This window comes from Anabrus simplex, chromosome 1 (assembly GCF_040414725.1).
Source record: "Anabrus simplex isolate iqAnaSimp1 chromosome 1, ASM4041472v1, whole genome shotgun sequence".
Lineage (NCBI taxonomy): Eukaryota > Metazoa > Arthropoda > Insecta > Orthoptera > Tettigoniidae > Anabrus > Anabrus simplex.
The window spans coordinates 805,489,942-805,778,299 of record NC_090265.1 but is presented as its reverse complement, the minus strand read 5'-3'; positions in this window follow the sequence as shown (position 1 = coordinate 805,778,299).

Below are 288,358 nucleotides of genomic sequence, written 5' to 3'. Positions count from 1 at the left end.
ATAACAATAAAAGTAATAATAAAAAATCTGATCAAATAAATAAAAATTATATATCTCCCTCCATTTCTGAATCAATTTTAATGCAATAATCTCGTGCAGTGTTCGCCTCTCTGGTGTAGTAATTCGTGTGATTAGTTGCGAACCTCGGAGGCCCGGGTTCGATTCCCGGCTCTGCCACGAAAATTGAAAAGTGGTACGAGGGCTCCAACGGGGTCCACCCAGCCTCGGGAGGTCAACTGAGTAGAGAGGGGTTCGATTCCCTCCTCAGCCATCCTGGAAGTGGTTTTCTGTCGTTTCCCACTTCTTCTCCAGGCAAATGCCGGGATGGTACCTAAGTTAAGGCCACGGCCGATTCTTTCTCTCTTCTTTGTCTATCCCTTCCAAACTTCCCATCTCCCACAAGGCCACTGTTCAGCATAGCAGGTGAGAGCGTCTGGGTGAGGTACTGGTCATCTTTCCCAGTTGTATCCCCCGACCCAGAGTCTGAAGCTCCAGGACACTACCCTTGAGGCGGTAGAGGTGAGATCCCTCACTGAGTCCGAGGGAAAACTGACCTTGGAGGGTAAACAGATAATGAAGAAGAAGAATCTCCTGCAGTTCTTTTCTGTATCTGCATTTCAGTAAAACATAGGATAGCTGGCTGCTGTTTGAACACGTCACCACTCTGTACCTCTTTGTTTGAGTTGAATTATTTGTATTGTCCGGCTCCATGGCTAAATGGTTAGCGCGCTGACCTTTGGTTACAGGTGTCACGGGTTTCTTTCCCGGTAGGGTCGGGAGTTTTAACCATCATTGGTTAATTTTGCTGGCACGGAGGTTGGATGTATGTGACGTCTTCATCATCATTTCATTCTCATCACGGTGCGCAGGTCGCCTACGGAAGTCAAATCAAAAGATCTGCACATGGCGAGCCGAACGTATCCTCGGACACTCCTGGCACTAAAAGCCATACGCCATTTCCTTGTTTGTATTGTTTTTTTCTCTGCATCAATGAATAAGAAATGGTCAAGCTATTCGTTGAATGTGATAATTTAATTGGATGACTCACTTAAAATTCTGGAAAACTGTTTATGTGTGGCTATGCTTGAGGATGCACGGAACTCGTAATAATAATAATAATAATAATAATAATAATAATAATAATAATAATAATAATAATAATAATAATCCTAGCGTCCTCCGTAGGTGCAGCGCCCGCTCTTCGGATCATTGAATGCCACTTATTTCGATAACGTGAATCCTTAGGGTGCAGTCCAATGATTTCCAAATCCTTATTAATGATGTCCTTCCAGCTCTATTTTGGCAATCCACCTTGTCACTGGCTCTCAATTTCCAGATGGTAAGTGGTTTTGACAACTGTGGAGGGTACCGCCCTCAGGATATCTTTACCGAGCTCGATAGCTGCAGTCGCTTAAGTGCGGCCAGTATCCAGTATTTGGGAGACAGTAGGTTCGAACCCCACTGTCGGCAGCCCGGAAGATGGTTTTCCGTGGTTTCCCATTTTTCACACCAGGCAAATGCTGGGGCTGTACCTTAATTAAGGCCACGGCCGCTTCCTTTCCACTCGTAGCCCTTTCCTGTCCCATCGTCGCCGTAAGACCTGTCTGTGTCGGTGCGACGTAAAGCAAATAGCAAAAAAAAAAAAACATTAAAAATAAATAAATAAAAGAGTTAACTTCAAACTAGTAAAGCAGGCTTTTACCAAACTATTGTGCACGGTAGTTGATGAAACATTCATCAAACCTGTGAAACAGGGCTAAGTTATGATCCACTTGTCAATACAATTCATATGCAATTGTATATGTTTACTTATTTACTAGATCTTAACATCGTACATAGTTCGAAAACGGAGGTATTCTCTTCTTCAGCGACTAATGAAATTTCAAAATCCGTAAGGAGGGCACAAATCTACAACACGTATGTTCTCTTTAGGGATTTTGAGGTTTTATTAGTCGCTGAGGAGAATACATCTGTTCCCGAAACATGCACAATGTTAGGAAACATAGATACTATTGTATATTTACAGGCAGATCATATCATAGCCATGCTTCACAGGTTTGGTGAAAATGGCGAAGATTTTTTTTTTCTAGGGGCTTTACGTCGCACCGACACAGATAGGTCTTATGGCGACGATTAAATAGGGAAGGCCTAGGAGTTGGAAGGAAGCAGCCGAGGCCTTAATTAAGGTACAGCCCCAGCATTTGCCTGGTGTGAAAATGGGAAACCACGGTAAACCATCTTCATGGCTGCCGATAGTGGGATTCGAACCTACTATCTCCCGGATGCATATGGCGAAGTAACTTAGTATTCAGGACACATTCAATTACTTCAGGTTGGCGTAATTGGTAACATGGCAATGAAAATAATACCCAGTATCAATCGGATCATTCACATCTTTACGACTTGTAGGCGGCTCTCGGTGTTTTTCATAGCTTCTCAATTCTCGCTTCCATACCGTGCAACAGGCCGGATGACCATTCTGTAGATCATTGATTTGAGCCGGACCGACATTCGTTGTGAATTCGCTGATCCAGGATTACTTCACGTATGTTCATGGTATGAGTCAGAAGGCGTACTAGTGGATGGTTGGTACAGTCATCTGGATCGCCCTTGTCCTTTCTTGAAGATGGGAATTTATTGTGAAGCTCATTAAACAATGATTGGGTATACAATCGCTATCCATGATGGCACTGAAGGACTCCGTCTGTGGTACTGTGACCGTGAGGCCACAGCTGAATAGACAGGTGTTGGTATGGCTTGTGTTCGCTTGTCGGCGAGATGGGGTGTGCGCGACCTTGGGCGAGAACAAGAACGAGTTTTTTTTACGTGAAGAGGGCGGCCGACTGGCTAACAGGATAAAAATAAAAAAATGAAGGTTGGCGAGAGAAAGAAAGATACGAGCGCGTGTCACCTGTAACTGCGAGGAACGATATGAATGAAATATTTATAATATCTTTGGTGGCGACGTGCATAATTACGGAAGGCTCAAGGATTAAATTAAAATAAACTGGATAAAAATAGCACATTTAGAGGATATAAATTAAAAACTGAAATTTTGAAATAATTTACACGACCTTGTGGCTAAAATGGTAATGAAGTTGTAGATTCGTACAGTAGAAGAATTTAGTACCTAAATTGACTTTACTTCCGTGCATGTGCACCAGACATGATATTTAAGTCATGTGATACAAGTACTCACTCTCACACTCACTGGCGTGTTCCTGGACTATCATCTGCAGTCGCCCAGCGTGGAACGTCGTGAATACTGTCGTCAAGAACAGTGGCTTCACTCCTGTGCTCTACACCTCTGATAATTGTATTCAACTTAGAACAGTGCTGTGATCAGACGTCGAATGTGCAGATATTAATCCCTTAAGTACGTGTCATTTCCAAAATACAGTTACGTGTGTGTTTGGAGTTTATGCTAAAGCACTTTGTGTAAGTTTCAGCTTTCTCACGAGTAGACGCGGAAGACGTGGACGTGATCATTTCCAGAAGAGGACGGAACTTCGCATTATGGATTACCAGTGCTTCACCATGAAGTTTTAAACTATCGACCACCGTTGGCGGCGTCGGGATGCAGATTCTTTCATCCTAGCATGGCTGATTGAGAACCCAGACTTCCAGACGTGAAGATTTCTCCTTAAGTTAAGTCGATTACGTCTCATTTATATCTGTTCTATGTAGTTTTGTTCTATTCTTTCTTTCTTTCTTCTCAGCAAGCTATTTTGACACATTTTATGGTTGTATATTTGCTCGGATATGTCGTAAAACTGACATATGCGATTGCTTAATGACCATGTGGCCATGAATTTGACAGTGAGGGTTCCGATAGAGTTATCCATGTGTTATCAACACCATCTTTGCTTATTGAGTGAATTTCGTCACGAATATAAATTAATTTATGTCCGATGGATTAAATGGTAGGATATTTCGTCCATATTTTCAATATTTTTCTTGTAATGGAACTTCTACTTGTACCTCGTGTTTGAGATAACGTGTCATCGGGATATTGAGTCTGAATTCTATATACGAATTTAATGTGAATATGTGCATTGGGGGCATGTGATAATTAGTTAGAGTAATTAATCATCGAGACACATTTAAGTGGATATTAGGTATTTGTAGGACGATGGTAGGTCCTGATATTTCGTGGTTACACATATTTGAGATTAGGATGCGACAAATTAGAGTCGTCATGGTAGTACACTGTACGTGTAGAGTATATGGAATAATTGTGCATGACATGAATCTTCGTGAAACTGAGCTTTTCACATGTTAATGGATTATTCGCGATGAATGCAGTGTAGTCTAATATTAGTGTCTTCAGATGAAGAAAATGAAAGTCCATGTTAATCGATGTAATTCTTAATTCGTGGGAATATCCCAACTTTTCTCAAGTAATTCAATAATTTCAAGTTGAAGGTACAGGTGAACGTTCGAGAAGGCCTTAGGTCTGAAGAACAGGTCTTCGACGAAATATCTAAATCATATTTGATTCGTGACTATGCAAGCTCATTCGTGATGCAATTTTTCGCTCTCATGAGGTAACTCAATCTTGCTGTAACTCAATAAATCTGTTAACAGGAGAGTAATACGGTTGATCGACACTCGTCGACATGTACATAGTGTAGATATTTTCTTCTTGGTAATCACAGTCTTCTTGACAATTTCCGTAGTTAGCTGTAGAAGTAGTAATTTGTTAGTAGTTAGAAAATTATTTTCTATGTGTTCTGTTCTGAAAATATGTGACACTTTGACATTATCGATTGATAGTGGACGGGATTTCCACATGGATGATATTCTCCCCATTTACTTACGTTTGCAAGCCCAGAAGGCGTTTTATTTTGTTTAATTATTGATTAGATGCTTAAAGTTCAGTATAAATTCTCACGAAAAGAGATGTGAGATGACGTGAACAGGTATATCCGACGTCTCGGATTAACTTAGAGAAAACCAAAGCAAATTCAACTTTTCATTTTATAATTACAAAATTGTCAAGATAACGACTGTAAATTTTATTTTTGCTATAATTGTTAATTATTGAATCTTGGATATTTCTTTATTATACTTGTTCTTACAATTACTGCATTTTTTCCAGATTGTCGATGAAGGCTTGGCCCAGACCTCATTTTTCTGAACGACAATTTTTAGTTCAACTTTAAATATATTATTTAATAACTTTAAAGACGATAAAAAAATTTTAACTATGTAACACTCTGTTAGAATGTTAGGGAAACAACTGCCGTGTACCATCCCATTTGTTTGCACCTAGGTTTGTTACATCAAGAGCCATATTAAATTCCATAACGTAGCGATCATAATCATAATCACAGATTTCAGGATGGCCAATATTGCATTTAATTAAATAAAAGTGTCATATTTGTTTTATACCTGGAACGTGCTTATTCGATGAACCCTATGATAATCCTGCCACATTCATTTATTTTATAAGCCTACAGCCACCGAACTGAGCACCCCTGGGGTGTCTCGTGTTCGCAGACTGACTATGTCGGGTACATCTTAAGTGGCTAGTCCCTTCCGTGGGGCTCGATTTGTGGCTTAAAAAGTGGCTAAATCCATCGTGGAACTTGATTAATTGCTTCTCCACGTGGTTTAAATTGACTTGATTAAATTATTAATTATTCACGGTTCGGCAGGTTCATTTCAGATTTAATGCCATCCCAGTTAGGCAGAATTCTAACAGAGTACGCGGAATTTTCAGAATATTTTACTTATGATGATGTGTTTCACATGGAAAAATGAGGGTTAGGAATTTTCTTCATGAAACTTGAATTTGCCTTATCACAATCAACATGTCTGGGGGGGAAAGTCTCTGCATTTCGGCGTTTGCTGACACAGGTCACTTTATGAATAATAGAATGGATCTCGAGGAGATTAGGAAGTTATTAGAAACTATGACGGAAGAGAACAGGAGAGCACAGGAAGAGAGTAGGAGAGCACAGGAAGAGTGTAGGAGAGCACAGGACGAGAATAAAGAGGAACTCAGAAAAATACAGGAAATACAGGAAGATAGTAATGAGCGAATAAGTCAAAAAATGAACATTATGGGTGCCGCGATACAGGAAGAGGCGAAAAAGGGTCGTGACGAACTATATGCAAAACTGGAGGAAACTAGTTGTCGGATTGACAATATCGTGTTAGAGTGCAGGGAAAATCAGAAAAAAACCCTGGAACAAGTTGTTACTTTGACGAGCCAGATTAAAGAGGATAATAAGGTTATCACCGGGAAGGTCACCGCTCTTCAGAGTGACGTAGTCCTAGTAAGAAATAACATTGAATCCGTGAGGAAGGAGATAGATGTTATAAAAGTAGAGATTTCTACGGCACAAGAAGAGATGTCAGAACAAGTGAAAAATCTTAGAGGAGAGGTCACAGAAGACTTAAAGAAAATAAAAGAGAAGGTCGACGATGATCTCCGATCCGTAGAGGACAGTATCTCAGTCAACCAAATGGAGATACAAGATATTTCACTTCAGTTCGATGATATCAAGAGCATGATTGACAAGGACAAGTCGGAAATACTTGAACAAATTTTTAATCTTGCCGGAGATGTCAAGTCCGAGAAACAGAAGATGGAGGAAAATATGGACGCCCTTCAAAAATTAGAAAAAGAAGTAGGATTCTTGAAGTTGCAGGATAGGAGCACTAGGGTCTTAGTGACATCATTAATGGACCGACAGAGTAATGTCGAAGAGGTCGTACAGGCTAAATCTACTGTAACAGAAGGAATATCGCCAGTAGCTGAATCGTCTCAGAATATTACCCCTATTGAACAACCCACAGTAAACCTAAATACTACACCGGCACAAAGTGTACCTCAAATCATTAATTTTATCCGAATGAGCGAGGACAGGCCTAGAAAATTCAACAACTTAAATGGGGTCACACCTAAAAATTTCATTAGGGACCTTGATGAATATATCCGCGAACAGAAGATCCCTACCGAAAAACATCTTCGAACAGCGGAGAAATTTTTAGAGGGAGACGTGCTCAACTGGTACCACGCTTTCCGTTATACGTTTGAAGACTATGAAGGTTTCAAGCGCTTGTTCCTACAGAGATACTGGGGAGCGGATTTGCAACAAGCACTACGGTTGGATTTGTATTCACGAAAATATTCCATAGACGGGCAGACGCAGTATGCTAATTACTTCTGTAATCAAGTACGACGAATGAAAGACCTCGACACTCCACCATCTGAAAATGAGTTGGTCCAAGCGATAACAAACCAGTTTCCTGTGGAAGTACAGCGTTTACTCATTGCTGCCAATGTTCAGACCGCAGTGCAGGCTGAGGCTATCCTCAGACAACTCGACCATACCATGAATGTCTCAACAGTACCGAAAACTCAAAGGAGCAATACTTACCAGGTTAACGTAATAGACACTCCGAAAAACCGGAATTCGCCTCCAATGCCTGAAAACGGAAGTCAAAGCGGACCTAAAGAGTACAAAAACTATCCCAGAGCGTACGATCGTCGATGGGAAGAGAGAAGAACGAGACCCAGAGAGGACAGGATGGAAGATCCGAAGAACGTCCGAAGAAGGGGAAATTACAGGACACGGGATCGACCACAGGACTACAGGCGAAATAGGCCCTATGATAGACCTAGATATTATTCAGATCGTAACTACCAGAATTTCAGAGATGACATGGAGAACCGTCATCGAGAAAGCATGCAGTACATTGAAGAATTAAGGAAGGAAACTGAAAAATGCTCAAAATGGAAGGACGCCATTCATAATCAAGACACCGATCCAGATGTGATGGGAGCCGAGAGCCTACAGTTCCAGCGACACCGGAATTCACCTCATGACGATAGATTAAATCCTTCGGCACCACAATATCAACCTGAAAATCAGGGTGCCAGAAGAAAGACTCCAATGTGAAGATATCAAACTATTACTCTCCTATGAACAGTTATATTCAATGCCTCGAACCTAAGACTCTGCCGTAAAGCAGAAGAGTGAAAAAAGAAAAAAGAAGAGACCCAGGTCGGCCGTCAATGAAATACCAGTTTGTGTCGTGCAGAATGATTACCGTTCAGACAACTGACAGATGCTTGGAAATTATTAACACCGTGGAAAATTAAACAGTGAGGTAGACAACATACGGACCACATTTTAAGGAATGAACACGATTAAAAAATTTTTAACCTTGTTTAAAAATTTTTGTCCCAGTAAGAGGTGGATGTGACCGTGAGGCCACAGCTGAATAGACAGGTGTTGGTATGGCTTGTGTTCGCTTGTCGGCGAGATGGGGTGTGCGCGACCTTGGGCGAGAACAAGAACGAGTTTTTTTACGTGAAGAGGGCGGCCGACTGGCTAACAGGATAAAAATAAAAAAATGAAGGTTGGCGAGAGAAAGAAAGATACGAGCGCGTGTCACCTGTAACTGCGAGGAACGATATGAATGAAATATTTATAATATCTTTGGTGGCGACGTGCATAATTACGGAAGGCTCAAGGATTAAATTAAAATAAACTGGATAAAAATAGCACATTTAGAGGATATAAATTAAAAACTGAAATTTTGAAATAATTTACACGACCTTGTGGCTAAAATGGTAATGAAGTTGTAGATTCGTACAGTAGAAGAATTTAGTACCTAAATTGACTTTACTTCCGTGCATGTGCACCAGACACGATATTTAAGTCATGTGATACAAGTACTCACTCTCACACTCACTGGCGTGTTCCTGGACTATCATCTGCAGTCGCTCAGCGTGGAACGTCGTGAATACTGTCGTCAAGAACAGTGGCTTCACTCCTGTGCTCTACACCTCTGATAATTGTATTCAACTTAGAACAGTGCTGTGATCAGACGTCGAATGTGCAGATATTAATCCCTTAAGTACGTGTCATTTCCAAAATACAGTTACGTGTGTGTTTGGAGTTTATGCTAAAGCACTTTGTGTAAGTTTCAGCTTTCTCACGAGTGGACGCGGAAGACGTGGACGTGATCATTTCCAGAAGAGGACGGAACTTCGCATTATGGATTACCAGTGCTTCACCATGAAGTTTTAAACTATCGACCACCGTTGGCGGCGTCGGGATGCAGATTCTTTCATCCTAGCATGGCTGATTGAGAACCCAGACTTCCAGACGTGAAGATTTCTCCTTAAGTTAAGTCGATTACGTCTCATTTATATCTGTTCTATGTAGTTTTGTTCTATTCTTTCTTTCTTTCTTCTCAGCAAGCTATTTTGACACATTTTATGGTTGTATATTTGCTCGGATATGTCGTAAAACTGACATATGCGATTGCTTAATGACCATGTGGCCATGAATTTGACAGTGAGGGTTCCGATAGAGTTATCCATGTGTTATCAACACCATCTTTGCTTATTGAGTGAATTTCGTCACGAATATAAATTAATTTATGTCCGATGGATTAAATGGTAGGATATTTCGTCCATATTTTCAATATTTTTCTTGTAATGGAACTTCTACTTGTACCTCGTGTTTGAGATAACGTGTCATCGGGATATTGAGTCTGAATTCTATATACGAATTTAATGTGAATATGTGCATTGGGGGCATGTGATAATTAGTTAGAGTAATTAATCATCGAGACACATTTAAGTGGATATTAGGTATTTGTAGGACGATGGTAGGTCCTGATATTTCGTGGTTACACATATTTGAGATTAGGATGCGACAAATTAGAGTCGTCATGGTAGTACACTGTACGTGTAGAGTATATGGAATAATTGTGCATGACATGAATCTTCGTGAAACTGAGCTTTTCACATGTTAATGGATTATTCGCGATGAATGCAGTGTAGTCTAATATTAGTGTCTTCAGATGAAGAAAATGAAAGTCCATGTTAATCGATGTAATTCTTAATTCGTGGGAATATCCCAACTTTTCTCAAGTAATTCAATAATTTCAAGTTGAAGGTACAGGTGAACGTTCGAGAAGGCCTTAGGTCTGAAGAACAGGTCTTCGACGAAATATCTAAATCATATTTGATTCGTGACTATGCAAGCTCATTCGTGATGCAATTTTTCGCTCTCATGAGGTAACTCAATCTTGCTGTAACTCAATAAATCTGTTAACAGGAGAGTAATACGGTTGATCGACACTCGTCGACATGTACATAGTGTAGATATTTTCTTCTTGGTAATCACAGTCTTCTTGACAATTTCCGTAGTTAGCTGTAGAAGTAGTAATTTGTTAGTAGTTAGAAAATTATTTTCTATGTGTTCTGTTCTGAAAATATGTGACACTTTGACATTATCGATTGATAGTGGACGGGATTTCCACATGGATGATATTCTCCCCATTTACTTACGTTTGCAAGCCCAGAAGGCGTTTTATTTTGTTTAATTATTGATTAGATGCTTAAAGTTCAGTATAAATTCTCACGAAAAGAGATGTGAGATGACGTGAACAGGTATATCCGACGTCTCGGATTAACTTAGAGAAAACCAAAGCAAATTCAACTTTTCATTTTATAATTACAAAATTGTCAAGATAACGACTGTAAATTTTATTTTTGCTATAATTGTTAATTATTGAATCTTGGATATTTCTTTATTATACTTGTTCTTACAATTACTGCATTTTTTCCAGATTGTCGATGAAGGCTTGGCCCAGACCTCATTTTTCTGAACGACAATTTTTAGTTCAACTTTAAATATATTATTTAATAACTTTAAAGACGATAAAAAAATTTTAACTATGTAACACTCTGTTAGAATGTTAGGGAAACAACTGCCGTGTACCATCCCATTTGTTTGCACCTAGGTTTGTTACATCAAGAGCCATATTAAATTCCATAACGTAGCGATCATAATCATAATCACAGATTTCAGGATGGCCAATATTGCATTTAATTAAATAAAAGTGTCATATTTGTTTTATACCTGGAACGTGCTTATTCGATGAACCCTATGATAATCCTGCCACATTCATTTATTTTATAAGCCTACAGCCACCGAACTGAGCACCCCTGGGGTGTCTCGTGTTCGCAGACTGACTATGTCGGGTACATCTTAAGTGGCTAGTCCCTTCCGTGGGGCTCGATTTGTGGCTTAAAAAGTGGCTAAATCCATCGTGGAACTTGATTAATTGCTTCTCCACGTGGTTTAAATTGACTTGATTAAATTATTAATTATTCACGGTTCGGCAGGTTCATTTCAGATTTAATGCCATCCCAGTTAGGCAGAATTCTAACAGAGTACGCGGAATTTTCAGAATATTTTACTTATGATGATGTGTTTCACATGGAAAAATGAGGGTTAGGAATTTTCTTCATGAAACTTGAATTTGCCTTATCACAATCAACATGTCTGGGGGGGAAAGTCTCTGCATTTCGGCGTTTGCTGACACAGGTCACTTTATGAATAATAGAATGGATCTCGAGGAGATTAGGAAGTTATTAGAAACTATGACGGAAGAGAACAGGAGAGCACAGGAAGAGAGTAGGAGAGCACAGGAAGAGTGTAGGAGAGCACAGGACGAGAATAAAGAGGAACTCAGAAAAATACAGGAAATACAGGAAGATAGTAATGAGCGAATAAGTCAAAAAATGAACATTATGGGTGCCGCGATACAGGAAGAGGCGAAAAAGGGTCGTGACGAACTATATGCAAAACTGGAGGAAACTAGTTGTCGGATTGACAATATCGTGTTAGAGTGCAGGGAAAATCAGAAAAAAACCCTGGAACAAGTTGTTACTTTGACGAGCCAGATTAAAGAGGATAATAAGGTTATCACCGGGAAGGTCACCGCTCTTCAGAGTGACGTAGTCCTAGTAAGAAATAACATTGAATCCGTGAGGAAGGAGATAGATGTTATAAAAGTAGAGATTTCTACGGCACAAGAAGAGATGTCAGAACAAGTGAAAAATCTTAGAGGAGAGGTCACAGAAGACTTAAAGAAAATAAAAGAGAAGGTCGACGATGATCTCCGATCCGTAGAGGACAGTATCTCAGTCAACCAAATGGAGATACAAGATATTTCACTTCAGTTCGATGATATCAAGAGCATGATTGACAAGGACAAGTCGGAAATACTTGAACAAATTTTTAATCTTGCCGGAGATGTCAAGTCCGAGAAACAGAAGATGGAGGAAAATATGGACGCCCTTCAAAAATTAGAAAAAGAAGTAGGATTCTTGAAGTTGCAGGATAGGAGCACTAGGGTCTTAGTGACATCATTAATGGACCGACAGAGTAATGTCGAAGAGGTCGTACAGGCTAAATCTACTGTAACAGAAGGAATATCGCCAGTAGCTGAATCGTCTCAGAATATTACCCCTATTGAACAACCCACAGTAAACCTAAATACTACACCGGCACAAAGTGTACCTCAAATCATTAATTTTATCCGAATGAGCGAGGACAGGCCTAGAAAATTCAACAACTTAAATGGGGTCACACCTAAAAATTTCATTAGGGACCTTGATGAATATATCCGCGAACAGAAGATCCCTACCGAAAAACATCTTCGAACAGCGGAGAAATTTTTAGAGGGAGACGTGCTCAACTGGTACCACGCTTTCCGTTATACGTTTGAAGACTATGAAGGTTTCAAGCGCTTGTTCCTACAGAGATACTGGGGAGCGGATTTGCAACAAGCACTACGGTTGGATTTGTATTCACGAAAATATTCCATAGACGGGCAGACGCAGTATGCTAATTACTTCTGTAATCAAGTACGACGAATGAAAGACCTCGACACTCCACCATCTGAAAATGAGTTGGTCCAAGCGATAACAAACCAGTTTCCTGTGGAAGTACAGCGTTTACTCATTGCTGCCAATGTTCAGACCGCAGTGCAGGCTGAGGCTATCCTCAGACAACTCGACCATACCATGAATGTCTCAACAGTACCGAAAACTCAAAGGAGCAATACTTACCAGGTTAACGTAATAGACACTCCGAAAAACCGGAATTCGCCTCCAATGCCTGAAAACGGAAGTCAAAGCGGACCTAAAGAGTACAAAAACTATCCCAGAGCGTACGATCGTCGATGGGAAGAGAGAAGAACGAGACCCAGAGAGGACAGGATGGAAGATCCGAAGAACGTCCGAAGAAGGGGAAATTACAGGACACGGGATCGACCACAGGACTACAGGCGAAATAGGCCCTATGATAGACCTAGATATTATTCAGATCGTAACTACCAGAATTTCAGAGATGACATGGAGAACCGTCATCGAGAAAGCATGCAGTACATTGAAGAATTAAGGAAGGAAACTGAAAAATGCTCAAAATGGAAGGACGCCATTCATAATCAAGACACCGATCCAGATGTGATGGGAGCCGAGAGCCTACAGTTCCAGCGACACCGGAATTCACCTCATGACGATAGATTAAATCCTTCGGCACCACAATATCAACCTGAAAATCAGGGTGCCAGAAGAAAGACTCCAATGTGAAGATATCAAACTATTACTCTCCTATGAACAGTTATATTCAATGCCTCGAACCTAAGACTCTGCCGTAAAGCAGAAGAGTGAAAAAAGAAAAAAGAAGAGACCCAGGTCGGCCGTCAATGAAATACCAGTTTGTGTCGTGCAGAATGATTACCGTTCAGACAACTGACAGATGCTTGGAAATTATTAACACCGTGGAAAATTAAACAGTGAGGTAGACAACATACGGACCACATTTTAAGGAATGAACACGATTAAAAAATTTTTAACCTTGTTTAAAAATTTTTGTCCCAGTAAGAGGTGGATGTGACCGTGAGGCCACAGCTGAATAGACAGGTGTTGGTATGGCTTGTGTTCGCTTGTCGGCGAGATGGGGTGTGCGCGACCTTGGGCGAGAACAAGAACGAGTTTTTTTACGTGAAGAGGGCGGCCGACTGGCTAACAGGATAAAAATAAAAAAATGAAGGTTGGCGAGAGAAAGAAAGATACGAGCGCGTGTCACCTGTAACTGCGAGGAACGATATGAATGAAATATTTATAATATCTTTGGTGGCGACGTGCATAATTACGGAAGGCTCAAGGATTAAATTAAAATAAACTGGATAAAAATAGCACATTTAGAGGATATAAATTAAAAACTGAAATTTTGAAATAATTTACACGACCTTGTGGCTAAAATGGTAATGAAGTTGTAGATTCGTACAGTAGAAGAATTTAGTACCTAAATTGACTTTACTTCCGTGCATGTGCACCAGACACGATATTTAAGTCATGTGATACAAGTACTCACTCTCACACTCACTGGCGTGTTCCTGGACTATCATCTGCAGTCGCTCAGCGTGGAACGTCGTGAATACTGTCGTCAAGAACAGTGGCTTCACTCCTGTGCTCTACACCTCTGATAATTGTATTCAACTTAGAACAGTGCTGTGATCAGACGTCGAATGTGCAGATATTAATCCCTTAAGTACGTGTCATTTCCAAAATACAGTTACGTGTGTGTTTGGAGTTTATGCTAAAGCACTTTGTGTAAGTTTCAGCTTTCTCACGAGTGGACGCGGAAGACGTGGACGTGATCATTTCCAGAAGAGGACGGAACTTCGCATTATGGATTACCAGTGCTTCACCATGAAGTTTTAAACTATCGACCACCGTTGGCGGCGTCGGGATGCAGATTCTTTCATCCTAGCATGGCTGATTGAGAACCCAGACTTCCAGACGTGAAGATTTCTCCTTAAGTTAAGTCGATTACGTCTCATTTATATCTGTTCTATGTAGTTTTGTTCTATTCTTTCTTTCTTTCTTCTCAGCAAGCTATTTTGACACATTTTATGGTTGTATATTTGCTCGGATATGTCGTAAAACTGACATATGCGATTGCTTAATGACCATGTGGCCATGAATTTGACAGTGAGGGTTCCGATAGAGTTATCCATGTGTTATCAACACCATCTTTGCTTATTGAGTGAATTTCGTCACGAATATAAATTAATTTATGTCCGATGGATTAAATGGTAGGATATTTCGTCCATATTTTCAATATTTTTCTTGTAATGGAACTTCTACTTGTACCTCGTGTTTGAGATAACGTGTCATCGGGATATTGAGTCTGAATTCTATATACGAATTTAATGTGAATATGTGCATTGGGGGCATGTGATAATTAGTTAGAGTAATTAATCATCGAGACACATTTAAGTGGATATTAGGTATTTGTAGGACGATGGTAGGTCCTGATATTTCGTGGTTACACATATTTGAGATTAGGATGCGACAAATTAGAGTCGTCATGGTAGTACACTGTACGTGTAGAGTATATGGAATAATTGTGCATGACATGAATCTTCGTGAAACTGAGCTTTTCACATGTTAATGGATTATTCGCGATGAATGCAGTGTAGTCTAATATTAGTGTCTTCAGATGAAGAAAATGAAAGTCCATGTTAATCGATGTACTTCTTAATTCGTGGGAATATCCCAACTTTTCTCAAGTAATTCAATAATTTCAAGTTGAAGGTACAGGTGAACGTTCGAGAAGGCCTTAGGTCTGAAGAACAGGTCTTCGACGAAATATCTAAATCATATTTGATTCGTGACTATGCAAGCTCATTCGTGATGCAATTTTTCGCTCTCATGAGGTAACTCAATCTTGCTGTAACTCAATAAATCTGTTAACAGGAGAGTAATACGGTTGATCGACACTCGTCGACATGTACATAGTGTAGATATTTTCTTCTTGGTAATCACAGTCTTCTTGACAATTTCCGTAGTTAGCTGTAGAAGTAGTAATTTGTTAGTAGTTAGAAAATTATTTTCTATGTGTTCTGTTCTGAAAATATGTGACACTTTGACATTATCGATTGATAGTGGACGGGATTTCCACATGGATGATATTCTCCCCATTTACTTACGTTTGCAAGCCCAGAAGGCGTTTTATTTTGTTTAATTATTGATTAGATGCTTAAAGTTCAGTATAAATTCTCACGAAAAGAGATGTGAGATGACGTGAACAGGTATATCCGACGTCTCGGATTAACTTAGAGAAAACCAAAGCAAATTCAACTTTTCATTTTATAATTACAAAATTGTCAAGATAACGACTGTAAATTTTATTTTTGCTATAATTGTTAATTATTGAATCTTGGATATTTCTTTATTATACTTGTTCTTACAGTTACTGCATTTTTTCCAGATTGTCGATGAAGGCTTGGCCCAGACCTCATTTTTCTGAACGACAATTTTTAGTTCAACTTTAAATATATTATTTAATAACTTTAAAGACGATAAAAAAATTTTAACTATGTAACACTCTGTTAGAATGTTAGGGAAACAACTGCCGTGTACCATCCCATTTGTTTGCACCTAGGTTTGTTACATCAAGAGCCATATTAAATTCCATAACGTAGCGATCATAATCATAATCACAGATTTCAGGATGGCCAATATTGCATTTAATTAAATAAAAGTGTCATATTTGTTTTATACCTGGAACGTGCTTATTCGATGAACCCTATGATAATCCTGCCACATTCATTTATTTTATAAGCCTACAGCCACCGAACTGAGCACCCCTGGGGTGTCTCGTGTTCGCAGACTGACTATGTCGGGTACATCTTAAGTGGCTAGTCCCTTCCGTGGGGCTCGATTTGTGGCTTAAAAAGTGGCTAAATCCATCGTGGAACTTGATTAATTGCTTCTCCACGTGGTTTAAATTGACTTGATTAAATTATTAATTATTCACGGTTCGGCAGGTTCATTTCAGATTTAATGCCATCCCAGTTAGGCAGAATTCTAACAGAGTACGCGGAATTTTCAGAATATTTTACTTATGATGATGTGTTTCACATGGAAAAATGAGGGTTAGGAATTTTCTTCATGAAACTTGAATTTGCCTTATCACAATCAACATGTCTGGGGGGGAAAGTCTCTGCATTTCGGCGTTTGCTGACACAGGTCACTTTATGAATAATAGAATGGATCTCGAGGAGATTAGGAAGTTATTAGAAACTATGACGGAAGAGAACAGGAGAGCACAGGAAGAGAGTAGGAGAGCACAGGAAGAGTGTAGGAGAGCACAGGACGAGAATAAAGAGGAACTCAGAAAAATACAGGAAATACAGGAAGATAGTAATGAGCGAATAAGTCAAAAAATGAACATTATGGGTGCCGCGATACAGGAAGAGGCGAAAAAGGGTCGTGACGAACTATATGCAAAACTGGAGGAAACTAGTTGTCGGATTGACAATATCGTGTTAGAGTGCAGGGAAAATCAGAAAAAAACCCTGGAACAAGTTGTTACTTTGACGAGCCAGATTAAAGAGGATAATAAGGTTATCACCGGGAAGGTCACCGCTCTTCAGAGTGACGTAGTCCTAGTAAGAAATAACATTGAATCCGTGAGGAAGGAGATAGATGTTATAAAAGTAGAGATTTCTACGGCACAAGAAGAGATGTCAGAACAAGTGAAAAATCTTAGAGGAGAGGTCACAGAAGACTTAAAGAAAATAAAAGAGAAGGTCGACGATGATCTCCGATCCGTAGAGGACAGTATCTCAGTCAACCAAATGGAGATACAAGATATTTCACTTCAGTTCGATGATATCAAGAGCATGATTGACAAGGACAAGTCGGAAATACTTGAACAAATTTTTAATCTTGCCGGAGATGTCAAGTCCGAGAAACAGAAGATGGAGGAAAATATGGACGCCCTTCAAAAATTAGAAAAAGAAGTAGGATTCTTGAAGTTGCAGGATAGGAGCACTAGGGTCTTAGTGACATCATTAATGGACCGACAGAGTAATGTCGAAGAGGTCGTACAGGCTAAATCTACTGTAACAGAAGGAATATCGCCAGTAGCTGAATCGTCTCAGAATATTACCCCTATTGAACAACCCACAGTAAACCTAAATACTACACCGGCACAAAGTGTACCTCAAATCATTAATTTTATCCGAATGAGCGAGGACAGGCCTAGAAAATTCAACAACTTAAATGGGGTCACACCTAAAAATTTCATTAGGGACCTTGATGAATATATCCGCGAACAGAAGATCCCTACCGAAAAACATCTTCGAACAGCGGAGAAATTTTTAGAGGGAGACGTGCTCAACTGGTACCACGCTTTCCGTTATACGTTTGAAGACTATGAAGGTTTCAAGCGCTTGTTCCTACAGAGATACTGGGGAGCGGATTTGCAACAAGCACTACGGTTGGATTTGTATTCACGAAAATATTCCATAGACGGGCAGACGCAGTATGCTAATTACTTCTGTAATCAAGTACGACGAATGAAAGACCTCGACACTCCACCATCTGAAAATGAGTTGGTCCAAGCGATAACAAACCAGTTTCCTGTGGAAGTACAGCGTTTACTCATTGCTGCCAATGTTCAGACCGCAGTGCAGGCTGAGGCTATCCTCAGACAACTCGACCATACCATGAATGTCTCAACAGTACCGAAAACTCAAAGGAGCAATACTTACCAGGTTAACGTAATAGACACTCCGAAAAACCGGAATTCGCCTCCAATGCCTGAAAACGGAAGTCAAAGCGGACCTAAAGAGTACAAAAACTATCCCAGAGCGTACGATCGTCGATGGGAAGAGAGAAGAACGAGACCCAGAGAGGACAGGATGGAAGATCCGAAGAACGTCCGAAGAAGGGGAAATTACAGGACACGGGATCGACCACAGGACTACAGGCGAAATAGGCCCTATGATAGACCTAGATATTATTCAGATCGTAACTACCAGAATTTCAGAGATGACATGGAGAACCGTCATCGAGAAAGCATGCAGTACATTGAAGAATTAAGGAAGGAAACTGAAAAAGGCTCAAAATGGAAGGACGCCATTCATAATCAAGACACCGATCCAGATGTGATGGGAGCCGAGAGCCTACAGTTCCAGCGACACCGGAATTCACCTCATGACGATAGATTAAATCCTTCGGCACCACAATATCAACCTGAAAATCAGGGTGCCAGAAGAAAGACTCCAATGTGAAGATATCAAACTATTACTCTCCTATGAACAGTTATATTCAATGCCTCGAACCTAAGACTCTGCCGTAAAGCAGAAGAGTGAAAAAAGAAAAAAGAAGAGACCCAGGTCGGCCGTCAATGAAATACCAGTTTGTGTCGTGCAGAATGATTACCGTTCAGACAACTGACAGATGCTTGGAAATTATTAACACCGTGGAAAATTAAACAGTGAGGTAGACAACATACGGACCACATTTTAAGGAATGAACACGATTAAAAAATTTTTAACCTTGTTTAAAAATTTTTGTCCCAGTAAGAGGTGGATGTGACCGTGAGGCCACAGCTGAATAGACAGGTGTTGGTATGGCTTAGGAATGAACACGATTAAAAAATTTTTAACCTTGTTTAAAAATTTTTGTCCCAGTAAGAGGTGGATGTGACCGTGAGGCCACAGCTGAATAGACAGGTGTTGGTATGGCTTGTGTTCGCTTGTCGGCGAGATGGGGTGTGCGCGACCTTGGGCGAGAACAAGAACGAGTTTTTTTTACGTGAAGAGGGCGGCCGACTGGCTAACAGGATAAAAATAAAAAAATGAAGGTTGGCGAGAGAAAGAAAGATACGAGCGCGTGTCACCTGTAACTGCGAGGAACGATATGAATGAAATATTTATAATATCTTTGGTGGCGACGTGCATAATTACGGAAGGCTCAAGGATTAAATTAAAATAAACTGGATAAAAAATAGCACATTTAGAGGATATAAATTAAAAACTGAAATTTTGAAATAATTTACACGACCTTGTGGCTAAAATGGTAATGAAGTTGTAGATTCGTACAGTAGAAGAATTTAGTACCTAAATTGACTTTACTTCCGTGCATGTGCACCAGACACGATATTTAAGTCATGTGATACAAGTACTCACTCTCACACTCACTGGCGTGTTCCTGGACTATCATCTGCAGTCGCTCAGCGTGGAACGTCGTGAATACTGTCGTCAAGAACAGTGGCTTCACTCCTGTGCTCTACACCTCTGATAATTGTATTCAACTTAGAACAGTGCTGTGATCAGACGTCGAATGTGCAGATATTAATCCCTTAAGTACGTGTCATTTCCAAAATACAGTTACGTGTGTGTTTGGAGTTTATGCTAAAGCACTTTGTGTAAGTTTCAGCTTTCTCACGAGTGGACGCGGAAGACGTGGACGTGATCATTTCCAGAAGAGGACGGAACTTCGCATTATGGATTACCAGTGCTTCACCATGAAGTTTTAAACTATCGACCACCGTTGGCGGCGTCGGGATGCAGATTCTTTCATCCTAGCATGGCTGATTGAGAACCCAGACTTCCAGACGTGAAGATTTCTCCTTAAGTTAAGTCGATTACGTCTCATTTATATCTGTTCTATGTAGTTTTGTTCTATTCTTTCTTTCTTTCTTCTCAGCAAGCTATTTTGACACATTTTATGGTTGTATATTTGCTCGGATATGTCGTAAAACTGACACATGCGATTGCTTAATGACCATGTGGCCATGAATTTGACAGTGAGGGTTCCGATAGAGTTATCCATGTGTTATCAACACCATCGTTGCTTATTGAGTGAATTTCGTCACGAATATAAATTAATTTATGTCCGATGGATTAAATGGTAGGATATTTCGTCCATATTTTCAATATTTTTCTTGTAATGGAACTTCTACTTGTACCTCGTGTTTGAGATAACGTGTCATCGGGATATTGAGTCTGAATTCTATATACGAATTTAATGTGAATATGTGCATTGGGGGCATGTGATAATTAGTTAGAGTAATTAATCATCGAGACACATTTAAGTGGATATTAGGTATTTGTAGGACGATGGTAGGTCCTGATATTTCGTGGTTACACATATTTGAGATTAGGATGCGACAAATTAGAGTCGTCATGGTAGTACACTGTACGTGTAGAGTATATGGAATAATTGTGCATGACATGAATCTTCGTGAAACTGAGCTTTTCACATGTTAATGGATTATTCGCGATGAATGCAGTGTAGTCTAATATTAGTGTCTTCAGATGAAGAAAATGAAAGTCCATGTTAATCGATGTACTTCTTAATTCGTGGGAATATCCCAACTTTTCTCAAGTAATTCAATAATTTCAAGTTGAAGGTACAGGTGAACGTTCGAGAAGGCCTTAGGTCTGAAGAACAGGTCTTCGACGAAATATCTAAATCATATTTGATTCGTGACTATGCAAGCTCATTCGTGATGCAATTTTTCGCTCTCATGAGGTAACTCAATCTTGCTGTAACTCAATAAATCTGTTAACAGGAGAGTAATACGGTTGATCGACACTCGTCGACATGTACATAGTGTAGATATTTTCTTCTTGGTAATCACAGTCTTCTTGACAATTTCCGTAGTTAGCTGTAGAAGTAGTAATTTGTTAGTAGTTAGAAAATTATTTTCTATGTGTTCTGTTCTGAAAATATGTGACACTTTGACATTATCGATTGATAGTGGACGGGATTTCCACATGGATGATATTCTCCCCATTTACTTACGTTTGCAAGCCCAGAAGGCGTTTTATTTTGTTTAATTATTGATTAGATGCTTAAAGTTCAGTATAAATTCTCACGAAAAGAGATGTGAGATGACGTGAACAGGTATATCCGACGTCTCGGATTAACTTAGAGAAAACCAAAGCAAATTCAACTTTTCATTTTATAATTACAAAATTGTCAAGATAACGACTGTAAATTTTATTTTTGCTATAATTGTTAATTATTGAATCTTGGATATTTCTTTATTATACTTGTTCTTACAATTACTGCATTTTTTCCAGATTGTCGATGAAGGCTTGGCCCAGACCTCATTTTTCTGAACGACAATTTTTAGTTCAACTTTAAATATATTATTTAATAACTTTAAAGACGATAAAAAAAAAATTAACTATGTAACACTCTGTTAGAATTTTAGGGAAACAACTGCCGTGTACCATCCCATTTGTTTGCACCTAGGTTTGTTACATCAAGAGCCATATTAAATTCCATAACGTAGCGATCATAATCATAATCACAGATTTCAGGATGGCCAATATTGCATTTAATTAAATAAAAGTGTCATATTTGTTTTATACCTGGAACGTGCTTATTCGATGAACCCTATGATAATCCTGCCACATTCATTTATTTTATAAGCCTACAGCCACCGAACTGAGCACCCCTGGGGTGTCTCGTGTTCGCAGACTGACTATGTCGGGTACAGTACAGTTCAGTCAGTTTCCAAAAATCGGTGGAAAAAATTAATTTATTTTAATGTAATTTAATTTATTTATTACTGTAGGATTTTCATCCCAATTACAGTAGCACTTCTTGTGATATAAATGAAATTGTAAATAATTATTACTCAATATTACCTAGCCTAACTTTTTTTTGCTAGTTGCTTTACGTCGCATCGACACAGACAGGTCTTATAGCGATGATAGGACAGGGAAGGCCTAGGAATGGTAAGGAAGCGGCCGTGGCCTTAATTAAGGTACAGCCCCAGCATTTGCCTGGTTTGAAAGTGGAAAATCACGGAAAACCATCTTCAGGGCTGCCGACAGTGGGGTTCGAACCCACTATCTCCCGGATGCGAGCTCACAGCTGCGCCCTCCTAACCGCACGGCCAACTCGTCCGGTAGCCTTAATTAATTCTGAAATAACATAATCATATGTCTCCTGTTATTGAGGGCTTGGACTTATAAATTATTGTTCCAATATAGTTTAATACATTGAGTATATAGTATTTTATCGTAACTGCTATCTTTTAATGCTAGCCGTGAATTCCCGTGAATTCCTTTAAAAATATAATCATATTTGTTCTGAATTCGAGAGCATTATTTTTCCGAGATGAACTGTTATTGGAACTGCATAGTCTGCGAAGTGCTGAATTTTGATGGGCAGATTTTCTAGCTTTTTTATTTGGGCGCGGCACATGGAAATTCAAAATTCAAAATTATCGAATCCAGGGGCTTTCATGTTCTTCATGCCGTCCACTGAACTGGTAACTTCCAGGATAGTTATACACGGGATCGATTCGAGTGTTGTTGTGCCTTCCAGGATTGGTACATACCGGAATTCAATGCTGGAGATCTCGTTGAAATAAGAATCGCTTTAGGATTTCTTGCTTGTCTTGGAATCTCTTGCCTTTCTTCTCCTTGATATACTTGCTACGCTTCGCTATTGGTAGTATTCATGCGTGAGTCGGCTAATCGACAGATGTTCTTTTCCCCTTCATTCGTTTCCAGGTGCATATGTCTATAGGTCTTAATAGTCTTCTCCCCTGGTCTCAGTTATGATTCTCATGGCTTCTCTTTTGGTGGCTGCGTCGATCTCATCTTCCTGCCATTTCATAAAGAGCTTCTTTCCTCTTGCACTTTCCCTTGCACATGTTCGGCCCAAGACCATACCTGCTTGTTGGTATACCGGCAGCCCGGATTCTTGATGCCAAGGATATCTCTGACGGTGGCGGTGGCAGAGTCGCAGTGTTGACTATATTATATTCCATGTTAAGGGAACAGTATTTCTCCTATGACAACAGGGCTGCCATATCGCACGGCTTTGTGGTGGCACATAAATTGGTGAAACTCAAATTTTAATTCCAGGAAAAAGGAGGAAGAAAATAACCTGAGAATCATGTTATTTTCTTTACGTCCTGCTAAATACTTTTACGGTTTCCTGGGACGCCGAGGTGCCGGAATTTCTTTTACCAGCCCGTAATTCTACCAACACGAGGCTGAGGTATTTGAGCACCTTCATATACCACCGGACTGAGCCAAGATCGAACGTGCCAAGTTGGAGTCAGAAACTCCAAATGAGGCAGAATTTACTTTTGTTTCTTCCTGAGCCTCATCCATAAAATAAATAAATCACTGTATTAATGTTAACTAAATAAATCGCATACGTAAGCTGATTAATCACATTACACTCACTCAGCACAAGTTCTCACTAATATAAAGACTAAAATACATACGCAACACAAAAATAGACGACTTCTCTATAACTGTGATAAGCTGTCATTATTCACAGAGTAACGGATTACGCGTTACATGTACCAGAGCAACTAGGAAGGAAAATGAAGGAAGGCAACAAAGCGATGGCTGTTCCCGACATTCTGCTTCCTCCCTGTGAATGTATTTATGAAACAGAAAAGCTGCAGTAGTTATTTTAATAACGCACGTGCGAAAAATGCGTTATACTTTTTTCTTTCACAATACAATATAAAGTACAATACAATACTCCTTAATCACGAGAACTTATGGGTATCTAAGCGGGGGTGTGTTCGCTCCTTCTAGGTCCATAAGAGCAATACCGTCTTCTTAACGTGGAATGATCTATAGGCGTTGTCGCTGGAGGATAGATTGATGTGTGACTGCTGATCTAGATTATGAGGTGGCTCACATGTTTCTTGAAGAAAGTGTGGTGGCTCACATGTTTCTTGAAAAAAAAAGTGTTGCGAGAGATTAATGAGTGACTGCTGTACCCACTGCTGATCTAGATTATGAGGTGGCTCACATGTTTCCTGAAAAACGTGTGGTGGCTCACATGCTTCTTGAAAAAAGTGTTGCGAGAGATTAATGAGTGACTGCTGTACCCACTGTTGATCTAGATTATGAGGTGGATCACATGTTCCTTGAAGAAAGTGTACCGAGCTCGATAGCTGCAGACGCTTAAGTGCGGCCAGTATCCAGTAATCGGGAGATAGTGGGTTCGAGCCCCACTGTCGGCTGTCCTCAAGATGGTTTTCCGTGGTTTCTCATTTTCACACCAGGCAAATGCCGGGGCTGTACCTTAATTAAGGCCACGGCCGCTTCCTTCCAATTCCTATGCCTTTCCTATCCCATCGTCGCCGTAAGACATATCTGTGTCGGTGCGACGTAAAGCAAAATAGCAAAAGAAGAAAGTGTGGTGGCTCACATGTTTCTTGAAAAAAGTGTTGCGAGAGATTAATGAGTGACTGCTGTACCCACTGTTGATCTAGATTATGAGGTGGCTCACATGTTTCTTGAAGAAAGTGTTGCAGATTAACAGACTATTTGCTTCTGCGAAGTGTGGAATTCCAAATCCGCCATCGTTGCAGTTTCCATAACCGTGGTTCCCATGGCACTGGTATCCATTCCGACTGCTACCCATATGACCATTCAAATCTGCAGGGTAGGTAAAGATTTTAGTAAGCCATTAATTACAAGAGTCGGCCCCACGGCGTAGGGGTAGCGTGCCTGCCTCTTACCCGGAGGCTCCGGGTTCGATTCCCGGCCAGGTCAGGGATTTTTACCTGCACCTGAGGGCTGGTTAGAGGTCCACTCAGCCTACGTGATTAGAATTGAGGAGCTATCTGACGGTGAGATAGCGACCCTGGTCTAGAAAGCCAAGAATAACGGCCGAGAGGATTCGTCGTGCTGACCACACGACACCTCATAGTCTGCAGGCCTTCAGGATGAGCAGCGGTCGCTTGGTAGGCAAGGGCCCTTCAAGGGCTGTAGTGTCGCGGGGTTTGGTTTGGTTTTTCATTAATTACAAGACTGGTCCTTTATTTCTCCAAGTAGTCATGTTTCAATAGTGTAAGAAGAGAACGGTGGAAAGGGGCATCGACGGTGACAGACATCTGATAACGTCTGGACCTCAGACACACGCGTTTGTAGATCCTTGTTCACTACAACAGCTACATCATTGTTGTTGTTGTTTTGTTGGAATGTAGCCTGGTAGATCAACTTGTAACCTTCTCCGATGTTCTTGTAATTTTGGCCCTTCTACCTGTACTCCTGAATACATGCAATATTCATATGTTGGCGTTTCAGAATTTTGGCCAACTCATCTTTGCATCAAGTCAAGATTCGAATGTTGAGCGTGGTTATTCATTAATGTTAAAACTTCCTTTGAGATAGCTTCTTTAACTGGTTCTGTAACTTGAACCGGTAGCCCTGGCCTATTTCTTGCGTCAGTCGGGCGGAACTATCGAGTGTCACTTATGGAGAACGCCCTAGCTTTCAACCCTCTTTGTGAACACATCAGCCTGATCCATAAATTGAGATGAGAATATCGCCGGGCCTTCACGACAGCCTTACGTCGGCCATTTTATGCGTACTGCTAGCTGGTAAAGGAAGGCCGGTCCTCTCGAGTTCAGACGCCTCTTGCAGACGCTGCTGCGTAAAGACAATTATGCCGCGTTATGTGCCATTGCGACAGAAGTTCCTCTATCGTTTTCAAAACCATACATCATATCCTTCACCTAGAACGTACTAACAGCCGGCCCAGCTTGGTCAAAGTTATTTTAAACAGGTGTTTCTCCTATGTCACACCCTTTGTCCTGGGTTATGAGAGGCAGAACCTGGCTTGCCAATACACTGGGATCAGAATGAACCAATTTAAAAAAAAATCAAAAGTAAGTACTGGTGATAAACAACTAAAGAATTATAAATTTTAAAAATGCATAATGTTGAAGCTTCATAAATCTATATAAATATATCTGTTAATTACTATTATTTTATTTTTACAATTTGCATTTACGTCGCACTGATGCAAATAGGATAGGGCTAAGATTGGGAAGAAGGCGGCCTTGGCAATCAATGAGCATTAAACACAAATGGGATATATATCGCTGTGCAGCAACCATCGTTGAACTCGGTTGTTCTTTCATGGTGCGAATGTACATACATTTTTAATGACAACCTCTCCGGGACCCACTAATGTACTTTTAAAATCGAAGTATCTATATGCATTAACGAGATTACGTTCCGTGGAAAGATTTATGTTGTGTGCCACGAGAATAAAAGAACCACGTCTTTCCGTTTGTTCACAAGTGTTGTGGTGCGCAGCTAAAAGAGTAGAAATCTCTTGTGACTCACAAAACTAAAAGTATAAAGAGTTCTCCGGAGAATCCTCTAGCAGAAAGCAATCAACTTTAAAATATTAAGGGGAGTCGTAATGCTTAATCTCGTCAATGCTTAAATAGCTGAATAAATGAACCTTTTTCTCAATAGCCATTGAATGTAGAAAGACGATTCTTTAATATGATGTTCACGCATTTATTTTGCATGCATTGATCTAGAATAACTTTAAAACATGTGCACGAAAAAAATAATATTTTTTTTAAATATTCCCCAATTTTAATATTTTCTATTTATTGAATTCCTGCATTAATATCTTTATTATGGTAAATTAAGGAGTCATGAAGGAGATGATCTCTGTAAAAAATAATTTTATGAACTATTCAGCATTATAGAATTTTTAGGTTAAGGATTTCAAAGAATTAGAACAGACTTAAATCTACGTTAATACAGCTTACAGTAATCGTAATAAAAGTGTTTCTGTATGTAATGTACACGCTATCTATTAAGTCATAATATATTGAATTTTGTAGGTTATATTTTTATGTTTTTAATGTCATTAGTGCATACATTTTTAGATCATGGAAGTCCACCCCCTACTAATAACATTGTTCATTAGACGTCCGATTAATCGATTAATACACTTATCAAATACTCAGACCGATTTGTGCTGGACGTACTCTTCCTTAATTCAGCAACTTCAATGCCAAAACCGGTTATTCTTCCCCTTTCTGTTGTCTGGAGAATGGATTCAATTCCAGCTCAGATCACAAGCATTTAAGGGTGTTTAAATGGGACAACTCCCTGCGGCTCACTTTTCGTACATAACAGAAGAAACTCCTGCGAGACGAAATTCCAATACCTCGGTGTCTTTTGGCTTCTATAGTGATGGAAGAGAGATGAAATATAACACATTATTATTAACAATAATTATTATATACTTCCACCCCTCTTTCAAATAAGATGAGAACAATCAAAGGAACTAAGAATCTATGGTATTACGTTGTTTACAGATCGGCCACAGCATAGAAACACACTCCTACTTACCGAAGTATCCCCCCCACCACCACCACCTTTTCCGGTGTGTACTTGCGGTGGTCATCTTACTATGGTACACATCCTTATGGAGCGCATATACCTGGCCGATCTGCGCCGTAGTATAAAATTTCCGAATACCATCTCCCTCATCCTAAGAGGTGACGAGTAGTCAGCAGACCTCGTCGTTCGTTTCGCGAGGGATAGTGGCCTGTTTAATCGTGTATAAAATTGTATTTTCTGTTTGTTTTCATTTTACTGTTAACTAAGTATTCTATTGACTATGTTTTAGTTAGTCTGTGTATTTTAATGTTTTAATTTGAATGAATTATATTATTTCACTTCCAGGCGATGCCTTATTCCATTTTAATAAATTTCTATATAATTTTATGAGAAAATAAGGCATTGCGAAAGAGATCCACTGATTTAATAAAATATAATAACTGTCTCATCATAATTTGTTTTAAATTCTATTTAGTAGATTTATAAAACACTTTAATTATTACTACATTTGGTGTCATCTCGTACGATTATGGGACGATGACCTAGGTGTTAGACCCTTTAATCAACAAGCATCATCATCGTCATTATTATAATTAATAACGATTATACGGTGAGTTGCTGGTCTTAGAGCTTGACAATTGCTTTGTATGTAACGAAGATTCCTTGGTCAATTTTTAAAGTATAACTGGAAGATTCTCTTCTCTTTTAAGCATTATAATGCCGAAGAACTAGTCTGCCAAGCTGAGTGGCTCAGACGATTGAGGTGCCGGCCTTCTGGCCCTAGCTTGGGGGCTCGTGTCGGTAGATGTACTGGCACGTAAACGAACTCCCGTAGGACAGAACTCCGGCAATTCGGCTTCTCCGAATGCCGTAAAAAAACGTTATTATTTGGACTACTCTGAACTTAATGATGTAACAGTTCAAGTAGATTTAGGTAAGAACTCCTTGTTAAGAAGGGGCATGAATATAGGTACGTTATTAAGAAGAGGAGGCAAAGGAGGCGTTGTGTGTATGATGAGTACCATCGCGGAATTCTTCCGTTATTGGTATGGAGAAATTCACAAGAATTTCTGCAGTGGGATGACTGAAAACCGTGTTCTCTCCTCATTTCAAATGGCAATGATTTATAAGTGATATTTACAGCCGTAAGCTGCAGTCAGCAGTCTTGGGGACGTATTTAAATGATGTCCGAAGAGCTCCATTTTAATTATTTGATTCTTAGCAAGTAACACCATCGGAAAATTAAAAGGTAATCGAAGTTACACCCATTGGAGGATATCGATCATCATCAAACTTCACCCGCTCGTGCAGACGGCAAATGGGTCGCATTTTTGTACCCTATCGCACATTTCTTGTCGGGGAGTTGAGAAACGCCAGGGAGAGGCAGGTATTCCTTAGTTAGTCATCTCGTCGATACCCGGAGTTCGATTTCAGCCCGTCCACCTCTCCCTTCCATATCGGTACAGTCTGAAAGCTGATGGTGACGGCAAAGCTGCCGTCTTGCAAGCGGAAGCCACAATTACTTTCCCATCCCTGAACATAAGATATAAGTAGCCTATACTTATTTGCTATTATTTCGGAATTATATTACTTTTTCGGTAAATTAATGTGGCATAACAATTTTCCATGTTATTTTTCTGTTTAAATACAGATTATTATTATTATTATTATTATTATTATTATTATTATTATTATTATTATGCCTTTGCTGGCAGGACCTAGTGTTTATAGTGCACTATGTCTTCTGGTATAGGCCAGAGCCATTTTGTTACTTTCATTGACCTGTCTCAGTCTTATCCTTGGCCTTGACAATATGAAAGTGACTGAGGTATGAGTGATGCTAGTAAGGCCATTCCTTATGCAGCCAGTTCCTGCTATGAATGGTGTGAAAATGTTGCTCATAGGGTCGGTTGATGCATGCATTTCAGTGGGCTTGGCAGACTGATATGTAATAGCAACTTCTGGCTCGGTGAGGAAAGCAACGGGAAACTACCTCACTCCTCATTTCCCTAGTACGCCTCTTCAGTGATGCCTAGGCAATCTATGAGAGCTGATGGCGGAGCTGTTGAGGATGCGACCAGCCTTAGAGCTGACGACTGAACATACATATATTATTATTATTATTATTATTATTATTATTATTATTATTATTATTATTATTATTATTATTTTGTCAGAAAATACTAGCGATGGGTTTACCGAACAAGTTATCTACTATTTTGCTTAGGGCTCAACTATACAGCATTTCTGAAGATATTATTCGAATGCTGGAGGAATTGGGAAAAGAAATGAAAGTAACAGTTCTAGATTTGTATAATTGTTTTAAGGGAAACAATGGAAAAATGTAAATACATAGACTTAAAAATGTTTTTTTTTTAATTTTATGCATTTTGTTCTATAAAAACCTGTTTTTGGGTTAAATAGTAAATAAAAATAAACTTTGAGGACCGAAAATGTGTCTTCATTTATTTATCAAGAGAGAAAAAGGAATAAATTCATTTTGAAGATTACTACAGTGTACGCAATAAATATTCCTGTAAATTATTTAATAAATATCTTTGGTCAGAACTGTGCTTGTGAAGTTTTGTCAGAACTGCAGCCCTGATTATTTTGAAGCGGCGCGGATGAAGTGGAGAAAATTTAATGAAAATTATCAAACATGGCGGGTGACCAAGTTGCCGCCCGCGCGAGCGCGAACGTGCGAACGTGACGCCAGACCGCGCGAGCGGATGATTATTAATTATTAAGTACAGTACATACGCCGTATTTCAAATTCATAACTTCGATCATATAGCCACAACTTGGAGCAGAGTGTGGAAAATGTATTAACACGTAGTTTAATTCTCAACAAGCAAATACCCACAAGCGTGGATATTAATGTCTTTATCCATAACGAGTCATACGAGCACACGGCAAGAGTCACGTGTGCTTGTCTAGGACCTGCCATTACCGCGCCTGATTACCGCGATTACATCCGACTGTTGCCGGATACCACTGATGCCAACATGTTGATGTGGATTACGAAGCTAATTATATTCACTGTATGCCAAGAAAACAGAACAAGCGAACGACATATCACACCTGGATTTTTAACATTTCAGAAAAGAAATAAATTACGGAAGGTTGATGGGTTTGTGGTTAGGCCTATGCCGAAAACGTAAATACGTAATAACTCATTCACAGCAGCACATATAAGAAAAAGTTAACATTTAACACTTCAAGAAAATGAAATTCAAGGAGGGAAATATAGTTCTTAAAACGCAATTTTGAAGAAAATTGAAATTTTTTACGTAATTAGAATCTGATAAAGGATGAACACCTTCCAAGTAGGATTCATATCTCTCATCATTCTCACTACTGCTCGTATTATTCGGATTAATGACAAGACGGTCGACAGTTATATCGCACAGACAGTCCGATTCCCAGAATCTTCTGAGTTCTACGAGTTTTACTATTACGTGCAACATATCCGTTTACCACACTCCACATCAACTTCATGGAGGTGAATGGAGGCAAAGTTTCCAACGAGCCTTAGCGAAAACACGATATCATTGTTGTTAAAGATCCAATACGGCGCGAACGAACGATGTCATTGAGGCTGGACATTCAAAATGGCGGGTTAAACGTGAGGACATGGGTATCCGCCAGTGACGCCGATTTGGGCGGAGGGAAGGCGTTTTCTGCCCCCCAGGGGGCAGTGTGCCATTTTACCCTCCCCCCAAATTATTCTCTTAGATGTTAAGCCCCTTATAACGTGGAGTTTGGTAGTCTTTGGAGGGCCAGTATACAGTATTCGGGAGATAGTAGGTTCGAACCCCACTGTCGGCAGCCCTGAAGATGGTTTTCCGTGGTTTCCCATTTTCATACCAGGCAAATGCTGAGGCTGTACCTTAATTAAGGCCACGGCCGCTTCCTTTCACTTCCTAGCCCTTCCCTGTCCCATCGTCGCCATAAGACCTATCTGAGTCGGTGCGACGTAAAGCAACTAGCAAAAAAAAGTCTTTGGAGGCTGCTAAGACATTAAATCTGGAGAAGTTGGTGGATGGTTTTATATCAAGAAATAAGATTAGAAAACCGGCGTTCCTTCATTTCCCAACGGAGACTGTTCAGGCGCTACATCAGGTGGTAAAGATTTTCACATTTCTTATCATGAAATGCATAATAACCCTCCCCCCCATATGGCGTTACAGCCCCGAAGGGCCTTTGTCTACCAAGCGACCGCTGCTCAGCCCAAAGGCCTGCAGATTATGAGATGGTGTGTGGTCAGCACGACGAATCAACTCGGCCGTTATTCTTGGCTTTCTTGACCGGGGCTGTTATCTTACCGTCAGATAGCTCCTCAATTGTAATCACGTAGGCTGAGCAGACCTCAAACCAGCCCTCAGATCCAGGTAAAAATCCTTGAACTAGCACGCTACCCCTACACCGCGGGGCCGCCGAAATGCATAATATACAGTAATTTATTAAGAAAATGTATTTATGAAGCAAGTTCTAATTTTTTTACTTGTGATTATTTTTGATAGCATCGTACATAAAATATTCCTTTGAAATGATTTATTTATTAAAAGTTACATTTTTATGTTTAGTTGTGAATATTATTGTAAACTCCGTACGTAAGACTCGTTCAAAAATGTATTTGAGAGACAAGCTCTATTATTGTTCTGTTTGTTTGTTATTATATAGGAGAGTTTGCATAAATAGTTGTTCCTCATTTCCCATGCCTATGTTCGTGTTAACCATGCCCACCACACCCCTTCCCGTTCATAGTAACCTGAAGTCGGGGTGCGTGGCTCCCCGACAATCCTCAGATTTAATTGCTTCCTTATACCAATGACAATGAACCGCTTCTAACATATTATTCTGACTGAAATTATTTGAAAAATTATAGCTTGGACATTGTGCATACAGGATTGCATTATGCTATGATCTGGTAATAACTTCGTGTGGCTATTTCTAGCCGAGTGCAGCCCTTGTAAGGCAGACCCTCCGATGAGGGTGGGCGGCATCTGCCATGTGTAGATAACTGCGTGTTATTGTGGTGGAGTATAGTGTTATGTGTGGCGTGTGAGATGCCGGGATGTCAGGAACAGCACAAACACCCAGCCCCTGGGCCATTGGAATTAACCAATGAAGGTTAAAATCCCCGACCCGGCCGGGAATCGAAGCCGGGACCCTCTAAACCGAAGGCCAGTACGCTGACCATTCAGACAACGAGTCGGACTATGACCTGGTTAACTAAATATTGTAATGTTTCCACGCAGGCGGTGTGCGGTAGCATCAACCGGAAACGCCAAGGTACCAGAATTTTCTCCAACAGGAGTTAATCCACGTAACGGTACATCTATCGATAGGAGGATAGAGCATTTGAGCACTTTCAAATAACACAGGACTCAGCAGATATTGGGTCCATCTTAGCGGATAAATCCTTTGGTTTGTTGTTGATGATGATGTTTGTTGTTTAAAGGGGCCTAACAGCTAAGTTATTGACCCCTAATGATACGAGGTGAACGATATGAAAGTTTAAACTTCAAAATATATCCACTGACTAGTGCAGGGCCTCTCAAACGCCCAAAATCTCACGTGTGCAGATCGAGGCGCAAGAGCTCCGTGCACTGTGCATCGGTGCCGCTCGGCATGGCTCGGATCAACGCTTCGTCTCGGGGCTACTCGGCTAAGCCCGGCTCTACTCGGCTGTACTCGGCTCAACTTAGCCCGGATTTGTAGCGCTACGGCGCAAGTGGGGCAGAGGGAGACAGGCGGAGCGAGCGAGACGGGCGTGAGGAAAGAGAAAGTAAGCGCTATTGCTCCAAATCGAGGAGTGGGGGGTCTGCACTCTGGTCAACCAAGCCAAGTCGTCTTTTGCACCGCGCACAGTGCATGCACCACGCGCATGCACCCTGGACTGGAGTCTAAAATGAATGACGATGGAAAACTGATCGTGAAACAAAAACAATCAGACGATCCTATTCACAATGCCTTACGTACTGGGATGATACTTATCTAAAGGGGACCAAAATCCAGATCACCGGCCCCTCATAATGGTACTAATCACTGGTGAAGCAGAACCATGGTGTTCTCCTATAGTGGTACTAATCACAGGTAACGTAGATCCATGGTGCTCCTCACATAGTGGGACTAATCACGGGGGCAGGTATCCCCGTGTAGTTCCTCACTTAGTGTCCGGCTCCATGGCTAAATGGTTAGTGTGCTGACCTTTGGTCACAAGGGTCCCGGGTTCGATTTCCTGCAGTGTCGGGAATTTTAACCATCATTGGTTACTTTCGCTGGCACGGGGACTGGGTATATGTGTCGTCTTCATCGTCATTTCATCCTCATCACGACGCGCAAGTCGCATACGGGTGTCAAATCAAAAGACCTGCACCTGGTGAGCCGAACTTGTCCTCGGACACTCCTGGCACTAAAAGCCATACGCCATTTCATTTCATTTTCCTCACTTAGTGCTATAATCATAGACAATGTAGATCCACGGTGTATCACACATTACTATGGTAACACCCACAGACAACACAAACCCATGGTGTTCCTCACATAATGGTATTACTCTCAGGCAACGCAGACACATGGTTTTTCATCTCAGTGGTACTTATCACGGGAGCCAGTCAAACCGTAGTTTTTCTCACAAAGTGATGCCAACCACAGGCAACATAAACCCATGGTGTTCCTTATGAAGTGGTACTACTCAGCGGTAAATAATAATAATAATAATAATAATAATAATAATGTTATTGGCTTTATGTCTCACTACTTTACGGTTTTCCGAGACGTCTAGATGCCGGAATTTAGTCCCGCGGGAATTCTTTTATGTGCCTGTAAATCTACCGACGTGAGGCTGACGTATTTGAGCCCCCCGCCCCCAAATATCACCGGACTGAGCCAGGATCGAACCTACCAAGTTGGGGTCAGAAAGCCAGCGCCTCAACCGTCTGAGCCACTCAGCCCGGCCACTCAGAAGTAAACACAGTGGAACCAACCGGCGGAATGCACACGATGACACTTTTCACAAGCAACGCCCAGACCCGTAGTGTTTCTCGCATAATGGTACTGCTCCTATGTAACGTCGAGCCATGGTTTTATTCGCAAGGTGGTACTTAGTCGCAAGTGACGTCGACCCATGGTGTTCCGCGCGTAATGGTACTAATCACAAGTAATGACATGGTTCTATTATTACCATCCCTTGGTCGCCCCTTTTAGTCGCATCTTACGACAGGCAGGGGATACCGTGGGTGTATTCTTTGTTTGCGTCCCCCACCCACAGGGGGTCCTTTAATTTGTTTTACGTCACACGAACATAGGCAGGTCTTATGGCGACAAAAATGAAATGGAAATGGCATATGGCTTTTAGTGCCGGGAGTGTACGAGGACATGTTTGGCTCGCCAGGTGCAGGTCTTTGAATTTGACTTCCGTAGGCGACCTGCGCGCCGTGATGAGGATAAAATGATGATAAACACGACACATACACCTAGCCTTCCAGCCAGCGAAATGAACCAATGATGGTTAAAATTCCCGACCCTGCCGGGAATCGAACCCGGGACCCCTGTGAACGACGGCAAGCAGGTCACCTTATGGCCACGAATGGATAGGACGGAGAGAAGACTGAGAAGGAACTGACCGTGGTATTATTTAACGTAGAGTCTCATCATTTGCCTGGTATGGGAAGGATAACCGTCGAAAACAATTTTCGGCGCTGCCAGCAGTGTGATTCAAAATCAGCAATTTTCGAATAGAAGCTCACAACCGCGCGACTCAAACCGCGAAACCAACTGGCTTAGCAAATGTGTACTTCAAGAGGAAGAACGTACAATTTGGATTGCATTTTTCTTCGTATGTTTGCTATGAATCAGGGATAACTAAAAACACTATTTTTCTCTCCCAGTAATACTAATACAACATAATGATATTTCTGGAATTAAACCTGGTATCCTGAGAGACATAGAGCCTCCGTGGCTCACGCGGCAGTGCGCCGACCTCTCACAGCTGGGTCCTGTGGTTCAAATCCCGGTCGCTCTATGTGAGATTTGTGCTGGAAAAAGCGGAGACGGGACAGGTTTTCCTCCGGTTTTCCCTCCCACATTGCATTCCTGCAACACTCTCTAGTATTATTTCATTGAATCTGTCAGTCGTTAATCATTTCCCCAGAGGAATGTGACAGGCTTCGGTAGCCGGCACATTTCCTATCCTCGCCGCTAGATGGGGTTTCATTCATCCTTTCCTGACCCGATCGAATAACTGGAAACAGCTGTGGATTATTTTTCCTGACAGAGATGAAATGCGCGGTAATTTGCCACTATGACTGCTCAAACATGACATAAAAAGCTTTAAGATTTGAAGAAATAATGTAGGCTTAGATAACCCTGGGGAACACAAGAAGATACAAAAGGGCAACGTCTCACAGAACTCAGACAAGCCTCGCTTAGCCAGCACACAGAACGTCACTTTTAATTTCGGTGATGTCAAGAAGAAACGAGATTTGTGCAGCTCAAGGCAAAGAGAAGAATGAGAAGAGACAGCCACTGAGAATAGAACAGTCTCGCAAAACGCAGAAGGGAGCACGCTCAGAAGGGTACAATAAATAGTCGATAAAATAATGTACATTAAATTAAAGCCCGTAAATGACGGTTTTTAAATTAACGTATTTCGAGAGCTCTATCTATGAATTAGTCGTAAAGTGACCGCCTCCGAATTCCAAGATAATTGGTAGATAATGGAAGGTTTAGGCGGATTTTTGAAGGGTGTGAAAGAAGTCCGTTTGTTACTGTATGCCGTATGAAAATGGCGTATATCCAGTGATACATTTGGTGTTTATCCTACAACATTACTTAAAACACTGCCATAGGTCGCTCAACAGATTTCTGGTTTCTTTACTACGGTAGAGTAAAACCTGACATGCAGGCAAGCGAAATGGGTTAAAAACAGAAAGATTTCAGCACCGTAGCTGATGGCAAATGATTATTCTTTGTGGGTCTATAAAGCCCATACTTATGAAATAGGTTCAATACAATTTAAAACTATATTATATTTGGTGTTATCATTTTGTTTGCGGGGTTTAATATATAAATTCTTGTAGTTACACCTAAACTGCTAAATTTAATTTCATTGGTCAACAATTATATGTGAAATTAGAATTGTGACATATCAACTAATCACGAAAATGGTGTAGAAAATAATTACTGCCAGAAGATGTATTTGAAATACAATATTCTCGAAAATATAAAAAATATATAAAGTATAAAAATATAAACTGCTAATGATCTCTATAAACGTCTGCATGTTATGGATCCTTTTATTTTTACGATTATTCCTGAAACAGTACGTGTGTGTGTGTAGGATACAGATTATTTCTTCTTCTCCTTGTCACTTTCACCCACTTTGGGGTACGATAACTCAATCATTGGGTTCGTGAGTCGTGTATTCCTGTCCTCCCCGTACTTTTCATCCTTTCAGAGCATGTCTTCCTCTCTTCTTCACAAATTCTGTATAGTCGTTTGGGCTTCACCCTGTCCTGACAACTCTTTAAAACACTGCCATAGGTCGTTCACCAGATTGAGATTTATTTATTTATTTATTTATTTATTTATTTATTTATTTATTTATTTATTTATTTATTTATTTATTTATTTATTTATTTATTTATTTATTTATTTATTTATTTATTTATTTATTTATTTATTTATTATAAAGGTTAGGAAAGATCTGCAAAAAGTGAACATCATAGATCAAGATATGCACAACAGAACCACTTGCAGGTATAAGATACATATTTGAGGGGTTTCCTAGACCCAGATACAGCGACCAAGGAGGAACAACATTGGACGGATGAAAAGAAAGAAGCTGTAAGCAAGAGAATGAAGGAATACTGGCGCAAAAGAAAACTGAAATTATGAAAGAGTTATTTACATGGCCCATGGTTGGACGAAACTTAAAATGAAAAATGAAATGTTATGAAGTTAGGGCCCTTTGATTTCTCTTACAATTTATCACGTCCATTTTTAAGATAGGCACTCTATTCATTTGTATTAATACTACTTGATCAGTCACAATTTAATGAAATACTGCCTAAGTTTAATTAAGTCCGCCTCTGTGGTGTAAATTGTATTGTTATTAGCTGCCATCCCCGTAGGTGCGGGTTCAATTCCCGGCTCTGCCATGAAATTTGGAAAGTGGTAGGAGGACTGAAACTGGATCCACTCAGCCTCGGGAGGTCAACTGAGTAGAGAGGGGGGTTCTATTCCCACCTCAGCCATACTCGACGTGGTTTACCGTGGTTTCCCACTTATCCTCAAGTAAAATGCTGGGATGGTACCTAACTTAAGGTCAGGCTGCTTCCTTCCTCTTCCTTGTCTATCTCTTCCGATCTTTCCATCCTCCCACAAGACCCTTGTTCAGCATAGAAGGTGAGGCCACCTGGGCGAGGTACTGCTGCTTCTCCCCAGTTTAATCCCCGACCCAAAGTCTCACGCTCCTGCGCACAACCATTGAGGCGGTAGAGGTGGTATTCCTTGTTGAGTTCGAGGTAAAAACCAACCCTGGATGGTAAACGGATTAAGAAAGAAAGAAAAAGAATGAAAAGTTAAATAATGATTACACGATAATATGATATAATGAAAACGATTATTTACGATTAAAATTAATGAAGGGGAACCTATAAGATAATAAGGAATCAACTGTAATAGAAACATAGTAACAATCGTAACTGAAGAATATTCCTAGCATCATATTGTAACATCAAATAACTAGCTTAAGCATGACGAATAGAATATCTACTAGCTCACTCACTGAGTTCAAGCGCGCTCCCGCAGGGCAGCGCTAGTGGAGCCTAACACAAACGCTACACGGTCAGCCGCTTTACACTGATACGCAAATAACGAGTTACAATACCGAACTCTTATTCATAATACTGTCAGAGAGTTGTAGAGGCTATTCTTAGTTCCCACAAAAGAGTATCTTTGGATTTTAGTAAGAGAACATACGAGATAAAATGGAACATTACTAAAAGCGAAAGCAAAACAAAGGCAAAACAGAGCACATAAAACATTAAAAATACACCAGATTTCAAATAACACTGACACTTTCATCAAATAAAGTAAAAGACTTAAATTGCCCACCAAAACTTGTTTGAGGCTACTTTTGATAGTTTACGAATAGATTTAGCAGATTGTCAAGCTGGAAGATGTCTGCGGATTTCTCTTGCTCTGAAGAAGAATGGACACTTTAAATACTGGTAGACCAGTTTAGGAATAATTTCCTAATTGTGTTCAATACAACAGCCGGCTCCTGATGCCACAGTTGAAATCGCCTCAATCGAGTCAAGAGACTCGTGAAATATATCGCCCTACATCGACCTAAACGACTTGAGATTTCCGTCTAGAAAAGAATGTTACACACACACTTACAGATAGCCGTGTTAGAAACCTCCTGCCACTGTCGGATCCGTAATCTTTAATTTCCGTAAGAACTGAAAAATGACTTTCACTTGAGTGACGGAGGGAACAGACACGGGATGTGCACTTGATACATTTTCAGGATTGCTTAACAACATACACGGCTACATGATAAATTAAACAGTTTTGTATCGAAGGATCGGGGAAGGGCCTCAACTCTGGCACAGTACTTTCTCAGTCTTCAATATATAAACAGTCTTGAATAATGAGGAAACTGAACGTTTTCACCAGTCACAACGAAACAGTCCGCCTTTATAATTAAATTTGGAATGTTACATATTCTGCTTTTAGCTGAAAATTGCTTGTGTTTCCGTAGAATAACTTTCTCCAACTTCGCAAACATTATTTTCTTTTGGCGGTGTAATAAATCGTCTATCATCGAGCTTCCTTCCATAACCCGATTTACAATCTAAACGAAACAGAACGACATTTCCTTGAAACAATAGAAAACTATTTGATTGCACCCACAAAGCACTGCACAGAAACTATTACACAGATTTTCGGAAAATATTAAAACAAGCAAATTCCCTCGATAAGCGTGAAAACAATTCCACGACTTTACATACGCACGCTATTACCTTCGTCGTCGACAATTCGACACACGTGCTGTTGCACTGGTGCGTTGCGACTGCAGCGCCACACTCCGGTGAGGCCAGCAAGGACAATGTTGAGACAGCGGAGTGATCACACTAGGTATTCTATTCGTCATGCTTAAAGTAACACTTATTCACTGTTGAATATGAGGCACGAGATCCATATTAATGTTACTATACTAGAATGTTACTATCTCTGTTCTTAGGAACAAATACTTAATCTCAAAAGAGAAGAGAAAAACGTATGTCGGATAACCTTAGATACTTACATTTAACACATAATATTTAATTTCATTCCCCCATATATTCATTGAGCTATGTACGCTGAACGCATTTAATATATAATATTTATTATAGGCCTATTATATTTAATTCTATTCACTCGTTTATTCATTGAAGCAATTACGGTTGGTTGTATTAAATGTGCTAAATAACGAAAAGTTTTTAGTATCTACCGGGATCATGTAGTATAAGAAATAAGTAACCATTTTCAGATATTTGGTGTGAACATTACCACTCAAGTTATCTGTCGAATGTGGTCAAAAATTCATAAATTGTTTCATTATAGAATCTGGTGAAATTAATAATTATCCCCACTTTTCACAAGATGTGAATGCCATTTGCAATGACGCATTCCATCGTGTGACAGTCATTTTCTGTAACATCAATTAGTTTTCATCGTAATTCAAAATCTAATGAAGATATGTGGTTGGTAATCAACTCGAAAGCTGGTTGGATCCTCCAAAGCTCCGTCATCAGCTGTCATGTATGACGTAGATGTCACTGAAGAGGCATACTAGGGAAATGTGGAGTTAGATGTAAACACCCGAAAAATTAATCCGCAGAAATTGAAAGGCAGGTTAGAAATCCAACATGGTGCAGCTCGAACGACGTCACAATACACTAAACAAAACTTTCCAACTTCGTCAAAAAATCCCTAATTCCCAAAATACTACTGAATTACCCTTTTACTCGCCACGTGGACAGTATGCGCTGCGGTTATATAAAAAGAAACTCTCGCAAGGAGTGTGGCCCGCATAGACAGAGATTAGCCTGGACACTCTTATAAAGTGCCTTGTTTTTCACTAAAAGTGGCAACCCTGGAGCAGAAATGATACGAGCTCTATCAGAGACAGTAAAAAAACTCAATGTTGAAACCATCTTAGGGATATGAGCTACGAATTTTAGGTAAATAAAATAAAACCAAGTATGAGAATTTATACTTTTTATTCCTAAAATTACAATCCTTTTCTTAATCATCGTTATCTGATAATAAAAATGAGCAGTTTGAGGATGTACCAATATGTACACTTGTGTCTGTTGACACGGCAGGATAACTTGCATTTTTCTTCTGTAACTCCCAATGATTTTACAACAGAAATCGGTGTCACCATGGTGGAGCTCATTTAGAATACTCAGCGCCTTTCTCTATCACTAAGAGTGCTAATGTGAGTCACTTAAGCACCACTACGAGCGCTAATATGAGTCAGTGCAGAGTTTCACTTAAGCCCTTATAACTAAATTCGCTGTGGACATTTTCAAAATTCAAAAGAGACCTGAAGATATTGAACAAAGGAACACATTACAGAAATATGTAAATAAGTTAATTAGACTAGGATTTGAATAAAAAGAGGGAACGCGTAAAGACAATTTTCGTAATTTGTTTATGTAGTCTGACACAGCTACCAAAGACTCAAAATTCGAAATCTCTTCGGGCCCTTTCTTTAGTCCTTCAAATTTCGGCACAATTGAGGAAATTGCTTAATTTTACGATTTTCGTAGTATGAGGATCCCTAGTTTGTCTACCAAGATATGTTTTAAACATTAAAACTTGTCGACATCGCAAATGGCCAATACCAACACAGTAAATGATCGCATTTTGCAGATTATATAATCTCGGTTTTAAAACTTCTTTAAAAGTAATACTATTTCTCGGCGTAAGTCGGTGGGCTCTGGGAAGCGTATAGGAAGAATCTCCCTTGTCTCATACTTCAATAAATATTTCGCATCATTTTTCTATGTTTATTCTCATTCGTACACATAAAAACCAAACCAAACCCCATGGCACTACAGCCCTTGAAGGGCATTGGCCTACCAAGCGATCACTAGTCAGCCAGAAAGCCTGCAGATTACGGGGTGTCGTCTGGTCAGCACGACGAATCCTCTCGGTCGTAATTCTTGGCTTTCTAGACCGGGGCCACTATATCACTGTCAGATAGCTCCTCAATTCTAATCACGTAGGCTGAGTGGACCTCGAACCAGCCCTCAGGTCTAGGTAAAAATCCCTGACCTGGCCGGGAATCGAACCCGGGGCCTCCGGGTAAGATGCAGGCACGCTATCCCTACATCACGGGGCCGGCCATTCGTACACATACCTTCCGTTTATTAAAGTGCTACCAAGTAAAGTAGCTTCCCACTCTTATCCAAGTGGCGATATCTTGATATATTTTCCAATTTTTCTTTTTTCTCATGACTCAGTAGCCACTAACGGTTATGACCTGCAAAGTAATCGTTTGTCAGCCCGACAGCCTGCACATTTCGAGGTGTCCTGTGATCAGCACAACGAATTATTCTTGGCTTTCTAGACTGGGGCCACTATCTCACCATCAGGTAGTTCCTCAATTGTATTCACGTGGGTCTATAATCAGCCTTCAAATGCAGGTAAAAATGCCTGACCTAGACGGGAATCGAACCCGTGGCCTCCAGGTACGAAGCAGGCACGCTACGCCTACACCGTGCGGTGGGCTTAGAACTGTACATTGAGAAGTATTTTATATGTATAAAATTGGATCGAGACTAATTTATCAAATTGGACCTAGATTAATTCATTTAACGCAAGAAAGTGAAATTATTTTTTAATGTTCAAAACATTTCATAACAAAAGATTATAAAAAACGTAAAATCAAGTCTTTGATTGCTATATCTAACTTTTAAAAAATATTCGAATCCCACTTCCAGCCTGAATCATTTCCGGAAAAACAGCCCAAAATCACTTGTTTCTTTAATGTGTTCCTTCGTTCAATACCCTCGTATATTTTTTTATTTTTAGGGAAATGGCTACACCGAATGTAGTTACAAGGGCTTAAGTGAAACTCTGCATTGACTCACATTGGCTGTCGTAGTGGTGCTTAGGTGAAACAATCCACTGAATCCCATTAGCACTCGTAGTGGTAGGAAAAGGCTGCTAATCTAATCGACAGGATAACGGGGATTAAGACGAGGATGGTGAATTCCAGGGATACATAAGGGATATATTCTCGTATTTTAATATATTTTATTTACCTAAAATATTATCACCATTGAGTTGCTTGTCTGAAGGACTGGAACTTTGGTTTATTTTAAATAATTAGCAGGAATATAAACGACAGGTATGAAAAGTAACGATTAAGATCTTTGAGAAGAACATTCAGAGATTGTTGTTGATTAAGGCATTAAGTCATTTTGGGAAAAGAATATTATAAACGTCAATTTGTAGTGCAAATGGCATTTAGGTACAATCAGTACATAACTTTGATACATACCGTAAATTAAAAGTAATTATTACGATTTTCAAAATCCTAACACCGGGCAAATTGGCCGCGCGTTTAGGGGCACGCATGCTATGAGCTTGCATCATGTAGATATGCAGCCCTGAAGATGGTTTTTCGTGATTTCCAATTTTCACACCAGGCAAATGCTGGGGCTGTACCTTAATTAAGATCACGGCCAATTCCTCCCCTCTCTTCGGCTTTTCCTCCCCCTTGGCGCCATAAGAACTATCTGTGTCGGTGCGACGTAAAGCAAGTTGTAAAAAATCTTCCTAACATTTTCTAATAAACAGTACTGAGTGTATGCTAAATATGCACAACTAGGTTTAAGTAGCATTAGTATTTGATGAACTAAACGAAAAGGAAAATTGACTAAACCTAAGCTATTGAAGAGTGTCCTCCCCATTAAGTTGAGGACGATATAATCCAAACTTAACTCTCGTTGTAGGCTACTAAAATGGTCCTACTTAAGTAGGTGATTCTTAACATTCTGCACAGGAGCTATGACTTGACAGCGATATTCTCGGTATATTTGTAGGAGCTACATCAAGGGAAGCTGCAGTGATCATCAATTCTCCTCACGTCTGGCTTTGAATGTCCCAACATTAGAGACGCAGACAGATGGTCATAACGCTACAGTTCATCTATTCCTTTATCTTCATGAATGTCCATCCTAATGAAGTGTCTCAGTTTGTCTCTCATCATATCAATTTTATCTTATACGTGCGCTGAAATTGTCACCAGACTCGTTGATTTGAAATGGCCTACGAAATGTGTGCGTGACCTAAAACACTTGAAATGACAATTTTATGCTAGAGCCATTTCATTTTCGCATTATTCCAGCCACTTTCTCCCTTATCAAACACTAGCTGTAGAACCTGTCGTTGACGGAAAAATCACATACATGTGCACGATTATATTTTTGTCCACCAGTCGTATTGTTCGCCAGATTCTAAGGCACATAAGTGGGCATACCTCTCTCGTCAGTGGTGGTGGTGGTGATTATTGATTAAAGAGGAAGTTCAACTGGACACCATCCTCCCTTAATACTAATCAGATGGTGGTGGTGAGGTGGTGACCATTTTTTTTTGAGAGGAAGTACAATTGGACAACAGTCCTCTATATACACTAATCAGATGGTGGTGGTGAGGTGGTGACTATTGTTTTAAGAGGAAGTACAATTGGACAACAGTCCTCTATATGCACTAATCAGATGGTGGTGGTGAGGTGGTGACTATTGTTTTAAGAGGAAGAACAATTGGACAACAGTCCTCTATATACACTAATCAGATGGTGGTGGTGAGGTGGTGACTATTGTTTTAAGAGGAAGTACAATTGGACAACAGTCCTCTATATACACTAATCAGATGGTGGTGGTGAGGTGGTGACTATTGTTTTAAGAGGAAGTACAATTGGACAACAGTCCTCTATATACACTAATCAGATGGTGGTGGTGAGGTGGTGACTATTGTTTTAAGAGGAAGTACAATTGGACAACAGTCCTCTATATACACTAATCCGATGGTGGTGGTGAGGTGGTGACTATTGTTTTAAGAGGAAGTACAATTGGACAACAGTCCTCTATATACACTAATCAGATGGTGGTGGTGAGGTGGTGACTATTGTTTTAAGAGGAAGTACAATTAGACAACAGTCCTCTATATACACTAATCAGATGGTGGTGGTGAGGTGGTGACTATTGTTTTAAGAGGAAGTACAATTGGACAACAGTCCTCTATATACACTAATCAGATGGTGGTGGTGAGGTGGTGACTATTGTTTTAAGAGGAAGTACAACTGGACAACAGTCCTCTATATACACTAATCAGATGGTGGTGGTGAGGTGGTGACTATTGTTTTAAGAGGAAGTTCAATTGGACAACTTTCTATATACACTAATCAGATGGTGGTGGTGAGGTGATGACTATTGTTTTAAGAGGAAGTACAATTGGACAACAGTCCTCTATATACACTAACCAGATGGTGGTGGTGAGGTGGTGACTATTGTTTTAAGAGGAAGTACAATTGGACAACAGTCCTCTATATACACTAATCAGATGGTGGTGGTGAGGTGGTGACTATTGTTTTAAGAGGAAGTGCAATTGGACAACAGTCCTCTATATACACTAATCAGATGGTGGTGGTGAGGTGGTGACTATTGTTTTAAGAGGAAGTACAATTGGACAACAGTCCTCTATATACACTAATTAGATGGTGGTGGTGAGGTGGTGACTATTGTTTTAAGAGGAAGTACAATTGGACAACAGTCCTCTATATACACTAATCAGATGGTGGTGGTGAGGTGATGACTATTGTTTTAAGAGGAAGTACAATTGGACAACAGTCCTCTATATACACTAATCAGATGGTGGTGGTGAGGTGGTGACTATTGTTTTAAGAGGAAGTACAATTGGACAACAGTCCTCTATATACACTAATCAGATGGTGGTGGTGAGGTGGTGACTATTGTTTTAAGAGGAAGTACAATTGGACAACAGTCCTCTATATACACTAATCAGATGGTGGTGGTGAGGTGATGACTATTGTTTTAAGAGGAAGTTCAATTGGACAACAGTCCTCTATATACACTAATCAGATGGTGGTGGTGAGGTGGTGACTATTGTTTTAAGAGGAAGTACAATTGGACAACAGTCCTCTATATACACTAATCAGATGGTGGTGGTGAGGTGGTGACTATTGTTTTAAGAGGAAGTACAATTGGACAACAGTCCTCTATATACGCTAATCAGATGGTGGTGGTGAGGTGGTGACTATTGTTTTAAGAGGAAGTACAATTGGACAACAGTCCTCTATATACACTAATCAGATGGTGGTGGTGAGGTGGTGACTATTGTTTTAAGAGGAAGTACAATTGGACAACAGTCCTCTATATACACTAATCAGATGGTGGTGGTGAGGTGGTGACTATTGTTTTAAGAGGAAGTACAATTGGACAACAGTCCTCTATATACACTAATCAGATGGTGGTGGTGAGGTGGTGACTATTGTTTTAAGAGGAAGTACAATTGGACAACAGTCCTCTATATACACTAATTAGATGGTGGTGGTGAGGTGGTGACTATTGTTTTAAGAGGAAGTACAATTGGACAACAGTCCTCTATATACACTAATTATATGGTGGTGGTGAGGTGGTGACTATTGTTTTAAGAGGAAGTACAATTGGACAACAGTCCTCTATATACACTAATTAGATGGTGGTGGTGAGGTGGTGACTATTGTTTTAAGAGGAAGTACAATTGGACAACAGTCCTCTATATACACTAATTAGATGGTGGTGGTGAGGTGGTGACTATTGTTTTAAGAGGAAGTACAATTGGACAACAGTCCTCTATATACACTAATCAGATGGTGGTGTGAGGTGGTGACTATTGTTTTAAGAGGAAGTACAATTGGACAACAGTCCTCTATATACACTAATCAGATGGTGGTGGTGAGGTGGTGACTATTGTTTTAAGAGGAAGTACAATTGGACAACAGTCCTCTATATACACTAATCAGATGGTGGTGGTGAGGTGGTGACTATTGTTTTAAGAGGAAGTACAATTGGACAACAGTCCTCTATATACACTAATCAGATGGTGGTGTGAGGTGGTGACTATTGTTTTAAGAGGAAGTACAATTGGACAACAGTCCTCTATATACACTAATCAGATGGTGGTGGTGAGTTGGTGACTATTGTTTTAAGAGGAAGTACAATTGGACAACAGTCCTCTATATACACTAATCAGATGGTGGTGGTGAGGTGGTGACTATTGTTTTAAGAGGAAGTACAATTGGACAACAGTCCTCTATATACACTAATCAGATGGTGGTGGTGAGGTGGTGACTATTGTTTTAAGAGGAAGTACAATTGGACAACAGTCCTCTATATACACTAATCAGATGGTGGTGGTGAGGTGGTGACTATTGTTTTAAGAGGAAGTACAATTGGACAACAGTCCTCTATATACACTAATCAGATGGTGGTGGTGAGGTGGTGACTATTGTTTTAAGAGGAAGTACAATTGGACAACAGTCCTCTATATACACTAATCCGATGGTGGTGGTGAGGTGGTGACTATTGTTTTAAGAGGAAGTACAATTGGACAACAGTCCTCTATATACACTAATCAGATGGTGGTGGTGAGGTGGTGACTATTGTTTTAAGAGGAAGTACAATTGGACAACAGTCCTCTATATACACTAATCAGATGGTGGTGGTGAGGTGGTGACTATTGTTTTAAGAGGAAGTACAATTGGACAACAGTCCTCTATATACACTAATCAGATGGTGGTGGTGAGGTGGTGACTATTGTTTTAAGAGGAAGTACAATTGGACAACAGTCCTCTATATACACTAATTAGATGGTGGTGGTGAGGTGGTGACTATTGTTTTAAGAGGAAGTACAATTGGACAACAGTCCTCTATATACACTAATCAGATGGTGGTGGTGAGGTGGTGACTATTGTTTTAAGAGGAAGTACAATTGGACAACAGTCCTCTATATACACTAATCAGATGGTGGTGGTGAGGTGGTGACTATTGTTTTAAGAGGAAGTACAATTGGACAACAGTCCTCTATATACACTAATCAGATGGTGGTGGTGAGGTGGTGACTATTGTTTTAAGAGGAAGTACAATTGGACAACAGTCCTCTATATACACTAATCAGATGGTGGTGGTGAGGTGGTGACTATTGTTTTAAGAGGAAGTACAATTGGACAACAGTCCTCTATATTCACTAATCAGATGGTGGTGGTGAGGTGGTGACTATTGTTTTAAGAGGAAGTACAATTGGACAACAGTCCTCTATATACACTAATCAGATGGTGGTGGTGAGGTGGTGACTATTGTTTTAAGAGGAAGTACAATTGGACAACAGTCCTCTATATACACTAATCAGATGGAGGTGGTGAGGTGGTGACTATTGTTTTAAGAGGAAGTACAATTGGACAACAGTCCTCTATATACACTAATCAGATGGTGGTGGTGAGGTGGTGACTATTGTTTTAAGAGGAAGTACAATTGGACAACAGTCCTCTATATACACTAATCAGATGGTGGTGGTGAGGTGGTGACTATTGTTTTAAGAGGAAGTACAATTGGACAACAGTCCTCTATATACACTAATCAGATGGTGGTGGTGGGGTGGTGACTATTGTTTTAAGAGGAAGTACAATTGGACAACAGTCCTCTATATACACTAATCAGATGGTGGTGGTGAGGTGGTGACTATTGTTTTAAGAGGAAGTACAATTGGACAACAGTCCTCTATATACACTAATCAGATGGTGGTGGTGAGGTGGTGACTATTGTTTTAAGAGGAAGTACAATTGGACAACAGTCCTTTATATACACTAATCAGATGGTGGTGGTGAGGTGGTGACTATTGTTTTAAGAGGAAGTACAATTGGGCAACAGTCCTCTATATACACTAATCAGATGGTGGTGGTGAGGTGGTGACTATTGTTTTAAGAGGAAGTACAATTGGGCAACAGTCCTCTATATACACTAATCAGATGGTGGTGGTGAGGTGGTGACTATTGTTTTAAGAGGAAGTACAATTGGACAACAGTCCTCTATATACACTAATCAGATGGTGGTGGTGAGGTGGTGACTATTGTTTTAAGAGGAACTTCAACTGGACAACAGTCTCATATACACACTAATCAGATGGTGGTGGCGAGGTGGTGACTATTGTTTTGAGAGGAAGTACAATTGGACAACAGTCCTCTATATACACTAATCAGATGGTGGTGGTGAGGTGGTGACTATTGTTTTAAGAGGAAGTACAATTGGACAACAGTCCTCTATATACACTAATCAGATGGTGGTGGTGAGGTGGTGACTATTGTTTTAAGAGGAAGTACAATTGGACAACAGTCCTCTATATACACTAATCAGATGGTGGTGGTGAGGTGGTGACTATTGTTTTAAGAGGAAGTACAATTGGACAACAGTCCTTTATATACACTAATCAGATGGTGGTGGTGAGGTGGTGACTATTGTTTTAAGAGGAAGTACAATTGGGCAACAGTCCTCTATATACACTAATCAGATGGTGGTGGTGAGGTGGTGACTATTGTTTTAAGAGGAAGTACAATTGGGCAACAGTCCTCTATATACACTAATCAGATGGTGGTGGTGAGGTGGTGACTATTGTTTTAAGAGGAAGTACAATTGGACAACAGTCCTCTATATACACTAATCAGATGGTGGTGGTGAGGTGGTGACTATTGTTTTAAGAGGAACTTCAACTGGACAACAGTCTCATATATACACTAATCAGATGGTGGTGGCGAGGTGGTGACTATTGTTTTGAGAGGAAGTACAATTGGACAACAGTCCTCTATATACACTAATCAGATGGTGGTGGTGAGGTGGTGACTATTGTTTTAAGAGGAAGTACAATTGGACAACAGTCCTCTATATACACTAATCAGATGGTGGTGGTGAGGTGGTGACTATTGTTTTAAGAGGAAGTACAATTGGACAACAGTCCTCTATATACACTAATCAGATGGTGGTGGTGAGGTGGTGACTATTGTTTTAAGAGAAAGTACAATTGGACAACAGTCCTCTATATACACTAATTATATGGTGGTGGTGAGGTGGTGACTATTGTTTTAAGAGGAAGTACAATTGGGCAACAGTCCTCTATATACACTAATTAGATGGTGGTGGTGAGGTGGTGACTATTGTTTTAAGAGGAAGTACAATTGGACAACAGTCCTCTATATACACTAATCAGATGGTGGTGATGAGGTGGTGACTATTGTTTTAAGAGGAAGTACAATTGGACAACAGTCCTCTATATACACTAATCAGATGGTGGTGGTGAGGTGGTGACTATTGTTTTAAGAGGAAGTACAATTGGACAACAGTCCTCTATATACACTAATCAGATGGTGGTGGTGAGGTGGTGACTATTGTTTTAAGAGGAAGTACAATTGGACAACAGTCCTCTATATACACTAATCAGATGGTGGTGGTGAGGTGGTGACTATTGTTTTAAGAGGAAGTACAATTGGACAACAGTCCTCTATATACACTAATCAGATGGTGGTGGTGAGTTGGTGACTATTGTTTTAAGAGGAAGTACAATTGGACAACAGTCCTCTATATACACTAATCAGATGGTGGTGGTGAGGTGGTGACTATTGTTTTAAGAGGAAGTACAATTGGACAACAGTCCTCTATATACACTAATTATATGGTGGTGGTGAGGTGGTGACTATTGTTTTAAGAGGAAGTACAATTGGGCAACAGTCCTCTATATACACTAATTAGATGGTGGTGGTGAGGTGGTGACTATTGTTTTAAGAGGAAGTACAATTGGACAACAGTCCTCTATATACACTAATCAGATGGTGGTGGTGAGGTGGTGACTATTGTTTTAAGAGGAAGTACAATTGGACAACAGTCCTCTATATACACTAATCAGATGGTGGTGGTGAGGTGGTGACTATTGTTTTAAGAGGAAGTACAATTGGACAACAGTCCTCTATATACACTAATCAGATGGTGGTGGTGAGGTGGTGACTATTGTTTTAAGAGGAAGTACAATTGGGCAACAGTCCTCTATATACACTAATCAGATGGTGGTGGTGAGGTGGTGACTATTGTTTTAAGAGGAAGTACAATTGGGCAACAGTCCTCTATATACACTAATCAGATGGTGGTGGTGAGGTGGTGACTATTGTTTTAAGAGGAAGTACAATTGGGCAACACTAATCAAATGCTATTGGTGAGGAAAAATGAAGATATCGGACAAAGAAGGACATGGTCCACAAAGGGCGTGAAAATAAAAGACTTCCTAGACATCGAAAACCTAATACCGTCGGGGTCAGCAAAGAACAAGAGCTGACCAAGGGACGTCAGAGGCGATAGATGAAAGTGAGGAGCCTGGTACAAGTATGTGGAAACAACGATGCGCATACATACATGTAGAGAGACAGACAGACGGAAATGACGGAGAATGAAAACACGCATTTCCTCCTTACTGTGAACATTTTCATTCTGAGCAATTATAATCATATATATTATATATATTATATATGTACGATCGAATTGATTTTTAAGAAAAACCCATGTTCTATCCAGGCAGAGGAAAGTAATCGGTAGTTAGCCATATCGTTCGAATATCAATATACATCGGAATTCTGGTGCACCACTAGGAGCACTAATGTGAGTTCAATGTATTGTTTCACTTAAATACCGCCACGAGTGCTAATGTGAGTCAATGCAGAGTTTCACTCAAGCCCTTTTTAACTACATTTGGTGTGGACATTTTTTAAAACAAGAAAACCTGAAAGTTTTCAAAGAATAAACGCATTAAAGAAATAATTACGTAAGTTTATTTGGCTAAGATTTGAAGCACAGAGAAAACAAGTAAAGAAATAAGAGATTTCAGGCAGGTTTACCAAAACTGCATTTAGGCCAGGAGTGATTATAGAATATTTTTTAAGTTTGAGAGAGCTATCCATGACTCACAATTTGAAACCTTTACGGGATCTTTAGCCCTTCAACTTTCGGCACAATTGAGAAAATAGCTTAATTGTACTTCTTTCGTCACGATATAGGACTCAGCAACGGGCATCAGGAGAAAATGGCTGAAGATAATTTAATGAAAATCTGTATGTAAAGTCAGTGATTAAGGCTATGCATAATTTTATTCAGATTGAATTAAATTATAATGTAGGGGAAGGCCTAAGTTCAAATTTCAAAAATTTATATTAGTGGCGGCATCGATAAATACTACAAAATATAAGTTAAGCCTATATAGAATTAAATTTCCGATAATCTACGTCATATACATTTTTACCGTACCGGCTACGATAACGGACATATTTATGAATTTCGATTGTTGTTGCTAGTTCATATTAATGCTGAGCCACGAGAAAATGGGTGAACAGGACTGAGTTAAAATCGGTAGGTAAAGTAATACAGTATGGAATATAAATAACTTTATTTATTTAAATAGTAGTTGAGGGGAAGGTGGCTAAACTTTAATTTTAATTACCTATGCTATTATGCAATTTAATAAAATCTTATTCACACCGTGTACACGACTTCAGCTAGAAATCTGTATATAACCTAGAATTCCGTAGCGAAGCACAGGTACAGCAGATAGTTTTTCATACCGTATGAGAATAGAAATATGTCAGCTCCACTCACGCCCTAGAAAAATGTCGAAGAATTTAAGAAATAAAGTTTTTGAAAAGTCCTTTTGAAACTGTCTGAAAAATCATTGTCGTTAGTCGTGCAACGTTTCAAGAGAGAAATATACTTTGCATTGCTATGACTGGTAGACTATTTCTGACTGTCATATGCAGAGACTGCTTGAGGTGACGCTTAGGATGGCATTGTGAATGAGCGTCCCCACAGTGTGTAAATAAAGAACGAGAGAAGCAATAAGGCCACAGTATATCTCTTGAAGATCCTCTGTGACGGAACATTGGCCGTGCTCCTGCATAATGAACACGAGATGGGATTACTATGGGAAAATAGGCACGTTCCTCAACTGATCCAAACATTTTGCTCGTTATGTCAAAAAATGAAAGTTCGAATAGCACATTACATGAATTTTTCTTTAATTATGAGCCCAGCATCATGTCGTGCATGGTTGTTCACTAGCGAAGTACATCAACAGTAATGATTTTCATTCGTGTTGATAATACACTAAAAAATATTAAGGAAGTACTTTGCAATATCGATCGCAGAGAATTATATGATTCAGCGAAAAGCCTATAAGGCAACCACATGGTGATAACTAACAACACCAACAGTTCTAGCCCTTTAGTCAAGCAACTCAATGTTGAAAACATCCTAGGGATATGAACTACGAATTTTAGATAAATGAAATGTAATGAAATATAAGCATGTATTCTTTATGTATTCCTAAAAATTACAATCCATATCTTAATCATCGTTATTCAGTCGGTTAGATTAGCACTTTGCCTTTTTCTAACGCCACGCGTGATAATGTGAGGCAATGCATTGTTTCACTTAAGCACCACTACGCGCACTATTGTGAGTCAATGCATTGTTTCACTTAAGCACCACTACGAGTGCTAATGTGAGTCAATGCATTGTTTCACTTAAGCGGCACTACGAGTGCTAATGTGAGTCAATGCATTGCTTCACTTAAGCACCACTACGAGTGCTAATGTGAGTCAATGCATTGTTTCACTTAAGCACCACTACGAGTGTTAATGTGAGTCAATTCATTGTTTCACGTAAGCACAACTACGAACGCTAATGTGAGTCAATGCATTGTTTCACTTAAGCACCACTGCGCACGCTATTGTGAGTCAATGCATTGTTTCACTTAAGCACCACTACGCGAGCTATTGTGAGTCAATACATTGCTTCACTTAAGCACCACTACGAGTGCTAATGTGAGTTAATGCATTGTTTCAATTAAGCACCACTACGAGTGCTAATGTGAGTCAATGCATTTTTTCACTTAAGCACCACTACGAGTGCTAATGTAAGTCAATGAATTGTTTCACTTAAGTACCACTACGAGTGCTAATGTGAGTCACTGCATTGCTTCACTTATGCACCACTACGCGCACTATTGTGAGTCAATGCATTGTTTCACTTAAGCACCACTACGAGTGCTAATGTGAGTCAATGCACTGTTTCACTTAAGCACCACTACGCGCGCTATTGTGAGTCAATGCACTGTTTCACTTAAGCACCACTATGAGTGCTAATGTGAGTCAATGCATTGTTTCACTTAAGCACCACTACGAGTGCTAATGTGAGTCAATGCATTGCTTCACTTAAGCACCACTACGAGTGCTAATGTGAGTCAATGCACTGTTTCACTTAAGCACCACTACGAGTGCTAATGTGAGTCAATACATTGTTTCACTTAAGCACCACTACGAGTGCTACTATGAGTCAATGCATTGTTTCACTTAAGCACCACTACGAGTGCTAATATGAGTCAATGTATTGTTTCACTTAAGCACCACTACGAGTGCTAACGTGAGTCAATGCATTGTTTCACTTAAGCACCACTACGAGTGCTAATGTGAGTCAATGTATTGCTTCACTTAAGCACCACTACGAGTGCTAATGTGAGTCAATGGATTGTTTCACTTAAGCACCACTACGAGTGCTAATGTGAGTCAATGCATTGTTACACTTAAGCACCACTACGAGTGCTAATGTAGGCCAATGCATTGTTTCACTTAAGTACCACTACGAACGCTAATGTGAATTAGTACAGAGTTTCACTTAAGCCATTGTAACTACAATCGGCGTGGACATTTTGCAAAAAATAAAAAAAATGCCTGAGAGTATTCAAAGAAGAAGCACATTACAGAAATAGTTATGTAAGTGAATAAACATGAAAACGATTAAAGAAAAAAGCAATTTTAGGCCGTTTATCTGAAACTGCATTTAGGCCGGAAGTGAGTTTTGAAATTAGTTTTGTCAGTATGATGGAGCTACCCAAGAGTCATAATTTGGAACCTTTCTTGGCCCTTTAGCCCTACAACGTTTGGCACAATTGAGGAAATTACTTAATTGTACGTTTTTCGTAGTGTGGGGACCGCTATTTTGAATGCTACGAAATGTTTCCAACATTAAAAACTGATTTCAATTGGTGGTCTTTCTCAAGGGAATAGAAATTCTGAGAGCTTTTCCTTGCAACGTTGGGGATATCTTACCACGGAATTGGCTGTATCACTTTACAACCGCATTTTTTACTTCTTCACATAGCTCTCACCTTCTTCTATTAATGTCATTATTAGCAGTCTTTTGCAGTTCTATTCATTAATGGTCACGATTTGCAATGTAGATGTGGATTTGCCTTTTTTATCGTTTGTTAATTCACAGTTCTTCCCTTATTACAGAAATTCGTTCTTTCAGTGAAATAGCATTAATTTTTACCTTGCGCAGCCTTACCCACTCACTGCATTCTAGTAACAATGGGAAACAGATATTTCAGAAATAGTGCATTAAGGGTGTACCACAAAAATAATATCTTCACTGTTTGAGAGTGTTCTAGTCGTATGAAAGGGGATATTTGAAGAGGGAGAGCGAGTGGGATGGTTCTCCGTCTTTAAGTTTTGTCGGAAGAAACAGGTTAGGAGGTTGCCTAATTCCTCCGAAAGGCTCCCTTCGTATTGCACTAAATCACGTTAGCCCGCCTGGCGGTCATAATCGTTAAGGCAACAAGTTTATACGGTCTGGCATCATGGCTAGCAAGATGGAGTCCCGTTGATCGAAAAATTGTTACCGTCACAATGCTGACCGGCAGGGTAGTATAGGTGCTGGTATACAATTTCTAATCGTTTGATTGCGAGCCGAAAGCCTGGATTCAATTCCGAACCTCTTCGCAGTGTTTTTATGGAGTGAGAGCATGTAATGCTGCTGATGGCGAAACGTCCGTCGGGTGAGAATGTTAAGCTTTTAACATCCCCCATGTGTTATTCGACAGGAATATGTGCCGATACCGGGTTTCACCCTCTTCCTTTCTCTTTCCTACTACCACACATCACATATTTTTAGCACGTCTGATGATGTTGACGTCAGTAAGTGATCTGGTCGTAAAAACTCTCTAAGAGCATTCATCTCAGTTCATGCTTGACCCCATAGAGAAACGGGACAAGAGTTGGACACGCACACACACACCTACGAGCATTAAGATCAGCTTAGCATGTTTCGGCCCGTACTAACGTATGGTGTACCTGCTGGCCGAGAACTTGAGCAGGCTGCAGACAACACAACGCCACGCCGAAGGGCTAATTAGCCGTCATTCCCCCTCCCATCCAATAAGGTTATCTACCGTTGAGACAATAGCCAAACAAACTGAACTTATCCAGAAATCCCTCTCTGCCTCAATAGAAATTGATCCATTCCAACATATATCGCTCAGCTCAGAGAGGCGATGGAGTTACCCTTTGTCCGCCTTTCGCCCGTACCTCTGCCTTTCAGAAGGGTTTCTATTGGTGTTCCGCAAATCTATGGAACTCGCTGTCAGCGGATGTCAGGAACTTGCCTCTTACAACATTTCATGTGTTTAAAGAAAAATGTAATTTGATGAAACTGCTTCATGTGTTTGTGCGAGTGTGGGTGAATGAATGAGTGAATGATTGGTTAGAGTGAAAGGAGGTTTGCGAGCACTTCTACAATTATTATTGAAATAATTTACTGCAGAAGTCTTTCTCGTTAACAGTCGAGGTTTTTTCTCAAGACGCGAAGAAAAATTTCTCTACGAGTTTCACCTTGATTTCCTGCCGCGGCATAAGCCCAAAAGCTTATATCATGTCTACAAGTACCACCCGTGAAACCATCAATGTTAAAATCCATACTTATTGAAGATTAGCCATTTAAATTTTTATTAAAATGACTGGGTGATGGTTTGGTGTGCAGTACAGTTTTCCCTTCCCCCGCATCCCCTCCCCTCCTTTTGATGAACTAAATTATTCTCTAACCATATTTTCAACGATGTGTACACAATGAACTCATATATATTCAACACGATTAGATCTACATTTTAAATACTAATAAAGCGAGTGTTACATTTATAAAACAATTTCCTACAGTAATTTTTCCGTCCATTAACTTGACGAGAAATATATCATTAAAATTGTGTAATAATTACATTACAATAAAATTGATGTAATCACTGTGAATGAAATATTAATTGACTATTTGGAAAAACTAACTGCAGAAACCATGTTACATCAGCAAGTAAATTAGAAACTGCAGTGTTGTGGATAAATCATCCATTTATGATAAAAAGTCAGTGACATGTCTGAGCACTGCGGGTCGTGTACTTTAAGCTTGCATTCGGGAGATAGTCGGTTCGGTCCACAACATCGGCAGTCCATGGTTTCCCATTTTCACACCATGAAAATATTGAACCTGAATTAAGACTTCCTTCCTAGCCTTCAACCGTTCCTTTCCCACCGTCAACGAAAACGTTTTTTGTCTTGCTGCATGGTTAAATGTTTAGCGTGCTGGCCTTTCGCCCAAGGTGTCCCGGGTTCGATCCACAGTAGAGTCAGATATTTTAACCATAATTGGTTAATTCCGATGGCTCTGGGGCTAGGTGTGTGTGACGTCTTCATCATTAGAATCACCAGGTCGTCTATACGTAAACTCGAAAGACCTGCAACAAACCTCTTCGGAGGCCACACACCTTTAATTAATTAATTAATCACGAAAACGTTTCAGTTAGTGCGAATATAAATAAAATATTGGATTTCATAATGCTATTGCCTTGAATGTTATTCATTACAGTTTATGTTATTGGCTTAGGTTTGTATGCTTGATAGCTTACACCTTATATTGAGTTTGTTAAGTTTTGGATCATCAGATTTAAAAGTACACGTGAACATATTTGTTTACATGGTAGCTATGATATTGGCAACTAATATAATAGGCCTAATGTTATTTGCTTTACGTCCCACTAACTACTTTTTTACAGTTTTCGGAGACGCCGAGGTGCCGGAATTTAGTCCCGCAGGAATTCTTGTACGTGCCAGTAAATCTACCGACACGAGGCTGACGTATTTGAGCACCTTCAAATATCACCGGACTGAGCCAGGATCGAACCTGCCAAGTTGGGGTCAGAAGGTCAGCGCCTCAACCGTCTGAGCCACTCAGCCCGGCAACTAATACATTATATCGAAATTTCTATTATCATTCGAGTTATGGCCCTATATGCGACTTGCACCACTGTGAGGATGAGGCTCTGCCTAACATGAATTCTAAAGCTGAAGGTATCGTCGCCATAAGACCTATCTGTGTCGGTGCGACGTAAAGCCCATAGCAAAAAAAAAAAAGAAAAAAAAAAAGCTGAAGGTGGCACAAGCACCCAGCCCCCGAATAACCAATTATGTTCATAATTCCCGACCCGGCCAAAATCGAACCCGGGGTTATTTGGACCGACGCCCAGTATGGTTATTTGTTTGGGGTACCATGTTATGCGGTAGGGGCTGCCTGGCCGAGGCGGTAAAGGCGTGCTCGGTTCGCCCGGAAGAATGTGGGTTCGAATCCCCGTCAGGAAGTCGTAAAATTTAAGAAACGAGATTTTCACTTCCTGAGGTTCACTCAGCCTACACCAAAAATGAGTACCAGGTTAATTCCTGGGAGCAAAGGCGGCCGGGCGTAGAGCTAACCACTCTACCCCATCAAGTGCCGAGGTTACGGATAGTGGAAGCCTTTACCTTCCACGCCTTCAAGGGCCTTCATGGTCTGTACGAAGATGACTTTGCTTTTACTTTTTACCCTGTTATGCGGAAGTGAAAATTGGAAACTTAGAAAACAGGAAAAGGCTCGACTTGAATCAACTGAGATGTGGATGTATAAACAAGCTTAACACAAACAAACAAACAAACAAACCAACCAACAAACAAACAAACAAACAAACAACAAACTCCTCAAAGACGCAAGTATGCGCTTTTCATTTGAGAAACAGGAAAGCCAGTCTCAAGTGGAAGATAGTATGGTCAGGGGTCGAACTAGAATACTGCGACACTCGAAAATATCTTGGAGTGTGGCTCGACAGATCTCTTACATTTTAGGAAGCACTGCATGAACTGAAAGTCAAATGTGTCCACTAGGAACAATCTCCTCAAGAAATTGGTCGGATCACAGTGAAGAAGTCATCTTGATTCCATCCGAACTTGTGCAATGGCACTATGTTAATCCGCAGCAGAGTATGCCTGTCCTGTTTGGTATAGCTCCACGCATGCCGAGCAGGTAGATATAGCTGTAGAATCCTGTAAAATTATAACAGGCTGCTTGAAATCCACTCGTGTTGAAGGGCTTTACCACCTTGCAGGAGTAGCACCACCTCTTATTCGAAGATATATAGCTGCTAATAAGGAAATAAATCAAGTGGAGCAGGAAATAATTCGTCTTTTGCACGATTACAAACCACATACGCAACGACTGAAATCAAGGAAGAGCTTTTTAGTACAACACTGCCGGTAAAGCTAGACTACAACTATAAAAGACTATGTACTACCTTCCAACTGGCCGGAAAAGAATTTCGGAAACTTTGACTCCTGGCCATGGCGAGGAATGGCTGACTTCGAGGTCCCTAAATAGATTGAGATCTGGAGTTGGCAGATCAAAGGTTAATTTAGCCAGATGTGGATACTCTGATAAGAATGATATTCGGTGTGAATATAGAGAAGTCCAGACTGTACAACATCTGCTGCAATGCCAACTGTGTCCCACCTCCTGTACTCAAGAATATCTTCATTACTCCACAATAAAAGCACTGGAAGTAGCCAAGTTGTGGTCACAATTAACATAATATTTTAAATGTGGCTTATATGTTTCTGACACAAGAATAATAACTCTAATGTGGGTATGGAGGAAAATGACAAGAACGAGCTAGACTGAAAGAAAAATCAAATTTGGAAGTACTAAGAAGAGGCAAAGAGGAATGGAAGCTGCTAAATGAAGTGGGAAGGAGGAAAATAAAATTTAGACGACATACCATTAGACACACCCCCTTCAACAACAATATATTTGAAGGCAAAGTACTAGGGGTGTAAATAAGAGGCCGGCCTAGGAAAAATACTTGGAAAAATCAAGGAAAAATTGGGGTTCAAAACTTATGTGACGATGAAAAAACCAGCGCAAGATAGAGATAAATGATTGTATCAACATGGCATTGCCTTTAAGAAATGATTGAATGAATGAATGAATGAAAGTAGCTATCCATCAAGAGATGCAAATTTTAATATTGAATATGTTAACCATCCGGTTAGGGATGCGCAGCGGTGAACGTGCATTCGAAAAATAGTGAGTTCGAATCCTACAATCGGCGGCCTCCATGCTTTCCGTGGTTTCCCATTTTTACGCCAGTTAAATGTAATTAAGTTCATCGCCACTTCCTTCCCTGTCCTATAAAACATCGAAGTATTTCAAGATAAACACAGTATTATTCTTAAACCCTTAATATTTTTCAATTTATTTTCTTGAGTAAAAGCTGTACACGTAGTCTTTATTACAGTCAGTGATGGCCCTGCAGCGCGTATAAAGAAAATAAAGATTTTATTGTCAGTGTAGCCACTAGTGCACCATCTTTATCCTTCACCATCAACATCCCAACGGAAAGTTTTCCTCTAAGTGTCTCATTTAGTGGTTCAAACATATCGTTATCACTAGAGGCATGGTCAGGTGAATACGGCGGATATGGAAGGCACTCAAAATGCAGATATCGGATGGTCCCATCTGTTGCATAAGTAGTACGGGATTTGGGGGAAGGAGTACGAAATGAAAATAAGTAAGTCCTAATTAAAAGTTGTGGAGCGCAATCGAACGAAGTCAGGTGATACAGGAATTGTCTTATATTTTATTTTATTTTCAAAATCTTCCTCCACTCGAAGGCTGCCAAAGACGAAGAATACACATACAATTTCATTACAAAAATAAAAAATAAGTAAATTATATCTCAGTCCGGCGAATATAAGTGGTGCCCGAGTACGAAAGAGAACCCCTGAGCGCTTTCAACCCCCAGTCGATGAACTCCTTGGTACTGATGTAAAGGTCGTCGTCAGTTCCATCGTCGATGAATACTGTTACTCGCGTAATGAAATAACTAACGATTGTAGAAGTAAGGAAGTAGGAAGTAATTGCAGACTAGAACAAGCAAGGAAGGCCTTTCTTATGGAAAGAAATTTTCTCACTTCGAACATTGATAAAGGAATTAGAAGGATGTTTTTGAAGACTTACGAGCATGGAGCGTGGCATTGTATGGAAGTGAAATATGGACGATAATTAGTCCAGAAACAAATAGAATGGATGCTTTTAAAGTGTGGTGTTACAGAAGGATGCTGAAGGTGAGATGGATTGATCAAATCACGAATGAAGGGAATCGAATTGGAGAGGGAAGGTCGATTTGGCTAAATTTGACGAGAAGAAGGGATAAAATGATGGACACATCTTAAGACACCCAAGACTTGTTCAGTTGGTTTTTGAGGAAAGTGTAGGTGGTAAGAACGGAAGGGGTACGGTGGCGTGGAGAGCCGGAGTGTTGACTCAAACAAAACTAAGTCGTCATTCCTCGACTATCTCCAGTAGGTTTCACACTTTCACTACAAAAACCGAATAACAGACTATTCTTTCTCTTTCGTGTATGAAGTGGGACAACCATTGTTACACTCGTACTTTAGTACTGAACCCTTGACTTAAAATATGGGTTCAGTACTATCAATTTTATTCACCGTACGTCGCACCGATACAGATAGGTCACTTGCGTCGATGGGATAGGAAAGGGCTAGGAGCGGTAAAGAAGCGACCATGGCCTTAATTAAAGTACAGTGCCGACATTTGCCTGGTGTGAAAATGAGAAACCACGGAAAACAATATTAAGGGCTGCTGACAGTGGGGTTCGAACCCACCCTCTCTCGAATTCAAGCTGACAGCTATGTGACCCAAATCGCGCATCCACTCGCTCGGAGCTGTGTGTTTGTTTCGAGAGCGCTGCCGCGAATAGGTTATTCCTTAAAGCCTTAGTAACAGTACTGCAAACGGACGGAATTGTAGCACGACAATTCGAATTTGCATTACACTTGTAATGTTTTCATTTCATTCGCCTTCATAGTAGGCAATTGTGAGTTCATGGACATCGCACTTTTCTTTATGAACATCTGATGGTTGTGTTTCAAAAGCCTTAGTTTAGACAAAAGGTTCAATGCTGAACACACGAGTTGAGCAAGTTGAATGACTACCATATCACTCCGCATAGAGGATCCATTGAAACTTCTGACTGAATATTAACGGCTCTTTTCCATAATTCTCTATCCAGGGAGAGATTGTTGGTAGTAACGAATGGTCATCCGTTCCTTGGTAATCTTACAGTAGAATATGCTCTCCCAGTGGAAAAATCGGGAGTGGAATGCCGCTGAGGAAGTAGCAATTCCCCAGGTTTGATATACATATAACTGCAGCCAATAACAAATCATATCTGATGAGTGATGACCATAGCTATTAGATTATTGGATATGTGGTTTTATCATCGAACAGTGCTTCTCTTCTCAACGGACTCTGTGTTTTAATGGAATCTGCAAACGATCCATATACATTGTTTTAAAAGTAGGAAAGATCTTAATATGAAGATAAAGTTGTAATTCAAGAATACAAATTGAGGCAAATGATCGTTTATAGGAGGAGGAGTTTACCACGAGAGATGTTCAGTAAATATCCAAATTATTTTCACATACTTTAGAAAAGACTAGGTAAACAGCAGATAGGGAATCTGCCACCTGGGTGACTGCCCTAAATACAGATCAGTGGTGATTGATTGATTGATTGATTGATTGATTGATTGATTGATTGATTGATTGATTGATTGATTGATTGATTGATTGATTGATTGATTGATTGATTGATTGATTGATTGATTGATTGATTGATTGATTGATTGATTGATTGATTGATTGATTGATTGATTGATTGATTGATTGAATCTTTGGAACGATAAATGATTATCGTTCGCCTTCGGCTTCTCGTTGCAGGGAGTTTGATCTAACGCCACTTAGGCTCTGTATGTGTCAATTTAGGAGTAGGATTTTACCGCACTAGGTGGCAGCAAATCTGGAACTCTCTTGGGTGACGAATCGCTGAGTTTTAATTAATTGTATAGGGTCACCGGATTTCTTTTGTATTTCGACATTGTATGATATTGAGTGTCGAATGCATTATCTCCGTCCTTCAAAAGTTCGTCAAATTCCATCCGATTTGAACTAGCTATCTCAGAATCCATTGAAGTGAAATGGCGTGTAGCTTTTAGTTCCGAGTGTCCAAGGACATGTTCGGCTTACCAGGCGAAGGTCTTTTGATTTGAAAAGAAATACAGAAAACTTCGTTAATATGCTTTTCCAGAGACTGTGCAAAAATACCCTTTAAATGGGATAATCGTTCAAGGTGCTAATCACCCCGTGGATTTGTGATCGTGCTATAACGAAATGATCCATATACTGTCCCCTTCAAATTTGGCCTACAATAAGTATTTATTGTGTCTGCATGTTCAAGGCTATTATTTCATTAACACGGGCGATATTTTTCCAATCATGTGTTGTAGAGACGTTCTCATTTGTACAGAACCGGTCCTACCAGCGAGGGAGCAGAGTATTGAATTTTTTATCGAGCTGTCAGCTGTCCCACGTGACCCAATGAGAGTAGTCAAGGTCGCCCCGATCTGAATTACGCATGTAATGAAAGGTACTTTCGAGAATTGTAATGGCCTATCAGGTGCAAGACGACGGCCAATTACGAACCACTGTGGTGACACGGTCTCGTTGTGAAGCACTTAAATACCCCAGTTTTCAGAAGAAACACTCTCTTATTCTCGTACTCTTACGGATTTTTCACACGCTCTTACTTACGAACTTCACTTGTTGCTGCTTTCGCCGAGCTCTGACTTACGACGCAAATACTCCGTCATTGGACTTAAAATATTTCTACTCGGCAGTGCAAATCAACTACCTTCATTAACACCTTAGTCAACGAGTCTGGCAGATTTTCACAGGCAAAGTTACGTGTCATTCATCTTTAAACCTCATCGCGTGTGTGTGCAGAATATCTTCTAAAATTGCTTCTTAGTTTCAGTTTCTACTGTGTTAGAAGAAAGAAAATCGCCACTTGTTTGTTCGAGTGCGTCAAGATGTTTCTACACTTTGAAGAGAAGATCTACCACAACTATGCATTGAACATCACGGCTACAATGGTGTATTAAAATGTAGGCGACTTCTCACACGGGAGATAGCGACGGGAGCAGATAATCCACTACATGTAATCCGGAGATTCCAGATCACCGGCAGAGATCCACTTTCCTCATTCACTAAAGTACCATTTTTCTAATGTTTATCTGTTCATCTTTGTAGAAATAATGCTTGCTTATTCATTAGTGGTAATATTTATTCTAGTCTTGCAGTAGTCTTGAATATTTTCATCCTTCTTTCACATGGGATATGGTAGTATTGTCATGTTTGTGTGAGTGATTATTGGTCTCTATTAGAATAGCTAGAACGTGCGTGTGTCTTCTACGATTATTCTAACTGTCACATTTAATAGACTACTGTGATTTAAAAATCATTGTCCTCATCGATAATTAATAATTTAATTTGCATTTTTTCGGAAATCGTGTGGGACAGATTTAATTAATAATGCTATTTGTTTTACGTCCCACTAACTACTTTTTAAGGTCTTCGGAGACGCCGAGGTGCCGGAATTTAGTCCCGCAGGAGTTCTTTTACGTGCCAGTAAATCTACCGACACGGGGCTGTCGTATTTGAGCACCTTCAAATACCACCGGACTGAGCCAGGATCGAACCTGCCAAGTTGGGGTTAGAAGGCCAGCGCCTTAACCGTCTGAGCCACTCAGCCCGGCTGTGGGACAGATTTACGGCATGTTTTGTTACGCCGGATTTCTATATAAAAATTTCTTCTTGTATGATTTAAGACGTGTTAGTGTCATTTGGCATATTGTCGAACCCTAGTTTAAGCGAATTTGAGATCTAGCACAGCAAATAATAATAATAATAATAATAATAATAATAATAATAATAATAATAATAATAATAATAATAATAAAAAATTTCACCTCGGGTTAAATGAATGGATAAGGGTCATGAGATTAAATATTGCTTGAGCTTGTGTGTAAGATGTTAATGTGTGCTCAATTAGGATGAATATGGGCCTGGAATATGGCAGAATCTTGACGGATCATTTACTGTATTTTACTAACTTGTGAATGGATCATTTACTGTATTTTTATTGACTTGTGGATTCACTTATTGAATTTATTTGTAGGATGCGTGTGGGATGAGACGTAATTTCTTCAAGTGTGAGCACGTGTTAATTGATGGACGTGGAGTTGAGTAATAATAATTATTATGAATATTTATTATGAATTATTTTCAACTTGTAAATATTAACGACATTGTGAGAGGAGATCCTCCCATAGAACGTTTACTTTTTTTCTTGTGTTTCGTCAGAAGTAGGCTAATATCCATCTGTATATTTGCAGAATTATTGACGTCAAAGCTATTTGGAGGAATTAAATCCTGTATTCGAATAAACCGTTAGAGAAGAACCAAAAATTTGACTCATGAACCATGAAAGCGAATGCTAATATTTGACCTGTACCATGTGCGTTTCTGTAGACGACAAATTTTTCAGATATCAACCGCCGATATTATCGTGACCAACGTTGTAAAATTTTATCATCTTTGACCAAGTGATCATCCAGACTTCATCACAATTCTGAGAGACGTGAATGGATTTTTCTTTATCTGATACTGTCATCGAGAGAATTCAGATGCCTAGGATAAAAGTAAAAATTTAATATTCAAAGTCTAGAATTCGTTGTAAATAATGTAAATAATTCTCGTGTGCCTTAGTGTGAATGCTGTGTGTGTGGTAGTAATTTAAGTGAATTGTGATATTTTTTATTGTGGTTTTGACCCGGCCACGTGTTCGTTACGTTGGGTCCTGATTATCAGCATCGTTGTTTGAGTTGATTTAAGTTTTTGAGAGTTGAACCTTTAGTAAATTTTGTTTTGAAATTTTGAGAAAAGTTCGGAATATCATACAGTAATGAATAAGAAAGAATTATTTCAGTAGACGAGATTCACTCATATTATAAAGCTTACAATGATAAAAATCCTCAAGACGTCAGATGTTAAAGATTGACATCATGTTTTGTTCAATCGAATATTAAAGACAGTTTCATAGTAATAATTATTATTCAAGCACGATTTGGTGAAATTCAGATAGAGACTTCTTTGAGTAATGTTTCCAATAAAAATGTTGTTTATTTTTCCAGTTTAATGGATATCACGTTTAATTCAGTTCTCTAAAGGTGTAAAGTTTTCGTTTGAGGAAATTAATGTTAACACAAGTGGATCTGATATTTTAGATGCTTAAAACTAGCATGAGATAGACAGCTTTTTGAGACTGAATTATTTTCAACTTGTAAATGTTAACGACATTGTGAGAGGAGATCCTCCCATAGAAAGTTTACTTTTTTCTTGTGTTTCATTAGAAGTAGGCTAATATCCATCTGTATATTTGCAGAATTATTGACGTCGAAGCTATTTGGAGGAATTAAATCCTGTATTCGAATAAACCGTTAGAGAAGAACCACAAATTTGATTTTCCGTCAAGATTTGTTAAAATTTTATTTGTTATTGTTTAAGTGCTAGTTGATAATAAATGTCAGAAACCTGTTGTTTGATATTTTCGTATTATTGTCCCTAGTCCTTGTCTCTTTCTCTGCCCTCAAAATAAGCAAAGCCAGACAACGAAAGGTCCACCCGTGAGACTCTCGTTCTCCGGCTGAGCATGCCCGGTAAAAAGGGGACAATACATAATGCTGTATCTTTATTACTTAACAAAAAAGTGATTAGGCCTACAGTGATTATAGGAAAAGAACGGAAAAACATCAACAATTTCAAGAATAAGCATCTTTGCTGGTTGTTCTGTAACGTCTCACTTCGAGCTCGATAGCTCCAGTCACTTAAGTGTGGCCAGTATCCAGTATTCGGGAGAGAGTGTGTTCGAACCCAATTGTCCGCAGCTCTGAAGATGGTTTTCCATGGATTCCCATTTTCACACCAGGAAAATGCTAGGGATGTACCTTAATTAAGACCAAGGCCGCTTCCTTCCCACTCCTAGCCTTTTCCTATACCACCGTCGCCATAAGACATGTGTGTCAGTAAAGCAACATCTTAAAAAAACGTAACGTCTCACTCATACAGACAGATTGCCCGTGACTCTGGCGGACAAAAGAGTTGTAAATATAGGAGCCGTGGTTAAGGAACATGACTGCCGAGGGTCGGATTCGAAGCCATCGTCTCTTGACCGCAAATTAGAGCTCCAGGACCCGTGGTTCGTACCCGACTCACCCAATATCGGAAATATGAAGGAAAAGGCCATGAAAGGTCTGGAAACAAAAGACACACCTGATTCAAGGGGATACAATGAAAAGTTACCGCCCTATAAAGGGGACGTCAGGGGAACATATTGCCCACAGTGCATTGCTAGTCCTCTTAAAATTGTCACAACCCACACAACGGGAATCACTTTCGACAAAAAATAAAAAAAGGTCATTATTACTGTATAAATCATCTGAAAGTTCAAGGATATCGGAATCATTCTGCCTTGAACATGGCCCAGACATTACGAGAAAAAGATGACGCAAGCACGATGGAGTGTACAATTATACTACAGGAAGTACAGCGAACACACCATATGCCAAAGAAACGAAATAAACTAAACATAGCAAGATCAAATCGTTGTATTCATAACCCAATCAAAAGCAGATGCACGCAGTAACAACTTCGAACAACCACAACATAAACAATCACGGTCATCAGATTTAATTTGTCGAAAATAATATTTCGTAGGGCTGGTGGATCTATCTGTTGAGTAAGTTGCAAATTCAACGCTTCAAGTTACGGTCACGATCACCTGTTACCATTTAACAGCCACACAAATGACCAAAATACCTAAATAGGATAGAGCCGATGTATCGGCGCCGTGAGCGTTCTCGCCATAACCTCTCGCGCCGATAGATCGGCACGCAGAGTGCAAGAGGGATAGACTCACCGGTAAACTGCAGCAGCGCCGCCGGGCATTCAGTTTCACTGCGGGAGGGTTAAATTCTTAGTTGGGTGTGAATAGAGAATGAAGTGGAAAACTAATATAGATCCTACATTTCATCGAAACAGCTGTTAAAACGTAACACTTCTTGTACCTCCGTATGAATTCCGTGTGCAAATCAAGAAAATTTAATGACACGACCGTCCAACATACTAAAACTCCACTAGGAATACAAGAAAAGTAAATAAGGGCAAAAGTGGCAATTATAAAATGTGCAGTTACAGAGAAAATCAACAGAAGCGAAAACCATACGTTTGGAGAAAGATGAAGACTGAGTAAATTTAAGTCAGAGGAATGAAAGAATATTGACACTACATTCGCAGACCTCTACAAAACATAATAATGTCTGAATATGCAAACTAAATGGGACAGGTTACGTTAACCGTATATAGGATGAGGCCACCAAGGCTAACCATTACGCTCTTTCAACAGTAGATCATCTTTTTATAATGAACAACAAATCATCTTTTGCTAGAAAACTGATCATGTTTGGTGCAGACTTCCAACAATGGCTGACAGTAGTTCCTTACTGTTGCAGTCAAGTTTTAAATAGTCTACCTAAAAGTCGGAAACGGAGCACTAGGACAAACGGCACTATCGATATTCAATAAAACCGGATTTCAAAATATATTGTACGAGAAACACTTCATTCTTCTCTTCATCCAAGTCAGAATACAATGTTTTCCAAAGTAGCATTTTCCCCCAAGAAATAAACAAGTTAACATCATCAACCAATAGGATCTGAATAGTTCGATAGCTGATAGCATAGACTCCATAGGGTTCGATGATATTAATGAAGTTAATAAAGCAGGTTTGTGCAATGGAAAGAGATTGAATCTACGGAAGCCATACCAAAATTTTGTTCATGCAGAAATTCAGACGGGCTCAGCTTCAGGAAGAAAGTGTTTTAGACCAAGAATAGATCTAGCACCTGTGAATCCGGGATTACTATTCATTTTTAAATGGAAGCCGTTTCCTCTAAACGTAGCCTTCTCTCTCACACTGAATAAGTCACCAGGACAAACATTATAGGACAAAAATTAGTGTCCAATATAGGGTAGGGGAGCATGTGTCCGGACAATTCAGATGTTTCTGGATATAGCACATAGCAATGAATATTTCTACCGCTGAAATATATACACTTTAGTATAATATGCTTTAATGGTACTAGTGGTTTAATAACATTTAGATAACATTACATACCCAAAATCAACATTTTAAAAATTAATTGAAAACGTCCGATAATAGGAACAGATGCTCTTAAATCCGGATATCACTGAAACATAGTGTGCCATTTCTCGGACATCATATTTTTGCCAGATACGACGGTTTCGTTCTTCACTATCCACCCCCTCGTTTGTACTTCTACAATTGTAGAAGGTTAACCTCGGTTACCCTCTTCAATTGAAGATCCTCCGCGTGGTGAAGGGGAATAATAGCTCCTTTCTTGCGATGCCGAATGGAGCCCTATTGGGTATACAAGGAGGAGGAAGCTAAAGCACCACCCAACCCTAAGGGGTAACACGACCCGTGCCGATGGGGTGCATGGCAATGGGAGATGTGTCTTGAACGGAGCCTTCGAGATACTTGGCGCCCTCTCGAAGTAAGTAGCCTTACTCGGGTATGCGGGGCTCTGCCTGGGCGGACATTATATTCCCCTAGCTACTCGTGGGACCTACAAGAGTACAGTAGCCAACCTAAAACCGGAGAGCTCCTCTGGGGCTTTCGAGAGAAACACCAGCTTGACAACAACTGATGGGGACTCTTCGGAGGTACCCTCGGATAGTACGACCTCGACTGTAAGATAGCTCACTCTAGAGGTGGGCAATCTGCTAGTCCAGAAAGAGAAGAAGGAACAGCGCTCTGGCGCTGAGAATAGGAGGTACAAGAAATCTTTAAAGGCCCGGGAGCAGGCCAAAGAGGGCCTAACTCCTGGAGCTGAGAGGCCTTCTACTGCCACGACAACGACAGCTGCGGGGGTATCCAATGGGCACAAGAGGCGGGACCCTAAAAAGGGCTCTGCTTCTAGGGCACGGAGGACTCCACCCACCAAGACGCCAGTGGGAAAACTACTCCTGTCGGGGGCAACCCCAGAAGAAGATCGGCAAGTCCACAAAAGACCCAAGGTGAAGTATTCCAGGATATCTAAAGCTGGGATCAGGATGGCCATAGTGGCTGTAGGATATCCTGACCAGCAGCTAAGTGAAAAACAGGTGAAGTCTGTGGAGGAGGCTATCATCAATCTGACAGATGAGCTTCCGGAGCAGGGATCCATTAAGCCTCATTTCCTTGACTGCCATCTGTCGAGAGGTTCGGCCATCATCATTGCAGAGAATGACGAGACTATAGCATGGCTTTCTAGTCTTGTTACAGACGTGCAACCGTGGGAAGGAGCCAGGCTCACAATTGTGGGCATGGATAAACTCCCCTCCTATAAGAGAGTCATGGTCTGGATACCAGGACAACCAAAGGAAAACAATGTCCTTTTGGGAAGAATGGCACGCCAGAACCGTGGCCTAAATCCCAACAGCTGGAGAATCTACGACCGCAAGGAGGAAAAGAGAGGTGTCCGCCTTGTGGTCAGCATGGACTCCAGAGATGTGGAAAAAGTGGTGGGGAAGAAGATCTTCTGCGGGTGCATGTTTCCACCTTCACCCTAATGGAGGGCAAACGCGACAAGCAGAGGACCAACCCAACCACAGACAACATTGAGACCAGTAGAGGCAATGAGCGGGAGCCGAGCCCGGCCAAGCCTCAGGATTCATCGCGGGAGACGGAGCTGCACGTTGCGGAGACCGCATAAGGTAAAGCATTGCATGAAGGTAAGGAATGATTACTTTCATACAAGCAAACATACAACATTGTATAGTGGCCTCTAGGGTACTTACAAGAAGTATCCAGAAAGGTAGGTTTTCGGTCACGCTGATACAAGAACCCTGGCTTAGACAGGGGCATAACATGGGACTAAAATGTGCAGGCTTTACTCTATTCAGTGGAGTAGCGGAGGAGAAGCCTAGAGCATGGATACTAGTTAAGGATTATAACGCTTGGGCTATACCGGGCTTCATTACTAGAGACCTTGTAGCAGTCCTAGTGAGATATGAAGAGGGCGGACAGCCAAGAGACCTGGTTGTCTGTTATGCATATTTCCCAGGAGACTCTGAATCTCCACACCCGCCGGAGGAGTTCAAGAGACTGGTGATATACTGTAGGAATCAAGGATTTAACCTTATAGTAGGATGTGATGCCAATGCTCATCACAGCATTTGGGGAAGCAAATACATAAACCGAAGGGGAGAGAATTTCATAGAATTTCTATGTACAACTGATCTTGAGATCATGAAAATAGGAGATACCCCTACCTTCATCAATAATAGGAGTGAGGGGATCATAGATCTTACACTGGGTTCCATGGAAATCATACCGGAATTTAAAGAGTGGAAAGTTTCTTTGGAGCCTTCCTTGTTAGATCACAGACATATTGTGTTTCATATAGAGGGTTCCATCGAGATTCCATCTTACAGATATCCTAGACGAACCAATTGGACGTCTTTTAGGGAGGAGGGGACTGGAAGGAGGACCCTCAAATATAATCAAGAACAAGGAGGAGCTGGAGTTCAGTGTGAACTTCCTCACACAGACACTAGTTACCTGTTATGAATTAAACTGCCCAGTTGCTAAGGCAAAAAGAGTAACAGGAAGCTTCAAGTGGAACAGTTATCTTGAACACCTAAGGAGGAACACGCGAAGGCTCTGAAATAAATACAGGTAACTTCAAGATCAAGAAAGTCTAGATTCTTACAAAGAATCACAAAGAAAGTACAAGTCAGAAGTCAACAAGGCTTCTAAGAAATCTTGAAGACAGTTTTGTGACTCCATCGAGAGTCAACATGAAGCGGCAAGACTTCATAAAATTCTAACCTTGGATGGAAGGGCAAGGCTGGGCTCATTGGAGTCACCTTCGGGTGGATATACATCCCGAGAGGGGAAGAATCTGAGCTTATTGCTTGATGCCCACTTTTCAGGTTCAGTAGACACGAATAGTGAAGTAGAATCGAGCAGATCCTTCAAACCCGATAGCAGTGGTTGGAAGGAAGCAGCAGTGATTGTTACCCCCAAGAAGGGTGAAGTGGGCATTAGAATCTTTTGCCTCTTACAAAAGCCCAGGAATGGATGGGATCTTCCAGGCGCTTCTTCAGGAAGCGGGCGCGGTCCTTATACCACACCTGGTCAGAATTCTTAAAGCCTGTCTCACTATGGGGTACGTGTACTCCTTGTGGCGTCAGGCGAAGGTAGTGTATATACCTAAACCCGGAAGGTCTTCTTATACTAGACCTAAGGATTATAGACCCATTAGTCTAACGTCTTTTCTTCTTAAGACTTTGGAAATACTGGTAGATGGACATATTAGGGAGAAAGTATTAAGAGACTGCCCCCTGCATCCACAACAACATGCATACCAACCAGGGCAGTCGGCTGAGACGGCATTACACCAGCTTGTTTCCAGGCCGGAGAGCGCCTTGGATTAGCAACAACTTGCTATGGTGGTATTCCTAGATATAGAACGGGCCTTTAACTACACATCGTTGGGCTCCATTGAACTTAGTCTAGAGAGAAGAGGATTGAGCGGGATCCACATAAAGTGGATTATGGCCTCACTGCAGGGCCGTCAAGTTCTGTTTACCCTCAACGCAGTAATGTTGAGGGCTAATATAGGCAGGGGGTGTCCACAGGGAGCAGTATTATCACCAGCATTGTGGTGTCTGGTAGTGGATGAACTACTTACCAGGTTAAATGTTGGCGGAATTTATGCCCAAGGCTATGCAGATGGCATTAGCCTGATGGCGGTGGGAAATTTCCCTAGTACGGTTTCAGAGCTCGTACAGAGCTCCCTACGCAGGGTGGAAAGATGGTGCCACGACACGGACTTATCGGTTAATCCCGACAAGACGGAGCTCATGGTATTTACCAGGAAGAGTAGGCTAGACGGACTGTCAGAGCCTTTCCTATTTGGGAAAAAATTAGTTAAGACAACCTGAGTTAACTACACACGGGTAATCCTCGATGCAAGACTGAGTTGGAAGAAACATATAGACCATAAGGTGGATAAGGCTCACAAGATTAAGTGGGCCTGTCACAGGGCCGTCAGAAAGACTTGGGGCCTAGGACCTAGGGTGGTCCAGTGGCTCTATATTTCTATTGTAGGCCCACGATCACCTTCGCATCTTTAGTCTGGTGGCCAGGTTCGGAGAGTAAAACTGTGCCCACCAAGTTAAACAGTGTCCAAAGACTTGCGTGTCCAGAAATAACAGGGGCACTGGATACTACACCATCCTATGTCTTCCCCCCCTCTCCCTACATTTATATGTTAAGGAAATAGCGGCAATGAATGCTTACCGTCTCTGGTAACTCGGAGGATCTTCCTTCAAGAATCCGAATATTGGTCATGCTTCTATTCTTACAAGGCTTCGCCAGACCTGCCCTGCGACAATGATGATCGGAGACCTGATGAAGCCTAGTTTTAATCTGAATTATAAGTTCACAGTGGTGATACCCACAAGGGAGGAGTGGTCTGCGGATGCTGGGGCCCGTCTTAGGTCAGGGGGCTGTACATGGTACACAGATGGCTCGCGGACAGAGACGGGCACAGGCGCCGGGGTCTGGAGGCCTAACACAAGGCTCTCCCTTCCCATGGTTAAATATGCTACTGTTTTCCAGGCCGAAGTATATGCAATACTGGCCTGTGCTGCATATTTATGGAACATTCATCACCATTTTCAGTGATAGCCAGGCAGCGTTAAAAGCACTATGCGCAGTTAGAATAACAAAAACGGTATGGGAATGCCAAAGGATGTTAGATCAGCTGTGCGAACTTAGCCCAATTACCCTATTAATGGTCTCTGGGCACACAGGAATCAGTGGAAAAGAAGAAGCTGACAAACTAGCGAAACAAGGCTCAAAAGGTCCTTTCATAGGACCAGAGACCTTCCTAGGAGTGTCACTCCCAAGGGTGAAACTGGTAATATCTCACTGGACAAATCGGTCTCACTTAGACATTTGGAAGAGGTTAACCATAGCAAGGCAGGCACGTGAACTTATCAAAGGGCCTAGCCAAAGTTATAAAAAGGTCCTGATAAATTTGAATAGGACCAGAATGCGAATGGTAGTTGGACTGTTGACAGGCTACAATACCTTACAGAGGCACCTACACATCATGAAAATCAGTCAGGATCCGATGTGTAGAATATGCAGTAGGGAGGAAGAGACCTCCGCGCATGTGTTGTGTCAGTGCGAGGCTTTTGCAAGCACTAGACATCGATATCTTGGCTCTCATTTTGTGAGCCTGGAAAACATCAGGAATGCCAAAATCCGGACACGGGTATCCTTTATAGGAGCACTAGGGCTGGACTAGGCAAACCCGTTTAAGGGACACAAAGGGTCTTCACAGACCTATGTGTGGAGCCCTGCGAAGGCAGGGTTCATCCATTCCTTATCTATCTATCTATCTATCCATCCCCACTATCCGAACTTAACACATGCACGGTGCATTACTACTTACATTTCATATTGTTTTACAACACATTTGCCACACACAAAATCACGCGTTCATGCTGTTCCATCACAAACTTCGAGAAACCATATCCTGTACAGGCCGCACTGAATCCATGGTTCCATTTGTGTAGAAACGTCACTGAAATAGTCAATACCACAAAAACACGAAAACAAGTACTATGGACCTTATCATTTTTTGTTTAATTTTTCATGACGGGGTTGAGGTAGAGCCCCGTTTCCCCTCTATCTTGGACTGGAAACCCCTCTATAACAGAACCTGGTCAGCCCTGATGATCATATCAAGTGTTTCCTGTTAAAAGTGCTAAATTTCCTGATAAGAGTACCTGATAAGGACTCAGTCGTCATGAATTCAATACACAATGGGCTTAGTGAAATAGCTTTTGAGGAAGTGTTTTCCCTGTAACTTTACCTGCCTTATTCCATGTGGCATTCGAATAAGGTAGGGGCGTAAGGGGTGCGAGGGGTAAGCATTGCTGCCACGCATATGTCTATCTCATGTCTCATGGCCTGACAATAAATATCTGTTCCGTCTGTGGTGACTTGCGAATTGAGGTGTTCTGAAGTTTTGAAGTGGCAGTACAATTGTGCCTTAATTATACACTGACTGACAGAGCAAATGCAACACCAAGAAGGAGTGGTCAGAACTTTATGCCAATTGCAGGGTAGACTGACGTCACTGAGGTATGCTCATGATGTGAAATGTGCCGCTGTGCTGCGCACGTAGCGAACGATAAATGGGACACGGCGTTGGCGAATGGCCCACTTCGTACCGTGATTTCTCAGCCGACAGTCATTGTAGAACGTGTTGTCGTGTGCCACAGGACACGTGTATAGTTAAGAATGCCAGGCCGCAGTCAACGGAGGCATTTCCAGCAGACAGACGACTTTACGAGGGGTATGGTGATCGGGCTGAGAAGGGCAGGTTGGTCGCTTCGTCAAATCGCAGCCGATACCCATAGGGATGTGTCCACGGTGCAGCGCCTGTGGCGAAGATGGTTGGCGCAGGGACATGTGGCACGTGCGAGGGGTCCAGGCGCAGCCCGAGTGACGTCAGCACGCGAGGATCGGCGCACCCGCCGCCAAGCGGTGGCAGCCCCGCACGCCACGTCAACCGCCATTCTTCAGCATGTGCAAGACACTCTGCCTGTTCCAATATCGACCAGAACAATTTCCCGTCGATTGGTTGAAGGAGGCCTGCACTCCCGGCGTCCGCTCAGAAGACTACCATTGACTCCACAGCATAGACGTGCACGCCTGGCATGGTGCCGGTCTAGAGCGACTTGGATGAGGGAATGGCGGAACGTCGTGTTCTCCGATGAGTCACGCTTCTGTTCTGTCAGTGATAGTCACCGCAGACGAGTGTGGCGTCGGCGTGGAGAAAGGTCAAATCGACAGTAACTGTGGAGCGCCCTACCGCTAGACAACGCGGCATCATGGTTTGGGGCGCTATTGCGTATGATTCCACGTCACCTCTAGTGCGTATTCAAGGCACGTTAAATGCCCACCGCTACGTGCAGCATGTGCTGCGGCCGGTGGTACTCCCGTACCTTCAGGGGCTGCCCAATGCTCTGTTTCAGCAGGATAATGCCCGCCCACACACTGCTCGCATCTCCCAACAGGCTCTACGAGGTGTACAGATGCTTCCGTGGCCAGCGTACTCTCCGGATCTCTCACCAATCGAACACGTGTGGGATCTCATTGGACGCCGTTTGCAAACTCTGCCCCAGCCTCGTACGGACGACCAACTGTGGCAAATGGTTGACAGAGAATGGAGAACCATCCCTCAGGACACCATCCGCACTCTTATTGACTCTGTACCTCGACGTGTTTCTGCGTGCATCGCCGCTCGCGGTGGTCCTACATCCTACTGAGTCGATGCCGTGCGCATTGTGTAACCTGCATATCGGTTTGAAATAAACATCAATTATTCTTCCGTGCCGACTCTGTTTTTTTCCCCAACTTTCATCCCTTTCGAACCACTCTTCCTTGGTGTTGCATTTGCTCTGTCAGTCAGTGTACATTTACTGTAAGTACTGCATTATGAACAGCTTAATAATGAACATGGATCTGATTTTTCTGTCAGGACTAATGTTTGTAACGAGTACAGTATCTGTTACTCCTGCCGTACTTACAAGCTGTCGCGACTTTCCGCCATACGCAGATAGTATCTTGCGTTCACTGAATAATTTATCATTTTAGAATGTACCTACAGCACTACTGTACTGATATGTGAAGAAAAATTCATACCCCTTTATCTTGGGCACCCTTCTAAGTTGAACTGATAGTTTGCAAAGCAAGCAAGCAAAGTCACCACCGTACATTCCATGAAGGCCCTTGGAGGAGTGGAAGGTAAAGGCTTCCACCATTGTTAACCTCGGCACGTGATGGGGTAAAGTGGTTAGCTCTACTCCCGGCCGCCTTTGCCCCCAGGAATTAACCTGGTACTCATTTTTGGTGCAGGCTGAGTGAACCTCAGGGCCATATGCACCTCCGGAAATGGAAATCTCGTTTCTTAAATTTTACGACTTCCTGACGGGGATACGAACTGATAGTTTGGGAACCCAAATTATCAAACGTAAAAGATAAGTAATATTTAATAATTGTCTTTATACATGTCTGTGGTCTCTTTAACCTGTACAATTAACCAGCTTTGAATATATCGTTAGCATGTATTGATGTCCGGAATTTGGAACAAACGAGCATCCGAAAATAGGAACAAGTTTGTCCATCATTCAAATTTCGCGCTATAATCACACGAGCCGTGACCTACATATTACCACCCACACATTGCCTGGTTAAAACTTAATACCAGAGATTTTCTTACTTTCAGGTTGTACGTTTTCTCAATTTAAGAGAAACGAAAAATCAGAGTAAATATACAGTGAAGGAAAAGTATAGGAGGCGCGTCTTACCGTGTTTCTTTTGATATTGTCTGGAGCAAGAACCGTGCGACTCCTGCCATTCACTCTCGTTTCACTCTACTGCAAGAGGGTGCTGTCATCTAGTTATCTGTTTCAAAAACACATTTGACGCTTATTTCAAATTTAAACGACATAGACGTTACGAGTGTCCGGAAATAGGAGCTGTGCGGATATTGGCTCCCCCTACCCTATTGGACACCAGGTCTGATAGTGTTACACTTTCCAAATTTTACACATCATTTGAATGGAATCAAAATAGGTATTGTAATATTTCCTTAAAAACCATATTGAGAACGGTTGTACCTTGATGTTGTACTTATTCATTCCGTACGCTTACTGCTAACCATGCTCGCTTCACTGCCTGACCACGCACTCTATTCCCACCACTCGGGCACAAAGCAAGTAATTCCCCAATCTACCGCGCGGCTAATGTGCCGGAAACGTGTTTCGCTGCCTTTCTCTATACTGTTGAAGTGGGAAGAGAGTAGGTGTTGACCAAGGGAGATAAAATGAGGAGTCTGGCAGAAGTGGGAGTAACACAAAGTCCAGTTCATGAGTTCAAAGCGAAAACCCTTGGTGCTACAGCCATGATGGTCCTTGGCCTACCAAGAGACTGTTGCCCGTCCTAAAGGTCTGCAGGTTATAAGGTGACGTGTGAAGTATCCATTTTACCATTATTTTTGCTTTGTATACCCGGATTACTAACTCACTGTCAGATACCTCCTCAGTTGTTATGACCTAGGCTGAGTGCACCTCAAACCAAGCCTCAGACCCACGTAAGAGTCCATGACCTGACCGGGTATGAAACCCAGGCTTGCTCTATCTAAACCAGGGATGGCAAAGCTTTTCCGGCCAGAGTAACAATTAATTTTGCCAGCCAGTATTTTTATTTACAATTATTAGTAAAATCCATCATTTCACTTCGTTTAGGTATAATATAGCATTACATATAAATCCTTTCGAGTGAATGTTCCATTACTTTATTTTGCAAACATCACTGGAAAACACATTCCAAAAACAGGTAATTTTTAGGAATAAAATACGTTTTTGCTTTAACCTAATAAAATTTGAGAAAGTGAGGTTATAGAATTAATTGTGACATATTTCTTTATTAATGTTATTAGAGCGTAATATTAAAATAATGTTGGTAGACTTTCGACCTATTTATTACATGTTAAAAACATTTAAATACGTTAGTATGTTGTATGACGCACCAGAGGAGTCGTGCTCGCCTGTCACCTAGTGGCACGCGTGTCATACGTTCGCCATTCCTGTCCTAGACCATCGTGGCCGCATGTATGGGAAGTGGTTATTAAACAATAATGAATCTATTTTCTTCTATGAATTGCTTTACGTCGCACCGACACTGTAAAGTGTTATGGCGACGGTGGAATAGGAGTGGGAAGGAAGTGGCCGTGGCCTTTAATTAAGGTACATTCCCCGGCATTTGTAAAGTACTGAAATGGGAAACCACGGAATACTATGTCCAGGGCAGCCCCGACAGTGGGGTTCGAACCCACTAACTTCCGAATGCAGGTTCACAGCTGCGCGCCCCTAACAGCACAGCCAGCTCGCTCCGCTCGGTAATAATGAATCTATTTAATATTACAGCGGTGTGCCAGACTAGTGATGGAAAAATCGAATACAAAATAATCGCTTATTCAATTATTTCATTTTATTCCCAGTTATATTTCCCATCCGATTACTCTTCGATTATTCATTCGAATGAATGAGGCAGTCGAATAGTGTTCTCGATTATTTTTCGATTATTAATTCGGAACTGCATTCGAATGAATAAGGTAATCGAATAGTGAATACATTTTCCATCCGATTATTTTTTCGATTATTTATTCGAAACTCCAATCGAATGAATAAGGTAATCGAATACCGAATGTTTTTCCATTCGATTATTTTTCAATTATTTATCGATTATCCACCCGAAACTCCATTCGAATTAATGAAGCAATCGAATAGTGAACTTTTTCGATAATTTTTTCGATTATTAATTCGGAACTCCATACGAATGAATAAGGTAGTCGAACAGCGAATATTTTCATTCGATTATTTTTCAATAATTTTTCGATTATCCATCCGAATCTCCATTCGAAATAATGAGGCAATCGAATAGTGAAGTTTTCGATTATTATTTCGATTATTAATTCAGAACTGCATTCGAATGAATGAGGCAATTGAAGGATGAATGCTATCGAATGAAAATTGATTTTATTAAGACAGTTAATTCACTTATTGTTCCTTGGCTAAATGGTTAGTGTGCTGGCCTTTGGTCATAGGGGTCCCGGGTTCGAATCACGGCAGGTTCGTTGATTTTAACCATAATTGGTTAATTCCCCTGGCACGGGGACCGGGCGAATTTGTCGTCTTCATCATCATTTAGTCCTCATCATGGCGCGCAGGTCGCCTAAGGATGTCAAATCAAAAACCTCGGACACCTCCCGGCACTTAAATCCATGCACTAATTTACATTAACATTCACTCATTTAGTTTCAACATTTTGAGATACGTTTGGAAAAATGAATATTTTTTTTTATAAGAGTTCATCTGTTCGGTTTATAGTAATGGATTTTATCCATCCGACACACTTAAATCGAAAAACTGATTCCTGACGCGTCGAATATTCTATGCGATACAACTGAGTGATATTTGAACTCATTCGATTATTTTATTCGATTGTCCCATCACTATGCCAGACCAATTAAGAATATGCATTTCTGTCTACTGAGATTGATCCAGATGAATAGTAATTCAATTCAGCAGTACCTCTCAAGAGGAATGGTTTCTATTATCCATCAATGAACGACAATAGAACTGTAGATTATAGCCCTGATTTAATTAAACAAATATTTCGGAATAGTGAAGGCGAGAGATCCTTGCCTCTCCATTAGCATCGTTCCATTCCACACGACAGCCAGGGATAATTGAGTTAAAGCAGTGCCTTAGTTAGGGTCCAGGGAGGACCAGCTTCCACCACCCAATGCTCGGTAACAATAGGCACAATTACCAAAAGCTCGGAGTTCAATCTGTCTAGGGGAGCTCCAAGTTGCATTACAGAACATTAGCCACGTAACCCAACTCCTATGTCTGATGTGAAATTAATTGGCCAACACATGCCATCTGTGGTTTCCTCGAGGTAGTACTGGCTCGACCCTTCGATGGTACTTTTAAACTGTCAACCATAATGTGTTTGAACTCCAATTATTTAGTGCATCATCACAATTGTTACAAAGGTGTATCACAACTATCAGGGGGTAAATAAAAGTCATTCTTTACAGGTTCACTGTAATAAATGATAACAACGTATTAAAATTATACTTACCGAGCTCGATAGCTGCAGTCGCTTAAGTGCGGCCAGTATCCAGTATTCGGGAGATAGTAGGTTCGAACCCCACTGTCGGCAGCCTTGAAGATGGTTTCCGTGGTTTTCCATTTTCACACCAGGCAAATGCTGGGGCTGTACCTTAATTAAGGCCACGGCCGCTTCCTTCCCACTCCTAGCCCTTCCTAGTCCCATCGTCGCCATAAGACCAATCTGTGTCGGTGCGACTTAAAGCAACTAGCAATATATATATACTTTGTATCCTATCCATTATTTGGTTCTCGTCTGCTATCACAAACATATCTCAACTAAATAGTATTTTAACTTATTCACCTTCATTTCTCCTTTTCAATTTGCTTTATGTCGCACCGACACCGATAGGATAGGAAAAGCCTATTAGTGGGTAGGAAGCGAGCGTGGCCTCAATTAATGTAGAGTCCCAGCATTTGCCTGGTGTGAAAATTGGAAACCACGGAAAATCATCTTGAGGCCTGCCGACAGTGGGATTCGAACCCACTATCTCCCGGATGCAAGCACACTGCTGCGCGGCTCTAATCGGATGGCCAACTCGCCCGGTCATCTTCATTGTTAAGACTCGCAATCCTGGTTTTGACAACTGAACTAAATCTGACATTTTGAACTACCTGGGTATACTTGACCTGAGAAGGCGTTTACGGTTTTCCGAACTATGTTACCTTCATAAAATAATTATGGCTACACGAAATATAATACTACAACATACTCCCCTATACACGTCCCCCCCCGCCCCTCCACAGGTTAACGGCACACTCATCATGTGTCTCGTCCGCGCCTAGCCTTACAACAACGCTCTATCGTCCACCGTCTCCCTACTCTTGATAACTCACATTCCTTTGAAGTTCTCTCCAAGTTCCCATTTCCTTCCGTCCTTCCTACCCACGACCTTTCATCTTCCTAACTGTGTAACCAACCCTTGCCAGTTATGGTTGTTATTGTTATTACATTGTTATTGTATTGTTATTAATTTACTGTTGATACTTAATATTGTTGTTTATACAGATTGTTATCTTTTATGCTTATTTAACCTAGTTATTATTAGTGTAAAATGGTCCTCCACACGCGGTATTATTAACAAAATAAAAAATAAATTAAAAACTGTCACGATGTACCTGGTTGGCAAAGTAAAACTCTCCCGAAAAATATTTATCAGAAGACTGACGCGGATTTGACCGTCGGTAATGAACAGGAGAACTGCACATCATAGGAAATATTGGAAGTCATGATTTCGATGCACCAATTGGTTGCTTCCACCTGTGCGTGCGTGCGCATCTCCCGCGTGCTCAACACCCGACGCATTCACTGCAGTAAATTTGTAAGGGTGCAGATCCAGGTCCTTTTATGATAATATTTCGGCAGGACGATCTCCCTTTCCTTACAGGTGCTTCACGTCGCACCGACACATATACGTCTCATGGCGACGATGGGAAAGGGAAGGGCTATCACTCGAAAGGAAGTGACCGTGACCTTAATTCAGGTACAGCCCAAATATTTGCCGGGTGTGAAAATGGGAAACCACGGAGAAACTGTCTTCAGGGCTGCCGAGAGTGGGATTCAAGCCCACTATCTCCCGAATACTGGATACTGGCTGCCCTTAAGCGACTGCAGCTATCGAGCTGGATGGGCGATCGCCTAATTCGCACTTGGAGAGATAAAATGCGTTGAGATTTCGTCGGACTTCGTTCCAGACTTTCCTTTACTCGAGTAATGTTATCTGGTGTTCGAACCCTTTTCGGATAGTTACGACTTTCAACCGCTACAAAACCCATTTCACGCCATTTTTGCACTAAGTTTTACACTGTAGACTATGCAGGAGGTTTTGCCAAAACACTTTCAGTCTTAAACTCTTGCGCAAAATGTTCCGCACAGGTTAACCATGAATCGTGCTTCGCATAACACTGGACAATGAACACGCGCTGTTTTATCGTGAGCACCATTTTGTGTTGCGTTCGACAGGTCACTAAATATGTCAGCTCCTCTCACTCACACTTAATGACACAGTGACGTACTTGGGACAGAGCATGCGGGAGATAAACATGCGCAGACATGTGACAACAACCGACTGGTGCATCAAATCACGGTTTACACAATTTCCTGGGCAGTTGCCCCGTTCACTAACGAGGGTCAACTCCACCAAACTGCAGTGATGCTGATGTCGGCATTTTATCCGCTGTTCCAACGTGTCCCTCACATTCTCAATGGGGTTCAAGTCAGGTGATTTTCTAGGCCAACCATGATGAAATATGGTGGAGGAGTGCTTCCAGCCCGAAGGAGTTGGCTGTTGTCATCTTGAAAAGTCGGGGTATCAATATAAGGCTTGATCATCCTGAATGCTTAAATAAATATACTGGTTCACGTCAGTGATCACCTCAGTGATCACCTCGGTGACCGGATCGAATCCGTAATACGGAAACCACTTCCAAGAAAATCTCAGACCCATCCCCGGCTTGAACCTGAACTTGCACACATCCAGGATGAAATGCTTCATTTGGTCCTTGGTGCACTCAACAACATTTATCATTAGAAAATAGGTAGAAAAGTGATTCGTCAGAACACATTACTTTCCTCCAGTCAGCTACTGTCCACGTTCGATGATTTCTAGCCCATCGAAGACGCGCAGCTCTATGTTCCTGTGTGACCGGGTGACCGAGTCCAAATATTCATTCCGTGCAGTTCTCGTCGCAATGTTTTCTCGCTAACAGGTTGGGATGGATCTTCATTCACTGACTGCAGTCAATTCCTGTGGAGTTTGGAAGCGATTTTGATTTACAACCGGTGAAACGCGTCTCCGGTCCCTCTCAGTCAGGATCTTTCTCCGACCAGAATTCTGACGTCGTGTTTCATTGCCACGTGTAGTACACGACTGCTTGTAGTCACGTTGAACAGTCCGCTGCGAAACAATTAAAACATCCAGCAACTTCACTCACGGCCAAACACGATTGACCCTTTTTGCCACTCTGTCACATCCTTACATCTATCCATGTCGATGTGCACTGTCCGCTTGAAACATCAATGTCTCACTGATCGCTACTGCCTTATGCTCTCGTACTGGAAGTGCACGTACAGCTGAGCACGGGACTGGTTCCTTGCTCCTTCTGTATACTGTAGGCTTAACGATCCACCTGTCCGACTCGTTGGCTGAATGGTCAGCGTACTGGCCTTCGGTTCAGAGGGTTCCGGGTTTCATTCCCGGCCGGATCGGGGATTTTAACCTTAATTGGTTAATTCTAATGGCTCGGGGGCTGGGTGTGTGTGGCGTATTGAATATTAGAAATCATCCTAGGTAGGGTCCTCATTTTCGTCTTCACAGACATGCAGGTCGCCTAATAGGCCGTCTACTAGAAAAAGACCTGCACCAGGCCTCTCCGGAGGCCATACGCCATTATAACGATCCAACTGGCGGTGTGCAGTGGGGTGACTAATTGAGTCATTGTGATACACAGTACTATATCCAGTCCAATACATATAGCGTAAATTTTTAGACAACAGTCTGTTTCTTGTTTTTTTTTATTTTTTTTTTCTTGCTAGTTACTTTACGTCGCACCGACACAGATAGGTCTTATAGCGACGATGGGATAGGAATGGCCTACGAATGGGAAGGAAGCGGGCGTGACCTTAATTAAGGTACAGGCCCAGCAGTTGTTGGAGTGAAAATGGGAAACCACGGAAAACCATCTTCAGGGCTGCAGACTGTGGGGTTCGAACCCACTATCTCCCGGTTGTGAGTTCACAGCTACACGCTCCTAACCGCATGGCCAACTCGCCTGGTCAGTCTGTCTCAGCTAAACAACTCCTAGGGATAGAACATTTTTAAATAGTCATTAACCTTTTCCATCCCATGTCCGAGTTTACTCGGATGTCAACATGTCTTCCGCTGTCCCAAACACGAGTTTACTCGGATGTCAACATGTCTTTCGCTGTCCGAAACACGAGTTAACTCGGATTTCAACCAATGCTCTCTTCCCCACTACCGAGTTCATTCTGACGCTGTAGTCTGACAGCATGGTTAGCCAGTTCACGTCCTGTTACCATCAGAATATTGGCCGGCGCAGTGGGGGAGGTGATGGTAGGCCTATACTATTTCTAATCACTAGAATGCGTGGCAAAATTCATCTTCCTCTTCTTCTTCTTCTTAATTTGTTTAACCTCCAGGGTTGGTTTTTCCCCCGGACTCAGTGAGGGATCCTACATCTACCGCCTCAAGGGAAGTGTCCTGGAGCTTCAGACTCTGGGTCGGGGGGGTACAACTGGGGAGGGTGACCAGTACATCGCCCAGGCGGCCTCATCTGCTATGCTGAAATGGGGCCTTGCGGGGGGATGGGAAGAATGGAAGGGAGAGACAAGGAAGAGGGAAGGAAGCGGCCGTGGCCTTAAGTTAGGTACCATCCCTGCATTGGCCCGGAGGAGGTCGGAAACCACGGAACTTTACTTCGAGGATGGCTAAGGAAGGAATCGAAACCCCCTCTCCTCAGATGATTTCCCGAGGCTGAGTGGACCCCGTTCCAGACCTCGTACCTCTTGAAAGTAATCAGCTTCATTTTCCGTATCAAATTCTAAACACAGAGACTTACAATAATTGAAAAGCTTCCACCTTACCACTTTCCAAATTTCGTGGCAGATCCGGGAATCGAACCCGGGCCTCCGGGGGTTTCAGCTAATCACACTAACCACTCCACTACTGAGGCGGACCGTGCCAAGGTTTCTGGATTAAATTCCAAACCTCTGCGCAATGCTGATATAGTGGGAGGGCATATTGCGCTGTTGACGGCGATTCGTTTCTCGCAGCTTTCTCAAGAGTGCGCATATCCACATACGTCAAAGTAAAACTCCGAGCTACAACTGCATTCAGAATGGTTTCTAGGTCGCAAATATTGTCTACAGGAGAGTGTTAAGTTTCACACAAATTACAATTGCGTCCCCGTCCCACCATAATTTAACCAATAATCCTTCCTCATAAATCCGTACGAAGAACGAGTTCATTAGTTCGTACTCAATATTTTGGCCTAAACTAACTCCATTTGTACACTTCCATGCTTTTAAAAGATGGTGCAGTCTGTCTGGAAAAAAGAGGGCCAAAGCCATAGCTTGATACAGATTCAAAGTGTACTGTACTGAAAGTTATATTGACTATATGGGTCTCGCATGTGAGATGATAGTTCTCTGAAATTAATTAAACATGCAGTTGTTGTTCCATACCACATTCTCGAGCCATATCGCCACAAAAGTGCAGGTGTTAATATTCATGAACTAATACATTACAATACATTCTCATATTTAACACTCACTCACTCGCATCGCGTGTTAAAGAAAATAACCGAGAATAATTATAAAAATAGAACTCAACTTACTTTTGAGATGTATTTCCTCCTTCCAGTCGATGAATTACAACTCAAGTAGTGGGGTCGGTCTGAAAGAAAAAAAAGTCGTCATTATAAAAACATATTAAGTAGAAAATTTACACCCTAGGAAACTACTTGTTTTCTAGCCTCATTCTTAATAGATTGGGGGTGACACTGCATATGGATTTTAAAGTAGTTTTACGGTATATGCCCATCCTGACCTAATCTCATGTGGAGTGATCAATTCACTGTTGAGTGGTATTTTTTTTTTTTTTTGCTAGTTGCTTTACATCGCACCGACACGGATAGGTCTTATGGCGACGATGAGATAGGAAAGGGCTAGGAGTGGGAAAGAATCGGTCGTGGCCTTAATTAAGGTGTAAAAATGGGAAACCACTTAAATCCATCTTCATAATTGCCGACAGTGGGGTTCGAACACACTATCTCCCGGATGCAAGCTCACAGCCACGCGCCCCTAACCGCATGGCCAACTCACACAGTATGAGAGTTTCTATGATGATTGTTAGATTGCAGTGTTTTTTGAAAGTGAAGAAGTATCTGTTAATACTAACAATAGTAACATTTTTTGCGTCCCACTAACTACTTTCTTGGCGGCTTTCGGAGGCGTCGAAGTAAGGAGATTTTTACTTGCCAGTAAATCTATCGACACCAGGCTGACGTATTTGAGCACCTTCAAATACCACCGGACTGAGCCAGGATCGAACCTGTCAAATTGAGGTCAGAAGGCCAGCGCCTCAACCGTCCGAGCTACCCAGCTCAGTGGGTGTGTGTTAGGATGAACACCTGGTTCCCAAGCTAAAGCAATTAGTAGAATGTAACTGAAATCCGTGGCTCGGCCGAGAGTCGTCCTCAGGACATTCTGTATGAAGGCCACTAACCTGTCCAGTCAGCCACAGCTCACAATAAATAAACAGGAACAGAGAAACGTGTGTTGTCCTGCTGGGATATCAAATAGCAACAGTCTAAAATTTCTTGGACGAGCGAACCTTACTCACAAAAGAATTGGAAGTAGGATGTGTTGGTACAACCATAAAATATAAACGGTTCGACTCCTTGGCTGAATGGTCGGCGTCGAGGCCTTCGGTTCAGAGGGTACCGGATTCGATTCCCGACCGGAACGTGAATTTTAATCGCCTCCGATTAACTAATTTGGCTCCGGGACTATGTGATTGTGCTTTCACTAACCTTATCCTCGCCATATTCAGACAACCCACCACACCACCAAAGAAACACACAATCGTTGATATATTCCTGCATAACGGGTATCCGACCGTAAAACAGGGCCAAATTCACATGTGCGACACAGTTCGCACTTTCAAACCTACAAATGAATGAAAACCGATGAAAGAAGAGGAAGAAGAGAAAATAAAATACATTTCCATCTGTTTATCTTTCTTTTTTTCTTTCTTAACCTCTTCACCCTCTAGGATTGTTTTTTTCTCTCGGACTCAGCGAGGGATCCCAACTCCACCTCTACCGCCTCAAGGGCAGTGTCCTGAAGCGTGAAACTTAGGGTCACGGGATACAGCTGTGGAGGAGGACTAGTACTTCGCCCAGGCGGCCTCACCTGCTATGCTGAACAGGGGCCTGGTGGGGGATGGAAAGATTGGAAGGGATAGACAAGGAAGAGGGAAGTAAGTGGTCGTGGCCTTTAGTTAGGTACCATCTCGACATTTGTTTGGAAGAGAAGTGGGAAACCACGGAAAACCACTTCGAGGATCGCTGAGGTGGGAATCGACCACACCTTCACTTAGTTGACCTCCCGAGGTTTAGTGGACCCCGTTTCAGCCCTCGTACCACTTTTCAAATTTCGTGGCAGAGTCGGGAATCGAACCCGTGCTCCCGGGGTGGCAGCTAACCATGCTAACCACGACACCACAGAGGCGGACTTCATCTGTTTATTACAGTTTTTTGGGGGGTTTACTGGAAATAATCCTTTTCATCTTTGGCTTTTGCCTGGAGCCCATTCCTAGCGCCACGCGATTCTAACACTAGCAGCAGCACCCCGGGATCCATAAAGATTCGGTCAGCCATAGGGGAAAACAGCAAAGAGTTAAGTATCTGTACCAAGCACGACTTCCTTTTTTGTAAGAAAAAAATACATTTACATTTTCCGGAAGCTTTATATGCAGCTGAATGTTCGAACCTGATAAAAAAACAGGATTAGTGAATATGTTGGAATTGGTGGAGAGAAAGTTTCTGAGGGAAGTACTAGGACCTCACAGAATGTAGGATGGATCATACAGAAAAAGGAAACCAACTATTTCATCTCAAGATAGAAAAGTTCTAAGACACCATCCGGAAGAGGAGAGCAATGTTCTTCGGACATATCTACAGAATGAACGCGGGAAGACTGACCATTCACATAATATTTTTATGTTCAGGAAAACTACGGTGTGCTGGTATCAGGAGGAAAAGAATGATATGGAAGAAAACAGGAATATTATGAACGGAAATCAGCAAGTCGAGGATCAAGGCCACCACGGGATTTCAAGGAAACGTTAGATCCCGTACCCAAGTGCCGCGGACAGAAGAAAGAGATTGCAGGGTGAATGGATGAAGGATTACTCGACGAGGATTAAAGCCCAGAGACAGATGAATCTGAATTCGAATTAAAGTGGTCCGTAGTCGGGCAATACGAAAGAAGAAACCACTGACATTTATGTTTCACAAGCTTTAGCCGTACGACGGCTAATTACAGATATTCCCGATTATGATGTTTTCCAAAAATACATCCAAATAACTCCGCAATCGTTTTGCCTAGAAGTTGTGCAAAATACAATTATCGTTTATAACTCGTACATTTTTAGCCTACCCGCTCTTCCATAGTGTAATGAGAGTAACATACATTCTAGGGGTTCTTATGGACCACATCCCTAAGGTCTATGAAATGTTCATAGTTTAGCCGTTGTTCTGGCTTCACTATACTTGTTACTCGCTTCAATAAGTTTGAACTATAATACAGGCTTTTCGAGGTCACGAGCTGTGTGACAGCTTTGCGTGCAAGAGTAACTGCTGTTACGAGCGCTAGCCCAGAACGTTATCAGATAACGCACGTCTGCAGGAGTGTACATTACCTGTTCATAACTATGGTACTACATTTTCTCTATTGGCTTTACGTCGCACCGACACAGATAGGTCTTTTGGCCACGATGGGAGAGGAAAGGGATAGGACTGGGAAAGAAGTAGCCGTGGCCTTAATTAAGGTACAGACCCAGCATTTTCCTGCTGTAAAACGTGAAACCCCGGAAAACTTTATTCAGGGCTGTCGATAGTGCGGTTCGAACCCACTATCTCCCGAATACTGGATACTGGCTGCACTTAAGCGACCGCAGCTGTCGAGCTCGGTAACTATGGTACTACAGCAATACATGTCCATATATTCTCTCATATAGGAACATACATAATTAAATGTGTTCAACACGGCGTATGCATAAAAGGCGCGAAACAACAAGCTTTGTAATCACCGTGTACTAGGAAAATAAATAATTACTTTAAAGGTTGGTATAAAATATGAAGTGCAAAAATAAATGTTTTTGTTTCCTTGTCGCTTACCATGCTTAACTCTTCCATGAACAATCAATTATGGAGCATAATAACGCCGCTTCTATATCACTTCTCTGGAAAAACATCATGTTTTAAAAAACAGAAGGAAATAGCTTCGATAAAGGTAGCATCTCTCCAAGAAACCGTATTGTTACAAAAGTGCACAAATACAAACACACACTAACAAATTACTGTGCCACTCTTATGACACAACCTGTGTAACTGTATGTTCAATCGTTACGTGGAAGCTCACCAAGTCGACTTAGAATTCAATTTACTAAAATTAACGTGTACTTACACTTGAAGACTAAAATAGGTAACTGAAGCCTGTCACCGTTACGCGTGCACAGCCCTGAATCAGCAACATGGGGAAATGCATGCCAACAGAGGGGAAGAGACCTGAGCCCGCTTGCACAGGTATTTCTAGCACGGGCACTGCGCTTGCTGCGGGCAAGGTCTGACACCCCTGTTCTAACCCATTACTATTTAACAATTCGTGTCCTAGTCATGGTGGTAGTTGCTGACGTGGTTGTCTTCATAAGACGCAATTTGTATGGATATCGTCCTCAATAGATTAAGAAGATTCAGAAATGAGCGAATGGCAAGGACTTTCATGTAAACAGGAGTTTTATCTAACTTAATTAATTAGCTTCTCGCGTGGTTGTAAGGTGTTTAGTAACTCGGCTGGTTGTTCTACCAGTGCACCACAAATCTGGCATACAGTTAGAAATATGCAATGTCTCTGGCATCAGAAATTAGAAGAAGACAGTGTTCTGCACTCTGTTCTCTATAATTACCTACTGACTAATGCAATCTGTCTCCGCGATATAACTCTTGAATGTCGCTAAGTGGATAGTAAATTCCCTGTCAGATGTTCTCGCAGTAATAAGAATGGAAATGAACGGCCTCAAATAATCTCTCAGCAAAGGATGTCTGCTCCTCACTGTCGTAGCCCCTTTTCATCGTAGTTTTTAAATACCTAAAGCATTAGTTTTTCCTGTGTATGGAAATAATTTGGTTGACACTCAAACTTCCTTTCGGATTTCATGTTATGTTGCTATGTCAGCAGTGCTCGGCGTTGATATGGACTAAACAACAAAAGTCTAAATTCATCTAAATTCATGAATTCCTCTTAAAACAATAGCCAGCACCATCAGCAATTTTATCAGAGTAGTACAGTGAAACTGAATAAGACACAAAACATCGGAAATTGTATTCTCTGTAACTTTTGTAATGTAGTATTTTTCTATAGAACCAATAACATAGGTAATTAAAAAATAAATTTTAGGTGCCTCCCCTAAACTACCATTTTAACCACATGATGAGGCTATGTAGTTGCGTCCTCAGGTAAGAAATCTTCACTTATTTATGTCATATTGAACCCTTTAAGGTCCAAAGGTCATGGGTCCAATATGCCCACTTCGTTGGGTGTGTAATTTGCGTTCCATGGTTCTTTAGAATTAAAGTGTGTCCAAGCAAATTAATGTATTTACTAGTATAAAAGTGTGTCTTCCTCAGTCGAAATTACTATCTATAAATTAGAAATTCTAAAAGGACTAATAATATATATCTTACAAGCTCAATGCAATGTATTTGTTGATTAATTTTATGAGATTTTTATATTGTTGGCCTCCACATTTAGTTTGCTTAGAACTCTGTGATATTAGGGCATCTAGCGTAAAGTGAGTCCTTCCTTTCGTGACTCCCTGTTGTTCTATTATTGAAGCTATCCTTTCTTTACGATTTTTCCCCTCGCAATTCTCCTTGTCGATGTTGACCGATGACCACGCGTTTTTACATCACAAGACAATCATGGCAAAAACCATCGCTAGTTAACACAATTGAACAATATTCCCATGTTAGCAATGCTCAGCGTTGATATGGACTCAGCAACAAAAGTCCAAATTCATAAATTACTCTTAAAACAATAACTACCCCCACCAGCAATCTTATCATAATCGTACAGTAAAACTAAGTCATGAATGTTCCGAAATTTCATTCCTTATAACATTTGTTATGTAGTATTCGATAGGACTAATAAGATAGGCAATTAACAATTCAATTTTAGGTACCTTTCCCTAAAAAACCATTTCAACCAGGCCATTAAAATTATATACAACTTAGACTGTAATTCCTTATTCCCCGACTTTACATACCGATTTTCATTAAATTGTGTTTAGCCATTCTCTCGTGGCCCGGCGTTGATATGCACTTGGTAACAAAATTCGAAATTCATGAATATCTCTGTTACCACAGCCTGTACGGTAAAAATGTATGACATAAATGATCGGAAATTAAATTTTATACAATAATTATGTATTACTTATCGATAGATACCTTTAATAATAAAAATATTTGACAATGAAATGTTATGCCTTCCACTGAACTACCTTTCACTCAGCGTGAATAAAATTATTTATGACCTAGAGTGTAATGCCTTATATCCCGACGTTACATACCGATTTTCAATAAATTCTCTTCAGCCGTTATTTCGTGATGCGCGTACGGACAGACAGACAGACAGACAGACAGACAGACAGACAGACAGACAGACAGACAGACAGACAGACAGACAGAAATTACGGAAAATTAAATAGTGCAGACAGAGATGCCATTCGTTTTAAATTCTGAACAACGAACAGGAAAAACTTTTATTTTATATTTTATATTTTACATATATAACGGAATAAGAGTGAGTTAGTACACTTTCCAGGTTTTATACGACTTTCGAATGGAATCAAAACAGACATTGTATTATTTCATTACAAACCATATTGAGTGCAGTTTTAGCACGGAGTTTGACGTCTATCGAGATGATGCGAGATCACCAGTAATTTGCTGTGGAGGAATATCGATTCAGTCTGTTATTATTCACCCTTCATTGCTCTTGAAAACAACACTGAACTTCGTTAATCAAGTCCCTATTTTTCTTCCGGCAAAGTTACCTCTTTATGGCTTCATGTGCACCAGCTATACTTTTATTACTAAGTTCACTTAGGAGCCTTTAATACATTCAAACCTCCAAAAGCCCTGTCTTTATATTTCCTTCCTTAACTTTAGTTAGATGATACACTTGAAGAAAAATAGAACGTAAAATTGATCACAGAGAAAATTAATTCATTATAGAAGACAGACACATAAAATAGAAATTAAAATAGATACAGGTCCACCTCTGTGGTGTAGTGATTAGTGTTATTAGCTGTCACCCTTGGAGGCCCGGGTTCAATCCCCGAATCTGCCACGAAATTTGTAAAGTACGAGCGAAAGCTGGAACGGCGTCCACTCAGCTTCGGGAGGTTAACTGATTGGATAGGGGGGTCGATTCGCAACTCAGCAATCCTCGAAGTAGTTTTCCACGATTTCCCACTTCTGCTACAGGCAAATGCCGGGATGGTACCTAACTTAAGGCCACGGTCGCTTCCTTCCTTCCTTCTTCCATGTCTATCCTTTCCGTTCTTCCCATCCCCCCACAAGGCACCCGGTCAGCATAGCAGGTGAGGCCGCCTGGGCGAGGTACTGTTTCTCCACGCCAGTTGTAGTCCCCAACCCAAAGTCTCACACTCCAGGAAACTGCCTTTGAGGCGGTGGAGGTGGGATCCCTCACTGAGTCCGAGAGAAAAACTAACCCTGGAGGGTGAACGGATTAAGAAAGAATGAATGAAAGAAAGAAAGAAAGAAGGAAAGAAAAAAGATAGGACAATATTGAACAGGTAATCCAATATTTCTATCTCCGAACATAAATCACGGATAATATAATAATAATAACAATAATAATAATTTGCTTTACGTCCCACTGACCACTTTTACGGTTTTCGGAGACACCGAGGTTTGTCCCGCATGAGTTCTTTTACGTGCCAGTAAATCACCCGACACGAGACTGATATATATATGAGCACCTTCAAATACCACCGGACTGATCGAACCTGCCAAGTTGGGGTCAGAAGGCCAGCTCCTCAACATTATGAGCCACTCAGCCCGGCTCATGAAAAGTAACAAAACTATCTACTAAGTCGGGAGGAAACGAAATCGTAATGAAATTTTAAAGCCCTTCAATACAAACTTATTTTCGCACTAGCAAATGAACCCGTGCCTCGCAACAGTATTCTACATTGTATTCGAATATAGAAGTAAATACTGTGCATGCAGTAAATAAATAAATAAAAATTGCATGTCTCTTAGCGTTATCCAAGAAACAGCTCGGGGAGGTCCATATACGCTGTTTCCAATGTAAAGTGTTTGTTACGGATTTGTGATATAACGGCAGGCTCACTTGCCTACTGCCATTCACAATCGAGTTGGGAAGTTTACATTATAATTGCAGGCCCCATTGCCTACTGCGCGGTCACAATCGATTTGGGGAGTTTTCGTTACAATGGCCGGTCCCCTTTCCTACTACCAGACAGATAACAGTTGAGGAGTTTTTATTTTAATGGCAGGCAACTACCCTACTATCAGTCTAAATTGAGTTGTGCAGTTATCATTATAATGTCATGCCCCTTTTCCTACTGCCAGCCAGCTTACTACCAGTCACACCAAGTTGGTGAGTTTCCATCAAAATAGCAGGCCACTATGCCTAATGCCAGTCACATTTTAGATGAGGACATTTCTTTATAATTGCCGGCACCCTTGCCTACTGCCAAACACAATCGGGTAAGGGGAGTTTTAAACAAAACTGCATGCTCTCTGCCTTCTGCAAGTCAAATCGAGAAGTGAACTATTCATCACAATGGTAGGCCCTCCTTACTAATGACAGTTACACAGGACTAAGAGAAAGACTCCATTCCTACTGCCAGTCAAAGTCGGTGTGGGGAGTACTGATTGCAATAGCAGACACACCCTTTCTCGATCGCTACAAATCGACATCAGTGAATATATATAGATCGACATACGAAAGTATATGCGTGTTTACAATATTGCAGACCTTCATTTACAGATTAACTGCTACTAAACGTACGTCATATCGACAAAGGATTGTACCATCAGACGCCGGATTTAGTGGCCTAAATGGCTGGTCCTATGATATCTTATCTATTCTTGGGTCAGATTTTAGAAACGTTGAACAGGAATACGTTTCTGTAAGATTATCTCACATTGCATTACTTTTCGGATAATTATATAACAGCTACATGCACAGCATTTGGCTCACACATGGCTACTGGGTGGGCCAATTTTCGTGAAGAGTTTGATTATTCTATATTTCCTATAAGTGATTGAAAGTATAAATTATGCATGTGAAAAGTCCAAATTTACTTAACATCGGTTAATAGAGAAAAATCTAAAGTAAAAATGATACAGATACGACAAAAAGTCATAAGACCAAGGTTGTAGATCATTCCAAATTGAACGGAGATTGTGCAATCCGTTATGTGATAGGACTTTCCGAAGTCTGCACCATCATTAAAATTGCCTCGAAATTTCGAAATTTTTCGGAGATAAAAAGTGAAAAATAAGATCTTGGAGGTTTTCCATCTGTTACAGGCTAAAACGTATAATTTTGTCAAATTTCCATTTTCTTTTCGTCTGGCAAATTATGCCGCAATCTAGATTTTGGGCGAGGAGGTTAAAAATTAGGACTTTCAGGAAATTAAACCAAAAATATATGCAGATGGTCATTATTACCCCTTAAACGGGTAGCTTTGCGAAAATTTCGCCAAAATAGTCAATGTAGAGGCACACGGTAGTTACGATTTTATTTATATATATGTAGATAAATAAGGAATCTGCTCCACGTACAACACCTTTTGGGCTATGTCCGCTGGACTTACTTAACCTGTAAAACTGACCATTCATGGTATCTCCCTTTTTCATCCTCCTGATGAAAACATGCACATGAAAAAAGTTTTAGAGATGGAATTCCATCACGTTTGGTCGATTTCCAGTCAGGTTGGTCTTGAACTGTATATATTGTGGAAGAGTAAAATCACCATTTCGGTTCATTACAAACCACCAGTCCATTCCGGTGACCTTTAAAACCTACCTTTAGACAGATGGTTGCTAAATATAAAGTTTGGTTCGAATATCTTCAGTAGTTTTCAAGTTGTAAGAAATACGCTTTACATGGGACTTGTACAGAAAAACGGTCCGTAATGATATCTCCCTTATTAATCCTCGTATCGAAATGACGCACATGAGAAAAAAGGTTTGGAAATTAATTTCCATTAAGGCAGGTGGATTCCCATTAAGTTTGGTTGTGTATATTTTGCAGGAGTGCAAAATCACGGTTTCGATTTCGTATAAACCCCAGTCAGTTCAGGGATTTAGAAACAATATTTGCCCTAAAACCTACCCAAGGACAGGTGCACTCTAAATATGAAGTTTAGTGGAAATATATCCAGTAGATTCTAGCACTCGCGTACATACGGAGTAATTAAGGAAGAAAATAATAGAGTTAACCCGCGAGTGGTCGCTATATGAGATTCTCTCTCACATTACTTTTTATTGTGATATGACTTCACAGTGATGAAAGAGAGGTGACTGTTCCCTCGTCTAGCTGAGTTTATAACTGTCGTGAGTAGAGCGATTCACATTTGAAGGGTAAGCACCCCCTCCCCTAGTCAAAACAAAGGTTCCTATCTGTCCGTGCGCGCTGCATGAGAGATTCTCTCATCGCGCGACCAATGACGTTGGTGTTATTTTGAAGTGGAGCGGAAAACATACTCCTGTTGTACGGGTTAGTATTTGTATTATGAGCACTTCTTGTTTTGAAAATGTTATTGTGTTCAGAAACCTTGCTTTGTACGTAAATATTACCGGATATAATGCATGTGTGTGATTTTATTTTTTACAACTCCAGGGCGGAAGTTATTTTTATGTACATTCCATATGTTATTTTAAGTAGTAATTTGTGTCTTTAATAAACAGTTAATCATGTCCGGCTCCATGGCTAAATGGTTAGCGTGCTGGCCTTTGGTCACAGAAGTCCCGGGTTCGATTCCCGGCGAGGTCGGGAATTTTAACCTTGATTGGTTAATTTCGTTGACACGAGGGCTGGGTGTATGTGTCGTCTTTATCATCATTTCATCCTCATCATGACGCGGAGGTGGCCTACGGGCGTCAAATCAAAAGACCTGCATCTGGCGTGTCGAACTTGTCCTCGGACACTCCCGGCGCTAAAAGCCATACGCCATCTCTCTCTCTCTCTCTCTCTCTCTCAGCTAATCATTTCATTTTTATCTAAAATATATAAGGTAGAACTTGCGTTTCATTTCAGTAGTAAACTGTGAATTAAGTCATATTTATTTTAATGTGAGAGAAAGTCTCACGCGCGACCACTCACGTTACATTTCGGCTAGCGACCACTCGGGGGTTAAGAAAGTTGAAATTAATAGAAAATGGATTATAACTGAGGACAGCCGGATAACGACAAATATGTAAATGCCAAATGAATGTATTGGAAAATCAAATGTCCGTCAATAAATTATGCTGGTGTGAGTTATGGATATAATAAAGCGGTAATAGAGGAGAAATTTAGGCGCAGTGATTCTTAGGTAAACAGATAAGAAGATGACTAATGGTGTTATTACTTAATCTATTCGAGGGCGGTTATAACCCCCAACGATTTTCCGCCAATATCCCGCAGATAGGCCGATTGACGCCTCTCTTGCCTTCTACCCAAAGAACCACCACGAATTTAAAAGCATGATGTGGAAATTGGCAATACGGTACTTCCCTGCTGGCAAGGAGAGACGTTGCCATGGTAACCTGTAGGTTCGTTGTCGGTCTGTCGGTCACTCAATACAGAGCATGATACCCGCAGGAAATAGTAAATTTCTCCGTCATGTGAAGAGTTAGGTAAATTATGAACATAACGAAAGTTGTTTATAATGAAGAGACATTTCAAGTGCGGTCCACGGAGTTTACAGAAAATCAATAGTATAAGAGAAAATGGAGGAAAACCGTTCTGGTTTTCCTATAAACCCCCCGTCTATTCAAAGATTTTAAAATGATATGCATATCTGAACCTTTCCCTGTGTGACTATACTCTGAATATGGAGTTTAGTTGAGATCTATCCAGCCGTTTCGACTTGATGATGGAATAGACAAACAGACACGAAAATTAAAAACCACCGATTCGGTCTTGAGTTGACCGAAAACGGATAAATATCTGAACAATTAGTAAAACAAAAGAAATTACAGACAGCGGACCCTCTACAACCTTATTTATATAGAATATATTACAGGATTTATATCTATTATTCGCATTGCCTACTACACACTGTAGTATATTAGTTACTGACCTCGGTCCACATTACCTCGGATAATCGGCGTTCTACTCTCAGGATGCCAGAGATTAACATTTTAAATAGAAATATTTTTCTTATCTGTCCTCACGAAGTTGGGTTCAGTATCAGTCTCGAGAGGAATTTAAACCTTGATGGCGCGGCTAGTGTTTTTGGTGTGGGTCTTTAAAATGTTTTCAACTTTTCAAAGATGGATACACAGTCCAACTATGAGGCATATGGCGGCCTTTCCTTCTATTTAATTTTCGTCTGTTGTCTCTGTAGATTTTCTTGAAGGTGAAACTAGACCGTTCCTATTACGGCCACATCACAAAGATTCTAGTACTTTATCAATAGGGATATAAAATCAGGATCGCCATGAACAAGAGCAATATTGCTTGTTGTTGGAGCAGTGATGGAGAGTAGTATTGATAGCAATGTTGAGCACTGTGGTTGTCGTTAAATAGTGAGTGTTGAGAATATGCTGTAGTGTTGGAGCAGTTGTTGTCGAGCTGTGTTGTGCAGTTTCTTTGGCGTGTGATATGTGTTGAGTAGTTCAGTGTGTGGAGCAGTCACGTGAGTTGAATATATAATCTAGTGGTCTTGTCTGGAGTCGAGCCAATTGTACAGTCGTCTTTGTCCGTGGTAGCCAACACACATGTATTTGAATCTGTATGCATTGTAACTGCTGTCCGTGCAAGGTGATGTGAAAGGTAAGACCTGTCAATCAAGGTTACGGAAGGGTCGTCTGTCTAGGTCACCTGTTGTGAGTTCAAGCGACTTTTGTAAATGGCCACTAATTAGAAAAGCCTTGTCATTCATTGCGAAGTACTAGTTGTGTGTGTGCGTGTGTGTGTTAATTGGCTCATCTTAGATTAAGTTATTCCAATAAAACAGAGAGTACTTTATTCGTAACAGTATCTACCTTGCGGCAATCATCCAATATTTATAATAGCCGCAGTAATTTTCTCGTAATAGCTTCCAAGTGCCTACACATGGGCTCATGAGATTTGGAGAGCGGCGACAGCAGTAACTACGAAGCGTGTTTCTTTACTGTAGTTACCTCCGCCTGCGATATGCCACCCCTTCATATAGGCTGAGTTTAATAAAACATGTAGGACTATTAGAAGTCAATAAACTTCGTCCCATTCCTGAGCTCGTGCTAATAATTTCAGCATTTCAGACCGAAAAAGTCATTGCTGATAAAGATGAGATCTCGTTATCAATAAAAAATATAATGAACTACCAATAATTACACAAACAAATGCATAACATATATAAATTTACGTCAGAGCATATCTTATATTTATTAGCTAGTCGTTAGGAAGTTATAATACAGAATAGAATATTTCACACACTGGTATTTGTATTTGCAACATTACAGCGGTTCGCGTAATACTGGGTCGATGTTCCAGTACAACCCGCTGCCGTTTTCCAGACTGCAGTACGATTGAAACTTTTGGACAGGTGCTGGGCTCATGCCCCAAAGATGCACAAGACATCGCAAAGTGAGAAGTGCTTTAGCCTCATCCTTGAGTTCGTTAGGATGGAAAACACATGAAGAAGTACACTATGATCTTTTAGACGAGCTGATATTGTCGCACTAAACCAGCGCACCGGAGAAGCTATTGTATTAAATCCAGCAATTCGCTTTGAAAGCGATCAACATTACGCATCTCAAGTCCACCGGAAGAACAGGTCAATCTACGAACCATGTCCATCTTACCTCTCTGATGGCTATCATGACCCATTGAAAAACTAGTGTGATGGGTGCTGTGCTGCTGTTGACATGGAAATATGAAAAGCCTCGGAATGTCTTTAACTTGTTTAAATGACATCGCCTTAAACATTATTGACGACGCACTTAAAATTCTCCATCACCATTTGTACATCACATGATAGGGAATCAATGCTATTACTGAACTATGCATACTGATACTCAACAATTGAAGTAATTGTATTCTTGTTTCAAGATCCCCATGGTCACTTACCATTTGTGAGCTGATATCTCTCTTCGAGAACAAAAAAAATAACGTTCACTGAAAAACGCACACTTCAAAAATAACACCAGGAAACTTGTGAAATAGCCACTGATGACATAACAAAAATAAATAACAAAAGCACGCCTGATGATCGTGATGAATTACAGACAGTTCTCAATTCGTGTAGTGACTGGTTTAACAAATGGAATCATTCTCCCAATGTTAGGAAGTGCAACACAATCTCCTTTTCATTGCTGAAGCATTGTTAAGATTCGCAATGCTGTTTTCAAGAACAAAAATATATCCGACATTTTGAACTATCTGGATATACTTGACCTGAAAAGCCGTTTACAGTTCTCCGATCTATGGAACCTTCATGAAATAATCAATGGCTACGCCAAATGTTATACACTTTTTTCAATCTTCAATCACTACTGATCTGCATTTAGAGCAGTCGCCCAGGTGGCAGATTCCCTATCTGTTGTTTTCCTAGCCTGTTCTTAAATGATCGCAAAGAAATTGGAAATTTATTGAACAATTCCATTGGTAAGTTATTCCAATCCCTAACTCCCCTTCCTATAAACGAATATTTGCCCCAATTTGTCCTCTTGAATTCCAACTTTATCTTCATATTGTGATCCTTCCTACTTTTAAAGACACCACTCAGACTTATTCGTCTACTGATGTCCTCCCACGTCATCTCTCCACTGACAGCTCGGAACATACCACTTAATCGAGCAGCTCGTCTCCTTTCTCCCAAGTCTTCCCAGTCCAAACATTGCAACATTTTTGTAATGCTACTCTTTTGTCGAAAATCACCCAGAACAAATCAAGCTGCTTTTCTTTGGATTTTTTCCGGTTCTTGAATCAAGTAATCCCGGCGAGGGTCCCATACACTGGAACCATACTCTAGTTGGGGTCTTACCAGAGACTTATATGCCCTCTCCTTTACATCCTTACTACAACCCCTACTTACCCTCATAACCATGTGCAGAGATCTGTACCCTTTATTAAAAATCATATTTATGTGATTACCCCAATGAAGGTCTTTTCTTATGATCCCCAAATGGAACTTTCACCTCATCAACACAGTAATTAGAACTGAGAGGACTTTTCCTATTTGTGAAACTCACAACCTGACTTTTAACCCCGTTTATCATCATACCATTGCCCACCGTCCATCTCACAACACTATCGAGGTCACCCTGCAGCCGCTCACAATCTTGTAACTTAATTATTACTCTGTACAGAATAACATCATCTGCAAACAGCCTTATCACTGATTCCACTTCTTTACACATATCATTGATATATATAAGAAAGCATAAAGGTCCAATAATACTGTCTTGAGGAAATCCCCTCTTAATTATTACAGGGTCAGATAAAGCTTCGCCTACTCTAATTCTCTGAGTTCTATTTTCTAGAAATATAGCCACCGATTCAGTCACTATTTCTTCTAGTCCAATAGCACTCATTTTTGGCAGTAGTCTTCCATGATCTACCCTATCAAATGCCTTAGATAGGTCAATCGCAATACAGTCCATTTGGCCTCCTGAATACAGGATATCTGCTATATCTTGCTGAAATCCTACAAGCTGAGCTTCAGTGAAATAACCTTTCCTAAACCCAAACTGCCTTTTATCAAACCAGTTGTTAATTTCGCAAACATGTCTAATATAATCAGAAAGAATGCTTTCCCAAAGCTTACATGCAATGCATGTCCAACTGACTGGCCTGTAATTTTTAGCTTTATGTCTATCACCCTTTATACACAGGGGCTACTATATCAACTCTCCATTCATTTGGTATAGCTCCTTCAACCAAACAATAATCAAATAAGTATTTCACATATGGTACTATATCCCAACCCATTGCCTTTAGTATATCCCCAGAAATCTTATCAATTCCAGCTGATTTACTAGTTTGCAAGTTTTGTATCTTACTGTAAATGTCATTGTTATCATAGGTAAATTTAATACTTCTCTAGTATTACTCACATCCCCTATCTGGACATTATCCTTGTAACCAACAATCTTTACATACTGCTGACTGAATACTTCTGCCTTTTGAAGATCCTCGCATACACACTCCCCTTGTTCATTAATGATTCCTGGAATGTCCTCCTTTGAACCTGTTTCTGCCTTTAAGTACCTATACATACCCTTCCATTTTTCACTAAAATTTGTATGACTACCAATTATGCTTGCTCTCATGTTATCCCTAGCTGACTTCTTTGCTAGATCCAATTTCCTAGTAAGTTCCTTCAATTTATTACTTCCATAACCATTTCTAACTCTATATTTTGTTCCAACCTGCACCTCCTTCTTAGTCTCTTTACTACTCTGTTATAATATAGTGGATACTTACCATTCCTTGCCACCTTTAAAGGTAAAAACCTATTTTCACATTCCTCAACAATTGCTTTAAACCTATCCCAGAGTCTGTTTACATTTTTATTTACCATTTTCCAGCGATCATATTTACTTTTTTTTAATTCCCTCATGCCTGTTTTATCAGCCAAATGGTACTGCCTAATAGTATTAATTTAAAACCTTCCTTTCTTTCACATTTATTTTTAAGTACGACAAAAACAGCTTCGTGGTCACTAATACCATCTATTACTTCCCTTTATCTATAGAGCTCATCTGGTTTTATCAGCACCACATCCAAAATATTCTTCCCTCTAGTTGGTTCCATCACTTTCTGAATCAGGTTCCCTTCCCATATTAACTTATTTGCCATTTGTTGTTCATGCATCCTGTCATTCGCATTACCTTCCCAATTGACATTTGGTAAATTGAGTTCACCCGCTACAATGACGTTCCTTTCCTTATCGTTTCCCACATAGCTGATTATCTTATCAAATAATTCTGAATCAGCGTCAGCGCTACCCTTTCACAAAGACATCAAGTTGTCTATTATCTTTAGAGATGAGCCTTACACTCAGAATTTCCTGTTTTTCATCGTTAACTTGTTCGTAGCTTACAAATTCTTCTTACACCAGAATGAATACTCCTCCTCCTACCATTCCTATCCTATCTCTACGATACACACTCCAATTCCGTGAGAATATTTCTGCATCCATTATATCATTTCTCAGCCATGATTCAACTCCTATTACAATATCTGGTAAGTATATGTCTATTAAATTCGATTCCTTTGTTACATTTGAGCACTAATATTTTTATGTCATCCCTACTTGATTTCCAGTTCCCTGTTCGCTTAACACCGCTCCCTAGGCCACCCCGTTTCCCTGAATGTACCTGCCTATAACCCTTCTAAACAAATTTCCAAACTTACATGTATCACTGCGGTTTAAGTGGAGGCCATCTGAGTGCGCAGATCCCTGTCTCTTACCCACCCATTATGATCTAGAAATCTCACTCTCAGTTTCCCACATACCCTCTCCATAGTCTCATTTAAATCCCCAATTACTTTCCAGTCAGTATCCCTCCTACACAGTATTCCACTGATAACAATATCCGCTTCCTTAAACTTCATCCGTGCTGCATTTACCAGATCCCACACATCCCCAACTACTGTATGTTGGTACTTATATCAGCTTGCCTTACCTTGTTAGTACCAACGTGAAACACTACCACCGTCTCCTTTCCCTCTTCCTTCTCTTTTACTTTCCTCAACATCTGCCTCAACCTGATTCCTGGATAACACTCTGCCCCGGTCCCCTTTCTTCCACATACTTTCCCCACATGTCTAACGATGGAATCCCCCATGACCAGAGCCTCAACTCTACTCACCTCATTTGAACCCCTCCCCTCCTGGTCAGCCCGATCTTCTCTCACTGCTGCTGAAGCTACTTCCTCCTCCCTTTTCTCCCTCCCATGACCCCGTTCCACCGGTCTTTTCCTTTACAATACACTGCATTTCCCTTTCCTACCTTTTCCCTTCCTCCTACTTCCACACATATCAGCAACAGTTCCCTGTTCCTCATCTTCCCTCGGTTGTTCTACCTGCAGTGACTCGTACCGATTTCTCACAGACACTGTCCTGAATTCTGATCCTGAACAGATCCCTTACCCTGCAATCTCCTTCACCTTAAAACATTAGACCACCTGTTTTCTACAATTCCCCCATTTTCTTCCCATCCCTCCTTTACACCTACTGTATCCTGTACATTATTTGAGGGAGGCCTACTTTCCTTCCTCTCCTCTGAAAGAATCCTAATTATCTCCTTAAAACTCTCCAACTCCTCCCTCAAACTCCTTAATGCCTGGCCACACCCACAGTTCCTACACTTGCACTGCGTAGCCATTACCTTACGGAATAATGGGAAGAAAAGGAAAAATAACTTATTCTGTGCAAATAAAAATGAAAGGAAAGACATAATGCCTATAAAAATGAAAGGAAAGAAATATTGTCTAGGATAGTTCACAAAGATCACACAACAACAAGCCATTAATATAAGCTACTACTACTCTACAATACTACTTAGTTGACAGATTTTTTCTGCAACACCCTAACAGAATGAAAATTGCTGTTAATTACTGAAAACCGAAAGTAATACACAAGAATTAGTTCTACACAATTATAAACTGCAGTTAAATCTACCCTAATTACTGCAACAGATTTCTAGTAAGAGGGTTAATACAGATACAACAGATACTATAGATACTACAAATACTATACTACACAAATATTTCACAGTTATAGAATAAACACACTAATTTATATTAATATACCTACTATAATACACTACAATGATTTTAAACTATGTTCAGACGTATCCTCATTATAATACAACCGGTTATTACTAAGCACAAACTGAAATGGAAATTACAATTAAAGTTTGAAATTCGCAAGGCTACTCAAAATAATAGAATAAGCACTCTAATTTCTAATAAATCACTAGAATACACTACAACAGTTTAAAAACTACGTTCAGACGTATCCTAATTGCAATAGGTTATTATTAAGCACAAATAGAAATGAAAATTGCAATTAGGCCTAAAGTTTGAAATTCGCAAGGACTACCGTACTCAAGAATTACCAACAAAGTTAAACGCTTAAGTATCAAAAGGATTGCCGTACACAAAGAAAAACACGAATATAACAGGCAAGATACTATCTAATATACCTTATCTTCACTACAATTCTCAACTGAAATGTGGTTATGTGATTATTACAGCTGGTGGATTACTATTATTTTCCCTACTCCACGAGACGGAGAATAAGAGTGCCCTTAATTACGCCTACTGAAAATTACGAGGTTGTATACAATAATTTCTCAAAAATATTTTTGTTAAAACTACTCCTACTACACCAGGGACTTGAATTGCAATTACAGGGACATAGGAACTTTATTGTTATTTTCTAACCGCTCATAAATACTGAAGGATCGAGGGGGCGAAGTAAAAATTACGGAAATTTTAACTACCTACTCATAACTACAAATGATTGGAATACAAGATCAGCTGATTTTTATTTGTATTTACTTGACTACACTATTTTATACACCCTTTGTTCACGACTTAGCCAACAATGCAGTATTTGAATATGAAGAGCGACAACAATCAATAACAATACAACGACTGTTAACTATTACCGTGTAGTCTATTTAACTTATTTTTAAATGGAAGTTTACAGGCGTATCGTGTTTTTTAATGTAGTAAATAATTACCCTCGCGATAGTTTGAACGGATACGAAATACCGGAAACGTTCGGCGTAAGTTCCGATACTATTCCTTATGATAATCTGCCTTTGTAAGTATTATACCAACGAAACTACAGATATTTACAAATATTTTTAAAGTTAATATTATTACCTAAAGTATTTCCTAAACCTAAATTAGAAACCTTAGCTAGCCTACTTAACCTAGAAAACGTAATTTACTGAAGACCTATTGAATTACTTATTATAAAATTTAAATAAATATCATTACTCTCAATTTCTACAAACAAGCACTAAACACCACTATATAAATATCACTAAATGAATAATCAGTACACAAAATCAAGCTATTTCAATAGGTTTTAACTACTTTATCACTACAATAATGCAAGAGCTCTCTCAACAGCCAACCGTTCTCAAGCGCATCCAACAATATTCTCTTCCGGCGTACATCCCTATACACGTTCCTGCCCGCCCAACAACACAACCGGCACACTCATCATGTGCCCTGTCCGCGCCTAACCTTACAACAACGCTCTATCTTCCACCGTCTTCCTCTCCTAGGCAACTCACTATCCGATATCGACATATTCACACCTTTCGCATCCTTCAAACAAAAAGTCAAAACATTCCTTTGAAGTCCTCTCCAGGTTTCTATTTTCTTCCGTCCATCCAACCCTCGACCTTTCTTCTTCCTTATTCTGCAACCGACATTTGCCAGTTGTCGTTGCCAGTTAACATTGTTATTGTTAGTACTTGTTAATAATACATTATTGATACTTAATACTGTTGTTTATACCGATTGCTATTTTTTATATTTGATATTGCCTTATATAGGCGGTATCTAATAAATAAATAAATAAATAAATAAATAAATAAATAAATAAATAAATAAATAAATAAATAAATAAATAAATAAATAAATAAATAAATAAATAAACAAATAAATAAATAATATTTGTAAAACAACCAAGTTAACCAATAAAAGAAAAACAGTACCTCTCCAAATGCCATCGCAAAAGCAACTAAGAGGTAGTTAAGCCACGTGGCGATAGCAACCATAAAATGCGGCATCACTGAGGTCTTTAGAATGGAAAGAGACCGGATTCAAACAGCGTTAGTTAACTTTATCTCGCTGCTGGCGCTAAACGTCAGACTCTCATTCTCGAGGGTCCTGGTAAAGTAATATTCCCTTTTGATGACCAAAAACATTTCTCGACCTTAAACCTACAGTAATATCTTTCATAAATGCGTAATTGTACGATTTCTCGGAGATTTGGCATGAAATGAACTGGGGTCGTGTTGTAAACGGGCGGATTAGCGTTTGAGGTTCTCTTTGTGTTTAGTACTTCTTCTCCTCTCTCCTACCCTTCCAAATGGATCACGTAATGCCAGTATAAGAACCCAGTGCTGGTTAATATTTATTTCTAAATACAAACAGATGTACATCCAAAGCGTTTCAAACGTGGGCAAGGTGATTCCCATAGCAACACTCCGTAGAGTTAGTTGGGACTTCAACCACCACACGACTGCCATTGATATTCCCCATTGTTTCACTGTATCGAAAAGGATATAGAACATTAATTTTTATAAATCTGTATATATAAAATAATAGTTTTGTCTGTACATTGCCCAGAATTTTTAAAAAAATATTTCTGTTCGGCTATGTCTAAAATAAGAATGAACCATTTAATTTTTAATAATGTCTATCTGTCTGTTTGTATGCGCATCATGAGACAATGGTTGAAGGTAATTTAGTGAAAATAGGTGTGCTAAGTTGGAGAACATGGCACTATAAACGCAGAGGAGTATGAAGAGAAAAGTAATAAGGAGAATGGAGAGCAAGGGTGATATGGAAAGTATGAGGGAAGTGGCATTGGTGGCAGTTCTACTAGTTATTGGGGGGCGTGGAATTGAATTCCGTTCCTAGTACAAGTGGTGCCATCGGTTGGGATGAAATTGAAGCAATTAAGGAGATTGTTAACGGGGTGGGTAAAGAGGCGTGCCAAATGGACCAAATTAGGAAATGAAAAAGGATAAATCGAAGAAGATAAATGATATCGAACCATATCGTTTCATGGTGATAGAAACAATATTTATCGTATCAGGAACACTGTACCGGGAGACGAAATTAGAAGGGCGCGAAGAGTAGTTTGGAGCGCGAAGGGGGGAAAAGCAAGCCAGAACGGGCGTGGGAAGATGAGTGAGAGAGCAAGGAAGCCCTAATGCTGTTTGGGGATTCACATATACCACCTTGATAAGAAGAAACGCGGCAGAAAGCAGGCCTGGTAAGACGGTAACTACTCCTATGGACGGAATTCGAAGAAACTAAAAGAAACGAAAATGTAATAATTTACTGAGTGCTCTGGACTGGTTTGATGTGTTAATATTCATTGCCTTTCTTTATTTGAATCAAGCGGGATGTGCGTGGAAACAAAGCTTTCATATGCACACAGAAATAGCGTTTGTATCTTGGGGTTTTCTCTTATATGGCGTCTCTGTCAGAACTGATAAAAAGGGAGCGCTGAGTCAAGATATCATTCTTTCATTCTTTCTCGTCGTGGAAGTCGGACGTAAGGGAGGCTGCGACGTGAACTTGTAGAAATCACACAAATAATCTATGTCATAATATGTAGTGTCGGTCAATCTTATTAGTTGTAGCCTAGAGAAGGAGCCAGTACACGAGTTTAGGAATTTAATAAACTTTGATCAAACAGGTTCGTGTACGGTAGCGTGCTGTAAAGTTTATCATATACTTTCTACTTGTTAGGTAGTGTCTTCAATCCTAACTCACGATACGATGAATTAGGAGTGACCGGAGCGAGCAAACAGGCATCTTAATTATGTGCATAAATTGCAGTTATTGGCGTTACGGGAGTCTATGACAAGAGCTGTTAAGTACGAGACCTTGAAGCAGACGGCATCGCGATGGACCAAACCAAGGAACTGAGGCGAGGACCAGCTACCTATAACGACGATAGCGAGATGTAGGGCTAAATCCAATATACCAGAGTCTGGCATGGAGGAGCCGTGAGGTCGCAATATGACAGATAAGTTTGAACAGATTTCTTTAGCATGAGAGAGGGACACTATAGCTTCCCATACATGTTTCTTTGTAAATAAACGTTCACTAAGCCCATATGGCGATCGTATAATTATGCTTAGGACTAATGCACGTATATCCATTTTTTAGCTTTGTGTCATTTGTTTATGATAATGAGGGTGATATGATTAATTTAGGTTGGTTCTACAGTCAAGTAGTGGAGTGTAATTCCTTGGGGAGTGATGTATAGAACTAGGATCTTTAAAATTTAAAGGAAGGATATGCCTTACAAGTGTCGAATGGGGAGACTCTGACTGGAGTGCCAGGCTACGTAAAGGATAGGGATTGCATGGTATGTAAATGAGCATGAGTTTAACAGGTATGCAGAAGAATACGAGGAGAGTGTTTCCCAACGTTGTATTAGGGAGGGTTTTCAAAATTATTCCAGCAATCTCTCATACGGCTATGCACGTGGCATGAACCGGGGTCTATTGCATGAAGAGAGGAGATGTACGAAATGTATTTCGGGTAATTTGGATGGCCTGAAACGAGGTCAATCAGGTAGGCCTGTGAATTAGGAGTCTGAAGAAAGGTGACTCAAGAACAGAGAGATATGCTCCTTATTAGGTGTTTTTGAGAGGCCATAAGCGCCCGCAGTGTGTCCCGAGTAGAAGAGATGAGAACTGTATTGGAATGTTAGTTGGGGAGAGTCCCGTTTGCCAGGTGACGAAACCCAGATGTGAGGGAGGCTTGGCCATGTAGCTATGAATATCTGCAGACGTAATGTTTTGTTTGAAACAGCAAGAGTGAGACGACCTTGCCGATCCCCCAATTGAAGGGAGGTTATTGACGTCGCCCGGTAAGACGACCCAGAGAGGTGATTACATAACCTCACCCGCAACACCAGTGTATTTCTATTTGTATGTGTTTATTTCAGATTCTGTGGTATACTTTGACTTGTTTAATAGTGTTTTATTGTATTTGTTTATTTTCGTTTGTAGTTTGATTGTATATCGTTAAAGGGGAAACACGTATGCATTCTAGGAGTTGCGAGTTCTATTCTCGTCCTTGACTATGAGCTCGGCATCATATTAAGTTCAGTGCCTTTTGGTGGTATCAGAAAGTCCTATATAAGCATTCGTGAGGTTTTTATATCCCATATTTATGGGAATAATGATAATCGTAATATCCTTTTCTATGCGAAGTGTTCAGTTGCTTATCTCGTGTACCAGGACGTTTAATTACGACGAATAGTCGAATCTGTTCAAACTTATCTAAATATACAGTGTAGTGTTTATGTAACGCCCCCAAGGGTTTCCGCTATATTTATTTGGACTTGATTGCCACTTCATGGCTACATACGATAAATATCGAAGTTTTATGTTCCTGCTCATAAAAATTTTTGGTTTACGAAAATTGTTTTTAACCTCATTCACTCACAAAAATGCAATTCCTGTCCTACTTACATCTTTAAGTTTATTTAGCGGTATTTTGGAGATCAAGATTACGAACGTTCCGCGGGATTTGCCGCTGAACTAGCCAGGTCAGAAGAGGACAGGATATATTGGTTAAATGTGCCTTCTCACGTGTTGACCCACATTTTTGTATTATTTATTTGTTACCGACCCAGTAATGTACAATATGAATAGGTGGATAAAGGAAAAAATGGTGAGACAACCTCCAAGGTGGGAAGTAATGTGGAAGGAATGGTGCTACTGAGGGAGAAGGTGAAACATTTAAAAGAGGTGATGGCTAAGATGAAGCAGTTCGTTTTCGGGAACGTACGAGGAAATTTACAGTTATCTATGGTGTTCAAGAGGGGGAGAATAAAGTGTATATAGTATGCAATGTGGTGGGGGAGATTCAAAATAAAATTAACATTAACTTCCGTAAAGTGGACCTTGACGATGTGGGAAGGGTAGAAAAGTGAGAAGTTGTAGGCCAATAATGGTCAGGTTATTATCTACCTTGATGGCCGATATTGTGGTTGGCAAATGCTGGGGCTGTACCTTAATTAAGGCCACGGCCGCTTCCTTCCAACTCATAAGCCTTTCCTATCCCATCGTGCCCATAAGACCTGTCTATGTCGGTGCGTCGTAAAAGCCCCTAGCAAAAAAAAGATATTGTGGTTAGAAACGCAGGAAACTACAAGGAGAGGAAGTGTGGGAGAAAAGGGATATGGGGAGTGAAGGAAGTACGAAATTTAGAATTTTAAGTAAGCATTTAGTGATATGAAGGAGTCAAGGACTGAGAGCATACATCAGAGGCCAACAGCTTGTTGTGGGTAATGGAAGATTGACAGGATGGGTGACGAGACAAGGTGAAAGGAAGGTCACAGAGCGAATGGATAGCCATGACGAGGCAAGAGGCCGGGGCATGGAAAAGGACAAATTCCTGGACAGCACAAGAGCAGATACGAGAGGCCAGTAGGTACTAGTGGTAGAGGAAAGTGAAGAATCAGCGAGTGTCATTGACAGAGTGCACGTGCATGGAAAAGGTGAGGGAGCACCAGAATAAATAAAAGGAAGCAAGGCCTTGAGCAGAGGAATGAGTTTGAGTTTAAGAGATATGTAGGGAAAGAAAAATAAAGGTCTGGAGGAAAAGGCGGATAAAGAGGGTCATAAAATGCCTAAAAAGGCGGAATGTAAGTCTAAAGTGAGAGAGCGATAATAACAAGAAATAAATCAAGTAATGTGGCAGCGGAGGTAAAATAAGGGAGGAAGAGGAGAAGCAGGGGAGAAAATTTTTATAACTAGATTAGAAGATAGGTTTTGTAAATATTGAAGGCTTGCTAAGTAAGATGTGGAATGAGGAAGTGATAAAATTAGTAGAAAGTTTCGATATTGTGGCGCTGTTAAAGACGTGGTTAGAAATAAGGAAAGTTTTAACGTGGAGGAGTTTGTGGTCAAGTATAAATCAACAAGAAGGAGAGTATGAAGAGCAGGACGCCTGGGGGTATAATTGTTTTAATAAAGGAAGGAACTAGTGAATTAATTGAAGGTGAAATGAGGTAGAAGATGTGGTCTGTATCAGATTTAATATGAGGAGAAAGAAAGTGAGAGAGAAGAAGGTGTGCTTGGATATCCAATACTGTCAACCTAAAGTTTCCCCAAACGCTAGAGAACAATTTTGTGAGGATCTATTATTGGAAGTGTCATCGGGGGGGGGGGGGGAATATGAGGTAGATGGGATGTTGTTATTAGGTGACTAGAATGCTAAAATAGGTGACCTATGTGTCCAACATATAGTAAAGAGGGTAGGATGATGATGAAGAGAATGCGGTATAGTGAAGATATGGGAATGAATAGAATTATCTGAGGCAGGTAACCTATATGTTATGAACGGCTGATGGGAAGGGGATAGGGAAGGTAAACTGACGTACATTACATCTCAAGATGGAAGATTTATAGAATTGATAATTAGTTCGGAGGACATGTTGGAGAAAATTCAGGATAGAATTAGGGGACTGAGCTGAATCAAATTATGCCCTGGTATATGTCAAATTGGGAAGAAGTGAGAGGGAGGAACGGGAAGGAGCGAAAAGGAGGAGTTTAGAGAAGGGTGGGAGATACATTAAATATAAGAGGTCAGAGGATGTAAAACTGGATTTAGATACCCATATAGAAAATGAATTGCAATTAATTAAGTGTGGATAGGGGTAGTTTTTAGGGAGGATAAAGTTATAGAGTGCTGGAGATAATTGAATATCCATTAAAGAAGGTAGCTGAGATAGCTAGATTTAAGAAAAGGGAGGGAGGGTAAGACGTGCGGTATAATAAAGAGTGTAAGGAAATGAGGAAATTAGTTATGAGGGCTATAAAAGAATATAGGAAGAATGGAGGGAGTGCAAAAAGAGAAGAGTGTTGTTCATTATGAAAAGAATATAAAATTGAACAGAGGAAGAAATTATGGTTGCAGGAACAAATAGAGGCGACAAATAGGGAGTGTAGAATGAAGCAACCTGAAAGGGCGTTGGACAGAGTGAATAAAATTAATGAGGGGAAGAGGTTTGACAAACCGAAAATTGACTATGATTCATGGGTGGACTACATTCGCAAATTATTAGGAGGGAAGGATAGGTGGAAAGCAACAAGAGGGCAGAATGCCATACAGAGGGGAGTAGATGTACAAATTTGAGTTAGATAAAGAGATATCAGAAGAGGAAGTAATGGTGGTGAGAGGGAAACTGTGGACTAGGATGGCTGGGGAAAGAAATGGAAGCAAATTTTGGAAAAAATAGGGAAATATAGACATATGATAGAGGGCTTATTAAAGTTGTTCAACAAGATTCTCGAGTGTGGTAGGTTCCCAAGAAAGTAGCAAATTGGGATTATATGCCAAATTTACAAAAAGTGAGAGAAGTCTCCCAAGTAATCATAGAGGAATAACTTTACTGGACTCCTTGAGTAAGATTTATAGAGGTATATTAGCGAACAGACTGAATGAGTGGGCTGAAGAGCAGACGATCATGTCAATTTTCAGGGTGGTTTTAGAAAGAGTAGAAGGACGACAGATAATATGATAGTTAAGATGATCCTGGAGAATATCTGAAGAAGGAACGAGGTAAAGTATGTTTATCTGCCATTTATTTTGAAAAAGCTTTCGACACTGAGCGCATTAGTAGCAAAATTAGGAAGGGTGGGGGTTTTAGGAAAGATGATCCGAGCGATTGAGGCCATATATGTTAAAGTCTACTGTTGTATTAAACTGGAAGAAGGTATAGTAAGCGACCTGATTGAATGTAAAATTGGCGTGAAGCAGGGCTGTTAATTATATCCAATCCTATTCTTATTATTTATAAATTATATTTTGCAAGGACACTTGGGGAAAATTGGGCATGCCCGGTTTTAGGCGATCAAGAAATCCAGTGATTGATTTATGCTGACGATGTTATATGAATGATCTTAACAGGGTGGGGTCTAAAAAGGAGTTTAAATGCGGTCTCAGAGTATGCAAGAAAGTGGTCCCTTAAAAGTAATTGCAATAAGACGAAGGTGATGGTAGGTTGAAAGAACAGAGCGAGAAAGAAAAGGAGGAAATGGGTGGTCCATGGGGAGATGATTGAAGAGGCAGAAAAGTTGGAATATCTGGGGTTCCTATAAACAAAAGAGGGGGATGGGAAGATCATATTAAGAGAGCGAAATGGAGGGGATAGCGGCTCTCTCAGTTGTCAAGATTTTGCAGATCAAATACTCGGGCATAAATTATAGTATACAAAGGACGGTGTATAAAACATTAGTGTTAAGCAGAGTACTTTATTAACCTGAATTATGGGGTCTGGAGAAAGGAAGGGATACTCTAAATCAGATTACGAGTAAATTTACTTTGATGCAATTCCCCGTGTGCACAGCGAATACGGGGGCGATATTAATTTGTGGGGAGTATATGGAAATGGAAATTGTGAAGACATTACTTAATTACTGGATGAAATTAAAGAGAGGAGAAGGGGGCATATTGCTACAAACTGGTTATCAGCACCAGATTAAAAGTACGTATGGGATGAGCTGGCAGGTGAAGATGAAATTGTATATGGACATGATGGATCTGGAATACATATCGCATGAGGATTGGGATAAAGGAGAAAGTAGGTTTTGGAGATTAATGATAAGGAAGGTAATGGATATCCAAATCGAACCTCAGATGGAGGAATGTCAGAGGAGAGCAACCCTAAATATATTTAATAGGATAAGACAAGTATCGAGGATAAATTTAGTAATGTAGATATAGCTGAGAGAAGAGGTTTAAAAGGGTGGATTTTGGGCCTATGCAAAAACAAGGGGTGGATTCGGAGAAAGGATAATACATTATGTTTGCTGTGTGGTGAAGTGAAGGAAGGCCTGCATTTGTTAGTAACACGGAAAGAAACGAAAAAGGTGAGAGGGAAAATATTGAGTTGGGGTCAGCAGGAATGATTAAAGAAGACTGGTAATGATCAGAAAATTATTGTATGGGTGGTAAAAGAATGGAATATGGTAGGTAATTTATATTAGTATTTAAGTTCAGTGATAAAATTATGCATGTAGAAAATAAAGGAAGTGGACGTGTGAGGAATGCTCAGGGGACACTTGGACATTAATTTAGGTATAATGATAGTGCACATAGGAGTTATATATGTTTTTTATTGTTAGTAACTTGTGTTTTTGCTCGATATCTTGGGTGCTAGGTAAAGAAAGTAAAAGGAAATGAGAAATATAGGAATATGAGTCTCAGCAAGTGTACGGGACGGATGGGGTTTGAATCAGTAAGGGTCTTAGATAACAATGGAGGTGTGAGCTTGGTAGTGAAGCAGGTCGGGTCCTGGAGCATGCAGCCTTGTCGAGAATCAGTGAAATATGTTCAAGGACGAGGTTATGCATTGTTCTAGGTCGTGGCTTGCGAGTGTAGAGTTTAGAGTTGGATGATAAGACTTGCTGATGCAAGCAGGGTTTGACAGGTAGGCCATTGTTCTTTTGCATTTTTGTGTTGCCGTTTCGTTTTGTTTAATAGTGTTGATTATTATTTGTACCTTTATAATGTTTTGGATTTTCCTAGTTTTGCTTTGTCCTTTTTTCCTTTTATATTTTCTCCCTAAACGTCAATAGGTTGGAAAACTGTAAAATCTGGTGAAAATAAGTCTACACACATACACACACACATATTGGTGGCAGGTAGCTGGGGATTTAGATAACTTCACACATGCTACATTATTGTCCCGACGACAGGTACTAAAGGTAGAAACATTATAAATGAACATTATGATCAATTTTCCTGCAAAATCAGCCTAACAATGGAGTGGCCACGCGGCTTCCAAGAGACACCAAACTAGTCGTAGTTTATTTCTGTCACTAGAAGTTAACTACCAAGGCCACTCACCGGAAATGCCATCTACAGTACCTTTCTAGTAATTATTAATTAATGTCGTGTGGCCTCCGAAGAGGCCTGGTGCAGATATTTCGAGTTGACGCTGTATAGGCGACCTGCGCATCTATAAGGATGGGGCCCTACCTGTGATGAATCCTAATGACGAAGATACCATACACACCCAGCCACCCAGCCACCCAGCCACCCAGCCACCCAACCACCCAGCCACCCAGCCACCCAGACACCGGAATTAACCAATGAAAGTTAAAATCCGCGACCTGACCGGAAGTCGAACCTGGGACCCACTGGACCAAAGGCCAGCACGCAAACTATTTAGCCATGGATCCGGACAGGTAACTGTTCCAAACCAACATAATTAAACAGCAGTTCGCCAGTGTTGGTCGAACTCGTGTGGTGGTGAGTCATAGTTACGCAAGTGTCAACGGCGTCTAATAGACGCCTCCCAAAATTCACTGCTACAAGGTAAGTTTCCTTTTTGAAGTATTATATTTAATATTATTGCAGTATTAAAATGTTTTCAGAATGTCTCTGATGTCATGGTTTCTTGCTAAAACGCAAATTTCTCATATTTTAAGGGCTGAAAATGAGTGCATAGGAAAGTAAATATACACTTGATTGCCTTAACGACAAAAATATATTGCAGAGATAGATTGATTGATTGATTGATTGATTGATTGATTGATTGATTGATTGATTGATTGATTGATTGATTGATTGATTGATTGATTGATTGATTGATGATGATGATGATAATGATGATGATGATGATGATGATGATGATGATGATGATGATGATGCCGAATGATATAATGATGAGGAGGGAAACGTTCTAGGAATCAAAAGCGAAGGTATAGACACAGGAAAATGAAATTGATTATTTCCTAGGGTGAAATGGAGTTTCTAAGTGGCGTAAACATAATCCTCCCGGAAATGTTCAAATCCGGCGACAAAATATCGTCGAGCACTTATCTGGTGTGAAAGGTGTTGCAAAGCTTGCTGTAAACTATTATTTTGTGATATAAAGCTATCTACTATAGTGGAGTGCACAAATGAAGTGGTTCAAACGAACTTCAGAACAGAAAGGGACAATCGATCTACTGATGTACTTGAAAAAAGGGCTCTAATTCGCACACTATATTTATGTACAATAAGGACAGATAACCACACAAATACCAAAGGTATTTGGGCTGGCGATAAGGCGGTTGTAGAACTGTGCTGTTGGTTATGTCAAAAAGACTCTATTGCTTAATTCCCATCGTTAGTTGCTTTCATATCGATAAGGTTCAGTGACCTGAAATTAATGCAAATCCTTAATAGGAACTTGGGACTGCATAATTGCTACAGAGACCGGGCGAGTTGACCGTGCGGTTAGGGGCGCGCAGCTGTGAGCCTGCATCCGGGAGATAGTGGGTTCGAATCCCACCGTCGGCAGACCTGAAGGTGGTTTTCCGTTGTTTCCCATGTTCACACCAGGCAAATGTTGGGGCTGTACTTTAATTAAGACCACGACCGCTTCCTTCTCACTCCTAGAACTTTCCTATCCCATCGTCGCCATAAGACCTTTCTGTGTCGGTGCGACCTAAAGACGCTAGAAAAGAAAAAAATGCTACAGAAACTAAATGGCACTTCTCATTCGCCACGTGACCTTCTAAGACATGGGACCACAGCAGGGTTCAGAGAGAGACATCGAATTATATGCTTCACGCTACCTCTGAAGACCCGCTCTTGGTGAATAATTTTACTCCTCTAGTTTCTTTACGTCGCACCGACACAGATAGGTCTTATGGCGACGATGGGACAGGGAAGGGCTAGGAGTGGGAAGGAAGCGGCCGTGGCCTTAATTAAGGTACAGCCCCAGCATTTGCCTGGTGTGAAAATGGGAAACCACGGAAAACCATTTTCAGGGCTGCCGACAGTGGGGTTCGAACCTACTATCTCCCGAATACTGGATACTGGCCGCACTTAAGCGACTGCAGCTATCGAATAATTTCAGCGCAACTTATAGGTAAGATCCTTGTCATATTTATCCTGAACTTAAAAACCAACTTTCTTAAAAAAATCTCAATCTCTTTCCCATTATACAAACAAACAAACAAACAAACATTAAACTGAACCCGACATAGGTCATTATTGTCCTGCACCGTCCTGACAGGTCCTGTCCTGTGTAAGAACCAAGTATCAGGTTAATGTAAAAAGTGTAGCAGAAACAAAATAATATACGAGTACATAACTGATTTCAGTGTAACAGTCCGAGCGAGTTGGCTACACGGTTAGGGTCGCATAGTTCTGAACTTGCGTTTGGGGGTTGGTAGCTTACAATCCTATCGTCGGCAGCCCTGGAGATGGTTTTCCGTGGATTCCCATTTTCACACGAGACAAATACTGAAGCTGTTTCTTAATTAGGATCACGGCCACCACCTTCCCAATCCTAGCTCTGTCCTATCCTTGCATCGTTTGAAACCGCCATAGTGTTAATGCTACGTTAAACCACTGTTTAAAACAATCAATGTAACAGCTAGTAGTTAGCCCACCTGGTGGCCATGATCATTAAAGCTTTGAAGTCTAAACGGCGTGACACAGAGGTTAGCCGGTTCGAGTCCCGTTGGTCAAAAAATGTTGCCCATTAGAATGTTGGCCGGTAGGGTGCGAGAGGTGGTGGTATACAATTTCTAATCACTGGATTACGTGGCAAAAGCCTGGATTAAATTGCAGACCTCCGTAGTGCTCATATGTAGTGAGGCATATGATACCATTGATGGTGATTCGTCCGTCGGATGGGAACCTTAAGCCTTGAGCAGAACCCTTGGTGCTATTCGACGGGAATAGGCTACGTGCCGACACCGGCTTTCACCCTCCCCTTCCTAGTATCATATATCACATCATTCATTGCATCTCTAACTCCTCTGATGAGGTTGACGTCAGGAAGGGCATCCGGTCATAAAAGCTCGTCACGACAGATTCGTCTCACCTCATAACCGACCCCGTAGAGAAACGGGACAGGGGTTGGACAAACAAACAAACAAACAAACAAACAACATCACAGCCTGTAGTTGCACTACTTTTATTTACAAGTCAGGAGGTTCCATCCTGGTTGAGGTAGATTGCTTTTAAGGATATCGTTGACTTCTCGCAAGTCAAGGAACTTCTTCACGACATATCCCGAAACCTCAGCATTTCACAAAATATACAGCAGCTAAATAGACGTTAAAGTGATAAATCGAATCGGATTCTTTCTTTCTTAATCCGTTTACCCTCCAGGGTTGGCTTTTTCCTTGGACTCAGCGAGGGATCTCACCTCTACCACCTCAAGGGCACTGTCCGACTTCGGGTCTGTGGAATACAATTGGCAAGATGGACCAGTACATTGTCCAGACGGCTTCACCTCCTATGCTGAACTGAGCCTTGTTGGGGGATGGGAAGAGCGAAAGGGATGGACAAGGAAGGGGTTAGGAAGCGGCCGTGGCCTTAAGTTCGGTACCATACCGGCATTTGCCTAGAGGAGAAGTGGGAAACCACGGAAAGCCACTTCGAGGATGGCTGAGGTGGGAATCGAATCCCCCTCTATTCAGTTGACCTCCCGAGGCTGAGGGCACCCCGTTTCAGCCCTCGTACCACTTTTCAAATTTCGTGGCAGAGCCTGGAATCGACTCCGGGTCTCTCTCTCGAGCTGCTGATCACACTAACCACTAAACCACAGAGCCGAATCAGTTTCACGAGATATAAATCTTGTTTTGTCTTCAACGACATTTACAACTTTTTTTTCTTAGGAAGCTGATCCTTTTAATCAGGCACTTTCAATTCAGGCCATTACCTTTGAGCATGGCAGAGGAAAATAAAACGTGAAGGGTGAACCACTCACCATCGAAAAACAATATCAACAATTTTTCTCCTTCCATAAGTTTTATGTACATATTTTATATCCAATCGTAAATTATAAGGAATCTTTTTTCTGTGAAGTGTTTTCCCAAGAAGTTTCGTCTCATACTGGTCACGTTTTATGAAGCTATTTGAAGTACACACTACTTCTCTGGATGATACCATTTCACCATTTCGAAGCACTTACCACGTATTGCTTTTAAGGACCGTCCAAATGTGATACGAAACTTTACAACAGCACCTTGTGTTTATTATAAGAATCAAACGTATCTCCTCTCACATTATGTGGCTCTTCACCTCGTAGTAACAGCCTGTTATATTTAACGATTAGCATAAACTTCAGTGGCCATAGTCTCAAATGCTCAAGTATAGTTAAATATAAAGTAAACCAGAGGTCCCATACTGCTCCGCAGCATTCGTTATAAAAGTCCAGTTAACTCGTCTTGTTATGTCTGTCGTAGTCAATTGTTTTGCCTGCCCTTTTCAATGGTTTTGTGAACATTTTAATAAGAAGCGCGTTAAGGTATCCCGCAGTTCGTAATCAGAATTCATCCATTCTGACGTAATCATGCCACCTGTTCGGTAAAAATCTATCCATATATTCGCTTTCTTATCCCGCAGTTCTTGATGTAAAGCTTGGTATACTGTCGTAGAAGGCAACGGTAATTTTAAACGCAGTTCTGTATAGAAGGGTGAGCTCATAGGTTAGGCCCGAAGGAGCGTTCTTGCCAGGGTCCAGCAGCCAGGCCCACCGCGCAGCACTTCAAACCCACGGGCTCCGGCAGCCCAGCCCGTGCAGTGCCGTTCTCTTCTGACGCGGCAGCGTACTGGCTCACAGCACTGGTCTCATACAGACCCCCCCCCCCCCGCAGTCTACCGCACTGGGCGGGCTCACTAGAATAACCTTGAGTACTTCTCCACAATAACATGTGCGCCGTGCACAACGAAATGTTCACGTCACACTACTATTCGGATCATTCGATCTACGAATTCCCGTTCGCTAGAAACATATTTTAAAGTAGGCTATCGCATTTTGAAATTAAACGGTAGAGATTTCTCCTGCGTAATAATAATAATAATAATAATAATAATAATAATAATAATAATAATAATAATAATAATAATAATAATAATAATAATAATTGAAAACAAACAGAAACTTTATTATAAACTAATATTAGTTTGCAATTGACATCAAGTTAACTGAAAATGAATCTAAATAACACGAAGCATATTCATAGGACTTCATTCGCGTTTACCTGAAAATAAAATACAAACAGAAATGACGTGCAATATGCCAACAACAAAAACAAACCTGAACATAGCTTTTACTTAGTGTGCGTAGTTTATTGACCATTGTTAATGTGGTGGAATGGAATTACTGTGAAGTAAAAGAAGGGCATCAGCATTGTCTGGTTGTAGAAGAGACCGTCATGCATTGAGAATGAATCCCGCTGAAATCAAATTTCTCTCTGAAGATGAACTTGATGGTTGCATACGTATTAATTTCTTAGCGATCTGCTGAAATTTTGGATTTGTTCTCCAATAGGATGCTATATCTATCTTCTTCCAATACACAATTTTGCTCTAATTATATTTCCAACTCGTCTGTTGGAATAGGAGCATCATGAAAGCCAATCCACGAAGAAAAGTTCATTACTTTGGCAGGTTGTGGCATAGTCGTGAAGTCTGATGACACGGAAACATTAGAATCCTCGTCATTCAAGCACACCTCGTGCATCGTAAGTTTTTTACCTAATCATAAAAAGACAAAATCAGTCCTACTCCTTTAAGCCATACAAATATATTAAAGAGAGAGCGTGAATTTCGTTAGTTTGTGTATATCTGGAGGGTATCTCAGAAACTACCTGACCGATTCTAAAAATCCTATTACTAATGTAAATATAAATTTTCCCTGAGGGAAATGGGCTGTATTTTATTTTCAAAACAATTCGAGGTGGGGGTGACGGGGGATATATAAAAATAATAATATGCGAAATATCGAATTTGTCGTGCAAGGACGAGATTAAGCTCATTTTAAGCCCCTTAACCCAAAGAACAAATCTCGGTAAGCCCTACGTACTCGAAAACCATGTTTTCAGGCCCTAAAATCAACCGTTATGGAAGTAGTAGCACCACACTACCCCTGCTCATAGAATCGGATAAAGAAATGAACTGCCGTAACCATGGCAACGTCAGTTCCAGGATTCTACAGCAGCGAGGTTATGCGTGTACGTTTGGGCATAGCTGCCAACCTAGATTTGTACACATAATCCCTGAGCATATCTACAATATATATATAAAACTTTACATGTTACAGACGTGAGGGTGTATTTATAATCTCTTTCAACAAATAAAGAAACATGTATTTTTTGTTTTCGGAAAAGACACTTAAAGGTTGGGTGGGGGGGGGGGGAGGTAAAAAGGACTGAAATGTGGATTGGCGTGAATTTTTAAGATGAGTATGTCTACAGTATATCACAAACACTTAACATGTTACAGATGTGAAAATTGTTATTTTTAATTTTTAAAAAATAAAACGAGGTATTATTTTGTTCTTCAAAAACCACTTAACGTGGGACTGAAAGGGACTGAAAAGGAGGCTGAATTAATTATTAGGGTACTGATTTCTCAAAAACTGAAGTTGTTACAGACGTCAAAATTGGTATATGGAGTCTCTTATAAAAAGAAAGACATACGTATTCTTTTGGTTTTGGAAAATCCACTTAAGGGGGAATGAAAGGACTGAAATATTAGTTGAATTATTTGTATGAGAACATTTATATCTAAAAAATAAAGATGTTGCAGACGTGAAAATGGGTATTTGAAATCACCTTTAAAAATAAAAAACACTCATTTTTGGGGGGAAAATTAACTTCGGAGAGGTGTTGAATTCTTTTCATGAGGGTACAAATATCTCAAGAACTGAAGATGTTACGAACGTGATAATTGGTATTTGGCAGCTTCTTTATCAATAAACACGAATTTTTTGTTTTCGAAAAACCACTTAAGGGACTGAAAGGATTGAAAAAGTAGGTGAATTCTTAAAATGAGTACCGGTATATCTACAGTGTATGTAAAAAACTTAACATGTTACGGACATGGAACTTGGTACTTGGAATGTCCTTTAAAAGTAAAGAAACATTTCTTTTTTTTTTTTTCGTAAAATCCACTTAGGCTGGAGTGGAGGAAGGGCTGATATAGGGGTTGAATTCTTCTTATGCGGATACATATATTTCAACACCTGAAGATGTTACAGATGTGGAAATTTGTATTTGGATTCTCCTTTAAAAATAAAGAAACTTTTTTAACTTGAGAGAAGGCATTTTTGTGTGTACAGTTCTATGTCGCATGGTCATCTTAGCCCCAAAAGGCAATATCACAAACTTAGTTTAAAAAGACTTTCTGGGGTAAATGGCACTCAATTTTTCAGTGAGGTTTTATACTTTGGGGATTTTCAGATAATGTCCTAGTACAGTACCGAGGAACGATTGCTTTGATTAAATTACGAAATTCACGCGAAAAGCCGCGGGTAACTGCTAGTGTGTACATAAAGTTCACCGCAGATTGTGCAGCACACAACATAACGTCTTTCCCATTACCGTCAACTGCAGGCTTGAATACCAACCAAATACAACTTTTAAGTTTAGGATCCGGTTCAGACGTCTTGTATTGTGGGGTTTTTAGTTCCTATGTTTCTTCTTTTTCTTACTTCACGTTTTTTGCCACGGTTTCTTTCCTTAAGGAACTACAGTCCACATTCGTTTCCGATAACAGGATAGACGGAGAAGTCAAACTGAAAAACACAGCAAATTTGATCAGCTCCACTCGACCGTAATGCAACGCACTCCGCTGACACGCAGTGCACTGTACACATTGAAGCAGTCTGCCCATAGAACTACCACAGCACTGCCTCTGGCTCACAGTGTACGAATGACAGAGCGCTGCCCAAACCGGCCCGTGCGATGACGTCACGGGCCTCGTACGTTCCAGTCTTTCAAAGGCCATTGCAGTCTACTGCCGAAGCAGCTCATGGGCTGGGCCTCTGTGCAGGACTCTGGTTCTTGCCACCCAGATAACTTTTTTTAAGATGCATAGCTCTCACTCTTTCTAGTGTAGTTAGGTTTTCCTCGATAGGTATTCCCAGAAAATAATATCTAAGGCATGTTTCCTGATGGGATCTGTTTGTACGTAGACTTTTTTCTGTTAGTAGCATGCAGTTTATTAGGAACGCTCTGCCATCGGTTTATTACATTTGGAAACTGGGAAAGGCTAGAGAATCAAAGAATATCTATCAGGAAATAGTATTCTTCCGTGATTAGAGAAAGTGTATACTCTCTGGCTTGACAGACAGTAATCAAACATGGCTACATGCAATGTCATTACAAAGGATCAAAATCGCATATATCAGAATATTAATAAAAGTGTTAGTCGCTTAGCAACCTGCTAAGTACAGAATGTATTGCTGGTTAGGGTAAGCCTTTCCACCTGTCCTTGGATATATTTTAGGGCCAATATTGTTTCTAAAACCCTGAACTGACTGAGGGTTTATACGATACCGAAGACGAGATTTTGCACTCCCACAAAATATACACAACCAAACTTAATGGGAATCTACCTGCCTTAATGGAAATCAAATTTTACAACTTTTTTCCTGTGCATCATTCCGATAAGAGGAATAATAAGGGAGATATAATTAACGGGCCGTATTCCACTTTAAGTTCGAGCGGACTTCTTTACCTTTTTTTTTATCGAATTGTCTATTCACCAGTTTGTTTTCTTATAACTGGGAAACTACTCTATATATTTCTACCAACCTTATATCTGTCCTTGGGTAAGTATTAGGGTCAATATTATTTCTAAATCCCGGATTTTTTTGGGGGTTATAGGAAGTCGAATCAGTGATTTTACTCCTCCACAAAACATACACTGCTAACCGTAATGGAAATGAATTTCTAAATTGTTTTCCTCATGTGTACCTTTTCGATAGGAGGATAACATGTGAGATATCATTAACTGACTGTTTTGCAGCCTGTCATGCTATTTCAAGTTGGGTTAAGTGGTTTAACTAAAGAGCCATGTTACCCTTTTCGGTAGAACAGGTAATAAGAGAGGTTATCGTCTGGTTTTAGGCACTGTGCCACTCCCGGTTTCAGATGAACAAGAATATGTAACCGAGAAGTAGGGATAATTACTCACAACTTCGGACCAGGAACTGGGTCGTTCAATAAACTCTGTGTTCTACCCCATTCTGTCTCCGCTTTGTTCAGCTTTATCGTACTTCATGTTACTACCATGTGCTTCCGTAAAAGAATATCAGTTTAACATGGCGTAATAATCGTTTGAATACTGTCATGTAAATTCGTTAAGAAATCGTGAAATCTATTAGCAATTCCCGTGTGAAGAACGGGTACATAATGCCAGTATGTTATATAAGAACGTAGAGAGAGAGAAAATCCCCTTAGAATAGCTGCCCTAATACTCTGAAATCGATAAGAGTTCAGTCTACTGATTAATCCATAAAGACTGTAAGAAAATACATCTAATTAATTTTCATTTGATTTTTTAAAAATATTGCAATATTTATTAATTTTCGGGCAGCTACACCCCGACGGATTCTATTTATTCAAATGAGGTATTCAAGTGATTTTCTACTATTTGGAGTGCATATCTCAAAATCGCAGTTGACATTTCTTGTAGAGCGTTAGCAGGGAGTCAAAACTTAATTTTTGAAAATATTCATATCGGGCAAGTTGGCCGTGCGGTTAGGAGCGCGCAGCTGTGAGGTGGTATTCGGGAGATTGTGGTTTCGAACGGCACTGTCGGCAGCCCTGAAGATGTTTCCCCGTGGTTTCCCATTTTCACACCATGCAAATGCTGGGACTGTACCTTAATTAAGGACACGGCCGCTTCCTTCCCATTCCTAGTTCTTTCGTCTCCCATCGATGCCATAAGACCTATCTGTGTCGATGCGACGTGAAAGAAATTGCAAACAAAAAAAATTACTGGAGGACCCATGCTGGTCCCGTGGGGTCAGTTATAAATACGTCAGATAACGCGTCTTGATACGAATTTCCTCCATGCTTTTCCCGGGTACTTTTATGAATGTTCAATTTTAAGATTTTTATTGCATGTTAATTATGTGTCAAATAAATTTTTGTAGATGCCTTTAGTGTGACATTGATTGATTTTTTACGAAATATTTTTGTGTGTGTTAATTTAAAGTTTCCGACTATTATGTTTCGCGTGGTATTTTGTGGTTCGTGCAGCCCATATTGTGTACGAAATATGGGTTTCACTAGCATAAGTTGCTTCGGGTTTTACAACTGTATTGTAATGTTGAAATTTAGCATTCATGGAGAGATATGTTTTTTTTATTTGACCAGGTGATTCGCTGTGCTGTTTTCAGTTTAGATGTTCTGCTATCTATCGATGTTTTCTCTTTTGTGTTCCAAGTTATAATTTCCCCAAAATATTTGAACTTATTCACAATCTTAATTTGTTTTCCATTGTCTGGTGTTTCAATTCTGAAGGTCGGCATCATTTCAGTCTTTTAAAACGAGATTTGCAGCAGTTTTCTCTAGTTCTTCAATTTGAAACTTTTCTCCTTTATTATGTGTAACCAGCTAAGTAATGGTTTAATTTTAGGATGACTCACATTTAACTGAACTTAGATAACTATAAATACCTGATAATTCACCGGAATGCAACTCCGGAGAGAATGAAAAAAAATGTCGTATGGCTTTTAGTGCCGGGATATCCCAGGACGGGTTCGGCTCGCCAGGTGCAGGCCTTTCTATTTGACACCCGTAGGTGACCTGCACGTCGTGATGAGGATGAAATGATGATGAAGACAACACATACACCCAGCCCCCGTGCCACTGGAATTAACCAATTAAGGTTAACATCCCCGACCCGGCCGGGAAACGAACCCGGGACCCTCTGAACCGAAGGCCAGTACGCTGACCGTTCAGCCAATGAGTCGGACTGCGGAGAGAATAAAAAAATGAATGAAGCAAATCAGTCCCGTAGAACTACCGGACGGAATAGAGAAAGCTGTTTTAATGAACGATTTTAATACATAGTTTCCTGGAGTTAAAGACATTTTCCATCCTTCTCTGTCATTTGCGAACTAATCTATATAAAACGCTGTTTACGAGAGTTCATATTCTGTGCTCGCTGACAAAAGCTGGCCATTGGTGAAGCCCACACAGGCATGACTAAATGTTAATTTTCCAGGACAGTGGGTAAGTCACTTTAGGGAGGCTGTGTTTCCCCACATCGGGATAAACTCAGACAATGAACTTCTCCATAGGGAGGAACAACTCCGAGTTGTTCTATGTAGTCCGACTGTCTGCAGTTTCCTCAACTTATATTTTAGTAAAGGTATAGAGAGGAGCACATTATTATAGTCTGTGTAATATTTGAATGTTTTAGGAGCTCCCTGTTAGGAAATCTAAGACCTCAACCACCACAGAGGTACAGAGGTCCACTCAGCCTACGTCAGAAATGAGTGAGACTATCAACGTTTTAATACAAATTTTAACACCTATCTTCTTCTGGTCCAGAGGTCTTTATACGAGGGTGAATCAAAAAATAAGTTACACTTCCAAGTTTTGGCCATCTATGAAACCACCTACACATAGGAATCACGGTTTTGACAACATAAAATGCAAGTTCACTTTTCCACATACAGTAGTCCCCATGAGACTCTAAACATTTCCAGGAACGGTCAACCAACTTTTCGATTCCGGATGCGTAGAAATCACCTCCAGTGCTATGTAACCCCCTGGAGACAGCTGCTTTCACTTCCTCATCGTTTCGGAATCGTGGTCCACCGAGATCATGTTTCAGCTGACGAAATACATGATAATCGCATGGTGCTAAGTCTGGACTGTATGGAGGATGATGCCATACCTCCCACTTGAGTCGCTGCAGCACTTCGGACGTTTGGCGGGCCGTGTGAGGTGTTGCGTTATCGTGCAACAAAATCATACCGGCACTCAATTTTCTCCGCCGCTTTTATTTAATCGTGTTACGCAACCGGTTCAACGTCTGACAATGCTAAGCCCAGTTGATTGTCGTGTCTTCCGATATAAATTCCATGTGCACTAAACCCTTCGAGCATAGAAATAGATTGAGAGGGCGCTACCGGCCAAGCGTGGCACCAACATCAAGCTCCGAGCGATCAGCTGATGTAGGACAAAACAAGGCGGTCTTCCATAAGAAGAGCATTGCGGAGTGTTTTTAAATCCCAATTTAATCGTGCTCCCTATGATTAATTGATTTAAACTATTGAAATGCAATCCCATAGGCATATTTCCGTTCCTTTTTGTATGAAAAATGTTAAGTATAATTTTATGTGTGTGGTATTCTGATGTGTTAATGTATCAGTTAAGCAATGCGGTGACGTCAACAGGTCTCACATGTTGTTAACCTATTTTAGATCTTCTTATTTCACAAGTTTAATTTTTCTCCGTAATATTCATCTGAAATAGTTATTTTTAAAATATTTTCACAGTGCTCCAAATAATAGAATAAACAAAACATACCAATAACCTGCATTTCTAATAATGCCGATTTTATGCTGGTTAAGCCTTATAAATCAAGAAACGTGACCGATAATAACACAGTCGTCCCCAATGCACATACAGTATAATAATTACGGTCAAAGAAAGTTTGAAATTACCAATACTTAATACAGGTGATAACCTCGAGGTTCTGTTATTATAAAACAGCTGTTACCATCATCACACTTATTCACAAACCTTCACATTTAGTTTACGGATGTACATTTAGGCATGATGATAATTATTGTTTTACAGGGCCTAATATCTAGGTTATCAGCCACTATCATGCATGAACGCACATAGAACAACCTAACATCTAAGTCATAAGCCACTATTATGCATGAACGCCCATAGAACAACCTAACATCTAGGTTATCAGCCATTATCAGATATGAATAAACGCGCTCGCACACACACACACACACACACACACACAAACACCAAAAGTTGTTGAACTGTTCTAAATACTTAGGATATATCAAGCTATAACTGAGTTAGTTAGGCCTAATGAGATGTAACATTCTCAAATCTATCCTTAAAATGTACAATATGATGGAAGACAGGAAGCCATGTAGGCTACAAGTCACCAAAACAGCTGCAGCCAGTTAAAAGCCAATTGCATGATAGAACACAGGAAACAAATATTTACATGTAAGTTATTCACCATTCTTCTCCAGGCTGAAGATCAGGAACATTTTGAAAACCAGAGAACTGCATGTCTTCACAATACTGTCCTAAATCACTGATAATTGAACAATATGTACTTGTTCAATACACTTCTTACTTTATTACTGTCTCTTTTCTCCTCTACCTTAGCACATTCATGTCGCATTATGGAATTGACATAACACTTCACAATTGACTTAACCAAGTCCGTTTCATGGCTCTGTGAAAGTTCTTGCTCAAGTAAGTGGTCCTTTATACAATAAAACAAGTTTCCATTCACTGACCTCAACAAACTTCTTTGCTCCTTAGTACATTGATATTTCTGAGTGCACTTTCAGTCAACTTACACAACACTATCACATCTTAGGAGGGCACGATTAATCTCTGACCTCCAGAATACATCTTCACCTTGATTAAAGCGTAGCAGTGTAGTTCTCTCTGGGACTCCTCAGAGCACTCGAGCATACTGCACATTTGATAAGGCATTCCACCTTCCTCAACACAAATCTAGCAATATATGTCACAATATTACTCACATATGGAGACAACTGTTCGAATATTGGATGAGTACAGCAGTCATGATAAAAATATGGAATGCGTGGGATATCTGCAACCCTATCCTTTGATACTGCGAGAATTGCATGACACTGTAAATCTGAACTGGGCTCGGAGCTAGATACACTCAATATATTACTTTGATTCAAGGTAATGCACTTACTTGAATCTGCTCCTTTTACCTCATGGTGAACCAGCATTGTATGCAGTTTTAAAATGAGCAGCAGTAGGGTTATTGTTATCACCACCTCCCCTTCTAATGGCAGAGAACAATACCTCCAAGTAGTCCTGACTGAATTTGTACAATAAGAAGTATTTCAGTTTATGCTGCTCACTGAGAACTTATAGAGGCCAAGGCAACTTCTTATGCACACCAAAAATCCAAGAAATCCAGACTTCTTTCTTGAGTGAAGAACAGAAGAGTCTAATGAACTTGATGTTAATAGCCGCATGATGCATGATTCTGTCATGTTGAGGAAATCCTTTATAAAAAACCTCTGTCTAGGGAGAGAATGCACATTTAAATCCCTTTTGTAATATACTCCTGCCCTTCAAAATGTCAAATATGGTATCAAAAATTTCTACAAATTCAGCTGTAGCTTCATAGTCTTCAAATAAATCATACCCTGAATTTTTCAAATACCGAATGCCTGAACCACATTGTTACTCAAAGTTTGGGCTGCTAATTTGACTTTACGCTTTCCGATTCCCAATTAATATGGCACTTACGAATCTTAGTAGCAAGCGTTAATCCATCTTTTAGTTGTATTTCCACTAGTTTTTCTACATATGTCCATTTTATGACATTACCTTCACTGTTATAAATTGTGCCCAAAGAAGTCAAAGAATTCCTCACCAATTTCAGCACGTGGCACACATCTAGAAAAATAACCACTAGCTAACCACTAGCTCTTTTGTCACTGGGTGCTCAAATTAGGTTTTCTCATTGTCTTGGCGAATATTCAGGCCCACAAATTTTACTATGGACAAGATGCTGGCTGTCCAGTCAAACGTTAAATTGACTACATGAATACCAGTGTCATGCAATATGGTCAGATCAATGGTTAGTAAATTTGCCTTATCTTCTCCTGACAAGCTATCGATTAAAAAATAAGGTATGGGAAACTTCCAATGGTCATTAATGACATTTGCCAGAAATGACAAGTGTCTTCTTTTCTTCTGGGAGTGAATTATCATCAACATCAGTCCCCATGTCCACATAACCTCATGTGGCCTTTCCATCACATTCTATCTTGTTCTTGATGGACATTTAATTCATGATGAGGCTACAAAGGACTGCTTTACCTATGGCATTACCTTATACACTTTAAGCTTTCGAGCTGTTAGAGCTTCTTTTGTGAAGCCAGGAGAGATATCAACATGTTGGTACCATTTCCTAAGAGTGCGTGGATAAGGCGTACACTGAGCACCTTTCTTACATAGTCGTAAATGTTTTCGGTGGATGGAGCATGCTGCTCAGTTGAATTATCATTACTATCAATTACTGGAAGTGCAAGGGTGTGTTTCGACTTTTAGGTGGATTACGATGCCTGGATTATTTGCTCAGGTGTCCTGGAAATTCAAAAACAGTCGGAACTGATCCTTTCGGAGGAAATGGACGGTCAAACTTCTCTTTGTCTAAGCAGCTAGGTTCAAAATGCTTTGAAAAAAGTTTACTAAATTTTGATGGCTGTAAACCCTCTTTCTTCATATTTATGACCCATTTCTTCAGCAATTCGAGGTCTGAAGGGAAACTGAAGTAAGTGAATAACATAATCAGTTATGCTTAGAGAGTGATATCCAGCAATGTATCCCACACATAACCCATTGTTATTCCCCCTCCTCAAACATTTTATATCTTGCATTAAACAAATGATGATGCTACTTCATTTGAGTGGCTTGGGACATATTGGCCATCATCCTCTTATGATCAGGTGTTTGTTGAATTTGTCTGATAACCTACCGTGTGTAACTAGTTTTTAAGGTCTAGGATTCAGGTATGTGGGGGAGGGGGTGCTTTAAACAAGGTATCATCCCGGCATTTTCCTGGAAGGAGTACTGGAAAACCCGGGGAAACCCACTACTCTAAGGATAGCCAGTCAGCACCGGTATTGGAACTTTCTACCTTCAAACATCCGGCTCAGCCGCGTAGTGATGGTACGTGACTTACGGATGTGGTGTAAGGTCCAGAAATAAATTCATGCTACCAGAAAAAACGAGTATGTTAAAAAAGTTTAAAGTAAGATAAGTCCACGATGTAGTTATGTCAGAACTAAACTATATGTACCAAGGCCTAATACTTCATTTGTTCCCAACGGTACAAGTAAACATGTTAATATCTATCTATGGGAGAAGAGTACAAGTCATTTTCTGACATACTCGTTTTCCTTGGCAGCCTAGATGCTGTATGAAACCAAGACAGTGTCTTTTCAGTAACAGATTTTAATCGTTACCCGTGAAAAGATATCTTACTGCCCTTTTCAAATCTCTGACTGCAATTGTAAGCAGAGCAAGATATGACCATTTTTGCTATATTCCTTCAGACTGGTGTACTTCACTTATCACTTCAACGAAAATACGTGTTTTTTATGTTTGTAACACATTAAAATTGCATAGAAAAAGCCTGGTTTGTCGACAATGAATCCTTGAAATCTCCCCGCTTACGCCGATGGCCCACGCAATATTTACGATAGGTGCCCAACAGCAGCTGATTTATATCTTGGCGCCACGTTCTGCTGGCAGCGCCCCCCTATCTATTTGTAAGCTCGAAGACTAAACCCTCCACGTCAAGGAGCACTGTTGCCATTACATTTCCTGCTGAAGGTTGTACCTTGTCCTTCTTTCGTGGTGGTGATATGGCGTGCACCCATTCCATCGATGTTTTCTTTGTTTCGGAGGTGAAGTGGTGGACCCACGTTTTATCCCCTGTGATGATTCGCCGCAGAAACTCGTTGACCTCCACATAATACCGTTGCATAAATCCCAATGACGATTGGAAACGTTGCCCCTTGTGAATATAGGTGAGCAGACGTGTGGCCCATCTTTGGCACAGTTTACGAGATCCAAGGTAACGGTGAACAATGGAGAACCGACTGCCATACGAAATGTTCAGCATGCTGGCAATTTCATGCAGTGTTTTGAGCCGATTTTGTCTAGTGATCCCATCTACACGGTCAACATTTGCAACGGTAATAAAGGTTCGTGGCCTGCCTTCGCGATATTCGTCGATGAGATCCGTGCGTCCGGCGTTAAATTGCTTACACCACTTTACAATACCTGGGCGAGAAATTGCACGCTCAGCATATACATCAGTGATTTCTCAACGAATGTCCGTGAAATTGAGCCGTTTATCCCATAGAAATCTGATCGCTGCACGCTCCTCCAGTTTGGAGTGAATATCAAGTTGACGCGCTATTGCGCCTTTGCGCCTAGCCCGCTCTGCACACACAACACGACGGGATACCACACCAACCTTACTATCAGACTTGTTAGCAGTTACTGTAGCTTGCTCCGCATTGACCACGGTCACGACACACAGTGTGCTCTCGCGGCGAGCTAGTGTAACTTACTTTTCGATTGGCCCTCGTAGCTTGGAGAGAAATGTATTTGCATTTTTTTATAATTCTTCTTCTTCTTCTTCTTCTTCTTCTTCGGTCCGGCCTTTTTTCCCAAATTACTTGGTGTCGGACCTAGATGTGGATTTGGTCCAGTTTTCCGCCGGTCGCCTTTACTGCCACCAACCCAATGAAGTTTTTTAATTTTTTGTAGAATTTGCTTTTCGTCACACCGACACAGATAGGTCTTATGGCGACGATGGGATAGGAGAGGCCGTGGCTTTAATGAAGGTACAGCCCCACAATTTGCTGGTGAGAAAATGGGAAACCACGGAACCATCTTCAGGGCTTCAGACAGTGGGGTTCTAATTCACTATCTCCCGGATGCTAGCTCACAGCTGCGCTCCCCTAACCGCACGGCCAACTCGTCCGGTCAACCCAATGTAGAACGATGTACTCATTATTGCTTGTCTCAATGGTTGTAGGTAGTGTTGTGTGGTGTGTGTGTGTATGAGGGGGGACGTGTATTAAGGTGAGCAAAAATTTCCGTAACCGAGCCACAGAAATTAACTTAAAAGTCCACAACACTGAGCTCGATAGCTGCAGTCGCTTAAGTGCGGTCAGTATCCAGTATTCGGGAGATAGTAGGTTCGAACCCCACTATCTGAAGCCCTGAAGATGGTTCCGTGGTTTCCCATTTTCACATCAGGAAAATGCTGGGGCTGTACCTTAATTAAGGCCACGGCCGCTTCCTTCCCACTCCTAGACCTTCCCTGTCCCATCGTCCCCATAAGACCTATCTGTGTCGATGCGACGTAAAGCAAGTAGCAAAAAAAAAAAGAATGTCCACAACACGACCAGGAGTCGATCCGAGAACTCTCCGAAGTAAAATCTACTGCGCTGACTATTCAGCGAACAAGCTGGACATTAATAATAATAATAATAATAATAATAATAATAATAATAATAATAATAATAATAATAATAATAATAACTATAATAATAAAAATATGTATACTGTATATAAAATAGTTTTGTTTGTACATTGCTCGGAAATTAGAAAGAATGGTACTTCTGTATCGGTCGTGTCCACAGTAACAAGGAAATGCACTTTTTCATTTTCCGTATTGTCTGTCTGTCTGTCTGTCTGTCTGTCTGTCTGTCTGTCTGCCTGTACGCGCATCACGAGAAAACGGCTGAAGAAAATGTACTGAAAATCGGTTTGTAATGTTGGGGAATAAGTCACTACAATCTAGACCATGAATTATCTTATTCACACTGAGTAAAATCGTAGTTTAGGAGAAGGCCCAAAATTCAATTCTAAATTTTTTATGTTATTAATGGTACTATCGATAAATACTACATACCTAAAGTTATTTACCAATAAATTTCCGACCATTTATGTCACATATTTTTACAGTACCGGTTATGATAAAAGAGATATTCATGAATTTCGATTATTGTTGCAAAGTCCATATCAGCGTCGAGTCGCGAAAAACTGGGTAAACAGAATTTAATGAAAATCGGTATGTAAAGTTGGAGAATAAGGAACAACAGTCTTCGCCATAAATATTTTACAGGATGCCCCAGTATCACAGAGTCGGAAGAAAACTAAATGTGAAGGCCTACAATATAGAAATCTCATAAAATTGATCAACAATAACATTACATTGGTCATTGTTTTATGTGATGTGCTTTGTGTCTTCTGCTGCCACTCACCTCCGACAGATGGGATTACTGCTTCTCACGGAGTATAGCGGCCTGCCTGAATATTGTTGGGAATTATTTAGGGAGTTAGATCTCTCTCTCCTTTAGCATGCCATTCCTCTGGTTCATGCATTTTCTGATGCTACTGGTACGTACCACTCTGGTTCATCATAACTTTGGACTGTAGGATCGGCACCGTAGTACTGTTCGTTAAAAGTGAGAAAATGTGCGCTTTTTCATTTGATTGAGTATTTCATACGATAACATTGCGTTTAATCACTACATTCCTGCTGACGAAATTGTAATGACTAGATCCCGTATTTCCATCCAAATACATGTTTTTAAATACGCTGGTTACACTTCTCAAACTTTGCAAATATTCGTTTTATGACTTAATGATTCCAAATAACCGTTGTTTTTCCGTGCATGTTTGCATGTTTTGACTGTTCCGAGGTATCTGTGGAACAGCAGAGGTGAATGAAGGTGCGGGTTGGAATGGGTCTAACTACAAGGCCAAAAGATTAACCTAAAATCTCAATAAAGGTTATATTTTCAAAAATATCAAAACTTAACAAGATTTAGAGGCAATTTAACATTTTTCACTAGGTGAAATAACAATGGAAAAATCAGGTACAAGTATAATTTTACAAATGAAAGAACAAGTTTAATATTCGTTACAAGCCCTGGGCTCCAAGCCCCACTTTATATTCCTTGAGCTACCAGCCCAACCTTGCCAAGTAAATCATCTTATTTAAGGGTAGAAAACCCCATCATACCAAGGAGCACTTGCTCCTAATTACCATGTTAAGCCTCCTACAGGCCCCCATCAAAATACGAGAAAGAACAGACTCGCTCTCGATTTTACAAGCCTATCAAAGGCCACAACAAACTTTACTTCTAACTGCCCTCAAGGCACACTTACAAAGAAACAGGGGTATCTTGTACCCAACCTACAAGGCCTTCACATGAAGAAAAACAACAGGTTAAGTTACTGGCCCAAAATACAGTGAGGACTGGAGGCGTTTACATGCACTCCTAAAGACACCTTTTAAAACCTAAGTGGCGCTAGGCCGATTACACAAGGGCTAAACCCAAGCTAGGGAGGTGACTCGTATGAGAAAACTTTTAACACATTAAGGAAGAATAGAAACGGTTATGAAAACGTAGTCACCTCAATTTCAAAATGAAGGGGAGCTCGAGAGGGTAAAGCACTCTCTATCCCCGAATTACAGTTCAAGTTATGTGAAGGTTTTACAAGGATTGAAAAGGCTTACATATTTAAAGATATAGGTTACATATTAAAGGTTTCGAACCCTCCCCGCGAGTTAAACTGCTGAGCTAGCAAGAAATAAAGATGTTAAGAGGCCATTACCTTGTTGAAGAGCTGCTGCCTGAAAAACGAGGCGCTTCCCGCCCCCTGCTACATATTCACACACTGAGCAAGATGTTATTCGAGTGGCCCGGAGACAAGAAAATCAGCAGTTTTTATACCCTCGTGGAAATTTCGAGACCTTTCATGAATAATAACAACCCGCCCTCAAACTTTTATTGGCTACAGTACACAGTTACACACAAATTTGAAGAAGAAAACCCCGATTGGCCGAAAATTAATTACATAAATTCCTGATTGGCTACATTCAAAACAGGCGGAACGAAAGGATTAATATTGCCAACCCACAAATGACAGAACAAAATTTAGTAAAGACAAAACTTATGAATACAAAATTTCTCCAAGAAGGTTCATTCCTTCACACCAGAGTGCATCATCATAGTTTTTTTTTTTTTTTGGTAGAGACATCTGTTAGAGAATGTCCACACTACTTGATCAATGAGAAACAAAAGCAAATAAAAAACACGCAGTGACACCTTCTGATAAACAGTAGAGTTAGTTCAGTTGTTAATGTTCAGGGTTTCTCCAGTAGAGAGATACTTTAAGGCGGAAAATTCAAATGTGCTGTGTAGAGGTGTACCAACCGGTACATTGACCTTTTTGGGAGAAAATGCATGCTTAATGCATATTTTGAAAATTTTGGATTTAACAGCGAATACGTGGACGTTTATATAGCATAATATGGCTTTTCTTCCGACTTCGGCGTATGTATAAAGTTAAGTTACATGATAGTGTCTTTTATTAATGTTGGTTTGCAAAATTCTGGGACAGTGTTTCCATTACATGTCTATTATTGAGATACGGAGGGAAATAGAATGTATTTATGACATCCTACCTGACAACCGAAGTTAGTACATACCGGTACCGTACAGATCCTGTAATCCAATTTACCATCGATTAACTTGATGCCACTGATTAGGCGTAATATCACTTCTTTGAATGAATTTTTTCCGGTTTTAGGTCATAGACAGTTTTCCAGTAGATGCGCAAGTGGAATTCAGCAAAAGGAATGAGCAGCAAGATTTAATGTAAATAGAATTTTGGGAAATTGCCTGCTGCGATAACAAAGTTGGAAGCTACAGGTCTACCCCTTGTGGAATATTTGGCTGTTATTGAAGACATTCAAACGTGTCTGCCATCATCGCACATAGAAGTAGCCGCGGCAGCTAGAGATAAGCTGAACAAAACGATCCGTCACATCCTGATTTCGATTTCGTCAAACTTATAAAAGCCATTTTGTGTGGTGAAAATGCAAAAGATGTAAAATTTGACCTCACATTGTCCTGTGCACCAGTTATTTCTTGCGCCGTAGAACGATATATTATTTCTGTGTTTAAGAATGCACTGACAGATAAACGGATGAGCTCAAGTCAAGACAATTTGAAAGAATTAGTTGGGCAATGTTTCAAGAAGAACTGAAAATGTAACCGTGTAGAATTGAACTTTGATAGTGCACATTTTCCAAGTTATTGTGCATGTTTTCCTATATGATAGTGCATGAATGCATGCATATTTCGAGATTTGATAGTGCATGGAAATCCGGGCTCTAGTAATGACCTATATTGAATTCAGTTGGGAAAACCACAAAGACAGTCTTTCTGAGAATTCTGTAGCGAAACGCGGGTACATCGTTAATAATAATAATAATAATAATAATAATAATAATAATAATAATAATAATAATAATAATAATATAAATTTTCTTTCCTACCACTACTGATAAGGTTTTCAGAGACTTCGGTGGGCAGAAATCTTACCCCGTATAAACTATTTTACGTGCTAAATAGACCGAGGCAAGGCGGATACGGCTTAGCACCTTCAAATACCACCGGACTGAGCCGGGATGGAACCCACCAACTTGAGCTCAAGAGGCCTGCTCTGCAGTCTGAGATACACAGCTCGGCTTATCATGATGATGATGATGATGATGATGATGATTATTATTATTATTATTATTATTATTATTATTATTATTATTATCATGAGCCACAAACACCATGAGAGTATTTATTTATTTATTTATTTATTTATTTATTTATTTATTTATTTATTTATTTATTTATTTATTTATTTATTTATTTTCTTCAATTTGGAGACTGCCCCATTGTGAAGTAAAATATTAACATATTCTACAGCTTTGTAGATCTAGGAAAGGCATTCGATAATGTTGTTTGGACCAAGCTATTTAAGATTCTGAAGGTGATTGGGATCAGCTACCGAGAACGACGAATTATCTACAATCTGTATAAAAATAAGTCTGCAGTGATAAGAATCGAGGGCTTTGAAAAAGAAGCAGCAATCCAGAAAGGAGTGAGGCAAGGCTGCAGTTTGTCCCCCCTCCTTTTCAATGTTTACATAGAACAGGCAGTAAAGGATATCAAAGAGGAATTTGGAAAAGGAATCACAATCCAAGGAGGGGAAATCAAAACCTTGAGATTTGCCGATGATATTGTTATTTTATCTGTGACTACAGAAGATCTCGAGAAGTTGCTGAATGGTATGGACGAAGTCTTGGGTAAGGAGTACAAGATGAAAATAAATAAGTCCAAAACAAAAGTAATGGAGTGCAGTCGAGCGAAGGCAGGTGATGCAGGAAATATTAAATTAGGAAATGAAGTCTTTAAGGAAATAGATGAATATTGTTACTTGGGTAGTAAAATAACTAACGATGGCAGAAGTAAGGAGGACATAACATGCAGATTAGCACAAGCAAAGAAGAGCTTTCTTAAGAAAAGAAATTTGCTCACTTCATTGATATAGGAATTAGAAAGATGTTTTTGAAGACTTTCGTGTGGAGCGTGGCATTGTATGGCAGTGAAACATGGACGATAACTAACTCATAAAGAAAGAGAATAGAAGCTTTTCAAATGTGGTGTTACAGAAGAATGCTGAAAGTGCGATGGATAGATCGAATCACGAATGCAGAGATACTGAATCGAATTGGCGAGAGGAGATCGATTTGGCTAAATTTGACAAGATGAAGAGATAGAATGATAGTACACATCTTAAGACACCCAGGACTTGTTCAGTTGGTTTTTGAAGGAAGTGTAGGTGGTAAGAACGGTAGGGGTAGACCAAGGTATGAATATGTCAAGCAGATTAGAGCAGATGTAGGATGCAATAGTTACGTAGAAATTAAAAGGTTAGCACAGGATAGGGTGGCATGGAGAGCTGCATCAAACCAGTTTATGGACTGATGTTTCAAACAACAACACAGCTTAATAAATAATGTAGCCAAACCCGTCAATCATACTAGATTCTGCCTCTCACCCGATGTCCCGGAATCAGTTGAATGCTCGTTGTAAAATTTGTGTGGAGTATAATTTTCAACCTGTCTACATGATCTATTTATGAATGACTACATTATTTCTGTGAAGTTATTTTTCATTCGTTTAAGTTACCCTTTTAATCAATATTAAATCTGCACCGTCTTACCAATTAGTTCTCTTAGAATCACAAGAACGGCAATAGAACTGCGTTCTCAAGTAACTGCGGTAATGTTCACTCCTAAATTTTCGAATAGATGGAGTAGATTGGTCAGAAACGTTGAATTTTTGACCTGAAGTTGTCACTACTCACCCGTCTGTCAGATAGGAGGTACTCTGATTATACAGTAGTAAAGAAATCCTGCCTTCTCCTGTTGCTTATCTAAATTGCTGATGTAGTTTAATTAACAAACAAATTTCAGTAAGTTATACAATTCCTCCTCTTTGGTGTAGTGGTTAGTGTAATTAGCAGCCACCTCAGGAGGCCCGGGTTCGATTCCCGGCTCTGTTACGAAATTTGAAATGTCGTACGAGGGCTGGAACGAGGTCCACTCAACCTCGGGAGGTCAACTGAGTAGAGGGGAGTTCGATTCCCACCTCATCCATGGATCATCCGTGGATTCCCGCTTCTCCTCCAGACAAATCCCGGGATGGTACCTAACATAAGGCCACGGCCGCTTCCTTGCTTATCTCTTTCATCTTCCCATCACCCCACAAGGCCCCTCTTCAGCATAGGAGATAAGACAACCTGGGAGAGGTACTGGTCCCCCTTTCCAGTTGTATCCCCGACCCAAAGTCTCAAGCTCCTGGACAATGCCCTTTAGGCCGTAGAGGTGGGATCCTTCACTGAGTTGGAGGGTAAAACCAACCCTGGAGGGTAAACGGATTAAGAAAGAAAGGAAGAAAGAAAGAAAGACAGTGGTACAATAAATGCTTCGAGCACAGACACTATAAATAACGTCTTCAGTGTTTAGACAGCTGCATTGTGTTGTCTATTTCTCAGCAGGAAGGCTGGCTGGATCCTAAGAGGTTTTACCATCACTTGTCAAATTGGTCCAGCTACAGGGCCCTACACATCTTCCAATCCAATCCGATCCGACCTTCGATTTAAGAAAGAAAGACTGCTATCCACACTGCCCGATTTCCTTTTCAGATCTCCTCACCCTATCACTACCATTAACACGTCCTTGTTAACATCTCATTAGCCGGGATACGTAGTTCAGACGGTAGAGCACTGACTTTCTAACCTCGAGTTGAGAGGTACGATTCTGGCTCAGTCCGTATGAATTTTGCTCAAATACGTCAACTTTATGTCTTTAGATTTACTGGCACGTAAAATAATTCATGGGACAGAATTCCATCACCTGGCCGTCTCCGAAAACCGTAAAGGTAGTTAACAGGGCGTAACACCAACAATATCATTGTTAACACCTCATTATTGGAGTCATTTTCCACAAAAATCATGAAAGATCGCGTTTGCTACTACAAAGTTGGTCCAAAAGACCGCCTCCACAAAATAAGTAGGCTATAAATGTGGTTAAGAGAAAATAGCTCATGCATTGTTAATGGAGAAATTACCTCGGATGATATCCGAAATATTAATCGATGATATTTTTTACAATTATTAAGCATGGTTGAGCTATTGAATCGATGATATTTTTTACAGTTATTAAACATGGTTGAGCTATTGATTGATATACACAATACTGTTCTTCGAGATTCAGTGCAGAGGGAAGACTCATTATCACACTCAGATGTTCAGCCAGTGGACGGAGGTAGAGTGGCATGGTGTACGGAGGAGCCGTATCACGCCAATTATTACCATCCATCGTGCTTGAAACCTGCGAGATTATGTAGCTCATAGGCAAGAACACTGATATTCATACATCTTCATTATAGACTGTTACGCTTTTCGACGTTCAATCTGCAAGCCACTGTGAATTTGTTAAACGCCTCCTATTGTGTTATTTTTACATTTTGAAAGATAATTTATTTCCCGTGTCATGAAATGATAAACAATCAGCAATGCATTCTTATTTTCTCCACGCTGTTTGTTACTTTTTTATACAAATGTTGGAGAAGTACAGTACCGCTGTGGGATAGAAAAAAGTACCCTCTATTCATCAGTTAAACAAATACTACCCTGTTCTGATTATTTCCCGCGTAATGTCATGTAGCTCTCTAATCCATTACCAAAGAATACGAAAATGAGAAAAGAACAACGACATGTCTTAGCTATAAAATTCCTCCTGTCTGAATTACTGCAGTTAAAGTGACAAATCTTAGCATGACTCCTTGGCTGAATGGTCAGCGTTGAGTCCTTCCGTTCAGAGGCTCGCGGTTTCGATTCCCGACCGGATCGAATCAATTATTTTGGATTGGGGAATGGGTGTTCGTGTTTGTCTCAATATTCTCACCTTCATATTCAGACCACACTACCAACCACAAAAGAAAAACACAATAGTGAATACATCCCTGCACATACTACGGTCGTCTGACGAGAAGTCACTTGTTTGCTGGCTAAGAGGTGTGATGGGTAAACATGGCTGCCGCGCATGCGCCTGTCTGAAGTCTCAAGGCCTGACAATAAACGCCATGTTCCGTCCGCGCTGCCTCTTGCGACATGGGGAACTGTCGTGAAGTTTCTAAGTGGTAGTACAATATTTTGCTTTAGTTACAGATTTACCATAATTAATAAGTTCTGAATAATGAACAGTTTAATAAGGTATATGCACTAATTCAGAGAGGTCGCACTGTCTGTAAGAACTAATGTTTGTAGCTAAGAGTGTAGTATCTGTTTCTCGTCCCGTATCTACAAGATGTCGAGGCTTTTCGTCAGACTTAGACAGTAGATTTGGCATCAGGAAGGGCATCCGACCGTAAAACAGGGTCAAATTCAAATGAGCGACAAAATTTGACCAGCGACCGCACAGGTACAGCAAAAGTATAAAAAGATGAAAAGAAGAAAGTGACCCATCTTTGTTATCTCTATCTTATTGCATTGCTCTGTCGAAATTTGGTAAGGTGTGACACATTGTTGTCAGTTTCGCGATTGAATGCTTGCGTTTGGGACATTCTTGAATCTTGTGACGTATTCATTCACTTTCGCTGCAACACTTTCTTGGGTTTATTTGTTGCACGGAGAGTTATGAGTTAAACTAGCAGAAACCTAATTGCCCTGGCGTTAAAGACATTGCGATAAAGGGAATACCACGATGAAACAAATGACACTACTGCAGAGCTAAGTGAATATTCAATCATCAGGTTTTTTAAGAAATAGTTCGAAAGTAAATCCATTCATATTTTCTCCACGACATCATACTCTAGGAGTGGGTAAATATGTCATGAAAACATCCATTCCTACAGTACGGTACAGTAAGGTTCATTTCCTCCCAGACTTAAGGGAAATAATGGATAGGAAGAGCATTGTCACACTCGTAGTTTTGGCACAGTGGCGATGATATCATTTCGTCGTTGCGCCTAGAAAAACCGTTATGTGATAATTTCAGATTTGAAATAATTATGACTGTACCACGGGTACACCTTCCTCGGATGGATAAACTGCGCGCCTTCTCTAAGGACATCTATGCCAACGGACCTAAACTAGTAAACTTCCAAAGATTTTGCTGTCTACGTTAGATGGCTAGACCATCGATTTGTAATTAATTGATAGAGTAATGTTTATTTTGAAGTTTGTTAACCTGGTTCTGAGGATTCGTTTAATGTACCGAAGTTGTCAACACTTCAGCTGGTTCCACCTCGATTGTAATCAACCTGTCAGATACTGGGAAATGTGTTCTACAGCCAATTGAAAAGGGGAGTGTGAACGGGAATCAGTAAAGAGTTCTGGAAGCTTCCCCTGAGGATACTATAAAAGCAGGGCATCTTAGGGCATTACTGTTCCAGTGATAGTGAGTGCGATGTGTCCGAAGGGAGGCAGGGGCGAGGCCTGCGTGAGGAAGATCCAGTGACACAAGGTAATGGCAGAATTTACCTAGACATGTGATTGCTCCTTCGGAGAGTTTAAGGGGAAGGTTTCAACCTCTCTTCTTTTGATATAATTTTCTAGACTGGCTGTTTTAAATGCAGACATATCGGAAATTCTGGGGACTCTGGTTCTATTTCCTACTGGGAAATATGTAATGTAAGGGAACAAGGAGTGGTAACCCTCTGCCATTTCCCATTTAACCTTGCATTGGGTGACTAAAGCTTTCAACCTCTAAAATTCTTAAATCTTGTCTGGACATTAATGTTTCTTCTTTAGTCACCTCGGTGTAGCATAGGATTACAGTAGCCTTTATATCTTCGGGCAGTACGCTCAATTAGGATTTTAATAATTTACTGAAGGAGTGCAGGTGCTTCACCTCCTTGCATTTTGTTTATGGTCTGTTATGTACAATCCTTTCTTTTTACTATTAAGGCCAGGTATTATGGGCAATTACGCATCTTGGTCTCCTGTATTATTGTGGTATCTGTTTCTTCGATTTTGATTCACTTTCTGGAACAGTGATCAATGCTAGTGTGGATAAATTGATGATTTTTAAAGTGAGGTCACCCGATGTGACCTAGTGAAATTTCAGTGTATCAAAGGAAACTGATTGCCTCCGCGAGGCTAGGGTTTCCAGAGTTCAAATTCCTGATCAGTGTATCTTCTTGGAGCAAATCCTGATCTTATTGAATATGTGTACCTGTCAAGAGCAATAATGCTATTTTCTATGTAAATTAAGCAGTTGATAATTATGTCACGTTTTGAACCTGATTTTCGGACTTCTAAGTCCATGTTATTGTCAGAGCTGACGAGCTCATTAATAATACATTTTCCAATTTTCTTGTGTTAAGTTCTGCTGTAGTTAATGCCTTGTCCAGCCATTCACTACAGGCGCTTCTTATCCCTCTGTGAACTACGGAAACACCACATTAATGACAATAAAGGTTCTGTCATCTGAGGTTCGGTATTGCATGAACTATATCAACGAATTTTCGTTAAAAGTGTAACATGTGCTGCGGGTCAGTATTTATTGTCACATAACAGTATTCCGAGGAGCAAGGACGATTACAGTTAAATTAGTAACAGTCTTGCCACTGTCCGCGATAAGAATCACCTGGTAGAAAAGTCAACTGTATATGATAATAACGCTGAATTTTTTTATGTTGACATTTGTTTCACGCAGGATCATGCTAAGGGCGAAACAAATTTCTCCATTTTACCCTCGTAGTATGCTAATTGTGTCCGCCTCTGTGGTGTAGTAGTTAGTGTGATTATCTGCCATCCCCGGAGGCCCGGGTTCGATTCCCGGCTCTGCCACGAAATTTGAAAATTGGTACGAGGGCTCGAACGGGGTCCACCCAGCCTCGGGAGGTCAACTTTGTTGAGGTGGGTTTGATTCCCACTTCAGCCATCCTGGAAGTGGTTTTCCGTGGTTTCCCACGTCTCCTCCAGGCAAATGTCGGGATGGTACCTAACTTAAGGCCACGGCCGCTTCTTTCCCTCTTCCTTCTCTATCCCTTCCAATCTTCCTATCCCCCGCAAGGCCCCTGTTGATCATAGCACGAGAGGGTACCTGGGCGAGGTTGGTCATCCTCCCCAGTTGTATCCCCGACTCAGAGTCTGAAGCTCCAGGACACTGCCCTTGAGGCGGTAGAAGTGTGATCCCTCGCTGCGCCTGAGGGAAAAACCGACCATGGAGGGTAAACAGATAAAGGAGAAGAAGTATGCTAATTATATGTGAAAGGAAACGTATGGAGATATCTGTAGACAGATGTAAAATGAAGACTGTTGCTGCTGCTATCTGAAACATGAAAAGTTTAAAGGGTTGCAGTCTGCTATTTTATGTGGATTTGACGAACACTCCCTAGAATCGATTACTCGAAGTCGATGGAGGTCGCCGGGATGACTAGCTTGGACGGTAGAATGCTGGCCTTCTGATCTCAACATGGCAGGTTCAATCCTGGCTCAGTCCGGTGGTATTTGAAGGTGCTCCAGTACGTCAGCCTCGTGTCCGTAGACACGCGGGATAAAATTCTGGCATCTGGACGAAGACGAAAAACCGTGATGTAAAACATACCATCATTACTACTATTGGCCCCGCGCTGCTCCGCAACATTCCTTATAAACAGCTCAGCTCCTCTTGATATGCCTGCCGTAGTCATATTGTTTTGCCTGCCCTTTTCAGTAAGTTTATGAACATTTAATACCGGTAATATGGTTTATAGTCCGCCGCTGTAGTATAGTGGTTAGTGTGATTAACTGCCACCCCCGGAGGTCCGGGTTCGATTCCCGGTTCTGCCACGAAATTTGAAAAGTGGTACGAGGGCTGGAACGGGGTCCACTCAAAATCGGGAGGTCAACTGAGTAGAAGTGGGTTCGATTCCCACCTCAGCCATCCTGGAAGTGGTTTTCCGTGGTTTCCCACTTCTCCTCCAGGCAAATACCGGGATGGTACCTAACGTAAGGCCACGGCCGCTTCCTTCCCTCTTCCTTGCCTGTCCCATCCGATCTTCCCATCCCTCCACAAGGCCCCTGTTCAGCATAGCAGGTGAGGCGGCCTGGGCGAGGTACTGCTCATTCTCCCCAGTTGTATCCCCCGACCCAGAGTTTGAAGCTGTAAGACACTGCCCTTGAGGCGGTAGAGGTGGGATCCCTCGCTGAGTCCGAGGGAAAAGCCAAACCTGGAGGGTAAACAGGTTAAGATGAAGAAGAAGAATATGGTTCATTACACATATATTTCATGCTATATTCTCCATGCTTCAACCATTTTCAAACGATCTTGCCCAAGACAGTGCAACATACAATTGGCCGTGGCTGAATATTGGTTCGGTTAACTAGACTACCCACTTTTTCAATAGTTTTTCCCTGCGCTTCATCAGTACTCATACAGAAGTCTAGTCGACTTGATTCCTTCCCGTCTGTACGTACGTAGACTGTTTTCTCTTCGTAGCATGTAAGTTATTAATAACGTCCTGCCATCTCTTGAGTATATTTAGAAGCTGGGGAAGATCAGAGAATCAAAGAGTATCTAGCAGAGAATTGTATTCTTCCATGATCAAAGGAAGTATGTACTCTCAATCTTGACAGGTAGTAAACAAGCATAGCTGTATGCAATGCCAATACTAAGGATGATAATCACACATATCAGAATATTAAAGAAAATATTAGTCGCTTAACATTTGCTAAGTACTGAATGTACTATGGGTTAGGGTAAGCCTTCGCCTGCAGTTATTGGGGGTGATCGTTTAATGAAATGATTTTATGATTATTGAAAGTTGGCTGAAGTTGGAGACCTATCATTGCCACACGATTCACCGGCAAGTAATTTCGGAGAGAATAAACGAACTTGAAGCAAATCCGTCCAGTAGAATGTTTTCAGTAACCTCTTTTAATATATAGATTATTATTATTATTCGATGGAGTTGAATAGGGTACCTTAACTAGCTGAACGGCGTGGCTTCTAGTACATGTAGATATTACTTAAGAGCTACGAGGCTTCTTTGTTGTTTATCCAGCCCACAAGCAGAAAAGTTCGAGGAAGTGTTGTCAATCCACTGACAGATATCTATAAAACAGCAACGAGTTGTATCTACCATCAATGAAGTGGCTATCTGGAAGAGCCTATATAATGTGGCGAGTAATTGTAAGGTGAAGGTAGTTTATCGACACATCAGTAGAAGGAGAAGTACATAAACTTTCCACTAAACACACGCAAGCTAGTATCTCTCACGGGATCTCGGTAACCTGTAGATTATTACTATACTTTTCTTATCTCATTTACTTCCTACTTTATGTTCCTGGGAACACGATATGAGGTACTTCGCTAACCCTGCGGGTAGATGATTCAATACTTGTTGGGAATTCCCTACATACCGTAAGAGGCGATTGTGAGTTTCGACTACGTTCTTATTCTCCTTCTTCATTCTCATCTGCCACTTATTTCACACCTGTGGGGTAGCGGGTGCGAACAGTGTAGCATATGTGGATTTGGCCCTGTTTCACGGATGGATACCATTCCTGACGCCACCCCTATGTGGAGGGATGTAATCACTATTGCGTGTTCCTCAGGTGGTAGGTAGTGTGCGAGGTTTTGTGAATATGAAGAAGAGAGTGTTGGGACAAACACAAACACACAGTCCTTGAGCCAGAAGAATTAATCAGATTCGGAATCGAACTCGGGACACTCTGCACACTATTACTGTAAATTTTTATCTGATTCACTTCCTACTCTATGTTCCTGCGAATACAGTATAAGGTACTTCGCTAACCCTGTGGGTGAGCTATTTAATACATGTCATCGCTCACCATTCAGCCAGGGAGGGGTTTTCATTCCTGGGGCAGTAATTTGTTAGCGTGAGTTGTGAATACGAGACCCCTAGTTGTTTAAATTTAATTCTAGTTACTTCGGCTAGGCTCCGAAATTTCATATCTACTCTCTGACCTCCCATCCTCAGTGCTAGTCTCCTGCCAACCTCGATGGCAATAGATTTACAGGTTCAAGGGAGTTTTTCATTTTTCATGCCCTTTGTGGCATATTCCTTTCATATGTCGTTACCTCCATTCTGTCCGGCTCGATGGCTAAATGGTTAGCGTGCTGGCCTTTGGCACGGGGACTGGGTGTATGCGTCGTCTTCATCATAAACTTCATTCTCATAAAGACGCGCGGGGCGGGTCGCCTACAGATGTCAAATCGAAAGACCTGCACCTGGTGAGCCAAACATGTCCTCGGACACTCTTGGCACTAAAAGCCATACGACCGGGCGAGTTGGCCGTGCGCGTAGAGGCGCGCGGCTGTGAGCTTGCATCCGGGAGATAGTAGGTTCGAATCCCACCATCGGCAGCCCTGAAAATGGTTTTCCGTGGTTTCCCATTTTCACACCAGGCAAATGCTGGGGCTGTACCTTAATTAAGGCCACGGCCGCTTCCTTCCAACTCCTAGGCCTTTCCTATCCCATCGTCGCCATAAGACCTTTCTGTGTCGGTGCGACGTAAAGCCCATAGCAAAAAAAAAAAAGAAAGCCATACGCTATTTCATTACCTCCATTCTTCGAAGGCTATATTTTCCGTTACCTTTTCTGTAGTGTAGGCCCAGGGGTAGCGAGCAAGCCTTTGACTATGTGGCCCAAGTTTGGAATGACAGTCAGACCATGAATTTACGAAGTGATGGTTGGAATAGAGTTCACGCAGCTTCGTGATGCCAGCTGAGAAGAGGAAACTGACTCGGACGTGAAAGACAAGTAATGCAGCTGATTACTTCCTCACAATGACTACGCCATACTCCAGTAGGTGGATGCTATCTGGTTGCGCAGCAGTCGACTTGGGCGGCCAAATCCTGTAACAGGTAGCTGCGTCACTTTTTCTGTATTTGAATAGACTTGAAAAGGGACGGTTCTCTTTATGTAATATCCCTTAAAACAATTGTCACCTTAGTCATCACCCAAGTAATTATCGACGTATCATAACCGACGAGTCTTTCTACATTTTGTTTGTTCAATACTCCTTTAACCTGTTCGTCTAGTGAGTACGAGGCATGCAAAGGTAAAGCATTAAAAGACGAGTAAATTGGATTATAAAACCTATCAGTAGCAAGCGATTTGGCTGTGCGGTTAGGGGCGCGCGTGAGATTGCATTCGATAGATAGTGGGTTTGAACCGCACTGTCGGCAGCCCTGAATATGGTTTCCGGTGGTTTCCCCATTTCACTCCGGGCAAATGCTGAGGTTGTACGTATGTCGAGTCATAAGTCAGGACGACTATTTTTTTCTCGCGAACAGAGGACAACACGGAAAATCTAAGATATGCATTTGGAAACGTACGGTATGTACTTGCGTATGATGTCACTAGATGGTGTATGTAAACAACAGTGAGGGTCTAAGCATGCCCTCAAGTTCAGTAGCAGTTCTCTGCGGCAGAAATGCATGCCAATGCCATGCATGCATGATCTAATCCCTAAAGTCAAGAAGCAATTACGTGAACAACGGTTTGCTAACAAAAAGCACATCGTAGCAGCATTTCAGAGAGAGGTATCACACGTTAGCGATACACATGCAGCGAATGGTATTTAGCGCCTGCCCCACCGTTGGCAACGCACAGTGGAAACCTTGGGTGATTTTTTCGAAGGTCTGTAACCAGTGGAGACCTGTCCTTTGTACGTAGTCTCGTGAATTTGCTGTCTATACCATAATAAAACAATGTTTACCAATGCCGTGTGTTCTGTCAGTTTCCTACGAGAATCTCCTGCAGTCAGAATTTGTCTTCAAGCACTATGCATAAGTACTTGTCCTATATTTCCAAATGCATATCATAGATTTTCCGTGCTGTCTCCTGTTCGCGATAAAAAAATTAGTTGCCATGACTTATGACTCGACCCTCGTACCTTAATTATCCGGCCCCACAGTGTAGAGGCCACTGGTTCGATTTCCAACCAGGTCAGGGATTTTTACCTGGATCTGATGGCTGGTTCATGGTCCACTCAGCGTACTTTTTTGCAATTGAGGAGCTATCTGACGTTTAGATGGCTTCCCCGGTATAGCAAGCCAAGAATAACGGCCAATAGGATTCGTCGTGCTGACCACATGAAACCTCGTAATCTGCAGGCCTTCGGGTTGGGCAGAGGTTGGTTGGTAGGCTCCGGCCCTTCTTCACTGTTGTGCTGTGGGGTTTGGTTTGGTTTGGTTTGGTTTGGTTTGGTTTGGTTTGGTTTGGTTTGGTTTGGTTTGGTTTGGTTTGGTTTGGTTTGGTTTGGTTTGGTTTGGTTTGTACCTTAATTTAATTCCAAGGCCGCTTCCTTCTCACCCCTAGCTTTTTTCTGTCCCATCGCCGCACATAAAATCCATCTGTGTCGGTTCGACGTAAAGTTAGTTGCTAAAGAAAAAACTCTCAGTAAACAAGAATATGGTGTTCCAGAGAGTACTCTCTCATGAAGGAATGCCTGCAAATTAGACAGATATCCTTCTGGAAAATATAGGAGCCATGCTCCATATTACACCAACACCACCAAACTTTGAGACAGCCAAGAGAATTGTGAAACTCAAAACACGATGAATGGCAAAATACAGGATATACTTGGGAAATCAACAAAAGTAAATCAAGAATCAGTGGAACATTTCCACCTTGATTGCGTTGTGGAACATCTTCACCGAATAATTTCTTTCTTAATATCCCACAGAATATGTAAATAGAGAAAGTTTTCAATGGACAAGACTCACCTCTTGATATGTTCCAAATTAGAACACATCTGTCAATAGCAGAATATCCTGTCGAGATACTCCTGATCTATTAGAAGAGCACGCTCGTTTTATTCACTTCAATCGTATATGTTAAAAAGAAACCCCATGGCAAAAGTACCCCAAAGGGCCATGGCCTACCAAGCGAGCGCTGCTCACTACGAAGGCCTGTAGATTACGAACTGTCGTGTGATCGGCACGACGAATCCTCTCGGCCCTTATTCTTGGGGCTTCTATCTGACCGTCAGGTAGCTCCTCCATCTCCTCAATTGTAATCATGTAGGCTGAGTGGACCTCGAAGAAGCCCTCAGATCAAGGTAAAAATCCCTCAGACACAGGGTGAGAAATTCCTCGGGCTACCCCTCAATTAGTGATGAAAATCTTCTACAGACAAATTATCACGTACCAAAGCTCAATCAGCGCTCTTCGATATATTAGATCATTTTTATGTCGTACAAGTTATGAAAGTTTTGTAACGTTTTATCTCTACTTAGTATAAAACAAAGTCTTCGATCCTGTCTGTCTGTCTGTCTGTCTGTCTGTCTGTCTGTCTAATCTCTAGATCCACTGGATTTATATTGATGTGGCTTTCACCATTCTGTTAAGACTTTCTCGAGGAAGGTTTATATTTACAGAAGCATTCATCTATGACCAAAGGAAGCCAAGCAGCAACGATGTCAGTAAAGCAAGTCGAAGAAAGTACCGTCGTCTGTGCGTCTTCTTTAGCGTACAGCGGCTAAACCGTTAAAGATACAATACATCTATACTATGAGAGATAAGAATAGTTCAGCATAATTAGTTCTACAAAATGGTCCTCGACAGCATATACCTATCTCTAACACATAACCCACTATAACTGTTTTTACATTACATTTTGCAGTAAGAAAAATCTTTTTTAAATCATTTCGTTAATTCTTAAGAAAATAAAATGTTTATTCCCTTCAAGTAACTAATGTAGACTAAAATGTAATATACAGAATGTTATTTTCATCTATATTTCGGAGACATAGTAGTGTTCATTTATTTCGTGCAGTCTCCATTCTGAAATATAGACATAAGGGGGAGTCAAATAGAAACCGAACACCCGCTACAACATGACCATGGAATGGTTTTATTCAAACTTGCCAAAAGCGATATTACATTTATCCCACTGGGAGACGAGACGATTAATTCTAGTTTTGTAAAAACAGGTAGGTCGCTGACGGATCCAAAACCGCACCCACTCTTGCACTTCCTTGTCCGAATGAAACCGAATGTCTTTTTAGAGGTCACAAAAAATTTGAAAATCACAAGATGGAAGATCCGGGCTGTACAGAGGATGTTGAAGTGTTTCCCAACCAAATCGCTGAAGTGTAGCCTGTAAGTATGGGGGCGAACATTATCACGCAACAGAATGACTCCGTCCGACAATATTCTAGGGACATTTTGACGTTTTGGCGCGTCGCAGTTCCTGCGAGGTTTCTTCATAGCTCTGCGCCACAAGAAAACGAATCACACTTGTAAATGACCAGCTTCAGAGCGGCTGAGAAGTTTGTGAGCCAGCGCGTGAGCTATCAACGGCTTCGACCAGCATTCGTAGAATATGATGAATATGTTACGATACAATAATAATAGTTTTCCAGTAATTTTTCGTCATCTACATAAAATCTATCCATCATGCCGAGAGAGAAAACGATTATAGGTCGTAGTAAAATACATTCGAACCAGTGCGTTTATCACGTAAGAATTAAACTGGCCAACGGAGGGTTTCTCGAATGACACAGGACAGGTAATGAATGGCTTCACAAATACAAAGGGAGTCACCATTCTCCAAATTCACTGCCCAAGTTCAACTCTACTACTATTATTATTGTTACGGAGTTTTCCGTGGTAGATAGAGGTGACAGAAGGTGCTGGGATGAAAAGGTCTCAACCTACGAAATTACAGTTAATTTAAAATTTAACATGGTTATATTTTCTTTTCAAGATCAGTAATTAACAGATATAACAGGTACATAGTAGCATAATAATAAATGAAGAATGTACAATTACCGGGGTTACAGGATTTGGGCTTCGAGACCCAGCCTTACAATCCTTGAGCAATAAGCCCAACTATACCCATATATACAATGTTCAACAAAGGGGCAGAAGACCCCAATCATGCCCAGGAGCACTTGTTCCCAATTACACAGTAAAGCCTCCTCGAGGCACACAGAAACAAATTTTTGGGAAGAGCAACCCGCTCTCAAAGTTCCAGCCTATAAAAGGCCACACCAAACTCGACCTTCAAGCTGACCTCCAAACACAAATAACACAGGGGTAAAAATACCCAACCTACTGAGGCCTATTCAGTGAAGAAACAGGACAATAACATGGCCTCCAAAATACCAACTTGAAAGGAGGCGTAACTTACACTCCTAATATACTTTACTAAATCCTACTTGGCACTAGGCCGCTAATGCAAGGGCTAATCCCATACTAAAGAGGTGACTTATATAAGAAGACAATTTACATTACATTAAGGAAGAAACGGTTGTGAAAATAAAGTCGCCTCAAAATAATAGGAGTGGGAGCTCGAGAGGGTTTAGCACTCTCTATCCCAATACAGTAGAGTCTCGTTAATCCGAACTAATTCGGACCGGAGTCTGTTCGGATTATGACATTTTCGGATTAACCGGAAAATATTTTCTAATAATAATGTTATTGTATGTACGTCTCGCTAACTACTTTTACGGTTTCCGGAGACGCCTAGGTGTCGGGATTTTCTCCCGCAGGCGTTCTTTACATGACAGTAAATCTACTTACACGAGGCTGACGTATTTGAGCACCTTCAAATACCACCGGACTGAGGCAGGTTTGAACCTGCCTAGTTGGGGTCAGAAGACCAGCGCCTCAACCGTCTGAGGAAAATAGTTTCTACCATGTAGTACAGTACATACTGTAATTTGAAATGTCCATTCTTTAGCAGTTACGTTAATAAAATACTGTATAAAATTGCAGTAGGGTAGTTAAGAACCCGTAGAGGAGAAAACGACAATGAAAATGACCTTAGCGAGTGGATAGAAGCTGACTGTTATCAATTACAAACAGACCAAGAAATTGTAGCTCTAATGGAGAAAGAATCTGGAGTTGATGAGGAACAGAGTGACGACGAAGAAGACCACAGTGAACAAATAGTGTCACATTCAGATGCTGCGGCTGCCTTAGAACTTGCCGTACGCTACGTCGAGCAACACTCCGCTGCTACCCCACTGATGTGATGTTTATGAGACGCTGGTTTAACACTGCATCTTCGAGTAGGTTACAAACACTACGACAAAATAAACTAACGGACTTTGTACAGATAAACGACCAGTGATTGATGGTTTATGACGTGTAATTATGTTTGCATTAAGTTATTCTAGTAAAATATGACTAATAAAATGCAAGTAAATCTTCATTCTATAATATGTTCTTTCATTTCAATAAGGATATTTTTAACCGGACTTTCGGATTAGCGGGGTTCGGATTAACGGGACTCTGGTGTATGTAGTTTAAAGAGATAGAATTTATACCGAGTGTCTTTTACATTTTAGGAAGGTTACGTGGTAAAGGCTTCGAACCTGTCCCGAGAGTTAAACTGCTGAGCTGGCAAGAAAGTAAGTTATAAAACGGCCATTACCTGGTGGTTGAACTGCTGCCCGAAGAAAGAGGCGCTTCCCGCCCCCCTGCTACATAATTTACACAATGATAGATGGTACTGAAGTGGCCCGGAGACCCGAAAATCAGCAGTTTATATACCCTCGTGAAAAGTTCGAGGCGTTTCGTGAATGATAACACCCGCCCACAAGCATTTTATTGGATAATGGCAAAAACTACTACACTAGACGAAGAAGAAACACCTTATTGGTGGAAAATTAATTACAGAAATTCCTTATTGGTCAAATTCAAAACTGGCGGAAAGAAAGGGTTAATATTGCCAACTTAAACAACGGCAGAAAGAAATTTAATAAAGAACAAACTTATGACTACAAAATTTCTTCAAAGAAAAGTTCCGTCACTTTGCACTAGAGTGCACAGTTGTAGTTCGTAAGTAGTGTCCTCTAGAAGAGAATGTTCACACTTCTTGCTACAGAGAAAACAACGATGAATCGAAATTGACATCGTTCAGAACGCTTCAAAATTTACAAGTAGGGACATCTTCTGAAAAGCTTCAGAATTAACATGGTAGTTAAAGTTCAGGTTTCCTCCAGTAGAGGAGTTTCAACTGGCGCAAAGTTTGAATTAGCGGAGCGGGGGTGTACCGCCCGGTACAGACCTACCCCTCCCCAAAAGTCCCTCCAAGGGGTAACACAGAAGAACATAAACTTTTGTTTTAGAATAAGGTCCAAGTTATGATGTTGATATAGAAGTTAATTGCAGAAGTATTTACAACCAAATGTTCTTAAATGATTGGATCCAGTTTCAAAATTCTTTGTAGTAACTTTGGAAGGAATGTCTTTATGCTTGTAGAAGTTGAATTCAAAGGAAAAACTTTTAATTCTTGAAAGGGAAGAAAAATTTTCTAAGTCCACCAAATATTGCAGTAAAATTCAAAAATGTAGTAATTGTTGATGTGAAATGTCCATGTAGCTGATTGAGTACATCAGTTGCCGATGACTTTGACGGCCAGACCAGCCGCCGCTGCTTCAGTCCAGAGGAGGCCGCTCGGACCCCTCAAGTACCCTGAGATACCGCTCGCCCGCACTGTGAGAGGAGTAGTGGTGTTGAAGCACGCCGCACCCGCGGCGAACGTATACAGGCCGCGGGCAAGTAGCAGGTTGTGCGCTGCACATCAGGCTTGGCCGGGAGGAGGGCTCCGGCTCGCCGTACACTGGTTGGCCACACTGGAGAGGGGCGGGACCATACCCCACCTCAGTGGCGGTACGGCGCCGCGCTGCTGCGGGGGCACTGAAACATTAAGATCTCGGCGGCAGAATTTTGTTGGACCAGATGATTTTAGGGTACAGTCTTTGTGGTGAGGTTGAGGGGCCAGCGGCGTGGAGGTTTGTTTTCTATTAGCCACGGTTTTATGTGAGCAGGAGACGGGAGCATGGTAATGGCCATGGCAAGGACAGGATGGCAGTTTAACACTTCGGGGAAGGTTTCACAATAAATACTTAAATACAAAGAACATTACTGAAAGGGCAGAGGGCCTTAAAAGTGAAGCCCCTCAAAAAAATATAACCTTCATATTTCTTTCAAGATTATACAGGGCAAGTTAGTACAGAAATTATACAGGTTTCACCTGCGACAGGTGAACCCTAAATATCCTCTCGGTGGCTGGATTGCTTAATAACAACGTGACCGGCGTAAGAAAATCGAGAATTAGGCACGGCCCATGAAATCTGGGGGCATGCTTGCCCGCGGGAACAAAATTTTTGACGATCACCTGGTCACCTACCTTCAAATGGGTGGGTCTCCGTCCACGATCATATCTTTCCCTAACCTTCTCATGAGACACCTTAAGATTGGCTTTAGCCTTCTTACAAAGATCTTTAATATTATCTGGGTCTATTGTCTCAGATAGAATATCACTCAGAGACCAGAGGTTAGAGAACGGCGAGTTGGGAACAAACTTGAACATCAACGAAGCTGGAGTGAACTTGTGTGATTCATGAACCGCCGAATTCAAAGCAAAAGCTAACCAATGCAAGGACGTGTCCCACCTAGAATGATCGTCGTGATGATAGGCAATAAGGGCCGACCTGAGATTACGATTGACTCTTTCGGCAAGAGATGGTTGGGGATAATAAGCAGAAGTAGTCACATGAGATATGGACAGATCAAAACAGAATTTACGAAATAGATTAGATGTGAAAGCCTTGGCATTGTCAGACACAATATATTGACACGGACCAAAAGAAGCAAAGATTGAATTTAAACAAGTAATGGTGGACTGAGCGGTAGCCAGCTTAGTCGGAAATAACAGGGAAAATCTTGTAAAACCATCTACACATACAAGGATGAACTTGTTGGCATTTCCCTTTGACTGGGGGAAGGGTCCTACATAATCAATATACAGGCGTTCCATTGGGCGCGACGCTTGATGAGAAGACAAAAGGCCTACCTTGGTGGACATGGTTGGTTTACTAAGCAAACAAGATTTACAAGCTTTAACTAGTTCACGGATTTCACCGTCCATGCCTTTCCAGATGAACATTTCACGAATCTTTTCACGGGTTTTAAAGATGCCTAAATGCCCCCACCCAGTGGGGTCTCATGATAGTACTTGAAGATCATAGGTACAAGAACAGCTGGAACGACAACTTTCATCATCTTATCATGCCTCGAAGGGCAACATAAAACACCATTCCTCAGTACATAAGGGACGACGTGTTCCCCAGAAGAAAGGGTTTCCAATATCGGAACCAGCGTCGGATCTTCACGTTGATATTTCTCAATATCCCTAAAGAGCATAGGAGCATCTGTTAAGATCGCATTAACCTCAGATAGTATGGACTCGGGAGGTGATGAACTATCGACCGGTTCATGGGTCTCGACGTCATTGGAAAACATACGGTTCAGTCCGTCTGCGACAACATTTTCAGTACCTCTGATATGCCTAACGTCAAATTGGAAGGCAGAAATTCGGATGGTCCACCGGGCTATACGACCAGTACGACGCGGCCTACCTAAGACCCAGCTTAAGGCTTGGTTATCAGTCTCCAAGTCGAATTTGACGTGTTCCAAATAGAGACGGAAATTTTCTAAGGCAAATAAAACTGCCAAACCTTCAAGCTCATAGATGGAATACTTGGCTTCTTGAGCCGATAGAGTCCTAGAGGCATAGGCGATGGGTCGCCTCCCTAGTTCAGTCTCTTGAAGAAGGACTGCAGCTACCGCCGACGACGACGCGTCGGTTTGGACGATGAATTTCTTTGAGAAATCAGGCATAGCAAGGACAGGGGCATTACAGAGAGCTAATTTCAGGTCTTCAAAAGCGGCTTGTTGAGAAGGCCCCAACTCGAATGTGATGCCTTTCCTACGAAGAAGGTTCAAGGGCGCCGCTCTATTAGCGAAGTTAGGAATAAACTTCCTGAAGAAATTCACCATACCAATGAACCTGGCAATACCTTTGATGTCCTTGGGAGGTTTAAAATCACGGATGGCCTGAGTTCTAGAGTGATCGACAGCAACACCATCGGGCGAGACAATATGCCCTAAGAATGACATGGAAGGCTTAGCGAAAGCTACCTTGGACAACTTCACAGTTAGCCCAACCTTACGAAGGCGATTGAGAACTTCCTTTAGATGATATAGATGTTCTTCAAAAGTCTCCGAAAAGACGACGACATCATCAAGATAGTGGTACAAGTACTCGAATTTGATGTCGGAGAAGACCCTGTCTAGTAGCCTCGTAAGCACAGCTGCACCCGTGGGGAGCCCGAAAGGCACGCGGTTGTATTCATACAAATTCCAATCCGTGGCGAACGCTGTAAGATATTTAGATTCTTCAGCCAGAGGATTTTGATTATAGGCCTGATTCAGATCCAAGATGGTGAAGAACTTAGCTTTACGAAACCATGAAAAACAAGAATGAAGGTCGGGAAGGGGCACAGATTGTAACACCACCTTCCTATTGAGAGCCCTATAATCAATGACAGGCCTGAAGCCACCTTGGGGTTTCGGGACTAGAAGAACAGGCGAAGAATACGCCGACTTAGAGGGCCGAATAATACCATCCTTTAACATTTGATCGATGATTTCTTTCAGTGCCTTCATTTTAGGTGGAGATAGCCTATAAGGTGGAAAACGGACAGGAATCGAATCCGCAACCTCAATGTTGTATTCAATAAGGTCAGTAACACCAAGAGTATCAGAGAACACCTCTGGAAACGACTGACACAACTTACGAATACTATCAGCCTGCTCCTCAGGTAGATGTCTAAGGTCTAACAACATCTCATCCCGGGTAGGCGAAATAGATGAAGATGATACAGAACTACACTTTAACAAGGGGATTTTACAATTAGAAGCAAATTTGAAAGTGCACGACCTACCCTGAAGATCGAGCACTAGACCAGTATAGGACATGAAGTCGGCTCCCAATATAATGGGGTAGGACAAGTGCTTCGCCACAAACAATTTAACTTTCCAAGTAAATTTAGAAATGCGAATTTTGACATTTAAGGAGCCTAAAATTTCTAATGGAGATGACTTAGCCGAAACATATTGAACCGAAGACGAACAATAGTTAGGAAGTTTACAAACGGATTTCAATTTCGAATACCATTCAGCCGAAATAATAGAGCACACACTGCCTGAATCTAATAGAGCTGTTATAGGCTCATTATTTAATTCAATGTTAAGAAATGGAACAGGTGCGGGGGTATGCGCCGCAATCCTAAGACATTCTTTAGGGCATTCAAAAGATAAATTTGAATACTGAGTTTTCCCTGAATTTTCGACCTGTTTACAAGGGGCTGAGCCTCGGGAAGGTGGATTAGTCGGCTCAGCCGTAGCCACTAGTCACTTTTGTTTGTTGTTGAAAGTTGCACCCGAAGTTGAGCAAGAGTGGGTGCTGTTAGTATTAGGGCAGTTCTTGGCAATATGGGAGAACGCGCCGCATTTAAAACAGCCTTGTGATGAACCTGCTCCACTATTTGTCCTACTAGATTTGATCAATGGATATTTATTGCGAAGATGGTCAGGCGACCCGCAAGCATAACGTTTACGGGGTGTGACTGGTCGGCGAGGTGGAGGCCGAGGATTACTAAAAGAAGGAGGGGGTTCTTTCGCGACACGCAAGGAATCGGCGTGTCTAACTCCTTCAGCGGAAACAGCCATAGCCTCTAACTCGGCAAAAGTTTGTGGACGCGACGCAAAACACAAGTATGATCTGTAAGAAGGAGAAATGCCTTCCACAATGGCCTGTACAATCTGATCTTCAGAGAAGTGAAGAGCAAACACCCTGGTATAAAATTTAATGTCTTGTATGAAATCAGCAAGATTTTCATCCAGTCTCTGTACTCGATAATAGTACTTCTGAATCAGAGATGACCTCGCACGAGCAGGAATGAAATTTGCAAGAAGGTTTGCATGAAAATATTCAATAGATGACTGTTCCGCTATTGCTGTAACAATTTTGTCCGAGAGAACACCAATTGCATAGGGATAAATTATCTGCAAAATTTGACACCGAGAAAGAGAAAAAACAAGAGCATGGTCCTGAAATTCAACTGAAAACCTTAATAATGAAATAACTTCACTGGTAGAGTTAACCGAAAGCTTAGAATTATCTCTGAGCAGCATGGCTAATGGGTGAGGCAAACTACTGAATCCAGGTGACATAGTAGGTAAAGGTTTAGGTGGCAAAGAAGCTAATTCAGAACGTACATTATTCAATGAGGTATGTCGTTCAGATTCATGGTCTAATGGGGCAGAGATTTGTTGAGCTCCAGCAGTTTTCCTATTGGCTTCTCCCTTAGGAGACTCTTCCTCGCTACCTACGTTCACCGTAGTGGGTTGATCAGTTTTGGGAGGAACTTCCCCAGTTAACAATTGGGTAACCTTACTGGACAATTCAGAAAGATTTTCAAGAACAACACTAGCTTCCTTCCTCTGAATGTCATTCAACTTCAGAGACAACAGATCGTTAACTCTATTAGAAAAATGAAATAACCTGGCTTGCACACGTTTAATTTGATTAGGAGAAGGGTCATTTTCTTCAAAAAAGGTAATTACAGAGGCCAGCTCAGTAGTATTGTCCGTGATCGTGGAGAGAGAGTCATCAATTTCTTTCTCTCCCAAAGTGGGGATGGAAATGGGCAAATCAAGGGACTCTCTAAGCTTATTCGTGTCTATCGCAACCGTGCCTCCATATTGCACATTTCTAATGGTTAATTCATAAATCAACTCCTCCTTGCGCAAATAGTTGAGATGGAGGACATCGCGAGGGCCGGGCATGATGACAAAATTTAACAATTTTAAAAAATGACAAAGAAAAGTCCAGCGACAGAGAAAATTGTTAGAGTTCAAGAGCAAAGCAAGGTGTAGCCGTCAAAAGGGGCTAATTTGAGACCCATTCAACCACGCTCTGCTACCACTTGTTACTGAGTTTTCCGTGGTAGTTAGAGGTGAAAGAAGGTGCTGGGATGAACAGGTCTCAACCTACGAAATTACAGTTAATTTAAAATTTAACAAGGTTATGTTTTCTTTTCAAGATCAATAATTAACAGATATAACAGGTACATAGTAGCATAATAATAAATGAAGAATGTACAATTACCGGGGTTACAGGATTTGGGCTTCGAGACCCAGCCTTACAATCCTTGAGCAATAAGCCCAACTATACCCATATATACAATGTTCAACAAAGGGGCAGAAGACCCCAATCATGCCCAGGAGCACTTGTTCCCAATTACACAGTAAAGCCTCCTCGAGGCACACAGAAACAAATTTTTGGGAAGAGCAACCCGCTCTCAAAGTTCCAGCCTATAAAAGGCCACACCAAACTCGACCTTCAAGCTGACCTCCAAACACAAATAACACAGGGGTAAAAATACCCAACCTACTGAGGCCTATTCAGTGAAGAAACAGGACAATAACATGGCCTCCAAAATACCAACTTGAAAGGAGGCGTAACTTGCACTCCTAATATACTTTACTAAAACCTACTTGGCACTAGGCCGCTAATGCAAGGGCTAATCCCATACTAAAGAGGTGACTTATATAAGAAGACAATTTACATTACATTAAGGAAGAAACGGTTGTGAAAATAAAGTCACCTCAAAATAATAGGAGTGGGAGCTCGAGAGGGTTTAGCACTCTCTATCCCAATATGTAGTTTAAAGAGATAGAATTTATACCGAGTGTCTTTTACATTTTAGGAAGGTTACGTGGTAAAGGCTTCGAACCTGCCCCGAGAGTTAAACTGCTGAGCTGGCACGAAAGTAAGTTATAAAACGGCCATTACCTGGTGGTTGAACTGCTGCCCGAAGAAAGAGGCGCTTCCCGCCCCCTGCTACATAATTTACACAATGATAGATGGTACTGAAGTGGCCCGGAGAACCGAAAATCAGCAGTTTATATACCCTCGTGGAAAGTTCGAGGCGTTTCGTGAATGATAACACCCGCCCACAAGCATTTTATTGGATAATGGCAAAAACTACTACACTAGACGAAGAAGAAACACCTTATTGGTGGAAAATTAATTACAGAAATTCCTTATTGGTCAAATTCAAAACTGGCGGAAAGAAAGGGTTAATATTGCCAACTTAAACAATGGCAGAAAGAATTTTAATAAAGAACAAACTTATGACTACAACATTTCTTCAAAGAAAAGTTCCTTCACTTTGCACTAGAGTGCACAGTTGTAGTTCGTAAGTAGTGTCCTCTAGAAGAGAATGTTCACACTTCTTGCTACAGAGAAAACAACAATGAATCGAAATTGACATCGTTCAGAACACTTCAAAATTTACAAGTGGGGACATCTTCTGAAAAGCTTCAGAATTAACATGGTAGTTAAAGTTCAAGTTTCCTCCAGTAGAGGAGTTTCAACTGGCGCAAAGTTTGAATTAGCGGAGCGGGGGTGTACCGCCCGGTACAATTATTATTATTATTATTATTATTATTATTATTATTATTATTATTATTATTATTATTATTATTATTATAAAGTTTGGTGAGTATTTGTAAATATTTTTATACAGGAAGCAACTCAGCATATGAAGAAATGGAAATCACAAGGTCTAAATGAAAGCATACAGGGAATAGCTGCTAATTGTACTCGCAATTTTATGTCACTTGTCAGACATTTTTAGCGTGTACTCCTAATTCACATAAGACTGACCAGTTTTGTAACCGCACTTTCTCAACTGTTGTGTGTGACTCATAAATTAATTTGAGTCGTAATGTTTCATTATCTTAGTCTAATTCCGCCGGGGAGTTTGTGCTGCACGTGGCAGACATAAAGATGTCCCCTGCGTGATATGGCGCTTGTATACGGGACACTGTACCGTATAGCGATCTAGATCTAATCAGCTCTGCTGGAATTATTTCAATACTCTAATGGACGATCGCTAGTAAGTGGGAAATTTTACACTTAACAAATGATTAAGAACACTTATAATAATTATTCACATTACTAGGTAAGAGAAAAAGAAACAACGAGGGTCAGTTAAAAAGGAGATTCTCCGGTTTGTTACTCAGAAACAAAATATGGGAAGTCCGTGTAATTTGGACGTGCATGTAATATGGACCGATAATACCTTTGGTATTTGCACGTTTGGTCACCGCCTGTCTGAAGCAAGGCCAGCAAGACAGCCGACAGTTGTTTTGCTAGTGGAAAGGAGAAGAGGAAAACAATCTCAGTACTATATTCCCAGGAAGCTTATACGGTGACAAGTAAGTGTACTGTGAAGAAATTATTTGAGCCAAGAGGTTTGTCATCTTTCACAAATACTAATGAAATATCTAGATGAATTTTAACATAGTTTCAATCATAAATGTTAAATACTTTGCATATTATTTAGTTTTTGATTAAATCTTTGCATGTCGTGTAATTTGGACCCTAGAAACAAGTGTAATAATTCCGTTTCTTCCTAGTGTTACTGGCGATTCTAAAGAAACTTGTTTTATAATTTGAGGCCGGCCCTGTGCTGTACGGGTGGCATATCTGCATCTTCCCGGAGGCCCCGGATTCGATTCCTGGCCAGATCACGAGCTTTTATCTGGATTTGAGGGCTGGTTTGAAGATGGCTCAGCCTACGGGACTACAGGTGAGGATCTCTCTGACGGCACTGTATGTGACAAGTATTACGATGACGATTAGATTTAGTGCAATAGTTGCAAAAAAGTGGGTTCATGAATACCGCGCCAAATTCCGGGATGAATTTCTATCGTTGTCCTACACCCCAAAAGTGACGACTACATTTCATAGTGTCGTATTTTGTTGCTTAGGATTTCATGACATAACTTATAAGTGTTTATATTCACCAGTCCAAATTGTGCGATCGCCTGGTCCAAGTTACACGCTGTTGGTCCAAATTGCACGATAACAAATATTTGAATAAATATTATTTTTAAACGAACCCTACAGATAATATTTACATTTATTTTTACCTTTTTTTTTTTGCTAGTTGTTTTACGTCGCACCGACACAGATAGGTCGTACGGCGACGATGGGACAGGAAAGGGCTAGGAGTGGGAAGGAAGCGGCCGTGGCCTTAATTAAGGTACAGCCCCAGCATTTTCCTGGTGTGAAAATGGGAAACCACGGAAAACCATTTTCAGGGCTGCCGACAGTGGGGTTCGAACCTACTATCTCCCGAATACTGGATACTGGCCGCACTTAAGCGACTGCAGCTATCGAGCTCGGTTTTATTTTTACCAAATCATTTTGTTACGTTATACTAATAACCGTGTATAAAGTTTGAGATAAAGGTAAATAGAGTTATGGACGTTTAAAGTTAAGCGGTCCTAATTACACGGACTTTCCCTATCGTACTTCTCTACAAGTTATGTATCTGACAGTTTGTAGTCACAATGTTCAATGGTGATCTGTACACAAAGCGGTAAAGGAGACGGTTAACACAGCGAAAGTTGCAAAACACGTTACTCAGCGAGTGGTAATGGGAGGAGGTCCTTACAGTGATCCATTTTCTGTTGGCAAAAGCACGGAACCCGTCAGCATTCACAGGAGGATTGTGTCTGTATACGAAGAGGAAGAGATAACTGCCCAACAAGTGCGGGAGTGCCTATCCCATCCTAAAAAAGCAAATGCGGTTGATATGACCATGATATCAAAATTCATGTAAGATTATAAGCCGGTATTTCCATTACTATTATTATTATTATTATTATTATTATTATTATTATTATTATTATGCATTTATTTACATGGCATGACTCAGGTTACAAAGCTGCTATTATGCTAAACCACGTATTACAATGTACATACAGTTTAACATATTATATTACACACACACGCACACTATAATCGTAAACAAAATTACTAATTACTAAACTTTAGACAGAGTTATAAAAACACACTAAAGGAAATGAAAAAGGAACGTTATAAAATTACCCAGAATAAAGAAAGTTGTCCTAATGCAGTCCGCCTCTCTGGTGTAGTGGTTAGTGTGATTAGCTGCCCCCCCCCCCCTCCGCACAGGAGGCCCGGGTTCGATTCGCGCCTCTGCCAGAAAATTTGAAAAGTGGTACGAGGGCTGGAATGGGGTCCACTGGGCCTCGGGAGGTCAACTGAGTAGAGATGGTTTTCAGTGATTTCCCTCTTCTCCTCCAGCCAAATGGTACCTAACTTAAGGCCACGGTCACTTCCTTCCCCCTGCCCTGTCTATCCCTTCCAATCTTTCGATCCCCCCGCAAGGCCCCAGTTCAGCATAGCAGGTGAGGCCGCCTGAGCGAGGTACTGGTCATCCTCTCCAGTTGTATCCCAACCCCGGAGGGTAAACAGATAAAGAAGAAGTCCTAATGTATCAATAAAAACTAATTCAATAAAACTTAGTGACACACGGAAGAAAATAACAAAACAGGAAAACAGAATTTATGTACCTACACTCAACTCGATCCATCCAAGTACCGCTGCCAGCATTTCTTTCTAAATACCGGTTCACATAGTGTGTCCGTTAAGCCATTGGTCAGTGAATTCCATGTTAAAATTGCAATTACAATAACATAATTATTGTAGAGGATGGATTTGTGATTTGGTATTTTGAGAGTTACGTTAGCTGCAGGTAAGGACGGGATTTTATGAATGGTTGAGAGCAACGGGAAAGAATCTGTTAGGTAAGAGGGTGTCTGCCTATATATTGTTATGGTTCAGTTTAAGTCAATTTAGCTCATGGAATGCAGAAGTTATATGATGAAATTTTAGAATATTCAGTTTAAAGCGGAAGCCTCCGTGGCTCAGGCGGCAGCATACCGGACTCTCACCGCTGGGTTCCACGGTTCAAATCCCGGTCACTCCATTTGAGATTTGTGCTGTACAAAGAGGAGGTGGGACAGGTTATCTCCGGGTACTCCGGTTTTCCCTGTCATCTTTCATCCCAGCAACACTCTCCATTAACATGTCATTTAATCTGTCATTCATTAACCATTGCCCCAGAGGAATGCGACAGGCCTTGGCAGCCGGCAAAATTCCTATCTTCGCCGCTAGTTGGGGGCTTCATTCGTTCCATTCCTGACCCGGTCGGATGACTGGAAACAGCCAGGTGATTTTCACTTTTTCAGTATAAAGCGGACGCAAGCATTCTGAGTAATCTGAGGCATTATTAGCTTTTGAACAAACAGCTTTCTGACCTGGAAAGAAAGTAAATTTTTCATTCTCATAACTGAGTGAAGGGAGAAACATATTCGTTGGCATATAGCTGTTACGTGTTTTGTCTAGTCAAGGTTTTCGTCTACTGCTAATCTTAAATATTTTACATTTTTCTTTTGATTTACCCTAAAATGTACTTTTTATGAAAGGTCATTTAAAATATTATCCGAGCTGAGTGGCTTTAATGGAAGATGTTGGCTTCTTGAGCCCAAAGTGGCTGACTTTTTCATGCCTCAGACCAGTGGTATATTCGGGTGCTCCATTATACCAGCCAAGAGTTGGTATATTTTACATATAAAAGAAATGCTGCGGGACAAAATTTCAGTACCTCGGGGTCTTAAACCCATAAAATTATTTAGTGGTACATAAAAGCAATTTTGCTATTATTATTATTTTTTACTTTGCTAGTGGCTTTACGTCGCGCCGACACAGATATGCCTCATGGCGACGATGGGATAGGAAATACCTAGGAGTGGGCAGGAAGAGGCCGTGGCCTTAATTAAGGTACAGCCCCAGCATTTGCCTGGTGTGAAAATGGGAAACCACGGAAGATCATCTTCAGGGCTACCGACAGTGGGGTTCGAACCCACTATCTCCCGAATACTGGATACTGGCCGCAGTTAAGCGACTGCAGCTATCGAGCTCGGTAATTTTGCTATTAATTTGGAACCCTTTAATTCGTCGCTGTTCCGGTAAAAGGTCATATCTCACTATGCTCTTTCTATCCATTATTTTCCCTAAGACTGGTCACGCTTCCTAGCCACATATGAATAAGCAGTCCATCAGAACAATTTGCACTGTGTTCATTTTCCTGTGCTAACGTGTAAAGGAAAATTGGTGTGAAATTCGGAAACCACTAAAAACCATTTTCAGGCCTGCCGACAACGGGAAGCGAACCGCCTACCTCCCGGATGCAAGCTCACAGCTGCGCGCCCCTAACTGCACGGCCAACTCGCCCGGTACAAATATTGTTGTGATGGACTAAATATCCGTATGTGGCCGGGATGCGTGACTAGTTTTAAGGGAAATAATTATAGATAGGAAGAGCATTAGGAAATGTGACATTTTACCCGAACAGCGGCGAATTATCCTCCGGTTGAGAAAATCACATTACTATGAAAATATTACACTGGGATATCTTTAAATAATCTTATGTAATTTTTAACAACATATTTTTCTTGACAAATGTTAGCTACCCACCTATGATTGAGAGAATTTTTACTGTAGTCAAGGGATTGTATAGACAAATGGAATATCGACACGCGGTCTCCTGTTGCTGTTGTCACAGCCGCCGCACTGGTTGCCATGGTAACATTCTGCGTTTAATACACAGCCCATTAACCATCGTCACGATATAGAGTAATGAAATAGGGTTATATATTAGTGCGAGTGCTGTTAAAGAGGGCGAATCACACACAACACAATCGATAGTATGAGCTCTCTGAAAGACAAGGCTAAGTCTGACTGACTGTAATCAACACCCACCCAAAACCAATCAACATAAAAAAATTACCTTTTGGGGATACAGTAATATTACAGTGTGGGTGCTCACTAAGGGAGGATTTTTGGATATTCCATCGCTAAGAGGTGAAAAGGGGGATGAATTGTTTAAAATAATACATCTATATCTCGAAAATTTAACAGTTTACAGACGTAAAAATTGGTATTTGGAATCGCCCTTAAAAATAAAGAAACGCGTATTTCTTTGTTTTCAGAAAATCCCCTTAAGGAGGGTGAGAAAAGGTGAAAAATTTCTTGAATACATTTCATGAGGATACTTGTATTTCAAAAACTGAAGATGTTACAGACATGAAAATTGGTCTTTGGAATCTCGTTTAAAAATAAAGAAACGCGTATTTTTTGTTTTTGGAAAATTCTCTTAATGTGGTGAACAAGAGTGAAAAAGTGGATGAATTTTTAAAATAAGTATATCAGCAGTATATCGCAGAAACGTAACGCGTTACACAAGTGAAAACTGGTATTTGGAATCTCCTGTAATAGTAAAGAAACACACATAAGTTAATTTGTTTTCGGAAAATGCACTTAAGAGGAAATTAAAAATAAGTGGATTTTTGAAATGAGCATACATACAGTATATCTTAAAAACTTAACATGTTTCAGACGTGAAAATTGTTATTATTAATATATTTTCAATATAAATAAACACGTATATTTTGTTTCCAGAATAACCACTTAGGGGAGGGAGCGTACAAACTACTGAAAAGGGGGTTGAATTCTTTTATTAGGATGCTTATATCTCAAAAACTGGCAATGTTATAGGCGTGAAAATTGCTATTTGGAAACTTCATAAAAAATGAAGAAACTGTATCTATTTCAGAAAATACATATAAGGGATGTTGTAAAAATTGCTGAAGGAAGTGCTGAATTCCTTGTTTGTTTTATCTGCTTTTTTCAGTGGTTGTATGACCATTTAATAAGAAGCGCGTTATGGTATGCCGCAGTTTGTAGTCAGAATTCATCCATTCTCTCGTAATCATGCCGTCTGTTTGCTAAAAATCTATCCATATATTCGATTTTTCATCCTGTAGTTCTTGATGTAAACATGGTATTGTGTCGTAGAAGGCAACGGCCTTTTAATCGCAGTTCTTCTATATAGAATGATTATCTCATGAGCTCATAGGTTAGTCTCGAAGGAGTGTTCCTTCCTAGGCAGAGAACTCTTTCAAGATACATGGCCTTCACTGTTTCTGGTGGAGCAAGGTTATCCTTTGATATGTATTCCCAAATAATGTCTAAGGCATATGTCATGATGAGGTCTGCTTGTATGTAGGTACACTTTTTTCACTTAGCGGTATGTAACTTATTAGGAAGTCTCTGCCTTCTGTTGAATATATTTAGAAGCTGTGAAAGATTATAAAATTAAAGAGTATCTAGCAGGGAATAGTACTCTTCTCTGATCAGAAGAGATGTATACTCTGTGGCTTCACAGGTAGTAATAAAACGTGGTTGCATGCAATTACATTACTAAGCATGGAAATCACACATATCAGAATAATATTAACGGGAAGCCTTACAGATGCAGCAATGCAAGTCAATCTCCTTGAAAATACAGCCACAATGACAGGCTTGAGAATCTCTGCCGAGAAAACAAAATTTTTGGCGAATATGAAAAGTGCCCCGAAGTTTTAAGTAACGGATATTGGTCAAATATAAAATGTAAAGAAATTCAAATATTTGGGTGAGACATTTCAAGAAAATGGTTTAGAAAAATCTGCAATAGAGGAGAGGATACAAAAGATGGAAAGATCTTACGGTATAACTAAGAATACTTACAACAAAAAGTGTTTATCAGCAAAACTTAAAATAAAGCACTACAACACAGTAGTGAAAGCAGAATGCCTGTATGCCAGCGAATGTCTAGCACTGAACTACAAGCTTGATAAATCAGAAATTTTAGAAAGAAGAATTTAAGGAAAATATAGATCCTCTAAGAATTGCAGAGTTTTGGAAATTAAAAAGTAACAATGAAATTTACCAGAACATAGAAAACATATCAGAAACAATAAATAAAAGGAGATTGCTATTTCTTGGACATTTACAGAATGGATGACAATAGACTAACTAAACGAATCTTCAAGTACCTTTGGGAAAAGAAATCAAACACCACCTGGATTCAAGAAGTCAATAAAGACCTGGAAAGGAACAACATACGGAAAGAAGAATTATTGTAAAGAAAGATTTTTAGGAAGAGAGTCTTACAAATGGAAGGATTCCAAGGGAGGAAGGAAAAGAAAACAGGTACAAAGTGGACTGAAGACAGGAAAAAGGAGCACAATGAAAGAATACTGGAAGAAAAGGAACGAACAACTAAGCAGGAAGAAATGAAATTGTAACGTGATCCTTAGAAGGCCGGAACGCAAAAATAAGAAGAAAGGAAGTGTCAGTCGCTTAACAACCTGCTAAGTACAGAATGTATTGCGGGTTAGGTTAAGCCTTCGTCTGCAGTTATTGAAGTGATCATTTAATGACTTGATTTTATAATTACTCAAAGTTGGCTGAATTTAAAGACCTTTTAATGTCGCATGATTCACCGGCAGGTAATTTCGGAGAGAATAAGACAAAAGTAAAGCAAATCGGTCCAGCGGAACGGACGGACGGCTTCGCCAAATCTCTTTCTAGTAAACTCTTTTTAATATATAGATATATTGTATTCATCCATTCACAATTGCATGTCATGTCTCCTGAAGGAAGCAACGAGTATAATTGCATTTTACACTTACTATCATTTTGTATTTGAAGTAGCCTATATGTTTCATTATAAAAGATCCTGTTTACACTGTGCAAGTTTAACCACAATAGGCGTCTTTGTAGGGTGACAGAGTATTCAGAACGAGCATTGACAATTCCATCGATTCATTCACAACAATTCATTTCTCGTTGGCTTTGATCACCAGTCCGTGATATAACAAACATCCTTGACAAAGCAGCAATTAGGTACTTCATAAAAGTAAACACGCTGACAGTCGCTGTCATTTAACACTGATTTGTGACATACAGTAGAACACATAAAGAATTACAAATTGAATCGAACACCGAATAAATCACGCGTAAATGTTAACGCTGTAGTAATAAAATATCATAGGATAGGCCTATCAGGAACATTTCTACAGCATTTTTCTGAATGTTCTTTTTTTTTCACTGTTCTGTATTTCAGATCTTCTGATTCTATAAATTACACTTCAAACTCTCAACTGATAAGAAGCAGTGGTCTTAGGATTCTCTCAACCTACAACAGAAATGAGTACCTGGTTAATACCTGGAAACACGATGGACGAGCATAGAAATCGTTATCCTCCAACTCTGTGCGCATTTTGCTACAGGAAAAAATGTTTGATTCCCGAATATCCTATTATTTTGTTACAGTGACCTCCGTTTGTGCAACATTTAGTCCCTTAAGCCAGGTATTTTGTGGTACCAACTTATTCCTGAAAGGAAAAATGATTTTTAAACTTGCTAAGTACGACAGACATATGCGCCATTCTAAAATTCAATTTGGAGTAGGATAGTCTTAGAACCATAGTGATTAAAATATTATGCAGTTTTATTTTCCACCTCATTCGCAGATAGGTCTTATGGCGACGATGGGATAGGAAAGGCCTAGGAGCGGGAAGGAAGCGACCGTGGCCATCATTAAGATACAGTACCATAATTTGCCTGGTGTGAAAATGGGAAACCACGGATAAAATGTTCAGAGCTGCCGACAGTGAGGTTCAACTATTTCGTCTGACAAATATTGTGGTAATCCAGATTTCTTCCTAAACGATTCATAGAACACACCGCGAGATCCTATTAGAAGTCCTTCTACTTCTAGATGTTTCAGATGAAATTTCCCCCCGAAATATGCAATATATCGTTAGCTCGTATATTTATTTTTTCAACATTTAATTCTTCTGGCTGAATTCATCCTATTTCGAATCTAATTGTTGGGTCTAAAATGAATCCATTTCTAGTGGCCTTTGAATATGCCAATTGTCTATTCGTCTAGTGGATCCGTTTGTTTCAACATGGGGTACTCCTCTTCAACTTCCCATGATTTGCCTTTCAATGCTGTTGCTATTCGTTTCCTTACTTGTGGATGTTGAGCGTTTCTGGGTAATAAACCAAGGTCACATTGCCCTTGAAAAGCTTTCCTTCTCCGGGCATCCATACCTGGAACCGGGAACCATGCAAGGACCGACTGCGAACTACCCTTACTGATGCAACATTGCCATCCATTCTCAGACAGGTAACACATTCAAAGGTAGACAGTCCTGACTTGTTGGCGATCAAGTTATTGGCTTCGGTGACCTCACTGTAATAATTCGATCCCGCTTTCCAAATGTCATACTCCCTCTGACGATCATTTTCCCTTAGGTTACGATACTCCGTTGGACAGGGGAGATCCAGATGATTACATGTCCCTTTAACTTCTTCTTCTAGAGGCCTTAAATTATTCATATAGGGATTTCTTTCAACATTTACTTCTTCATTTACAAGTATACAACATGCTATTAGGTATATCTGATGGTAAAATCAGCATTTTCTTGACGGAGCTACGAATTATTTCAACTATGTCTTCGAAATAGTTTTGCTGGAAGCTGGTGAATTGGTGCCTTTTGCAAAGGATACATACATTTTTGCCATATGTATAAGATATCGTTGGGAAAAATCCACAGTTGTACTTCAGGCGAGTAATTATATTTTATAAACATCCTAGAGATATAACATACGAATTTTAGTTAAATGAAATAGAATAAAATGTGAAAATATATTCTTTATTTTTTCCTGAACATTACAATCATTTTCCTAACCACCGAATGCAAAGTGTGCAATACGTGCATGCACGAACTTCACGTTCACTGGAACATCGTTCATCACTGAATCTTATTCTTGGTGCATTTGTATTCACTTTTCGTTATTTTCTCCACTTTTACAAACGTAAAAGACACACTAAACGTTTTTCATGTTGTGCTGGCATAATGCCACATCCGTTCGATTAGATTAGCAGTTTGCCTTTTCTACCAGTACGAGCGCTAATGTGGGTCAATGATAATGACACTCGGTAGACTGATGATTGGTCACTGGAAACTAAACCATATCCGGTCGATTAGATTAGCATTTTGCCTTTTTCTACCAGTATGAGCCCTAATGTGAATTCAGTGCATTGTTTCACTTAAGCACCACTACGAGCGCTAATGTGAGTCAATGAATTGTTTCACTTAAGCACCACTACGAGCGCTAATGTGAGTCAATGCAGAGTTTCACTTAAGCCCTTATAACTACATTGGGTGCGAACTTTAAAAAAAATCAAAAAAATGCCTGAGAGTATTCAACCAAAGAACACATTACGGAAAGAATTATGTAAATAAGTTAATTTGGATAGGATTTAAATAAAAAGGAATACGAGTAAAGAAACAAGCCATTTTAGGTTTCATTTCGGAACAGTATTTGGGCCGGAAAAGTGATTTTTGGAATTTGTTCTTTCTTTATTCAATAGAGCTATCCAAGACTCACAATTTGAAACCTTTCCGGCCCCTTTAGCCCTTCAACCTTCGGCGCAATTGAGGAAGTTGATTAAGTATACGTTTTTTTCATAGTTTGGGGACACATACTTTTTCTGCTACGAAATGTTTTCAATATTAAAATTATTATAAATGTCTAAAAGTTACTACGCGTAATGATTCTCTATTCGATTTTTTATTGCTCGTTCCGCCTAAATCGTGACCGGTGGAGTATGCATTTTTACCGGCTAACCGATAGGTGCACAATGTATTCCATTTCCAAAGTTTTTACTGCGTGCTAAATTCTACCTCTCTCTTTTATCAGACGTGGCCTTAAAAGCCAATGATTGTGCATTATTAATACACAGTGTCAATTAACTCTCATGGTCGATTCAATATTCGCATATCGAATTGGAAATATAATCTCTTTGTAGAACTAATTGCAGTTATCACCAACGGGTGAGGGGAAAATAGCACAGCGTGAGGATTTGCTGCTATTAAAAGTGCTTTCACGCAAGTGGAATGTAATATTGGTTTTTACTAATTTGATCAAGAGTTCAAAATGTTTGTAAATAGATTAGAATCTGCATACAGTTATGAGTTTCGAGGATTAAAATAACATTTAAAAGACAACGTAAATAATAATAATAATAATAATAATAATAATAATAATAATAATAACAATAATAATAATAATAATAATAATAATAATAATAATAAAAAATAATAACATTAATAATAATAATAATAATAATAATAATAATAATAATAATAATAATAATAAAACGGGACTTCACATCTCGTATGAGAAAACTTAATACACGGAAGGAGCTTCACGGTACTTAGATGGAAAACCTATGTTAACTAAATTCGGCAAAAACCTTCAAGTGAACCAATTCGAATATTTGAGAGAAATTATTCAGCCCTCTGGTTTAAAACGCGAAGCAAATAAAGAAAGAATTTCAAAATTACAATAAGCTCACAGGATCACTTGGAAAAGGTACAATAAAAAACATCTCGGAAATTTTTATCATTGTTGGCGGGTCTTAAACAAAAGACATAGAGAAACAGGAAAGGAAAATTTAAGAACAATTTTTGATCCATTTTGTATAGAGGGATATGGAGGAAAAATTCATCCCAGGAAATATATTGTCATTCTGGAGAAATATCTCACACTTTTCGATAAGTGCGATAAAATTTTATGGACACATTATCAGAATGAACAGTAACAGACTAACTAAAAGAATTCTTAACCTGGCCCTTTCATCTAAAACCAAGAACAGCTGGCTTTGTGAAATTGAAACTGATCTCCAGGAAGTCAACATCTCGGAAAACATTGTACAGGACAGATGTAAATTCAGAACCAAAATCCACAATCACCAGTTTGAAGACAAACCCAACACCAGAGCCACTATAACTTGGACAGAAGAACAAAGGAAAAAGCTCAGCGAGAGGATGAAGAGATTTTTGGAGAAGTAGGTAGGTTGGTTCAATTGAGCTCATAAGTAGGGCATAACGATTTTAAAAATTAATAATAAAACGAGTTTTTATACAATTTGCTTTGCCTCACACCGACACAGGTTATCATATGCCATAATTAAGGCATGGGCATTTGGATGGTGTAAAATTGGGAAACCACGGAAAACCATCTTCAGCACTGCCACCAGATGGGTTCGAACCCACCATCTGCCGAATACAAGCTGACGGCTACGTGATCAAACCGCGCAACCATTCGCTTTGTAACAACATAACGAGTGACTTGACTGCTTGGTAATGGGCCATGTATCCGTTATCTCGTATTCGAGAAGTGGTATCTTCCAACTCCACTATCGGCAGTTCAGAAGAGGACTTTCCGTGGTTTCTCATTTTTAGGAAAGCATGAAGTTCGTATCGTAATTAAGTCCATGGCCGTCTTCTCTTCAGTCCTGCCTCTCCTATTTCATCGTCGTCGAAAATCGATATATATTAGTGAGACCAATAGCAAAAATTATTATTATAATATTACAAGCTATAGTACCCTCGTTGACGGAACAATCATACAGCATGTGCAATGTTATCTAACTTCCCAGCACCCCCTGTGGGTGGGGAAGGAAGACGAAGAATTCACCCACGGTATCCCCTGCCTGTCGTAAGAGGCGACTGAAAGGGGCGACCAAGGGATGAATGAATTTGAACCATGAAACTACTCTTGATTCGTACCATCATGCGGGGAACACCATGGGTTGCATGTACTTGCGAGTAGTAACACTAACTTGGTACGAAATAGGTTTGTGATTCGTTGCAGTAAAAAGCCTGGCCGGGTGGATTCCAGTACCCGTGCGTTGTACCCATGTGGGCAGCACCGCGGGTCTGGGCGTAGCCTGTGAGTTGTACCACTATATGAGCGACACCGTGGGTCTGCGTTGCCTGTGATTAGTACTCACTATGTGAGGAACACCACGGGGTCCTTGGGACCGGCACCCGTGACTAGTACACCTAGGTGAGGAAACTCATCGGTTTGCGTTGGCTGTAAGTGGCGCCATAGTGGGCGAAACACCATAGGTCTGCGTTACCTGTACGAAGTACAATACTTGTGAGTAGTACCATCTTGTGTGGAACACCGTGAGTCTTCGCTACTGTTGATTAGTACCCCAAAATGACAAATACCATGGTTCTACTTTACTCGCGACATGTACCATTCTGTGGGGCCTAAAACGTGGATTTTGCACCCCTTTAGACACCAAGCATCATTGTGCTTTATAAGTGGTTCCTTGGTCGGTAATAATGTTATTTTCGATCACTATTGAGTCCGATCCACTGGCTTTTGTTTGTTTGTTTTGTGGTTTGTTGGGTTTCTGTCCATCCATTCATTCTTCATGACATATTTTATTTTTATTTTGGTCAGTGGATGCCTTTGAAATTTTTGTTCTTTCATTTCGTACCATTAGGGGCCGATGACCTTCGATGTTAGGCCCCTTAAAACAACAATCATCATCATCATAACTTCCCAGCTACTTCCCGCCAATATTCAGGCATGCTGTTTCACTCAGGATGGAGCAGTAATCCCATCTACCAGAGATGAGTGCCAGCAGAAGAGACAAATCACATCAAAACAATGTAATGTTATTGTTGATCAGTTTTATGAACTTTCGATATCGAAGACCTTCACATTTAGTTTTTTCCAACTCTGTAATATTTAGGAATGTAATGTAAAGGGCGTCCTATATTTCATGACTCTCGCTTGTCGTTTTCTTCAAGCGATCGACACTTTATGATTTTCCTCGTTTTTAATAATGATCTTCACAATTTTCCGTGTTGATATGGACCGATGACCACGTGGTTTTACACTTTAAGATAATCATGACAAAAACTATTGCCAGTTAATAAGATTAAAGAATATTTTCCTTGTAGCAATGTTCGGCGTTGATATGGACTAAGCAACAAAAATCGAAATTCGTGACTTTCTCTGTTATCGTAGCCCGTACGGTGAAAATGTTTAAAACATAGAAAAACCTACAACCTGTTTTCCAGTCATTGACCGGGTCAGGGATGGAATGAATGAAGCCCCCTTCTTGCGGCGGGGATAGCTATCGTGCCGGCTGCCGAGGCCTGTCGCACACCACTGGGGCAATGATTAATAACTGACAGATGAAATTATATTGGAGAGTGTTGCTGGAATGAAAGAAAACGGGGAAAACCGCAGCACCCGGAGAAAAACCTGTGCCTCCTCCGCTTTGTCCAGCACAAATCTCACATGGAGTGACCGGGATTTGAACCAGGGAACCCAGCGGTGAGGCGCCAACGTGCTGCCGCCTGAGACACGGAGGCTTCAGTATAAGACATAAATGATCGGAAATTGTATTATATACAATTTTACTTACGTAGTATTTGTCGATAGGACCACTGATAACTTAAATATTTGAGAATAAAATTGTAGGCCTTCTAGTAAGCTACCATTGCACTCAGCGTGAATAAAACTATTTGTAGCCTAGATTGAAGTGTCTCAGTTCCCGACTTTACGTACCCGATTTTCATTAAATACCCTTCAGCCATTTTCTTCTGATGCACGTACAGACAGACAGACAGACAGACAGACAGACAGACAGACAGACAGACAGACAGACAGACAGACAGACAGACAGACATGACGGAAAATTAAAAAGTGCACTTCCTTGTTACTGTGGACACGTCAGATACAGAAATACCATTCTTTTTAAATTCTTATTTATAGATCATCATCATCATCATCATCATCATCATCATCATCCCTCTTTTCAACAATAATAAATTCAAAAGGAAGACAGAACTGATACTAACGACCTAAGAGCTAAATTCACTGGTCACATCTAGCGGCATAATACCTTTCTTACCAATCTGCTGGAAGGGAAAATCACGGGGAAGAAAGGCCGAAACGACCGACGGAAAAATTTCGATCAAGACTTGGCACAGAATCTTTATCATAGTTCCTACCATGAAATGAAACCAGGAGCTGAGGACAGAGAACAATGGTTGCATAGACATTGATGATGATGTGTGTGCGTCCGGCGTCTGTCTCTTACCCGAAAGCACTGGGTTCGGTTTCCAACCAGCCCAAGTATTTCAATTTTGGACTAAGGGCTAAAACGGGGTTGAGCCATCCTTGTGAGATCAACTGAGGTGTTGGCTGATACAAGAGGCAACGGACTCGGTCAGGAAAGCCAAGCAAAACGGCCGAGGATGTCTTCATGCTGGTGGATATGGCATTCAAGTATCATCAGGCCATCTTCGGGCCAAGGTCATAATGGGTGGTTGTGCCACAATTCTTTTGTATTATTATTACTATGCTAAGATGCTAAGGTTGACAGCTGGTGTCACTAAACTGGAACGCATCTCCAATGAATCAATCAGGGTGGGATTTGGCGTTGCACCGGTTCGAGAAAATATGCGCGACAGTCGACTACGATGATTTGGACATGTATAAGGGCAGAGGCCGACACCGTCGCGAAGACGGGTTACTTGTTAGAAGTTGACGCTACGAGACCAAAAGGACGACCAAAACAGCGATGGGCCGATACCCTCCACAAGAATTTGAAGAGCGTCAATCTCTACCTTGACATAGCCCAGGACAGATCTAAATGGAGACAACAAATCCATATAATGGATTCTGCCAGCAGGAGTTGCAAACGCTGTAGAAAAAGAAGAGCTTTTTTTTGTATGTATATTGCGTTTCGCCCATTAAGGAGCACTTAGAACCATTACTTAGCACTGGCTTTCTTGTTCTTTTTATCCTTCTCACCTTCCCAAAACTTCCTCAACCTTTTAATTATTATTATTAATGTCTCTCGTACCATGTTTTATCTCGTAGGCATCCGTCGAATAATCATAAAATAGCCGACCAGTCCGATCTAGACCAGAGTTTCTAAAAAAAACCCCTAAATTATAGTATTAAAAATATTAATAAGTCGTTTTAGTCGATTAAACAATTATTTTAAATGTACATTGTACATAAGAAGGTATTGTGAAATTAAATTCATTTTTATAACACATCACAAGAAATTGAAGAGTTTGTGTCTGTATCAAGAATAACAAAATAATACAGGATAGCCTGTTTGTATGAAAGGCATATGACCCCTAGGGGTACGCTTACCACAGGATAAGAAACACTGTTCTAGGTATTGAAGACACCACAAGCAATTCTACGCTTGAAGGCTCATATAATATCTGAGATCATCATGTGATAACATTCACCGTCACGCAGTCAGACTCAAATCTATGAGATCCTTGTGTTGACTCAGTCTTCAACAGAATACTGCACTCAGAAGTCGGAAGCCGGTGCTGAGGTTACGATGCACGAACAATGGCTGCCTGTGTCTGTTTGTAAATCTTCCGGGAGGACGAAACCAATTTATATTCTCATACGGTGTTATCTTGTGCAGAATAAACGTGGCATTGCGTTAGGAAAAAATGAATTATCCTAGAAGGTTTTCAAGTTCAACGACGTGCTACAGTTCGATATCACAGGAATAATGATCCTGTATGCAGAGGATTTTAGTTACTTAATATACATAACGTGAGCTTCAGAGATCATTCATATACGAGCTAGCTTTCTACATAAAATATCTTAAATCAATACGTGAATAATATTACCTTATCCATGAACTCACAGAAAGACTCTTGTAGAATGGGATTTTAACTCTGCACATTCTTCAGAGAATTTGTTTAATTATTATCGAATGTTCAGACCTGCAAATTCAGCCTTAATAGTAATAGTAATAATTCTGAAACGGTGTCTGACTCCTTGGCTTAATGGTCAAGTTTTCAGGCATTCGCAGAGCGTCCCGGGTTCGATTCCCGGCCGGGTCGTGGATTTTTAATCTCGTCTGATTAATTCCTCTCACTCGGGGACTGGGTGTCTGTGTTTGTCCCAACATTCCCCTCTTCATATTCAGACAACACACCACAACACCAACCATCAGAGAAACATGCAATAGTGGATATATACCTGCAGATAGGGTTGCCGTCAGGGAGGGCATCCAGCCGTAAAGTTTGGCCAAATCCATATATACAACATAGTTCGCACCCGACACCCTACAGCTGTGGGAAATAACAATAGTAGTAGTAGTAGTAGTAGTAGGCCATAGTAGTAGTAATAATAGAAGAAGGAGAAGAAGAAGGAATATTATCCGTATCATGTCTAAAAATTATTTTATTAGCGGGCGAGTCGGCCGAGCGGTTAGAAGCGCGCAGCCGTGAGCTAGGATCAGGGAGATAGTGGGTTCGAACCCCACTGTTGGCAGCCCTGAAGTGGTATGCCGTGGTTTCCCATTTTCACACCAGGCAAATGCTGGGGCCGTACCATACTTAAGGCCACGGCCACCTCCTTCCCACTCCTAGGCCTTTTCTATCCCATCGTCGCTATAGACCTATCTGCGTCGGTGCGACGTGAGGCAAATTGTAAAAATAAAAATAAAATGTTTAGAGTGAAGGGAGCATGTGTAGTTATTTACGAAACATGTTGTATCTCTTCCAGAAAAGGAGATAGATAATTGAACTTCGGTAAATTCTCTGCTTCCCTGAGCACCCTCTACTCCGATCCCTTTATGATGTTAGGTTACCCTGCGTAACGTTTACAACCCTGGAAGCCCAGGCAGTTTCCTAAGACCTGGTTCCAAGCTGCTGGGAGACAATGGTGATTTACTTGGAAGTCAACCTGTCGGCAAGTGAGCTTGTCAGTCACTATCTGCCCAGCGTCGCTCACCCTCGTCAGTTGAACGCCCCCTCAAAAGCCTTATCGCCCACTACTGGCCTCCCTTTCAACATCTTCCACTTGGGCTCCTTTGCGGGGTTAACTCCATTGTCTAACGAAACTTACTTCCTCGTGACACCACGTAGTACACGACAAGAATTACTTTAACACCTTCACTCGTTTAGCCCTCGTTCAGTGTAGTGCGCTCTGATATTAATGTGTTTCTGGAGACCAGGAGCCTGTTTCACAAATGAACTTTTCAACTTTGCACTTTTCATTCAATTCTTGCAAAGTTCAAAGTCGTTCTGTTCCACCATGATTTATGTTTTACTCTTCAATTTCTTCGCAAAGTGAAAAAATGAGTGATCCGATCAAGTATATTCCATGGGAAAACTACATAATACTCCATGATTTTAATGCTTTATTATTCGCGGTGTACTTGACAATATAATTCTGGTACCGGTAGTTTGAAATTTTTGATCATGAAGTGCAATACAGTTTCCTTTTCATTGCTAAAGCAAGGAATGAACACTGCCTATACCATCCAGGGAAATACATTGCAATTGACTTCACAGGTAAGAGACGTAGTAGTTATAATAGACTGTAAACTAACCTTCTCTGCTCATATTCAGTTTATAAAATCCCGTGCTATGCGTACCCTAAGCATTCTTTACAAATTCACTGAAATTAATGATATTAACGCTTTAAAATTATACTTCGTCTCCTATGTTCTCCCCATTATCGACTTTTGTTCCCCTATTTGCCATAAACATATCTCAACTAAATGGTATTTTTAACTATTTTCACTTTCACTGTTAAAACTCGCAATCCTGCTTTTAAGAACAAAATTAAATTTGACATTTTGAACTGCTTGAGTATACTTGAACTGAGAACCCGTTTACAGTCCTCCGATCTATGTAACCTTCATAAATTGATCAATGGCTACACCAAACGTAATACTCTTCCGGCGTACTTTCCCTATACACGTCCCTCCCCGCCCAACACGCAACCGGCGCACTCATCATGCGTCCCGTCCGCGCCTAACCTTATAACAACGCTCTATCTTCCACCGTCTCCCTACTCTTGGTAACTCATTACCCGATATCGACATATCCATACCTTTTGCATCCTTCAAACAAAGAATTAAAAAATTTCTATGAAGTCCACTCCAGGTTTCCATTTTCTTCCGTCCATCCAACCCTCTACCTTTCTTCTTCCTAATTCTTTACCGACACTTACCAGTTATCGTTGCCATTGTTGTAGCAATGTTATTGTCAATAATTGTTCATTCATTGTTGATGCTTACTATTGTTGTTTATATAAACCTTTTTTTATCTCTAAAATTATTATTAGTGTAAAATCCGGGCGATTTGGCCGTGCGCTTAGAGGCGCGCGGCTGTGAGCTTGCATTCGAGAGATAGTGGGTTCGACTCCCACTGGCGGTAGGCCTGAAGATGGTTTCCCGTTCTTTCCCATTTTCATACCAAGCAAATGCTGGGGCTGTACCTTAATTAAGGCCATGGTCACTTCCTTCCCACTCCTAGCCCTTTCCTATCCCATCGTCGCCATAAGACCTGTCTGTATCGGTGCGACGTAAAGCCACTAGCAAAAAAGTGCAAAATGGTCCTCCATAGGCCGTATCTAATAATTAAATTTAAAAAAATGTTAAAAAATAATTACAACGAAAAAATTGAACTTGCTTCATAAATACATTTTTAGTACATGTCCTATTACTGTATACTATGCATTTCATGACAGGAAAGGTGAAAATTTCTACCACCAAATGTACCTCCTGAACCGTCTTCGTAAGGAAATGTAGTTCTCTGAAGAAATGCCCGATTTCTATCTCATTTCTTGATATGAAACCATCTACCATCTTCTCCAGATTTAACGTCGTAGCGTCCTCAGAAAACCATCAAAGTCCACGTTTTAGGGAGACTTAACATCTAGGAGGAGAATTTGGTGGGGGGTCAAAATGGCACTCCGCCCACTACGATCAATTTTAGGGGAGCCAGAAGAAGCCATGCCCTACCCCAAATTTGGGGCCACTGAAACAGCTACCGCTAAACTTTATATTTTTATTACCGCAAAATTGCACATGTCTTTACCACAAATATGAAGTGTACAACAGCTAATTTTTTGAAATTCGCAGCGCAGCCCCGGTGAAACATTTGTCCTAAAGTGGGATAGGCTGGAACCGATGTACAATTATTTTCACGTACAAAAGTAATAATTGTCAGCGCAAAGTACATATAAGAAATAAAAACCAAATCGTCCACATTTATCAAGTACATAAAACCACATTAAATCTCTCTTCCGGGAGGAGAGGGGGAGAACAAACAAAACATTAGCAACGATACGATGAGCATGAAGTCAAATCCTTGTATCCGCGGTTGTCAAAAAGTCTATCGCAGCATTGAGAACTGATTTGTTTTCACCTTCCAACACCAACGCAGCGCTGGTCGGAAACGGCACTTTTAGATGACATAGTTCAATTAGAAAGCAGCTTCGAGAAGTATCATAAAGGCCACACTTAAAAATAAATGTGGTTGAGATCTCCATCCTCCGCATACTGATGTCGACAGCGCGGTGAATTCCAAACTCCTGTGCGATGTAGATGTGAAGGGAATGATCCATGATTTAGCCTCATTCGGATTACTGAAACCGTTAGACCTCGTGACCAATGCAACTTATAGTGCCATGCCTTAGGAGGGATGTCGGGTTGTACGAGAGCAGAAGCTCTATCTTTAAACATTGAGATGTTTCCCATTCCGTAGACCACTTGTGACAAATTTGTTGTCGAATTGTGGGAATAAAGTCCACCCATGGGAGTTGCAGCGCTGTAAGTAGACCTACCGATGCACCACGTTTGACTAGTACGTCAGCCTTTTCATTGTCAAAAATTGCACTATGTCCTTTGACCCAAATAAATGCTACGGAGCAACCTGAAGAGTTGATGTTAAAAGAAAGCTCCGCGTTGTCATACAAGTAACCACGCGTTTGGAGATTCCACTGGAGATTTTGTAATTTCTTCATAACACTTTGGGAGTCGGTAATGATGAGAGCGAAATCGAATCGCCTGTTTCGACAAAAACGAAGTACAATACATATGGCTAAAATTTCCGCGGTATAAATAGAGGTTTCGGGCGGTAGTTTGAGGATACCACATTCTCCCATTTGTAGGCAGTAATATGCATATTCACTCCGGGTCATCGAATTTGGAACCATCCCTATTGGGCCACATGGAGCGCATCAGAGCCGGAATGTAGTTCTGTGTATGAGTTCTGTGGTGATATCTAGGTAGATAATATATAGGCAGCCCTTTTCCACGTACATTAAGCAGAAAGTTTCGTATCTATTTATTAAAATATGAAAACTGTTTAAATGTTCTAATGCCTCATTTGCAGTGCGAGGATGAGCGGGCATCAGTTTCCTCCTTTCTCTGTGCAATGATAACCGAAAATTAGTTGTCTTCCTTTCCTGTACTTCATAGCTAGATGACCAGATAATTCTGCTCGTATTATTTTACTAGGTTATTCAGTTAGTTCTTCACACGCTTTTCTTTTGCAATTATTCCGCGTAACATGTGATTCAATAACCCTAGGGCTTTTGTTTTCATGATCATGGGTGTCTCTTAAATACACTATTTCACTCATTTACGCATTAGTCTGTAAAGTTGCAACACAATTCTTCTCCGTGCACCTCCACGAAATGCCACACGTCCTCATTTTCTGTATTTAAAATTGTCCTTAATAATACAACCCACTCCACAATTTGTAATAGTTTTCATGGAGTCCATTCTTTAAACACTTGAAGTGACAATAAAAAAGATAAAAGCTCTTCGATATCACTGTCGAGACTTCGTTACTACTAACTACGTAAAGCAGTAATTTTCAACTGTGTACATGGAGATATCTAACACAACATGCAGCCTTGTGCCTTCTGTATCTATAGTAACTTTCACTTGTGGCCATAGAGTCAACAAATAATCTTCGATCTAGCCCCCTATACAAGCGGTAATAGTTATGTATGCAGGGGGGAATAGTATAAACGCAGAGTTGCAAGTCTTACGTAGTATGTATTTAGGAATTTAATTTAGCTCTATTGAAAATTTTTATTTTGCGATAATGAAAAATTATCTTTTTGCGGTAATGAAAATTAATGCTTGCAGAATTTATTTTACCGAGTTGCGCATTTGCTATCCAGCCGAAAGTTTCATTGAAACTGCAACGATAATAACTAAGTAATCTGTCTGGAATGTGAATATGAAATCTTATAATAGCGATGATTAGGAAAAATGACAAAAATCAAAATGTTCTTCATGAGTGGAAATAATACAGCACCGAGTATGGAAGAAATATAATTTATTATTCGAAACATTCTATTGCTGTTATTTTTCATTTCGAAGCACTAAAGCTGTAGTGGTAACACCGTCGTAAGGAAGGTCGTAAAACTAGTCTCCATTTATTCGAGAAAAATGGCTAAAATCACTCAACAAGAGGATGTATAAATTTCGTAATTTTGAACACACTCATAAACTTCATTGCAGGCCAGAGGTAACCAATTTTCTTTTTCAATTACTAACGCTAAAAGGTTTTTCAACTACTTCTGTTTCAGAAACTAGATCTGATTACACTGATATGCAACCATTTTTCTACAGAGAAAGTATTTATATTTTTCAGTTACAAAGCCCATGTGTAGTTTCGTTACATCACCTCCAATTTTTTTTAAATCAACGTTTTTGAAATTCATGGAATAGTCTAAATACTGAAATATACATACATATCCTTACATCAATTATACTGTTATCTTTGCATTAAATATGGTAATTTAGACATAAGGGAATCACTAAAATATTATAAAACAACTGAAATTAAAATTATAAACAAAGTATCCTATGATTTTTCTTGCTTAATATTGGAAGTACACTTGGAAAAAACTCTATTCATTTCTACATTTGTATGTATGTCATTCCTTAAAGGAAAACGGTTAAAGATTTCATCATGATGTTAAACGATGGAAATAAGATACCAGGGCAAGTGAAATGAAGCAATGTTAACGGATTATTGCTGGAGCTTAAAGAGGAGTACATCTCAATGTCACAACAGGGCATCATAACGGCGCAATATTCCGACCAACAAATTGAACATCTGAATGGCTGTACGTACCTTTCATTAATATAACTCAATACTTTATAGTTAATTTTATATACTCGAACTTTATATTGCGGTGTTAAAACCCATTTATATAAATAATGTACTAATTTTGACGTTATTACAATTCTTGTTAAAATTTTGAAGTTTTCCGTTCTACATCCCTCAATACATAAGCAGTCATTTCAGTTATACTGTCTTATTAAATTTTATATATTTTTTAAATGATGAACTTCGCAAATTTGGATGTTTCTTATTTTATTTTCAAAATTACAAAAAACCTGACGTGATACAGAAAATACGAACACAGGCATGGATTCAGGGCACTGTACTTAACAGGAATCAGTAATATTTTCCCTTGTAGCAGAAATAAAATTTTGGGATTTTTTTCAATAAAATAATTAAATCCAATTGTCTAATGACGTTGGCGTTCTAGTAACTACTGTCACCGTCTAACCCATAGGCCACTAATCAGGTAACTTTACCCAGAGTTTACTTCCAATAGGTTACCCAGTTAGAATTTGTTCCCTCTCTAGCCAATAGCACGTGGGCTATCCATCCAAGTGGTGAATACGCCAAATGTTGCTTGATTTCGGAGCCCTCACGGCATCTGATGCTTCAACATGGTTACGTCGTTGGTCTAAAATATTTAAGGCGAAAAGGAGTCACTGTGCACTGACCGCCGTAGTGAAGTTAAGGGATATACAAATTCGTGTTTTATAGGCATTTTGTGTGGAGGAGGAGTACTCCTGTAGAAACTTCCTGAACGTTCATAAATCGAAGAGAAATTATTTCAGTAGCCCTTATGCGAAGAAGAATTCAGACTAAAACATTGGTGTCAAACAGAATTACAGACTGTGTGGTGTAGTATCATGTCGTGCTACCATTAATAAACGTGGAATTGATCCGATATCAGTCTAGTAACTAAGTAATAATCGCTTTATACTCCAATAAAGTGTTGGGATCTAATTGTCCCCTGTGGTATAATTACACATTTCAGCACTTCAAGTCTTTAATCAGTATCGCAGCTAATCACCTGTACGGAACATTGAGACCTTTCCCTACTGTGATAACGAGGTTGCAGCATGTAATGTGAACAAACGATTACCACAAATGAACCCACTATTCACGTTCATCATAGATACAGTAAGTTTTATGATCTGTCCTGGCAATCCGATAGGACCAACAGAAAATATGATATTATCTTGGTGCAATGTACTTTGACGTCCAGCCGATACCTCTTATTTAAGCCAGTCGACCAGTGCTCTCTTTCACTCCTCTTTTAGAGGCTCCCTGTATCATTTGAGCTCTGCTTCCATTTCAAACCCAAGACATGTTTTGCTCATCCGTCTAAATTCAACGTTGTTATTGACCTTACTTTCTGGGGTGCCAGTCAGTTTCAGAACATTCTCATAATCATGAAGCAATCTTAATATGTCCACATGGTCAGTCGGTTATCAATCATACGGAAAAAAATGAGAAATGTTTTATGGCTTTTAGTGCCGGGATATCCCAGGACGGGTTCGGCTCGCCAGGTGCAGGTCTTTCTATTGGACTCCGTAGGCGACCTGCGCGTCGTGATGAGGATGAAATGATGATGAAGACAGCACATACACCCAGCCTCCGGGCCATTGGAATTAACCAATTAAGGTTAAAAGTCCCGACCTGCCCGGGAATTGAACCCGGGACCCTCTGAACCGAAGGCCAGTACGCTGACCGTTCAGTCAACGAGTCGGACAATCATACGGAAGATGTTCCCGTACAACAGCAATACTTTCTTTCTAACTTACGATGTTATTGATTCTCCCTTGCCGTATAATTCCGCATTAGATCAAAAGCGTAGCTACTCTTCAAACCATCCGTTGCCTAAATATTTGGTAATATCATACGTTCTATTTTTACTATCAGGTTATCTTTTCCCTGCCTGCTCATAGTCATACTCGTGCGTTATTATTTGCCATTAAGTCAGAAGGAACTACTAAATGCTGTAGTATAGCAGGTGAAAAATTGTCCTTATTTTAGATGCATTATCACTAGTGACAGTACAAGTATCGCCGAAATAAATCTAAGAGTTTCTCTGAGTGAGGAAACGTTTAAGGAGAAAATAAATATACTAGTAAACAAAAGTTTAAATCGAGATGTTATAAAACTTTCATTAAATCTTAAGTTTATGGCATAGTTTACATGACTGTAAAATATAAGCTGTTTTAAAAGAAATATGAAAAATGTATGACTTTGAAATTTGTGATCAAAACGAATAAAATTACAAGAGCAAAGTAAAGGAAGAAAGAGAAGAACACAATTGGTTAAAATCAATTGTTGTGCATCATACTTCCTGCCTACCGTAAATGAAGACAAAAATTATCGGGAAGAAATTAAAGAAAGAACAAGGGGGAAACAATCGAAGAACTCATAAACAAGGGTATAATACCCCTAACACAAATGCAGAATCCTTCCCTGAATATATCATCATGATGTCAGTGATAAGACACATCTGCTGACTTATTACTGATTGATTAATAAATAATAAATATATTAATAAAATTGTTATTAATTAATTACATTAAGAGGCACTCGAAAGAACATTATTTCACCTACACAATACATAAAATTGAGTCATACGATATAATTAGTTGTCATTAGTGATGGTTTTTGTTCTTTTCGCACAGGTTATTCAGTGATAGCGGTCACACTTCCCGTTACACAATGAATATACACAGTCTTCGTTAGGTTGATGGATCCTGCATGTTCGGCAGACCTTGTGATCAAAGTCATGTACTGCAAGTCTAGTTACAACATGTCTTTTGTCCTGCCCAGTCTCTGTCCATTGCCGATCTATCAGTGCACTTATGCCATAGAACTCGGGGTCGATGTCATTCCTCTTCCTCCGCTGTAATTCGAGGTGAGCTTGCAGGGACCGGTAGATGGTAGCATGAGTTGCAGTCTCGGGTCCTCTATGAAGAAGCTTTCCATCGCTAATTCGTGGACAATCCTTAAGGGTGTATGTATCCTAACTCTTAGGTTCACGCTTGCTAAAATAGTTATTAAGTATTCGTCACAATAAGTACTTCTGCCGTTTTCCGAGACGATGAGGTGTCAGAATACTTTCACGCAGGAGTTCTTTTACGTGTCGGTAAATCTACGGACTCGAGGCTACTATATTTGTATACCATCCAATACCATCGGTTGTGTTCCGGGATTGAAACCACTAACACTGGGTTCAAAATTCTACCACTCCACCATCTGAGACAATCACTCCAACTGAATGGTTGATCAGCGAGTTAGGCTCTTGTACGCAAGGTGGTAGGATCTAAGGTAGTAGGCATTTCGAAACGGGGAAATTCATTGTTACTGTGACATCGATAGGATGGGAAAGGCCTGAGGGTGGAAAGGAAACTGCTGTGGCCTTAATTATTTGCCTGTTGTAAAAATGGGAATCCACGCAAAACCATTTTGAGGGATGCCTGCAGTGGGGTTCTAACCCACTATCTCCTGGATGAAAGCTCTAAGCTGCTCTCCCCTAACAACACGGTCAACTCGTCCTGTACAAAGGTACATTCACCTTCAACGAGTATGATTAATCGCTTACAAATATCGTGCGATAAGTTCAGTAAATTTTTTATTGGGCTGAAGACGAAATGACTACGTAATTTTATATCTCAGCACTGTGACGAAGGTAAAATAAAATCTACACTAAGTGTCCAAAAGTCACGGGAAAAGGTGTCGCATTAGAACATGTGCCGTGTACGATCCCTGAGCGTTGCGGCTAGCTGTGGCGTAGCTGAGCAGTCTGTCACAGACACCAGTGTCTAGAAGTTGGCAACAGGTTGCGAGTCAACCGACTTCGAATGTGGAATGATCATCGGAGATTACACCCGAATTCGGGTTTCCGAGGTCAACAGTGTCGAGGGTGGACTTTCAATATTGCAGAAAGGATATTACCACCCGCGTAAACCGCCGCACGAGAAGACCATGGGTGTTTAACGAACGGCCATCCACGTTGACGGGCTACTGTGAGTCTCCTCCCAGTTGAACGTTGGGATCAGGAACCCATTTCTACCAGGACTGTATGGAGGCAACTGCGCCGCATAGGCTTTACCAGCCGATGAACAACTTGTGTTCCTTTGCTGACACCTCGACACAGAGCTCAACAACGTGCATGGGCCCGCGAAAATCGTCAAAGGACCATGGAATAGAGGCAGCGTGTGGTATGGTCCGATGAATCGCGTTCCAGTTGTATCGAGCTGATGGGTGCGTGAGAGTGCGGCGTATGCACCATGAAGCTGCGTGTCGACAAGGTTGTGTCCAGGCAGAAGGTGGCTCCGTTATGGTACGGGAGGCGATCTTAGGGTTGGAATTAAGCCCCATTGTCCGGCTGCAGGGAGCGCTGATAGGTGCACGATATGTGGACATCCCTTCAAATCATCTTCATCTGTTTCTGGACCTAGAGTACCCTGATGGAGATGCCATGTTTCAACACGACAATGCGCTATGTCACCGCTCTGCGGTGGCACGCAGGAGGTTGGAGGAGCACTCCAGTAAAGTTAAGACCATGGATTGGCCCTCCATATCCCCATAGCAGTGCAAGATGCATGGATCCAGAACCCTCCAGAACGATTCCAACACCTTGCAGAGTCGATGCCTCTCCGTATTGCTGCCGTTTTGGAGGAGAAAATCACTATTAACACCACATTCAGTGTCTTCTCACGACTTATTGCCACCCAATGTACGGTATACTGTTTACATAAAATCCCTAGTCAATCTGTAAGTCTCAGCGATTATGAAAAAACAAGACGCTTTCAACAGCTGAAATTCGCACCAGATACAGTATATGTTGTTGCCTCTCCTTTATAAGAAAAATACAATATTCTCACAACCAGGAATTTGTTACATTTTAAAGACAATTACGTGTCTGAAGCTTCGTTGTAGATGATTGCCAACGAGCACAGAATAACATTGAGATGGCGATCCATACCGCAATGCATTCGCACGCTGAGGTTAATATTTGTTCCCGTCGCCATGTTAGCAACATCGTCCCTGCCAGCCAACGAGCAAAGAATAATATACGATAGAACACCTCACCAACATGCAGCCAGAATTGAATCCAACAGACACGCGTGAGCGCCATATTGTTTGGGCTACAATATTATAGACTAGTTGCTATCTGTTATTGGTCAAGTAAATTCTTAAAGATATACAATGATTCAGTATTATTGCTTACTGTGTTTATTGAAATGTTCAAAGGAGTTGCAACAAAAGTGAAGGCATGGACTTAGGGAAAAAGTCAGAAATCTACACATAAATGGCAGCAAGAGTTTGATTGTGGTAAATCTAGACAAAAATTTGTTCGTGCAGAAATTGTGATGGGTTCAGCTTCCCGAATAACGTGTTATATGCCAAGAATAGATTTGTAAATCCTGGCATACCATTAACCGGAGGATATATCCTCTAAATTTTGTCTTCTCTGCCACAGACAACAAAACACAGGGACAAACTTTATAAAACTTTACGTACATTTGAGATGAATCTCTCCCCTCTAATGTTTATCCGTGGATAACTGTAGGCCCATGGAGTAACTAAAGCGTTCGCAGATCGATGAACGTCAAAGTACATCCCCATCTACAAAAAAACCCAATATCGTTCGTGAGTAAATTTCATAATATTAGTTACGATTCTATACAATTGACATTTACGTAGCATGAGAAGTGTAACTTTTATTCATTACAAATTTTCAGTTACATTTTACATAGTCATTTTTACTGTCCAAGACAAGCTTACATACTAGTAAGAAAATATCAATGATGTCACGTTCAGAACGTGCTTGACTTTTTAATGAACTATCTCTGCCAAAAATACATACGAGAGTCTTCTGAGCATAGTGAAATATAACTAACGTATACGACGTTGGGAGGAACAGGAAGAGACTGGACCCATATGGAATAGATTATTTGATAAAATTATCGCACAATGCAATCATATTAGACCTGATGCGATATGTGATAGTATACATAGGAGTATGATATTTTTAATGAAATTATTTTTATGAGATTATTCTCCTTATGACGACCGTATGTTACACCAGTCGGCGTTTGCTCCTATATTCAGGCTGTATCAATCCTCATGTTGACCTGTTCGATAAGTTTCGTCATCGGTTTGGATGTTTTGATTTCTTGAGGGCCTGAGGTGTGAGTCGAGGATTCCTTCAATTTGTTGAGCAGTAGTCCGTATTGTGCCAATATTCGTATCACGGACAATATTAAAATCAAGAAGCAGCTTCCTCAACGTGTCTAGCACTTTAAACAAATCATCACAAACAGCGCGCCGAGACCTACGGTGAAATAGAATACTACACCTCTCGGAGTGGATGGTACCTCACCAATTTTTACCTCCTGGATATTCGACCAGCTGGGCTACTTTGAGTGGTGGTTGTGATTATTACTTTAAGAGGAAGTACAACTGAGTCACCATCCTCTATTAACACTAATCACAGAGAAAATGGATACATGAATGTATCGGGCAAAGAAAGACAAGGGGCCGCGCAGGGCATGAAAATGACTCCCTAGGCCTCGCTACCTAATATCGTTGCGGTTGGAAAAGAATTGACAAAAAGACGCCGGATAGGATGGATAAAAGTGAGGAGCCTAGCACCAGAAAGTAGAAACAATACGAGGACTCAACTGAGAGCCCCGTGGTCGCCAAGCCACGCTCTCAAGTTAAGAGCCCCTTAGGCCCCTTTTAGTTGCCTATTACGACAAGCAGGAGATACCGGGGGTGCTATTCTTCCGCTTCCACCCAGATGGGGAGGGCAACTTGGAGGTCACTTAATCGTCTGGGGAGTAGTACTGGAAGATCTTGGGACAACCTCAAGGAGGGGGAGGCTATTTAGAAAATCAAACTTTGTGATTAGGGGGAAAATAAACTACCCCACACATGTTTTAACTGTCAACTGTACCCTGTCCAGCGTACACTTCAAGATATCGTTCAAGCGATCGAAGAAAGAATTAAATGAAATGATACTGGAGAGTGTTGCTGAAATGAAATATGACAGGGAAAAGCGCAGTACCCGGAGAAAACCCGTTCCGTGTCCGCTTTGTCCAGCACAAATCTCAAATGGAGTGACCGGGATTTGAACCACAGAACCCAGCGGTGAGAGGCTGGCGCGCTGGCGCGCTGCCGCCTGAGGCACGGAGGCTACAACGTGTGTCATGGTTTATGTACCTAGGTATATTTGTGTTGTTCATACTGCATCAGTATTGTGACACGAAATAATTATAATAACAATATGAAAAATATTTGGAATAATTACAATAATATAAGTGTGTGTTTGGGTAGTTGGAACACTGCTCAAACCACAATAGCGCATCTACAGAAAAGACGTTGACCGGCATCGGGTCTGTATCAAAAAGTATGCAGCAAAATTAAATACTGATTCTCAACGTAATTCTCATATAGGTCTATATTCCAGATTGAACCATCTCCATTCTGGGTTCGATATTAATCTGTATAAAGAAATAAGTGTGCGCTGCAGTGGTTTAGAGGACAGCTCGAAATGGAGACACAACAGAATAATACAGTATAGCGCTATCAGACCCTGAAACAAACCACACCCCATGGTGCAACAGCCCGGAAGGGCCATGGCCTACCAAGCGACCGCTGCTCAGCCCGAAGGCCTGCAGAGTATGAGGTGCCGTGTGGTCAGCACGACGAATCCTCTCGGTCGTTATTCTTGGCTTTCTGGACCGGGGCCACCAACTCAACGTAAGTTAGCTCCTCAATTATTGTAAGGAAATAGGCTGAGTTGGCATCGAATCAACCCTCAGATCCAGGTAAAATCCCTGAACTGGCCGTGAATCGAAACCGGGGCCTCCAGGTAAGAGGCAGATGCGCTACCTCTACACCGCGGGGCCGGTACCATTCAAACCCTGCTCACACATATCTGTAGGTTAGGAACAGGTTTTTTTTCTGATTCCATTGTTCACGCTAGACAGTTCAAATCTGTGCCACACATTAGTTTCGACTTTGCTCTATCTGGTACAACTACTTAATTTTACAATATTCGCCAAGGAACTGCAACATTTGGTTGTTGATGTGTATCTGTCGCTATGAAGAGATTCGAACTGTTTCAGAAATTTGCATGAAATGAAGTAGAATATATAATTTGTGCTAATTAACTGTTAATATGTGATCAATTAAAATAATTGAAACTTAATTAGAAAATCTCTTGATGTGAGTAAGCCTGTGTGTCACTCTTAAAACCGAAGTAACTGAGGGGAGGGGGGGGGGCACCACCGAGTGTTGTAAGTCTTGGAATTTTCATCCGATATTCACAATATTTAGTGAGTTCATTTATGTTTCCAAAATTAATATTATTCTAAAATGTGGAATATTTTTGCTTAGTTTCGGATTTATAACACATTTTATAAAAATGATTAGAACATTAAAAAAATCCCATGAGCACTACTTTTTGAATTTTTATCTTGAAACATTTTTGTGATAATTCTTATGGTTATGTGAACAATTTTTGGTGTTATTATTTAGAAAATGACATTACTTATGTTATTAGAATTATTTTTATCTCAATCTTTTGCATTCCTTTTAGAAAGTCCCAAATTTTCAAATATGACTCAAGCAATCTTTGTAAGATATCGTTAATTTTCAAAATGGATACCAACTTTTATGTATCTCACATGACATTATAGGACTACAAGCTTTAAAATCAATCGGGCAAAAACTGGTGTGACTGGGCGAGTTGGCCGTGTGATCTGGGGCACGCGACTGTGAGCTTGTATCCGGGAGATAATGGGTTCGAATCAAACTGTCAGCAGCCCTGAATATGGTTTTCCGTTGTTTCCCATTTTTACACCAGGCTAATGCTGTGGCTGTACCTTAATTAAGGCCACGGCTGCTTCCTTCCAACTCCTAGGCCTTTCCTATCCCATCGTCGCCATAAGACCTATCTGTGTCGGTGCGAGGTAAAGCAACTAGCAAAAAAACTGTTGAACTTGCAAAATGTTAATGCTGAAAAATAAAGTTTCGACAAAAAAGCTAATTTTGTACAAAATCACAGTATTTGCAACAGAACTTCCCACACCATATTTTTCTTTTTCCTTTGCCATTTTCTTCCTCACAGGAAAGGTTTTTAACGTTCAACTCTGTTTATAAAGCCCTCATACATAAAAATGCTTACCCATAGAATTAGCGTTCTTTGAATGTTGAAAGATTAAAATAATTTTCACTAAAAATTGTGTATGGTAAGCCACATCATGTACGAGTGTTAAGGTATTAATTCCAGTTAATAATTATTAATTACAGCAAGGTTTTCAAAACATGGACATGAATAACTATTTTTAGGTAATTTGTATGTCCTAATTACGAATATGGCCCTGGAAATTCCCTACACGTCACATTTTTATAAACTCATATTTTTTAGTAACCGAATCATATAAAAGTGTGTTAAAATATAACCACTTTTAAACAGGTTATGTTCTTTAACATAGATCTTTTACACAAATACTTTCCGTCCTTTTAAAGCACAATTTGAAACATACTTTCTCTTTTGTGGTTCGAATGAGTGTTACCCTTCGCGGTAGTTTATTACCATTATTACGCGTCTGCACGGAGACTAGACACATCCGTCTATAACTGACTAAAATGGTTGCTTGCCGTTGTATTGTGAAAATACGGCTGCATGCTGTTGTATTGTGAGACAAGAAACGTTTAGTTCTGATTGTGGAAGTGTTGTGAGCGGTGTTAGTTATTATGCAATAGTATTAAATGGACCGCAATCATCGTACATGTGAAAGTTCTCCAAATAGTTTCCGCTATGTTTTGCGGGGAATTGACTTTGAAATCACAACGTAAAAAAAAAAAAAAGCATATTACTTGTATTTTGGGTGTAAAGTAAGTGATCAAGATAAGAAATGGGCACCACACGTGTGTTGTGTAACGTGAGACGTGAAGGTAACAGAGTGGTTGCGAGGGAAAAAATAATAACAGTATGTCTTTTGCTGTTCCAATGATTTGGAGACATCTTACCATTCATCTGCAAAATTGTTACTTCCGTATTACCAAGAACCGATCGATTTTCAAGGATAATTAAAGGTAGCATTGTGTATCCTAATCTGCCATCAACCGGGCGAGTATGCAGTGCGGTTAGGGGCGCGCAGCTGTTAGCTTGCATCCGCGAGATAGTGGGTTCGAACCCCACTGTCGGCAGACCTGAAGATGGTTTTCCGTTGTTTCCCATTTTCACACCAGGCAAATGTACCTTAAGGCCACGGCCGCTTCATTCCCATTCCTAAACCCTTCCTATCCCATCGTCGCCATAAGATAAATAACAAAATAATCTGCCATCAGCCACAAGTCCCGTGCCACATTGTCCAGAGCTTCCCGTCCCTGACGATTATGTCATTCCAGAGGAACAGTCAGAATCCTCAGACTACCCTTCAACTTCCGCTGATCCTACCTACATTTTCGAACATCAAAAAACACCTCATCTGATTTGATAGGCAGAACTTAATGTTCTAGTTAGAGATTTAGGTCTTCCAAGCAACATGCTGAACTATTAGGTTCCAGATTACAAGAACGGAACTTATTAGCAAGAGATCCCAAGATTTCAGTGATCAGAAAACGAAATGATAAGCTGACTACTTATTTTGCAATGGAAAATTCTGTTTGTGCGTGCAAAAATATGATCGGGCTGATGGATGAATTATATAATGAATGCAATCCAGAAGAATGGAAATTGTTCATCGATTCATCAAAACTAACCTGAAAAGCAGTTTTATTACGCAATGGCAATATAAAACCTTCCGTTCCAGTGGGTCATTCAGTCACTATGAAAGAAACTTATGAAAACATGTCACTAATTTTGAATGCAGTAAATTATAACGAACATCGCTGGGCAATTTGTGGCATTTTGAAAGTAATAGCTTTGTTGCTTGGATTACAAGGTTAGTTTACTAATTTCTTTTTTTTTATGTATGTGGAACAGTCGAGCTACAACACAGCATTATATGGTGAAAGACTGGACCATCAGAAAGTGTTATATTTCTGATGAACATAATATTAAATATCCTCCGTCTCTGCATATAAAACTAGGGCAAATTTTTTTGTAAAAGCTCTAGATAAGAGTGGAGAAGCCTTTTAATAGTTAAAGACTCTGTTCCCTAAATTCAGTGATGCTAAATTAAAAGAAGGCATATTTGTAGGTCCACAAATTAGAAAACTTTTGCTGGGCAGTATTTTTGGGGAAAACTTAACGCTAAGGAATTACGACCATGGAAATCTTTTGCATCTGTTGTCATGGATTTTAGAGAATCACAAGAAAGAAAATTATCATCAATTAATAGAGCCGTTCCAAAGAAATTACAAAGAAATGGGCTGCCGTGTGTCACTGAAGATCCACTCCTTACATTCATATTTGTACTTCTGTCCTGAGAACTTCGGGGTTGTAAGTGATGAGCAGGGAGAGCGATTTCACCAAGACATTGCTACAATGGAGCAACGGTATCAAGAAAGATGGGATCCTCCGATGACGGGAGATTATTTCTGATTTTTACAAAGGGAATATTCCAGTTCACTTAAGAGAAAAATGTATTTTTCTTTATTTTATTTTATGAGGAGTAATTTTTATCTTAATAGCTGGTCAGTTATTAATATACCAGTTGCATAGCTGCCCTTGAAAATTATAATACAAAAATGAGAACAAAGTAATTTTTAATAGACCAAAACTCCTGATATTTTATATACAAAGTAAATCCTATAATACAAAAACGTGACAAGTTACGAACATTTCACTGTCATTTTCGTGTTCAGCGCATGCAAGTTAATTAAGACCAGCCCATCTTATTAATTTTATGGGGAGAAAAGTTCACATTTGTTGACTAGTGAATTATTGGTAAGTCTAACACACAGAACTAAAACTGAACTTTGAAGAAGGAAATTATTCCTCAGCAAACGTGAACAAGAGTGCGATGGGCATTTTCTGCTCTACATGATTTGTCGTTCATGACGAGGAACGGGTTAATTTGACTATTTCCAATATTCCTCAGTGTACATAAGTTTGTAAACTGCCCACCGATGACAACTCATACAAGTACGCCAGGAATTGCTGGAAATTCAAAAGAGGAAATATGAAATCAAAGTGAATTTTCGAAGGTATTCATCGAGAAAGTGGGCGTGAATTTTTGAAGGAATTATTAAATACATGAGCAGAACATTTTAAAATGGCCGTGCAAGAAAATAAGTTATATCACCATGTGCCCCAAAGAATGCGGTAACATTACGGCGAAAAACTTAATTTTGGTTCATGGACCATTTTCGCCAAAAATTCAGTAGCCTCCCCCCCCCCCTCTCTTAAAGTAATGTTTGTCTTTTATTTGTTAAAAGGTTGCTAAAATTAAGTCAAAATAAACCTATGAAGGAACTGACGGAAAGCAACACCTATGACAGACATCACGCGTAATTTAGCATACCAGTACTTTTCCAGAATGAAAAAAATATAGAGCTCATATTTTAAAATAACATTTGTACCCCACTGGTCTGAAATGGCTAGTATGTCAATAATAAATACGAATTACGTGTAAATACGGACACAGATGACTACGAACAATTTAATCAAGTACCTTCTTGTGAGTTCTGCGAGTGTTGCAATTTACTGATGGCAAGCGGCCTGAGCGTTATTTTTTCGGATATTCTGTAATGTTCGTGGCTCAAATTATAATCGTACACAGCACAGTAGCAACCGTTATCAGGGAGGTGTCACACATAGTAAGTATGTGATGGTTTTGGAACTTTTACAAAACATGTTGAAACTAGCTGTTACCCAAGGCTTCGCTCGCGAGGATTTCGTAATTTGATAAATATTACTTGTTCCTCCGTACTGCACTAAGACATTATCTGTAAATCCCAAAAGTATAAAAACTTACCGAAAAATTGCATTTCATTTACCCCAGAACCTCTTTGTAAACCACGTTTGTGGCATTGCCTTTTGGGGCTAAGATGACCAGGCTACTGGCGGACCTAAATCTGGAACACGGGTCATGGAACTCTATGTGTGAGAAACAGTCCCCCTTTATGTCGAAAAAAAGTTTTCATTATATCTAAAGGAGATTCCAAATACCAAATTTCACGTCTGTAACATATTATTTTTTGAGATATAAGTATCCTCATAAGCAGAATTCAACTCCTTATTCACTTATTTTCGATCTCCAGCTTAAGTTGATTTTCCGAAAACAAAAAGTACTTGGTTCTTTATTTTTAAAGGAGACTACAAATACCAATGTTCACGTCTGTAACATCTTACGTTTATGAGGTATAATGTATATATGATCATTATAAAAACCTGCCTCACCCCTTGGCTGAGTGGTCAGCGTTGAGGTCTTCAGTTCACAGGGTTCCGGCTCCGATTCCGGGCTAGGTTGGGGTCTTTTAATCGCGTGTGATTAATGTCGCAACATTCTCCTCTTCATATTCACTCAACACACCACATTACCAACCACAACAGGAACTCGCAATAGTAATTACATCCGTACACGTACGGTTGCCGTCAGGAAGGGCTTCCAGCCGAAAAACAGTGGAAAATTTACATGTGCAACACAGTTCGCACCCGCAACCATACGGATGACGATGAAGCGGTAGAAGAAGATACTGATTTAAAAAAATCACCCGCTTTTTTATTCTTTTAACCCCCTTAAGTGGATTTTCCAAAAAAATGGCGTTCGTTTTTAAAGGAGATTCTAGGTACCAATTTTAACGTCTGTAACATCTTCATTTTCTGAGATATATGTATCGTCATATAATTAATTCAATTCCTTCCTCACTTCTTTTCACCCCCCTCCCCCTTAAGTTGATTTTCTGAAAACAAACATTTGTGTTCTTTTATTTTAAAAGGGGATTCCAAATACCAATTTTCATGTCTGTAACATGTTAGGTTTTTGTGATATATTGTAGATAATTTCGCTGCTGTACAATCCTGGAGCTGACGTTGCCATGGTTACGGCAGTTCATGACTATCCGATTCCTAGAGCAGGGGTAGTGTGGTGCCAATATCTCCGTAACGGTTGGTTTTAGGCCTTAAAACATGGTTTTCGGGCCCGCAGTGCTCACCGAGTTTTGTTTGTTGCGACAAGGGGAATACATTGAGCTTTGCCTCGTCCTTGTACGATAAGTTCGATATTTTGCCTGTATTAGCCTATTATTTTTTATATCTCCCCCGTGGCCCCCATCTCGAAATGTTTTGAAAATAAAACACAGCCCATGTTACTCAATGGTAATGTAGCTTTATATAGGTGAAGTAATTTTTTAAATCGGTTCAGACCGAGCTCGATAGCTGCAGTCGCTTAAGTGCGGCCAGTATCCAGTATTCGGGAGATAGTAGGTTCGAACCCCACTGTCGGCAGCCCTGAAGATGGTTTTCCGTGGTTTCCCATTTTCACACCAGGCAAATGTTGGAGCTGTACCTTAATTAAGGCCACGGCCGCTTCCTTCCCAGTCCTAGCCCTTCCCTGTCCTGTCGTTGCCGTAAGACATATCTGTGTCGGTGCGACGTAAAGCCAATAGCAAAAAAAAAAAAATCGGTTCAGTAGTTTTGAGCCTATCCGTTGAAAACAAATATACAAATTTTTCCTCTTCATAACATTAGTATAGATAACAAATGAGAATGAACTAACAGCGAACATTGGAGTTAGTGTAAAGTTGAAAATCTGATGACATTGAAAGCGTAAAAGCAGTTTACATGAAAAAGCTATTGTGTTTGTCCAAATTCACGGCTTCAGGACTATGTTACGAGCTAACAAGAGGACTCCTCTATACAGAAGAACTTTGACACAAACTAATATTGCCATCTACAGATGCATTCAACCAGTTACAAACAGAACTGCAAACCAAGAAGGGAGATATATGGGAAACATATTACACCACAGAAGCTATGACCAGTACGGATTGGATGAAAGCAGACTATGAACTCAAGCACATTAGTGACTAGATTAGTAACGCACGGTTTTCATCACCGCGTGTGTGCTAACAATACGTTTCACACCCCGAGTAAGGAATGTATATGTGTATTTTGGGAGGAGACTTGCGACTTATATCATGTTGTGACATGTCTTAAAAGACAGACTGGACTGACCAAATTCTGCTTAATATAATTAGACATGTAAACATATTTTAATGCCTATTGGCTGCAATAAATTCTTTATTATTCGAAACCGAAACCCTGAGTTTGCACTCCCGCAAAATATGTACATCTAAAATTAATAGAAATCTACCATCCTTAATGGAAATCAATTTTTGAAACTTTTATATCATGTGCGACATTTCGATAGGAGGATTAATAAGGAGGATATCATGAACGGTCGGGTTTTCAGGCCCAAGTCCAGCGGACAAAGCCGAAAAGGTGTTGTACGTGGAGCAGATTACTTGTCTATCTATACAAATAAAATCGTAACGACCGTGTGCTTGTACATTGACTATTTTGGCGAAATTTTCGTACATTTGTCCATTTAAATGGTAATAATGACCATCTGCATATTTTTTAGCTTTGGTGTCTGTTTGTCGGTTTGTAGGTTTGCTTGTTTGTTTGTTTAACTACTTATAACTTGAAAACAACTCGATATGTTTCTACCAAACTTGATGTTTAGAATCCGTCTGTTCTTGGGTAGGTTTTAGGGTCAATATTATTTCTGAATACCTAAATTTACTGGTTGTTTATCCGAAAACGAAACAATGATTTTGCACTCCCGCAAAATATGCACATCCAAAATTAATGGACATCTAACATCCTTAATGAAAATTAATTTCTAAAACTTTTTTCTCGTGTGCATCATTTTGATAGGAGGATTAATAAGGGAGATATCAGGAACGGTCGGTTTTTCAGGCTAAGTCCAGCGGACTTATCCCAAAAATTGTTGTACGTGAAGCAGATTCCTTATCTATTATGCCTTACAGACTCAAATACAGACTCAGATACAGTCAAGCAAATGCTGAGAACGTATCAGAAGTACTGTAATATCGTAGAAATACCTACCCTTCTGCACCGGGCTGCACAGTCGGAGATATGAGTGTTAAATATCCTCGAGACTTAGAAATGAAATTAAGAGGGACAGGAGAAAATCCTAAGGCTACACTTGTGTGAGCGTAAAGAAGGATTCAAATTTAAATAACATTTTATTACAACATACGAATGGACGTGAAATCCCAGAACAAACATTAAATATTTAAGTAATTATTTACAGTACAATGCGTACAAACTCTACAGCCGTGAATTGGCAAAAATCAATCCTCGTCCGGAGTTCACCGGAGAGAATTCATTAGTGCTGGAGAGTTGACTCGGCTTGGAGAGACTTGATTTTTAATTCATTACGAGTTTACTCTCAAACAAAAATACACATGACATTAGGGAGGGAATCACTTCGCATTACTTATTCTATCAATTCCCCTGTGTCGGGAAATATTTATAATGCACTACAGGATTTTATAAAGCATCCAAAATACTTATAAACTACACACGCAGACGTTACAGTACGTACAGCTGGGATACGAATACGAGACCCCTTCTCGTAACCGTGCGATATCTATAAGCGTAACATAAACTCAGACGATGAAAAACAACACAATGACAACACACACAAGATATAAAGCAGATTCAATCAGCTGTAAGAAATGAACAATAATAAAATGTGGAGGATCTTGCAGCACACATAAATAACAGAGACCGTCTTATCTCAAGTATCCCTGCCTTGGGCTAATGACCTCCCTTCCTGTGGGATTAGAGCCTCGCAGACCCAAACAAGACGTGACGTCATCGACAGCTCCCCCATTCCACTCAAGTTCACGTCACGGCAGTGGCCATTGCTGCAGCTGTGCAGACGGCCATAAATTACAGACCTGTCAGTCTGATTGTTCTCTACTTGGCCGGTCACAAAATTATAATCACTTTCTTACATTGCGTACACGCAAACTGTGAGACTTATCTGCCTGGCAATTTCTACGTCATTACGTATCACGAATATAAATTGTCATTATCATCTCATGCGTATATATGTACACAATAAGTCTCATCTGCCGAGCCATCTACAGGCCACTCACAATATGGCACATTTCTCATTTATCTCTTTCGTATCCACGCAAACACAGGGCTAACCAGCCAAGCCATCTGCAGGCCAATCAAACATTACTATATCTGGTCTGTGTACCATCTGTCTGGACTCTGTGGTCCGCAATTCAAGCCAAGCTCATGTCTAAGAGAATACTTGGTGGAATTATTGTGATGACCCTTCTGACTACAACGTTGAAAACATACACCTGTAATTCATGAGCATACAAACTTTTAACTAAATAGCTCACTCAAACCACAAGGTCTGCCTATTGATGTTACCGGACCGTCCGGGTCTCTTTCCTTTACTGATCTTACACTGCAAGCCATATCCCCAGAAATCTATTTACAATCTAACCTACATCTCTGATCATAAAACAATCTAACAATCCCTGATATAAAGCTACATTATCTATAAATGCAAATCCAGAGTTTGAAAAATTCATCATTCTTGTCTGAAGGGCTTAAACCAATTATTTTCAAACATCTGCGAAGCTATCCTGTCCTTAAACCATGCATAAAATAGAGACTGTCCAACCTTATTTGTTACATGACCTTAGCGGTCTTCCATCTCGATCCGTAGGCTTCTAGCACTCCATGGTACTGATGTTGTCACAGGTCCACAGTCCTCGGTTCATCTCCAGCAGCTGCACCATGGTCTTGCTTCTTCTTGACTGTCTTGATCCTTGGTTGCTGGCTCCTGCTCGATCGTCTTGATCCTTGGCTGGGACTTCTGCTTGATCCTCGATCTTCTTCTTCCGGTGGCACCTGTTGTCTTCTTACTTCCTCTCGTACGACTGGGATACGCAGTAGGATATCAGGTCTTACTGATGGTTGTACATGAGCGGTCTAACATTAGCTACAAGGAGACACTGAATTCACGTTCATGTTAGTGTTTTATGCCTTTACTATAGCATAGCACCGTTACTCCTATCACTTCCTGACGGAATTACCGTGCTCAACCGCACACGCAACTTTGTCCTAGCAAACTACAAAGCAGAGTTTGATGCTAGTTCAGTCCTCCCTCTGCTTTGCTTATCAATGTTTGTACTTTTCATAATCACAGTTCTGTCTTCATCTACCTTAGCGCCCTAACTATCCGCAGATTAATTTCTGTAAACATGAAAAGCCTAATTAACGAGACTTCTAATTTATACAGTTTAGTCTGAGTTAGCACAGTTCTTTTGAGCAAGTTTACAATCTATCTGATTGCTGCTCGCTTCTACAATTCAGTCTAGAAGTAACTGACAGGTATTATAAACATGCAGACAAAGAAAAGTTCTCCAACTATTTAACACTGTTGAAATGACTATACTTTGTTACCCCAATTAAGCTTCAGCGCGACCGACACACATTACGCACTTCCAAGATCAGAGTTTAGTATAGAGAGGGGTCTCAGCTGTTACTGCTCAGTATTTATTAGCTCGACAAGCGACGCCAAGTCGTGATATTCCCTGCCTAACACACTTGATGTCCACTTGACTCCCTTGTGTAGAGTTGGCTTGGTTCTCACGGTCCTTACCGCGAACACCTACCAATTACAGGAGATGATAATTAGCATAGCCTAGCATATCATATCACTCAGAAAATTATTTCTGATTTTCCTATCATTTTATCTTCTCTAGATTCCGTCTGTGGGCGAAGATATATCTGAACATTATTTCCTCGTCAGCCCTGGATTCTCCCGCTTTTCTTGTCAGTAGATTGGCATAAGAAAATCCCCTAGCAGCAAGTGGTTGGCTTCCCTTTTCTATATCCTTGTCACACACTGAACCACGCCCGAAACTGACGCGGTGATTCTCCCAAGCGCGCTATTAATACAGTTCGCGCCGTTTCTCTGTGGTCTCATATAATTATTGTCAATGCATTAAACATTGCTACGATTGGATCATGAACAGAATGGTTCACTATCCACGCAAACAAAATCGTAACGACCGTGTATCTGTACATTGTCTGTTTTGGCGAAATGTTCGTATAGCTCTCTCTTTAAACGGTAATTTTGACCATCTTCATATTTTTTTGGCTTTAACTTCTTGAAGTCCCCATTTTTACCCCTCTCCCCCAAAAATCAAGACTGCGGCACAATCTGCCAGACGAGCTGGAAAATTGAAATTTGGCAAAATTATACGTTTTAGTCTGTAACCGACGAAAAAGTTGGAAGATCTTTAAATTTTTCACTTTTTATCCTCGAAATATAGAGAAATCGAGGCATTTTTAATGAAGGTGGAGATCTTCGTTTCGAGATACTTCGTGGCTAAACGGTAAATCTTACCACAAAACGGATGGCAGAATCTCCGTTCAAATTGGAGTTATCTACAGCTTTGGTCCTATGACTTTTTATAATAGCTCTACCCCTTATATTTGTCTCTATTTCTCAATTGCATGTAAAGTTTGCACTTTTTTGCACGCATAATCCATACTTTGAATCACTTATTCGAAAGATAGAATCAACAAATTCTACACAAACATTGGCCCACACAGTAGCCATATGTGAGCCAAATGCTATGTTTGTAGCTGTCACGTAATTATCCGCGCTCTGTGAGACGAGATTACCCAAATTTCACCCTATTTACCATTTCTAACTCAATCTGAACCATGAACAGGTGAGATACGAGAAAATGTCGTAGGACCAGCCATTTAGACCGCCAATAATAACGCGTCTTATGGTACTATCCGTTTGTCCATATGACGTACCGTTTAGTAGCAGTTAATCTGTAAATGAAGGTCTTCAATATTGTAAACACGCATATACTTTCGTATGTCGATCTATATATATTCACTGATGTCGATTTTTAGCGATCGAGAAAGGGTGGATCTGCTATTGTAATCAGTATTCCCCACACCGACTTTGACTGGCAGTAGGAAAGGGTTCCTTCTCCAACTCCTGTGTAACTGTCATTAGTAAGGAAAGCCTACAATTGTAATGAATAGTTCCCTTCTCGATTTGACTTGCAGAAGGCAAGTGAGCATGCAGTTTTGTTTAAAACTCAGCTACCCGATTGTGTTTGGCAGTAGGCAAGGGTGCCCGCCATTATAAAGAAATGTCCTCATCTAAAATGTGACTGGCATTAGACATAGTGGTCCGCTATTTTAATGGAAACTCACCAACTCGGTGTGACTGGCAGTAAGCTGCTGGAATTAGGAAAAGGGGCCTGTCATTGTAATGACAACAGCACAAGTCAATTTTGACTGACAGCAGGGAAGATGTCCGCCATTTTAATAAAAACTCCTCAACTGTTATCTGTCTGGAAGTAGGAACGGAGGCCCGCGATTGTAATGAAAACTTTCCAAATAGATTGTGACCCCGCATTAGGCAATGGGGCCTGCCATTATAATGTAAACTTCCCGACTCCATTGTTGTTGTACGGTTTTCGGAGACGCCGAGGAGCCAGAATTTAGTACCGCACGAGTTATTTTAGGTGCCAGTAAATTTACCGACACGAGGCTGACATATTTGAGCACCTACAAATGCCACAGGATGGAGCCAGTGTAGAACCTGCCAAGTTGGGCGTCAGAAGGCCAGCGTCTGAGCCACTCATCCCGGCCTTCAAAGTGTGATGTTCGTGCAGAATGATAAAAATGATGCAGTCTACTGCAGGCGGCAGAGAAGAGAAGGAAGTATACGTTTCTCCACTTAAAAAGTCACTCTGATTAGTGTATGATGCTACTTGAGGGAGCTGCAGACCGAAGGTAAGGAAATTCAGTAGAACTTTCTACCTCGATCACGTCCTCATTGATGCGACCCGTGAACAAACTATGAAACTTCAACGAGCATTGAATTCTGGTCTTCGATTTGTTTTTCACTTGAGTTACGATGCTCACATAACCCCTAGCTACACATTTCTTTCCTGGCTGAAACCCGAGAGGAGACGGAAATTCCACGTACTTACGTTGATATATCGAACTCAGAAGGAAAATCTACCCAAATCTGTTCAAAATTCCATTTATTATCATTATTCCATAATTGTAACACTGGATCTGACACTTCCCTCGCTATTCCCGTCAACCACTCTTCAATATATAACAGATCCTTCGTTGTGGCTGGGTCACGACTCTGGAATTCACTCATTCCCAGCTGCTGTCAGGAACTTAAACTCAATATCGAAATTTAAGACAGCATGTAGAGATTACCTGTTGAATACCGCTGATTGTTTCGTGTGTGTGCTGGCGTATGATAGGTTGTGTGGTTGTGGTTATTATTATTATTATTATTATTATTATTATTATTATTATTATTATAGTATAATGTTCATAATATTTAGCTTCTTACTTATGTACATAAATCACTTTTATGGCCATACTGATATTTCCATTTACTTTATTACTTATTGTGTCCCTTTATGCATTGTTTATTTTTTCAGTTTGTATCTTACTTTTTCATTATAAAATTGTATCTTTGTCATTATCTTTACGCTCCGAATTTGATTCCATTTTATTTTCTGAACTCTGCTTTCTTTTTTCATTATTTTTAGCTTATCTTTGATTTTATGATAGAATAGTATATTTCTTTTATATATGTATAATCTGTAAATTAATTCTGTGGTTAAGTATAAGAGAGGGCCACGAGCCCCAACTTCGCCACTGCTAAAGTCAATAAATAAATAAACAAATAAATAAATAAATAAAATAAATAATTAAAGAGAGGAAGACCATATCCTTTTCTTACGAGACTTGCAAGAATAAGAATAAGAAGAATTACGAGAAGGAGAAGAAAATGATAATTTTAATAACAATATGATGCTCACAAACTAACAAGTAGAGCAGGTGATTATTATTATTATTATTATTATTATTGTTGTTGTTGTTGTTGTTGTTGTTGTTGTTGTTGTTGTTGTTGTTGTTGTTGTTGTTGTTGTTGTTGTTGTTGTTGTTGTTGTTACGGGGATACCCGTGGAATGCAGAGGTTAAAGAAGGTGCTGGGGTGAATGGGTCTAACTACTTTGTCAAGAAAGAATTTAAACTGAAATGGAAGGTTATATTTTCTCTAAGCAACAAGTTAACAATTTCTCACTTAGTGAGTTGACAAGAACAATTTTAAGACAAGACTCGAATAATCCAAGATATCAAATGTTTAGCACACTTGGGCTACCAGCCCTTAGTTTTACAACCTCTGAGCTTCCAGAACAAAATTTACAGAGGAGCATACATTTACGAAGGGGGAAGAAATCCCCTAGTACCTGGAGCATCAGTTCCGTAATTAACAAATGTCAAGCCTCCTAGAGGCACATTTCCAATACATAAAAGAGCTGACCCGCTCTCAGTTTTCTAAGCCTATTAAAGGCATACCATACCCTACAATCACTTGCCAAGGCACAAATTACACCACTGAAACCGGGGTATCTTGTACCCCAATCTACTGGGCCTTAGTAGAAAAGAATAGGTTAAGTAAATGGCCCAAAATACAAAATGAATGGAGGCGTATACCTGCACTCCTGAATGAAACTTCTTAAAACCTAAGAGGCCCAAGGCCGATGGAACAGAGGCTATTCCAAAACTATGGATGTGACTCGTACACAGAATAAATTTAACACATTAAGGAAGAATAGAAAATCGGTTACGAAAACGTAGTCACCTCAAATCAAAAATGAAGGGGAGCTCGAGAGTGTAAAGCACTCTCTATCCCCGATTTACAGTTAAAGATTTATGAATTTTTACAAAAGCGACGGCAAATTACTTGGTTGAAGACAGGTTACATAGTAAAGGTTCCGGACCTTCCCCGCGGGTTAAACTGCTGGGCTAGCAAGAAATAAAGATGTTAGGCGGCCATTACCTTATTGAAAAACAGCTGCCTGGAGAAAGAGGCGCTTCCCGCCTCCTGCTGCACGTCCATACACTAAATTAAATGTTGGTGATGTGGCCGAGAGACAAGAAAATCAGCAGTTTTTATACCCTCGGGGAAGTTTCGAGACCTTTCATGAATAATTGACACACCCACAGGCGTTTATTGGCTAAAGTACAAAGTCACACACAAAATCGAAGAAGAAAGACACGATTGGTCAAAAATTAATTACATAAATAATTGATTGGCTAAAATCATAACTGGCGGAAAGAAAAGATTAATATGGCCAATCCACAAATAAATGAACGAAATTTAGTAAAGAGAAAACTAACTTATGGATCCAAAATTTCTTCAAAAAAGTTCCTTCACTTCGCACCAGGGTGCATGATCATATTTTTTTAGTAGGGACATCTATGAGACAATCTCCAGATTTCTTGATAAATAGTAAACAAAAACACGACGAAATTAACACAGTGACATCTTCAGAGCAAAAGTTTAAGTAGATCCACTTTTAAGTTCACAATTTCTCCTGTAGATGAGTACTTTAAGGCGGAAAGTTCAAATGTGCGGCGTAGAGGTGTACCAGCCGGTACAATTATTATTATTATTATCATCAGTTTCTCATCACAAACTCAAATACATTCAATCTTAGCTAATATTTGTGTTATTTGTTTACTCTGGACAAAAACAAAGCGGGCTTATATAATTGGGAAGTTAACAATGAGGAAAGTGAAAAAAGTAAGAATGTCCAAATTTATAACAAACTCCTAACAATGGAAATGAGATTTCCTGGTGCGTTGGAACAGATCTCGCCCTACGCAGGTAATACATATCTAATATTTATGAATTAGGTGATAGCGTACTGTCTCAAAGATACTTCAAATTCGATATTTTTCATACAACCCTTTGCAGTAAGAAATATAACATTTCTCATTCCATGCAACAACTGTATTTCATTAGGTTTTTGTTTCTGCGAGATCTGAAAATTTAATAACTCCATACGCCAGACGGCAATTAATTAAAAGTACGTTTCGGTGCTTCAGTGAATATCGATAAGTTATCCTCTTCAAAGGTCAATTGCTTCGCTTTTTATCGTAGTTCATTATCACCTAACAGTTACATGCAGGTACTGATATAGCACGTCACAGCTATTAATTAGGCAGCATTCATTAACTAACACAGGAGAATGGAATGCAATAAATTTTCACAAGTTGTGCCAGGGATAATTATTTTTGAAATATTCTGTAGAACTAGTGAAGCAATTTATATGGAACTAACAAATTTGCACAACATACCAGTTTGATATCGACGCTCCATCCGTGTAAGTATTCTCCGAACATCATGCAAACTTTTTATGTTGCCTTTCTTCGTGGAAATGTACTATTTTACTCGACGATATAAAGACAAGAATAGATCAAACCAGAGATGTTTTAGTTAAAATGAAAACTGTCGTCTACAGAAAGGACCCCATTGTTGATGTAAAAGTTACGAATTGAGGTGCTACATACTTTAAACAATTTTCTATATAGTGTAAAAATGGATGATAGAAAAAACGTTGTGAATAAATTGGAAGAATTTGCGCTGTGGACATATAGGAGGATTGTGTGCTTCATACGGATGGCCCTGGTCACAAATGAAAATAAATGAAATGGCGCATGGCTTTTAGTGCTGGGAGTGTCCGTGGACATGTGTGGATCGCCAGGTGCAGGTCTTCTGATCTGACACCCTTAGGCGACCTGCGCGTCGTAATAAGGATGAAATTATGATGAAGACGACACATACACCCGGCCCCCGTGCCAGCGAAATTAACCAATGATGGTTAAAATTCCCAACCCTGCCGGCAATCGAACCCGGGTCCTCTATGACCAGAGGCCAGCACGCTAACCATTTAGCCATGGAGCCGGACACAAATGAAAATATTATCAGGGGAAAGAAAGAGAAAGAGAATACTGAATGCAGTGAAGGTGAAGAATGTGCAATATTTGGATCACTTCATGCAAGGCGACAAGTGTCAGCTACAGGAGATTAAAAGCCAAGGCAGATGTCAGGTACCACGGCTGGATAACATGAACTCGCGGTCATGTTACCCCTCCAAGTGCCTTCATGGCCTGTGCACTGATGACTTTGCTTTGCTTGGCATTCAAATTAGTGGAGTGCAACAGCTTCACAACACTAACGTAGTGAGTACTCAACTTAAATGCGCTGGAATCATAGCATGCATCATCTTGGCGGAAGCCATGTAGTCACGTTCGAAAATGATAAATTTCCCTTTCTTCTAAATTTTGGGCATAAGTAAGTCGGGGCACATTTTTATTAACTGCTGTCTGGCGGGTGCAATTATTAAAATTTTCAGATCTCATAGGAACAAGAAGTTAACGAAATACAGTTGTTGCATATACTTATAAATGTTATTTGTCTTACTGCAATGGGTGGTGTGAAAAGTATTTTCGACACAATACGTTATCATCTAATTGATAAATATTTTCTTGGTATCACTTGCGCTGGGTTAGTTGTGTTCAAACGCACCAGATGATCTCATTTCCATTGTTAGGAATTTGTTAGAATGTTGATATTTTCTTTTTAGTTTCCTACTTGTCAAATTCCGAGTTTTACGAGGTAGGCGAGTTTCATCTCTTTCTTCTTGTGACATATTCTCTTAGAAGACTGATAAACATCAGATTTATCCAGACTTTGATATTGTAGCCCTGAATACATCTCTGGTCGTAGTATTATAACGTGTTTCCATGTTATCCAACCATGATATCTGCGCTCTGCCTAGTATTTTAATCTGTGGTAGCTGACACTTGTTGCCTTGCATCAGGTGATCCAGATATTGAACATTCTTGATCTTCACTGCATTCAGAATTCCCTTTCTTTCTCTTCTTCTCCTGACAATCTTTTCGGGCTACTACGAGGTGGGAGAGTGCGATGCATACCTTGGCAAGAGACACGCTATTACTAAATATTTTCATTCCACCCCTGAATGTGCTCAGATACGTCAGCATCGTCTTGGCAGATTTACAAACACCTACAAGAACTCCTGCGGGACTGAATGCCGGCAACTTAGCGTATCCGACATTAAATCAGTTTTATTAAAATTGTATTTTCATGCATATTTGAGCGATATTTAGGTCTTAAATATCCGAATAATAACAATAATAATAATCCGAGAAACTTGGCCGAGCGGTTAGGGTCGCGCTGATGTGGCGCTTTCATTCGGGAGATAGTGAGTTCGCCCCACTGTCAGCAACTGTAAGGATGGTTTTCCCTGGATTTCCATTTTCACGCCAAGCAATTGCTGGGGCCGATTACTCCCCACTCCTTGCCCTTTCCTATCCATAAAACTTATCTATGTCTAAACAAAAAAAACGGCTTTTAACGCCCTTGAAAGGGCTTTGGCCTACCCAGCGACCGCTGCTCAGCCCAAAGGCTTGCAGATTACGAGGGGCCGTGTGGTCAGCACGACACATCCTCTCGGTCGTTATTCTGGGCTTTTGAGTTCGGGGCCGCCAACTCACCGTCAGATAGCTCCTCAATTCTAATCACGTAGGCTGAATGGACCTCGAACCAGTCCTCAGGTCGAGAGAAAAATCCCTGACCTGGCCAGGAATCGAACCCGGGGCCTCCGGGCGAGAGGCAGGCATGCTACCACTATACCACGGGGCCGGCCTATCTGTGCCCATGCGATGTAAATCAAATTGTAATAATAATGTTACAGATTTTAGGTTTCACCATCTCATTTTGCAGATTTAGGAGAAACCAAGGTGCTTTTCTTCCGTGAGAGTTCTTTAAAATGCAGTAAATCTACCAATAATAGCGTGGCATATTTGAACGTTTTGAAATACATCGGAAGTTAGCTTGTTAAAACCCACCAACTTGGGTTCAGATAGGGAGAGAGAGAGATAAAAAAGGAAATTTCAAATTTAAAATACCTATCTTTTCATGAATTGGAAGTACAGGGATATTAACAATTTGGCAGATTAGAAACTGTAATATAACATTTTGCACTATATCTCATCCAGGTATTACGTAAATCAATTTCGTTATTATAGACGATGCTGAAAATCTGCTCATTCTGATTCAATTAATCCGCAGCAGTTATTTGCTTGTGTAAGTATCCGTGTAATACGTATAATGGTTCATTCTGTTTATTCCATGGAACAATTTTCCGAACTGTACAAGTTAATATGTGTCATGGGATTAGGGGTATTGAACAGTGTAACAGTTACATTATATGCCGAGTGGTTCGATATACTTTCGAAGAACCGACCTGGTTTTAACCCTTTAGGGATAATCTCCAAAACTAATATACGGAACCCATGTGTACTGTTTCAGATTGACCTAGAATATGTCCATAGTGTTGGAATCATGGCCATCCAATCGATCGCATCACAGCCTGCAAGATCACATCGACCATCTGTACTTTGACGCCCGCTCTTTGGTAATATGTCTCTCAGTCATGGCCTTCCATCAATACTTCACATCACAGCCTTGCGCGGTTGCTAGGTAACATCGCGTCACACGTTTCGTATTGCTAACTAGCGAATGTACCCGTGCTTCGCTACGGTATTCTACATTGTATTCGAATATCGAAGTAAATAGTGTACATGCAGTAAATAAGATAGTTTTAAAATTGCATGTCTCTTAGCGTTATCCGAGAAAGAGCATGGGGAGGTCCCCGTACGTTTCCAATGTAAAGTGTTTGTTACGGATTTGTGATATAACGGCAGGCTCACTTGCCTACTGGCATTCACAATCAGGTTGGGAAGTTTACATTATAATTGCAGGCCCCATTGCCTACTATGCGGACAGAATCGATTTGGGGAGTTTTCGTTAAAATGGCAGCCCCCCTTTCCTACCTCCAGACAGATTACAGTTTTTATTATAATGGCAGGCAATTACCCTACTATCACTCGAAATTGAGTTGTGCAGTTATCATTATAATGACAGGCCCCTTTTCCTACTGCCAGCCAGCGTACTGCCAGTCACACCAAGTTGGTGAGTTTCCATCAAAATAGCAGGCCACTATGCCTAATGCCAGTCACATTTTAGATGAGTACATTTCTTTATAATGGCGGGCACCCTTGCCTACTGCCAAACACAATCGGGTAGGGGAGTTTTAAACAAAACTGCATGCTCACTTACCTTCTGCAAGTCAAATCGAGAAGGGAACTATTCATTACAATTGTAGGCCTTCCTTACTAATGACAGTTACACAGGAGTTGGAGAAGGAACCCTTTCCTACTGCCAGTCAAAGTCGGTGTGGGGAGTACTGATTACAATAGCAGACCGACCCTTTCTCGATCGCTAAATCGACATCAGTGAATATATATAGATCGACATACGAAAGTATATGCGTGTTTACAATATTGAAGACCTTCATTTACAGATTAACTGCTACTAAACGTACGTCATATCGACAAAGGATTATACCATAAGACACGCCGGATTTAGTGGCCTAAATGGCTGGTCCAATGATATGTCATCTATTCTTGGGTCAGATTTAGAAACGTGGAACAGGGTAAAGGTTTTGTAAGATCATCTCACATTACATTACTTTTCGGATAATAATGTGACAGCTACATACGTAGCATTTGGCTCACATATGGCTACTGAGTGGGCCAATTTTCGTGAAGAGTTTGATGATTCTGTATTTCATATAAGTAATTGAAAGTATGAATAATGCATGTGAAAATTCCAAATTGACTTAACATCGATTAATAGAGAAAAATCAAACGTAAAAGGGATACAGATACGGCATAAAGTCATAAGACCAAGGTTGTAGATCATTCCAAATTGAACGGAGATTGTGCAATCCGTTACGTGATAGGAATTTCCGAAGGTCTGCACCATCATTAAAATTGCCTGCATATTTCGATATTCTTCGGGGATAAAAAATGAAAAATTTAATGATATAGGATTTTTCATTCGTTACAGGCTAAAACGTATAATTTTGTCAAATTTCAATTATCTTCTTATTCTTCTGGCAGATTATGCCACAATGTGGATTTTGGGCGAGGCGGGTAAAAATTAGGACTTTCAGGAAATCAAAAATTATGGAGATTGTTATTATTACCCCTTAAACGGAAAGCTGTACGAAAATTTCGCCAAAATAGTCAGTGTAGAGGTACACAGTCGTTACGATTTGATTTATATAGATAAGGAATCTGCTCCATGTAAAACACCTTTTGGGCTATGTCCGCTGGACTTAACCTGCAAAAGTGACCATTCATGATATCTCCCTTATTAATCCTCCTGACGAAAAAATGCACATGAAAAAAAAGGTTTAGAGGTGGAATTCCATCAGGTTTGGTCGATTTCCAGTCAGGTTGGTCTTGTTCTGTATATATTGTGGAAGAGTAAAATCACCATTTCGGTTCCTTATAAACCGCCAGTCCATTCCGGAACATGAAATGTTATTTACGTTTAAAACCTACCTTTGGACAGGTGGATGCTAAATATAAATTTTGTTTCGAATGTCTTCAGTAGTTTTCAAGTTGTAAGGAATACGCTTTACACGCACCCGCTCGTGAGTTAAGTCCGATGGGACTTGTACAGAAAAACGGTCCTTTAATGATATCTCCCTTATTGATCCTCGTATCGAAATGATGCACATGAGAAAAAAAGGTTTAGACATTAATTTCTACCAAGGTAGGTAGACTTCCATAAACTTTTGTTGTGTATATTTTTTGGAAGTGCAAAATCACTGTTTCGGTTTCGTATAAACCCCCAGTTAGTTCAGGGATTTAGAAACAATATTTGCCCTGAAACCTATCAAGGACAGGTGTATTCTAAATACGAATCTTGGTGGAAATGCATCCAGTAGTTTCTAGCATTCACGTACATACGGCGTAATTAAGGAAGAAAATAATACAGTTAAGAATGTTGAAACTAATAGAAAATGGATTATAACTGAGGACAGCCGGATAACGACAAATAAATAAATGCCGTGAGTTATGGATATAATAAAGCGCTAACAGAGGAGAAATTTAGGTTCAGTGATTCTTAGGTAAACAAATATGAAGATGACTAATGGTGTTATTACTTAATCTATTCGAGGGCGGTTATAACCTCCAACGATATTCCGCCAATATCCCGCAGATGAGCCGATTGATGCCTCTCTTGCCATCTACCCAAGGAACAACCACGAATTTAAAAGCATGATGAGGAAAATGGCAATACGTTACTTCCCTACTGGCATGCAGTCAGAGACGTTGCCATGGTAACCTGTAGGTTCGTTGTCGGTCTGTCGGTCACTAAATGCAGAGCATGATACCAGCAGAAAATTGTAAATTTCTCCGTCATGTGAAGAGTAAGGTAAATTATGAACATAACGAAAGTTGTTTATAATGAAGAGACGTTTCACGTACGGTAAACGAAGTTTACAGAAAATCAATAGTATAAGAGAAAATAGAGGAAAACCACTGTGGTTTTCCTATAAACACCCCGTCTATTCAAAGATTTTAAAATTATATGCATATCGGAACCTTTCCTGGGATGAGTATACTCTAAATATGAAGTTTGGCTGAGATCTATCCAGCCGTTTCGACGTGATGGTGGGAAAACCACTCTGGTTTTCCTATAAACCCCCCGTCTATTCAAGGATTTTAAAATGATATGCATATCTAAACCTTCCCCGGGATTAGTATACTCTAAATACAATGTTTGGTTGAGATCCATCCAGCCGTTTCGACGTGATGGTGGAAAAACCATTCTGATTTTCCTATAAACCCCCCATATATTCAAATATTTTAAAATGATATGCATATGGAAAACTTCCTCGCGATGAGTATCCTCTAAATATGAAGTTTGGTTGAGATCTATCCAGCCGTTTCGACGTGATGGTGGGAAAACCACTCTGGTTTTCCTATAAACCCCCCGTCTATTCAAGGATTTTAAAATGATATGCATATCTAAACCTTCCCCGGGATTAGTATACTCTAAATACAAAGTTTGGTTGAGATCCATCCAGCCGTTTCGACGTGATGGTGGAAAAACCATTCTGATTTTCCTATAAACCCCCCATATATTCAAATATTTTAAAATGATATGCATATGGAAAACTTCCCCGCGATGAGTATCCTCTAAATATGAAGTTTGGTTGAGATCTATCCAGCCGTTTCGACGTGATGGTGGAAAAACCATTCTGGTTTTCCTATAAACCCCCTGTCTATTCAAGGATTTTAAAATGATATGCATATCAAAACCTTCTCCGGGATGAGTATACCCTAAATATGAAGTTTGGTTGAGATCTATCCAGCCGTTTCGACGTGATGGTGGAACAGACAAACAGACAGACAAACAGAAACAATTTTATTTATATAGATTTTTACACTCGTTCTTCACCCCCTTTCCATCCCCGCCCAAAGGAGTCCTATGAGTGCCTTACACAACAGTATATTTTTTTCCCAGATATTAAGTCTTATTTGTACCTATTTTGGTTGACAGCTATGCCCAAACGTACATCCATAATCTCACTGCTCTAGAATCCTGGAGCTGACGTTGCCATGGTTACGGCAGTTCATTTCTTTATCCGATTCCTAGAGCAGGGGTAGTGTGGTGCCAATATCTCCGTAACGGTTGGTTTTAGGGCCTTAAAACATGGTTTTCGGGCCCGTAGGGCTTACCGAGTTTTGTTCTTTGCGTCAAGAGGATTAAATTGAGCTTTGTCTCGTCCTTATACGACAAATTCGATATTTTGCCTATAATAGTATAAGAGAAAATGGAGGAAAACCGTTTTTCCTATAAAACCCCCGTCTTTTCAAAGATTTTAAAATGATATGCATATCGAAACCTTCCCCGGGGTCAGTATACTCTAAATATGAAGTTTGGTTGAGATCTATCCAGCCGTTTCGACGTGATGGTGGAACAGACAAACAGACAGACAAACAGACAAACAGAAACAATTTTATTTATATAGATTTCGTGACGCAAATTTTCAGATGACCCCTAACCATAAGACATATTTATGCAAAAGTCAAGTAGGCTACAGTATAGTCCACAGTAAAGTATACCGAAATAAAGATTATATTTATTTGACTTTATTTGAGAACTAGAAAATGCACCCGTGCTTCGCTACGGTATTCTACATTGTATACGGATTTCTCCGTAAATTACTGTAAAAGCAATGAGTAAGATTATATTAAATTGCACCTACAAACGGACTCCACCATCAGACGCCTCGTTCAGTGTTCTACATGGCTGGTCCTATGACATTTTCTCGTATCTCCTATATTTATACGTAAGATTCAGTTAGTCATTGAATGGAGTGAAATCTGGTACAGTTTTCACATACTGCTTATTTTTTAATACTCATGTGACAACTAGAATCATAAAATTTGGCGAGCATATGGCCACTGGACATGTCAATGTGCGTGTCCAATGTCATGATTTCATATTTCCTATAACATATACGTGTAAAAAGTACAAAATTACTTGAACTCGAGAAATACAGTTCTATTTAAAGAATAAGGGATATACGACAAAAAAAGTCATAGGCCCAAAAGTTGTAGATCTATGCAAATTGAAACGTGATCTTTTGGGATACGACTTGTGGTTTAGCCACCAATTATTCCGAAAGAAAGGTTTGCACCGTCGTTAAAATTGCATCTACATACCGATATATTCCGGGGCCAAATGTTATACATGTGCATAGCTTGGAAGTTGCATTTCCTCAAAGAAAAGATTGTCCAGGTTTCGGGATTAGCACTCGCATACATACGGAAACATTAAGGAAGAAAGTTATACAGTTGAGAAAGCTGAAATGAATAGAAAATAGGATTATAAGTGAGGACAGCCGGATAGGACAAATACGTAAATACCAAGTGGATGTATTGGAAAATCAAATGTCCTTCGATAAACTATGAAGCCATGAATTATGGACATAAGAAAGCCGTAACAGAGGAGCAATTTACGCGCAGTGATTCTTAGGCAAACAGATAAGAAGATGACTAATGGTGTTACTACTTCTTTACTTTCTTACAAATTGAAAACTATTGAAGATATTTCAACCAAACTTAACATTTAGCATCCACCTGACCAAAGGTAGGTATTAAGGTCCATACTATTTAAAATTCACAGAATGGACTGGGATTTTATAGGGAACCGAGACAGTGATTTTACTCTCCCACAACATATAAAAATCCGACCTGACTGGAAATCGACCAACCTCGATGAAAATCCATTTCTAAAACGTTTATCTCATGTGCATTTTTTCACCAGGAAGATTAATAAGCGAGATATATACGGTCGGTTTTGCGGGCTAAGCCCAGCGGACATAGCGCAAATTCTTTATCTATCTATTTATATACAAATACATTCGGAAAGCCCGTGTGTCTGTACATTAACTATTTGGCGAAATTTTCATACAGTTATTCCTTTAAGGGGTACTAATGACCATCTGCATATTTTGAAGGTTTAGTTTCCTCAAAGTCCTAAGTTTTACCCCTCTCCCCCTAAATCTGACAGAATATTGAAATATGGAGGCAGTTTTAATGACAGTGCAAACCTTCGTTCGAGGTATTTTGTTACTAAACGGTAAGTCCTGTCACAAAACGGATGGCGCAATCTCCGTTCAATTTGGAGTGATCTGAAACTTTGGTCCCACGACTTTTTCTCCTATCTCTATCTTTATACATTATTTTTCTCTCTATTTCCCGATTTTAGGAAGTTTTGCAAATTTTACACACATAATTCATACTTTGAATCACTTATAGGAAAGATGGAATCACCCAATTCTACACTGACATTGGCCCATCCGGTAGCCATAGGAGCCAAATGCTATGTTTGTAATTGTCACATAATTTTCGGAAAACTAATGCACTGTGGGACAATCTTACCCATATTTCACCCTCTTCGACGTCTGTAATTCAATCTGATCCATGAGTATATGAGATACAAGAAAATATCAAGTGAGCCTGCTGTTATCATCCCAACTTCGTAACTCACACTTTACATTAGAAACAACGTACGCGAACCTGCCCATGCTGTTTCTCGGATAACGATAAGAGATACGCAAATTAAATAAAATCTTATTCACTGCATGTATAGCAATTTACTCCGATATCCGTATACGATGTAGAATACCGTAGCGAAGCACGTATATATTTCCTACTCTGTCATCTATATACATAAAATGGTAACGACCGTGTGTCTGTATATTGACCATTTTGGCGAAATTTCCTTACAGTTATCCGTTTCAGGTGTAATAATGACCATTTGCATATGTTTTGCCTTTGGTGTCTGTTTGTATGTTTGTTTGTCTGTTTATTTGCCTGAGTTCTGATAACTTGAAACCTACTGGATATAATTCTACCAAATCTGATATTTAGAATAAAAATTCTCGATTACAAACTAGTAGCTAAATTAACATTCTAATGAGTTTCAAAATTCACGACTCCGGACAATAGGTGCCTGCGATGACCGCACGAGGGATGAGGTGCGCAATAACTCACGCTGCCCTTCAACCCGCGTTGTCCACCCATATTTAGAATGTACTGTTAACGGTAATTATCACCCTACCACAGATCAAATTCTGCAAGTATAATACTCGGTTATTCTGCTTGGTGTCATCGAGCAGTTCACAACATGGAAGTCATTACTTCGCAAACGGTTAAACTAAATTTAATGTACAACGGTTATGGGATTTATAAGCAGAGAGAAAACAAGTCGGGCGAAACCGTACGGATTTGCCTGCATGTGCTGGTAAAGTTATACTGTAAGGGACAATAACGTTTTTAGGGCAACAGCCCACCAGTGAGTAGCTGATGTCCGTGGGTATCACAAGCTCCTGCACGGGCGTACACGACAGGCCCACCTCTTGAGGTGCCAATTACAAGAGTACACGCAATTCCGCCTGGCGCTGCCAATGGACCTTTCGCACAATTACTGCGACTAAATTGTTTTCATTCCTCCCCTGAAGGGGGAGGCGGGCCTCCTGGACGGTGACGCTACGGTGAAGGAGATGTGCGGGGAAGGTGAGAGGGTTTTGGGGGCCGTGGCCTATATTAGGAACTGTCCCGGCATTCACCTTAGTGCAGGAGAATGGAAAACCACGGAAAACCAATCTCAGGACAACCGACGGTGAGGACCAGCCCCTGTCCGTCTCCCGAATACAGAGGCGTAGAGCCATAGCAGAGCCGCGGCCACCCCTCCTCTGCTCGGTTGGCCGGTCGGAGTGCAGAGTGTTCGGACTAGCCGAAGCCCACACTGAAACCGCCGACCTTTTTGCACAATTCCGGTTACATTTTCAAATATCAACAGTCGTTATGTGGGTGGAGTGGGCATTTATCCTTTCAAAGAAGAAGTGGCACTGACCCAGATAAAGAAACCTACTCTTACTAATCCTTTCTATAAGCTAATTCCATGTTAAGAAACAGTATTGCTCTTATGACAACAGGGTTGCCGTATCGAACGGCCCGTCTCAAAACCATCACAAGTAAACGGCGGCACATACATTTGTGAAATTCAGTATTTAATTACAAGACAAAAAGCGGAAGAAACTAATGAACTAAAGGGGACGGGGGTTTATAGGTGCTATTTTTGGTTTGTACAGAATGAGATGTAAAGTACGGCACGTAATAAGCAACAGCATTGAAGTGTAGGAAGATTGGGGAGGGGGAGGGAGGCGAGAAAATAGACAAAATTTTATGGGCTCGAGGAGTGAGGGATGCATTTAATTGCATTTAATAAACTTATCCAGGTAATAAAGTCTAGAAAACAGACGCAACAAATAAATGCTGTAGATGACTCTACAGAAGATCACAGTATTAATGTTAAAGAAATCACACACGTGGGCTCATCGCATAACTCTCACTCAACACAAGACAATCACGCACTGATTTAAAGCCTAAAAACACACACGCAACAAATAAATACTGTAGATGACCTCACTAGAGAAGTGAGCTGCCGGCGGTTCACAGAGTGAGGGACTACACGAGGCTTGTACCAGAACAACACAGAAGAAGGAAAATGAAGGGAGGCAACGAAGCGATGGCTGTTTCTGCAATTGTCCTTCCTCACTACGAATGTATTTATGTGAACGAAAATGTTGTGTAGTTATTTTAATAACTCACTGGAAAAAATGCCACATCCGTTTTATCTATCTTTCATAACACATTACTAAGTATATTATAATATTCCTTAATGACGAGGACTCAGGGTGTGTTCAATCCTTGTAGTTCCATAAGAGCTGTACTTTTTTCTTAACGTGGAATGAGCTATAGGAATTCGTGAAATTTTATACTCAAGAGTTTTTAGACTCGTGAGTTTTGAGACGACAGATAGCACCTCGGCGAAACCATCTCCCATCAGTCGACACCAAAAGTGTCGGTAAAGTGGACAGATTTTAGAAAGGAATCAGGTATTGAATTTCTTCTCTTTAACTTATGACGCTAAAAATAAATTTTGTGTCCCTCGATTGCTTTTATGTTACTAATTAGCGTGGTAGAAGTCATTTGGATCGTGTTTAAATGGTACACGCCAAACTTGCTCATTATGATGGCAAGCATACTGTAAAAGCAGAGAGTGACAATCTCCTTAGCTGAAGAGTAAGTTACCACAATAAAAAGAGAGAATATAAAACGGTTGTGTGGTAGCATTCATTAATGTTAACGTTTTGCATGCGATGATTTGAAATACAGTTATTTCATTTAATATACTGTGAACATTTAAAGCAGACTTACCATTTAGACTTAGAAATCCCTCGGGGTGTATATATTTATATCTACAGGTAGTGATATAATTATACCTAGGAGTGTAAATAAAATCCGTGGTTGAATGGTCCGCGAAGTTGTTGAATAGCTCGGGTTCGATTCCCGGCAAACTATAGGATATTGACTGTGTATGGTAAATTCCTCCAACTCTGGGACTGGGTGTTTGTTTTCGCCTTAATACACATATTCATTTTGCAAACAACACACACTACCAAGTACCACTGAAAAACGTAAGAGTGAGTGCATCCGTCCACACAGAGTAAACGTCAGGAAGGGCGTCCCTTTGTAAAACTGGACCAAATCCACACTCTTATGGGCCCCCTAAATGTGTAAAAGTTTAGGAAGAAGGTGTAAATAAGCAGTTTAGTTTTGATTTTGCACTTCCGGAACGGTGAGAGCATATTAAGCAACACCACCAATTCTTGAGAACACTTTCTTCACACTCTCAGTGACTACAAACATGATTTCATCTATCCAGAGAATTTATTCCTTTTTTGCTATTTGCTTTACGTCGCACCGACATAGATAGATCTTATGACGACGATGGGGCAGGAAAGGCCTAGGAATGGGAAGAAAGTGGCCGTGGCCTTAATTACGGTACAGCCCCAGCATTTGCCTGGTGTGAAAATGAGAAACGACGGAAAACCATTTTCAGGGCTGCCGACAGTGGGGTTCAAACCCACTATCTCCAGGATTCGAGCTCACAGCTACGCGCTTCTAACCGCACGGCTAACTCGCCCAGTGTCCAGAGAATCATTCTGAGGAAAAGTGAGGAAGCGTACAGCTTTACATGAGTGCTGAAATCGTGGTGAAGACAGGAAATCCCCAAGAAAAGTTTAATTACAGGCACGTGATTTGCAAATGTAGTTCCCACTTCCATCAACTCCCGCACAGAAACAACCTACAGCAATTGGACGGTAAAGAAGCATGGATCGAATTTCACGTAACAGGCGCAATGGCCTGTTTAGAATTGAAAAAGGAAGCCTGAGAACTGACACTTAATGTCCTGATATGCCATCCATTTGTTTCCAGAATCAAACATGGGGTTTGCTGTTAAAATGGTGTATGAATCTGTTTCCGGAGTGTGAATGTAGAGCATTTCGGCGGACTTTCTTACAATGTAATCACAGAATCTTTTCAACGGTCGTATAATTGAGACATTAAAGATTTCCTGAAGGTCACCCCTCAATTAATGATGTGAATTTTAATTTTTTTTTAATATTGCACTGCGGTGTAGTGGTCAGTCGTTTCTCACTTCTCCTCCAAGCAAATGTCGGGTTTGTACCTAACTTAAGGCTACGGCCGCTTCCTTCCCTCTTCCTTGTCCATCGTTCCAATTTTCTCATCCCCCCACAAGGACTCTGTTCAGCATAGCAGGTGAGGCCTCCTGGGCGACGTACTGGCCCTACTGCCTAGTTGTATCCCCAGACCCAAAGTTTCACGCTCCAGGGCACTTCCCTTGAGGCAGTAGACGTGGAATCCCTCGTTGAGTCCGAGGGAAAAACCAACCCTGGAGGGTAAAGGGATTAAGAGAGAAAGGGAGAAAGAAAGAAAGAAAGAAAGAAAGAAAGAAAGAAAGAAAGAAAGTTCCTGTGTAAAATTTAATAATAACTGTCTATTCAATAGAAATCAGTTCACCTATGCTGAAGGAATCTGTATTCTCAACTTGCACAAGGTGGAGACGAAGCATGAAGTGAAAGCCTTCATCGTCAGCGGAAGAATGTAACACTGGCAACAAAGGATGGACGTCGTTTGTGGTGATGGTGGTGGTGGTGGAATATACTGAGTATGTACTGGAGTATGCCTATTACACAACAAATTTTGAGGAATCCCAATTATATTTTATCAAGCTACATCCATCCCTCACTTTTCACTTTGAAGAGTGTTCTGAAAATAAATTCTCCTTGTCAAAAATCCAATAAATTCATATAATTGAGTGTATGCACATTGTGTATATTTGTTAACAATATTTTGCTGGCAACAACATATTTTTAACTGCATTACTGTTTTAGAATATTTACATTTATTAAAATGTCCACCGGTACTCTCAAAAGGTCTTCCAGTAACCTTAAAGAATAACAAAAGAAATATGAAAGAATCAAGCGTTATTTCGTAGGTTTTTCTCAAACAACTCTGGAATTGGGCACTCAATTTTAGTGAATAACAGGAACTCAAACCTACCGAGGAGATTAAACCCGAACAGCGAGTTAAAGGGAACAGTGTGTTAGAAATGTCATTACCGATTATATTTTCATTTTTATTTTGCTAGTAATTTAACATCACATTAACTCACCGAAGGTTTTCGGTGACGCAAGGATGGGAAGGAGCTAGGACTGGAAATGGAGCGTCCGTGGCTCTGGTGTCAAATTGGGAAACCATTTTCAGGACGGCTGACGATGGGATTCGACCCCACCATCTCCAGAATGGAAGTTAACAGGCATGCGATCCTAACCGCATGGTCAACACGCTCTATTCAGAGAGTGCCAGAATCGCTTTCCCGCGCTAACTACTCTCATAGCTTGTAACGTCACTGTGAGGACACTTCTACAGCGTGTTCCAAGCGGTAACATTTTTAGTAGGCGGCCTCCGGTCAGCTGATTAATTATTGCGTGTTCATTAAGTGAATTATTACAATGTGTGAGTGAAGTTTAGATTACGTGCTCTTATTTAGTGCAAGGAGGTAGTAAAATCAGTAAAAGCAGGAATAACTGCACTGTTGCAGAGTGTAAAATTATGCCCTATTAAATGAGAATTTAATTTATCATGGCTTTCCAAAAAAATTATTTATGCGCTAAATGGATGTTAAGGTGCCAATGCCAAAGAACTGATAAAATCAATCCTAACATTGCTGGAATTTGTTCCGCACATTTCCTCCCTCATAACTATGAACAGGACTTAATAAAGCTAACTGTTGGGCTTGCCATTAACGAAGGAAATTGAAGGCAGATGTTGCGTCCTCCCAAAATATTCCTAACTGGCATGCAAGTGACATCGATGCTACAAGTACAAGAAATGTTGACGATCAGCTGAAAATATTTGCGCTATTAATGGTATTGAAATAATTACTATAATGATATTTTAAATGGAAACAAAAATCTGACTTTATTGTGAATAGGCTCTGTTATTATTTTCCCTTCTCTCCATGATTTTCTAGTTGTACACAGAAATTATTACATTAGGTTCTACGGAACTTTACCAGTCAAAGAGTACAGAAACGATCCTCGAGGTTGCTGACAATACCAAAGAAGAAATCAATCGGCTCAAAACAGAAATGCGGAGACTGCGGACAAAAAATTTGTCATTAAGGAAGTAATTTATGACCCTGAACAAGTCCAAAGTTACAAAATATGCTGTATCTTTTACGAAACGATCTGCGCACAATTCAAAACAAGAAGCACTGAGTGAAGTAAAGTGTGCCTGGTCTCAATGTTTCTCTCCGGGCCAAACTTGATTCCTTCTGAGCAAAAGCAAGAGGGTGAAGTGGGCCCTCTAGGACATTTCAAACACCCTTGTCTCAAGAGCTCTCTCTCTTAGGCATATGTTTATTTTCGAAAACAGAGATATCCTCTAGCTTGTCACTCAACCTTTCGAAACTAGGCCAAGCATTTTTAAGTGTAAACCTGGAATTCCGACAGAGGTTCTCGATCTCATTACGGCTAAAAGGCAGAAATATTTAAGCTGTTACAGAAGGTAGCTATTATAAACTTCGATCAAATGAATGTAGATGGTTGTGTCTTACGATTCATCTAATGACGTGATTTTAAGTCCACATAATCCCTGAAATTCACAAGAAAATAATATCGCTGTATGTGGGAACAAAAACATTCACTAGGTTTAGATGAACCACAAAAGATATATGGACATTTTACGAAAGAATGCTGTGAAGAAGAATCTTCTCGTGTAGCATTATCGTCATTTATGCCCGGCTCCATAGCTAAATTGTTAGCGTGCTGGCCTTTGTTCACAGGCGTCCCGGGTTTAATTCCCGGCATGGTAGGGAATTTTAACCATCATTGGTTAGTTTCGCTGGAACGGGGGCTGGGTGTATGTGTCGGATTTATCGTCATTTCATCCTCATCATGATGCGCAGGTCGCCTACGGGAGTCAAATCAAAAGACCTACACCTGGCGAGCCAAACACCCTCGGACACTCCCAGCACTAAAAGCCGTACTCCATTTCATTTCATTTTATCATTTATGACGATTTAATATCTAATCTTAAATAGAACATAAGTCAAGATATATAAAAAAATATTCCTAAATTGTTGCACTTCCTGTAACCTACATGTCAGATAACTCGTAGTTTTCTTTATTGTGAAGCTGCGATAATTGAATATAATAAGTTGGATACTTATTGTCCTTTAAAGTGTTGAATTCAGTATTTATCTCATTTATATGGTTATTAGTTCGGGTACTTCGTTCATAAAGTGTTATTTTTCTCAATTTCGCAATCGCCGCTAAAGTGCGTGTATTTCATTACAGCTACAGATTTGAGGCGCTATGTCTTCGTATTCATTTGAAATAACATTGGTAATTTCCTCTAAGGATAAGATACATAACTAAGTGGAGTGTTATTAAAATATATAACACGATTACAGTAACTCAAAAAACACTCAGCTAACTGTATCCTTTAACACTAAAGGCATTGAATCAGGCGGTAGCACTATCCTCAGTGTGATGTGACGGACACAAGCCAATGGCAGCGAAGCCCCCGGGAATGGCCTACCTGGCTCATGAGCAAGGTAGAAATTGTGACTGAGGGATGTTAACTTAGTTTGGAATGAAAGTCTGTTACTGCTGATGTTGTTGTTATTGCGATATATCACATTCAGTAAAGGAGGTTAGGTTGGTAACTTATTTAAATTCACCCTTTATAAGAATTAATCTGAGTACATACGGGATGTAAGGAAAAATGTAGGCTAAACTTCAGGTACAGATTCCTGACATGCAAGGAAGACAAGAATGTTATATCAACGTGCCTCGTGAAATGCTTGGTTGTCGTGTTATTAGACTTGCAAGCAGGATCAGTGTGCACTTCAAGACGTTTGTTTGCTGGAAAATTTGCGAGACACGTGTTACTTGTTTCTATGGGTGAAGTGCGTAACAATGCAGTCAGATTAAATCATTATTGAACAAAATCCATCAAATAAACATGCACTCGTGTGCTTGTACCCATAAAGCGGCAAGCAAGCATTGATGGATCCATATCCTCTCTCCATGTGTTCGGTAGATGCAAAGGGAGTCACGTCCCATAAGTGGCCACGGCTGGTTCATGGTCCAACAGTTCTGCACTCTGACCGGCCAACGGAGCAGAGGAGGAGTTGCCACGGCTCTACCGTGGTTCTATGCCTCTGTATTCGGGAGACGGACAGGGGCTGGTCCCCACCGTCGGTTGTCCTGAGAATGGTTTCCGTGGTTTTCCATTCTCCTGCACTAAGGCGAATGCCGGGACAGTCCCTAGTATAGGACACGGCCGCCAACCCCCGCACCGTTTCCGAACATCTCCTTCACCGTAAAAAATCTCCCGGCCTGAGCGACAGCGTCACCGTCTTAAGAGGCCCGCCTCCTCCTTCAGGACAGGAATGAAAACTGTAGTAGTAGTCTTCATACGTGGAATCAATACTTGAAGTGTTTCCCACTTTTGGAACAACCTGTATCAACATTTTTAGTAGAAGTTACAGGGTCGAGTAGAAGAAAATTAAACATGAGAAAAGTCCTAATCAGCATAAGTCGGAAAAGGATCCGTTTCCGAGATGTCGCGAGTAAAGTTATGACCGTTGCAAATATGCTTACATCATATCTCGGAAAATCAAATGTATGTTTATTAGGACGTTTTTCTTTGTTTCATTGCCCTGTACACATTCTCACAATTCGTACCTATAATTTTGAAACATTCTGTATGTGGGATGCACTGAGTGAGTGGCTGCGTGGATTGGGTCGCGTAAGTTGCATTCGGGTGATAGCGGGTTTGAATCCCACTGACGCCAGCCCTGAAGATTGATTCCGTTGTTTCCCATTTTCACAAAAGGAAAATGTTAAGGATGTACCTTGTTTAAGACCACAGACGCTTCCTTCCCACTCTCAGCCACTTCCTATCCCATCGTCACCCTAACAGTGTCGGTACGATGTAAAGCAATTAGGAAGAAAGTACAGGAAGCGTCCAGAATTCAGAATTTCTTCAGCTTGTCGCCGTTATTTGTAGAGAAACTGAATCACGTGGCTCATTTTTGGTTTAGGTCGGAGGTTTAAGGCTGGATACCCATCCAAATACTAAGTGCTATTTGAAGTGAAAATTCCAACCTGAAATCGACCAGGATTCGAACCTCGGCAGTTCGCGTGGAAAGCCAACACACCATCATCCACCCCTGCCCTTATTAGTAAAACTCTAAATTTTAACAATATATGGATTGGTACTCACTTCTGCCAGGAAACAGGTGACTGGAGGGAAGGTGATACTGATGGCACCGTGAATCTGTAAAGAAAGAAACCCATTAAATTAAACGGGTTGTTACACACATCATAAGGTAGAGGAATATCATGTCACTATCTCCCAGTGCAGATGTAAAAATGGCAGCTCAGCGAAGTCTAGAGAGGGTAATAATTAAAGTAGTATGTGGCGGTACAATAAAGCTACACAACAGCACATTAGGATCTTGGCCTGTCAAGATGACTGCTGCCCAGCTAGATGGCCTGGAGTTCCTGGAGAGTATGACGATATGAAGATATTTTCAGCCGTATTGCTTGCTCCTCTGTCTCTGGAATCCGACAGCTGTTAAGTTTGTGTCATATAGCTGAGTGAACCGCGTTTCTTCCCTCAGTCCAGTATTAAATTGCGTTGATGGGAATCGAGCGCGAAGCCTCCTGGTGGGACACACTTCACCATAGGGTTAGCCGTGTGGTAGTACCCAGCGCAAAAATTATTCAAAATGTTGGGCACTGCCTGTTGAAGAGGCCTTTGCTCTACTGTTATACCCTACCTGTCCCAAAAGGCGACTAAAAAGGGCCCAAGGGGCTCTTGAGTTAGGAGCGAGGGTTGGCGACCACAGGGCACTTAGCTGAGTCCTGGCATTGCTTCCACTTAGTTGGACCAGGCTCCGAACTTTAATCTATCCCATCCGACCTCCCTTGGTCAACTCTTGTTCTTTTCCGACCCCCAAGATATTAGAGCATTCGGGGCCTAGGGAGTTTTTCATTTTCACGCCTTTCGTGGCCCTTGTCTTTCATTAGCCGATGCCACTTTTTGAAGTGTCAGATCACTTCCATTTTTCGCTCTGATTAGTGTTAATAGAGGATGGTTTCCCGGTTTTCCTTCCTCTTGAAAAACTAATCCCCACCACCACCGCCTTTGCCCTATTCGTCTATTCATTCATTCAACACTAGGCAGTGTAAATTCCACCTTGCTAACTTATGAATTCCTTGGAGTAAAACGAGTACAATATGATAATAATTATGTTATTATTTGTACGTCCCACTAACTACTTTTACGGTTTCCGGAGACGCCGAGGTGCCGAAATTTAGTCACGCGGGAGTTCTTTAACGTGGCAGTAAATCTACTCACATGGGGCTAACGTATGTGAGCACCTTAAAATACCACAGGACTGAGGCCAGATCAAACCTGCCAAGTTGGGGTCAGAAGGCCAGCGCCTCAAACTTCTGATCCAATCATCCCGGCTCGAATACATGACACTGAAATATAAGTGAATCTCGTTCGCTTTCACTTTTGGAATTATTGATGTGCCAGTGAAAAGAAGTGGATAGATATTCAGTGAAAGTTTATTGTATTTGTGCAGCGAATTTTTTGACATAATTTTTAAATTTTTTACAACTTGCTTTACGTCGCACCGACACTCATAGGTTTTATGGTGATGCTGGGATAGGAAAGGCCTAGGAGTGGGAAGGGATCGACCGTGGCCTTAATTAAGGTACAGCCCCAACATTTGCCTAGTGGGGCTCGAACCAACTATCTCCCAGATGCAAGCTCACAGCTGTGCGCACCTAACCTCAAAGCCAACTCGCCCGGCGACTTATAAATCTAGGAAGATTACTGCTGGTGAAGCAATGCTGAGACAACTCTCACAAGGTCCCACTGTCGCTGTCCACAAGTACACTGACTGACAGAGCAAATGCAACACCAAGAAGGAGTGGTTCGAAAGGGATGAAAGTTGGGGAAAAAACAGAGACGGCACGGACGAATAATTGATGTTTATTTCAAACCGATATGCAGGTTACACAATGCGCACGGCATCGACTCAGTAGGATGTAGGACCACCGCGAGCGGCGATGCACGCAGAAACACGTCGAGGTACAGAGTCAATAAGAGTGCGGATGGTGTCCTGAGGGATGGTTCTCCATTCTCTGTCAACCATTTGCCACAGTTGGTCGTCCGTACGACGCTGGGGCAGAGTTTGCAAAAGGCGTCCAATGAGATCCCACACGTGTTCGATTGGTGAGAGATCCGGAGAGTACGCTGGCCACGGAAGCATCTGTACACCTCGTAGAGCCTGTTGGGAGATGCGAGCATTGTGTGGGCGGGCATTATCCTGCTGAAACAGAGCATTGGGCAGCCCCTGAAGGTACGGGAGTGCCACCGGCCGCAGCACATGCTGCACGTAGCGGTGGGCATTTAACGTGCCTTGAATACGCACTAGAGGTGACGTGGAATCATACGCAATAGCGCCCCAAACCATGATGCCGCGTTGTCTAGCGGTAGGGCGCTCCACAGTTACTGCCGGATTTGGCCTTTCTCCACGCCGACGCCACACTCGTCTGCGGTGACTATCACTGACAGAACAGAAGCGTGACTCATCGGAGAACACGACGTTCCGCCATTCCCTCATCCAAGTCGCTCTAGCCCGACACCATGCCAGGCGTGCACGTCTATGCTGTGGAGTCAACGGTAGTCTTTTGAGCGGACGCCGGGAGTGCAGGCCTCCTTCAACCAATCGACGGGAAATTGTTCTGGTCGATATTGGAACAGCCAGGGTGTCTTGCACATGCTGAAGAATGGCGGTTGACGTGGCGTGCGGGGCTGCCACCGCTTGGCGGCGGATGCGCCGATCCTCGCGTGCTGACGTCACACGGGCTGTGCCTGGACCCCTCGCACGTGCCACATGTCCCTGCGCCAACCATCTTCGCCACAGGCGCTGCACCGTGGACACATTCCTATGGGTATCGGCTGCGATTTGACGAAGCGACCAACCTGCCCTTCTCAGCCCGATCACCATACCCCTCGTAAAGTCGTCTGTCTGCTGGAAATGCCTCCGTTGACGGCGGCCTGGCATTCTTAGCTATACACGTGTCCTGTGGCACACGACAACACGTTCTACAATGACTGTCGGCTGAGAAATCACGGTACGAAGTGGGCCATTCGCCAACGCCGTGTCCCATTTATCGTTCGCTACGTGCGCAGCACAGCGGCGCATTTCACATCATGAGCATACCTCAGTGACGTCAGTCTACCCTGCAATTAGCATAAAGTTCTGACCACTCCTTCTTGGTGTTGCATTTGCTCTGTCAGTCAGTGTATATTATCCGGAATTGTCAGTCGGGGCAATATTTTGAAATATTAGGAGAAAAGGAGCAGTCTCGTATGAAAGTAACTCATAAAGAGAACATAGTTCAGTGTGCTAGATGGCATGTGACTTGGAAAGTAGAATAAAAAAATTGCGATCTTCAGTTATCAAAAGAAATTCAATTTGGAAGTTCCTGGTGGTTGGAAATATTAATGGCATGACCTCAGAAAAGAAGATATATTTTCTGAGGTATGGAACAGTCTGCGATGGAATGGGGTGGATTCAATTATTGATGAAAAATAAGTCCTTTTTTCCCCTCATGCCGTACGAAAGAAGTAGACTATCCGCAACTTCTTGAAGACCGTAATATATCACAAGTTACAGAGCAGAATGGTACAGAATCCTGGATATTCCTACAAGACTATGCATCAATCCAACGTGATCAGTTCACCGAGAAGTGATTTGAGCGTACAGACATTAATGTAATGGACTGATCAGCCATTTTTCTCACCCTAACCCTACATAAAATTTGTGAATTTTCCAGTGCAGGACTACAGTAAAATTACACTGATCAATTACCTTCGGTTTATAGCGACAACGAGAGCGGCAGGCACATTTTACCAGTCGGTCGTGGTGCGCCGAGATTTATACCAGTCTGATGCAAAATAAATAAATAAATAAATAAATAAATAAATAAATAAATAAAATAAATAAATAAATAAATAAATAAATAAATAAGTAAATAAATAAATAAATAAATAAATAAATAAATAAATAATAAATAAATGGGGACTTTGACTCTGGGGGCCGGCATGGTTCAAATGCTAATCATTTCTTCAGAACATACTAATGCATAAATATGTCCTGTGAATATTACTTCCTGTCTCTAGTCTTTCAAGGTGTTCTGGTTTTTACGAACTTGAGTGTATTTAAATGACCAAGGGGCCGTCTAGCCAAGGCGGTAAAGGTGCGCTTCGTTCATTCGGAAGTACGTGTGTTCTATTCCCCATCAGGAAATCGAAACATTTTGAGGAAAGAGATTCTTACTTCTGGAAAGCACATGATCCTGAGGTTCACTCTGCCTACACAAAAAATGATTACCAGGTAATTCCTGGGGGAGAAGGTGGCCGGCTGGGCGTAACCCACTTAATGCCGAGGTTAAGGAAAGTTCAAAACTTTACCTTTCACTCCTCACAGTCACCGTCACCACTGATCTGCAGGTGGCAACTACCTAGCGTTTTCTGAAATAATTGCAAAGAATCAGAAAATCAATTGAACATCTCCCTTTGTAAATTATTCCAATCCCTAACTACTCTCTCTATAAACGAGTATTTCCCAAATTTGTCCTCTTGAATTCCAAATTTACATTCATATTGTAATCTTTCCTAAATTTAAAGACACCACTCAAACTTATTCTTCTACTAATATAACTCCACACCATTTCTCCGCTGACAGCTTGGAACATAATACTTAGCCGAGCAGCTCATTTCTTTTCTCCAAGTCTCCCCAGCCCAAACTTTGCAACATTTTTCCAGTAATCACCCAGAACAAATAAAGCTGATTTTCTTTGTATTTGTTTCTGACTCAAGTAATCCTGGTGACAGTCATATACCTTGGAACCATACTCTGATTGAGGTCTTACCAGGCACTAATATGCCCTCTCCTTTACATCCTTACTAAAACCAGTCAATACCATCATAACCATGTGCGGATATCTGTATCCCTTCATTTATAATCCCGTTTGTGTGATTGCCCCAATGAAGATCTTTCCTTATATTAACAGCTAGGTACTTACAGTGATCCCATGAAGAATTTTATTATTACCCCACCAACGGAGTAATTAAAACCGAGAGGATTTTTCCTATTATAGAAACTCACTACCTGGCTTTTAACCCCGTTTATCACCATACCATTGCCTGCTTTCCATCTCACAACATTATTGAGGTCTTTTTTGAAGTTGCTGACAATCTTGTAAATTGTGTATTACTCTATACAGTATAACATCACCGCAAAAGGCCTTACCTCTAATTCTGATTTTTAATCATTTACTGTTGCCTAGTGAATTGGTTATGCGGGTGATAGTGCGTTTGAACTTCACTCTCGGCTGCCCAGAAATTGTTTTTCCGTGGTTTCCTATTTTCACACCAGGCAAATGCCCGGAGCTCTATCTTAATTAAGGCCACGGCCGCTTTCTTTCCACTCCTAGCCCTTCCCTATGCCTTCGTCGCCATAAGGGCTGTCTGTGTCGGTGTAACGTAAAGCAAATTGTAACAAAATATACTGTTCCATTTTCCATTTAAACACTTTGCCTGTCAGTATGTCGCCTTCACCAGGGTAAGAGAATAACTTACTGTGCGCTCTCCGGTCAAATGTATGCCATAAAGTTTCTTTCAGTGCACTATTCTCATAAACTGACGATACGAAAGTTCACGTAGTTGCAATAATCGTCCGGCTCCATGGCTAATTGGTTAGCGTGCTGGCCTTTAGTTCAAGGGGCCCCGGGTTCGATTCCCGGTCGGATCAATGATTTTAACCTGACTTGGTTATTTCCACTGGCCCGGAGACTGGGTGTGTGTATCGTCCTTAAACAGGAAATACAAGAAAAACAAAGAGAGAATTAGAAAATAAGAAAAATATACCAGTAAAAATGTCTAAACTATATATAAAAAATATTTAAAAATAGAAAATAAAAGAAAACGAGTAAAAGTAAATAAAATGAAAGTGACAAAACGCAAATATTGTTGAGGCGTCAGACAGCTCAGATTGATTGAAATAAATTTCTGATATTTATACTGGTTTGATCACTGATTAATGAATTATATTCACAATCACTTACTTACGCCATAATTTGCTGAAGTAGGCCTACACGAAAAAATTGGACTATTTTATTAAGTCTTGGTCAGGAATGAAATGCGTAAGAAATCGTTTTACAAATTATCTTTTCAGTTCATTTTCTACCGGACTTTATAGTCCGATTTTTGAACTTCTGACGTACGGTACTTTTATGATGGAAAATACATTAATTTGCTTGAAAGATGGTATTTGCGATATATGTAGCGCATCATCGTTTCTGATAGGTGTAATAGTGTTGGCTCTTCAAAAAGAAAAAGCATTCTCGTTTGAATATTTACATTACTTCATTAAAGATTCGTATCAATTAAATTATTACAAAATATGTCAAATAGTAATAGGACAATATTTCAGAATAGTGGGCATTCATTTTAAAATTGTTAATATTCCAATTATTTTATAGAACGTCTCCATTACTGAAAGTTCTGATCGATCAACTTAAAAATGGTGTCGCTTTTGCGATGGGATCAATGACTGCTCAAATTTCCATCTGTGCAATTTCTAAATTGGTAGCCTTTTAAACATGGATCCATTTAAATTATTACATACAAACTTTTATCGTATCCAGATGTACATTAACAGTTTGCATGCATGAGACTTTGTTGATATTAAGATAAATTCAACATTAAGAGTATTATAAAAGTATGCCATTAGGATGATTGCCTGCATAGTCCAACTATCGACGGTTCAGACAGCTTAATCTAATATCGTGTATTAAAGGGGACATATTGTTGTGTGAAGTGAAATGCATAGATCAGCTGAATATATCATACACTTTGTCTGCATAAACAAGAGTATTATAGTTCATATCACACAGATCAACTGGATTAACCACGTTAGAATGACCTTAATGTAGTTATAAGCGTAGGGATTAGATCAATGAAATAGTCGAGCAGCACCAACCCCGGAAACTTACATCCCCTGAGAGACACTGGACGTCCAGAAAAAGTGACCTGCAGATAATGAGGTGTTGAAAAATCGGCACATCGACTGTCTCAGCTGTAAAGACAGAGTTACCTGACCGAGTTCCATGATACAGTTTTTAGTTAACCTCACGAGGCTAATGTGCTTGAAGGTGCTGAGATTAAAGAATTGCAAAAAAGCAGACAAACTACTCCTACATCTTGCGTTCGGCACATAGAAGTCCAAAAACAGGGATGGCAAACTTGCGTGTCAATTAAGGTCTTGTTTATTACGTTTTAGTGTTTAGTGTGCCACCGAATGAAAGTTTCATTATTTTACTTTGCAAACATCAACGAACATTACTTTTTTATATATTTTGCTTTACGTCGCACTGACACACATAGGTCTTATGGCGACGATGGGAGAGGAAAGGGCTAGGAATAGGAAGGAAGCGGCTGTGGCCTTCACTAAGGTACAGCTCCAGCATTTTCCCGGTGTGAAAATGGGAAACCACGGAAAACCATATTCAGGGCTGCCGACAGTGCAGCTCGAACCCACTGTCTCCCGGATGCAAGCCCACAGCTGCGCGCCCCTAACCGCTCGGCAAACTAGCCCGGTCATTACATTTCAGAAACAGGTACATTTTAATAATAATATCAATTCATCCAACGGTTGTTAATAAAATGTGTACATAAATTCATTTCATAACTTGGCATAAAAGTTGAGTCAAGTATTTGTTTTCTTGCATTTTTCCACATGATGCCGATCACATGTACCTCCACAAGAGAATGCGGTATATACATCCTTCAGAAAAAATAAAATAAAGACAAGTACATTTTAAGAATGAAATATATTATTTCTTTAACCTAATAAAATTTGTAAAAAATATATGGCGATATAATACACTACAACTTCATTAAATGGTAATGTTAAAATATGGTATATTCGTAGAATTTTGACCTATTTGTTACATCTTAAAAACATTAAAATATGTTAGTATGTTGTGCGTTGTGCCACTGAAGTCGTGTTTGTGTGTCACCTAGTGGCACGCGTGTCATAGGTTCGCCATCCCCGTCCCAAAACTACATTCTGATATTTCTGAATATCTACTCACTCCATTGCAAAATAATAAACGCTTTCGAAAAATACAAACCAGTGTACAATGTAGAGAAGTACATCATACTATAGGGAATTACGGGGAGTAATGACAAAGGTTGGAACGTCTACAAATTAGCACTTATCACAAGCAAATTTAAAACATAAATATAGGGTGAACAAAAAATGCCGCACTTGGAGGTTGGCATGCGATTCCTCATCCCATTGCAAGACAAAAGTTGCTACAGCCAAATCGGATCTGATGCTGTTGGAAAACAAGTCGGAAACGAGAAGCTGGCAACACTGTCACATCCTGCAGCACATCGGAATGTAAAGGAGAAACGTGCATCATCCCGCTCTACAGTACCCGCCGTCGCAGCTCACTGAGTAGGCTGCTGGGTTATCAAACCCACATGCACCATGGAGCTGCGCCTCGAATCTACGTTAGGTTGTTCTTTTCTTTTGTGTATGTGACTTCAGGTCCCTAGTTCCCCTCGTGTAACTGCGTTTGTAAGCATGACATCCTGTTGTCACATGACAATTAGTCGAACACATGACAGTGTGATCCATTCAGCTGAATGCATGAGTCGACTAACCACGCACTGCACACCCATAACTGGTCCTGTCAAGTGCATGTTGGGTGGCTTCCTGATGGAGTACACAAACGGCGAATACGTCGATATGCTTTTAGTGTTGGTTGCATCCGATATAATAATAATTTCGTATGGCTATTTCTAGCCGGGTGCAGCCCTTGTAAGGCAGACCCTCCGATGAGGGTGGGCGGCATCTGCCATGTGTAGGTAACTGCGTGTTATTGTGGTGGAGGATAGTGTTATGTGTGAGTTGCAGGAATATTGGAGACAGCACAAACATCCATCCCCCGAGCCACTGGAATTAACCAATGAAGGTTAAAATCCCCGACCAGGCCGGGAATCGAACCCGGGACCCACTGAACCGAAGGCCAGTACGCTGACCGTTCAGCCAACGAGTCGGACGTTGTACCCGACAATCAAGCTTCTGCTGCTGCTCGTGAGTATGCAGCACGGTACCCTCAAAGGCGCCATCTCGATAAGAATATTCTTCGTCGCCTTGAACAACGCCTGCGGGAAGGCAGTAATCTTCGTCCACAAATAGTGGACAGAGGTCTTCCAAGGACTAGATGTACTCCACAAACAGAGAAGGATATTCTTGAAGCCGTTCACCAATCACTTCGGCGAAGTACCCGTGGTAATGAAAGGCAGTTCCATGTATCTCAAACACTGGTTGTTGATGTGTTGCACGACGAAAAACTGCATTCATATTATTACATGTTAACTCAACACCAGCGGCCAGAAGACCGCATTCAACGAGTAAAATTATGTTAATGGCTTTTGCAACAAGTTGAAGATAACGAACATTTTATAAAGAATGTGATATGGAATGATGAATGTAGCTTCACTCGGCAAGGTATCTTCAACCATCACAACACCCATTATTGGTCTGACCACAACCCACATGTCAGCCGTGAACGTGGCTTTCAGGCACGCTTTGGCATAAACCTGTGGGCTGGAATCGTGGATGGAGTGCTTTTAGGCCCTTACCTATTGCCGCACAAGTTGAATGCGCCCCGCTATCGTAAATTTCTGGGCAATAATTTGCCTGACGCTTTAGGAAACGTTCCACTTGGTGTTCGGCCACAGCTGTGGTTTCAACATGATGGTGCACCGCCACACTTTGGAATGACCGCGCGTAACTGGTTAAATGAAGCGTCCCAGGTAAATGGATTGGTCGTGGATGTACAATGTTCTGTCCTCCACGTTCCCCGGACCTTAATCCACTAGATTTTTATTTGTGGGGACACTTAAAATAACATGTTTTTTAATTCTCCACCCATGGATGTACAAGACCTAATAGCTCGCGTGCATGCTGCATCGGCAATGGTAGATGCAGGTGTGTTGCGTAGAGTCCGGCAAAGTATGCTCCAGCGAGTGGTGAAGTGTTTGCAAATGCAAGATGGTCGTTTTGAACATCTGCTGCGAAGTGAACGTTGCCCGTAACTGTACGTACCAGCTATGTGAAGAAAAGACTGGGCGTCACACGTACACTATGGAATTATTGTGCGTAGCTTAAGGAGCAATCTAGTGTAGCCTACCTACTTTACTGTATTGTGTTTCCTTGTACCGCACTGGATAGAGACGATGCTACTCTATCCACTATTATGTTCTATGTATTGGCTTTATTTGTGCCATGGACGAAAACAAAGTGGTCGTTTACGTCTGTAAGAAGTTCATGTCATGTTTGAATGTTTAAATAAAGGTAACTGTAACGGTAAGACAGAACATAGTGTATTGCGGAGTAGAGGTGTACCCTGGATACAGTTTGGTATATTAACTTTAAAAAAATAGGCACGAACGCGACTCGAACACCGGGGCGTCCGCACAACCAGCATTTATGGCAATACTTCGTCTCACTGAAATAATGAGACAGCTCCGGTAGAGCGCCGAGTTCATGCGACCTCTGCTTGGTCCACGTGCGGCATTTTTTGTTCACCTAGTATATATATCTTCTATCTATCTTAATCTGTTTACCCCCCAGGGTTGGCTTTTCCCTCGGACTCGGCGAGGGATCCCACCTCCACCGCCACAAGGGTAGTGTCCCGGAGCTTCATACTTTGGGTCGGGGGATACGACTGGGGAGAATGACCTGTACCTCGCCCAGGCGGCCTCACCTGCTATGCTGATCAGGGGTCTTGCGGAGGGATAGGAAGATTGGATGGGACAGGCAAGGAAGAGGGAAGGAAGCGGCCGTGGCCTTACGTGAGGTACCATCCCGGCATATGCCTGGAGGAGAAGTGGGAAACCACGGGAAACCACTTCCAGGATGGCTGAGGTGGGAATCGAACCCACCTCTACTCAGTTGACCTCCCGAGGCTGAGTAGACCCCGTTCCAGCCCTCGTACCACTTTTCAAATTTCGTGGCAGAGCCGAGAATTGAACCCGGACCTCCGGGGGTGGCAGCTAATCACGCTGACCACTAAACGACAGAGGCGGACGTATATATATATGATTAGTTAATTTGTGGCAAATTTATTAACAATTTTTTTTTTCATATTTTGCATCGAAAGCGCTCCTTGTGAGTTATAATTTGAGAGACATGTTAACAATACTCAGATAATAATAACACTGAATTTTGCACTCAAGTATAAACTAATTGTGATACAAGTTTTCAATTTTTCATTATTCACACAATAGGCATAACTTTAGTTTGGAGCTAATTTAGGAACAAAAATATTGAGGTAATACTTAACTGATAATAAAATTCAGACCAATTTTTAATTATTATTCATATTCAAACTTTATCAGAAACTTTTCAGGTGAATTTGACAAGAACTCTGTCAGAAGGAGCACATTGTACATGGCAATGAGCTGATAATATTTTAAGTTAGAAAAAATGAGATTGGAAGTTTTAAGAAACATATTTTTATTATGTTGAGAATTGGTCTGCACTGAGAATTGATAGTAGAATGAGTTATTTCTTCAGGGTACTTACAGGGGTTAGACAAGGCTGTAATCTTTCACCTTTGCTGAAATGTATAAAGTGGCAGAGAGGGATTCAGTTAGGTGGAAATGTAGTAAGCATTCTGGCCTAAGCTTACGACTTGGTCTTATGCCATATTGTGCAGAAAGTCTGCAGTCTAATATCTTGCAACTAGAAAATAGGTGCAATGAGTATGGTATGAAAGTTAGCGTTTCGAAGACTAAATCGATGACAGTAGGTACGAAATCCAAGAGAACTGAATGTCAGATTGGTAATACAAAACTGGAACAGGTAGAGAATTTCAAGTATTTAGGATTTGTGCCTCCCCAGGAACATAATACCGTAACTGATATTGAATCAAGGTGCACTATAGCTAATGCAGTGAGCTAGCAGTCGCGATCCACAATATTCTGTAAGAAGGAAGTCAGCTCCCAGACGAAACTATCTTTGCATCGGCCTGTTTTCGGAGCAACTTTACTTATTCATAAGTTAGAACTAACAGACATAAAAGTAGTGAGAATGATTACTCTTACAAACAGGTTGGGAAAATGGCAGGAGGGTACTCAGAATGAGGAGATAAAGGCTAATTGAGGAATGAACTCGATAGATGAAGCTGTACGCATAAAGCGGATCCGGTGGTTGAGCCTTCTGAGGGGAATGGAGGAAGATAGGTTACCTAGGATGATAATGAACTCTGTTATGGAGGGTAAGAGAAGTACAGGGAGACCAAGACGACGATGATTAGACTCAGTTTCTAACGGTTTAAAGATAAGAGGTATAGAACTAAATGAGGCTACAGCACTAGTTGTAAATAGAGAATTGTGGTAACATTTAGTACATTCACAGACGCTTGAAGACTGAACACTGAAAGGCATAACGGTCTACAATGATGATGTATTATTATTATTGTACCGGGCGGTACACCTCCGCTCCGCTAATTCAAACATTGCGCCAGTTGAAACTCCTCTACTGGAGGAAGCCTGAACTTTAACTACAGTGTTAATTCTCAAGTTTCTCAGAAGATGTCCCTACTTGTAAATTTTGAAGTGTTCTGAACTGTGTCGTTTTCGATGTATTTTTGTTTTCCCTGTAGTAAGAAGTGTGAACATTCTCTTCTAGATGGCACTACTGAAGGACTACAATTGTGCACCCTAGTGCGAAGTGAAAGAACTGCTTTTTTGGAGAAATTTTGTGTTCATAAGTTTGTTCTTTGTTAAATTTCTTTCAGTCATTTGTTTGGGTTGGCAGTATAACCCTTCTCTTTCCCCTTGTTTTGAATTTAACCAATCCCGAATTTCTCTAATTAATTTTCCACCAATAATGTGTTTCTTCCTCATCTGGTGTAGTGGTTTTCGTTGTTAGCCAATAAAAGCTCGTGGGCGGGTGTTCTTATTCTTGAAAGGTCTCGAATGTTCCACGAGGGTATATAAACTGCTGATTTTCTGGTCTCCTCGCCACTTCAGTAACATCTATCATAGTGTAAATTATGTAGCAGGGGCGGGAAGCGCCTGTTTCGTCGGGCAGCAGTTCTTCAATAAGGTAATGGCCTTTTAATAACTTCTTTTCTTGCTAGCTCAGCAGTTTAACTCTCGGGGCAGGTTCGATACCTTTTACCATGTAACTTTCCTCTAAAATGTAAAAGACTCTTGGTATAAATTCTGTCTCTTTAAACTACAAATTGGGATAGAGAGTGCCTAACCCTCTCGAGCTCCCTTTCATATTGTTTTTGAGGTGACTACGTTTTCTCAACCATTTTTCTTCGTTTCGTAATGTAATAAGTTTTCTATCGTGTCACCTCCGTAGAATGGGATTAGCCCTTGCATAAGCGGCCTAGGGCCAAATTTGGTTTTAATAAAGTGTATTAGGAGTGCAAGTACGCCTCCACTCAAATTGGTATTTTGAGGCCATGTCATTGACCTGTTTCTTTACTTAATAGGCCTCAGTAGGTTGGGTATTTTTACCCCTGTGTTATTGTACTTGGAGGACAGCTTGAATGTGGAGTTTGGTGTGGCCTTTGATGGGCTTGAACTTTGAGAGCGAGTTGCTCTTTCTTAAAATTTGGTTTCTGTGTGCCTCGAGGAGGCTTTACCGTGTAAAGGGGAGCAAGTGCTCCTAGGCATGATTGGGGTTTTCTGCCCCTGTGTTGAACCTTGTATATAAGTGAAGTTGGGCTTATTGCTCAAGAATTGTGTGTCTGGCCCTCGGAGCCAAATCCTGTAATAACTGTAATTGTACATTCTCGATGTGTTGCTAGGCTACTGAGTACCTGTTATATTTGTTATTTCTTGATTTTGAAAAAGAAAATATAACCGTGTTAAATTTTAAATTACCGAGCTCGATAGCTGCAGTCGCTTAATTGCGGCCAGTATCCAGTATTCGGGAGATAGTAGGTTCGAATCCCACTGTCGGCAGCCCTGAAGATGGTTTTCCGTGGTTTTCCATTTTCACACCAGGCAAATGCTGGGGCTGTACCTTAATTAAGGCCACGGCTGCTTCCTTCCAACTCTTAGCCCTTTCCTGTCCATCGTCGCCGTAAGACCTATCTGTGTCGGTGCGACGTAAAGCAAATTGCAAAAAAAAAAAAAAAAAAAAAAAAAATTTAAATTAACTTTAATTTCGTAGATTGAGACCTATTCATCCCAGCACCTTCTTTCACCTCTAACTACCACGGATAACTCCGTAACAATTATTATTATTATTATTATTATTATTATTATTATTATTATTATTATTATTTCATTTTTATTAATTTTGCCACATATGTTAATTTTTTATCAATAATTAGACTATATAGTCCGCCTCTGTGGTGTAGTGGTTAGTGTGATTATCTGCCACCCCCGGAGGCCCGGGATAGATTCCCGGCTCTGCTACGAAATTTGAAAAGTGGTACGAGGGCTGGAACGGGGTCCACTCAGCCTCGGGAGGTCAACTGAGTAGAGGTAGTTTCGATACCCACCTTGGCCATCCTAGAAGTGGTTTTCCGTGGTTTCCTACTTCTCCTCCAGGAAAATGCCGGGATGGTACCTAACGTAAGGCCACGGCCGCTTCCTTCCCTCTTCCTTTTCTACGCGTTCCAATCTTCCCATCCCCCCGCAAGGCTCCTGTTCAACATAGCAGGTGAGGCCTCCTGGGAGAGGTACTTGTCAACCTCCTTAGTTGTATCCCCAACCCAGAGTCTGAAGTTTCAGGACACTGCCCTCACGGCGGTAGAGGTGGGATCCCTCGCTGAGTCCGAGGGAAAAACCGACCCTGGAAGGTAAACAGATTAAGAAGAAGAAGAAGAATTTGACCATATATAATATTATACATTATTAAACATTAATTTCAAACGGAAACAATGGAAACGGTATTAATCCAACATCAATAGTGACTAATTTCACTTTCAACACATACTAGAAGCCATACATTTACAACACAGCTTTTATGCATGATATTTATATTTGCACCGAGTGGAGTTTTTTACACGCTACTACTACGCATGCCAATGAGGGGAAGAACGACTCCCTTTATTTATTCTTACTAAAGATGCCAATTCTACGACAGCAGATAAGCTAATGATCTGGTTCACTATTGTAGTAAATATAACAGAATTTCCTGTAACTCTCTGAGGGTGGAAACCTCGGCTGAGGGGAGCCGAATTGGAGCTCAAAGGCGGAACAGTATAAGTACGCAAGTGTAATAATTATTTCATCCAGTGGCGAACATTATTCCAAATATGCCAAGTACATTGAAAGCATTTGATGGGGAACAAAAGACACGCATTCACATTTAAAAGGATACAGTCTTCTTTAATCTACAACATTCTAACATGTGGAAGAAACTCTTGCGTCCTAGACCAGCAGAAGATTTGACCATTAAATATGCCGAATATATTCTTATTTTAAACGAAATGAAGTGATAGGTAGTCTCAGTAGATTTCTCTTGGGCTGTGTATTGTGGAACGTTAACAACTTAGAGCAATGGTTATAATGTATTACTAAGTTGTATGTATTACTGTTTGACACTTATGTCATAGCCTAACAACAACTCCTACAACTAGTACTACTCTCTCTTAACATGCCAAAATCCACTACCAACAGGTATATTTAAATTTCGTATTTCGCGGTACTGACTAATCCAGCTTTTATCTGTCCTGATTGGAACCCTATAGCACTCACCTGCCCGGGACGCCATCATTCGACCCTCTTCTAAAAGTGTTATAACTCACTCGTGTACGGACTGGTGGTCGTGAGGCGCTTGACATTGGATCAGTACCATTTCGTAAACACTCATAAATATTCGCATTAGTTCATTCAAGTAGTGAAGTACACCTCGGCGACATACAATCACTGAGGATCACGTGTAGTTTCATCGATAAGATTGTGGCTTGTTATTCCGCACATCCGTGTTCGAATACCAGCCATACATGATTTTAAATTTTATATTGCACTGTTTTTAGGTACTGCTGTACTTGCGAATATACTGTCCGCTTCCGTAGCGTAACGGTTAGTGTTATTAGCTGCCGTCCTCGGGGGCCCTGGTTCGATTCTCGGTACTGTCAGAAATTTAAGAATGGCAGGAGGGCTGGTATGTGGTATGTGCAGCTCACTTCCACTGAGGGGTGTGCCTGAAAAGAGCCGCACCGCCTCAAGATGTGGACACGAGTTTACTTTACGAATATACTGAGCAATCATTTTCAGCGAAGGCCATATTATGCTACTCTCGTTATATATTGTTCAGGTTACTCTAATCGCATGTGGAAGAGAACGATGGTCCAGAGATGGTTCGCGGAAAAGGACGAAATCAATCTTACAGACTGCCTTCCTTGCTCCCCGGATCTCAACCCATTCGAAAACATTTGGGCCGAGATAGAGAGCGTCATGAAGGAGGCCTGGCCTTTGAGATCTAGCCCTTGATGCTTAGGAGGAGGTTGCTGATAGCGAGTAGTATATTTCTTGTCTCATGGCTTCCGTTCCTCACATACTTCAACCGGTAATCGAAGCCGAAGGCCTTTAGGGCCTATACGAGTTACTGGACGAGCTCGCAGGGTGGTTCGGATTCCGCGTAAATATGTATGCTCCTGCGGTGAGATATGATTATTGCATTAACAAGTTAGTGAGCACCTCCATGGCATCGTGCGACGGCCAGTAAAAGCAAACATAACAATAACAACGTTGAATACACAAAAAACGCAGAGGCTGGGGTTCCAACCCAAAGTTACAGCTACAATATCAGACACTATCCATCCACTTTATAGGCTGGGCTATTATACCACTTATCAGCCCTTCAATGAAACAACATACAGCAATCGTCGTTACCTGTCTATTTTCCTCAATTATTAGAATCAAAAACTATGCCTTTCACATTATGCTTAATGTTTTGTGCATTAAGAATTATTAAACGAACATAAGTAATAACAATAAAAATATATTAAATACATTTTTTCTATGCTTACCATCTTACCTACATTATTAATGGACCAAGTACTATCGTGCATAATACTATACGGAGAAATGAAATGAAATAAGGGAATCAGGATAACAGTCCCGCTTTAATATTGTTAGTTTCTTCCAAAAAGCTACTGTTTTTCTAGTTAGCGATAAGTAAAAAGGTTAGGGAGAACTGGTTGAATTAAAAAAACTGCAGTTTACACTATTACCATTGCCTCTACCAACTAAGCTCATGAGGTTACATAACCTTCACTTAGCGATCAGATGTGTTATTAACGATTTTATGGGAAAAATACCTGCTAATTTACCTGCTAGAAACAATTTTGTGCGCTGTACTTTGTTTATGTGTTTATACTTCTGCAATGGCACTATGCTATTCTGCAGCAGAGTATGCGTGTCCTGTCTGGTATAATTCAACATATGCCAAACAGGTGGATATAGCTCTCAATGAAACTTGCAGAATTATAACAGGTTGTTTGAAATCCACTCCAGTTGAATGGCTCTACCACCTTGCAGGAATAGCACCTCCTTCTGTTCGAAGAGAAATAGCTGCGAACAAGGAAAGAAAGACAGTGGAACAGGAAAGGACCCACCCTCTATATGGGCATGCACCGCATCTGCAACGTTTAAAGTCAAGGAAGAGTTTTCTCAGAACTTCAAAGGAACTTAGAACCACTACTGAAAAAGCCAGGTTGCAATTATGGAGGGCTACATCCTACCTTCCTCCTGGCTGGATAAGATTTTCTGAAACTCTACCTCCTGGCTACAATGAAGAATGGATGACCTGGAAGTCCCTGAATAGACTGAGATCTGGAGTTGGCAGATCCAAAGTTAATTTGGCAAGATGGGGCTATATAGATCAAGAAAAAATCCAATGTGACTGCGGAGAAGACCAGACAGTCCAACATATGCTCCAGTGTCGTCTATGTCCAGCCTCCTGCACAGAAGATGAACTATATCAAGCATCAAAAAATGCTTTGGAAGTGGCCAAGTTTTGGGCAAATGTAATATAGTAATTATAACTGTGTACAACATGTATGTTTCTGATACGAGAATAATAATAATAAAGTGATGTGGACGACCCAGACGATATGTATGTTTCCGTTTCATGGCCAGTACTGTACAGGTTTACCCTGATTTGTGGGTCTTTAATGTGGCTGCTTCTTCCAAATTTTCCAGTGGCTAAATTTTGTTCTGTTAAGTATTCATGTACTGGTGAACGATATCATCATTTATCTTTCTGAATCGAACCTTTGGCCTTAATGTTAAATCCCAGAAAACAAATGACCACTGTTCTGTAGTGATAAGGATCACGTGGATTGGTGGTTCAATATAGAGATAGTTGTAGGGAGAAGTATGTTCGTGACAGCTGTCTTCTCTAATGGTGGGTAAAATCCCATTCCCTATAAATAGAAGTTCCATAAACATGCTTGTACAATGTTAGTTTCTCACAACTAAGGGAGAAACCACTTGTGGTGATGGTTAGCAAATCATCTTTGTAATAATAAATCAATTAACATAATGAATTATCCTCCTCAGTATTAATGTAGCATATGTTCTACGTCTGGTTGTGTGTGTGTGTGTGTGTGTGTGTGTGTGTGTGTGTGTGTGTGTGTATGTGTGTGTGTTACAGAGAGCTAAATGCGTTAATGTCTACTTCCCCATTTGGAGACTGTCAAAAAGACAAAGGTTACACAAAATGTGGATTGACAATTGCAATTCCGGTGTAAAATACATCTATAAATGATTGGTGTGCCGTATTATAGCCTACCTATTCCTATATAAAGATCGTATAAATCAATAATCTTGAAACCCATGAAGAACATCTTATAGTACAAGGATATAGCTAAGAGTATAAATGATGTCTTGCTATTGTTAACGAGCCTTTCAGGGCCTTAATAAATTCGTTATCCAAATTAAATTTATTTACAAAACTAGCGAATGTACCCGTGCTTCGCTACGGTATTCTACATTGTATTTGAATATCGACGTAAATAGTGTACATGCAGTAAATAAGATTGTTTTAAAATTGCATGTCTCTTAGCGTTATCCGAGAAAGAGCATGGGGAGGTCCCCGTACGTTGTTTCCAATGTAAAAAGTTTGTTATGTATTTGTGATATAACGGCAGGCTCACTTGTCTACTGCCATTCACAGTCGAGTTGGGAAGTTTACATTATAATTGCAGGCCCCATTGCCTACTACGCGGACAGAATCGATTTGGGGAGTATCGTTAAAATGGCAGCCCCCTTTCCTACTTCCAGACAGATTACAGTTGAGGAGTTTTTATTATAATGGCAGGCAATTACCCTACTATCACTCGAAGTTGAGTTGTGCAGTTATCATTATAATGCCAGGTCCATTTTCCTACTTCCAGCTACCTTACTGCCAGTCACACCAAGTTGGTGAGTTTCCATCAAAATAGCGGGCCACTATGCCTAATGAAAGTCACATTTTAGATGAGGACATTTCTTTATAATGGCGGGCACCCTTGCCTACTGCCAAACACAATCGGGTAGGGGAGTTATAAACAAAACTGCATGCTCACTTGCCTTCTGCAAGTCAAATCGAGAAGGGAACTATTCATTACAATTGTAGGCCTTCCTTACACAGGAGTTGGAGAAGGAACCCTTTCCTACTGCCAGTCAAAGTCGGTGTGGGGAGTACTGATTACAATATCAGACCCACCCTTTCTCGATAGCTAAAAATCGACATCAGTGAATATATATAGATCGACATACGAAAGTATATGCGTGTTTACAATATTGAAGACCTTCATTTACAGATTAACTGCTACTAAACGTACGCCATATCGACAAAGGATTATACCATAAGACACGCCGGATTTAGTGGCCTAAATGGCTGGTCATATGATATGTCATCTATTTTTGGGTCAGATTGAGTTAGAAACGTGGAACAGGGTAAAGGTTTGGTAAGATTATCTCACATTACATTACCTTTCGGATAATTATGTGACAGCTACATACATAGCATTTGGCTCACATATGCCTACTGGGTGGGCCGATTTTCGTGAAGAGTATGATGATTCTGTATTTCATATATGTAACTGAAAGTATGAATTATGCCTGTGAAAATTCCAAATTGACTTAACATCGATTAATAGAGAAAAATCAAACGTAAATGGGATACAGATACGGCAAAAGTCAAAAGACCAAGGTTGTAGATCATTCCAAATTGAACGGAGATTGTGCAATCCGTTATGTGATAGGAATTTCCGAAGGTCTGCACCATCATTAAAATTGCCTGCATATTTCGATATTCTTCGGGGATAAAAAGTGAAAAATGTAATGATCTGGGATGTATTCCGTTCGTTACAGGCGAAAAGGTATAATTTTGTCAAATTTCAATTATCTTCTTTTTCTTCTGGCAGATTATGCCGCAATCTGGATTTTGGGCGAGGCGGATAAAAATTAGGACTTTCAGGAAACTAAACCAAAAATTATGGAGATGATCATTATTACCCCTTATAACGGAATGCTGTACGAAAATTTCGCCAAAATAGTCAGTGTAGAGGCACACAGTCGTTACGATTTCATTTATATAGATAAGGAATCTGCTCCATGTAAAACACCTTTTGGGCTATGTCCGCTGGACTTAACCTGCAAAAGTGACCATTTATGAAAAATGCACATGAAGAAAAAGGTTTAGAGGTGGAATTCCATCACGTTTGGTCGATTTCCAGTTAGGTTGGTCTTGTTCTGTATATATTGTGGAAGAGTAAAATCACCATTTCGGTTCCCTATAAACCGCCAGTCCATTCCGGAACATGAAATGTTATTTACGTTTAAAACCTACCTTTGGACAGGTGGATGCTAAATATAAATTTTGGTTCGAATGTCTTCAGTAGTTTTCAAGTTGTAAGGAATACGCTTTACACGCACCCGCTCGTGAGTTAAGTCCGATGGGACTTGTACAGAAAAACGGTCCGTTAATGATATCTCCCTTATTAATCCTGGTATCGAAATGATGCACATGAGAAAAAAAGTTTATAAATTAATTTCTACCAAGACAGGTAGATTTAAATTAACGTTGGTTGTGTATATTTTGTGGAAGTGCAAAATTACTGTTTCGGTTTCGTATAAACCCCCAGTCAGGTCAGGGATTTTGAAACAATATTTTCCCTAAAACCTATCAAGGACAGGTGTATTCTAAATATGAGTCTTGGTGGAAATACATCCAGTAGTTTGTAGCATTCGCGTACATACGGCGGTAATTAAGGAAGAAAATAATACAGTTAAGAAAGTTGAAAGTAATAGAAAATGGATTATAACTGAGGACAGCCGGATAACGACAAATATGTAAATGCCAAGTTAACGTATTGGAAAATCAAATCCCCTCAATAAATTATGCTAGTGTGTGTTATGGATATAATAAAGCGGTAACAGAGGAGAAATTTAGATCCAGTGATTCCTAGGTAAACAAATAATAAGAAGATGACTAATGGTGTTATTACCTAATCTATTCGAGGGCGGTTATAACATCCAACGATATTCCGCCAATATCCCGCAGATAGGCCGATTGACGCCTCTCTTGCCTTCTACCCGAGGAACAACCACGAATTTAAAAGCATGATGAGGAAAATGGCAATACGTTACTTCCCTGCTGGCATGCAGTCAGAGACGTTGCCATGGTAACCTGTAGGTTCGTTGTCGTTCTGTCGGTCACTCAATGCAGAGCATGATACCAGCGGAAAATTGTAAATTTCTCCGTCATGTGAAGAGTAAGGTAAATTATGAACATAACGAAAGTTGTTTATAATGAAGAGACGTTTCACGTACGGTAAACTAAGTTTACAGAAAATCAATAGTATAAGAGAAAATGGAGGAAAACCATTCTGTTTTTCCTGTAAAGCCCCGTCTATTCAAATATTTTAAAATAATATGCATACAGAAACCTTCCCCGGGAGGAGTATACTCTAAATATGAAGTTTAGTTGAGATCTATCCAGCCGTTTCGAAGTGATGGTGGAAAAACCACTCAGGTTTTCCTATAAACCCCCGTCTATTCAAACATTTTAAAATGATATGCATATCGAATCCTTCCGCGGGATGAGTGTACTCTAAATATGAAGTTTGGTTGTGATCTATCCAGCCGTTTCGACGTGATGGTGGAGAAACCATTCTGGTTTTCCTATAAACCCCCCGTGTATTCAAAGATTTTAAAATGATATGCATATCGAAACCTTGCCCGGGTTGAGTATACTCTAAATATGTAGTTTGGTTGAGATCTATCCAGTCGTTTCGACGTGATGGTGGAAAAACCATTCTAGTTTTCCTATAAACCCCCCGTGTATTCAAAGATTTTAAAACAATATGCATATCGAAACCTTCTCCGGGATGAGTATACTCTAAATATGAAGTTTGGTTGAGATCTATCCAGCCGTTTCGACGTGATGGTGGAACAGACAAACAAACAGACAGACAAACAGAGAAACAGACAAACAGACAAACAGACAAACAGACAAACAAACAGACACGAAACGTAAAAACCACCGATTCGGTCTTGAGTTGACCTAAAACGGATAAATATCTGAAAAATTGGCAAAACAAAAGAAATTACAGACAGCGGACCCCCTACAATTTTATTTATATAGATTGTGAACTATATTGGTGCTCCTATGCCAAAACAAACGAATGTGACAACGCTCCTCCAATCCATTATTTCCTGAAATAATGGTCACGCCTTCCAGTCACTTGCTGATATGCAGTCCATCAGAATAATTTTCGTTGAGTTCATTTTACAAAGTGCGTGTGTAAAGGAATATGAACCTTACTGTACCGCACTGTAGGAATGTATGTTTGCATGACATATTTACCCTCTGCTAGAGTGTGATGTACTTATGGTTCATTTTCGTGGTATTGGCATAGAGGCGACGATGTGAGTAATGGTTCTTCGTGCTTCTATTATCAATACCTCAGCGGAGTCCAGATGACATTTCTCAGCGCGGTATGATATTGTAGATTCATATGTGTCATATTTCTTCTTTTGTACATCTGATGCTTGGGTAGATGATGTCTCGGTTGTAATTGTGTTGTCTATTATGAACATTGCTTGTGCCCGGTGCTATAGCCATCCTGTCGGTCCGGCGACCTAACCCAGCTTGAGACAATCCATGTACCTCCTCGTAACTTATACTGTATATCTCTTTCCTCTTAGGGTTTCAGCAATCATAGATCTTATACGATGATGTCGTGAATTCCGTAGTGTGTCATTAAACGGACATGAAACCAGGACCTGACCAATGTTTCAATCTCACTGTGGCAAAGAAAACAAGTAATAATGGTAGGAGAATCAATTCTGAGTCCTGATGTAGCATACATACTACACGTCAAAAAAAACCGTAGCTAAACATGGAATGTAAGCATCTGAAGATCTAAGCAGGGCAGCTAGTCATGTACACAACTTCTAGGTTCGGCTTTCTCAACTTTTACCTCATGAGGAGACAATGATTAACAGTACAGTATATGTAGTTTCTAAGTCCCCATAATATGACGCATTTCTATAGCTTGTACACAGGGACGCATTTTTCAAAGGCACTTATAATTTTGTAATAGAGTGTGTGGATATTCAGAAACAGAATTTAGTTTTGAGACTTCTGTGAGCCGAGCACAAGATGTGGGAGTAACTTACCTGCTTTTTATTTCAGTGCTTAAATCTTAGCGTCTTCAAGCCCATTAGTTTCGTTTGATATCGGAAACGGTTCAGATACCATTTTAGAATATCGCATTGCAAATGTTCAACAGAAAGCATGAACTCTTTAACATTTTTATAACGTTTCCTCCATTATGGTGAGTTTCAGGGATCAAGATTATCAGGTTCCCTCCGTTCCATTTTAAATAAATACTTTTCTCTTCTGTGTCGCTTACAAAAGGGAATGGTTTTATGGAGAATTGCAGTGTCCAATTCGTGATATTTGAAAGAAAACATATATTTACTTACGAATATTGTGATAAGTAAAGCGACATAATTTTAAGGGTGATTAATAATCATGCATTGTTTTACTTAGCCATATAATTTGCCCATTCCAGGGAAAAAATATTGTAGAACAACCGTACAGTGGAGCGATTATGTTCTTGTCCATAAATGCCGCGCGACACGCAACACGACATGCGTTGTTTCTCAGCAGGTAACCTACATGCAGGCGAATTCTGTACTTCACTAGAAAAACGAATCGCTTACTGAAGCTCTTTTGTGGTCCCATTGCAAGTATTGCTTATTAAGTGTGTGTGATTTTAACAATTTATGGGATATTATTATTTCAAAATAGTAACCAATCTTGTAATTTTACCAGACCAGGATATTGTGATGATAGCCAAGCAACATCTGGGTTTGTGTGGAATTCTTGCCACAGAGGGTAGTCTTTCCATTTCACAAACACAATATTCTTTCTCCGTGATTCGAACCATACCGACTTGAGAAGTGTGTGGTGATGACTCTCGAATTTCACACCTCGTAGTAGTAGTAGTAGTAGTAGTAGTAGTAGTAGTAGTAGTAGTAATAGTATCACCCATCCATATATTAGACATAGTGGCTTGCTACGATCCTATTCTGTCGCCAGCGTTGCATTGGATGATCGGCAGATTTTGTTCCTCCAGAATTCCTTGAATTTCTGTAGGAAATCTTCCTCTAACCATGATTTTACCCACCTTTTCTTGAAAACAATGTATATAATCTACTGCTGATTCAGTTTTGAGTTTCTTCAGTACTATTTCATTTCTTTTACGATCCCATCGAGTATACCCCGCTGTTCTTCTCACGTATTTTATCTCATTACTGGTAGTTTTATTAGCATCCGTTTCCCTTATTTTCCCTGGTTCACTTCTGTATATGTATCCGGGTATGTCACTGAACTAAGGATGCCTTCCTAACCTTATTTGTAACTTCCGAAGTTTTTGCATATTTCGTGATTTTATGTCGTAACTCAACTTCTTCACCCTTTCATAATAGTATTCATGTAAATTACAAAAAGCAGAGGGGGAAGTCCAAGTCCTTGACTGACACCTCTATTAACTGATTTCAAATTGATTTCAATTTTCTGTATGTCTGCCCTTATTCCTAACTGATGATAATTTTCCCCATATATGCTAGATATATTATGTAATAAATACGTGGACTGACGCTGTCTTTAGTTAAAATGTCCACTCATTTAGATATTTGTTTCATCGAATGCGTTTTCGAAACCAATGAATGCAATATGCGTTTCCAGATTAAACTCTCTATGTTTTCTTTGAGCAATTTCGTCATAAAATAGCTATCAGCATAGGATCGACGTTTACGAAGCTCATTTTATTTATCATCGTAGTATTCGTACAGCTTACATTTTTATGATAAAGTACTACAACCTGTGACAATAAAGTTCTGTGAATAATCCCGTACTATCAACATAGATGAGCAATACACGACAGTGACCTTACTGTCTTTCGGAATAGTCCCCTGCCGTAACTATGCATTGCTGATATCGGCGATACATATCCTGGAAAAGTTGCAAGAAGGCTTCCATTGGGATGGTGTTCAAAAGCCTCGCCACGTTTCGTTGGATGTCAGGAATATCGTCAAATCTCCTTCCTTTCAAAGTGAGCCTGAGTCGTGGAAATATGAAGAAGTCTGGCGGATTGAGATCCGGCGAGTATGGGGGATGTTCAATTTGCACCACCCCCTTTTTTGCCATGAACTGTTTGACTATATTGGCTGTGTGTGGGCAGCGTTGCCATGGACAAAAAACCACGAACCTAGTTATGTGTAGTTATGTGTACTGGGGTCGTACCCTGCGTAGACGTTTCATGAAGCTGGTCAAAATTTCAATATACCATGCAGCATTCAACGTCTTTCCCTCAGGTAGAAATTCCTTGTGGATAATACCTTGACTATCGAACCAGGTGATGAGCATCGTTTTGATGCGTGAATTTTCGGCTCTGACCTTTTTCCGACGAGGGTATCCCGGAGAACACCATTTCATGCTTTCCCGTTTCGTTTCAGGGTCGTACCTGTGACACCAGGTTTCATCCTTAGTGACGATACAGTTCACGAAATTTGGTGTCGCATCCACGGTTTAGACAAAATGCTGTGAAGCCTCTAAACGTGCCTGCTTCTGATCGTCAGTCAAGTGATGCGGCACAAGACGAACACGATTTCCTCTTCACTAACCTCTGGGTAACGATTGGTCGCACGGATTCACGGTTAATCTGCAGTTCATCCCCTATCATGCGCACAGTTAATCTCCAATCGTTCGTGATTAACGTCCTGACCTTTTCAATCTTTTCGTCACTGACGGCGATCGCCGGTCTTTCGCTACGGGGGTTGTCGGAAACACTTTCCCGGCCTCCTTGAAACCGGGCGAACCACTCGTACACACACTTCAAGGACAGTGCTTGATCTTCATAAACACGTACCAGTATCGCATGCGTTTCTTTCGGTGTCTCGCTAAGCTTAAAACAAAACTGTGTATTGAATTTTTGGTCGTTCATGTTCCTATTCGCAGTTTAGAACCAACGCACTAAACGCGCATTGTGTCAAACAGGTCTTACACGGCACACACACGATGCTCAACTGAACAACGTTGGGAGCAGATGGTCAAAACCTGCTGTTACGCAAGTGTAGCGTTGCGTGTCGCCAGTGTTGTTGGATCGACCGTTATGACTTCATTCACCGAACTTTACTGTTACATGTTTTAATATCGATCTTTTAGGCAGAGTTCAGCGGAGTAATACCTCTAAAATTTCCTAAATCACTATGGCTTTTTGGGCAAATCACCTTTCTAAACCATATTTAGAAATTTTAGAAGCCTGCAAATCAATTCTGTGCTTGAATTGATAAAACCTTCCAAATTAAGTTGATCTTCACCAGGACCGTTATTGTTATTTAAGTATTTAGAACCATTTTAAGTTCTGGAAGGATAATTCCTTCAGTATCAGTATATGCTGAGTTTCGCTGTTGTAAAATGTAATTATCTCGAATGTCTTCTTATCTTACTTGAACTTCTTCCTGGACTTTATTTTATTTTGTTTTTTAACTGCTTTACGTCACACCGACACAGATAGGTCTTACGGCGACGATGAGACAGGAAAGGCCTAAGAGTGAGAAAGTAGCGGCCGTGGCCTTAATTAAGATACAGCCCCAGCATTTTCCTGACGCAAAAATGGCAAAACACGTAAAACAATTTTTAGAGCTGCAGACAGTAGGGTTATAATCCACTACCTCCCGGATGCAAGCTCACAGCTGCGCGCCCATAACCGTACGGCCAATTTCTGGACTTTATTATTATTATTATTATTATTATTATTATTATTATTATTATTATTATTATTATTATTATTATTATTATTATTATTATTATTATTATAGAGGAATAACGGAGTTGTCTACCTAGGCATATGAACGAATAAGTGAGAAATAATCGGATACAATCAGAAGAAGGAGAGTGAATATTATTTGGCCACATAGTGGGGATGGACGATAGCAAACTCACTAAACAAATTATCAAACTTGTTTACAGGTGTATGAACGGCGATCAGCAGGTTCAAGGAAGACTGAAGACCTAACAACTTTTAGAAGTTTAATTAATTAATGTTATTTGTTTTACGTCCCACTAACTACTCTTTTACGGTTTTCGGAGACGCCGAGGTGCCGGAATTTAGTCCCGCAGGAATTCTTTTACGTGCCAGTAAATCTACCGACACGAGGCTGACGTATTTGAGCACCTTCAAATCCCACCGGTCTGAGCCAGGATCGAACCTGCCATGTTGGGGTCAGAAGGCCAGCGCCTCAACCGTCTGAGCCACTCAGCCCGGCTTTCAGGAGTTTAATACAAGTTATAAAGTATTTCTAGGAGAAGAATACAAAAGAGAAGCTGGAATAAAATAAATTAAATAAATGCAATGGCTCACTGTACGTCGTCATTCGATGATATAATCCCAAAGATTATTATTATTATTTTACAACTTGCTTTACGTCGCACCGACACAGACAGGTCTTATGGTGACGATGGGGCAGGAAACGGCCGCAGCCTTAATTAATGTACAATTCCAGCATTTGCCTGGTGTGAAAATGGGAAACCCCGGATAATCATCTTCAGGGTTGCTGAGAGTGAAATTTGAAGCCACCATCTTCCAAATGCAAGCTCGCAGCTACGTGGTACTCTCTACTCGTGAACGTATTGGATTTTCTGTGAAGTTCCCTTTTTGTTCAGCGTTTCGGCTCTGTACATGCGTAATTTTTGAAGATTTGAGGTGTGCTGTACTTCCAAGGTGACGACTATCGACTGCACTATATGTCAGTAAAGTCCGATCACTGTCATCATCATTATCATTACTAGATTATGTGTGTTTTTGCAGTTATGAATATAGAAGACTGCAGGTGGTAAATAGTTCTAAACTGATCTCTCCTATCTCCACTAGTCTGACAATTTTACGTGTTGTGAATTTTATCCTGAAACTTCCTTGATCATCTTGTGATATTCTCGGGTTTTTATTGATCACAACCCTTCTTATTTCTCAAACTGATTGATTATCTTGGTGACACCACACCTAAAATTTAAAACCATATTTTCCACGTAGAAGGCTTGAGTATAAGGTTTGCAATCCAAAGGATATCCAGCGTTTACCGCTCTCTTAAATTCCCGAAGTACGAAACAAAACCGCTTATATATTAATTCTAGGAAAAGGTAGTAGTGGTTTTTGTTGTTCTAGTTTTATCTTTCATTCTGATTCATCATTCTGTGCCCCCGAATACCCTAAACATAAGGGATGAAATACATTGTGCACATTTTCCATCGCTTTAATAGTCATTCAAATTTCACAACGTACAGTACTTCAGCTGAAGTATTAGCTCCAGGATTTGTAAAAATGTAACTACCACTGTATCATCCAGATGATAGAATCTGTCAGTGATATAATTCGAATCTCGGATCTTCAAACGGTGCATTCTTTCCAGATTTATCGGGAATTAGATTTACTCTTCGCCTGTGAAAATGACACCTTGTAAAACAGTTCGTCCTGCTGTAATGCCACTGAATGACGAGAAGTAATTCAGTCATTCTTGTTTTTTAACTGCAGGGGTGAATAATTACTAGATCCTAGAACCTTACCACCATAAATCACCTTGTGGATATGCGACAATGAGATTTCTCGGAAAGTCAGTAGCAAGGCTTGAGTAAGTTAAGGACAGCCATTGTGCAGGACAGAATGTGTCTGTCATCTATTATTGACGAGTGAAGGTAAACACGCTCGATTCTATACGCCAGACCTTTGATGTGCATTCAAACTCCACCAAGGTCTATTGTCAAAATGTTGGGAGATACGCCTTTGTGCTCAGAGTGCACCTTAACAGCCAAGCATGTACGTAAACTTAAGTAGAGATTTGTAACTACATCTATTCAGTCCTTGTCTAACACGGACATAATAATAATAATAATAATAATAATAATAATAATAATAATAATAATAATAATAATAATAATAATAATAATAATAATAATAATAATAATAATAATAATAATAATAATAATAATAATAATATACTGGTATTGTCACGTATCGTGAGATGTTTCCATGTCGTTCACTTTGAAAATATATGTCTTAACGTTTCGTTCGTAGTCTTACCCACCGTCATCAGGAGTAAGGGAGTCCGTCGCCATATAAATTTTTATTTTATTTACAATTAGCTTTACGTCGCACCGACACAGATAGGTCTTATGCCGGCAATGGGGCAGGAAAGGGCTGGGAGTGGGAAGGAAGCGACCGTGTCCTTAATTAACGTACATCCCCAGCATTTGCATGGAGTGGTAATGGGGAAACCACGGAAAACCAACCATCTTTAGGGCTGCCGACAGTGGGGTTCGAACTCACTATCCCCGAATGCAAGCTGATAGCTACGTGATTGTATATAGGCCTACCTTTCTAAAAAACCAAACCAAACCAAACCCCATGGCACGACAGCTCGTGAAGGGCCTTGGCCTACCAAGCGACCGCTGCTCAGCCCGAAGGCCTGCAGATTACGAAATGTCGTGTGGTCAGCACGACGCATCCTCTCGGCCGTTATTCTTGGCTTTCTAGTCCGTGGCCGCTATCTCACCGTCAGTTAGCTCCTCAATTCTAATCACGTAGGCATAGTGGACCTCGAACCAGCACTCATATGATTTCGTTTATACCTTGTTAGTATTCCGAGACCAAACCAATTGCACTGTAGCTCATTAAGAAATTGGCCTGCCTAGATGACTGCTATCCAGCCAGATGAACTGCAGAAACATGAGGCTTCGTAATGCTTGGCGTTTTGACCGGGTACGCAGCCTGTCGTGTTAGTCAGCACCTCAGCTGGTCTCCCAGGGCTGTGTGAACCCCATTCTAGCCCACAGGCCTGAATTAATCTCCCTAGACTGGCCTGAAATTGAACCTGGGACCTCCAAGTACAGGGCAAGCACTATACCTTTCCAAACTCACAATCTCATTGAGAGGATTCATGTTCAAGTTCCAAGAACATCCATTATTTTAAATTTTCTCATGAACCGCAGGCTATTCTGAAATATTATAAAGGTTTGTCCAAATCATTTGAATCTGAAAAAAAAAGGTGTTTTAGTAGAACTTGATCAGGGAAAAAGAGACGTAAACTTTGAATTTTAAGTAACTGTTGAAATGGTGATCATAGTCATGGCAACTCCACTTTTACGTAGAATCAGAATCAGAGATTAGGGACGCTTCATTTCAAAACTTTTACATTGACTGACCAGAATTCGAACCTCGGCTAATTTGGTGAGAAATAGACTGCTGAGCGAGTTGACTACGTGGTTTGTGTCACGTAGCTATCAGCTGTCACCGCATTGTCTGTGACCCTGAAGATGGTTTCCCGTGGTTTCCCATTTCCACACCAGGCAAACTCTGGAGCTGTATCTTAATAAAATCTATGAACGATTCTTTCTCAGTCCTAATCCTGTTCAATTCCATTGTCGCCATAAGACATGTCTGAGTCAGTGCGACGTAAACCGACAGCTGACAAATCGTCGATGAAACAAGTCTCCAGTCCATACCAGCGGGATTCAATTAAATTAATTACTGCTTCAAGAACACCTAAGACACATTCTGCCAACGAACAATAATTAAACTCTATCTAACCCCATGGCACTACAGCACTTGAAGGGCCTTCGCCTACTAAGCGACCGCTGCTCAGCCCGAAGGCGTGCAGATTTCGAGGTGTCGTGTGGTCAGCACGATGAATCCTCTCGGCCGTTATTGTTGGCTATCTAGACCTGGACTAATTAAACTTGTCTGTCGTAAATATAACTGCACTCTGACCAAATTTAGTCCACGCCCACTGATGTCTCAGTACGGTATTCTAGAGCAATTAGATTATTTCCTGACAGACCCGTGGTGCAGTGTCACCCTGCGTCCGATTTCATTTCTGGAGTGAGGGTTGGACTGGGCCTCATTCTGTCTAATGAGATAAGAACTAAAGAGCTGGCTGATGCAAGAAGCAGTGGACCCAGTCAAGAAAGCCAAAACATATGATTCAGTGTGTCATCACGCTGACCAAGTAGGAATATGCATGATATCTGAATGGGCTGCAGTCGCCTTGGCAAGGCAGAGCCCCGTAATTGGATTGCAGGTGATACGAGAATTTTAGATTTTCTTCTAGTAGGCCTATTACCGGCACTCAAACTACATGTTGCATTTAGAGTAGACACAGTCGCACAAGATGTGGCATGGAAATCGTAATCGTAATCTGTATGCCCTTTTCCCTCGGACTCAGCGAGGGATCCCACCTATACCACCTCAAGGGCAGTGTCCTGGAGCTTCAGACTCTGAGTCGGGGGATAAAATTGGGAAGGATGACCCTACCTCGCCCAGGCGGCCTCACCTGCTATGCTGAACAGGGGCCTTGGTGGGGGATGAGAAGATTGGAAAGGATAGACAAGGAAGAGGGAAGAAAGCGACCGTGGCCTTAAGTTAGGTACCATCTCGGCATTTGCCTGGAGGAGAAGTGGGAAACCACGGAAAACCACTTCCAGGATGGCTGAGGAGGGAAATAAACTCCCCCCTCTACTCAGTTGACCTCCAGAGGCTGAGTGGAGCCCGTTCCAGCCCTCCAGCCGTTCCAGGCTGTTTCGAGGTCCACTCAGCATACGTGATTGCAATTGAGGAGCTATCTGACGGTGAGATGACGGCCCCGGTGTAGAACACCAATAATAACGGAAGAGAGGATTCGTCATGCTGACCACACGATACCTCGCGGGCTGGAGATTTTCGGGTCATATACAAATTTGCAAGTACCTTAAGTACTTCAAAATTTTACACTATAACTTACAACACAACAACAAAAAGAATGCAAGAAGCAATTCCATGGAAAGAAAATATTACAGGAAATACATACTATATGTTAACATTTTAAAACCAGCAACATCATATACAATTTCACACACAACTCAAGTACTCTATTTCCAGTGCTTAACACTACGGCTTACAATACTATAGGTTGAGCTTACTACTAGTTTACTACTGGCCAAAGTACTAAAGTTTCTTCTTTTTGATTTTGTGCATGACCAGGCGTTGGAGTACTTCAGTGTTACGTATTCTGTCCACCCATGATATTCTGAGCGGGCGTCAGTAGCATCACATCTCAAGCGATGAAGAGTTTTTGGTGGTCTTCTCTGTTAAGGTCCAAGTCTCGGCACCAAAGTGTAGGACAGGAAACGTATAACACTGAAGTAAGGAATATTGAAATTAAAGTCCCCGTTACATAGAAGTTTGCTCATTATGTTGAATGTAGTACTTGCCTGTTCAATACAGAACCTCATTTCAACAGCATTGTTCCAGCTGTGATCAAGCACACTGCCGAGATACTTAAGGCGATGGACTTGCTCCAGTCATGTGCTAGCTATTGTCAAGTTAACAGGTTGTAGGACATGTTTGATTATGACCATCACTTTGTTTTTTATTTTGTTATTTCAATTTTATTTAAACACAGACCTCCTGCAGCACTGTATTCAACCACACAGTTTAGGAATGTCTGCAGAACTTCAGCACTTGTTGCAAGCAGAACTGTATCGTCTGCATATCGCAGATTATTTATTGTGATCCCATTAACAACGACGCCTTCCTGTTTTCCTTCTAGTACTTCAGAAATAACCTGTCAGAGTAAATATTAAACACAGTCTTGCCTCCCTCCTCGCTTTATTTTAATAGCGCAGGTGTTTGTTGTATCAATCTTAACTGATGTGATCTGATTCCAATACAGGTTGGCAATAATTCGGATATCATGTAGGATATACATCAATGTTTCATTTTTCACAGGATCAAAAGCTTTTCCATAATCGATAAAACAAGCATGTACATCCACAGACAGATCTATAGTTACGTCTACTATAATCGCTAGTTAAACATTTGAACGGAATCTCAGTGATATTTTATAGCGACATTTAATCCTGAGAGAGATATTTTGCCATTCCGACCAACACAATCAGAACTGTGTCAGGTGCAGCAGTGTTCTGGTTACATCTCTATATTAATTAAAACCTGTTACCTCCCTCGAGAATCAACAGTGATTCCGAAGCCATTACTAAAAGCCATATAGCCCACGATCACTAGACTCTCCTCTAGGAGATCACATTTTTATTTTAAAAAAGAATTGAAATTAAAGTGTGGAACACTCAGGGGAAGCAATTTGTAACACAATGCCATTTTGAACTCGCCGATGGTAAAAAATATCCTCTTCTTTCTAATTTCACGTTACTTATTTGCATAACCTTGATTTATATATTTAAATACGCCTTATCATTCTTCAGATATAAATTAATTCCACAACCCTTCAAGCCCACATACAGATATTATGAAGAAAAAGTAATCGTATTCTGCAGTGAACAGATCCGATGCAATTATTAACTTCAATCCATCTTGTACTAATTAACATTATCGTATCTTCGCAGATAACACCGTAAAAGATTATATTAAATATCGTTAATTCCTTTTAAAAATCAATTATATAACCAAGGAATATAGCCTGATAATGAGCATTCAGAATCAAAATTCATGGTAATCAACTAGCAGAAATATATATATATATATTACTATTTGCTTTACGTCGCACCGACGTACATAGATTTTATGGGGTTGATGGGATAGGAAACGACTGGGAGTGGGAAGGAAGTGGCCGTGCCCTTAATTACGGTACAACCCCAGGATTTGCCTGGTGTGAAAATAGGAAACCACGTAACACCATCGTCAGAGCTGCCGACAGTGGGATTGGAACCCACTATCTTTCGGATGCAAGCTCACAGCTGCGCGCCCCTAACCACACGGCCAACTCGCCCGGTAGAAATGTATTTACAATTTGCTTTACGTTGCACCGGCACAGATATTTCGTATGGCGACGATGGGATAGGAAAAGGGCTAGAAGTTGGAAGAAAGCGGCCGTAGTCTTATTAAGGTGCAGCCCCAGGATTTGTCCGGTGTGAAAATGTGAAACCACGGAAAACATCTTCAGGATTGGCGATAGTGGGCTTCGAACCCAAATAAAGGTGTAAATTGTTATGTACTTACGACCCAATACCAGAATTGGCACTGTAAGAAGTGTGTTGTTTGTAAAATTTGAACATAATTTGCACAACCATGATTTCTGATTCGAAACGCGATGACTGGTCATTATATCGGTTCTCTTTATTGAGTTGAAAAACTGACACTTAAAAGCTCTGTTAATGAACCGACTACCAGGTGAGTTCGCTGTGCGGTTAGGGGCGCGCAGCTGTGAACTTACAATGGGAGACAAAAGCTGGGGCTGTACCATAATTAAGGCCATTTGCTTTCCTATGCCATCGTTGCCATAAAGACATATCTGCTGAGTTAACGAGTTGTAAGTGCTCCTTGTTTGGCGTGGAGAATTTGCCAAACCACTTTCTTCCACAGTGTCCTCAGCTTTCTTCGTGTCGAGTGCATTAGACATATAAGCCGCTAATAGACACCAGGCTGCCGCCGGAGAGTAGTGGTGTGAGGCAAGGTCGTCATATTTTGTCCCCAAATATATGAAATATTTAAGCCGTTCCTCTAATTTTACGAGAGGTTTATATTGACTTTTACATTTCATGTCACTATTCATGAAAATTGTCAAATATTTAACTGTCGCTCCTTCACTTGTGCTATTAAAATATCGATTCTGAGTATATCCTCCTCAATTCATTGACATTATCTGCCACAGATTTCACTCTTAACGTAACAAATTTTGAGGTATTTATATTTAAAATTATTTTATTGCCGTCCAACCACATTTTCATTATTTTTAGTGCAGTATTTCCAGTCTGTCTTACGAATCCCCACGTACTATGTTCCACTCAGTATCATCTGCATTTAACGTAATATTTGCATTCTGAAAAGTATTTGCTAATGGCCTAATATCATTAATCTTAAAAGTAATAAATAATAATGTTATTTGCTTTACGTCCAACTAACTGCTTTACGGTCTTCGGAGATGCCGAGGTTCCGGAATTTAGTCCCGCAGGAGTTCCTTTATGTGCCAGTAAATCTACCGACACGAGGCTGTCGTATTTGAGCACCTTCAAATACCACCGGACTGAGCCAGGATCGAACCTGCCAAGTTGGGGTTAGAAGACCAGCACCTTAACCGTCTGAGCCACTCATCCCGGCAATCTTAAAAGTAATATAGGACCAAGGAGCGTTACTTGAGGAAATCCTCTTTTAACTATTTGAATTAGATTTACTGCCCCGTTCGCTTTAGCGTACTGAACTCACTCAATCAAGTCTTAAGCTGTCCCTCGAATATCATAGCTCTCCATCTTGTAAAGAAGATGATAGTGTGGCACAGTATCAAAACCGTCTCTAAATCGAGAATATGCTCATGGTGCGCTTCGAAGAGCCTCTGTAATTTCATCACGGCATTGAAATATCGCTTCCTTTGTCATTGCTATTGCATCGTATAAGTTTAATACTTCGCGTTGCCCGTAAGTTGAAATGTCTTTCTTTCTTCTAAACGAGTATAATTTTCCATTGCAACACAAAGTGTTCACTTACAAAAGAACAGGTTCTCCTCATAATCCTGAAAGTTATCAGAACCGTTTGTATCACAGACGTTTCCCTTTGCTCTTATACAGAGACAAACGACAAGCGTTAGGAATGAACCTCCCTCACCAATATGATATTGACTAACTTTCCGTCTAGTATTCTGTTGGATTTTCCAAATGGTTTTGTAGATATTCTCCTCCAGGGAAAGGTCTTTAAGTGGGGTTACACACGATGCTAAATCTTGGCACGCCAGAGGGAGCGGGACATAATACCAGATAAGATAAACATGCGGCACTTTAAAATACAGTCAAGATTTCTCGCTATCAGCCCTCCCGTGCGGAAGCATTGTGGAATGGCCATAGGCATTCCACAGAAGTGAGCAGCATAGTGTGGGTAGTTGTCCTCACTATACTGTAGTGTAGGATACTCCCATCCCCTAGTTACGGATCGCCTAAAACTTGAGAGAGAGTAGTCATTTTTTGCAATCCAAATGATTTGATGCATGCGTAGCTTTTTCCAATTAATTTTTATTACTATCCTAATTATATCAAAACTCACTAATTACACTCGATCTATAAATTATACTTTCTAATTTATTTTTGTCCTAGACGTTAAGATTGTTATATAGTCTAGGACAACATGAATCTTACCCCCAGTATTATTATTATTATTGTTCGTATTAGTGCAAGTATTTATTTGTGTGCATAGTCTGAACAATGTTATCCTTACCTTACAATAGACATTGTGAATTAACTGAATGACTGTACGAATGAATGAATGAATGGATTAATTAATTAATAAGTCATTGAATGAATTAATTAATTAATTAATTAATTATTAATGTCTGGGTTCATGCGTCCATGAAAATAGGTCCCCCTCCAACTAATAGATAAACACCAACTGGGGAGAGGTATTTAATTATTAAATAAGTATGGGACAATACATAAGTGAATTAATTAATTAATTGAATGAACAAGTGATTGGATGATTGAATAAGTGCAATGCTCTGAGCCTACATCTACGAAACTCCAGCAAATAATATGAGAATATTTCATGTGGATGAATACATGATTGACAATGAATTAACGAATGGATGATTAATGCATGAATACAGGAGTGAATGAATGAAGTGAATGTATGCAACAGAAAAGGGTATCTCTCCCCGTCATGGATAGCCACCAACTGGGGAGGGAACCTTTTAAGCTGGATGACTAAATGAATTGAACGAATGGATGAATCAGAGAATGAATGTTCTCAGCCTTCAGCTACGGAACTCCAGCAACTGAGGAAAGATTATTTAATGTACTGTAACCTCAGCAATTTCACTTGTAACTAACATATAATAACCATGATGAAAAAACAATGATACCAAGAATACAACCATAATATCAAAGTTAACATTGTGCTTGGTTTCCTTGAATCCCTTCAGTATACGGTATGTGCATTAATATACAGAGTGTAGGAACTGCAACTCCGTTAATCAGAAGCTATTATAATGAGGATCAGGACAATATGCATACGTGAATAATCAAATTTGTGTGACGCTCCACCAACACTGATAGGTATTAAGACGACAATGGGTAAGGAATATAGGAGTAGACTAAGCGTGGGGAGGAAGCGGACCTAGTCCTAATTAAGGTTTGCCTTGTGGGAAATGGTAAACCACGAAAAACCATATTTAGGGCTAAGTATCGAACCCACTACCTCCCAATGGCAAACTAAGAGCTGCACGGTCCTAATCGAACGGGCAACTTGCGCGGTTATTATTATTATTATCGTGTATGAGCATTGTTACAATACAAATATACTAAAATACAAATAAACATAACATGCACGTTATAATTACACAAAATACATGGTACTTTACAAATAGAATTCGTGGGATCGCACTAAGTCCATCCAATAATCAGCGACAGCAATTCCCTCTTTGGCCGCTTGAACGAAGTCTTGAAGTGTACATTGGGCACGGCATAGTTGACAGTTCTACATGTGTAAGTTAGTTTGTATTTCCCAGCAATCACAAAGTTATGTCTGTTTCTCTAAATACCTCCAGCTCTTGAGGTTGTTCCTAGATCTTCCAACACATTGCTCAAATGATTGAGAGACCTCCAAGTAGCTCAGCTGAGCTGATGTCCAGGAGGTGGAGATTCGTGAGATACCATCTACTCCGAAGGTGCTGTATCCTACTGCGCCACATATCCCGCAGCACTGTTGTTAGTGATTTATATAAAGAGGCAAAGACCCTTCTTGATCTTAATCTTTTAAGAGGCGGTCGAAGACCAAATAGCGGATGACTCCTGTTGTTCTCCAGCTTTGACCTCTCATTTCTTGCCGCCACTTCTCTCCGAATATCAGGGGGAGCGTTCCCAGCCAAGCAGTATAGTTTCTCAGTAGGGGTTGCTTTCAGACTTCCTATAACTACTCCGCAGGTTTCATTCAAAGCTACATCCACCCGCTTTGTATGAGCCGAATTGAATCACACAGGGCTTGCCGTATTCTGCTGCAGAGAAACTAGCTCGGTCAATCAACGCTTTAGCATGCTATTTTCTTTCAGGATCAACAAGGGGGGGATAAAATAGCAATATGCCGTTTTAAAACTGAAACGTGAAGTCTTTACTGGTAGCCGACAGAGGTCGAAAATGTTTGTTACTCAAGCAATTTTTAAATATATGTTTTGACGTTTCATGATCGGAAGTCACCTGAAAAGTAAGTTCGGCAATTCAAGTGTGATTTAAAACGTCGTGGGGCTGCTTTCGATGCATTTAAATACTTATTTGGTGGTAAATCTCATTTAGAATAACATTTTATGCCTTGTTCCCATCGAATCTCGACATGAATATAATTTTGTACGGTTATTACTAGGCTGGAGCAGCCCTTGTATGGCAGACTTTCCGATGTGTGTGTGGGTGGCATCTGCCATGTATGTAAAACTGCGTGTCAGTATAGTCGAAGTTAGTGTTCTGTGTGGTGTCTCAATTGTAGGAATATTTCAGTGAGCACAAACATGCCCTCCTTGAGCAAGGGAAATTAATTACATGAAATTAATTTCATTTTATGCCGGTATTGTCAATAGTATAAACTTTAACAATCTTAATAAAAAATTCCACATTTACAATAATGTTAGTTGTTTTATTCTTCAAGTGAACATAAAATAAACTCACCACATGTTCCGTCCACCTTATGGACATCTTCAGCTGATCCACTACTAACAGTATTGTAAATGTGGAATTCTTGATTAAGAATATTAAAGAAAATTAATTCACTCAACCCGGCCGAGAAAACAACCAAGAAGTTGGCCACTTAGCCATGGAACTGAACCTCAAATCTCGATAAAAAATGCAAGTTGGAGTATTTTGAGAATATGATCCCCTTTATCAAGACCTGTGTTTAAAAGATTATTTTGTGGCTCAGGGGCATGGTGTTGCTGGTTGTTCAATTCCCACGATGCAGAACAACTCCCTCCCTACAATAGGACCATTCTCACCTCAACGCCCAGCCTTACCACGAAGCAAGACCCCACAAGACAACGCCAAGAACCGCCCTCTCACTCTATCACTTTAATGAACAGCCTTCCCAACCTGCCAGTTCACTGAAGCACTCGAAGTTGTGATAGGCCGAGGTGGCGCACTCGCAATATTGCCGAATTTTACAGCTGACTCTTGCAAATTAAATCCTATGCACTCATAACATCTCACATTACCTAATTTCAAATTGCGAACCATCCTGTTCTACAATGGATTCTGCCATTCAAGCCCACCACCAAAGTGCTGGGGGGGGGGATGTCGGAGGGGAATTCTGGGCTTTCTTACAATCAGCTTTACGTCGCACCGACACAGATAGCTCTTATGGTCATGGACAAGAAAGATCTAGGGGTGGGAAGAAAGTGGCCGTGTCCTTAATTAATGTACAGCCCCAGGACTTGCCTCGTGTGAGAATGGGAAACCACTGAAAACTATCTTCAAGGCTGCCGACAGTGAAGTTTGAACCCACTATCTCCAGAATGCAAGCTTACAGTTGTGCGCCCCTAACCGCACGGCCAACTCGCTCAGTCTAATTAAATCCTTAGCATAATCTCTATTTAAGACTTCACGGTAACACAGGTTATCACGAAGTCTCTACATACACACACGTATACAGTGAATAACTGACAACAAAATAAATTATGATCTGAGTAGAGAATTCATACATCCAAAGCTGAATATGAAAGTTACCAATAAATCACAGTAAACAACGAAGCGGAAGTGATTTACGCCATTCTCCTAGCTGTATTTCACGTATGTTACTGATGTTCATAAAACTATCGGAAGGTGTAATTCTTTTAGAAAGTTCATCGTGCGATACAACTTCGATACCGTATGAGGTATTATCCATACCGAGATGATTAAATGGACAAATAAAATATTATACCAGATAATGTAAAATATGGGATTAGCATTCATTCAAGGAACTATGACAATAACTGAAAAAGGGCAGCTACGTAAATCTGGTCACACGCGGTCTGCTAGGTCTGGTAGGCTAGAAGACAAAAACGATTTATTACTCACAGTCAATCAAACATTGCAATAAATACCCATGGAGCACGGTTACAATTTCAATGCAATGAAAATACAAGTCTTGCTAAATGAAGTTAGGTTTCAGGTTGGTAGCAAAAGGTATGTATAACAAGAAGGGATGGTGAGAACTGCAACTAACAAAATAGCACCCTTGGATGAAATTTGTAACACAAAACTTCATAGTTTGCTTAGTACTAAATGGTTTCAGTGACTTTGTAATATGCTTTTAAACACAACATAGTGCCGTGTCTCTTAACTCCAGGAGTAGGAACTGTAGAATCATTCATTCAGTCATGAAGAATACTCTCTCCCCGCTTGGTGGCTATCCGTGACTGGGTGAGAAGAGTGTTCTTTTATTAATTTATGAACAAACACGATTCAATCATTAAATCATTCATTTGGTTCAATTCATTCATTCTCTCATTCATTCAGTTCATCCATCACTTCTTGAAACTCTCTCCCCGGTTGGTGACATTACGTGACTGGGTGAGAAGAGTGTTTATTCATTCATTTTTGCACAAACACAATTAAATTATGATATCATTCACCCACAAATCCATTTAGTCATTCATTTATTCTTTCAATCATCCCATTCATTCAATATGCATGTTGTAATTATACGATAACTCTATAAAGACTGATGACACAAAAGTAAGCCCTAACACATGATACATGTTTTTCCTCAGCTATATTACTCTGTTAACGTCTATGTATGTTTAGTCCGTCGGCGATGCCGCTGGTGGGATCCTCAACAGCTCTGCCATCAGCTGTCATAGATGGCCTAGGCATCACTGAAGAGGCGTACTAGGGAAATGAGGAGTGAGGTAGTTTCCCGTTGCTTTCCTCACCGAGCCAGAGTTGCTATTACATATCAATCTGCCAAGCACACTGAAATGCATGCACCAACTGACCCTATGAGCAACATTTTCACACCATTCATAGCAGGGACTGGCTGCATAAGGATTGGCATTACTAGCATCACTCATACCTCAGTCACTTTCATATTGTCATAGCCAAGGATGAGACTGAGAGAGATCTGTAAAAGTAACAAACTTGCTCTAGCCTATACCAGAAGACACAGTGCACTGTAGACACTAGGTCCTGCCAGCAAAGGCGGTGTTAACGTCTAGCACAACATAACATGTATAGATCATCATTATAGACCGTTATGCCTTTCAGCGTTCAGTCTGCAAGCCTCTATGAATTTACTAAATGTGGCCACAATCCTCTATTTGTAACTGGTGTTGTGGCCTTATTTAGTTCTATACCTCTTATCTTTAAATCGTTAGAAACTGAGTCTAACCATCATCGTCATGGTCTCCCTCTACTTCTCTTACCCTTCATAATAGAGTCCATTATTCTCCTAGATAACCTATCCTCCTCCATTCGCCTCACATGACCCCACCCCCGAAGCCGCTTTATGCGTTCAGCTTCATCCATTAAGTTCATTCCTAACTTAGGCTTTATATTCTCATTCCGAGTACCCTCCTGCCATTGTTCCCACCTGTTTTTACCAGCAATTATTCTCGCTACTTTCAAGTCTGTTACTTCTAACTCACGAATAAGATATCCTTGAGTCCACCCACCTTTCGCTCCCGTAAAGCAAAGTTGCTCTGAAAACAGACCGATGTAAAGATAGCTTCGTCTGGGAACTGACTATTTTCTTATAAATAAATAAATAAATAAATACATAAATAAATAAATAAATAAATAGAAGGAAAATCCACAAGGGATAGCTGCCCTAGAACATAAGGTACCGTACGGTTAGAGCATCAACGATACAGTAATTTTAGCACTGTTTATCTTAGAATAAAATGAGCTTATAGATTTTAGAATTTTGAAATTCCCCTGTTGTACAGGTAGCCCTGATCACGAAATCTTTATTTTTCTTTACATACACCGTATAGATGGTGGTAGTTAACATGTATAATTGTAATGTTTAATGTAATAATTGATAGGGAAACAATGCATGTACCAAAACCGTGGCTGTGGCGGGCACGTCACATATAGAACGTGACGTGACGGTGCCAGACGGCTTTGGGAATACATCCCGAGGATGACGGGACAGACTACGGTGGTCCTCGGGATGTATTCTCTAAGCAAAGTGGCACAGTCACGTCACGTTCTATGTATGACGTCGGTGCCACGGCCTGTCTTTCTCACCGACCTCAATCAAAACACATTTCATATTACAATAAATTATTACTTCCTCCCCAGTTTCATGTGATCCGAAACTGGAGGATGGGAGTGTTCTATTCTAAAATAAACACCTCATAACAAAATGTGGAAAGTGTTCTGACGGATGGAGGCACTTCCGTGCATCTACCACCCTCAATTTTACATGTACAACTTAAGGAAAGTAACTAATAATAATTAGTCTTTTAACTATTTCCGTTGTGCTTCGATATGACCAAATACAATGAACGAAGCAATATTACTATGAAACCAGCAATCTTTTTAAAATATGTTTATATTAACAAACTCTTCACTGACTTAAACTTTCACTTTCTTTTTTGTGTATATCACGTGTTAATTGTAATTGCATAGCAAAATATGGGATTTATTCACATCTCTAATGCTCATTTTCCAATTGTATTCTCTGTCTGTTATACGTGTGTACTATCTACAGCACCCACGTTATTCTCAACTCTCAAAATTCTGACTTTCGGGTGTTTATTCCCCTTTATTTTCAAATATTGACATTTACAGTGGTTAGTTTATGGGTTAATGAAGTCACTCAAATCACATTCTTACAGTTATCGACATGTTTGGAGTGAAATGAAATATTATCAGTGTAATTGTACAGCGGAAAGAAGGAAATAATTCAAATATTGTTGCAGAAGTACAATGATCCGATTATCATAATAAGATCAACAGTAATGCAATCGAATTATTGCGATGTCGCTTTTAACGACGTATTGGATATAACTGCGAAATATGAAGGTCCCGTATAAGCATTATATTTTAACAAATCGCTGAGTACTACATCACTATTACGACAAATCACATAATACGACATACTTTCATCACATTTTTGGCGAAATGTATCGGCTATAACGTCCAATGTTGATTTTATTTGTTAAGTATTTGGAGGTCCGCCTCTGTGGTGTTGTGGTTAGCGTGATTAGCTGCCACTCCCCGGAGGCCCGGGTTCGATTCCAGGCTCTGCCACGAGATTTGAAAAGTGGTGTGAGGGCTGGAACGGGGTCCACTCAGCCTCGGGATGTCAACTGAGTAGAGGTGGGTTAGATTCCCACCTCAGGCATCCTCGAAGTGCGTTTCCGTGGTTTCCCACTTCTCTTCCAGGTAAATGTTGGAATGGTACCTAACTTAAGGCCACGGCCGCTTCCTTCCCTCTTCCTTTCCTGTACCTTCCAATCTTCCCATTCTTCCACAAAGCCCCCGTTCAGCATAGCAGGTGAGGCCGCCTGGCGAGGTACTGGTCATCCTGCCTAGTTGTATCCCCTGACCCAAAGTCTCACGCTACAGGACACTGCTCTTGAGGAGGTTGAGGTGGGATCTCTCGCTGAGTCCGAGGGAAAAGCCAACCCTGGAGGGTAAACAGACTAAGAAAGGAAGAAGACAATTCTTGCTGACAACAGTGTAACGCTTATTGTTGTATATAGCAAATCCGTTTGTTAAATAGTCAAGGCAAGCATCGCTGTGAAGATGTCGCAAAAGGAATAATATTGAACAATAGTCACACATAATTCGGAGATAGGAAATGGGGAAACACATGTCAGGATCACGAAAGAATTGTGTGCATCACACTCACATATTTCTAAAATTTGGAAGGGAAGAGAGAAAAGAATCTTCTCGTAGAAAATTCTTTAAGAATCTAGCGTGTCAAAATATCTGAGCACAATGATAGTGAAATTGTTTTATTTAGATGGTTTAAGCAGCAAAGAATAAATATTAAATCAATCAGTACTGATATGCAATTAGGGCAGTCGCCCAGGTGGTAGATTCTTTATCTCTTGTTTACCTAATCATTTCCTAAATAAATAATGTGCTATCAATGGAGCTATTCTTGAAGCGAAAGCCAATGAAATTCCTCGCACTTCCACCCCACTAATACTGTACTGTAAATAAAGTATTTATTTTTGAAGTTTTAACTTAATTGTCTTAAACATATAAGAGTGCAGCCTAAACTGAGAGATATGACATTTTAAACAACACAACAAAACAAAAAACCGGTTTGTGGGACTACCGGCTATAACGACCGTTGATTGGCATTTTTTGTAGTCGTTATAACCGATTTCGACCTTACATCGGGCAGTCTCATGCCTGGATAAATGTGAAGATGTGATAGGCCACGGATTCAAACAGAAACCGTATTTTGTTCTCACAGATTAGCTCATACCTGTAGTAAATAATACTTAATGTTACAAACAATTTTGACTAACAAGGGGGCATTCCCTACTCGTCACCACCGATTTCGCTCATATTTATAGAAAAAGGATAAAAAGGAAAGTACCCGAAGTGGGAACTCCAGATGGCCAAAAACAAAACAAAAAACAAAGACACCTCCGTATAGGCCATGAAGGCCCTTGGAGGAGTGGAAGGTAAAGGCTTCCACCCTTGCTAACCTCGGCACGTGATGGGGTAAGGTGGTTAGCTCTACGCCCGGCCGCCTTTGCCCCCAGGAATTATCCTGGTACTCATTTTTGGTGTAGGCTGATTGAACCTCAGGGCCATATGCACCTCCGGAAGTGGAAATCTCGTTTCTTAACTTTTACGACTTCCTGACTGGGATTCGAACCCTCGTCCTTCCGGGCGAACCGAGCACGCCTTTACCGCCTCGGCCGGGCAGCCCATCCAGATGGCCAAGCGTATAGAAAATAAAAATAAAAATAAAAATAAAAGTGTTGACGCGGCTCTCGCACCGTATAAGCCACTTACGTTAACACGCCCGCCGAGCAGTAGCTGGCGTAGTGGTAAGAGCTGGGACTTGTAATTCGATGGTCGTGGGTTCGACACCCCGTGTGGAGACTTTTTTCTATGAAGACGATGTAACAACGATGTTTTTGTAAAAATGCGGCGTTTATGACTTGTGCTAGATGTAGAAATAATTATTATTTCCCCTTTTTCTGCGATAAATATCATCCCGACACATGTAAAGCATCGAATGTCAATGAATAAAGTCTTTTCCTACGCGCTTTAATTACAATCGGTATTTGAAAAATCTGACAATGAAATCCCAATTTATTACCTTTTTTATGCCTTTTGAGTATAAATCATCATCATCATCATCTGTTTACCCTCCAGGGTCGGCTTTTCCCTCGGACACAGCGAGGGATCCCACCTCTGCCGCCTCAAGGGCAGTGTCCTGGAGCTTCAGACTATTGGTCTGGGATACAACTGGGGAGAATGACCAGTACCTCGCCCAGGCGACCTCACCTGCTATGCTGAACAGGGGCCTTGTGGAGGGATGGGAAGATTGGAAGGGATAGGCAAGGAAGAGGGAAGGAAGCGGCCGTGGCTTTATGTTAGATACCATCCCGGCATTCGCCTGGAAGAGAAGTGAGAAACCACGGAAAACCACTTCCAGGATTGCTGAGGTGGGAATCGAACCCACCTCTACTTAGTTGACCTCCCTAGGCTGAGTGGACCCCGTTCCAGCCCTCATACCACTTTTCAAACTTCGTGGCAGAGCCGGGAATCGAACCCGGGCCTCCGGGGATGGCAGCTAATCACGCTAACCACTACACCACAGAGGCGGACTTGAGTATAAATAAGTAAATAAAATAAATTATTCACCTCTTTGCTTAATTGGAAAATGAATAATATAAAAGTTGAGAGGAAAAGGAAAAAAGTCTCGACACGAGGAGTCGAACCCATGACCACCGAATTACTAGCCCCAGCTCTTACCGCTACGCCAACAACTGCTCGGCGTACGTGTTGACTTAAGTGGCTTATACGGTGCGAGAGCCGCGTCAACATTCTTATTTTTATTTTTATTTTCTATACGCTTGGCCATCTGGAGTTCCCACTTCGAGTACTTTCCTTCCTAGCCAAGCCCTGCATGTTCTATAAATTTGAGCAAAATCGGTGGTGACGAGTAGGGAATGCACCCTTGTAAGACATCTCATCTGGTCTCACAAATATTTCACTGGTGGGAAATTAGGTGCATGGGAAGACGAAAGTAATGTAGAAGCATGAATGAAACACCTTTCGAAAATTTAGCTGCACGCACATTTTATCTTGCAGGAAAATGGCTCCTGGACACTCAACTGGGTAAGGTACCAAATGGAGCTGAAGGATTAAGTACCACTGTGCAGCCTATGACATTCGTATTACTACCAGTGATGGACACCGATCTTATGCGATAGCTCTCTAAATCATTACACGCTTAATTTCTGATTACAACAGCTAGAGGCAGGCATTTATAGCAAGTAGGTGGGTACGTAAGTTAGGAGGGCATATTTCCTCCCCGTTGCAGAATTGGACTGGTAAAATTTCAGAAATATTATGGACAAAGATAGAAAATGGTAATATTCTGTATTATTGAATATATTCTTCATTTAGGGGAAAGTTACAATAAAACTGTTATAACGAAAGGTAGTCAAAATTTTACATTAACATTAAAAACGGCAAAAACTAAAATACCGAAAATGTGTTCCTAATACCGTCCCCCACAATATTTATGAAAATATATTAATTTGACCTTCCAACATTAATACAATCCATCCTCTTCGAGGCAACAATTTCTTATCCAAATTTACACTAGGTAAACTTCAAAAACAGTGTTTACTGTCATTGCAGCTCGACAGTCTACTACACACTCGTCTATAAATAATGACAATTTAACAGGGGCAATGAGTGCCCATTCTAAATTACCTAGAAATACAAAAGAAAAGGTTTAGGACGATCGGCCTTAAACAAAATGCTAGGAGCTGAAACACTTACACTCCTTTTGAAATACACTTAAAATCCTGCATGGGCTTATGGCCCGAAGATGCAGAGGCTAAGCCTATACTACATTTAAATACTAGATGAGAAATATTAAGTTCCAAACTAGTGTTAAAGATTTAGAGTTTTAGAAAATCATAGTCACCCCCATACCAAGTTGAATGAGAATTAATGGAGGGTGAACACTCTTTATTCCCTAAGTTACATATTTACAGCAGGGATTGAACAAGGTCTTCAGACTTGCCTGAAAATTTACATTTAGAAGATGATATTAAACTTTAGAATTTTACGTTAAGAAAGAAGTTTGAAACCTTCCTCTCAAGTTATCTGCCTGCAGCTATCACATATTAAGAGATGTCTTCTATTACCTTCAGTTGTTGGGCCTTCCGACGGCGGCAAGGCTGCCCCTGCTTAATATTACGCCGTACACGCACTTAGACCGGAGCGATGAAGATAACAACACGGTCCTGAAGCGCCCAGCTTTTATAGCAAGTCAGAGAATAAAGTTCCAGAACTCTCTTGATCTGGGCAGAATGCTTGTACACACCCCAAATCTTAATTGGCTAGAACAAAGCATTGCTGATTGGTTAATAACTTAAGGAAGAAGGAAGCCGTAGTAGTGATGACAACATCAGCGCAAAAAACAATATATAAACAATTATGGTTTACTATAATAGAAAACAGCAAATTCCCCTAAATATTAATAGTCCGTCCTCCCACTAGAGGGGGAACATATGCCGATAGTAGAAGCATCTAAATATTAAAGGTCCATGTATCATCAGATACATAGTTTAGAATTCACAGCACATGTGGCCTTCCAGAAGGCGCGCAATTCAACTGGACGGAGAAGGTTTACCTCCGGTACAGACCTCCACCCCGTAAGGTTTTACTACAGTCTGAACAGATTTGAGATCTTGCGGCTAGGAATATTCGAGCATTTTGAAAAATTGGAAGCTATCTTGATGGAAAGTATATTCAAATATTATTCTTGAAGAAAGGAATTCTTGAGGTAGTTGGCGAAGCCGTAGAAGTCCGGTCAGTTATGCTCAAGGTTGATGACCAGAGCGGCTGCCAGTGCCGATGTCAAGTTTGGGTCACTTGGACCCTCACGTACCCTCAGATACATCTCACCTGGTGTCTTGAGAGGAACAGCCAAGATTATGGCCACCAAGGACCAGTAGCATAGTTCCGCCCAATGATAGAGTGGGCGGTTGGCGTTCAGCTTCCAAGCTACTCCCAGTGATGACTGTGCTCAAGTTGGGTTTTAAGAAGGAAACGAGGCCGGAACGAGGTGGGCCCATACCCCGCGCCGGCATCACTCGCCAGGTGTTGCGACGTGGCCTCAGGTGAAAGTAGGGCACAGTACCAATTTACTTTCTGGGCGACAGTAACTGATTTATAGAATGTGTTGTATACGGATCAGTTAAGGTTGGCGGCTTGTAGGACGGGTGAATGGAAGTTCTGGCTAGGGTCTGGAGCCAGGGGCAGTAATGACAGACAGGTTAAGAAATTATTGAAGGGAAGTTTTCACAAATAATTACAAGGTTTGAAAATCATAAATACCTACAAATTTTCATCATCAACGGGGGCAGAAGGCCTCTTTATTTTAACTTGCTTGACCAAAACTTAAACTGGTAAAACTCCAAAGAAGTAAATATAATGAAATCGGCAATGTCATCACTTGGTGGCCTATAATGAAAAGCAGCAGTGTTCACACAGGTTTTATTTGGGACAGAAGAACACGAACAACTCTTTCTGTTTCAGGGTTCCTCACCAAGAGGGTGACTGGAGTTGAAATCTAATATTACACAAGGTACATGAAATCTGAGGGCAAGCTTGCCTGCTGGAACACAAAATTTTAACATGACTTGATCTCCAACTTTTAAATTGGTGGGTCTCTGCCAACGACCATATCTTTCTTTCACATTCTCACGAGAGGCCTTAAAATTACATTTGGCCTTTCTCTACAGATCCCTGATATTATCTGGGTCACTTGTCTCTGGTAAAATCTCTTTGATTGACTATAAATTGGACAAAGATAAGTTGGGAACAAACTTAAACATAACAGATTTGGGCGAAAATTGTGTGACTCGTGAACAGCCGCGTTAAAGGCAAAGTTAACCAGTGCGAAGGAGTATCCCACCGAGAACGATCTGCGTGGTGGAAAGCGATCAGGGCAGACCGAAGATTGCGATTAACCCGCTCAGTTAGAATTGGCTGTGGGTAGTAAGCTGACGTTGTGACATGTGAGATGGATACATCAAAACAGAATTTACGAAATGAATTAAAGGTGAAGGCCTTGGTGTTACCAGAAACAATATATTGACAAGATCCAAAAGATCCAAACATAATATTAAGGCAAGAAATAGTGGACTGAGTAGAGGCATGCCTAGTCGGAAACAGCCATGTGAACCGTGTGAAACCTTCTACACACACATGGATGAATTTATTCCCGTTCCCTTTAGATTGAGGGAAAGGTCCAACATAATCTACGTACAATCGCTCCATAGGGCGAGATGCTTGGTGAGATAACAACAGCCCTACATTAGTAGATAACGTAGGCTTGCTAAACTCGCCGTCGATACTCTTCCAGATAAACATTTCTCTTCTTTCTTGTTTTGAAAATGCCCAAATATCCCCCTAATAGGGTATCATGGTAAAACTTGAAGATCATAGGCACAAAAACAGCTGGAACCACAATTTTCATCTTCCAGTCGTGCCTCGAAGGGTAACACGAAACATACGGGACAACAAATTCACCGGAAGAAAGGGTTTCCGTAATAGAAGCCAGCACCGGGTCCTCACGCTGATATTTTTCTATATCGTGAAATAGCATAGGGGCATCAGACAAAATGGCATTTGCACTAGGAGGTATAGAAATAGAAGTTGAAGTGCTTTCCTCGGGGTCAACAGAATCGACATCACCAGAAAACATTCGGCTTAACCAGTCCTGGACTACATTCTCAGATCCCCGAATGTGTCGCCCTTCAAACAGAAATGCATAAATTCGAACAGCCCAAAGGGCGATTCGCCCTGTACGACGGAGCCTAGTCAAAACCAAGCTCAGAGCATGATTGTCGGCCTCTAGTTCAAACTTAACATATTCAAGGTAAAGACTGAGTTTTTCCAAGGAAATATGACGGCCAGTCCTACTAACTTGTATATAGAGAACTTAACTTCTTGCGATGATAAGGTCCTAGACGCAAAGGCAATTGGCCTCATACCGAGTTCAGATTCCTGAAGATGAACTACAGGAACCATAGATGACTAGGCGTCTATCTGTACAATGAACCTTTCGGAGAAGTCTGGCATCGCTAAGACTAGGCATTACAGAGAACTAATTTCAAATCCTCGAATGCAGCTTGCTGCGATGCCTCCCATTCAAAATTGACAACTTTCCTACGGAGAAGGTTTAGGAATGCTGCCCTATTAGGAAAGTTGAGGATGAATTTCCTAAAGAAATTCACCATGCCGATGAATCAAGCAACCATTTGACATCTTTGGGAGGCTCCAAGTTACGAATTGCCTGCGTTCTGGACTGATGGACTGAAACTTCCTCAGGTGATAAAATAAGCTCTAAAAAGGATATGGATGGTTTAGCGAATTATATCTTGGACAGCTTGACTGTAAAACCCGCCTTACAAAGGAGATTTAGAGCTCTAGATGAGCTAAGTGTTCTTCAAAGGTCTCAGAGAAAATAACATCATCATCTAGATAATGGTAGAGATATTCAAATTTAATGTCGGAGAAGACTATTGCGCCCTGGTGGGGGTGTGATAAGCGTCATGCAATTATGATGAATTATTGAGGAATATATATTTCAATTTCAGAAGCGAGAAGATCGTACTTCGTATATTATAAGTAAGACCAGGTCGAGAGGATGTTGTGAAACCTACACGGACTGTTGTCTCCAATAAAATTAAGAAACACAATGAGTGACAGAATTAGAATTCTCAGAAATTGTGACGACGAGGAAAGAGAGAGGATAATTTGTTGCCAAAGTTTTTATAGCCCCGGGCAGAATAGGTAGTGGCAACAGCGCAAAGAGCCGGGTGCAAATTTCTGAGAAATGATGGCAGGGTATCTCCATGTACTAGCGGGGGTTGAACGCGAGGTTGGCACTTGAAGAAAAAAATATGAATGAGCCTTCCCGATCCCGTGGTTTATATGGTCCAATAGAAAATTTCATCGACCAGTCGCAGGTACGCCAACTTCGTATTTTAAGAAGCACTAGCGAGGCTAACTCTGCGGATTAAACTGATAGAAGGGAGTGAGTTATCAATTCAGAATAAGGTGGAATTTAGGAGCCTTATTATATTATAAAACTTATAAAAAGTTAATAATTGCGGGAGATTGGATGGTGTAATTCTGAGAATTCATGGACGCTATTCGTTGATTGGTTACCGGCCAGGGACGCCACAATAGAGCGCGAAATCCCGAGCCGGGATACGGCAGCTAAATTCGCAAATATAACGATTACCAGCGAACGATAATAGTTGAGAATTGGTATAGAGCATTTGAGAACATAATTCCATCATTGGATCATATATTAAAGCCACAGACCAAACCGCAAAGTGTCGTATGAAGAGATCGGGACTACGCGTCCCAAGATGACCTCCGGTGAACTCGGAAGAGAAGGGATACAAGTATAAATATGAGGTCGTGGACAAGGACTAAAAAACTACTTCTGACAAAGTGCTCGGGCTGATACCACGCCTGGGGTGCGTGACAACTTCTGATATTTCGTTCGAGCCGTAATTACGCCAGGGTTGCGTGTGTGTACTTATAGTTCAGTTATTATGAGTTTCGACTTGACGTTTGAGCGCTGCCATTTGGCGGAGGGTAAGTGAATTAATCAACAGCCAATCATAGACAGCCGATCGCTCCGATAGAGCGCGTTAGACTCCAGTTGCGGTTAGCAGTGTTGTCGATTTGTTGTTTACTGTAACCACGTGCTATCAGCTGTGTGTTGTATTGTGCTCAGTTCTTTTCGCGGTCTTTGTGTGTCTTTGTGCTAGGTTGTTGTTCGTTTATATTTCGCAGTGTAGAGTTTATAAATGTATTGTTTAGTATTTTTAATAGTGTAGCGCGTTATATTGTAGTAAATAGTATGTAACAGGTGATCTATTTTATATAGTAGCTTAGTTTAACATTTCGTCCGGTAGTTATATAGTAGGTTAATTTTAGGCCCGTGTGTGAATTTGATGTTCTGTCATGTCGACGCCTACGTCTAAGGATGAAGCTTCCAAGAGAAGAAAGCCCTTCGGACGAGGTACTCCACTAAGGAGCCGGCCCCGGGAAATTGTTTGTGATGTTAGGGAGTCATTCTTGACAAAGCACCAACAATGTCGGCTAGAAAGAATGAGTTAATTAAGTGGTTGAAGGAGCACAATATTTCGGTTCGCGATGACATGGGGAAGGGGGATCTTATGCATCTCTTGAAACAAAACAAGCCCCAGTACCCAGTTTATGTGGTGGATAGCCAGAAGAAACGGGCATAAATTAGTTCAGACGATTATGTTGAAGACTTTATTATCTCTTTAGGGCCAAGCGAGAGTGAAACCTCAACAGACTATGACAATGCCGATAGTGACTGAGAAATGAGTGGTATATTCGCTTTGTAGGATTATTTCCTTCGTTACGGGAAACTGAATCTAACAGCAACGCGAGATCGTCTACATGGTGAGTAGAAATTTAATTTAATTTTCTCACGGTTTATCTGTTCGAGCATTGACATATTTTTATCTTGTAGCCTTATCCTAAATGTGTTGTGCATTATTGATCTTACGTGAATCATGTATGTTGCTACAAAGAATAACCGATTATGGACTTATATTCCAGTATTTACATTTCTGTTCGTGTTGTGTATCATAAATCAGCTGTTTGTATTCGTGGCAATTTGGCACCACCGGCTGACTTCCGGCTAACTGTCAAGTCGAAACTCATAAAAACGGAACTATACTCGTGGAGTAGGGTTCGAAGTATTATATTGTTACATAGTACAGTGATTCATAACGTGATGTAGCTCATATTACAGTCTTGAGCATTATACTAGTATGAAGTGTTTCAAATAGTTATAGGACTCAGTAAAGCATAACTTACGGAGTGTGAGATTCTACCAACAGATTAGGAAGTACGTTACGTGAGAATGGTCACGAGTGTTCGATGTATTTCACCTAGTAATAGTCGATTATAAGCTGATACCTGGTCAGCTACACAATTAAGAGACGGGAAAATCGAGTGCGCGCCGGGCCGTTTGAATGTGATATCGAAGTGTCACCAGTTCCTTAAGTGCCGGGGAAGGAATGAAGAATATGTGTATGAATTAGGCGGGTCAGATAAAGGCCAGAAGTGTAAAGTTTCAGTTCAATATTAGTGTGTATAAATATGTTAAAATGTTAAAAATTTAAATCTTGAAAATTAATATGTGTAAATCTGAAAAGTGCATTGGATTATTTCTTCAAGCTGGCAAGATAAACCAGTAGGATGCAGGGCTAAGACTGGACGGGGCCTGTGCTCTTCGTCCGGCTTAGCAGACTACAAAAAGAGAGATGAGTAACCTTTTCAAATATTTGTAGATTGCTATCGTTAGGGGGAGGAAATCATATTATTTTATCATGGTAACTTGATTGTGAAACGAGCCGTTTCCGGCTCGTATAAATTCAAAGATAGATAGACAAAGGGACAAATTAATATGTACATAATTAGATCAAGCACTCATCATAATTTTGATTATTAAATAGAGTAGAGTAGGGTTGATTTGTTCATTCAAGTGCTTGAGTTGTTTGATATGATATGGAGCACGTTTCACGTAAAGATAATGTTAATATTCATTTAGAAGTGATTCCAAAGTGTTTTTCCGTTATCGGAACTTTTATAGATATTAAGGCATGTTGTTAAGATAATCCAGAGGTAGGGTTTCCAAGTGATTTAAATTGTTGTGGGACGGAATGAAGTCCATTGATTTGTTTGAAAATATCGCGAAGTTCGCCAGTGGACAGAAATAATAATAATCAGTAGAAGTGTCGGAGTAATAAATTAATATTGGGTAATGTGTAAAGGCGTGTTTAATAATAATCTTTGAGAATAAAGGCACGGGCCTAGTTGCATAGAATGATTGCGAATTAAAGTAATTTAAATGTGGGGATATTATGTGGCATGAATATTTTATTTGGACAGTGAATCCGATTTTAACACTAATTGTTGATTTAACGTTTTTGGACTCCATAATAATCATAAATAATTTTGGTAGAAACGAGATAGGCATTTTGATAATATGGTCACGCTATGTTTGAGGCCCAGAGTGATTTGAGCCAAAAGTTGAGATTGGGAGTTTTGTGGGACGGAAATCCGGCCCGAAATGAAAGTGAATTGTACTGATGTTGATGAAGAAATAGATGGATCTTAAGTCCTAGATAGAGGTTGTATTTCTATACCGGTGTATAGAGTGGCAGAATGGAGTCCACACACCGAGGGTTAATTAATGAAAATGTTTTGAAGAGTTCCGATGGATAAATGGACTTCAAATTGGAAAAGGAAGGAATAATTTAACACTTGCAGAGATTGGAGGTATTTGCCCAACTGCGAGGTGTTATGGGATTTGAGAATTGTCTTAGGAGCATATGGTCTCCATGAATTAACGACCGTACGAAAATAAGGTTGCGGGTTCGAACACTATTATGTCCCGACCGATGTGAATTCGGATCTTGGTGATTTCTGTTTGGGACAGAACGTATGTGACTAAATTATAAAGATGGGGAATAAAAATAAAAATTCTCGAAAGAATAAGGATATTAATAATAATAATAATAATAATAATAATAATAATAATAGAGGCGTGCGGCTGTGAGCTTGCATCCGGGAGATAGTAGGTTCGAATCCCACTATCGGCAGCCCTGAAGATGGTTTTCCGTGGTTTCCCATTTTCACACCAGGCAAATGCTGGGGCTGTACCTTAATTAAGGCCACGGCCGCTTCCTTCCAACTCCTAGGCCTTTCCTATCCCATCGTCGCCATAAGACCTATCTGTGTCGGTGCGACGTAAAGCCACTAGCAAATAATAATAATAATAATAATAATAATAATAATAATACTAATAATAATAATAATATTCCAAGTAAATCATGTCTGGATTGATTAGTGCCAAAATAAATCGGAATTGTAAAAGGCGCTATGCGTTAAACATATATAGAGTGGAATACCGTGTAACAAGCGAAATTATTTTTTAAATTCATATAATAATAATAATAATAATAATAATAATAATAATAATAATAATAATAATAATAATATAATAATAAATATTTGAAAAAGAAGAAGAATTTACTTTTTATATTTTGGACATAATAATGATGTTGGGAGTTGAAATGAAAAATTTCAGATTTTTAACTAATAATAATAATAATGATGAGAATATTTCAAGAAGGAGAAGAAGAATAAAAAGGAAGCTACTTTTTTATTTTTGTTTTTTAGACGAGAATAATAAGAGCGAGAAGTTGAAGTATTATAGCGAGGATGATTACGGATTACGATAATAACGATTTCCACTATTAATAATAATGTTGATAATAATATAATAATAATAATAATAATAATAATAATATTTTATTATTTATTTTATTTTATTTTATTTTATTTTATTTTATTTTATTTTATTTTATTTTATTTTATTTTATTTTATTTTATTATTTCGGATGCTGATGATGAATGATACTAGGGAGTCAGCTGGCGAATTAACGTAATAATGTCAAGTTGTTGTGAATAATAAGTTATGTTAATAGTTGTAAAATGAAGGCAAATCCCTACATCTGGACCATTAGGTTAGAGTTACTTTGTCGTTTCCTTCAACTAACGATTAGCATATCTTGGTTAGGAACCCGGGGAGAGTTAGTAGTTTCACGGGTTGGTCTCATCTCAATCAAAGTGGAGGCGATAACATAGTTCATGTGATCGCGCCCACTTAGCCAACAGGTAATTGGTCCACGACCAAATATGGTCATGGTGGTAACGAAGGAAAATATGATACCTTCAGATATCAACGGTTCCACCACCCAAGTGGAAGGGTGGTCAAAAGTGATAAATATTATGTAATCATTTTCAGAAATAATTTGCCAAATTACCGGCAAATCAAGGGTCAACAGATTTTGGTGTGTGTAAAAATTATTTTGTTTAAATAAAATGCTCCTTTAGCATTTGCAAGGAAACAGTTCCAGGTACTTGTTCTTGAAGAATAGTAAACTCTTGGTGACCGTTTAAATATCCTTCCCATTCCTAGGACGGAGCCTTCATAAGTTCCCTTTGATCTGAATATACACTGACTGACAGAGCAAATGCAACACCAAGAAGGAGTGGTTCGAAAGGGATGAAAGTCGGGGAAAAACAGAGACGGCACGGACGAATAATTGATGTTTATTTCAAACCGATATGCAGGTTACACAATGCGCACGGCATCGACTCAGTAGGATGTAGGACCACCGCGAGTGGCGATGCACGCAGAAACACGTCGAGGTACAGAGTCAATAAGAGTGCGGATGGTGTCCTGAGGGATGGTTCTCCATTCTCTGTCAACCATTTGCCACAGTTGGTCGTCCGTACGAGGCTGGGGCAGAGTTTCCAAACGGCGTCCAATGAGATCCCACACGTGTTCGGTTGGTGAGAGATCCGGAGAGTACGCTGGCCACGGAAGCATCTATACACCTCGTAGAGCCTGTTGGGAGATGCGAGCAGTGTGTGGGCGGGCATTATCCTGCTGAAACAGAGCACTGGGCAGCCCCTGAAGGTACGGGAGTGCCACCGTCCGCAGCACATGCTGCACGTAGCGGTGGGCATTTAACGTGCCTTGAATACGCACTAGAGGTGACGTGGAATCATACGCAATAGCGCCCCAAACCATGATGCCGCGTTGTCTAGCGGTAGGGCGCTCCACAGTTACTGCCGGATTTGACCTTTCTCCACGCCGACGCCACACTCGTCTGCGGTGACTATCACTGACAGAACAGAAGCGTGACTCATCGGAGAACACGACGTTCCGCCATTCCCTCATCCAAGTCGCTCTAGCCCGGCACCATGCCAGGCGTGCACGTCTATGCTGTAGAGTCAATGGTAGTCTTCTGAGCGGACGCCGGGAGTGCAGGCCTCCTTCAACCAATCGACGGGAAATTGTTCTGGTCGATATTGGAACAGCCAGGGTGTCTTGCACATGCTGAAGAATGGCGGTTGACGTGGCGTGCGGGGCTGCCACCGCTTGGCGGCGGATGCGCCGATCCTCGTGTGCTGACATCACTCGGGCTGCGCCTGGACCCCTCGCACGTGCCACATGTCCCTGCGCCAACCATCTTCGCCACAGGCGCTGCACCGTGGACACATCCCTATGGGTATCGGCTGCGATTTGACAAAGCGACCAACCTGCCCTTCTCAGCCCGATCACCATACCCCTCGTAAAGTCGTCTGTCTGCTGGAAATGCCTCCGTTGACGGCGGCCTGGCATTCTTAGCTATACACGTGTCCTGTGGCACACGACAACACGTTCTACAATGACTGTCGGCTGAGAAATCACGGTACGAAGTGGGCCATTCGCCAACGCCGTGTCCCATTTATCGTTCGCTACGTGCGCAGCACAGCGGCGCATTTCACATCATGAGCATACCTCAGTGACGTCAGTCTACCCTGCAATTGGCATAAAGTTCTGACCACTCCTTCTTGGTGTTGCATTTGCTCTGTCAGTCAGTGTATAGGCTATATAATTTGTGTTTTTTATGATGAGCCTTAAAGTTAGAGTGTCCCGTTCAACCCTGTAGTACTGATTGGATGGCGCCCTTACATTTAGTTTGAGATCTTATATTTCAATATATTTTTTTAAATTGTTTATTAGTTGCGATAGATTCGGACCGTAACACTCCCTGAGATAAATGCTGGTTGGGACTCAGGCTTTGAGCGGGTACACTATATCTTGCAGACTGGTAAAAACATCCGCGCCCTTGGGGAGCCCAAAATACACGCGGTTTTATTCTTACAGGTACCAGTCTGTAGCGAGAGCACTCAGATGTTTTGATTTTTCCGCCAGAGATCTGATTATATGCTTGGTTAAGATCTAGGATGGTGAAGAATTTAGCCTTACGAAACCAAGAAAAGCATGAATGCAAGTCAGGAAGGTGTACTGATGTAATACAGTCTTACGGTTTGACGACATGTAATCAATTGCTGGCCTAAAGCCGCCTTGATGTTTCAGCACCAGAAAAATGTGTGAAGAATACGCTGAATTTGAAGGTAGAGTTATACCACCTTTCAACATTTGGTTTATAATTTCTTTGAGCGCCTTCATTTTATGTGGAGATAGCCTGTAAGGAGGATATCTTACCGGATCCGAATGCGCCACCTCGATCTTATACTCAATTAAATCAGTGACACCAAGACTTTTCGAAAACACATCTGGATAAGACTGACATATTTTACAAATACTATTAGCCTGATCCTCAGGTAGGTGTTAAATGTCTAACGATTTCTCACTCTGGGTAGGCGAAATCATAGAAGGGTATACGGAAATTACTCCTGAATTTGAATGTGCAGGATTTACTTTGAAGTTCGAACACAAGACCAGAATATGACATGAAATCTGCCCTAATACCACAGGTGATGACAAATGTTTAGCAACAAACAGTTTAAACTTCCATGTACATTTAGAAATACGAATTTAGCATGAATAAATCCTAAAATTATTAGAGGGGAAGAATTCTCCGAAACACATTTAACAGAAGAAGAACAATATTCTGGAAATCTACGACAAACTTGTAATTTGGAATACCAATCTTCAGAAATAATAATGGAGCTAACAATTCTTGATCTAAAAGCGCCGCGACCAGTCCAATATTTATTTCAAGTTTGAGAAATGATCAAATCGTGGAGTCCGGAGGCGCTTTAAGACATCCTTTATGTGCTTCAAAATATGTTTTCGAGGAAACCCCCCCCCCCGCCTCTTCAGAATATACGATTCCCTTAAAAAAATAATAGTCCGTCCTCCCACCAGAGGGGGAAAATAGGCCGATAGTAAAGGCATCTTAATATTAATGCTCCAAGTATCTTCAGAAACATAGTTTACAATTCACAGCATAGATGGCCTTCCAGAACGCACGCAGTTCAATTGACGGAGAAGGTTATCTCCGGTACAATTATTATTATTATTATTATTATTATTATTATTATTATTATTATTATTATTATTATTGTCCGTTTCACCCAATTTGGGGTACGATAGATCAATCAATGGTTAGTGAGTCGTATTTTCCTGTCCTCCCAGTACTTTTTCATCCTTTCAGATCTTGCCTTCCTCTCTCCTTCAGAAATTCTGTATAGTCATTTGGGCTTCACCCTGTCCTCAAACCTCTTTATTTATCTTTGGTTATTTTCTTCGCGGATACATACACAAGAATCTCTTCTGTAATTTGGAACTCTCGTAGGTCCTTCTCAGTTTCCTTAAACCAGTTCGGCTTGGTTTTCTAATTACAGAAAAAGTCGAAGATTTTCGTAGTTCATCCTTTTCGCGTCCATTCTTAGGATGTGGCCTTAGAAGTCAATCTCCTTTTCCTTATTGTTGTTGTTATTATTATTATTATTATTGTTACCGTGTTTTGGTGGTAGGTAGAGGTGAAAGAAGGTGCGGGCGTGAATGAGTCTCAAACTACGGAATCAAAATTACTGTAAAATTTAACAAGGTTATATTTTCTTTTCAAAATTAAGTAATAACAAAGAACAGGTACTTAGTAGCCGAAACACAATTTGAAATGTACAATTACAGAGATTACAGAATTTGGGCTTCGAGCCCTGAGTTCACAATTCTTGAGCAACTAGCCCAACTTTCCGATATACAAATTTTAACCAAGGGGCAGAAGACCCCAATCAAACCCTGGAGCACTTGCTCCAAATTACACAGTAAAGCCTCCTCGAGGCATACAAAAATTGAATTCCCAAAAGCGCAATCTGCTCTCAAAGTGTAAGCCAATCACAGGCCACACCAAACTTCACCTTCAAGCTGTCCTCTAAGGAC